Genomic DNA, 226788 nt, shown 5'->3' with positions numbered 1-226788 from the left:
CATGAATAAACATTTTTATAACTTGACACTGCAGGTAATTTTAGGTCTTTTGATTATAGTTATAGCGTTAATTATGCTTTTGATTAGTGATAATTATAAAAAGCAAGAGGAGTGGTCATTTTCATGTTTTCACATAAAAACGTAGGTACCAATTTGATTTTTTCGACAAGGTTTTGACCTTAGAGCAGTGTGTTTTCTGCACAGATTTAGCTATAGCACAAACGGATTGGGACTAACTAGAAAAATAACTAATCTCTAGAACAGTTCTGAATGTATGTTAATTAAAGGTAAAGGTTTTTGATGTCCATGTCGGCGGCCGATCGTAAGATCAGGCATATCGTGAAATTCCTAGGCATATCGTGAAACGTGAAAATCTTTGACCCGTTCGCGTATGCCCTTCGGGCATCTAAAGAAACCTAACGAACCTATCCTACCTATATATTGGTTTAATGTCACTATCGTCAAAACATTACACAGGAACATTACGATCTGCCTGAGCTTACGATCGGCCGCCGACATCCACACTAGTATTAGACATTTGGGAGAACAACCCCCATCTTGGAAAATGTGTACCATCTTGGAGAAATTTGCATTTTACTCGGAATCTATGTTCTCTATGACAATATGATGCAAAATCAAAGCTGATTAAATTCTATTATTCTACACAAAAGTGTCTTCGGCACCTTTGCGGTAAAAATACATGTTCTTAAAGAAAATAATTGCTGAATCCAGATTTAGCGCTTATTTTTCAAGGGACATTCTCTTAATAGGAAAGTTGCAGGAATATGAATTCCACTTTTGTCTATACATTTGTACAAGATCTACCTACCCTAATATCAACATTGTACTCTCGACTGTGACTTAACCACAAAGTAGGGTTATGTGTATAAGTACTGATGATTCAGTACACCCTGTAGCTTAAGATACTGAACGGATATATTTTATTAAATGACGTATCTATATTCCTCTTGCCCTACACAACCTGCGTTCACTTGTTTTATTAAACATAAAACTAAACAGCCGCCTTGAATCAGCACAAATAAATATGTAACAATAATAACAATATACATACATAAATAGTCACATACATAAAGAGCATACTAATATATATTAATATAGATACATATAAGTACATTCATTAATATAGCAGAGACAGAAATCGAAAGGTTAACAAGTTTAAGGAAGTGACGGATAGTGTATTTTGAGTTAAGCCTTAAAAATATAAATAAATCTTTACTTATATTTCTCTATGATAATATTTAATAATATTTATCTGTGCAGAAAAATCACTGCTCTAAGGTCAAAACCTTGTCGAAACAATCAAATTGGTACCTACGTTTTTATGTGAAAAAATGAAAATGATCACTCCTCTTGCTTATTATAATTATATATCACTTAATCATAATTAACGCTATATTGATAATCAAATGACCTAAAATTATCTCTAGTGTCAAGTTGTAAAAAAGTTTATTCATGAATGCAGTTTATTATAAATAGTTGAAGATCAAATTTCACCGCAGCATCAGTCTCAAACTACCGTCGAGAAAATAACTTACATCATGTTCATCAAAACGGTTAGAGATTGGTGATTGTTAATAATCACAGAATTAGTCATTTAGGAATTTTACGATACAAGTGCGAAAAATAGGAAATTCGCAGCGAGTGGCGACTTTTCAAACAAAACCGAAGGGAGTGTTTTAAATCGACACAGAGTTGCGAATTACCTATTCTGCCCTCCTAAGCCGAGTAGCGCTATCTCAAAAACAAATGATTTTGAAAATGGAACTCTCAGCTATAGAAACTAAAGTACAAGTTAGCAATGAATTTTCTTTTGAGATAGCGCTTTTCGGCTTAGCAGGGCAGTATTCGCAACGCAAGGCCTACACATGGCCCTTAAAATTTTCCTTAAAAACGTAGGTAGTTATGTAATGTGGTTATTATAGCGCAGGGTGTCCTAATAGAGCACCAAATGTAGCGTTAAGATTTTTTTTATTCTAAGACAGATGGACCTTTACTCATAAAGTACTACATAAATAAATGCATGCTATTTTTCTTCTTGACCAACAGTTGCTCGTGTTCGCTGTGGTCGCCGTCGCCGTGGGCTTTGTCGCCTGCTCCCCCGCTGTGGAAACCCAGTAAGCAAACAATCCGATCTCACATTAATCTTGATGTATATGTCGCAGCCAACTGGTTAAATTCACTTCAACTTCAACTTCAACATTTATTCAGCAAATAGGCCACAAGGGCACTTTTACACGTCAACATTGAATTTACATACAAGCAAAATAATAATAATAATACATCAACAATTATTAGCTAAGTACCCAGTCGCATAGCCCGTTCATGAAACGCCGGCAACTAATGGAATGGCCGACAAACAACCAGCCAAGTCATCGATTGCAATGTTTAACCAGATGGCTAAACGTCGTGTTTAAAGTTTTTAGGTAAATTATTGGACAGTGATGAATTTATGATGTTCGGTTAGATTGTTAATTGTTGTTGTATTTATTTATTTATTTTATTGTAAATTTATATATTTATTTTATTTTATGTTATCGACGATGTATAGGTACATGTATTTTCTGTTTTACTTTATAAACAGGTTTTCCGATTCTTCGATTAATTCTTAATTCCGATTTCCGCAGAAAGGCCGGTATACCGGCAGGTGAGGCATGGAACCAGCAAGGTTATGAGCAGAACCCGATTTCATTTTGGGATTTTGTTACGGGCGGCTAAGGACGTCAATTCTACTGTGATCTTTTGTGGCGCCGCGGCACCATCGGCATGTTGTAATCGGCTCCAAAAATGTTGGTTAAAAACAAATTCTTATGTGCCTCATGCCGCAAATATGAAAATAAAAATTAAATGATTGGTGAACGAAACGCAACTGTAATTATTACAATGTCACCATCCCCACTATTCCCCACCCGCCGACTGTAACTGTAAAAGTATGATCCCCATGTATCATCCTTTACTGAATAAATAAGAATTGGACGGTCAGTTGTCAGCTGTTTCAGTTCCCCATGTATCATCCTTTACTGAATTAATAAGAATTGGACGGTCAGATGTCAGCTGTTTTAGTAAAAACTTGTGCATGGGCCAATTCTTGGGATTAGTTTTCCAAAGCAAACGGGCTCCTGCTACCGGGAAAACGCTATTAAGGCAACGAGCGCCAATGTGTGGTACTCACCTGCCTGTAAGTAAAAATAAAAGTTTATAAAGCGATAGAGGCAAATAGGTACCTATATTTAAAGGATGACTCACGCTAGACCGGGCCGGGGCCGGGCCGGAGCCGGCGCCGCGACACCATCAGCATGTTGTAATCGGCTCCAAAAATGTTGGTTAAAAACAAATTCTTATGTGCCTCATGCCGCAAATGTGAAAATAAAAATTAAATGATTGGTTTTAAACGGAACGCAACGATTTTGCTACATGGAATTTATATGAAACACTAGCATGTGACCAAATCAAATTACCTACTCTTTATAGTTTTATACGAGTTTTAAAATATAAATTGTGTCTAAAAATACCTGCTGTCTACGTTTCCTAATAATCTTCTGGTGCGGTGCTTTATTTCATGCATGGTGTAAAATAATTTATTTTAAATTCAGTCTATTAGGGCTGATTAAGACGGCGAGCTCGCATGCGATTTAAGTTACATTGCGGATTGCGGACTGTTGGTCGATCCAAACCCGCAATGTAATACTCGCATGCGAGTTCTCGCATCGTCTTAATGAACCCTTATGAATTGGAAGGATGACTGCTGCTTTATTAAACACCTGTGTCTGGGCCAATGTTTGGGATCCGAACCCCATGCTTCGTAGTCACTAGTGTCACTACCGACTACGCTATAGGAGGTCGTACATTAAATATAAGGTCAACCGAGGTAAATACGTCTCTTGTGGTAAATGCGTCATTTGAAGATATCTTCGAAACGCAACATATTATAACTATTACGCCGTCTGCATTAAAAGTTCAGTGACCACACTTCAAACAGAGAGGGTTGCAATAGTTCTAAAATGTTCCGTTTAGAAGAAATCTTTAAAAGACGCAATTACCTCAAGTGACGCAATTACCTCGGTTGACCTTAACAGTTATAAATTACAGACAAGTTTCAGTTGGCTGAATAGGAAATTAGGAATTTGGATTGCCCTACATGACCTTGCCCATACATACATAAAACGCACATTTAATAAAATAACTTAGATAGGTAACTTTATTTAACCTACATTAAACAGTACATATTACACTAAGTACATCCTGTGCTTCCGACTTAAAGTTCATGCTCCGAATGAATCGCCCGGCATTAGCAAACCTGAAACAAAAATTATACGCACTGTATTATAATAGTTATTTACGATACAAGTGCGGAAAGGAGGAAATTCGAAACGAGTGGCGATAAATCGACACGAGTTGCGAATTACCTATTCGCACGTGTATAGTTCAACATTTTACAGTATTTATGGCACTTTAAACTTTTGACATACGCACGGAAAGTGCTCTTTCCCGCACTAGTTCGGGAAAGTAGCACCATATGTACTGTAAATAAATATATCTTATTTATTTAGTAAAACCGACATTTTTTTTTGCCATGTAACGTGTAATAAATGTGTAAGTGTTCATTTTATAATTATTGTAATAAAAAATTCAGTTTGATTGTTTCTGCTTACTTGGTGGTTATAAGGCTTCTCTTTGCGGACTAGTCAATTAGGCCGTTTTAGGCTATTTAAAAAAATACAATAAAAGCAAAAAAAAACACTACGATACAGATATTGATGAATGATGATAGGTATTAATCGTCGTGGTACATTTGTACAGAGAACTGACACCTCCACTTGCCTCTTAAATAATATATTGATGTACCATCGCCCACACACTGTTAACGGACAGTTCGTAAACTTTATTACAAAAGGCGTAAGGTCCACCTATGGTCAGTTTACTTACTTGCAAAGCATGCGTTCAAGAAGCAGATCCCGCAGCCTGCGAACAGCGCTCGCAGCGCCACCTGTAAATTTACCAATATCAAGTAAATATTAACTTTGGTATTTTTTTTAAACAAAATTTAAGTCAAAACTAAAACTTTTTTAATCCGCTTTCGAAGTTACCCCAACGCACTTTACATGTTATATAGTTCGATGACAGACGATGAAACGGTGACCTAGCCAAGGTGACAATCGCTTGCGCTTTGCCATCGAATCGCTTTGTGTCTCTCTAATTGCTCCTCTACACGATGGGCGTTGGCCTGCCACTCCAAGGGACGCAGCCATACGGTAGAATGAGATAGCAATATCACTTGCTCCCTCTAAAGCCCTTGCTACACGGTCGTCGACAAGCCCCTCAGACCGCGTGGCCTTGGTCTGGACGGACCGTGTAGACAGTTGTTTCCAACAAAATTTGACCAAAACTGACCAAGGTCAGACCAAGGACAGACGGTTAGAAGGCTTGTCGGCGACCGTGTAGCAAGGGCTTAACGCATAAATGCGTCCCTTGGAGTGGCCGGCGTTGGCCCATCGTGTAGAGGAGCCATAACACTGTTCCATATTAGCGTGACAGTGACAGTTGCGTTTCGTTCGCTACGGAGCGTTAGCGATTGTCATGTCGTCTACGGGGCCGCTGATTAAAGAGTCAGTTTAAATAGATTACTCACGCTAGAGAGAGCCTCGCGTTGGTTCGGCGCCATGGCGGACAGCGCACCGATCATGATTCCCATGGAGCTCGGGTTGGTGAACCCGCAAAGCGCAAAAGTTGCCACGATCTCACCGCGAGGCTGAAATATTAACAAAACAAAAGTGGCTGTGAAATATAGAATACTTGCGTTGAGCGAGACAGTCACACGGATTTTGACTTGGTTTAACAAGTACTTGGTGAAAAAACACGTCTTAAGAGTGTAATTTTTGCAGACTCAATTTCAGGAACGCTTGTGAAATATACGAGTTTATTTAGTCACGTCTGGATTCCTTTTTCAAATTGTTTGGAACAATTTAACCACATCACTTTAAAATAAAAACCGGCCAAGTGCGAGTCGGACTCGCGCACGGAGGGTTCCGCACCATCAACAAAAAATAGAGCAAAACAAGCAAAAAAACGGTCACCCATCCAAGTACTGACCCCGCCCGACGTTGCTTAACTTCGGTCAAAAATCACGTTTGTTGTATGGGAGCCCCACTTAAATCTTTATTTTATCCTTTTTATTTGTTGTTATAGCGGCAACAGAAATACATCATCTGTGAAAATTTCAACTGTCTAACTATCACGGTTCGTGAGATACAGCCTGGTGACAGACGGACGGACAGCGGAGTCTTAGTAATAGGGTCCCGTTTTTACCCTTTGGGTACGGAACCCTAAAAATTACCCAGGCAGTTGTTTTTACTAAAGTGATTTCAAATTCAACTGACTTTTCAATCCAGAGGAAACTGGACCTTAGATACTGATATTTTTCTTTACCAACTAGCTAGTAAAAATATAATGATAATATTTCATACAGAAGTCAGTCCCGTCCATGGTAACATACCGGTTCAAACCTACGGGATTTAAAAGCTGAAAGTCTTATTGTTCGATTACCAGTCACCACTAAACCACATGATCACTTGTTTGACGTATGACTTTCTCATGTCATCTCTCTCTTATATAAGTAAGTAGGTACTTACAGAGAGCAGTCCGTCCCGTTTCATCTCGCCCATCCTCTGATAAGCTACAAACTCGTTGACCACTGTCTTGAGACCCACGAGAGATCCTACCAGCTCACACTCGTCCCACGGTACCCCTGTAACAGAACACCATAAAAATAGCAGTATCAGATAAATTAAGCAGACCAATTCTAGCCTAAAGCTTGTGTAAGTTTACATATATGACCAGGGACTTCATTCGACACGCGACTTTTGACGTCTCGTGTTGAATTCCCGTTAAATAGGAACAATCCTGTGTCAAAATTTGACATTAGCCATCCACAGTTAGATGACAATCAAACCAAACCATTGTAAACCTTAAAGTAATAATAAAACAAAGTTGATTTTTGTTAAATTATTAGTTGTACCAAATGATAGTATCCGCACTTGGTGAACATGAGATTCATTCAACTGTTGAATTGAAGTAGACGCGAAATCTGACAGGTGTACATCTCGAATAGGGGCCCAGTAGTCTACACATATCATGCTGCTGGGCTCACTGGTTTACGAGGATCCCTCCCCTCATTCAAGAGGGCTTGGAGTAGTTTCTATATACGGGGGCCCGATGTTAATTGGGATATATCACTCATTTTGTTTTTTATTTCATCTCATTTTGTTTTTGCAGATGTACAGTAGAGTACTGAAAACGCTTAGCAGGTTTGGTGTTTAAAATGTTTTAAACACAACAGCAAATTAGCAAAACAGTGTGCAGATCTTTTTGACCCCCTGGATACTCCAGCTAATTCAGCTGCTGACTATATGTTGGTTCCTTCACGATTCACCGAAAAGCAAGTGGCAAATGCCAATTCATATTTCATCGTCAAACTTGTTGGTTTACGTGCCGGGATTCGAGCTTCTTAGGAAGCTAAAAACTTACCCATCACATAACAGAGCGGGATAAAGACCTTCCCAAAGATCCACTCCAGATTAAGTCCCGGGTTCCCCAGCAGGCCCCCGCAGTAGCCCAGCACGCCGTTGGCGAACGCGATGAACGACACGAAAGCCACGATGTTGGCGATGATGTTGAGGATGAGCGCGATGCCGTTGGTCGCGCCACGAGTCGCTGCTGACAGGGCAGATTGGTCCTCACTGTAAACATTTTAGTATAGGTACTTATTACCTTTACTTTGTAAAATTTAGTACCTATGTGGCTCGAACGACCGCTTCCTTGTTTATGCCAATTGCCAATACAAAACCCTTTATGACCTCTCGGATTGAATGATGTTCCAAATGACAATATTCAGTGGAAACACTGGAAACAAAATTATAGTATTCGAATGTTGTTTAGCTACTCAAATTGGCCGTTAAGTCTTTATTATTCCGATTCACCGATTGAACTTACACTGAGTGCCACGCAGCAGTGGGGTATGATAAAACGAAAATAGCGACTGCATCAAGTTGCGATTCCGCCATTACTTAATACAGGTATGTACTGGCTTTTCACCTCCATTTTGGGAACGACGATATGTATCCTCACTGGAGACTCCTTGCTATGAGGACACTTGTCCTTAACAGAGGACAAGAGAAAGAACATGAACGTACCGTACCTGACCACAGGCTGGATATTATCCACCGACGTTAGCGATCGCTTGGTCTCCGGCAAAAGCAGCTTGGCGTAGCATAAAGCAGCCGGGGCCGACATGACACTGGCGGTCACCAGGTGCGCCGGCTCCGCCCCAAACGCGATGTATGTAGCTAGTATCGTACCTGCAGAGAGATTCAGGTGTAAAAATACAACCGAATTGATACCCCCCTCCTTTTGAGATTTGGAAGTCGTTTAAAAATTATTAGGCTTATTGCCGATTTTTTCAGTCATTTTTTTCCTTTTTTTTAGAACGATTACCGATTTTTTCAGTCATTTTTTTCCTTTTTTTAGAACGATTACGGCACGAAATCATCATTAAGGATGACTCACGTTAGACCGGGCCGTGTCCGGGCCGGAGCTTCGTTTTCTATGGAAAGCTCCACGTGATCACCTGTCATTGTCATAGAAAAGTAAGCGCCGGAAGCTCCGGCCCGGACACGGCCCGGTCTAACGTGCACGCGTAACGTGGTGGTCCTTAAGGTTTTACAAACGATTTCAGACCACCACACACAGTTTGTTCCTGCCTTGAGATGCTGCGTCACTTAAGTCAGACATAATGTTATTCTTTCTGATAATGGCCGGACCGTAATACAAGTAAAGCATCAATCATTTTATTAAATTTTATTGTTATTACCAATCACATAGATCACACTCAAGGGCCATCAAAACGGGTAACTTTGTTTAGATTTTTCTTTAATAAAGGGGTCGTTTTCAATGGTATGTTCAATGTTTTGTCTGTTGTAGAAAGACGGTATATATTTTAATATTAAGTACTTATAACGTTCAACAAAAAGTAAATGTTTGGACAACAACATGAAGTTATACCTACTAATGCTTCACACCCATCAATGTTTTGCGATTACGTAACTATGCAAGAATTTATGATTTGATACATCGCCGATAAATAACAAGTCTCTACCTATTGTAATCCAAATTATTACCTACCCACAGCTTGAGGTTGTAATGATCATTTAGCCATTTTTATCATCAGTGATAATTTGATAAAAGATAATACGATCGACGAATTTGCATAATGTATTAAAATCAACGAGTGCTTGAGCTCTGTCATGCATCATTATTGTTAAGTATTTAAGAGCCCATCAACGTGCTCACTAGCGCCACTGGTAAATAATTGTAATTATTTAAATTTATTTAGTAGTAGTAGTAGTAAACTCTTTATTGTACAAAAAGACATATTAAAAATAACAAAAAAGAAATTAAGAAGTACAAAGCTACAAAGGCAACCTTATCCCTTTGAGGGGTCTCTTCCAGTTAACTTTTGAGTAGATGAGAGGAGAGAGTGAAAGAGAGTGACAAATGCAGAAAAATGTGGAACAAGGTACCAGAAAGATAAAGGATATAAATACATACAAAATTTATAGGATAAACATACCTACATATATTACACAAAAATGAATGGGGAAAATACACTAAACATTGGAAAGAAGTAGAAAAATAGAAAGCCAGTACCTATACAACAGAAATATAGGCAAATTAATCAGCCAGATTAATAATAATGAGAATTTAATGATAGATATTTAAAAAAGGGGGCCGCTATGTACTGTATTTTGTATTTAAGTATCTTTTGAATATAGCGTAAAGTACTTTTATGGAATACCCCTAAAACTCATAAGTAAGAATATAAAAAAGCGGTTAATTACTTGCCAGAGACGGTGGCGAAGCCCGAGGCCATGACGACGTGCAGCTCGGACGGTGTCAGCACCCGGATGTACGCCTTGATCAGCAGCACGGACTCTGTCTGAAGACAGGCACAGGTTCTTTGATAATTTTTTTCAGCGGCTTGACACGAACACGAATAAAAACATCTTTGTAAATAGTATACAATATAATTTACAAAGACTGTTGTAGGTAGGTAGGTAGAATATGCCACATATCATAACTATAATTTAAATTTTCAAATTGAAATTTCCAGAAGCATTTGATTGAATACTTATTTGTAAAAGTTAGAAGCGGTGCCTAAGATGCTTTCACGAAGATTTTTCCGAATGAAAACATTATTGAGTCATAGTAATATAGACTCCATTCGAAATATAACAGTAAATGATGCAGCCTTGAGCATGAGCACAAAAGTTCGGAGTACCTCAAGGTTCTATACTTAGACCACTTTTATTTCACGGTCTAGTAAAATAATAAAAATCATGGAGAAAAATTACTAGTGCTCTATATTATCGTTTAGATAGTGGAGAAAGATAATTGAGATTCAAAATGGCTTACCATTCCAAGGAAGCAGTTAGCGACAGCGATGACACTCTCGCACACAGTAGTAGCTGTAGCTGTTTGCAGCAACTCTCCGAGTTTGCTGCAGAACCACTGCAGTGCGCCCCAGTAGAACATCACCTCTACCAGCATGCTGAAGAAGAATATCACGGGCAGGGACTAGAAGTGGAAAAATAGGTATTGTAAATTTGTCTTCTAGATAAAATAAATAAACAGTGCGCTTTGCAAGAGGAATATGTTACGATAGGTAAATAAAAGAGTTTCAATGTTAGTAGCAATAGCAAACAACCTTTAGTACCCTAAGGTACATATTTCTACCTAAATTAGGGCTGAGCGGTGCATATAATACTTTTCAACTCAAGACTGGCTTAGCAAAAATAATCATAATACTTGGGAGCCCTTGAAAATAGCCCAAAGCAACTCAAATCTTGCTTTTTAAGCTTTTACTTAATTTATACTTACGGCAAAAGCGAAGACATTCTCTGTCCTCACAAGGAGATTACCGAAGGCAAACGCAGCGCCCTCTATACCGTATGATAGGAACGTCGCAACCTGAAATGAACACATACCTATTAAGTTATAAGTTACACAAGTGGAAAAGATAGAGGACCGACCGGGCAAAATCGGAGGAATCTTGCCCTGTTCGAGTCGTTATGGTAGCATAGTAGCGACCGATCTTCTGATGTGAACTCGCGCAGTAGTAGACAGTATGATGACATTGAATGATGACTTGACTACCAACTAATTCCTTCCACACTGAACTGAACACACGCCGACATGTCAAGAAGTCATGGTCAAAGAAGCCTAATTTTTTGCGATGAACTTCCAAGCCAGAAAACGTTGGTTGGTTGAGAAAAGACGATCAGACAATTCGCAGCCCGGGGATCGATTTTTGAAATTCGACTGCCCGATTTCGTGTATTTCTTTCAGTGATATCTCCACTAATAGGCATTTAAATTCTACTAATAGAATTGAAAACGAGTGGTCAATACCACTAGATTCCTAATTTCTATCGCTCGTATTTCAAAAATTAGTATTTCGCCGTTTTCCACCGATTTTCGAGTGACGAAATCGAGCGATCGAAATTCAAAAATCGGCCCCCTGGTCATGTTACCTTATCAGAAAAACACTGCAGCGCTGTCCGGCCCGGGTCCCACCGGATGAAGAGCAGAGCGAACGTGAACTGCAGTAGCAACCCGCTGCATACTGTCCGCCATGCTATCCGTCCTGGGTGCTTGGAGAACACGAATCCTGGCAATGAACGTTAAGCATAGAAAATCTTTAGTCTTTAGTCTTCCAATCAGGGATTCAAATGCCTCGCCACTGCACTGGTGGAGAATTATAGGTTATAATATATACACTATCTATCAAAAAGATAAATTATTTAACTGTTCTTCATAGTTAAGGAGTAAGGACGTAAGAAGATTAATTAACGACAATCCTGATGCAGTCCAAAAACGTCAAAACTGTCAGAAGCGAAGTATGGAGGTAATTTTTTTAGCTATCCATGATATGAACTATATTTGCAATGTAAGCTGTCCAAAGTGTCAAGTCTGCAGGTATACATGTACATGTACCTATACTAATGAGTAATGAATGAATGTCAAGTCAAGATCCTTAGGCGCCTGTTTATAAAGCTTATCGCCGAATATGAAGTCTCTTACCTAGCAGCAATATGATGCCGATCCCACTCAGTGAGATGAGGCGATCCGGTTGATCCCTTGTGTCGACGTACAGGAATATGGCGATGCCCACCAGTAACGCCACAGATAAAATCAATCTCAACCACCTGAAGAATAAAAGAGTATATACTTTTGTGGAAAAGATGTAGTAAAGTAGAAGTTATAATGAAGACTATAAAATGATCAACGGAAATCTGTACATAAACAATGTATCCACAGACATTGAAATAAGATAGGGTAAACAGAGGATTGTTTACAGGCGTGTAATTCACACAGGTGTCACATTCAGTACGCATCAAACGAATACTAATAAACAATTATAGAGGATCCTAAGAGCTCCTCCTCCTTATATCTTCAGTAAACATTAATGGCTGTCATATTTACAATACTCACATAAACTTCCAAACGAAGCTACCAGCAGCACCAATGTTGCCGTACACATTCTTAGAGAGCCACGCGCCGAAGTAGCGCTTCACAACATAAAAGTAGATGAGAAAGAAGTATATGATGCCGAGGAAGGCGACGAGGCTACCGAAACCCTCGCAGAGGTAGAGGGGGGCGTTAGCTGTAAACAGAAAGATTTATTAAGTAAAGAGCTAAACTTATACAGACAGCAGCAATAGCAGCATGATGAAAAAGAAGATAAGAAAGAAGCACACGTCATCAAAGAATACGTATAATGTAAGCTAAGCACCAAATCACACGGCAAATTCATATAAATTTGCTATCAGAGGGCAAACACCGATTACTGAATTGACGGAAACGCGAAACTTTTACTAGGTTAGTCCTGTTACTGTATTTCATTATGCTCAAATGAGAAGACTATTGCGAAGGTCGATATTTAGATAGGATAGATAAGAATGAAAATCGATACATACTATATTCTAAATAATAATACAAGCATCCTATAAAATATCCTATCACGAGGCCGTTCAGCACGAAGCTCATGATGGTGCCGAAGCCAGACTTGTTCTTCTTGAAGAAGTCCTCGGTGGAGCTGCCCACGCTGGCCAGGGTCGTCTCCAGCCAGCCTGAGGGGTCGTGGTCCAGGGGCTCGAAGGTTACCTGCGATATAATGAACTTAGAACCTTTTTCTGCAGCGAGTTTATTTCGCCATCTTTGAAACGATTTTCCGGGCGCATGTGGAATGTCATGACAAGTCGTGTCATTATTCATGATGGTGTTGGGCTTGTATGACACGATTGAGCAAATGTGTCTGACAGGGAGGGACCTAAAGAACTTGGTCGAGAACCGGGAAAATTGGCGTCAAATCCACCAACAAGATCCATTTGGTTAAATCTGACAGGTAAATAACAAAAGCTTGTGCAATTAAGTTGTTAACTAGTTAATTTTTGCCGATGCATAGTGAATAGGCTGAATAGTCTGAATACATTGGACGAAGTTTCTTACGGACATAAGGTAAACGTACTTTACGTACTAATGCCCAATAGATGACACCCTGCTGTCACCTCTATTGACAATGACTTAAGTTTCAAGATGACATGTACTGGTACAATAACAATAACAATATTTTTATTCATAATTAAAGGAGCGTCGAGCACCAGTACGTTTAACTTATTGTATATATATCTAAACTAAAGTACCTTTAGCGCTGCAATACCATCAAAAATTTAAATTTCTTGAGTAGTTTAAAAAATATTTGCGTTGTATGTATTTAAAAACTACTGTTTCTGCATTCTTCTCAATGCACCAGTATAAGAACGTTGATAAGAATTTAACGTTTCAATTTTATCGACAGCATGGTCACGTAATAACGACTGAAAAACACGTACTTACCTTCAGTTAGTCATTCGTTAAGGAAATTTAAATTAAGCTACTTGATAAGAGAGGTTAGGCTAGTTACCATTACTAACATTGTTCAGATTTTAATAAAATAACTTGTACCTACTTCGGATATAGCAAAACTATAAGTGTAAGGCCTGAGTGGACGCTCGAGTTGGGCGTGCAGCGGAGCGGGGCGTGCAGCGGAGCGGGGCGTGCGGCGTGCATGTTATACAAATGCAAGCGTATAGGAGCGGCCTTAGTGCGCGCTGCTCACATCACGCGTGAGCCCGACGCCACGCTGCACGCACCGCCGAACGCTCCGCTTCGAGCGTCCACTCAGGCCTTACACTAAGTGTTCTTGTTGACTACGAAACACAAAACGAGGTAATTTAATTACCTCTCCGTTGACTTCGTTTTGGCCATTTTGCTTCGGAACGTCATCCATCTCTATCTCTGTTACATTATGCGATTTTGCCTGTGAACAACGAAAATTGGATAGTAATTTGATAGGCATAGAGGTCATTTTAGCATAATTTTGTGTGGCTGCAGTCCCCACAAGCTTTTAACAGTTTCTATAAGTTACATTAACTCCTTAATTCCCATGGACAGCACGTACGCGATATGGAGTCAGTCAGGTCAGGAGAACCAACATTAAAATTGAAATCTAACTTCAAGGTCTGTTCGGGTCGCAAATTTCAAAGAAGGTTTGAAGGAGTACCTACTAGTTAATAGACGCAGACACAAATTTTGCGGACGACCGAGAAACGATGATAAAAACAAAAACAAAACCCAACATGATGCATGGAGAACCACATGCACCTCAAACAAATCATTAAAAATCGATTTATCTTCTTAAACCTACGATGCCTCACACACATATAAACAGATATTCCAAATATAACATAATTTACAACTGTACTATACCTACTTATTTAAAAAAATCCTTGACACAGTATTTATAAAACAATACAATTTGATAGCAACTGTTATCGCTTACGACTGCCACGGAACTGCCGGCGCTGACTACTGAATGCTTGTATACCAGACAGCACGTCAGTTTACCAAACAATGTCATAGAAGAAACATTGTTTTATTGTAACACTAGTGACCCGCTCTGACTTCCCACGAGTCACGAAATGACAAAAAATGTGCGGCAGGGAAATGACAAAAAAAATATTGAGTTTGGGCTAGGTAGGTAGTTATAGCCTTAGCCATTATTCCAAAACTCTAATACTTAGGTATATATTTACTCTGTAGATATTTGTCAGAATTTCAATTCGTATTACTTTATTTATTATACATGGAGTTAGACCAAGACAAGTCTGCAACGATTTTTATAGCACAACGCAGTGCCAGTATTATTTATACGTCACTTCATAGAAGTTTGACGATTAAAACAACACGTGCACTGCGTGTAGTGCTATCAAAATCATCTAACTCTACCTATTTACTCCCAACTGAAAAATATTTAATACTAATAATAAGATTCTGACCACACACTCAACAAAGATTTTCGCTATAAGGGGTCATCCGTTAATTACATCGCACAAAGTATGGATTTTTTAGTGCCCAGGGGGCTGTGACGTAATGTGTGGATGCACCCTTATAGGTAGTTACGTACCTACTTATTATTTAATTTATTGAAATCACTTACCGATTCTCGTTTCCTAACTTCTGACTCCATTTTTGTAACTTTTCCAATCTAACTTGAAGGAACACTAAAACCCTCCAAAATTTATGTTTATAATTCAAGGCTGACACTTCTGCATAATGTCAGATACTGAATGCAGCGCCATCTTTAATCTGAAACAAGAAACACGGCGATTAATCGGCCATTCTGTGTAAATATTGTCTACGGCTGTGTAAATATTATGTAATTTAGTTTAGTTTATTTATTTCATAATGATAAATAATTATTCTTGCGCTAATCTATATGAATTTACATTATGGTGGTCAATAATTTAGCATGCAAACGTATAATTATAAAATGTCAACAATGATAATCAAAAAACAATACAAACTATAAAACCTAAATACCTAAATATCATCTTATAATCGGTTCATTTAAGAGTCCGCAGCAAGCTCGGTTCTCCATCCAAACGTCCTTTTAAAACGAGAGCGTACATTTTAAGCGAAACGACTAGCTAGATTGCTCTAAAACTTTGTACTTACAATAGGATAAGGTATATCCTACATCTAATTATGTAATTACTTATAGTTTATGTAGCTTCAGATACCATAGTTAAAAAAAATACAGCAAATTTAAGTTTTTCATACAAAACTTGTTTTTGCTCTATAATTTTATTTATGTGGTATATTTTGTTATTAAATAGCTACTCTAATGTAAGTTGTTAATGATACATTTAGTTAAAGTAGGTACTTATTATACTACAGTAAATTAAAAATAACTGCCTATTGTGTAAGTATAATCCACTCAGGAGCAGTGAAGATGGGTCACTTGGCAAGGAAATGTCCATACAAAGTGACCCGATTCATATAATTATGTTGCTTGTGGGTGTATTATAGCGAGTGTATTTTCATTCGCCAATAATTAACATAAAATTATTTCCATCAATTAGTCTCACTGATTGTCGAGCGTGACATGTTAATTATTAATTCATAGAATAATGACTTTATGAATGCGTATCCGTCCCGTTCTCTTAAAAAATTAAAAAAAATGTTATACGTAGATAGGTACAGTCACCATCAATAGTAGCAAACAATACATGTATTGAGATGAAACAATAAATTGTCTTAAATAGCAGCAAAATATAAACTTATTGAATATTAATTTTTACAAATATAATTGTGCATTATTAGAAGCAGTTTTCGTATTTATTTTTATCTTTAGTGCAAAAAAAAAATATAAATTGTCATGATGCGTTTGAGGTGATTTTTCCTATCAAGCGAAAGTCAAGAAATCAGGGTGCGTTTCTAATTGATGAAGTTACTCTAGAGAAAGGCCTCAAGATTGCTAATTAAATTTTTGGAAACCGTATTGTGATCTAAAAAAGTGCACCAATTTAAGTTTAGCACATTAATATTTGCGACTAAGACTACCAACACCCACGCTTTGATCTACATAATACAACCAATGAGCAGGGCCGGATTAACCCTAAGTCAGAGTAGGCAACTGCCTATGGGCCCCGCCTCGGATAAGGGGCCCCGCCTCGGCTAGGGGGCCCGGCGGCCCCGCGCGCGCCAAAAACAATATTTGTTTCATATGGCCAAAATTAATAAATATTGTTTTTATTGTACCTAAATATTTATACCTAATACCTACTTAATGTCCAATATCAGTTTCTCAGATACACAATCATTAGATGATTATGTAAATTATGTTATTTTATAGATTTAAAGTCTGTAATATCGAGCTCGATTTTCAGGCTCCCGAGGGCCTAATACCTCATCTCCGAGTAACTCTTGCACATATTATTGTCGAGTAACATTTGACGATTGGTTCGTGTCAGAGCGCTGCTTTCTTATAGTTCGACCTTCGGCGTCATTTTTTAACAAATATAAACATTGATTTAAGAAGCTTGGCCTTTTGCCTCGCATGAAATCTCACCTCGCTGGTTATAAGTACGCTTCGGGCTTGTTAAGTAATGTGGAGATTGCTGAGCTCGACCTTCAGCCTCACTTTTTACCTCCATTTTTGGTTTGTCTTCCAAATCTCCTCTTCTTCAGCTTAGCCTTTGGCCTCGCTGCGCCAAGCTCGGCCTGCGGCCTCGCTTTTTAATACAATGGACATTGGTTGACGTCTGTGCTCTAGCTGAGCTTATCCTGAAGCACGGCTTTGACCTCGCATGAAAGCTCTGCTCACTGTGGAACTTCACATTTTTAGGCCCGACCCGGCCTTTTTAACACGCTTTCACAATTTTTTAAGAAAAAATTTCGCGCTTGCTGCGCTCGCGTTTTTTTGCTGCTTTTCTGGTTGACCCTGTACCTACATGCTAACTTGACTGGTGAATGAATAGTAATTTAAACCTATGGAATATCTTTATTATTACGTTAATTTTAATCATGTGGCTCGGCGTATGGTATTATGGTCGGACAATCGCTGTTCAGCCTCGCACAATATTTAACTACCTACTGAGAAAAAGAGGGCTCTCCCCACACTTGACGCAAAAAAGAATCGGCAAAAACTGATAGAAAAAAGCTTTATGTCCACGCAATAAGAGCGAAAAAGACATCGCTTGGCATATTCGGATCGGCTCAACCGACACCTGAAGGTTGAAATTAAAACCACAAACTTACTTCCCTGAACTGAAAAATGAACATTATGTATGCAGAATTGACTGTAAGGGCCTAAGGGGGCCCCGAGCATTGCACTGCCTAGGGGCCCCGACATGCTTAATCCGGCCCTGCCAATGAGAGTAATGAGCATGTCATAATCTTAATTTTTTTTTTGTTTCAACAATGTTCTTAGAGGTTCAAATATTCTTTCTCTCAGGCACTACTTAATTAACAAGTTTTTTTTACAAATCCTAACGGTATCAACAGATCCAACGGAACAACTATTTAATTAATTTTAAATACGACTCTACCTACTACTCTGTCCTTCCATGTATCATCTTATTTTTTTTATACGACGTCTGAGGCAAACAAGAACACGACCAACCTGAAAGCTGTTACGCCTGCGACTCCATAGGTGTGCTTGTTTCCGACCGTTTAGAAACCTAGTACACTCCTTTTTTTAAAGAACCCCATATAGGTGTAGGTACTAACTAGGTAGTCCTTCGAGAAAATTTAGACTAGAGTAGAAGTCTAGAGTAGATTGCCTTTAATAAAATCAATAAATTCCAATCATCTTAAAATGCATACCACTATGAGGAATAACTTTTAATGTACCAAAATATGAGGCGACATTTCCTGCCGTCTAACGGGAACCACTTAATTAGTGAAAAGTGTAACATAAATAATACAAAAGATAAATATTATTATATTTGCATAGCTTACGACAGCTTCGCGTTCTGGTAAGCCCGGTTATCAGGATTTAATCACTTTAATCTTTGGTACGCATCGAAATATCTTTATCAAAATAATTACATTCCAATAAAAATGTACATCAATTGCTTTATGTCCATCGAGTTCGAATCCAGCGCTGTGCATTAAGCACTAAGTGGAACGATTTTTATATTGGTGTAGTACAAAACTTTGTTTACGGAACAATTATTTTTAGTTATTTGGATTAAAATTTGGCTGGTTTGAAAAGCATTCCGGGCGGGATAAATAAGAAATCACAATTTGTCCCGATAAAAATGTATGTAATTTTCCGTCGAGTATACACCATACTTTTTCGTACCTCAGTGGAAGTTTTTTTAGACATACGCTGAAATTGCGCTTATAGCTTACATATTAGCGTAGCTTACATATACTATTTTGTACAGAACAGGGAACATATAGAGTTCCGCCAAATTTTATTGAAATCCGACGAAAATAAATTGACAACAAAATGAAAACCAGTGTTTTCGATTCCATGGCACCTAACTAAAGCGCATCAGGCTATACGTGTCTATATGATCATAGAAGACACTAAGATCATACTTTAATGACACTTCATTTCATTGCTGCCACTTACAGTAATAACATATACTAATCTATGCACTCTCCCGTCAAGGAACAATGGTGTTAATTTCATTCGATAGCGTGACGTGACGTCGTTTGCGTTTAGTGTTATTTTGTATGGCATTTTGAGTTTCCAAAACGTCCCGCTTGGCGCGCTGTTCAAAATAAAAATAGACATAAAGCCTCCTCCAGTCTGTAATTCTGTATGTGCGTGGAATCGTGAATCGCGGGCGAAGCCGCGAACGCGAGTGTGGAGTCGATTTCGCTGTCTGCGAAAATCGACTCCATAAGTCCACACTCGCGTTCGTGGCTTCGCGCCGCGATTCGCGCACTAGTGTGGAGGGGACTTTTCGCAAACGCGATCTCTCGTCACGCTATCGAATGAAATTTACACTTGGGGTTCAGGAACCTTGGAACCCATGTGAAAATCAACGATACGAAACGTAAATCCTGGTAATGTAACGTAAAATGGTAAAAAACATGTTTTTCTAAAATTACCTGTGATTCTGGCGCGCAGCCACGATTACTACTGCGCTTGACTTAATTATACCTTGATAATGATAATGATAAGATAAACCTAGCAATTTGCTTACGCTTAGTGATGGGGCGAAAAGGAGCGGAGTGGAGAAGAGATGTGAATTTCAACTAATGCTCCCAACAAATTCTCTCTTCACCTCAGTGGAAAGGGAGCGTCAATAGACAAGCTACAAAAATTATCGACGAAAACTTCAAACTGTAATTATCGATACACAACTATGGGAACAAATCAAATTATTTTATTAAATATTTTGATTTGTGTTTTCAAAGACGCCTAATCTTAGTATGATGGCATATAGTTGAGAAATTGGGAAGGGTTCCACCGTGGCGGGATGGCCAAGGGGTTCAAGGCGTTAGCCCGGATTGCTAAAGACGCCGGTTCGAATCCGGCCTTCACCACTGGAGGGCTTCGTCACTTTTTCTTTAATATATGACATCTATTTCAGTTTGTAATTATCTAATAAAAACATCAAACTGTTTTGTTTCTAGACTGATGTTTATCAATATGTTTGGTACAACACTATACACCGAAATAATGTTAATCCTAGGGAGTCTTTAGGGGGCAAGGCTCTGCGTCAAATGTTGCGTACTGATAAATAGATAAGAGTGCCGAGTTTGTGTTTCGTTTTCTTTTTACCCACCCTTTACACGTCTATCACACTTCGTTATGCGAAATGAAAATATGCCTTTTATGTCTATAAAGTGTAGTTCAGCACATCGCGGCGTAGATCACACGGAAGGCGCATTTCGTTGTCTATTGTGTGATGGTCAAGGTCGTGACCTTGTATAATACATAGGTATATACTTACCTCGACCGGTCGTGATAACTGGTTTGATCAGTAGCAATGTAGCTCATTATTGCAAGCATAGGTCATGTCATGTATTATTTTTGCGCCCACCTTAATTCATATGGTGGCCCCATACTGACTGTCAGAGTAGGTGGTGACAGCCAAAGTCAAATATATACGTATCGGATCACATCACATCCTTATTCCTATGGTCACAGAATCCTGTAGATAGTTTTATTTTTCATCTGATATTTGACCGATAATTTACATATTTCGTCTTATTTATGCAGTAACAGATAAAAGTAAATCCCATAAATCATTAAAACACTTTATCAGTAGACAATAGGTAATAATGAATATATTATAATGTTCCTAATTATTGTAGGTATCTAATCGAACACGTGAGTGATAAGGATATTCTATCTATGGGCTAAACCAGCGGTCGGCAACCTGCGACCCGCGGGCCGCATGTGGCCCGTGAACCTGTCATTTGCGGCCCGCGAGCCTCCCTGGCTATTTTGTATGTAATATTGACAAACGACAATGTCTGATAAAGTCCTAAATTTTAACAAAGTACGGCCCGCGCCTTCGTTAACTAATGTGGCGCTTGGCTGCTAAAAGGTTGCCGACCGCTGGGCTATATCATTGAAATTAAGATTAATTATCTCTGACGTAATCGAATTCAAGTTTCAAATAGGCTTTATTTTATACCTAGCTAAGCTAAGGCCCACTTGCACCATCCCACTTACCGGGGCGCCGGCAATATGATGGGCGGGACAGCAAAGGTATCGGTTATTTACTTATAATTATAGTATGGCTCTTCTGAGGTGAACTTTTCGCTTCGAACCTTAATCTTTCAAACAAAGGCCATTGTCTCTAATATCAAATATCAAATATCAACATTTATTCAGCAAATAGGCCACAAGGGCACTTTTACACGTCAATATGGAATTTACATACAGCAAAAAAAACATATCAATAATTATAAAATACAACTAAGCCGTAAATATCAAATCAAACTAACATAGAGATGTATAAAGCCTCTAAATGTCGAATTACAAAAAACGCAATAACAATAGTATTGAAAAAAAAAACACAAAGATACAAAAACTATAATCTAAAATTATTTAGAGATGTAAATGTCTCTAAGTGTCATCATAACTAAAAGATTACAATATATAGTAGTTAATCAAATTATCCTTAGAGATGTATAGGGTCTCCAAGAGTCAAAATCCTGTATACCTAATTAAAACATTCATTAAATTAAAGAAAATGATAGTAAAAATAAAATAGCATACGAGAACCGAATGAGGTGTATCCATGTAATTATACTCAAAAATAAAGTTACTAAATATAATATCGCAAATCTCTATTATCGCAAAACCGCTTGCTCCCGACTTAGCACGTGCCAGTACAACATTCATATTGAAAAACAACCGGTATCGTCATAGTATTAAGGTTCAAATTTAATGTCACTGATATTCTAGATATTACGTTTTGGTAGTGTAGGACGATTAGGGCTTGCAAATATTCGAAACTTTCAGATATTCGAATATTCGACTTTTTCTGATGACGTATTCGAATATTCGAATAATTATTCGAATATTATAAAAAATAAGAAAAGGAACGAGAAATCGGTTTATTATCGTTTTATTCAAAAGCTTTTTTCACATATTGCTAAAACTAAGGATATTTGGCAGAAATCCACTTATTTGACTAGATTTTATCATCCTACTATTTATAAGATGCCCACATTTATAAAAACAAGTAAAACGCCAAAATTAGACGTATTTAATATTTCTAGATAAAACTTGTTATAAATGCGTCGTCGTTGCGTGAAATAATATCCAAACACCTAGGTATGTAAGATATTTTTTTTAGTAGGTAATTATTTTCCGATTTAAATTAACTTGTAATCACTCAGAGGCCTGTAAAAAGGCCTTTAATTTCATGGTATTTTGAATCTTTATTGACTTTATTTGTTTTGGCAAGTTATTATTCCTAATGGTCGGCTAATTAATTATATAATATTGGAATATTTAAGGGAAAAAGTTAGTTGAGTACTGGGTGGATTATTCGTCAGCTAAAGGTGCATGGTTAGATTACCAAGTTGGGCAGGTTTGGTATGATTAAATTTGAGAATTGCGATAAGTGGCAAGGTTTAGACTTCAAAAATTCGCTTAACGTACGCTTGTACTGAATAAACAGAATGACCCTTTAACTTAAAACTTACGGACCGTAAAAATAACATACTTTTTGATTTCGTTTTCTTTTAAATTGAGTTAGGTTTCACTGTATTCACGAAGTCTATCGAGAGGAATACAGTAAAAATATTATTTCCTTCGTGTTTGGGTACCTACCGTTCCTCATTCACTGTAAATACCCGTAAAACACACAGAAACTGTAACTACAGCGGATGACATAGATTTTTTTATAGTAATAAAAAATATTCGAATATTCGAAACCTGAGCGGCCGAATATTCGAATATCAAAACAGGTCGAATATTCGAATTGCAAGCCCTAAGGACGATAGACCGCCCCGGAGCGATACGGCACTCATATTATTTTGATACTTAGTGTGGTGTTAAAAATGAAACCCGGTTATTTATGATAAAGCGTTGTATATTTGTTATATAACAAAACTGAGGTAACAATGTAAATTTAAGATTAATAAGTTTAACATAGGTATAATCAACATTTTTCCGTGTAGGTATATAAACAGTTATACGTACTACTAGATAAAATCGTGTCATAAAAAATCAGATATAATCAATTTCTTTCTTATATTATAACCGACCTTTAATCTGACCACGTGACGTTTTGTTAGAAAAGCTGTACGCTTCAAAGCTCCACGTTTGCCTTATCAGTGTTTTTATTGTCACTATGCGTCGGCATCACATCAGAGGTGCTAATTTCACAGTATCGTTATTTTAAAGATAAGAAAAAATAACAACGCTTGCAGCTGCACCTTTGTAAATTATTACATTTACCACCGCAAGCTAATAATTTAAATAAAACAATATAATAAATAACCACGTTTCATTTTTAACACCACACTAAGTATCAAAATAATATGAGCGCCGTATCGCTTCGGGGCGGTTTATCGTCCTACACTACCAAAACGTAATATCTAGAATATCAGTGACATTAAATTTGAACCTTAATACTATGACGATACCGGTTGTTTTTCAATATGAATGTTGTACTGGCACGTGCTAAGTCGGGAGCAAGCGGTTTTGCGATAATAGAGACTATGGCCTTTGTTTGAAAGATTAAGGTTGGAAGCGAAAAGTTCACCTCAGAAGAGCCGTACTATAAGAAATACCTACGAACAGGCAGGTCAATGTACCTACGAAATTCTTAGTTTTTAGCGTCCTTGGGCGTTTTTTTTTTGTTGTCCCCTACACTTTTTTTTCAAATTTGGGATTTTTTATGTTATTTCTACTCAGAATCACAAGCTCTTTCTATCCTAATAGGAGAAAAAAAGTGTTCTAAGGTTTTTATTTCCATTCCGTCACCATTTTTCATAGACTTTGTATGGCGGTCGCGAAATGGAAAGATCGAAAAATGTATGGAAATTTTGGGACATTTTTTCTCCTCCTATTAGGATAGAAAGAGCTCGTGATTCTAAGTAGAAATAACATAAAAAATCCCAAATGTGAAAAAAAAGTGTAGGGGACAACAAAAAAAAGCTTGCCCCTTGCTTTAGTGTAAGGCCTGAGTGGACGCTCGAAGCGGAGCGTTCGGCGGGGCGTGCAGCGTGGCTGTGGGCTCACGAGTGATGTGAACAGCGTGCACTAAGGCCGCTCCTATACGCTTGCACTTGTTTAAGCCGGGTCTCCACCAAGCGCACGCGCTCGCGAGGCAGCCTCGGATGTGTGGCTCGCGAGCCTGGCCTCGCGAGGCAGCCTCGCGGTTTAGCTCGGAAACACTGAGGCGAGCCTCGCGAGACTCTTTTGGTCCTTTGGTGAAAAATTGAAATGTATCGAGGGTTTAATTTATAGTTCAATACTTAAATAAACGAGGAATGGATTTACAAATATAAGTGACGCTATTTCAGATTGTAGGTACTTAATAACTCTTTACAATATTAGAAAAACTGTCACCTGTCCGCTTTGTTTTAAAGTATAATTACTTTTAAATTATGTTTTCATTGGTGCGTCTTTAAGGTATTTCAAGCACGTAATACTTAACATATACAAGTTACTAATGATAATGACCTATTAAAAAAGACACCGAATACATTACACCATCTAAATTTTTAGTCATCGTTATGTTTTTTTTTTCGAAAACGTTTTTTATGCTCTATTCAGCACAACCGAGGATTGAACCCACGATTGCTCACCACCACATACATATACATATTATGTAAGGTTAAGTTTAAGAGATGGATCAAACACAAACTGTGTTCGCGTCTTTCCTGTAGACATAGACAAAAGTTAAGGAGGAGAGAAAGCTGTACAGTTCGCGCGAACACACAATTTTTCTCTCCTGTGTGGGCAATGGTTAACATCTTGTGGGCATGTATTAAGGTAATGATTTTATTATACTAATCCAAATAAAAGAAGTATCTTTTCCTGTGGATAAGGGTTAAATAAGAAAATGAACCTTAATGGCCCTTAACTTTTGTGTATGTCTACAGAAAAGACGCAAACACAGTATTGTGGTTGACCCAGATATTTAATCTAATAGTTAACTGTAGGTAATCCGTATTATTTCGAAATTGTAGGCCCAGTAGTTTTGTAGATATTGGTGGGGGAATGGTCAGTTTTCGCCTATTTTCTTAAATAAATTCAACACCTTAAATTATAAATAAATACATTTGAAAGCCTTACAACTGCAAGCTTTTTTAGGGTTCCGTAGCCAAATGGCAAAAAACGGAACCCTTATGGATTCGTCATGTCTGTCTGTCAGTCTGTCTGTCCGTCCGTCTGTCCGTCTGTCTGTCCGTCCGTATGTCACAGCCACTTTTTTCCGAAACTATAAGAACTATAATGTTGAAACTTGGTAAGTAGATGTATTCTGTGAACCGCATTAAGATTTTCACACTAAAGTAGAAAAAAATCAATTAATTTTGGGGGTTCCCATACTTAGAACTGAAACTCAAAAAATTTTTTTTCATCAAACCCATACGTGTGGGGTATCTATGGATAGGTCTTCAAAAATGATATTGAGGTTTCTAATATCATTTTTTTCTAAACTGAATAGTTTGCGCGAGAGACACTTCCAAAGTGGTAAAATGTGTGTCCCAGGGGGGGTGTTACAGGGGGGGGGGGCCTGTAACTTCTAAAATAAGAGAATCATAAAACTAAAAAAAATATATGATGTACATTACCATGTAAACTTCCACCGAAAATTGGTTTGAACGAGATCTAGTAAGTAGTTTTTTTTTAATACGTCATAAATCGCCTAATAAAAAGCGGCCAAGTGCGAGTCCGACTCGCACTTGGCCGCTTTTTATTGGATATGTCGCACGATATAACTTGCAAAACTTTTTATTTAAGTTTCTCATTTATCCCCCAAACATAGTGATCAAGTTTAAAATTGATTTATTTACGTTACGTTACTCCACTCGTTCTTTTTTGGGTGATAGATTTACATAGGTAGTTGTGTAAAATATCAACTCAATCGGTCCAGTAGTTTCGGAGGAGATTGGCTGTAACTCATGGACAACCAGACAGACAGACACCCAAGGGATTTATTTAAGTTTTAATTTTTTTTCGGTTTCAATCGTTTTTTTGAGGTACGGAACCCTAAAAACTTGTAGGTACCTAAACATCGAATATCGACAACATGGAAAATTACTTCAAAAAAACTACTGTACCTAGGTATTAGTATTTTTCACTCTTATTTCACCTTTAAAATCAAATTAAAGTTCTATTTTCGTTCACATTCAATTTTCGACTAACACCAATAAGGTACATGTAAAAAACACTCAGATTTATATGTTACTGAACGTAACAAAATGAACTTTTTTTTACGTTAGTTAGTCAAGTCATATTAGTCCATGGTCAAGTGTTTTGCCGCGAACACCCGCGTGCTCGCGGTTCAGAATATCGCGAAGAACTAAAGAACGCACGAGTGGTTTGAAGGATGTCTTGTTAATTACAATAATTATAAATTTTTATAATTTTCATATTTATTGCACATCAGAGAATTATACGAAAGGTGCATTCTCTGCCAGTCAACCCTCTTGTTAAGATAATTTGTAGATTCCAGGATTACAATTCAATTTTTATTAGTTATTTTTTTATTCAAATTGGCCATAGGCAACAAGGTACCTATAGTTTAACAGCTGTGTAAACAATGGTTGTGTATCGTATGTACGTATGTTACAGTCGCTAAAAACATACTCCAGTGCCGATGCGTCCTAAAAAATAGGGATGATGACACATGTTGGGTTTTATAACAAAATCTAGTAAAATAGATAGCAAACAAGCAATTTATCACAATAATGTGAATATTAAAATAAAATATGGAAATGTTACAAAAATACAGGACCTGAAAGTTTCAAAATTTAAGTTTTTTTTTTTAACTTCCAAAAACGAAAAAGTAAGGGTACCATTCGATTCCTTACATTTTATCCAAAAAAATATTGTATAGCAATTAACTATATACATAAACGCAATATTTCACCGACAAAAACGCAATTTTCTTGTTTTGTCCATACGACAATATGGGCTCACAGAGACCTTGACGTCACGTTCATTTATCGTTTTGTTAAGAGCGTTTCGCGAGTGAAGTGCGACTGTCGGCGGCCTTTGACTTCTGACTACAATTTCTGACTTTTGTGTTATTTTAATGCAATGGGTCCCATATAGACATTTGATCCTAAAAACAAACCCGATCGATTGATAGCATAAATAAAAATTAGTTATGTAGCCTATTGATAGGGAAGCTAGAGGAAGTTTGGGTTTTCTTTTCTTCATGTTAAGACCCCAGCTGGGCCAGCATCAAGAGCATATCCGATATATATCGGATCGAACAATGTGAAAACGTTCTGAGACCAGCTACCATGGTCGCATTTTTATCACCTGTCATGCTATGCGTCACTTTCGCACTTACATATTTGTTAGAACGGGACAGCCATGGTGACAAATGAAAAAGAGCCGGGTCTTATTAACCTTGTTGGTAAACCAGAACCATTTATCGAATGTGTGAACGACTGATTGTCAACTTCCTCGCGCAACGTAAACTCTATTGTCGTAATGAGAGCCGTTTCCGTCATATCGGTAGAACAATTATCGACGTTTGACACCCTTTTTGTATGTTAGTATTTTCCTCCCGCTGGTGGCTTATGACGTAATTTATGAACAGCCCCTTGGTATGGCGAAATAGTTTTTTGTTTTACAAGGGGGCAAAGTTGTTGTTTATCCGGTCGTGCTAACATTGATACCCGAGCATGCAAAAGATTCCAATATTGGAAGCGAAAGATTAAAAAAAAATGGAATCTTGAGCGTTGCGAGGGTTTCAAAGCACGAGGGTTAAACAAAATTTGCCCCCGAGTGAAACACAAAATTTTTCACCACACCAACCCGAAGAAAATATTAGGTAACTGTAAGATATCAAACAAAATCAAACCAAATCAAATCCAAATGAATGTCCAGGCTGTCCATCGCAATACAACGCGGCAACGCAGCGAGCGTGATGGGCACCTGCGTCAGGGACAGCCCGGGACGGGTTTTAGTAAGTATTTATTTTTTATATTTTTAGTTTGTATTTATATTTAAGTTTTTGCAATAAATGCCGTTTCAAATGAATATTATTAAATATTTATCAATTCAAATCATCATTTAACAGTCAATTCTACCAGCAAACATAAGAAAACAACTCAAAATTTGAATTTGAATACTTTGCCTCACACATGTGAATAAATTGCAATTTTGCTATCAGTTTTTGAACTATTTACAGAGCCTTTACCAGTTGGTGTGGTGAAAAAAATTGTATTTCACTCGGTGGCAAAGTTTGTTTAACGGCACGGGTGCCTTGAAACCACCTTGAAACCCACGCAACGCCTAAGAGTCTCAAGAACATTTTCGAACCATTCATTACGCTCGTGGTTCAGTTTTGGAATCTCTCGTTTGCTCGGGAATCAATAATAGCATGAGGAGTTAAACAACTTTTCCCCCTTGTAAGAAAACAAATACGCACTCGAAAATTTTTTACGAGCAATATCGACAAACTCATACATACATACATTTATACATCCATTTAAATTATATTTTTTTGAAACTCACTTATTGTTTTATGTAGGTAGGTATTTCGTCTATATTTTGAGAAAAAGAACTTTAAAAAACGGACTCACATTGTTTTACGCGAATGGAATTTGAGTACTTGACCTAAACTTGTTTTAATCCTTTTAATAACAGTTTTACGACCCTGGCCTTTAAATGAAACGAGGTCTTACTATCGAATAAGGTCGGTACTTAGATTATCTGTTATTAACGGTAACATTATTAATTTTAATTTAGTTGTATATTAATATTTATAGCCAAGTCCAACTACACTCAGTTAGGATTTGCAATCCGGATCTGAAATGTATGAAAATCTGCTGGATCCGGATCCGCGGATATTCCCATACATTTCGGATCCGTCGTGCAAACTAGTGCAAACCCTACGCGCAGTCGATCTGGCCGAAGTTGAATAGTTCATCATTCACATCACGGTGCCTAGCCAAAATGCCAATCGTTTGCTCTCCGATTATAGCTACAATTTATTCTTAAGTAGGTACCTAGCTTACTATCTAACTAATACTATAATACAGAATAGAATAGAGTTTATTCGTAAGCACAAACAAACGAGGCAATACCTACATAATATTTTAAAAGAAAACACAAAATAAGATTAAAGTGCCACGAAATGGCTCATCTCAGCATGTTGCTGGTGGCTTCCAGCGCTGGTCTTCCGATGAGACCAAGTGAGAAGAATCACGGAAGGTATGATAGTTAAGAAAAAAAAAGACATAAAAATAACATCCACGGTCAATTTGATTTTGGTTAAAAAATGCAATAAAGGATCATAGGTGACCCGGTTATTAAAACTGAAAACATTTTTATTGCTCTCGTATTATCTACAACTAATAAATACCCCAGCAATCTAGTCCGAAGCCTACGTAAGCCTTATCAATATTATTACGTACCTCTACGAAAAAAAGCCACGTATTCACTATATAAATAATTTTGTTTATAAACATAGTTGATAAATCTGCTTCATGTAACAATTAAAAACAAAAATATTTCTAGTGAATACGTGGCTTAAACCAAATTTTAATCACCTCTGTTAACATAACATTGAAATTTAATATTTATAACTTTAAAATGTATGTAAAAGTACATATATATATATATAGTACTTAGAATTATATTTAAGTAGCTACCTGAATTTAATACTTATAAATCTTATAAAATTGTTATACGGTACGTAAACCATTGCATGACAGTACCGCCACGCTTTTGGTACAATAAAATATCTTGAGCGTTGTGAGTGTTTCAAGGCATTAGATGCAAGAAACTGAGCGTGCATTTTAGTAACAAGCCTAGATTTTTTTGTGAAACACCCAAATTTTTTTGCGATTTCAGCATCGGTCCCATGATAAGGGCTCATTTAGATGATTCAAGAACTCACATGCGAGTTTTACATTACATTGCGGGTTTTGATCGGTCGGTTGAAATGGACGTAACCAACAGTCCGCAATGTAACTAAAATCGCATACAAGTTCGCGCGCCGTCTAAATCAGCCCTAAAAGTTGTTGACGCAGAGTATGACTGGTGGTTAAAATTCCAGCCTGTAGGTATATATTATTTAAAATACTTACATATGTAGGTACATTTAGGCAACAATTGAATTGAGGGATTACTTTACAGGCCGATTAAACAATTATCTTTATTGATCGTTTTATCATGTATTACTCCCATAATCCCTTGCACAATAGTGAATACAAATGAAGGTAAAAATCCAATCAGTAGCCATTTTGTTGTAAAATGGTGCGGGTGCTCTATTTTGTTGCGTTCCTGGCCCTTGCCCAGGGTCGCCATGAAATATACGAAGGGTGAGACTAGTATTTAATATATAAAATACAATACAATACAATACACTACAATACAATACAATACAATACAATACAAATACTCTTTATTGCACACCTCAATAACAGAAGACAATACAAAATAAAACAGAAATATAGAATATAGTTAGATTAGTTAGGGCATACAATAGTTTTAATAACCTACTCCTTGTTTTAAGTCGGTTAAAAGAAAGAAGGAAGATGTATTTATTGCCACAACAGCGAATACAGAACACACAATATTTAAAAAAGAAGTTAAACTTATAAACATACCTATATAAAAAAAGTATTCAAGCTTTTTTACTTACTAAGTAAAATAAACCAGTCTCACTGTATTGTCAGATTTTAACAACATCGTCGTCTCACGAACAGCGTAATGCAGCGGTCGGCAACCTTTTAGCAGCCAAGGGTCACATAGTAGTTAACGAAGTTGACGCGGGCCGCACTCTGTGTATATGTTCATATTTATGACTTTATCAGACATTGTCGTTTGTCAATATTACATACAAAATAGCCAGGGAGGCTCGCGGGCCGCAAGTGACAGGTTCACGGGCCGCATGCGGCCCGCGGGCCGCGGGTGCCGACCGCTGGCGTAATGCAACGAATTCACGCGGCGGTGGCAGCGGCGAGCGGCGGCCATAGGTGGGAAGGGAAGGTCGGATCGCTGTTTCCCGCTCCCACTACGAGTGACGCTAGCCGCTACTGCCGCCGCGTGATGTTGTGCCCGAGCCATAAGTGGTCGGTCTATACACGGCGTTGCTTTCATTACGGATCAAGCGAAGGTTAATAATAGAAGACCTTAAGAGACCTTATTATATCTTCTTCCTTATCTCTCCAAACCATGAATTTTCGCTGAAAAACCCTGGGTTGAAATTTGTAGCTTTTAGGGTCCTCTACATACATCTACTAAGTTGACATCGTAGGCTACTAGAGTAAATATCGCTGGCAGTCAGCATCAAACAGATAATGAGCGCCAAAATGGCGAAATTACATCGTAACATACCTTTGTTACCAAAGAAATAAAGATATACTCCGATACATCGGCCAAAAAGGTCGACCAAATCGATAAAGTGATCAACTAAAGTTAAAACTTTTGCCGTCACTGTGAATTGATGCCGACTGTACTTTATTTCAGACATCAGCTGTACCAAATCTCCGGCCTAGCTCCCGAGATCCAGACCCTCGACGCCAAGCTCGACCTGCTGTCCACCACTCAACTAGAAGGCAAGCTGCAGGCGCTGGTGAGACTGTCCCCTGAAGTGAGGGAATCATGGCTACAGTACTTCGGGGAGAGGCAGATCTCGTACACTAAGGTGGTGGAGAATTTGGCTGAGTAAGTTGGGATGAGTTAAGTTCCAGACTTGACGTCGATTCTAATTTAAGAAGTTCCCCTGTTTAATACCACTTGTTTAACAAGTGCTTGTCTAAATAAAAGATCGATATCGATAAACCTGTCGATAAGCGTCTTAATCTCGTAGATAAATAAACTAGCAAAAAGCAGAGCTTTGTAAGGGCTCGCGGAGTTTTTCTACCTAAACGTACCGGACCGCGAATTTGATCCAATCCGAGGCTTGTTTCATGTTCGATCGAGTGGGTACGTAATAACCCCGTTAAGAATGCAGCTATAAGTGAGCAAGAAAGAAATATACTAACCGGACCCCGATTGCTGTCCGGTATGCCTGTCTATCACAGCTTTTACTTTGTCCATTAAAAACGTGTCCAGACGACAAAATAAAATTGCCAATATCCACACGTAATATACAATTCCATAAGCGCTTATTACATCCTACACGGTAGCCCAGTACTTTTTGTAAGGAAGCTAACTGGCTTTCCTACATAACGTTGGGTCAGCGAGCCAATGTCCTTGAATTTAATTTTTGCGTCCACACCACACAATTGAGCGAAAACTATCCCGTCTGGATACCTACTGGCGATAATCACGCTGCTCCACACATAAACACACACACACACACACACAGTTCCACTAGGTACAGCCAGGTTTCAGCATCAGCAATATCTTGGGTACTGCTCTTCTAAGTGCTCATCAAGACGTGTCAGATGACCAAAACAGCGTGTGCCTACGTTGCACCAAACCTGAGTTCCTCTAGGTACAGCCAGGGTTCAGCATCAGCTCTATCTTGGGTACTAATCTTCTAAGTGCTCATCAAGACGAGTCGGATGACCAAAACAGCGTGTACCTACGTTGCACCAAACCTGAGTTCCAATAAGCACAGCCAGGGTTCAGCATCAGCTTTATCTTGGGTACTACTCTCCTAAGTGCTCATCGAGACTAGTCGGATGGCCAAAACAGCGTGTGCCTATGTTGCAACAAACCTGAGTTCCACTAAGTATTGCCAGGGTTCAGCATCAGCTCTATCTTGGGTACTGCTCTCCCAACTGCTCATCATGACGAGTCGGATGTCCAAAACAGCGTGTGTCTATGTTGCATCAAACCTGAGTTCCACTAGGTACAGCCAAGGTTCAGCATCAGCTCTATCTTGGATATTGCTCTTCCAAGTGCTCATAAAGACGTGTCGATTGACTAAGACAGCGTGTGCATGTGTTGCACCAAACCTGAGTTCCACTAGGTACAGCCAAGGTTCAGCATCAGCTCTATCTTGGGTACTACTTTCCTAAGTACTCATCAAGACGAGTTGCATGACCAAAACAGCGTGTGCTGTTGCATAAAACCCGAGCTGCACTAGGTACTGTCAGGGTTCAGCATCAGCTATCTTGGGTACTTAACTGGTCTACCCAGTGATCACATGACGAGTCGGATGTCCGGATCTAAACTTTATTTATAATTTTTGGCTCCTCTACACGATGGGCCAGCGCCGGCCACTCCAAGGGACGCATTTATGCGTTAGAGGGAGCAACTGATATTGCTATCTCATTCTACCGCATGGCTGCGTCCCTTGGAGTGGCCGGCGTTGGCCCATCGTGTAGAGGAGACATTAGCAATTCCAAGCAATAGTAACACTAAAGGCGCCATTCATTAATTACGTAAGACAATTTATGCCAGTTTTTGACCCCTCCCTCCCCTATGTAAGAAATAATAAGAATAAGCTGACCCTCTCCCCCTCCCGCCCCCTATATTACCATATATCACGTAAGAATCTTAAGGAAAAAATGAGTAGGTACACGTTTGGTTTGTTTTAGTGTTTATTTTTCAAAAAAAAAATATTTTTATGAATGTTTATTTGTACGTACGTTTGTACAGGATAAAGGTACTTGAGCTCGTTTAAGCTAACTCTGCACCGTGTTTGAGAGCATAGAGTAGAAGTATTATTATTATTTTAAACGTCATAATTTCATAGAAATTAAAAAAAAATCGCATCTTTGTGATCTAACTTACGTAAGAACTACGAAAACCCCCTGAAAAAATAAGATATATTCGACCCCCCTTCACCTCAAAATCGTCTTACGTAATAAATGAATGGCGCCAAAACTGTTTCTCGAACTGAACATGTTGCTAATAGTCGAGAGTGGAAGCCCTAAACGACGGCGTTGCATGAACAAGAGATTTCCTTTGGCAGGATTGGTCCTTAGGATGGACCCAAGGATGGATTTAAGAAGTGGAGCCACCGAGATTTTTGATGTAAATTTTGGGGGGGGGGCTCTCAACTTTATCTTGATATCTACACCATTTTAGTTACTAGGCCAAGTTTGGTATCGTTTTCGTATAAATCGGGGATGCCGAATTCATTTATGATATCATAAATGACACCATTCCGAAGTAAAAACACATAAAATATGAAAAAAAAAGACTTTTTTTAAATTCCTCTTCACGCTTAAACTACTGAACCAATTTAGATGGTATAGAGATGGTTTGAGTCCCAGGATATACATAGATACATAGGATACTTTTAATCTCAAAAATAATCCCTTAAGGGTGTGAAAAGGGAGGTGGAAATTTGTATGGGGATTCAATAACCGCTGTAGGTACTGATTTTGATAAAATTTGGTATAGAGATAGTTTGAGTCCCGGGGAAGAACATAGGATAGTTTTTATTCCAAAAAAAAATCCCCTAAAAATGAAAGGTAAGGTGTAGGATTGTATGGGGAATCAATAAACGCTGAACCGATTTGGATGAAATCTATGTCTACATCTTTGATTTAGTTGAAAATGATACTAAACTTGACTTAGAACCTAAACTTAAAGAATTATTAACCTCAGACGTCGCAGACGCTTAAAAGCCCCCCCACCCCGGACCTGCATTAAAAATCTGAGTGGCTCCATCGACTTCTTAAATCCATCCTTGGGTCCTAAGGACAAATCCTGCTAAAGGAAATCTCTTGTTCATGCAACGCCGTTGTTGACTTTTTTGGTCTCTGAGCACACTCGACTATAACACAACATGGCTGATCAGTTCATCAGCGTCACAAAACATACGAGTGAATTGACCTCCGCAGTGAATAAACAGCAAGATTGATTATTCTAGTAGATATTCACAGAAACTTAATTGCTAAATTGGGAATCAAACCAAGCGAAGCGAGGTGGGTCTGAATCCAAAATATTAACCCACTTTTGTATTCATCGTTGTTAATGGCGTAAGCGCCATTGACATTATTGAAATTGAAAACACCACATAGATATCGTTGTTTGAGTACCCACAACACAAACTTTCTTGAGCTTTTCTGGGGCTTAGTCAATTTGTATAAAAATGTTCAATATTTATTTATTTATTTACTACTAACGCCATCTGTTAGAGAACTAAATAATAACATTAGCACGAATGGTAATTCATTATTTTGCCAACAGATGGCGCTAGTAGTAATACAAAGTGTTATTACATTATTTTATTTTTTTAGGTTTATAAAATGATATTTTTATGTTTGATAACACATCTAGACATGAATTTAAATTACTATGTTAAATTTCAAACCTATAGGTGCGATAGTTTTTCCGTAAAGTGTACCACAAGAATGCATAGTTTGTCGAATAGTGATAGGGCTCGCTTCGCTCGCCCTAATAAAAGAAAATATACCTACTGTGCGCATAAAGTTACAAAAATCCAAGTTTATCAAGTTATTTCATAAATTGCTCATTTTCTATTTAGACTTAATAAACTTGCCTATTGCCGTCTAGAAAGGCGGTTTTATCTTTATCACAAGTGCCACTTGCACCATCCCACTAACCCAGGGTTAACCGGTTAAACCTGGAGCTATACTATGGTTACCAGTACAATTTGACACTGGGTTAACGCTTTAACGGCTTAAACCCGGGTTAGTGGGATACTGGGATATTGCAAGTGACCATAGGTGCTATTTTGACGTTTGAAACTTTTATAAGACCTATGTACCAACACAGCTTTGACAATAAAGAAATCTTATCTTATCTTTAACAGAGCTTTCCGCCAAGAGGATGCCCAAGTGCAAGCAGCGAAAGCAGCCGCGGCGGCCAACAGGAGCGGACGAACCATCGGATGGGAAACATACTACAGACACCAGGAGGTATTTGACCTTCAACTAGGTACCTCAGGGGTACTATCAGGCTCTCAAAACTGTCTATTTTCTTAATTATTCCTTTTGTACCTTCGTAGTGTTTTAATATGTTGCTTTATGTGTTATCTGTCGTGGCATCACCGAATGGGCCCTTAAGACCAGCGCTGGCTTTATAGCTAGCATTATGCTGAGTTGGGTCCATTTCGTGATGCACACTTATTAATTTCTTCTTTTCTTGCTGTTGTTGTTATCTGTACATGTCCGTACATGTTTTGTGATCGTCACGAATAAACATCTTTTTTATCTTTATCTTTAAAACTATAACACGGTTCGAGAAAAGGACCTCGTCGGGTCAAAAAGTTTAAAGACCCCTGATATCTTTATTATTTATGGGCCCTTGAGGGTGGAGTACACACCCATAATGACATTTCACCATCAGGTAACATCGAGCTGATCTGATGATGGTGACAGGAGGTGGCCATAGGAGCTCTGTGATGAAACAAAACAACCTAATTGTGTTTGGGGTTTTAGCATTGTATCGATGAGTATTAGTTGCCTGTACAAAATATATTTATCCACTTGACCGTCCGACGATAGCATAGTATCCGAAAAAAATATGCTCTTAACCGTCCGCGGGAACCTTACTATCCAAAGGGGTGAAAGAAAGAATTGATTTCAGAGCCATCTAACGGAATATTTCGGCATTATTTACTAATTCTCTTGATGCAATAGTAACTAGCTTGCCTGTGGTAAGAAAGTACAGTCAGCGATAAAAGCTTGTACCATAAATGATATTTTTGTCAAATTATTATTCGTAAACACAAACGAGACGCTTTACATAATAGTGTTTACATTATTCTTAAATGTTGACTAAAGGTAAATTTTATTAGCCTCTAGCCGCCCAGAGACCTATAAAAAGGTCTCCTGTTCCATTCTAATTTGAACTTTCTGTTGACAAAATAAAATTTCATTTTGCTTGGCAAGGTTTGACGTATGGGCGTCTAGAGGTTAGGTGTCGATTTGCAGCAAACATCCATCACTAGGTGTCAAAATGACTAATAACCGCTATGTCTACATTCAGATCAACGACCATTTGGACGAGCTGGCAGCACAACACTCCGACGTACTGGCGGTCGTCAATGGCAGTCTGAGCTACGAGGGACGACAGATCAAAGTCGTCAGGATATCCACCACTGGCTTCCAGGTATGGATAACTTATGGACTTTTTACAGGGCTCAGAAAGCGTCGACAAAACTATATATAATTCTTGGATTTTTTTCTTTGGAGTGTCTTGCATGAATTGATATTATTGGGATCTAACTGACGTTTTTAACAACATATGCTACTTTAATATATAAAACTTTCGCGTTTTGAACACATATGAACTCACATTTATAGACGGATCGGGTCGGGTTCGTCGGGTAAGTAGTTACACAAATCTCTGTTTTGACATTTTGCTGGGACATCGGTTAGCCGCGACCACGACCAGTGAAACCTGTGTCGAAACGTAGGTAAATAAAGGTACATAATTGAATAAATTTCGCGTTAGACCCGTCTATAAATGTGAGTTAATATGCTAGTTTTATGAGTAGATAATAACTACACATAAATAGAGTTCTAGGAGTCTGATCTTCGTTCATCCTTGTTGTAACCTCATTTGCAATGTGGCGTTTGTCTCTGACGTTATACTGTCCGTCTGAGACGTGGCGTCCATCCCTACGCTTCCTTGCCATGCGGCCAGTAATTAGGAGATTCCAGTATAAATAGTGTTTTGTAGTATAATAGTTAACAGTTGAAAACGACAGAGCACAGTGCCTCAAAGAGCGCTTTTGGTTGGAGACTGCGAGCTGTAATCGTTTCATAATGCTAATTCTGACAAAGGTAAAATGACTGTACCAGTACTTAATGGACTAGGATCCAATGATGAAAATATCAATTATTTTTATACTGAATAAAGAACAATGTATCTATTACTAGTTCCCGTCCGCTTAGCGTGTCCAAGACTGGTCATCGTATTTTGTCTATGCTTCCAGGATTCATCGAAACCAGTAATCGTCATAGACGCCATGGTGCACTCTCGGGAATGGGTCACGACGCCCGTGGCCTTGTATATCATCAACCAGCTGGTGGTCGATGTAGTGGACAGGCAGTTGCTTGAGGACATCGACTGGGTCATCATTCCGATGGCTAATCCGGATGGTTATGAGTATACCCATGAAACTGTGAGTTTATTTTGCCAAGCTTCAAACTTAGGGCTCATTTAGACGGTGCGAGAACTCGCATGCGAGTTTCATTACATTGCGCCATTTGATCGGACGGCCCCTAACGTCAATGGTCCGCAATGTAACTAAAATCGTATACGAGTTTGCGCGCCGTCTAAATGAGTCCTTATTGAGAATATAACATACCAAGCATTAAACCAATATGGATAAGAGCCATGGACTGAAAGTATAGAAAAAATCACTAATACCATTGAAGGTATTAGTGATTTTGGTCTTCCGTAACCCCTAATAAAATTGGCCGTGGAAGAAATCGTTCGACTATCTTTAACAGCGCCTGTGGCGCTAGCACGGTCGCATTTTTATCGCTTATCACCATGCCTGTCACGTTCTAACAAGTATGTAAGTGCGAAAGTGACGGGCATAGTCACAGGCGATAGAAATGGAACCATGCTGCGCCCGCTGCTTAAAATCCCCAGAAAGTGCAAAGTCAAAAATGTCAAAATACATATTATGTGACCGCTTTTATTATAGATAGTTAATATATAGGTGATAGTTAGGTACGATGCCATCAGCGAACTCGTAATTTTTACAATATACAATTGTATTTCAGTGTCTTTCCAAGCAGATTTACATTAAATCCCTCATATTTTAGGACCGCCTCTGGCGCAAAACCCGCTCGCGCAACCACACCGGCTCCGACGAATGCCCCGGCATAGACGGGAACCGCAACTTCGACCACCACTGGGGCACCGTGGCCGACAACGCGGACCCCTGCAGCATCATCTTCGAGGGTCCGGAGCCCTTCTCCGAGTCGGAGATACGGCTGATCAGGGACGTGGTGGTGGAGAACCTGGACAGGGCCGCCATGTATATATCGCTGCATAGCTATGGGAACATGTTTCTGTACGCGTGGGGGAATAATGGTGAGAAATAGGGAATTATAGAAAAATATAGTTGGCCAAACCAAATTTGTCAGTAAATAAGAACAAAATAACTATACTCATCCTTTTCTTTTGGGTGTTAGTACTAGTGTAAGACAAAGATAGTTTGATTCTCTCCGTCTTGAAATATCCTTTGACAAACTATAGTAGGTGCGACTAAGGCTTTGGAACGTTTTAACTATTCCGTCAACATTTTTTAATGTTTTTTTTTAAACTCAAGAGTTTCAACCATAGCTAGCTACTTAGAAAGTGCAAGACAAAGTCCTCACAAGAAATTTCCTCTTCAAGGTAGTCTTCCAGACAACGGCGACGACCTTCAACACGTGGGCGACACGATGGCAACCACCATAGACGCTCTCGCGTTGAACAAGTCTACTCCTTACATCGTTGGCAACGCTGCTCAGGTATCATTTCCTCTTCAAGGTAGTGTTCCAGGCAACGCGGCGACGACCTTCAACATATGAGCGACACGATGGTGACCGCGATAGACGCTCTCGCGTTGAACAAGTCTGATCCTTACGTCGATGGCAACGCTGCTTAGATATTTCGTATTTACCCATTGGAACACAGTTTCCAGTTTTAAAGTAATTTAAACCTTCTGTCGAATCAATTTAGGGTCTTTTAACTTACTGTTAAAACTTACAATCCATTGACATATACCGGAGGGCCTACCGCCAACATCGAGCAATCGAAATTTGTTATCTGCTTCCCTATCGCTCTTGCATATTCAAGGGACAGAGAGTCAGATAACGTTTTTTTAGACAACGCTGCGGATAACGTCTTCAGCTTCCATGAATACGTTTCTTTATTATAACTGTTGTAGGTCCTGTACTACACCACCGGGACATCCCGTGACTGGACGCGTTCTGTCGGCGTCCCTATCACCTACACCCTAGAGCTGCCCGGTTACGAGTATATGTTCGAAGTGCCGCCGACCTACGTGGACCAGATAGTAAAGGAAACCTGGGCGGGGATAGCGGCCGGCGCGCATCTGGTCAGGTCCGCGGGATTCTCGGTGCTAGTGAGATTTGAGATGCTGGTGGTTGCTGTGGGATTGGTTTTGTGGAACTCGAGAATTATATAATTGTTCAGTTTTACGCTGTTTTACTTAGTCTATAAGGGTCACTTGCACCATCACACTAATAGGTTAAGCGGTTAAACCGTTAACTGAGTGTCAAATTGTACTGGTGACCATGGTCAACTCTGCTAACCCAGGGTTAGTGGAATGGTGCAAGTGGCACTAAGAGTGTTCCATTACTGGGCAAATGCCTCTCCTTTCCTGCCATTAGCTGGGCACTCGGGGCCATGACGAAGAATGTACGGTACATTTTCAAGAGGGGATTTGGATCGTAAGGCACCACGATGGTCCAGTGCGGGTTGGTGCTGGTGCGGGTTTTATTTACAGAAATATACTTAATTTGCTGAATTTTGCTACATAATCTTACTTTAGGCAGGCGTGGCTCACTCCGCGATTTCGTCGCGCCGCTATAAGTACATGCGGCCCTCACCAGTTCTGGTGACTAGCAGTTGTAGTGACCGCGACGGAACGGACGCCTGTTTGCGCTTGCGCCACCTTGCGGTCATATCTGTCGTAGGTAATAGACAAGTTTTGTTCGAGCGAGAGTGAACCTTCTTCTATAGGTATAGTAGTTTATTCTGTGCTTTAAGGTCATGGATGATTTAGAAGTCGGGATATTACTGTACAAGTAATTTATACAGCATCAATTCGTTTCTGTCTCTTTTATTTTTTATTTAAGGTAGTACATAAGGTCAGTAAACGCCGATATTAGACAGCGCATGCGTCAATATAATTTGATGCGTGTCTCGGAACACGGTGCGCACATTGTCCGTGTCAGTGGCGGTGGTGAAGTGGAAGTAGCACTCGCGCGGGCGGTACGCCGCGCCGACCACGAACCGTTCGGCGGACGGCGCGGCCGCGCGTCGACGCTGCTTCTGCGTCACGTCCTGAAACGTGAACGTATTATAAGATTCTGTGTTACGGGACAACATTTTTTGAAGTGAGAACTTCTTTAGCGGTGCTGGGCACTTTTTTAGGGTGGGGAAAAAATGATAAACTCGAGACAGCGTAAGGCGATCACGTGACCGTAAGCCCCGTAAGGTGGCCACTCATAATTTAAATGGCATTTAACTCAATAAAGAAAAACTCAATGTTATTTGACATTTATGTTGCGGACTCCTTTTCAAGACTATGTTCAAATAATTTGACGTTGTCATGGCAGTATGTAGGGCAAACCTTGGCTTATCGGTGATACTTGGTAATTCGGTGATGATGCGTTGTTATCTTACGCTGAGCTTACAATGCTGAAATGTAAGCAATTAAATCGCTGCCAACCCAATTGCAAGCATCAAAACTAACAGCTGCCAACAATTTTATAGCTCGCATTTCCTCATGGTGAAAACTGTGTAAGATTATAACGCAGTATAACCGAATTACCAAGTATCACCGATAAGCCAAGGTTTGCCCTAAATAAACATGTCAATGAAAAAGTGTGATCTTATTTGAGAATGATAATAATATAATTATAATAAATAAATAGAATACCTCCGCTAAACGTATGTATCGTGTTACCGGGCGTCGCTAACATAGTGAGGTGAGTTTTCACTTCTATCGGCACTCCCGGAGTGCAACCGTTGTTGCTTGTTTTGACTGTACCGTCTATGGCACAACCATTACTTAACACATGCAGTGCCGAAAACCTGACTATCGGGTGTTTTATGATTTCGTTCCCAGGCCGGACGACCCGATAGTCGGGATCGTGGTACTACAGCTTTATATGACGACATTTTTGTGGCCTGGCGCGGATGTCTTGTTTGGCTGGGTGGCAATGCATGTGTTAACTAATACAGTTACAGCGAATGTGGAGGGAGGTACGAGGAAAGGAAAACCAAGGAAAAGGTGGATGGACTGTGTGAGAGATATGAAACGAACACAGGTGAATGATGAGATGACATGAAACACTATCTAATTTCAAACGATTATCTTTACAATGTATTCAACAGGCATTATAATTGTTAACTTTCAAGTTTTCTGGCACTGTTCATTAATACACCGTTTAAGTATGTTTGATTTATATAGATAATTCATAATTCATAATTCTTATGTATTTTCATATTTTAATGTTCAGGTTTATATAATCCAATTAAGGAAACTGTAAGTCTACAATATTACTAAATGATGTAGCAATACGAGACTGTTTGTTTCTAAAAAAAAAAAAAAAAAAATGACGGGTGACTAAGAGATATGGACATGCTACGGTGACCCCATGTGAATGGGGCAAGGGCAAGCGAATGATGATGATGACTAATGGGCGGACGACGGATGCAATATACGTCAAAATCATGTCAAACGATATACGTAATTAAAATTGGTTTAAATAAGACAACATGATTTTGACGTATATTGCATCCGTCGCCCGCCCATTAAATGATGACAGTTACAGCAAGCCGAAATTCCGTGGAGATCTGGCCCCTATTTCACCACGGCGACAGGTGCGACAATTGTAAAACATCACTGTGGCTGACGTCACAGACATCCATAACAGGGCTAAGGTTACCGCTTATCATCGGGCGGGCCGTATTCCTGTTTGCTACCATCATTGTATTATTAAAAAAAACTTTATTATATCGCAAAAAACAGATATTTCTCTTGCGATGTTTATGACAATTGTCACAAGATTTCAAAGAATTTTGTGTAATTCTTGACAGGAAATGAGTTCTGTGTCGGAATTTCGGGACAATTGTCGTGTTTCTTGTGACAATTGTGATTAGCTTCGCAAAATAAGTACTTATTTATTGACGATATAATGGAGTTTTATTAAAAATAAAATGTTGGTGGCAAACAAGCAAGTTGGGGAGGGGGGGTCTGGACATCGGATGATGGTAGCATGACGTGGGAGGAAATGGGGTCATTCGAAGCATGATTTTTGGATGATTTTAGCGGTGGGGGGGGGGGGGGGGGTAAAAATCGTCAAAAATACATGACGTAATTTATGAACAGCCCCTTAGGCATGGGTTAGGTCCTAAACAGAGTCGCAATAAGGACATCATGGTAAGGCCCCAGTTCCGGGGAATTTTGAGCTGCAACTATCCAATACTGCAACTATGGTCCACAACTTCAAAAGGAAATTAAGTATCAATACCAATGTACCTAAAGGTATAGGTACTCCGAGTTTTTTCTTCCATTTATAAACATACCTTGCATTAGAACTACAAAAATATGTACAGTAAAAGACACCTACACCTGAACGAAAAAATAACCTACTAACTGTATTGGACCCATAGACTAGGAATCCTGAGACTGAGTTTAGAGCAATTATTTCATGAAACTGATGCTGCCAAAAATACGGGGGTGCGGGGGGACGAGGTGAGCGAGCGAGAGACATCCTCTAGACTGAGCATAGTAGCGCTACCCCCTCTGCCACTTATACGGTAGTTTTACTCCATCTTCGAGTCAATCCCGTGCCGTGATTGGTCCGTGTCTTTGAACGGACCAATTACGGCACGGGATTGACTCGAAGATGGAGTAAAACTACCGTATAAGTGGCAGAGGGGGTAGCGCTACTATGCTCAGTCTAGAGGATGTCTTGTCTGTGATTGGACCATAGTTGCATGGTAGCTTTGGACTACAGTTGGGAGGTTTTACGGTACGTACAACAAACATCTGTCGAATGAAGTCTCTCGTTCGTTCGTACTCGCCGCCGTGTCCGCCATACTGGTTGTAAGCGGGGAAGTGGGGGGCGATGCTACCCCCGCGCTCCACCTTGCGCCGGAGCAAGTCTTGCTTGTTGAGGAACACTATCAGACCCGCTTCTAGTAGAAATCTGAAACAACGTCAAGTTTAATAGCTACCCCGGCCGGCGAGAGCAAAATGCGTCTGCTCCTAGTGCTTAATTAAATATCGACTATTCTATCGACATATGGATGTCGATAGAATAGTCGACTTTTAATTAAGCATAATTTTTTTTTTTTTTTTTTAACTGAGCCATTAGTATTTGTTATTTATTTCAACTTGATACCTCCACGCGTTTCTAAGAATAACCCTAAAACAATTTTAAACTTAATAAATACAAACACTTGGTTTTAATTTTGTTTACAACAATAATTAATACTTCTGCATATCATAACGGTGGTCCAGTACATCGTGTTGTTTTTATCGACATCGACCAAAGTGTGTGTCCTCGCACTATTAAGCTGTCAACGCATTTTTGCTCTCGCCGGCCGGGGTATGTTAATAGCCCATCAACGTGCACACTAGCGCCACTGCTAAATAATCGTGATTATTTAAATTTAACGATATATATTTAAAAAAAAGGGGGCCGCTACGTACTTTATCTTGTATTAAAGTATCTTTTGAATACATTAAACTAGTTTCTATGTTGCTGGATTCGTCAATCTATGCGTTCAAAGTTAAAACGGCCGTTTTTGTTTTGAAGTTTATAGATTAGATTTCGATTTAGATTTATTTATTTCAAGATGAAAATTACACTATAAATTTGCTACATTCGTCAAAATTATGTTTATCTTCTCATCATGATCGTCAAAAATTATTATAAATTTAAAAATAAAAATAATAAGATTAAGATTAATTATGTCTCCCAATAAGGATCGTCATGTACAAAGAAAAACATGTCAAAACAATTGAATATAAACCTAGTTAACATTAAAGTCGATGTCAACGTAAATAATTTGTAACTGTCATTAAAATGTCAAATAAAGATAAAAATATCACAAAAGAACAAAATGTCATGTTTTAAATACAAATCAACAATTGAATAATAAATAAAATTACATACATTCCAAATTCACAAATTCAATTCCATGTACTCATTTATAGAATACAGAGGGTTATCCAACAAAAGGTTTCTCAATTTGCGCTTAAATGTTTCGTCACACGGCTCATTTCTCAGATCGGCAGGAAGGTGCTCGTAGTAAGTCGGGCCGATGACACGTGGGTTCTTTCTTGAAAGTGCCATGCGACGGGGAACTGTTCTCAGACGCCCTGCAGCTCGAAGCAGTTTGCCCGGAAAGTTAATACGCGCAAATTGGGATATATTCTGTCTTACATATATCAGTACATCGAACAGGTATTGTGAGTAGTGCGTCATTATACGTTGAGAACCAAAGAGCTCTTTACAAGGGTGCCTGTCTTTTACACCGGCAAGTGTACGTATTGCGCGTTTCTGCATTATTAAAACTCTTTTTGCATCTGTTGAATTGCCCCAGAGCAGTGAGCCGTATGCCATGATAGAGTGGAAATGCGCAAAGTACACCTGCTTTAAGGCTTCTGCTGAGATAAGTGGCTTCAGTTTCCTCAACGCAAACGACGCACCACCCAATCGATCGCACAGGTTGTCTACATGGGACTTCCAATTTAGAGTGTTGTCAATCATAAACCCTAGGAACTTACTCTTATCGCACATGGGCATCGAAAAATTAGCCATGCACGGTGGCAGTTGAACCTTTCGACCAGAAAACAACATAACATTTGATTTTGAATAATTAAGTAACAGCCCATTTGCTGAGAACCATTCCTCCAATTGGTTGCAAGCATCATGAATTTTTAAAGCCAGTTGGTCATAAGAGCTTGCACCAACTAACACAGTTGTGTCATCCGCAAACAATACAGACAAGCCAGCTCCAATATTCGATGGTAGGTCGTTGACAAATAACAAAAATAAGGTATTTCCAAGGGACGAACCTTGGGGGGGAACCTTTTTATAGATTGACGAATCCAGCAACATAGAAACTAGTTTAATGTATTCAAAAGGTACTTTAATACAAGATACAGTACGTAGCGGCCTCCTTTTTTTAAATATATTTCGTTAAATTTAAATAATCACGATTATTGAGCAGCGGCGCTAGTGTGCACGTTGATGGGCTCTTAATATAAACCTGTACTCGTGACTTCCGACCACGAGGTTCACAATTTTACCATAAGAAATTATAGTTTGGGAAACTATTTATTGCATCAGAAAAAGTCGCGCATCATCATCTTCCTCGCGTTATCCACGGCTTATAGGAGCCTGGGGTCCACTTGGCAAAAAACCCGACTAGGCACTAATTTTTACGAAAGTGACTGCCATCTGACCTTCCAACCCAGAGGGGAAACTAGGCCTTATTGGGATTAGTCCGGTTTCCTCACGATGTTTTCCTACGCCGAAAAGCGACTGGTAATGATATTTTCGTACATAAGTTCCAAAAATCTCATTGGTACGAGCTGGGGTTTGAATTGAACCCGCAACCGGAAACGGATCCAGGACTCCGAAGGAGTAGCATGGGGGACATGACCCCCCCCCCTAGATCTGCCACTACCTGCTCTGCCAGACGTCCTCGAAGAGCGTCAGTGCCTCCCTCAGCCGGTTGGTGGCGCAATCCTCCCTCAGCGTCTGGTCGAAGTCACTGCACGCCACCAGAAACCAGATGGCGTGGATACCTTCGAATACCTGCAAGACAAAGATTACAAAAGTAAAGATAGAGACTGTCACTGTCACTCTAATATGGAAGAGCGATAGAAAGACACAAAGCGATTGGATGGCGAAGCGCATGCGATTGTCACCTTCGCTAGGCTTGGTTATATAATGCCGAGCGAACATGCGCACCAATGAACGTGTGCACAAACGCGATTTGCAGACCAACCTTCGTAGTGCCCGTAAGGTCTTTACGAGTACGAAGTATATAAGTTATATATACATATAAGTAAATTCTGCAAGCACAGAGAGGACTTTGAAACGCAAAGTATACAGACAGATATATCTCTACTTGAAAAGACCGAGGATATATAGCGGTTGTAGCGATGGGCGAGTCGAGTTATCTGATTCGAATAATTCGAATCAGTCTGCAGATGAGTTAATTCGAATCAAGACTATTGGCAATTCGAATCAACTCGACCACTAGCTAACTCGGCGAAATCGCCAACTCACCGAGCCAACGCTATCACACTGCTACTAAGGCCATTCAAAAATAAACCTTAATACCGTAGCCCGAAGGCTCTTTTTACAACAACTGCCGCTCGATTCGCCATCTCAACTCGAGTTGGTACTATGATCATTCAAAAATAAACCTTAATTCCGTAACCCGAAGGTTCTTTTTACAACAACTGCCGCTTGATTCGCTATTCCAAGTATACCAACTCGAGTTCACTGCTAGTATGGCCATTCAAAAATAAACCTTAGTTCCGTGCTCTGAAGGTTCTTTTTACAACAACTGCCGCGTAACTCGCCGTCTCAACTCGCTCCGCGCCTGTGCCTGTGACCTTGTCGCGAACCACGCGAATCGTCGAGTCGAGTTAACTCGATTTTGAATTCGAATCAGCGGCCGAATCAATTCGAAAGATTCGAATTGAAAAAAAGTGGACTCGTCACATCGCTAAGCGGTTGCCTTTGGTTCGTTGTTTTTCGCTAATAATTTTTCTCTCATTCTCGATAAATTTTGTGAGCAGTCTCAAATGTCTCAATAGATGATTTTCCTTTTTGCCCCAGCATAGTTTAACACGGCCTTATTGTCACCTGACGATATTATGTATCGTATGCAAGTTTGGTCAAAAGTTAAAGTTACCTGAATCCATTTTTTTCGTTCACCTCTCTGTCCACCGACATCAAACATCCAAAATTCTTGTATTCCGCCGTGCATCGATTTAGGCACCTGAAAATCCAATTTCATGTATCAACCTATTAACTTATGGTTCTGTGATCTGTGATAACTTATTTGGGCAAAGAATAAAGATAGAATATATAATATCTTTTAATTTTTCATGCGCTTGTTATACCAGGAAAAGAATATCAAGATATTTTTTGACCTCACCTTGACTTTAAATTCAATCTTCTGTATCCCAGTAGTTTTCTGACGACACCGCAGTATATCGGCGTCGGGCGGCGAGTAATCTGACTTCTCAATCAGATCTATCCGGTCCAAGAAACTGAAAACAAACCTCAATTCAACAAAAAACTAACGTAAATGTCCCAGTGTTGGACACTGTCCCAATACTGGTCAGCTTCAATCTTAATTCCAAGGAATAGAGATGACAAATGGGCTATCAATTACCTACTAGAATGAGGATGTCAGATCTTCTTCCTCGCGTTGTCCCGGCATTTTGCCACGGCTCATGGGAGCCTGGGGTCCGCTTGGCAACTAATCCCAGGAATTGGCGTGGGTACTAATTTTTACGAAAGCGACTGCCATCTGACCTTACAACCCAGAGGGCAAACTCAAGGTAAACTAGGCCTTATTGGGATTAGTCCGGTTTCCTCACGATGTTTTCCTTCACCGAAAAGCGAATGGTAAATGTCAAGTGATATTTCGTACATAAGTTCCGAAAAACTCATTAGTACGAGCCGGGGTTAGAACCCGCGACCTCAGGATTGCAAGTCGCACGCTCTTACCGCTAGGCCACCAGAGCGCTTTTTCAGCGCAATGAGGATGTCAAATATTAGGACGTTACCTGTGACGTTACCTTATATTTCTCATTGAAAGCTGCAGTAACAGACATTGAAAAACTCGGCCCGAACCCGGACCGGTCTAGCTTGAGCCATCTTTTACGTACCTAACAATGTGCTGAGTTCGTATGATGTCATATAATAGTCACGCTCTGTGATTGTTACGCCATTTAGGGTTCAAGCTAAATTGGACATTCCATAGCGTAAGTATGGAAAAACCAATTTAGCTAGCACCCTAAATGGCGTAACCATCCCGTGTGGTGACTGTACCTGAATGACTGCTCTAAACTTTGAGCCGAGCGTGCCCGAACATTGAGTGATATACCCTCATGGTGCTTAGCCAACATGCCAATCGTTTTCACTCCGTAGCGAATGATAAGCAACGGTCACTGTCGCACTAGTATGGGAGAGAGACACAAAGCGTTTCGTCGTCGTACCGCAAGCGATTTTCACCTTGGCTAGGCACCCTTGTACTTACTATTCGGCACTGTCTATTAGCTGGTATTCGTTGGACCTCTTGAAGCACTCGCGGACGCCGCTGTCCCGCCACAGTGCTCGGACATAGTCGAAATACTCCTGGATATAAAGACAATGTAACGTTAGAATTACCCACATAGACAATACTAGCGACCCGCCTCGGCTTCGCACGGGTTAACAAATTATACATAAACCTTTCTCTTAAATCTAGGTACTCTATCTATTTAAAAAACCGCATCAAAATCCGCGTATTTTTGAAGGTCTAAGCATACATAGGGACAGACAGACCGCGGGAAGCGACTTTGTTTTATACTATGCAGTGATGATAGAATTGATAGACATTAAGTATATTTTTTAATACAACGTCGGTGGCAAACAAGCATACGGCCCGCATGATGGTAAGCGATCGCCGTAGCTTATGGATGCCTGCAAATCCAGAGATGTTACATGCTCTAAAAACTTAAAATATAACCAACGAAAATGCGGACAAACAATACATTATGACTTAAAATTTTATGGGAAACAATAGAGACCCCTTGAGTGCATATTATAAAGATGGTAGGTTAACTCAAGGAGATATACTTACCATCTATACCGATAGCCATCTACAACTTGTCTACAACACTATCACGATGACTCGAATAATAGATCAATAATGTACCGATCGTAAACTACTAGATATCTAATTATCTACGCGAATAGATTGCGATTTTAGAAATTGATTAAGTTTAGACACACTAAGTACTAAGTACTTTGAAAGTGGTTCCTAATGGAATAACAGTGTTATGATAATAATACCTAAATACTTATTAGTACTTATGAATACTTTGAAGAGGGTAAAATACGTTCTTTGATGAATGACTATAAGCCCACAGAACTAAAAGTAAGAATGCAAGTGACCTCAGGCCCCGTAGACAACATGCCAATCGCTAACGCTACGCAGCGAACGAAACGCAACTGTCACTGTCGCACTATTACGGAAGAGTGATATAATAAATAATAATAATAATAAAGCTTTTTTATTTGTCCATGCGAAAAATAAATACATTGCAATATGATATAGATAAATAATTACGTAACATTCAATAAGTAGTTAATTTAACATAATTAGATTAATTAATTTAACAAAATAGTTATAATTGATTAAAATTTAAATCTAGATTAATTTTTGAATGGACCCCCTTTGAGTAAAAGCCTCCAAGCTCCAAGGTATGAGGAGGAAAGAGTGATAGAGAAACACAAAGCGATTCGATGGCGAAGCGCAAGCGATCGTCACCTTGGCTAGGCCGGTTGGAGTTGTAAATGACCGTACCTATGCTAATACGCTACAGTAGTCGCTTACCCGCTGGTTGTCTACTTGTTTGCCACTGACTTGGCATAAAAAATGATGGTCTGTCTGCCCTGGGGTACTAGCCAAGATGAGTATCGTTTGCAGAAAACGAAACGAAACGCTATTGTCCATCTATCACTCTTCCATATTAGTGCGATAGAGACAGATCGTGTTTCGTTTCGGTTCTCTGCGAACGATTGTCATCTTGTTTACACCCCCTGGACATTCTCCTTATTTTTTCCTTTATGATTATCCTTTCCTCCTATCCTTTATTTGTATTTTTCTGTACCACATATGATCATTATTGCCCATGGGCGTGCATATAGTTCTGCGCTTAGACATTCTTAGAATTTACTCAGTGTGATGCCCAAAGGCACCAAATATCGCGTCACGTCGAAGATCTATCTCGTCATAGTGCGGTGGGCCGTCAGCGCCGCACCGCAGTATGTAGTTCCGTGCTTGAACATTCTTAGCATTGCCCAACGTGATGCTCAATGGCACCAAATATCACGTGACGTCGAAGACCTACCTCGTCATAGTGCAGTGGACCGTCGGCGCCGCTCCGCAGTATGTAGTTCCGTGCTTGAACATTCTTAGAATTGCCCAACGTGATGCCCAAAGGCACCAAATATCACGTGACGTCGAAGACCTACCTCGTCATAGTGCGCTGGACCGTCATCGCCGCACCGCAGTATGTAGTTCTGTGCTTGAACATTCTTAGCATTGCCCAGCGTGATGCCCAAAGGCACTAAATATCGCGTCACGTCGAAGACCTACCTCGTCATAGTGCGCTGGACCGTCATCGCCGCACCGCAGTATGTAGTTCTGTGCTTGAACATTCTTAGCATTGCCCAACGTGATGCTCAAAGGCACTAAATATCGCGTCACGTCGAAGACCTACCTCGTCATAGTGCGGTGGACCGTCCGCGCCGCACCGCAGTATGTAGTTCTGTGCTTGAACATTCTTAGCATTGCCCAACGTGATGCTCAAAGGCTCCATGTGACGCACGATGTCGTAGATCGACTCGTGGATGTTGTGGCGAATGTGGTTGGCCTTCTCGACACGTTCGCTGGCAAATAAAAAGTGATTTTTTGTACTTACCTACACATTCATTAAAATTATAATTTTTAAGAAAAAAAAACCGACTTCTATGCGGCCCGGTGAAAGATTATTGTAGATGGTGCGCTATGTAGAAAAGGAGGTAAAACCACCCACTTTTCTAGTAGCATTTCGTTTCTGTAAGGCTCGCAGTTCTAACCTAACCTAACCCACTTTTGTTCGGTTCTGTGAGGATAGCAGTTCAAACCTAACCTAACCCACTTAACGGCGCATGCGGTGCGGTGTACGGGGGTTTGAGCGGGAGGGGTTTGGCCTCATCATACTTTATACCTACATTTTATGGTAGGTAATCATAGTAGTTTGTTTAGTTTAGGTATCATAGTGGTTTTCCGGGTCAAGGTCCGGGTCTGTGTCCAAGTCCGGGTCCGAGTCCGGGTCTAGTCCAGGTCCGAGTCCGAGTCCAGGTCCGGGTCCGGGTCCGAACCGGATCCGGGTACGAGGCCGGATCTGGATCCGAGTCCGGGTCCCAGTCCAAGTCAAAGTCGAAATTCGAAATCACCAAACATGTACTATGCGTCGTTGAAGAGTTCTGTTCTGATCATCATCAGCAGTTCCAGTTCATCAAATGCGACAGTTTTTAATGTTAATGCTTTATTTTATGATGAAAATACAGAAAATTCTATACGTGTGCCTTAAGATTTGAGAAGTTCCGTCGATTTCTCATGGATCCCATGTTCAGAACTTGAGCTTGACATAAATATGGCTTAAAAACCTAACTTGCTTAACAAACATAACGAAAAGGAAAAATCGCCAAACGCGAGCTATCCGTCGTTAAAGAGTTTCGTTCTGGTCATCATCAGCAGTTACACTTCCTCAAATGTTACTTTTTAAATGTATATGCTTAATTTGTTGATTAAAACACAACAATCACTATATGTATGCCTTTAAGATTTGAGGAGTTCCCTCGATTCCTTATGGATCTCATCATCAGAACTCGAGCTTGACAGAAATGTGGCTTAAAAACTAAACTTGCTTAACAAACATAACGAAGAGGACAAATCGCCAAACGTGAACTATGGGTCGTTGAAGAGTTCTGTTCTGATCATCATCAGCAGTTCCATTTCATCAAATGCGACAGTTTTTAATAAAAATGCTTGATTTTCTGATGAAAATACAAAAATCTCTATACGCACGCCTTTAAGATTTGAGGAGTTCCCTCGATTCCTCATGGATCCCATCATCAGAACTCGAGCTTGACAAAAATGTGGCTTAAAAACTTAACTTGCTTAACAAACATAACGAAGAGGACAAATCGCCAAACGTGAACTATGCGTCGTTGAAGAGTTCTGTTCTGATCATCATCAGCAGTTCCACTTCATCAAATGTCACGTTTCTGAATGTATATGCTTGATTTGTTGATAAAAACACAAAAATCACTATATGTATGCCTTTAAGATTTGAGGAGTTCCCTCGATTCCTCATGGATCCCATCATCAGAACTGGGTTTTGACAAAAACGGGACCAATCTGTATGCATATACATACAATCAAAAAAAGAATTTTCAAAATCGGTCCAGTAATGACGGAGATATGGAGTAACAAACATAAAAAAAAATAAAGAAAATAAAAAAAATAAAAAATAAAACATACAACCGAATTGATAACCTCCTTCTTTGAGATTTGGAAGTCGGTTAAAAAAAAAAAAAAAAAAAAACATACAACCGAATTGATAACCTCCTCCTTTTAGATTTGGAAGTCGGTTAAAAATACGATTATCTAACTAAAACATCTTCAAAATATACTCGATATGTATACGCAAACACTTGATAAAATTATCAACAATGTGCCTAAGTCAACATTTCCAGCGTACCGTAAAATGGGGTGAGGAGGCGCAAAACTGACATTCAAACATTTCAAACCTCGATAACATTTTATTTTTACATATGCAAACTGAATGGTGTATATTATACGTGTTCCGGACGTTCGTATTATAGTTTTTATTTTATTTTGGGTAGTTCTATTTCATAACTTTGACGATAAACAGGAAATCCCACCTCACCCCGTAGCCCCTCATATTTGGGGTGAGTTGGATTTTCATACAAAGGTGATTTTGGAAGATTGATGGATCGATTTTTTTTTTGAGTACTTATTACTATAGCTCCATTTTAAATTGGAATACATTATTTTTGTAGCAGTAGCCTTAAAAACTCATCTTTCATCCCTTCTCTCCCCATTCATAACCCAACTCTCCCCGCGAACCCTACTCACCCCATTTTACGGTATGTAGGTATTTTTGGGCCAACCTGTAGGTATAGTACCTATATATAGATTGGTCACAAAGGGTCTATGTGCTTTAAATTTTTAACATAAACATAAGTAAAACGGTTGTAGAGTTAGACCAAGAAAAGTCTACAACGATTTTGATAGCACAAGCAGTGCGTTTTAAACGTCAAACTTCTATGAAATTATGACGTACCTGTAACACGAAACTTGCACTGCATGTGCTATCAAAATCGTTGCAGACTTGTCTTGGTCTAACTAATTGTAAGTTATATTTATTTATTTATTTATAGCCTTATTTCAGAATACATTATAAAAAAAAAAAATTGTAATTTGTAAGTATATATAAGTATTTTTTGTAAGTACCTATAGATTATAAGTATACCTCTGGCTAAATCCCTGTATGTGCAGAATCTTCATCTGTTTGATGATGGTGGTTTTGCCGCTCTCACCCGTTCCAAGAAGCAGCAGTTTTATAGCCTAGAATACAACACATAAAATATATAGGTACTAGTATATTGCAAGTAGTTGGATGGATCTGTGTAAAGAATGTATGAAGTTCTGTGAGGCGATGGATAAGCGTGAATCTTCTGTCTTTTATTCGTTTTTCTTTCTCACATTTGTTCTGTTTTTCCTTTCTAGACTGTATCATGTACCTTAATTGTTTGTATAAATACTGTCTATTATAAATTTCACAGCGTATTAGTCCGCTGTAATGCTGTGTAAATTTTATGAATTAATAAAATAAAATAAAAAATAATGTGTTTTTTAGGGTTCCGTACCTCAAAAGGAAAAAACGGAAACCTTATAGGATCACTCGTGCGTCTGTATGTATGTCCGACCATTCCCTTAACTCCAAAACTATAGGTCTAAAAAAAATTTCGAAAAAAATACACAAAATAGTGATTTATAGATGACAGGAAAACTTATTAGAATTTTGCAGTCAAGCGTGAGTCGGACTTAACCCATTCAGGGCCAGCGACTCAGCGTATGGGTCATGCTCAAACAGTTCCGCAGGGCCAGTGACTCACATGTGAGTCCTGAATAAATTCTGATTTAAACTTAAACGAAACGTAATTCGATGTAATAACGTAAGTAACATATAAGCTAACAATCATTTCTATAAGGCATATTAGGATAAAAATTATAAACACGTTTTTTTTAATGAAAACAGGGTCTCGAATATTCAAGTTTGGTTTACTATCAGTGCAATATAGTAAATATACTGAAATTCTAGATACATAATGCGATGCAAGCAAACAGAAAAATCTATATTGAAAAAATATAAAAAATATATATATTTCAGAAGTTATTGACAGGGCTCAAGGTATGGGTCACCGTGGCCTGGCGCTACTTGTAAAAACTGCTAATGTTTCCGTAGCAGGCTAAAATAAACTTTATTGTCTGGTATTAAAGCTTATTTCATGTTGAAGCTGTTTGATATTGTACCATTTTACAACTGATTACTGTTTGGATGATGGTAAGCAACAATTTGTAGGAACCAAGCCGTAGTATAATAATATTTTGTTTTGTATAAGGGGTAAGGCAACGAGGATTTTTTCCCACTGTACTTTTATGTCATAATATTTGGTGATCGTTGTATTGTACCCTAGGCAATTACCTACTAACTTGGAGGATATAATCAAACGGAGACGCCATGTCTGTAATTTTCTGTACAAAACAGTCTGCCGATATTTGCGGGGGAGGGGAACGTCAAATGTATGCGTAACGTAGAAATAGCCATGTCAGATAAACGTCATTCCATACATTGTGTATGACCGTTGGCCGCCTATTTTCGACAGAGGGGAAAGCCTGTTAATGGCTACTCCGTTTAGTTGTATCCTCCAAGCCTACTAACAATGATGTTAAAGTTAATTTTTTTTCGTTTCAATATAGAACAAGGCGGTTGAAACAGTCACCACTAACTAATATGTATTGTATAACAAATAGTTTGTGACAAATATTTACAAGTTTTTTCAAATATCGTGGTTTCTACGGCAGATTAGAAAGTAAGTACTATAATACATTTTAAGTTCTCTATTGTTACTAATATAATGGCATTTACCAAAACAAAGATAATGACCGACCAGTTGTAAGCTTATCGGACACACTTGGACAATAAACAAGGAATGCATCCGAACGGCGGCGGCGGTATTATCTTTCATGTGGTATTTGTCACAAGAGTTCAAGATGTGATTCATCCCATCCCCCCTATTAGAGATGTATTTTGGAGTAACATGGAAAATATTATTTAGTCACGATTTATTCGTTGGCGACTTTATACTCCTCCTGTGCTGTTTAGTGATTTCGTATTTTGTTCATCATAATATTGCATTGTCATTCGATTTACATACGTATGCAAAATTTCATCTAAATCGGGAAACGGTTCTAATTTAACTTCCAAGATTTGCCCCAAAAAACAACAACAAAAACACGGCAAGTTAAATAGAATTAGACTAAGCTAAGTTGGCAGCGATTTTGATAGCACAGGCTGAGTACCTAAGTGTAATTTAAATGTCATACTTATATGAAATTATGACCTTTAAATTAACACTTGCACAGGCTGGGCTATAAAATTTGCTACCAACTTAGCTTGGTCAGACATTAAACGCTTGTAGAAAGTAAAAATATTCACTCCTACAAACTGCAATAATTAGTTTCTTTTTTGATAGGCACAGAAAATCGGTGGTTAGTAAAAATGTTGCATAATGCTGTCCAACTGGCCGGCTTCATAAGCGGCGATTTATTTACCGTTCGCGCCAGGCTCGAGACCCATAAGCTGAGTCATGCGTTTTAGCTAAAAACGATTTGTATGGTGGCCTGGCGTATTGTGTACGCTCGGCGGTTCGTGGCCATGAATGGGTTAATGGACGGAACCCTTGGAAAGCGAGTCCGACTCGCACTTGGCCGTTATTTTTATATTGGAGGCAAACGAGCAAATTTTCATGTAGGTTTAACTGTAATACCTAAGTATACCTAATCTATAATCACGTGGTAAAATGAGAGCGTATAACTTCGATGCGGCGGCGGCGGATGAGGCGGGTGTATCCTCTTGACCGTCCGACGATAGCATAGTATCCAAAAAAAGTATGCTCTTAACCGTCCGCGGGAACCTTACTATCCAAAGGGGTGGAAGAAAGAATTGATTTCAGAGCCATCTAACGGAATATTTCGGCATTATTTACTAATTCTCTTGATGCAACAACGTAGCCTAACTAAATAGTTAGCTCTAAAAAAATATAGATGGCAGTGTACGCTAGGGTTTTGTAGCAAGTTGTGGATGCGCAGCGCGGGGCGTGCGACGCTAAAAAAACCCGGACGGTTGAGAGGAAAACAGTCTCGCGGGCCGGACGGTCAAGTGGGTATGGATGCTGATGGTAACTCACATCGTTATAGTTTTTGATCCAGTTCTTGATCTCCCGGTCGATGTACCGCGAGTGGTCTTCATCCTCGTCCTGAGCCTTCATGCATGGTATCAGCTTCATGTTCAATGTTCGTCAACTTCATATACTTGAAGTGGTTAACCTAACTAGTGGTGAACCTAAGGGTTAATAAACAATAATTCATTAAATTAAATAAAACGATGCATTGAATCGATGTTGCTAAAACATATCTAAGAACCACTGCTAGAAAATATGCTTTGAAATAATAAAAAACCGCATCCAAATCGGTTTACCCGTTTAAGAGTTACTTACAGTGCAACAGACAGACTCTCGAAGGTTAACCAAATGGGGTATGTGGTGCCCTATTGATATTCCGGCGATATATATTTTTTATTATTTATTATTGATATTCAAAAATCGGCGTAATTTTCCTCGGAATATCAATAGGGCACCCCTCCACCCTCATTCATAAACGTGACGTTTATAGTGTGAGCCCGATATGTCAGTTTTTCTTTATTGCAACACTCAAAATGATTGAACTTCCCGTAAAGTAATTACTAATTAGGGACTAGGACCCTTTTACAATACAATTAATATTTAAGTGAATACTCACTTGTATGTTTATTATGGCAAGGCCGGAGGCGCGCACAACACAAATCACAGTGACCGGGTATCGGGGAATCATTCGCTTATCAACCGATAATTTTAATACAAGATAATTAAATAATTGGAAGCGATTACTCAGGTCTTTAGTTTAACGGCAAGAACTATCGGCGAATTAAAAAATATTTGATTTCTAATAATTATCTTCATGAGTAAATTGCAGTTTTGTGCAGTGTAAAAAGACAATAACGGTTATAAAGATAAACTTCCTTCTTAAACGACTGCCCAAAAAAATGAGTATATTGTTTTTAGTCATTTGATAATGATAAGATTGATAAAATTCTATACTTTAATGAATGGCAAAAAGTTATACTAAGACTGTATAAGACTTTGGTATAAGATAAGATTGTTTAACCTTTTGGACGCCAATGACCGATATATCAGCACCGCAGGTTCAACGCCAAATGCCGATAAATCGGTCACAGACCACAGAGCAACATAGACCTACGTGCATATGCATAAAGTTCAATTTCAGTTTTGACACTTGGGTGACGTGGCGTTAGCGTGACAGCTTTTGTGTTTGACACGGCGTCGAAAAGGTTAAAGCGTAAGAATGCGTTATACGATACGCCGTCGTGTGCTATGTGGTATTTGGCAAACAGTTGAAGTATGGTTAGGTTGCGTGCAAATACATATTCGATGGCTTTTTAAAATTGGTGCCAATTAAGGTCAATAAACAGGATTCTTAATTTTTGGGACATTTCCTGTTCCTCGGGTTGAGTGACCGGTGTCTCGATGCCGACCACGTAATTAGGTGGCCAGGACACTCGCGGAACTCTAATTATTGGTCCGCCTGCTTAATGTCGGTCACTAAAGTACCTATGTCCTCTTGAATTTTTGGCGGATTGTTTTAATTTGGATAATTTTCAAGCCTGCAGAGCAGGTTAACAATGAGATTAGGCTACCGCAAATGGTGCACTGTTTTTGTAAACAACGTAAGAACCGATATTTGACAAGGGAGCGTTCAAGTATTACGTAACGCAATTTTTGGACATTTTTGACCCCCCCTCCCCCCCATGTAACGCGCCGTAACGTTTTTCTGTAACCCACCCCCCCCCCCCTCCCCTAAAACGTTGATAAGTCAATTAAGTATGTGTAGATTTACAGTTTATATAGTTTTGGATTTTGTTGACATCTCATCCCTCTAGCGTTATATTTGAACTAAAATTTCCTTTCCTTCTGTGCACACATTTTTAGAGTTATAGTCCAGATCTGAACTGTAAGCTATCAATGTAATTTATATAAATGTCTGTAACTTGTTTTGTGAGCCTAATAAATAAAATAAAATAAAAATTATGTGGCGTAAAGTACCTGAAGGGTTAAAAAACAATGTTACGTAACGCGTAGTTCAAACCCCCCCTCTCGCCCCTGTAACACATCGTAACGTTTTACAAGACCCCCACCCCCAAATTCGTTACGTAATACTTGAACGCTCCCTTTGCTATGATTTGGCCCATTATTTGTGTCTAATTTCTATCTATCAACTAGAATTTGTTATAAAATTCAACACATCGTGTCAGCATTGAACTGAGATCCTCCTTTTGGATTTTGAAGTCTGTTAAAAACAGTTAATTTTTATGCCGGCCGTAATCTGCGGTATGTGTTTAGATACAATTGTTTACCTAAAATAGATCATCAGATGAATCTGACCGCTCCACCTGATTTCTTAAAACAATAGTTTTTTTTATTATACGAAACCAGTTGTCAAATTTCAGAAAAAAATTAAACATTATATTTTTATTGTTTCGCCTTTGTACAGTCAGCAGCAGAAATTGATAAACAGGCCAGGTGTCCAAAATGATCTTGACGCGGAGAAAGAGCGTGTCTAGGTAATTTTGAACACCTCGCCCGCTTATCAATTTCTGCTGCTGGTACCTACGTGACGTGTGTACAGTACCTGTTTGTAGAGTCTGTGCGGAAAGAGAAGAGTCGTAGAATGTATGGGGCCCAATACAATCCATGACTCTTCTGTTTCCCCACAGACTCTATTGTATTTCATTGAATGTTTTAAGTTAAGAGGGTTTAAGATTAAAACAACATATCAATACCAAATTATTTATTTAGATCACTCATTCTGCCATATTGCTTCCTCCACGAAACTAATTGTGTTTCCGTACGTCTATATTAGGAAAAACAAAAATATTTACAATATCAAATTCCTTTTCAAAAATGATTCAAATATAACACGGTTATAGATTGACTCGGTAAAAACTTATGCCATTGGTTAAAATATGCAAAAACGTAAAAAAACTACTTTTCAATATAAAGTCGATAAGCGATGAAAAACGCATTTTTCCTTAACAAACTTAATACATAAATGTACAGATGTAGTGCATAATTATTTTCCTTCGTATTTTTACGGAAACGTACGGACGTGTCTAGTATAGATACTATCTCAGATCTCAGTCAGTCTCAAACAGTACTGAGGTTCATCGAATTTAAACTGTTGTGAGACATACTAACATTGAATAATTTTACGGTTTAGACTCACTTGTTTTAAGTCACTCGCGCGACATGTTTCGGAGAGCCTAGGTCTCCTTTCACCACTGTGCCCGCCTACAATGACAGCGGAAGACCTCCCCCAACCGGTTTTCTCGGCGCGCGCGCAGCGTGCGACGCGGCGTGCCGCACAGGGATGGGCGAAATGTGTCAGTAGAAAGAAAAGACTGATATATATCTTTCTGTCACTGGGATATGTATCACTCTTTTATATCTTTATATCCGTATGTATCAGTTGTCCCGCTCGCAACTGTATCGGCACGGCACTTGCTGACTTTGTGTCATCTTATGAGTGAGTGAGAGAGAGAGAGAGAGTAGTAGTAGTAGCGAGCGAGAAAGACTACTTAATGTATATACTTCTCGCGGAATATTTAGCGCAAGACGCGTCCGAACTCGCCCGAACGACCACTGTCGCTTCGTGTTACTTCGGTTGACGCATGACCGAAATATCGCTTATCGCTTTAGCAAATTGTTGCCGAGGGAGTGAGAGCTGTACGGATATACTGATACATTCGGATTCGTAAAGACAAGAAGAGTGATTCATGAAAAGAGAAAGATATATATCTTTTTTATCTATCACTCCTGAGTTACCCATCTCTACGCAGTACGCGATACACGGCCGTCGTGAACGCTGCTCGCACTGTTAGTGCTTGAGAAAGGAGACCTAGGCTCTCCGAAACATGTCGCGCGAGTGACTTAAAACAAGTGAGTCTAAACCGTAAAATTATTCAATGTCAGTACTGAGGTTTATTGAAGTAGCATGACAAATACGAACGTTGCCGAGAAATTCGAGAAAATACGACAGAAAACAATTATGCACTACATCTGTATATGTAACATATGTAAGCATAATATTGTGTCCGTCCATAAAAGTCTAATATATTTACGACTTCAAGCTTTTTTTTAAATATATTGTAACACTTGCGAACCGCCCCGACTTCGCACGGGTAGTTCAACGTATTTACACAAAACCTTTACAAATTATACACCAAAATCATCCTCAAGAATCACTATATTTATAGGTGAAAACCGCATGAAAATCCGTACAGTAGTTTTTGAGTTTATCGCGAACATACAGACAGACAGATGCGGCAGGGGACTTTGTTTTATAATATGTATTGATATCTATTATTCTTAATATTGATAAAATTATTATGTTAACCCTTTGAACGCTAGTGATGTTTATGTACTCTGGCACCCCCAACATAATTTGCCATTGAAATTTGAACCTAAATTGTAGGAAATAGAGTTGATTTTGCGTTGTTTGAATATTGAAAGAAACAAAGTTAGAGCGACTCTCTTCCAATTGAACATGGTTTAACTTTTTAGACGCCAATGACCGATATATACGCACCGCAGGTCCAACGCCAAAGACGTATTAATCGGTCATAGACCACAGAGCAACTTAGACCTAGGTGCATATGCATAAAGTTCAATTTCAGTTTTGACACTTCGGTGACGTGGCGTCTGAGAGACAGCTTTTTAGAGCAAAATTACATCGAACTGAATATGTACTATAGGTAGGACCTTGGGCCTTAGGAGGTTAGACGGACACAAATATATATAAGATCACGATGAAATCATAAATGCACGATAATAATGGCATTTTAACAATTAACTTAACAACTTATTGGGTTGGGTTCACCTTTCGATTACTCTCCTTAAATAAGGGTTAATCAACTTTTTCTTGTCACACGTTGCTATGGTTACGGTCTCCTGAGTCACTCTTAAAATTCTAGGATTTTCATATTTAAATGAAAGAAACTTGCATTTTATGGTAGTTATAAGACCTTTTCATAATGGGACATCTACTGGGCATGTTAGTAGAACATGGTACAGCAGTTCTTCTAACAATCTATGCTACTATTGTCTCCTCGCTGATGGGACAGAATAACGACAAGAAATAGTTGATTGACCCATAATATAGACCAGCACCCGACTAATTGTCAATGTCGTAAGATAACTCACGGCTGACATTTAAATTGGAAATGAGGTTTTCTAGAAATACCAAAAACCTGTACCAGCCAGGGGACTCATATTTAGTGATCAGTTCAACTTGTATTTTTTTAATAAGCATATCATTTTTTTGCATCAGAAAAGTTGAACAAAGAGTCAGTCGGATTTCTGGCTACAAAATTGTATAATTTTAGAAAACTTACTTTACGAACATACAAACTTGTCAATCCCTTGTCAACCTGATTTAAAAAACATCGAGTTAAAGCATGATTCTGCAAAAAAAAACATCACCAGATAATAGAGTAATCTTCTCATAACTTTATTTTACTCTTACATAGATATACGTATATTTCCTTTCAAATTCATATTCTTTATGTTATACAAAACTAACCTTTCAAGGTTACGGAAGAATTTTAAACATCTGATGTTCAGTTAATCACATTATTTTTATTTCGAAGAAAGCTTTTAGCTCTGACGATTTTTGATAATCGATCGATAATTTTAACTGGTCAAAAATGTCAAAACTGTTAAAAAAATGTGTCAATACATAAAAATCTTAACAAAACAGATAGGTATATGTCTATAATTCTACGTAAAAACCAGTAAAAAAGGGGAGCGTGTAAGCTATTAAAAATTCACAATTTCATGTCTATAATTAAAATAAATGTACAAAATAACTTTGTATCATTGTTCGTTAGACTAGAAAGTATACACTTTTAATACACTAGCGAGCATAATAACATGTAAAACTATGTATAAAAGTGTATCACGCTCAATTTACTTCAACATTAAACTTAACAATATCACATAATATAGACCAGGAGCCGGTTGCAAAACGAACGAGTGAATCAAATAAGAAAAACCTTATTTTGCCCGCTAGTGTACTAGTAATATGCGGTGTAAAAATATACGATCTAAAGGTAGGGAACCGATATAAAACTATACATTATTGTGTCTATACATACACGATATAGCGGTGTGCTTTATACAATATATTAAGGCTCCGTTTTGGGCACGGGGCCTTGGAAATGGACTCGCAAGCCGGGTTCTTCACAGCAAACCATCTAGTTTAATTAAAATATAGGATTTCACCTAAAAGCAAGTATAATATAGTCGCCTGTGAGGGACAGCATACGCAATGCAAGTAAAATAAAAACACGTTTTAACATTACTGACAACATGCCAAAAACAACCTACGTAATTTAGTCGAGTTCATTGTTGCCCACCAAGTTTTGGTGGGTGGGAACCAGGGTTCGAAATTGTCTTTGTCTTTGATAATTATCCCAGGTATGGATGGTGCTATATTTATTTTCTTTGAATTCTTAGATACAAAAAAAAATTGGGGTGTTTTTTTGTATTTTAGGTTTTAAATTTTAGGTTATGACTGATATGACCAAATTTCTAGGATTGAATGTAGACGATAAGCTGACATGGAAATATCAAATTGACTCTATATGTAAGAAATTAAGCCAATATTCATATGCATTGTATAATTTAAGGAAAAGGGTTAACCCATCTGCAGTGCTTACCGCTTACCATGCCTTTGTAACATCATCTCTAAGATACGGCATAATATTTTGGGGCAACTCTACAGACCGAGAAATGGCATTTCTAGCTCAAAAAAAGTGTGTAAGATCTTTGTGTGGTATTCGCTTTGAGGAATCTTGGAAGCCTTATTTTTAAAATCTTAAGATTCTAACTCTTCCTAGCCTATATATTTTTGAAATGTGTGTTTTTGTGAAATGTAACTCCCATCTATTCTTAAACTTTAAAAGCTCACGATTACGGGGTAAAATATTACACTCTATCATACCGAAAACGATGCTATTCCAAAAAAATGTGGTCGGAATGGCCCCAAGAATATTTAATAAAATACCACAAGACATACAATTACTAGAGCTCAATCAGTTTAAAAAAGCCTTGAAACTGCTACTGATTCGAAAGAGTTACTACTCAATAAAAGATTTTTTAGATGATAAGGACTTGTAAATAATTTATGTAAATACCCATTATATTTTGGCATGCATGCTCTCAAAATTTGTATGCCGTAAGGCGCCACATAGTGAAACTGACTGAACTGTAACACCCTATTACCTATGTTGGACAAATAAATAATTTTGTATTTGTATTTGTTATTATTATATCAATAATTATCAGGCATAAAAATCACGATAATTATCAAGATAACTATCACTGATAATTATCCATTCCAACCCTGGTGGGAACAAAACGTCCACTGTTTTGGCGTGGCACTTGGGACTTTACATGACAAGGACAAAAGATAGTAGCGTTTTCTCTTCTAGTCAACGTTCCATAAGACCATCCCGTTCGGACACGGTATTATTATTGTGATTTCCATAGAATACTTGCTTTTAGGATTTATTTGTAGTCCTATACTTCGTTTTTTTTAGCATTAGAAATTTGGTAAACAATCTTGATGTGTCTTTTAATTGAAAAACACATTTTAAAAATAAGTTACGGTAAATATGTAACAATTATGAATCTAATACTATCTTTTATAGTCTTCTGCTTTCATAAGTAATAGTTATTGATTTTTAAAAAGTGTTTTTCAATTAAAAGACATGTCAAAATCGCTTACCTTCTTTCAAGTTCTTTCTAATGCTAAAAAAAACGAACTATAGTCTGTATTCTAATATAGCACAGAGCTATATAAAAGTGTAGCAATGTCCTTACTTTTAGTTACTAAGACTCATGACAGAGGTATTTGAATTGGGTTTGAGCTACGCTTAGGTTTATTTATTTCGGTGCTTCCTATGTAGTGTGAGACTCTGCAACAAAAATCATCAGGTCATTGAATACAGTACGAAACAAAAATACATAACGATACAGGGCAAAAGGTAAAAACTGTACCAATTTTAGGCTTATCCACTTCACAGCGTACGAATCATCTTCCTCGCGTTGTCCCGGCATTTTGCCACGGCTCATGGGAGCCTGGGGTCCGCTTGGCAACTAATCCCAGTAATTGACGCCAATTGGCGTGGGCACTAGTTTTACGAAAGCGACTGCCATCTGACCTTCCAACCCAGAGGGTAAACTAGGCCCGTATTGGGATTAGTCCGGTTTCCTCACGATGTTTTCCTTCACCGAAAAGCGACTGGTAAATATCAAATGATATTTCGTACATAAGTTCCGAAAAACTCATTGGTACGAGCCGGGGTTCGAACCCGCGACCTCCGGATTGCAAGTCGCACGCTCTTACCGCTAGGCCACCAGCGCTTCACAGCGTACGAATAAATAAATAAATATAATAGGACATTTTGACACTGATTGACTAAGTCCCACAGTAAGCTCAAGAAGGCTAGTGTTGTGGGTACTCAGACAACGATATATATAATATACAAACACATAAATACATAGACAACACCCAAGATTCAGGAACACATATCTGTGCTCATCACACGAATATATGCCCTTACCGAGATTCGAACCCAGGACCGCGGCTTCACAGGCAGACCAGTCGTCAAAACCGGTATAACTCGCCGGTTTTGACGACCTAAACCGGTTAATAACTCGGCAATGAACCACGTAGTAAAATGTCGTTAGAATCATCTTGAAGGTCCAACGGATTATCGATTAAAGTGTCCAGCCACTGCGGCCGTTCAGGTGATCCAGCATGCCCTGTGTGACCTAGGCTAGTGTGTTACCTAGGACATGGACGAGCAGGGGAGGCGCGGGGAGCCCATCTGTGTGAGCACGCGTCCAGCCACTGCAGCCGTTCAGGTGATCCAGCATGCCCTGTGTGACCTAGGCTAGTGTGTTACCTAGGACATGGACGAGCAGGGGAGGCGCGGGGAGCCCATCTGTGTGAGCACGCGGTCCAGCCACTGCGGCCGTTCAGGTGATCCAGCATGCCCTGTGTGACCTAGGCTAGTGTGTTACCTAGGACATGGATGAGCAGGGGAGGCGCGGGGAGCCCATCTGTGTGAGCACGCGGTCCAGCCACTGCAGCGGCCCGTTCAGGTGCAGCTCGATCCAACATGGCGTCGATGTCACCGTCTGCCGTCTGTCAAACGAATAGATCCAGTTAATACACATACGAAATATTATCAGGAAATAGGCTAGATGACAAATTTTCAAGGTGTCAATTGATCAGGATTGCCCATATTGAAGTATGGACAAAACAAGAAATTTGCATTTTTGTCGGTGAAATATTGCGTTTATGTATATAGTTGCTATACAATCTTTTTTTGGATATAATGTAAGGAATCGAATGGTATCCTTACTTATTCACTTTATGGAAGTAAAAAAAACTCAAGTTTTAAAACCTTGACGTCCTTTATTTTCGTGCTATTTCCATATATTATTTTAATATCCACATTATTGTGATAAACTGCTCACTTGCTATCTATTTTACTAGATTTTGTTATGAAATTCGCCACGTGTCATCATCCCTATTATACTGTACGCAATTAGACACTTCGATTGACTGTATTTATGTACCCTATGTGTTGCAAGTTGCAAATGACCCTCTGCAGGGTCGCGTGGAGGAAGAAGAGACAGTAGCCCAAATAATACGCTGAGGTGACAGGATACCCGGCACTGCTCCTCGACATCTGTTAAGCTGGGTCCAGACGGTGCAGACTTGCGCTGCGCAGACTGTTGCACGGACAAAAGTATGTGCGACTCACATCGTCCACACGATACAGACATGTTAGTTGTTCTTTAAACCTCGTGGTGTGCGGACGTCTTCATATCCATAATTTTAATTTTAATGCCCAATAATTACATATTAGTAATAAAGATAAAAATAAAGATTTCATGTAAGTCGGTAAAAGCACACTATTAATGTTTTATTATTATTTAAATTGTATTATTAATTATTTATATTTTATTAGTTTAGTTAGTTATTAAGCTAATTAAGAATGTAAATTGCAGTGCCCTTGCAGGGCTCATAGCTGATCTTGTTTTGTTGTACCACCATGTAATGTACCTATGAAAGCAATAAATTACTGAATTACTATACTCTTTGGACTTAATTTTCCATACAGCTGGAAGGGACTTATATAGATCTATAAATTCAACTAAGAATTCTCTCGAATATTTTCTTAAATCGTTAATTTTTATAATAAAAACAAAGCAAACTGTGAATTAATTAACCAAAGTTGTCGTAAGTTGACCCAAACAAGTCTGAACATGCGTCCACACAGTGCAGTAGTCGGCGCAAACACGCATGTCTGCGCCGACTTTTTGATGCCAGATACAAAAATGCACAGATGTCGTTACAGACTTGAAACTTCACGTCCACACGTCCCATTTGCACCGACTTAAGTCTGTACAGACGCGCTGCGCAGACTAAAGTCTGTGACGTGTGGACCCACCTTAAGTCGTCGTAGTTAAAATGACGTGACCCCCCCCCCCCCCCAATCCTGTGACGAAATGAATGGATGAGCCCTATTGAAAAGAAAGAAAGAAAGAAAATACATTTATTTATGACAAACACAGATGACAAAAACTTGTTGACAAATATACAATGTATATATAACCTATAGAGCAAAATGCCATAAAAGGGTCACAACTCAGCATGTAGCTGGCAAGCCGGCGCTGTTCTTCCGTTGTGACCCAGGCGTACGCTTTTCGACGACGAGGCGGCTATGCTTTAATTAACTAATTAAAAACATATAACTATACCTAAAACATAAAAATTAAACTAAACTATTACATAAAAATTAAACTAAACTATTTATACACTGCAAACATTGCGGCAATTGCCGTATCTACAACAGCCCTGACAGCTGTCACTTGGCGTTGGGAGCTGTCAGCTGGCCACACGTCACGGCCACGTCCCACAGCATGGTACAGAACGGCCATATTTGTGCTATGACACAGCAAGCCACGTGTACATTTTGTGCAGAAAACTTAAAAACTTCCAGTCGTAAAAGTTTTTAACAAACCAAACTATAAACTAAATTAATTTTTTGGAAATGTGTGTGCGCGGTACCTGTACTCTGCGCCCCAGCCCTTGACGAAGCTCATGCGTATGGTACACATGCGCGTGAGCTGGAACACCGCCTCGAACCCCTGCGGCACAGACGCCGATAGCAGCGCCGCGAACTCCTGGTTGTTAAAGATCTTCAGATTGCAGCCTGAGACAAACATTAATACTATGTTAGATCCATAGAGAAAAAGCGGCCAAGTGCGAGTCGGACTCGCCCATAAAGGGTTCCGTATTTAGGCGATTTATGACGTATAAAAAAAAACTACTTACTAGATCTCGTTCAAACCAATTTTCGGTGGAAGTTTACATGGTAATTGTACATCATATATTTTTTTTAGTTTTATCATTCTCTTATTTTAGAAGTTACAGGGGGGGGGACACACATTTCTCCACTTTGGAAGTGTCTCTCGCGCAAACTATTCAGTTTAGAAAAAAGCGGCCAAGTGCGAGTCGGACTCGCCCATGAAGGGTTCCGTATTTAGGCGATTTAAGACGTATAAAAAAAAACTACTTACTAGATCTCGTTCAAACCAATTTTCGGTGGAAGTTTACATGGTAATGTACATCATATATTTTTTTTAGTTTTATCATTCTCTTATTTTAGAAGTTACAGGGGGGGGAAACACATTTTACCACTTTGGAAGTGTCTCTCGCGCAAACTATTCAGTTTAGAAAAAAATGATATTAGAAACCTCAATATCATTTTTAAAGACCTATCCATAGATACCCCACACGTATGGGTTTGATGAAAAAAAAATTTTTGAGTTTCAGTTCGAAGTATGGGGAACCCCAAAAATTTATTGTTTTTTTTCTATTTTTGTGTGAAAATCTTAATGCGGTTCACAGAATACATCTACTTACCAAGTTTCAACAGTATAGTTCTTATAGTTTCGGAGAAAAGTGGCTGTGACATACGGACGGACAGACAGACGGACAGACGGACAGACAGACAGACAGACATGACGAATCTATAAGGGTTCCGTTTTTTGCCATTTGGCTACGGAACCCTAAAAATGATATTAGAAACCTCAATATCATTTTTGAAGACCTATCCATAGATACCCCACACGTATGGGTTTGATGAAAAAAAATTTTTTGAGTTTCAGTTCAAAGTATGGGGAACCCCAAAAATTTATTATTTTTTTTCTATTTTTGTGTGAAAATCTTAATGCGGTTCACAGAATACATCTACTTACCAAGTTTCAACAGTATAGTTCTTATAGTTTCGGAGAAAAGTGGCTGTGACATACGGACAGACAGACAGACGGACAGACGGACAGACATGACGAATCTATAAGGGTTCCGTTTTTTGCCATTTGGCTACGGAACCCTAATATAAGTAAAGTAAGAATGGTAATTTCATACATCACTTTTCTTACCAAATCGCGAGTTATTTCGTAGTCGACATCTAACGCCAAGTAGTGGAACTATCAGTACCGCTACTTTGACACCAGATGTCACTAGTTTCACTGTATGCTTAGATCTTTAAAACTACGCAACGGATTTTGATAGAGTGATAGATAGAGTGATTCAAGAGGAAGGTTTATGTATAATTTGTTAACCCGTGCGAAGTCGGGGCGGGCCGCTAGTGTATCAATATTGTAATGTAGGTAGGTAATTACACTTTAAGAAACGTATGACAGCGCAGGTAGAAATAAGTCATTCTTGCAACATATGAAGATTCCCAACGGCTGTGTTTTCTTGTGCTCCTGTAAATATAATTTTCTCCAATATGCTCGGAAATGTTCACCTTATTGTAGCAAAAATAGTACAGAAAGCTCTACGTTATTGTCAAATTCTAATTTAAAAAAATCAAACTATCGCTGTCCTGTTCTAGCGGACGGGAATGAAAAAAACACTACAGTAATAACTTATTACTGTAGTGTTTTTTACTTTTTAAAAATAAAAAACGCAAACAGCCAATTATTAAAGCCGCGAGCCGCGTCTACACGACCCGATCAGCTATCATTTCAAGCTATATGATAGAGTGAGATAGTAAGATAAACGACCATACTTGTCTCGTTCTAACAAGACCGTTGTGCTCGTGTATGATCGTGCGAATACTGCTTAATAAAATCAAAGATTATTTTTATATTTTTTTAAGGATCTCATCCGTGTACATAAAGTTTATATAGTTTGTCAAAGGACTTTCTCATTTCAAACATAGACAGAGAGAATCATACTATCTTTGTCTTACACTAGTACTAGTACCCAAAAGAAAAGGATAGGTATAGTTTTCCTGGTTTTTACTGACTGACAAATTGGTTTGACCAACTATATTGCACAATTATATTGAATGAACGAATATTGAATGGTACTGAATGGCAGAATAACTTTGTGCCCTTAACTTTTAAAAATTAATTTTAGAGGGAAATTGTTTTTGACATTTTTGATGTGAAGGTTCGATTTGAGTCATGCTTGATGCTTAAATAATTATTATTTTACCTTATTTCCTCGCATGTTTGGAGAAAAGCACTATATATGCCTCGGCAGGAATAGCAATTCGTGGATTCGTCTTCTTTGTCGGACTCCGCTTCGCATCGTCCGACAAAATCGAAACTCATCCACGAATTGCCCTTTCCCGGCCTCTGCAATAATGTACTATATCCCGAGGGATTTACTGGGGACTTTACAAATATGAGAATTAGTACATTACTGCAGACGCCGGGAAAGAAGGGCTTGCCGGGTGAGTAGGTATAGCCGGCCGACCGTAGGGAGGCCGGATAGTGATACGAAGCCGGCAAGACCTTTTCACGGCTAGGCATGTATAGTGCTTTTCTCAAACATGCAATGAAATAAAAAAAAATACGCCACTCAAAAAAACAAATTTATAATCTTTATAATAAAAATCCAACTTCACAACAAAAGTTTTTTAATTTTCCTTCCAATCCCGCCATAATTGTTTTTTTTTTACGGAAGTCGTCCGTATTTCGCGTGTGTAGTGTTCGAATAGACCTTATTAGGGCCATTATACACAATCTGATATTGGCACCCTGCCCAAAGGCACAGAGCTGGAGCCACTTTTTTATTTATAATTTTAGTTTATGTTTTAGTTGTAGCTTTATATAGTTTTTAATTTTAGTTTATAATTTTTCTTTCATATTACATTATTGCATAATAGTTAAAACTGAATAAAAATATACATCTGATATTAAGAATCTCAATTTCTATAAATAAAATAAATGCAGAGGATTTTAAATATTGTCTATGGTCTCTGGTGACTTACGTATAGACAAAATTTTAAATTTATTCATCAACACATTGAATCATACAGATTCGTATTCTTAATATCAGTACGTTCGTGTATAACAGGCGTTAACACGGATATTTTGGTCCGATAACCATTCATTCACTAAAAATAAAAAAAATAAAAATATAATTCGGCTGTTTAGCCTGTTCATGGACACAGACCCCATGTTTACATTATAATTTAAAAAAACATTACTTCCCGGCCTAGGCCTTCAATTTCGTATGAAATTCCTTTACAGTTCTCTGGAGTTGCTCCGCCCTAAACGTGATACTTCGAAGCCTGATATAACGCCCGGAGCGACGACATTTCATTGCATGTTTGAGAAAAGTATATTTACCCGGGGGTATCTTGCAGACGGTTGCGGGATGCCAGCCGTAGCGCTGGTTGCAGTTGGGGCTCTGCACGAAGATGGACGAGTCGCTGAGGCACTCGGCGAACACCTCGCCTGAGGACAACATACATCGTAAACTTTAAATAAATGAGCTGGGAACCGTTAATAAAAAAGTTAACTTCGTTAATCCGTTAAATAAAAAGTTAACTTCGTTAAACGTTAAAACGTTACTTTTCAAAGTTTTAACGGAAGTTAAAGTTAACCGTTAACTCGAAATCGTAAATATACGCAATAGGAAATCAAACTAGTAGAAATAATCATATCGTCGTGTCGTGTGACCGCTCGGTCTCGAATAGTAAGTTTTTATATTTGTCTCGCTCGCACCCGTGTATCTTATATGGCAACTGCTCAGGTTGCCGCGATCGACTCTGTCATACTCTCGTAATAACAAAATTAATACGGCGCACGGGGTAAGCAATATCAGACTCTTAGTCAGTAGTACGATTCGCGCTATGTAAAGTTGCACTGCATACAAACCTAACCCAAAGTAGTCGGAACGTGATCGGCGCGGCGCGGCAGCGCGCGGCCTTGGTGTGAGTAGGTACTTAGGTATTAACGATTAACGGACTTAAGGAAAGTTAACGGAAGTTAACAAGTCCGTTACAGGTTTTTAAAGTTAACTTAAAAGTTAATCCGTTACTCGAAAACTTAACTTCGTTAATTAACGATTAACGGATTAACGGAATTCTGCCCAACTATGAATAAATGTCATATACTAAGAAAAAGTGACCAAGGCCTCCAGTGCCCCAGGCTGGAATCGAACCAGCGTCCTCTGCTATCGCGGCAGGTGCCTGTGCCACTCGGCCACCGGGCCACAGCGGCATAGGTTGAATTTTTCCAAGTATATGCAATTCATACTGAAGGCTTATGGCGCCCCCTGGCCACCTCTAAGGTAGAACAGTATGGTTCGACCTTCTAACTGGATCATCTCAGGTGATCAGGTGATCAGAGTTTTTCTGAAAAGAATTTAATTTGTTCTAATACATTAACATACATCGTGTTTAAATACAGCTCCGGAGACTAAGAAAACAAGGTCGAGGCAAATAAAGATACATAGATCACTAGATAAGTTTTGCAATAGACAACTATGAAACAAAGAGGTGGCCTGTCATATATTATACTTTTTAAAACTGTATTTCCATAGACAATGATTGGCCGGAAAACATGGCCGAGTGTAGGCCAAAGGTTATGGCGCCATCGCTCGAAAAGATTGCACCATTCCTTTGGCCTACTCTCGGGTAGATGGCGTTAATTTCAATATTTAACAAATTAACACATATCAGTGAAAGAATAAGGGTCAAAGCCAAATGGCGTTCTAACAGTTTTAATCTTTTGTCAAAAGATGGCAGTAAATTTACTGGGGCTACATAATTTATTTGGTAGTGCTGTTGTTAAAAGTTTGGATACCACATTCTACTATACTTCGTTTTTTTTAGCATTAGAAATTTGGTAAACAATCTTGATGTGTCTTTTAATTGAAAAACACATTTTAAAATTAAGTTACGGTAAATATATAACAATTATGAATCGAATACGATCTTTTATAGTCTTCTGCTTTCATAAGTAATAGTTATTGATTTTTAAAAAGTGTTTTTCAATTAAAAGACATGTTAAAATCGCTTACCTTCTTTCAAGTTCTTTCTAATGCTAAAAAAAACGAACTATAACACTAACTACGATCAAAAAGCGTGTTTGGTGAAGAAAACAACTTTGAAACCCGGTTTTAAAGAGTGACTGGCACAGGGCGGACACGCCATACATCACGGCGCGTCTGTACACGCGTCATTGTGTATGTGTGGGTAAGTCGCTTTACTGAGAGCACGCCAGAAGTCCGTCAGATTCATGTCGCGAGGTAATGCGAGTCGGGGCGGGGCGGTGCGTGGCCGTTCTGTATGATAATACTATTGCTTATCCTGTGCCACTGGTGACAGTAAAACTTGATTACAAAAAGAGTTAAAACAAGTGAGACTTTACATTTACTCACCGCCAATGTAATATAGGCGCACGCCCTTGCCAATGTGCCGCCGCGTCTGCTCCACCACTTCATTGCGGTTAACGTTGGACAGGAGCCCTAGGCAGAACCTGGGGGGAAAGCGTGTTTTATTCGAGTTACAACATTTTGAGTAACCATGGTCCCTTAATTCGACAACATGTACATTGAGACCCTTTTATATCTTTTAGCAATAGGGAATATTATGCGAAAGTCTGCGAAAGTGGCGCCACTTCCACAATAAGTCACAATCTAATTTTGTTATGAACTATATCACTCTTGCATGTTGGAGCGTTAAAGAGGCAGATAGCTCTTAGTAAACAAACCGCCTTGATGTAAATGTCATATTTTATTATCTGTGAAAACTTGTCAAAAAACTGTTAAGATACAGTGTGTAAAAGTTACTCTATGGTATATGTACTTACGTCGCTAGTGCTGCACTCTGGCGGCAAAAAATTGCAGTAATACTCCCTATTATTATTCACGAAAACCAGACTTAATCGCGAATGATTAACTTTTAAATTGCCTCCTACGTTTCGAGAACGCCAGTGTCCCCGTGGTCTCAGAGACAGACCCCTCCGTCAGACTACATAGTAGAAAACAAAGTCCCTTCCCGCTGTCTGTCTGTCTCTATGTATGCTTAGATCTATAAAACTACGCAAAGGATTTTGATGCGGTTTTTTTAATAGATAGTGATTCAAGAGGAAGGTTTATGTATAATAGGGATGTTGACAATTTTTTACAACTGGTTTCATTTTGTAGATAGACACGTAATAATTACAGAAAAAAATATATTCATTAATTTTGAATAAAAAAACATGTATAATAAGTTTCGTGTTTATATTTCGCGCCTAAACGCTCCAAACTGTCACGTGACCTTAATGACGTAACGGCGTTTTAAACAAACTGCTGTCAGTCATTTTTTTAAATTCTTTATATGGCAACTGACAATTTTTTTTAAAGCCTTAACACACTACCGCATCGGACAGCGACCTTCTTTCTCGCTCTAACTTATAGCTGCGTCCTTAACGCACCCCCTTACACACTATCGATTCGTGCGCCGCACCAAGATCGCGTTTCGGTACGATAATCTGTAGACACTTAGGCAGGTTTTATAACTTGTCTTTGGTGATTCCACTGTGATTACGTCACGCGCTCCGATTGGCGTTTGCAGTCACGTGATACTGGGCATTATTTTAAATACTTTTGATTATTTTTAATTAATTTATTACGCATATTTACACTTGCAAAATATGATTTTCCGCGTTCTAATATTCCCTGCTATGGTAAAAACATAACATGTTATATATTGGCGATTCATGTCAACATCCCTATTTGTTAACCCGTGCGAAGCCGGGGCGGGTCGCTATTAAATAATAAGTTAAGGCGGGTGTTCAGCTCGTGGTAGCTGGTGCTGCACCAGGCGGGCTGGTGGTGGGGGGTACCCACAGACAATCAAACCGCTAGACATAGCATAGTCGCGCTACCCCCTCTGCCACACATACGGTAGCGTTACTCCATCTTCGAGTCAATCCCGTGCCGTGATTGGTCCGTGTTTTTGAACGGACCAATCACGGCACGGGATTCGCTCACCTCGTCCCCCCGCACCCCCGTATTTTTGGCAGCATCGGTTTCATGAAAGAATTGGCCTAAGCTCAGTCTAGAGGTTGGATTGTCAGTGGGGGTACCTCTCGCTGTTGCTGGGGTCGGTGAACCCGTCCACGGTGATGGAGGGTTGGCTGGCGTGGAAGGTCTCGCCCACGCGGGTGTTCAGCTCGTGGTAGCTGGTGCTGCACCAGGCGGGCTGGTGGGGGGGGGTACCTCTCGCTGTTGCTGGGGTCGGTGAACCCGTCCACGGTGATGGAGGGTTGGCTGGCGTGGAAGGTCTCGCCGACGCGGGTGTTCAACTCGTGGTAGCTGGTGCTGCACCGGCGGGCTGGTGGGGTGGGGGGGTACCTCTCGCTGTTGCTGGGGTCCGTGAACCCGTCCACGGTGATGGAGGGTTGGCTGGCGTGGAAGGTCTCGCCCACGCGGGTGTTCAGCTCGTGGTAGCTGGTGCTGCACCAGGCGGGCTGGTGGGGGGGGGTACCTCTCGCTGTTGCTGGGGTCGGTGAACCCGTCCACGGTGATGGAGGGTTGGCTGGCGTGGAAGGTCTCGCCGACGCGGGTGTTCAACTCGTAGTAGCTGATGCTGCACCAGAAGGCGGGCTCGTGGTAGAGCACGGGCGCGGCCTCGGGACCGCCGGGGGGCGGCGTCAGGGGCGCCAAGTCTGACACAAAATAAAACAGTAAGGGGCACAAAACAGATACAGTACAGAAATCAATCTACATACAAAGTGCGCTCGAGCAACGCACACATAGACACTGCTCACAGACATGATATCTCGGACCGGTTGGGACCAGTACGAGCGCGAGTGCCATCCGCTTGAGACACGCGCCTGTGAACTTTTTTGTGCAATAATGGAGAAACAAAAAAGATGTTATTATAACTGTTCAATGGACGGTTGTTTAAATTCAACAATAAACGGTGAATTGTCGTTTTTTAAACTACCAGTGGTTTCAGAGAGGTAAGTAGGTGTCTGCTTGTATTTCGATGGTTTGTTTTAACGTTAAACAGAACAGTTAGGTAGGTAGGTAAGCACCCCGCCCCGGCCACTACTAGATACGAGTGTTTACCACGATAGTTTTTTGTGCATAAATCATAGTTGACAACCCTAGAGCGACCGCCGAGCGTAGGTATGAAAAGTGAAGTACATACATGTGATTGACTTCTGTACTGTATCTATTTTGTGGTAAGGGCCACCCCACATCTGGCGTCTTTCGAGCGTCGGCGTCGGTCAGCGCTATGGAAAATGACGTCGCTGCGCAGTTGCGTCGACGTCGCGTCGACGTTGCGTCGACGTCGCGTCGACGTTGCGTCGAGCAGTGCCATAGAGTTGTAGACGCCGACGAGACGCCGACGCTCGAAAGACGCTAGATGTGGGGTGGCCCTAAGGCCTTGGTCTCCTATTTTATGTTATACGCGGCGTCTGACGTTAGCGTCAACGTTCCTGACCAAAAAAGACGCCAACGTCGACGTGTGAAAGAGACCACACCAATACATCTCTAAAGTATTATGACGCAGACGCTGTAAGCGGCCGACGGCGTTTATAGGAGACCTTAGCCTAAGAAAATAGCTAATCATAATTTGGGGTCCCGTTGTTTCCCATAATGTTTTAAGTCATAATGTATTGTTTGTCATATTAGCATTAGTCATAAAACTGAAACCGTTAACATTTCAGGATTTTCGTTAGGTTATCCTATAGATAGGTAAGGTTAGGTTTGTTTTATGGCAATCCTGAAAAGTGACTCGTTTCTGAACCAAATCAATTATGACTAACGAAAATGCGGGCAAACAATACATTATGGCTTAAACCTATTTGGGAAACAATAGAGACCCTCATAATTTATCTCTAGCCCTTTAGGTCGCAGTCATTAGGCGGGTCTACAAAGAATGAGCAATTTCCTCGCGACGTGGCCCGTTCTTTGTGGGCCCGCCTATTTTTAGTTTTGGGACAATAATTGATTAAACTTCAAATTCAATTAATTTATGGCGTTATTCATAAACGGCTGCTAACTTAATCACGTAGACCGCGGACTTTTGTCGCAATGACGTCACAATAGGGTAGTCTGGGGAGTTAATGGAGCGGTGTTAATTAATACGCCTTTGTTAATTAAATTAAAAAATCAGGCATCCACGGTATAAATTACCTATAAGTTAATTGTCAATTGATTGTTGATACATCGATATCGACGTTGTTCTTTCGTTAACTGACTCTCCGTAACAGATCAAGAGTTTTTTTAAATGACTCGCGGTTAGGCTACGTCTTCTATCAGAACATATCCACTTCAAAAAGGAAAGCTTCTATCCACCTCGATGGGATGTTATTGGTGCATATTTGAAAAGTTTGTTATCAAAGCAGGATTTATAAAGGTTCCTTGGATTTATTTGTATTGACTTATATGTAATTTATATCGTGAATGCCTGATTATTAAATTTTAATGAACACAGCCGTATTAATTAACACCGTTCCATTTACTCCCCAAACTAACCTATTGTGACGTCATTGCGACAAAAGTCCGCGGTCTAAATTCATCAACTGATTATTAATCAGTTGATGATCTTTGGTAATATATGTGAACTTTTGTGTAAGGGAATGTATAAAGTGTGCAAATTGTCAACAAACTCACTCATGTTGTCGTTGTGGTCCATGGGGTCGTTGTCCTCGCTCATGTAGCCTGGGGGCGGAGTCTCCACGGTCGCCGCGCTCCTGTCAAACACAAATGTCATTCCAAAACTTTCAGCGACAAGCCTACAGAGTCCTAAAATCTTAAAAATCTCAAAACTTAAGAGGCAACAGAAGTGGTCATTTCTCCATACAAACGTACTCGAATGTTTCCTCCGTGGGTTTTGAAGCTAGAGCAATGTTTTTTTCAACACAGATTAATATTGTCAATATCTGTGTCGGACCGTTTTGCTTTTTTTGATATTTTTGTTTTTTAAGCCCTTCAAAAACTTCAAGCAAAACGGTCCGACACAGATAATTTCATAATCATGTAGATTTCCAAATTTGGTTACGATTGGTTAAGTTTTGGAGGAGTCGAGTACGAAACCTCGATTTTTGAGATTTTTATGCAGGATTTTTCGCCTTGTCCTTATCGCACAGTTTTAGGAGCCGGTTCCGTTAGCGAGACGGGTATATTTACCTAAAATATTTAAATCTCAGCTCCTGTTTCATCTTAACCGAACATTCTAGTCGCACAAGTCAAAAGTCTACATCTCGACATTGGCAGAATCCACCTTGCTAAATTTAGCGAGGAGTAAAAGTCATTATAGAAAAGAAAAGAAAAAGCCTACCGAGTGACATCCATAGTATGCAATGACATTTATAGTGTGCAAAACGTTCAAGTTGATAAGCAAGACCAAGTGCGGGTAGTTCGAAAAATCGCGCAGCTAGTTAGGGGCTATTCATAAATTACGTCATTTCAAATTAGGGGGGGGGGGGGCTGGACATCGGATGATGGTAGCAAGACGTAGGCGGAAACGGGGTCATTTAAAGCATGATTTTTGGATGATTATAGGGGGGGGAGCCAAAAATCGTCAAAAATAGATGACGTAATTTATGGAAAGCCCCTTAGTAGTGCCGTCCATTGAGTATATTTAATTTATGTGCTCCCCGTTATATAAAAGAAATGGTTATTGACATACGCTGTTGCATCGCAAATTAATTATATCGTCTCTATCACTCTTCCATATAGTGCGGTACAGATATTAGAGGCAGATAACGTTTCGATTCGTTTCTCTGCGAACGATTGTCATGTTGGCTGGGCCCCCCAATGATTTATAACTCAAGATAGGTTATAGGCGTTCAAAAATTGAAGCGCGTAACTTGTGACAAATCGGACAAGTTGCCTTTAGTCGCGGCTGGACTTGCGATATATGTGCACGTGCTAACGAGCTCCCGCACACCGAAAGAGAAAGAGACGAGCTTATGTTTAACAACGAGTGTGACAAAAATGGATGGAATGAGAAAGTTAATCAAAAATAACAGATTTCTTCGTAGGCACAGAAATAAATATGGAAGTATTTTTTGTGCTCCTCAAGTATGAGTATAACCTATCTATGGTTATATAATATCATTGGGGCCCCCTGGTTTTCTTAGATGACAGAGTGACTCACACGTGCACTGTGGTGTTCGAGGGCACCTGCTGCCCCAGGGTGGCCTCGAGATACATGGCGCTATGTGTCAGCGCGCCGACACCTACGACACCACCCGTTTGCATATCCCTGTCAACAAATTAAATTAGACCTTAATGTAATAGACATAAGATATAGTATTTAAATAAAGAGCGCGGTATTTCGCAAGTAAAGCAGTTTGAAGAACATCAAAATCACAAAAAAAAACAGGCAGAAAAGCAACTTCACTTTACTGTGACATGATAGGCTACATGACTAATTTTCATTTATGGTATCAATCGATCGGGTTTGTTTTTAGGATCAAATGTCTATATGGGACCCATTGCATTAAAGTAACACAAGTCAGAAATTGTAGTCAAAGGCCGACAGTCGCACTTCACTCGCGAAACGCCCTTAACAAAACGATAAATGAACGTGACATCAAGGTCTCTGAGAGCCCATCTTGTCCTCTGGACAAAACAAGAAAATTGCGTTTTTGTCGGTGAAATATTGCGTTTATATATAGTTGCTATACAATCTTTTTTTGGATAAAATGTGAGGAATCGAATGGTATCCTTACTTATTTCGTTTTTGAAAGTAAAAAAAAACTTAAATTTGGAAACTTTCAGGTGTTGTATTTTTGTATTATATCCATATATTTGTTTTAATATCCACAATATTGTGATAAATTGCTCATTTACTATATATTTTACTAGATTTTGTTATAAAATTCAACATGTGTCATCATCCCTATTATGGACCACCTATATATAACCTATGTCAGGCGTGTCTCACTCCGCGATTTCGTCGCTTTGCTACAGGTAGCTAAAAGTACATCCGTTCGGCCCCAATTTTAGGGAAAGCCATAAGCCGCGCGTGGCGCTGTCGCCACCTAGCGGCCATATCTGTGCTGATCGTAACAGACGCGTTTTGTTAGAGAGTGAGTCTTCTGTACTTAGTACTATTATTTATTCTGTGCCTATGTGGTGTTACAAAATGAGAAATGAAGACCTGAGACAAAAAACAAAAGTGACCGACATACTCACTAAAATAGACCAGCAGAAGTGGAGATGGACTGGCCACATGTTGAGAGACAAGCAGGAAAAATGGAGTAAGATCGTAACAGATTGGTAATTTGGTACCCAAGAGGTTGCACACGGAGTCAGAAGAAACCTCGTACAAGATGGGAGGATGAATTCAATCACGCAGCGGGCCCGAAATGGAGAAGAGTGGCCCACGACAGACCCCAATGGAAAGAGCTAGATGAGGCCTTTGCCACAGAATAACTAATAGTACTACCGTACAGAAAATTCACTCCTTCACAAAAGTCAGATTTAGGCATAAAATTACACCTATATCGCCGCCTGCAAGCAAAATTGAAACTTATAACCGTGCATGAACCGTGAATCTCCTTTGCGCGCCGCAGTTTTATGACCGAGCTGTGAGTGTCGGCACGGGGTTATCACTTGACAAGTTTTTATACCTAAAGTCTATTTTTTTATTCGGTAGACTGAAATGACAGTTCATAGTATGAACATAAAATGTCATTTCTTACTATGAACTGTCATTTTAGTCTACCGAATAAAAAAATAGACTTTTATACCCACTGATTTATTATTTTTAAGATAAATATGTAGGAATTACAAACGTTGATTATGTAAACATACATTTTTTATCCGGAGATAGTAAGTATGTCTGATTCTCACGGAAGTAAGTTTCGAAGCCATTGTGTATTTTCAATTTTGCGCGAGCGCCACGTGACACGACTATCGTGCGCGTCGAGCGGCAGCCCACTGCTATACGCCTGTCCGATGGGCGCGCCGGCCAAATGTACCTAAACTGCGGAGTGACACCCCCCTGCCTTTGCCAAGCGGCACACTGAGCTTAGAGACATACTCTAACTCAGAACAAAAGGGCTTAATAAGAGATAGATAGATATGTGGAGTTATAATACATTTGTGTGTGTGTGTGTGTGTGTGTACTCACGGCTCGGGCTCGCGGAGGTAGTGCGAGTAGGGCGGCGGCGGCGGCGCGCGCGCCTCGCCCTCGCACCGCGGCACGAGGATGGGCGGCAGGGCTGCCACACACAATACGGTATTTCACATTATCAGACTTAGGAATCCGTGGGGCAAATTTTCTTGGCAGGTAGGGAGTTCCTATATCGATAAACTCAATTATAGATGCTCGTTCTATATACTAGTGATCGCCCCCAACATTGTGTGTTTTTGTAACTATTGTTTTGAAGACAATATGAAATTCACATATAGCATGTTTTAAATAATCGCTAGGTTATATAAAGGTAGGGCGTAATACTTATTGCACTATGAAATAGTCAATATTACCTCTTTATTGATTGATTATCAATCAAAGCGAATTATTATTTTATTTGATTTTTACACTTTTAATAAAAACATATTTTTACAAGCAAGCCATTGAGTGATCACTAGTATATAGAACGAGCATCGATAATTGAGTTTATCGATATAGGAAGTCCCTACCTGTAAAGAAAATTTGCCCCACGGATTCCTATGTCTGGACATTATGAATGGTATCACTCGATCAGGTTAGTTTTGAGGAGCAAATGTCTGTATGGGAACCATTGTCTTAAAGCAGCGGTCGGCAACATCCGGCCCGTGAACGTGTCACTTGCGGCCCGCGATCCTCCCTGGCTATTTTGTATGTAATATTGACAAACGACAATGTCTGATAAAGTCATAAATATTAACAAAGTGCGGCCCGCCTCAACTTCGTTACCTACTATGTGGCCCTTGGCTGCTAAAAGGTTGCCGACCGCTGTCTTAAAGCAATACAAAAGTCACAAATGATGGTCAAAGTCTGGCACCCGCACTTTACTGACGAAACGCTTCTAACAAAATGGCAATATATCGTGACGTCACCATGTAACGTTATTATAAGCCGTTTCGATGTATGGAAAACAAGGAAATTGCGATTTTGTCGGTGAAATATTGCGTTTATGTATATTGTTGCTATACAATATTGTTTTAAACGAAATGTAAGGAATCGAATGTTACAATTATTTTATTCCTATTTGGATGTAAAAAAAAATATATTTTAATATTCCGTCGAAGTGTTCCGTTTTGCCGTGCGGGGCGTGAGCGTTTTTTATCCTTGACTTGGCCGTATTCGGGTAAAAAGCTTGACTTACCAGGCGAGTCGATCTTATGGTAGTGGTAAGGGTTGATGCACACTTACCAGGCGAGTCGATCTTATGGTAGTGGTAAGGGTTGATGCACACTTCGTCTTTCTTCAGCTGGTACGCGAACTCACAGTGGTCCACGGGCTTTAGTTCATGCTGGCTCTGAAAGAAATACGTTTTTGGCAAAAATTTCATTTTTGCTGCAAGCTTTTATCGCTGACTGTACTTTTCTTACCACAGACAACTAATACTCGCCGAGACAATTCTAAAAACCCCAAACATGTCTTTATCATCATATCAGCTCCCTGGTACCATAATATTGCATTGTCACCCGACATACACACGTATGCAAATTTTCATCAGAAACCGGGAAGTGGGTCAAATCTAACTTGCAAGATATGACCCGTACTATCATACATTAGTTGCATTAATATACCTAGCCTCTCTTTTTCCATACTCTTTAAATTATTTAGTTTACAATTTTGCTTTTAGATTCGGTTAAAATATGTTTTTTTTATACTATTGTTGTTTTGGTTGATTTTTGTCTTTTCTTGGGGTTATGATACTTTGGATCCCATTTGGGTAAAGGCCTCCTCCCATTTCTTCCATAGATATCTGTGTTTGGCATTGTACATCCAGTCATTTCCTGCAACCTCTACTAGGTCGTCGGTCCAACACTTGACAGGTTTACCAACTTTCCTCTTGGCCGGTAAAATGGTCCTTTCCATCTTGTTAGTTACATAGGTACATACAATGCAAGTTAAGTAAAAGCTTGTAAAATGGTTTTGTTTAAAACTGATTAGGTTGAACAATTTTGGTTGGTTTTATAGTAAAATTATAGATGTTCTGGCAACACTAACCTGGAGCTGCGGCCACCGCCACAGCCGACAGTAGACAACATGCGGCAAGCCCTTGCGGTTCTGGCCGTTTATTATATTGTCATTTGGCTTCACTCTGGAAACAAAGAAAAAAATTGCTTGAATGTAAAGGGTACGGGCTCATTTAGACGGTGCGAGAACTCGCATGCCAGTTTCATTACATTGCGTCATTTAATCGGTCGGCTGAATTGATGTCACCTAAATGGTCCGCAGTGTAACTAAAATCGTATGCGAGTTCGCGCGCTATCTAAATGAGCCTTACTACTGAGTAAAAGGTCACCTAGACTTATAACTACACACCTTATAAAACAAAGTCCCCTGCTGCATCTGTCTGTCTGTATGTTGGCAATAAACTCAAAAACGACTGAACGGATGTAGGTGGTCGGAAACTAAAAAAAACACTACTTTTTCAAATAATCCATACTAATATTATAAATGCGAAAGTGTGTCTGTCTGTTACCTCTTCACGTTTAATTAAACCGCTGAACCGATTTAGTTGTAATTTGGTATGGAGATAGTTTGAATCCCGGGGAAGGATATAGGGTAGTTTTTATTCCAGAAATCACCATTTAAGGGGGTGAAAAGGGGGGTGGAAATTTTTATGGAAAATCGATAAAAAGCAGATTTTGTAAAAAGAAGCTGCCCAAATTACTAACTCCATGCCAGTGTTGGGCATTCAAGAATAAAATCATTATTTGAATAAGACATCGTAGGAATAAAATCATCTCGATTTTATTCCCGTCAAAAATATTCAAATAATTTTGATCGGAAATAATTCGTATGAGAAAAAATTTAATGAGAATAACTTATTCTTAATCAAATAAATATAATCATGATTTTTATTCGAAATAATATTCCACGTTTAAAAATGAAGTCTGGGTACCGTATAGGTACTAATTACGTATAGTTAGGTAGATGTAATATAGTACTTAGTCTCTTGTCTAATTTATACCTATTTTATGGAATAAAATCTTACAAATTGACCGTCGCATAGTTTCAGTAACCGCATTATTTCTAATTTAATAACCAAATCATTAGGTTCAATTTAGCTGGTCTAGGGGCCTAGCCAAGATGCCAATCGCTTGCGCTCCGACAACGAAGCGGTTTCTGTGTCTATCACTCTTACATATTAGTGCGATAGAGAGACAGAGATAGCGTTTCGTTGTCATAGCGCAGACCATTGGCATGTTGGCTACGCACTCAAGGTGCCTAGCCAACATGCCAATGTGAAATAACCAAATTATTAGGTAAAATTAACTGTTCTGGGGGCCTAGCCAACATGCCAATCGCTTGCGCTCCAGCAACGAAGCGCTTTCTATCTCTATCACTCTTACATATTAGTGCGATAGCGTGACAGAGATAGCGTTTCGTTGTCGTAGCCCAAACGATTGGCATGTTGGCTACGCACCCAAGGTGCCTAGCCAAGATGCCAATTTTTTTTTAATTTAATAACCAAATCATTAGGTCAATTTTGCTGTTCTAGGGGCCTCGCTAAAATGCCAATCGCTTGCGCTCCGACAACGAAGCGCTTTCTGTCTCTATCACTCTTACGTATTAGTGCGATAGGGTGACAGAGATAGCGTTTCGTTTCGTAGCGCAAACGATTGGTATATTGGTTACGCACCCAAGATGCCTAGCCAATATGCCAATTTTTGTTTTTAATTCAATAACCAAATCTTTGGCTACAATTTAGCTGTTCAGGGGCTTAGCCAATATGCCAATCGTTTGCGCTCCGACGACGAAGCACTTTCTGTCTCTATAACTCTTACATATTAGTACGATAGAGAGACAGATACCGTTTCGATGTAGTAGCGTAAACGATTGGTATGTTGGCTAGGCTCCCAGAACAGCTACATTGTACCTAATGATTTGGTTATTAAATTAAAAACAAAAATTGTCATCTTGGCTAGGCACCTTGGGTGCGTAGCCAACATGCCAATTGTTTGCGCTACGACAACGCTATCTCTGTCTCTCTATCGCACTAATATGTAAGAGGGATAGAGAGAGACTATACGCAACTCTACGGAGCGTTAACGTTTGGCATGTTGGCTAAGCACCCTGATCGGATGATAGAACTAGATAGACAGTGTATAGCAGAATTCTTTAATGGGTACTGTACCTAAACTAAAGTAACAATATCAAATCAATCCGACTTTTAAATAGAAGGGTGAAAATCAACTTACAAAGTATAACCGACTGACCTACAGAAATTAACTTAATTCTAAATAACATTTTAATTGAATAAAACCTTATTTAGATTAGTCCCACTTCTAGAATAATTATTCCGTTTTTTATTCCGCATTTAAAATAAAAGTCACAGATTTATTCAACTTAATTTTATTCTAAAATAACTAGTGCAAGAATTATTTTAATTCAAATCGATTTGAATATGAATAAAATTTCTGTTTTTATTCTTATTCTTATTCAAGTTAATTTTTGCCCAACTCTGCTCCATGCAGACGAAGTCGCAGGCAAAAACTAGTCTTTTTTATAAAATAAACCGTTAATATTATTTAGGGTCAAGTAATATTAACCTGAAATAGACAATATAAGCAATACAAACAAATATTACACATTTAAGTAAGACTACTTAAATCATTTTGTTTTCAAGTCGGTATCTCCTATAATTGGACGTAATTTTGTATGTATTTTCTAAAATATCTTAATAACAAAATCCCTCCACCAATTGCTTTGTTTTTATGCAACTTCAAAACCAAAATGAAAAATGTCTTAGTTCACATTACAAAAAAAAATCAAAAGTTCATTTTTATCTTACCCATAATGTTTCAGCGTTCTATTTGTAGCAATACAAAAGATTCATCACCATTACTAAAATTCCTAGGTTCAGTTCTTTCACTTCAGTCTTTAACCTTTACCCCAGGTCCTTTGACCCCAGCGTGACCTGGAGTGCAGTCACATCTTATATAAGTGGCACTTTGCACTTTACTAAACATGTGGATATTTTTACCACAAATCTTGAGTAACCTATTACAAACTTTTAAGATTCCTAAATACTAATTTATAATTGATGCTTTGAAATTATTGTTCACATTAATGTTTAGTTTCATTATACTCTGCAAAAAATCCTACAATATGTTTCAGGAATGATAAATTATTACTGTAAAATAGTAATGATAAAGTACCTGTTAATATAAAATAAAGATCAGGAAGTGATGAGGAAGTGAAACATATTATTGTTAAGCATGTTTGTTATGTTTTATTGTTGTGAATGCAATAGCGAGATAACCGTAAGAATTAAATATGTACATTGAAATCACAATTTATATCTGAATTAGGTATTTGAATCGTGATCTGTATCAGGGATGTTGCGGATGCAGATTTTTTGACATCCGCGGATGCGGATATTTAAAGGCTTACATCCGCGGATGCGGATGCGGATGCGGATGTCAAGATTAGGTACTTTGAAAACGTCAAAAATTACATTTTTAGTATTTTTTGTTAAAAAAAAACGAAACGTTTAGTATTTGAGCAAGAATATAGGTGCGTTATATTTAATAAACAGTAACTTGGCCGATTTTTCTGGGTCTAGACGATTTCGTTATAGGTAATGACGAAATTACCTAGCACTTACGCCGCCGCTAAGACGTTCCTGTACCGACTTGTTTGACATCCGCATCCGCATAAGCTCCGCATCGATTTTATGCGGATGCGGATGCAGATGCGGATGTTGAAAATAATGCGGAAGTTCCGCGGTTGCGGATGCGGATGCGGATGTTCGCAACATCCCTGATCTGTATACCAACTTATATTTACGTATATTTTGCAGAATGTCGGTACATTAAATCAGTATTCAATCAATACAAGTGAAAGCTAATCTAATCAGATTCTGATTGGATTGGAAAAGAAGATAATGTTAAGTAACAATACGTATTTAACTTACGAAAATACGGAAACGGCTAGGAAATATCCAAAACTGTAAATTAAAAACACTAATATCCTCCCACAATTCTACTTATTAACACGTTCAAGGACAATATTATATATCACCGGTTTCCGCACTAACGTTGTTACACACTGATCACGTGAAATACTTTGTTTTATTACGTTAAACGGCAATAAAACATTCGCGAGGTCAAAACCATGCATCCGCCATATTGCCAAGGATTGCGTTTTCCTTCGATTTGTTTTGACGGCAATTTGACCTTTTTGGATTTTGCGTCCTGTCTGTGGTTATGTAACCAAGATGCGGTGGTCGTTGACAACGCAGAGGTCAATGCGCTTTGCACGTTTTCCGATTTAGCCGGGTTGCATGACCAACCCAGCCGCAGTGAAATGAACTAACGTTTAACGTTCCGTTACACGCTTTTAGTGGTCGTCAAATATTTGTTTACAACAATATAAATAAATACTAAAATAAGATTACTTAATATTTTGAGAAATTTTACTAAGTATTACAACTGCCTTATATTTAAATTGAAGGTTTAAGCTGCTCTAACTATCCAAATATCAACATAATAAGAGAACAAAGACATTGCCTGGAAAGGACTGTAAATCTATTTAGCGACCGGAAACGTCACATGATTGTTATCACAAAAAAAAAACAAATCAATATTGGTCTTACCTGGGTATTGTTACACATTTAGTATGACTATTTTGGCTGGAAATTGCCTTTTCCAATTCCTCTAGGGCTCCACTTTTCTTCAATTTCTTTACTAAGCTCTTGACAGCCTTCTCAGACCACTTATCTTCAGCAACAGACGACCCTTCGGGGCCCTTTTTCCACCCTAACAGTCGCTTCACAACTGGCGGCGTTAGAGGAAACATGCCGCAACACTTTATCAATTAAGTCATTAAAATTATATTATAATCAATGAAACACTCCTAAACTCACACACGAATCTTACAATCCGTATTTAGATATAGCACTGACGGCCATGTTGAGAAATGAATGAAAAAAAAATGACAGTAGTGACAGAACAGTTGTCAATCAACAAAGTTTAGCCATCCCTTTCGCACGAATAATATATTTTAAGACGTTTTACATACGTGTTCTAGTTTGAAACAACTTTAGAAATAACAGGATTATTTGTTTACGTTACACAAATGATGATGATTATTAAAAAGCAGTTACAAAATTATATTAGCGTGAACAAAAGTCAAATACAAATAAATAAATTAATAATTTCATATCATCTATCCCTCCTTTACATGTTTATTTTTAAAAAGACATCCATAGACACACCAGCCAGTCTCAATTCGGTTCTCAATAGCTTTTAGGGATGCATTATAACCACATAAAACCACAATAGAAATATAGTTGGTCAAACCAATTTGTCAGTCAGTAAGAACCAGGAAAACTATACTCATCCTTTTCTTTTGGGTGCTTATTTATTTAGTCGTATGGCATGTTTAAAAAAATAGGCAATTACATATATACAATTATCGCGAAACAATAAAAGGTGTCCAAAATAATACAATTAAGTATAGGTCAACATTTAAACCGTACTAGTGTGATTTGGGTGCTAGAACTAGTGTAAGACAACGATTGTATGATTCTCTCCTCTCTGTCTATGTTTGAAATGAGACAGTCCTTAGAAAAACTAACTAACAAACCTTAGGTAATATTTTCACTTTTATGAGCATAGTTTGTCAAAGCCGTCAAAGGACTGTCTCATTTCAAACATAGACAGAGAGAATCATACTATCTTTGTCTTAAGCTTTGGTTTCCTCCGATAGCGGTGCCGTCATATAGCGGCCGTCTCCATACAAATACTACGACATCCATATTTAGCCGTATTATTTAGTATGGAGACGGCTGCTATATGACGGCACCGCTATCCTAGGAAAACCGATCTTTACACTAGTACTAGCACCCAAAAGATGGGCTCATCGCCTGAAATAAATGACAATTTACTTTAAAATAGAGTCTGTGTTACTTTAATACATTCCATGACTCTTCTCTTTCCGAACAGACTAGAAGGAACACGTATAATTTATATCTGAAGCCATGTAATATATTCTGTGTTATGTATAATATCACTAATTTTGATTTGATTTGTTAGGTACTTACCTATTCTATCGTGCTGAAATTGCTTTATTGAGGCTAAATTATTCAGCATATAGGTAGTTTTAGTTATTATCTAGGTTCCAGATTATTATGTAGGATAGATTTAATCTTATCTTACTTTTAGAGTCAAACCAAGATAATTTTGCACCCGACGCGCGACGTTTAAAATAACAAAAGTATCATAATCGCTGCCAACGTAGCTAAAGTCTATTTTTTTATTCGGTAGACTGAAATGACAGTTAATAGTATGAAATGACATTTCATGTTCATACTATTAACTGTCATTTCAGTCTACGGAATAAAAAAATAGACTTTAGGTCTAACTATTTTTAAAATCATCGTATATATACTTAAATCCACATAAATTCATATGATTTATATTGAGTTAAATGTCTACCTAATATTGGTTAATTAATTAGAAATAAATTGTAGTAGCAATTTATTGTACGGAACCCAATGAAATCATTGACATTTCAACAGTCAGATTGTTTATGGTAGGATGGAATGTTTATGTTTTGATTTGAAATTGTTCTTTCAAATTACTCAACTTTCAATTGTTTTTCGACAAAAATGTGCCAGTTGTTGGTGAAAACTGTTGATTTTTTGCGTTGAATTAAATAACTGGTGAGTTTTTCAGCTATTTCTGTACAAATCTGATATTTGTTGTGTACACTACGATAAAGAAATAGCGAAATTTTGCGCTGAACTTTCTGTTGACACTGGCAGTTTAATTTTATTTGGTATTTTACCTGCCAGTCATTTTTATTTACATTTCCTTGTTGTATATGATGTGGAATTTGCTTGGCTGGAAATATAATTCACAAGGTTTAAGATAAAATTATATATCTACTTTGCAAGTTCATATGCACTTGCGAAACTTACGATGTATATTTCCTCTTATGATTTACCTTTGTATTACAAAATATTATACTTACAAGATTGATAAATCCACATCAATAATATTTGTTATTATTAATCATTAACCACTTTTGTATTGACATACTTTATAAATAATTAAGTATGTATTATTATAAAATTGTATTTATTAATACAAATTTCACATCACTAAACTCTAGCACTCATAACTTTAGTGAAAGGGATAGTATACTTACACTTAAACACTTATATTTTGTTTCATAGGATGAGTAGAAATTTGCCTTTGCGTAATCACCATGATACTTCTAAGGAACCCAAACTCTGGTTTGCATTTTCTTTGCAGAGATCCTTAGTGTAAGGCCTGAGTGGACGCTCTTGTTGGGCGTGCAGCGGGGCTGGGCGTGCGGCGTGCATGTTAAACAAATGCAAACGTATAGGAGCGGCCTTAGTGCACGCTGGTCAAATCACTTGTGAGCCCGACGCCACGCTGCACGCCCCGCTGCACGCCCCGCTGCACGCCCCGCTGCACGCCCCGCCGAACGCTCCGCTCCGAGAGTCCACTCAGGCCTTACACTTAGTCACCACCTGATTGCATTATCAATTTATCAGATCAGCTCCATGTTAGGTAATAATTATTGCATTGTCATGAAAGTTACCTATAACATCCTACCATTGTTGTACAGTCCCCAGATATATAGGAGCGGCTGACGTGCTTAATAATATCTGAACACGCACTACAATGCCTCATGACTATAGAGGCGTGTTCAGATATTCCACCTGAGAGCTCACGATCGTTACTCTCAATAGCTAGGACATACCCAATCGCCGTGGCCGAAAACGGCCCGGACAGGATGATGATGATGATGATGATGTTCAGATATTTATGACAACCTTGGCTGTGATGCTCATAAATATCTGAACACGGACTCTAGTGCGTGACAATACAGGTATTTACAGTTCAGATAGTTGTGAGCAGTTTGGCCGCTCCACTGTATATCCAATAGCGACTGTACTTATAACAAATTTCAGTTGAAGCAGTAAACAGTACAGATTCAGTTTACCTAATAGACTTTCATTAAAAGTAAATCATGCAAAAATAAAACTTGTGTTTAATGTAGTACTTTGTAATTGGCAGACCATGACGGAGGAACAGCCTCCGCTGATGCTCTGCTTAGAGAATGCCGCCGGTGAGGAGGTCTCGCTCAACATTGAGCCTAATGATGACTTCCACTCCTTCCTGATAAAGGCCAAGTTAGTATAAACCGAGCGTACAGAGAAACAGAGCGTACTCCCATCTTAAAGGCCGGCAACGCACTTACAACGCCTCTGGTATTGCGGGTGTCCATGGGCGGTGGTAATCGCTTACCATCAGGTGATCCGTCTGCTCGTTTGCCTCCTATATCATAAAAAAAAACCTTTACGGTCATTGCGTTGCAGAAAAGAAGTAACGTGAGTCGCCATTTTATTGTGTTAACCTTTTGGACGCCAATGACTGATATATCAGCACCGCAGGTCCAACGACAAAGACTGATTAATCGGTCCCATACCACAGAGCAACATAGACCTACGTAGTACGGTTACCAGATACAAATTTAGAATTTCCTGACAATATTCCTGATTTCCGAATATTTTTCCTGACATTCATATTTTTCACGACGACGACGGGGGGGGGGGGGGTCTAGTCGTTAGCGATGGCCATCCGATTGAGCCGAGCCGCGCGCGTGATGTACCTATATGTGTGCTTGATTAAAGATTTGTTAATTAATAATTAAGAAGTTATTGATAAGTTGAGTGGATCTCATTTATTATTTTTTTACAATGTTTTTGATTAATTTAAGTACCTAAATAAAAAGGTACTTTATAATAAAGTCTATCAATTCAAAAAATTCCTGACATTTTCGTGTTCCGTCCCCATTCCTGACAAAAGGCCAAAATTCCTGACATGTCAGGAAAATTCCTGTCATCTGGTAACCCTAGACCTACGTGCACATGCATAAAGTTCAATTTCAGTTTAGACACTTCGGTGACGTGGTGTCCGAGTGACAGCTTTTGTGTTTGACACACACTACACCTTATAAAACAAAGTCCCCGCCGCGTCTGTCTGTATGTCTGTATGTTCGAGATAAATTCAAAAACTACTGAACAGACTTCATGCGGTTTTCATCCATCAATAGTGTGATTCATGAGGAAGGTTTAGGTGTATAATTTGTTTAGGTTTTGTGTAACTCTTGCGAAGCCCGGTCGCCTAGTACTGTCACTTATCCTCATTTTACTCCTAGTTCCGTCTTAAAGAAGCCCCGAAAATCTATGCATTCCACTGTCAGTCCTTATCATCATTTATCACATTTTAATTAAACCAAGATTAATTTTGATTATACCAAGATTAATTTTAATTAAACCAAGATTAATTTTAATTACAGTGAACTACTCGGTTACGAAGTAGACCTAAATTCATTAACCAGAAACAAGCCAGTGGCCTTAACGGACAACATTTACCAATTCCTGCTAAATTCTGAAAACGGCCTCCTAGAGTACCCTATGCCACAAACATTTGATCAAATGCTAGAACCAAATGATGCTACAGATGCCTTAGAATATGTCCTAGGTGATGGAACACAAATCAAAGCTTCACAGATACATTTCGACAATGAGGATCCACCTTTTGATTTTGTAGCAGAAAAAATACCATTTGTCAAATATGTTGATGATTATATAGATGATGTTGAACCATCAAAAGAAATTAGCACGAAAATTATCAATATAGTCGCTAGCCCTGTGTCTAAATTGCTCAGTACTTCAAGTCCAAAGAAACCTTTCATAAACAGCATACCTTTTAAACTGGTTAACAATAATGCTTCAGGATTTGCAGCTCAATTCCACAAATTCGTAGAATCTAGTATTGATAAAACTTTTACGCCGCTTAATCCAGTTACAACTAGAAATAAGTCTCCGAGAAGTCTTATCAGAGACAACTATAATAAATATGAAGACAACATTTATAATAAAACTGATTTCATAACACGAGATGAAGTTTTAAATATGTTTAAAGATACTCCGGTAGTACCTTATGAGAGCCAAAGCTTCAGTGATAAGAGGAGACGCAAAACTGACCCTTCACGCCCTATTAATAAGACTGCGAATGCTAAAACAATGCCGTACATAGATGTTGATGGTACTTTAATAGGTCAAAATGAGAGTCAAAACTGTTTCATCTGTGAGAAGTTTGTCAATAACAATATGGATAAGCTTTATTTATTTGACAATGAAGATCAGAAACTACACAGATCATCTCCGCAAAAGAAATTATCCACCCAATTGAAAATTATCTGTGAACAATGCTTAGACAATAATTTTAAACCATCTAGATTAAAAAGCCCCAGCAAGAATCTAAATCCAGACGAATATTTGGTAATTAGGAACAACCAGCAATATATATTTCAGAAAACAAATTCCATAGACTTTAAAAATATAAAAAGCAGTTTCGTAAACATTGGTGAAGCAACAGCTATAATAGACAAGATAGAAACAGAAATCTTAAAAGGAAATCAAGTCAAACAAACTGATTTTGTCAAAGTTGAAATCGATTCGAATGGAGAAATCATATCTAAAGATGATGCGAAAGAATCAAATTCAGAATCATATATTTTTAAAGATGGCAGCTCTAGTGATGTCGAAATAATTGAGGGACCGGAAATAGACGATGTCATAGACAATTTAGAGGAAGCAGATGAGGAAGTAAAGGAGTTTTTAGGGATGTATCAGAGTGACAATAATGATACTAGTGAACTAAAATGCAGGTTAGTTGTTTTACTATATGGACTGATGTCCACCGTCTCTCGGTATAAGTATCGAGGAATTGTTGGAATTATTTTCACCTGTTGCCTTTCCACCAATCTGGGCTTTTTGGTTTAAGGTTTTGCGAGCGCGTCTTTGCAGAGTTCGCCGAGTTGATGGAGCATGGTGACGTTCACAAACACGTGACGGAAGATGGTGAGGTGTACCCGTGCCCTTTGTGTTTTTACGGTAAGATACCAGATAAAATAATAGGTCTTCTCCACCAGTCAACAAATCATCATCATCGTTATCATATCACGCAAAAGTAGTTCGCAGAGTTGATTACATTTTTACGGTAAGATACCAACATAAGTATAAGTGGAAACTGTTTTGACTTATGTTCTAACTATATCTTTTACCTTATTGTGTTATTATGTGCTGTATGTTTCCCGAATAAATAAAATAAAAAATAAATAAATACATTATTCTGAATCTTTTTGGATGTAAGTGCAGCTTGTGATGCAGTAGATCATAGGATTTTATTTAAAAAACTCAACACCTTCGGCATTAGAGGTCATGATTTTAGAGGAAATATTTAAATTTATCAAACAATAATAATTTATCGACCTAAGATCAACTGTGGGTGACACCCGATCCCGGTCAAAGATAATGATGATTAGTTCGGGAGTCCCACAGGGTTCTATATTTAATCTTTTCTTCTGCTATTTCTCAATGATCAGATTATTTTTACTTGTTTCGTAGTGGATGTCTGCAACTTATAGGTACATTTTATTTTAGGATACGCCAATTTCAAATGGCTCAAAGGCCATCTTAAAGCAGCCCACGATAAACCTAAGAAACCTCCAGCAGAAAGCAATAACGACGATGCAAAGGATGGTAATAATTTACACATTATTTTAGTAATTATTTATTTTATAGATTTACAATCTGAATTAATATTATAGATTCACAGCACTGTATTACTTTATTTTAGAATCGCAGACACCGTCTGAGCAGTCGCCAGTGGCTAAAAGAACTAGGAGTAACTCTAAGAAAAATAACGAGGGTGATAAAGGTTTGACACTATACGGCTTTTGGTCATTTTGACCCTTCTATCATAGGCACAAGCAAATCTATATGAACCTTAGGTACTTGAAAGCATGAAGGTTATATACAAATACAGATCCATCACATAACACTAGACTTATATCGACCGGGATATGAACCGTGATTAGTGATTACCTTTTGTACTGTTTTCGAACTCCCGATATTTCGACGCAGTTACTAAGTACCCACCCACCCACTATCTTCAGTTACCCGTGAACAAGATGCATGTGACTGCGTCGAAATATCGGGAGCTCGAAAACAATACAAAAGGTAATCACGGTTCATATCCCGGTCGATATAAGTCTAGTGAAACTAACCGTGAATCATTCAAAACTGTCATCAAATAACACTTAGGGAAAAGCGTTTTTGACTCGTAACGTGTAAATATTATTTGTCAGAACAGTTGCGATTGAATAAAATTGTATTTAATGATATTTTCTTTTAGATGAAGCAGCAAAGTCAGAGGAAGATCCTGCAAAATCAGTGGAACCTGAAAATGTATGTTAAATAAATTATTTAACTTACTTTCGTTCATTCAGTTAAATATTTATAACTTTAAACGAGCAATTCTTGTATAGGTATTTATTTATTTATATGTACAGTCAGCAGCAATAGTTACTAAGCGGGCGAGGTGTTCAAAATGATCTTGACGCGACTTTATTGTTAAGATAATAAGAGCGCGTCAAGGTAATTTTGAACACCTTAGCTGTTTCTGCTGCTGACTGTATATATATTTCGGGGATCTCGGGAACGGTTCTAACGATTTCGATGAAATTTGCTATATGGGGGTTTTCGGGGGCGAAAAATCGATTTCCGAGCCAAGCTCAGTCTCCCAGATATAAATTTTAATGCACGCTATCAAATATGTATGAATCATCATTAAAAATCATCACTGAAAAGTTGTTTCCTTCAGCCGTCATGAGAAAACAACTCAATATTTGCATACAATTACTTTGCCACTCATGTGGATGAAATGCAACTTTCTCATCGGTTTTTGAAGAATAAAGCGAACCTCTGCCTCTACGAGCGGGTCTGGTGTAAAATAGCTACCTGTGCTAACAGTTATTTCACAGTGTCTATTAAATTTAGGATAATCAGGAACGCAAAATGGAAATTAAGTTAGAAATCAAGCAAGAAGCGTTAGATACAAGCGACGAAGAGGCAATATGGATCGTGCATACTGAAGACACGCCGGCCGACCAGCTCCACTCGCTTCTACATGTAAGTTTCTGACATAAACATTGACGTATATCTCAGGACGGGCCTTACGGGCACTAAAAATGGTACTAGTTCAGCGGTGTCACTCACGAATTCGAGCTAATCGTGCAATCTAACGCACCTAGTTGCGACCAATCGCGCGCGTGATGCAAACTCATCAACCTGTCGCGTTGTAGCGGTGTCACACCGCTGTACTGGCCCCTAAGGCCAGTCATGAGATATACGTCAATCGGCATAAACAAATAGTAGTTTATGCAACAGTGATATAATAAGGGTTCTTAAAATTCAAGGGTCGAAGTTACAAAACGAGACGTAGTCGAGTTTTGTAAAAAAAGACCCGAGAATTTTAAGAACCAATTATGAGCTGTTGCATACATTACTTTTTCTATGACAGCTGCAGCAAAAAAAAAAAAAATTAAAAAAAAAGAGATTATTAAAAAAAAAGAGTTATTATTGTAAATGAAAACATACCTCTTTCAATCAAGATGATCGGAACTTGTATCTTTAAAAAAAATAAAGCAGTTGTATTATACTCATAAGATGTGCTCATTTAAGTGCTGGAGTAGAAAATAGTAGTTTATGCAACAGTGATATAATAAGGGTTCTTAAAATTCAAGGGTCGAAGTTACAAAACGAGACGTAGTCGAGTTTTGTAAAAAAAGACCCGAGAATTTTAAGAACCAATTATGAGCTGTTGCATACATTACTTTTTCTATGACAGCTGCAGCAAAAAAAAAAAAAAAGTTATTATTAAAAAAAAGAGTTATTATTAAAAAAAAGAGTTATTATTTAAAAAAAATTGAGTTATTATTTAAAAAAAAAGAGTTATTATTTAAAAAAAAAAAGAGTTATTATTGTAAATGAAAACATACCTCTTTCAATCAAGATGATCGAAACTTGTATCTTTAAAAAAAATAAAGCAGTTGTATTATACTCATAAGCCATATTATGAGCCTATAGACAAAGCATTCAAATGACATTGCTTTAGATATCACTGTCAGTCATTTAATTGACACATTTAAGTGCTGGAGTAGAAAAAGAATATTAGAGTTCACTAGCTTTGTCAGGCGTGGCTCACTCCGCGATTTCGTCGCGTCGCTATTAGTACATGCGGCCAACACCAATTTCGGTGTCTAGCCATAGTAATTGCCGCGCACCGCTTCGGAACGGACGCCTACTCGCTTGCGCCACCTAGCGGTCATATCTGTCGTAATATACGGTTTTGTTAGAGAGTGAATCTTCTGTACCTAGTACTATTATTTAATCTGTGACTTTGCTTAACACTTTAAACGCTTAGTACATAGTTTATGTCATAAATGCAAATAAACGCCAAGATCCCGGGCGCAAGCGAGCTAATGTGAACCCTACTTGTAAGTGTGAAGGTTCCTTTGACAGCGTCCGCCATTAGAGTAACACCTATAGTGGTCCTTGGGACACTATAGGTATATACTACTACTATAGGTATAGTAGCGACACCTTTAGGTGCTCTTGGCGTTAAACTTAGGGCTTGTGTACACAATATTAGTGTTTAATGCGACTTCAGACATCTGCTACTTGCATGCAGGGGCGCTAAGCTAATCGTTTTGCTGACTGTTAAGGGCCATTTACAGGATAGGTATAAGTTCCACGCCTCCAATTTATGATTCATCATCTTCCTCGCGTTGTCCCGGCATTTTGCCACGGCTCATGGGATCCTGGGGCTCGCTTGGCAACTAATCCCTACTTATGATTATAGTTCGAATTAAATAAATAATTGAATTGAATAGTCAGTATATTTCTATAAATATACTAACTAAATATACATATTTTTAAATTGCCCCTCTGGATTATAGGGTGATGAAAAAACCGAAGACGCAGTGTTCAAGAAACCACAAAAATGTGCCAAATGCAGGTAGAATGTGTAGATACCTACATTCACAAGCTATATCTGCTGTACCTAGCTCATTCATACCTAGAGTTAGACCAAGAAAAGTCTGCAGCGATTTTGATAGCCCATGCACGCAGTGCAAGTGTTATTTACACGTCATAAATTCATAGAAGTTTGTCGTTTAAAATGACAATTGCACTGCGTGGGCTATCAAAATCGCTGCAGACTTATCTCGGTCTGACTCTATAAAGCGAATCGTCGCCTGTATTTCTTCAGCATTATCTAATTTGTATTTATTAACCTTTTCGACGCCGTGTCAAACACAAAAGTCACGCCACGTCACCGAGGTGTCAAAACTGAAATTGAACTTTATGCATGTGCACGTAGGTCTATGTTGCTCTGTGGTATGTGACCGATTAATCCGTCTTGCGGTGCTGATATATCAGTCATTGGCGGCCAAAAGGTTAATAATACCTACTACATTACGATATACAAGTGCGAAAAGTAGGAAAATTCGCAATGAGTGGCGATAAATTAAAACACGACCGAAGGGAGTGTTCTAAATCGACACCAGTTGCGAATTAGCTATTCGCACGTGTATCGTGCCATGTTTTACAGTACACATGACCCTTACAATTTTCGACAAAGGCACGTAAAGTGCTAATTACCGCACTTGGGCGGTAAATTAGCACCATATGTACTGTAAAATCCGTTTAAGGTAACTGTGCAGCGGCTGCACCGATGTGGCAACGACAAAGTTTTAGAAATATTTTGTTAGAATTATTTTTGTAATGTTTATTGTCATCTGTGGTTTGGATTTGATATTTCGTAAGAAGTAGGTAAGTAGTTGATTTTAGTTAGGAATCATCCTATAAGCTGTAGACATACATATAGGTATTACGTTTATAGTGTAATAGAGTAGGTAAATAAACGAAGTATATCGTCAGACACACTTAAGTACTAAAAGAAGGTTGTTTTTTGTTTAAATATTTTTTTGTGATTAGTGAGGTTTGCTTGTCACCTGACGATATGCTTATCTACGCTTTTTTATTTTAAGTACGAAAGTAGCTACTTATAATTTATATTTTTTTTAAGTAAATTTTATTTTGCAGTCAAATCACGGTGGATATGTCCACACATAAATGCAAAAGGCGAGCCCGGAAACGGAAGTGCTTGGGCAAGGACGAACATGTCACTTTGTCCTCCCAGAAGGACCCTGTAAAGGTACGTTGCAGTTTGGAGTCCGACCAAAATTAAATGTGGGTAGATGGATAGTAGTAAAGTTGTACCTACCCTCAATATATTTTTGAATGCAATGAAATAGTGAGATTTAAGCTCGGGACACACTTATCCCACGTACGCAACGTATGCAATGCATTATGACATCTGCACCCTAAAATTTGTATGCTTAGAAACATACCTGTCATACGCAACGCAACGCTTGACAAGTATGTTTCTAAGCATACAACTTTCAGGGTTCAGATTGTCATAATGCATTGCATACGTTGCGTACGTGGGATAAGTGTGTCCCTGCCTTTGTGCAGTGTAAATATGTCCCCAAATATCAAAAATGTCCTTTTTTCAGAGGCCACTAGGTAGACCGAGACAAGGCACGGACTCTGGTGAAAACGATTTACTGGTTCCCGTTAGTATCAAATAAATAGCTTTAATTTTTTTATTTATTATTATTAATATTAATTATTTAATAAATCTTACAGCTATCGTTACAGTTTCCCAATGCGATAGTGTAGGCAGGCTATTAACATTAAAAAATAATTAAGCACTACAACTATAACTAGGTATCTTATGCTATAAGTACTATAACTATAATAATAACAGAAGACAAACAATGTAACTTTTACAAATTGTAAACTGTTTTTAACTTTTGCAAGTTGTAAAGTTTCAAACTGTAAGTACAGTGAATACTTTGGTTAACTGTATTTTGGTCCCTAGTCATCACTCAGATCAGACAGACATCAGACAGATAATCCATCTGTCACTGACAGATAGATTGTCAGTCACTTCCTCGGACTTCGTTCGTGAACTGTACTCTTATTCTATTAACAAAAAAGTCGCGTCAAGATCATTTTGAACACCTGGTCCGCTTTGCAACCACAGAATAAGTAATAGTATTATCATACAGTACGGCCACGCACCGCCCCGCCCCGACTCGCGTAACCTCGCCCCGCGACATGAATCTGACGGACTTCTGGCGTGCCCTCAGTAAAGCGACTTACCCACACATACACAATGACGCGTGTAATACAGACGTGCCGTGCACAGCACACATATAATCGCAAATAATTTTTGATGTATGGCGTGTCCGCCCTGTGTTGTAACTTCTGCTGCTGATTGTACTCTGAATGCGTATTTATTCTCAGCAATAATGTGCGTCATTTCAGAGGCCTCGTAATAAGAAGAAAGCCACTGAACCGACATCAGACCCTCAGATCATGACGTGCCATAACTGCAATGAGTCCTACACGTCCAAAGTACGATTGAAGTTCCATATGTAAGTTAAGAGTATTGTTTTGCATCACTACATATTTTATTAGTCATAGTCACTACATACTTAGGAGCAAAAAAATCGACTCAAATCTGTGTTGGATTTAAAAACGAAATATCTCCGAAACTAATTCGCGTATTCTTAAAGTAATAGTACCATTAAAAAGCTGCTAAATTTACCTTTTTAAAAATCACAAAATTCCTGAAGTATTATTTCAGATACTGAAATCTGAGCGATTTTAGCAAAATGGGGTAAAATCACGTTCAATTAACGTCCTGAAAATGGGAATAAAAGCAATTTCGTAGAGAGAAAACCATTTAATTTTTCCTGTTTAATATTTTGTATTTCCGCCGCGGGCCTTCTTGACGCATGCAATCCGGTTCTTCATGGATCTTATCAGCTTCCTGATGGTATCCTGCGGACAAGCTTCCCATTCCTCGACCAAAGCCTCTTTCAGGGCCAAAATCGTGTCAGGAGCGGGATCCCGGGCTCGAACCTTCCTTTTTAGATAATCCCACAAGTGCTCGATGGGGTTCAAGTATGCAAGGGTGGGGATACCAACCTCAGCAAGGTATGCCCGCGTGACTCGTGCGGTATGACAAGGGGTGTTATCTTGCATGAGATGGTACCCCTCCTCATAAAATCCTGCATAGGGGACGACATGATCTTGCAGGATATCTGTGATGTAACAATCTGCGTTCAAACCACCTCCGCGGCCCCCACCAGGAATGAAAACCAGGTAAGGTTGGCTTCCTTAAGTCTTCGACGAACTGTCCACTTGCTGACTGGTCGCTCTCGGTTCTGCATCAGCTGCTGCTGGATGTCAACGCCGGTACGCTGTCGATCACGAAGACTGGCCGTAACGATGAAGTGGTCCTCTCTCCTCGATGTGCACCTGGGACGGCCAGATCCAGGTTTGCGAGCAAGGTTTCCAGTCCGAATGAACTTTTGGTTGACTCTGGAAACAGCAGACTGACTTAAATTCAGCTGTTCAGCAACTGCACGCTGCGTAAGGCCTTGATTGAGCAAGACGATAACTTGGCCGGCTTCAGTTTCTGTCGTGTCCATTTTCTTGCAGGTAATTCCAGGGAATGATTGCGGGAGATGTGCACAGGTCAACTTCTGATAAGAGACTGATAAGAAATAACCGGATACACCGGTTTTTATGGCCCTCAAAGGTGCGCAACTCGTGCATAATCAAAGCAGGTAAAATGTTGTTTTCTACAAAAATAACAATAACCTGAAATTTACCAAACCGATTTCAACGGTTGTTAATGTTTTTGATAGCTTAATTAATGAACAATAATACTGCAATTTCATTTTCACTGAAATATTCAACGTTTTCAGAAAAATTGAAAAAAACTAAAAAATGTGACTTGAGTCGATTTTTTTGCTCCCGAGTGTAGTATAAAACAAAGTCGCTTCCCGATGTCTGTCTGTCCCTATGTATGCTTAGATCTTTAAAACTACTGATTTTGATCCGGTTTTTTTTAAATGGATAAGTAGAGTGATTCAAGAGGAAGGTTTATGTATAATTTGTTAACCCTTGCGAAGCCGGGGCGGGTCGCTAGTTGTAAACAAATATTCTAATGCAAAACATATTATGTAGTTACGTATCCCAAAAAATATTATGTAACATACATATAAAACCAGAAGATAAACGATGACAGTTGTTTTTGTATGAAGTTAAGAGGTAATGTATACATCATTTTAGTACTATTTATTTCACAAAATCCAAAAACAAATAAGTACCTATGTACGTTATAATCTACCCTTATCAAAGTTATTAAAAAAATTACGGGTAGTTATAAATAGTGTGATTTAAATCTACCCTTATCAAAAAATATCGGGTAGTTATTAATAGTGTGATTTAAATCTACCCTTATGAAAAGTTAACGGATAGTTATAGTTCGTTTTTTTTAGCATTAGAAAAAAGGTAAACAATCTTGATGTGTCTTTTAATTGAAAAACACGTTTTAAAAATAAGTCACGGCAAATATACTGGGTCAACCAAATCTTGTCAGTAAATAGGAACAAAAAAAACTATACTCATCCTTTTCTTTTGGGTGCTAGTACTAGTGTTAGACAAAGATAGTATGATTCTCTCTGTCTGTTTGAAATCAAACAGACCTTTGACACACTATATGTAACAATTATGAATCTAATACGATCATTTATATTCTTCTGCTTTCGTAAGTAATAGTTACTGATTTTTAAAAAGCGTTTTTCAATTAAAAGACACATCAAGATTGTTTACCTTTTTTCTAATGTTCAAAAAACGAAGTATATTAATAGTGTGATTTAAATCTACCCTTATCAAAAAATATCGGGTAGTTATTATTAGTGTGATTTAAATCTACCCTTATGAAAAATTAACGGGTAGTTATTATTACTGTGATTTAAATCTACCCTTATGAAAAATTAACGGGTAGTTGTTATTAGTGTGATTTAAATCTACCTCCTCCTCTACAGGTTGCAATGGCATGATGTAAATCTACCCTTATCAAAAAATCAATGGGTAGTTATTAATACTGTGATTTAAATCTACCCTTATCAAAAAATCAACGGGTACTGTGATTTAAATCTACCCTTATCAAAAAACAACGGGTAGCTATTAATTAAGGGATTCATAATCCAATACAATGGTAATCCGCCACATGCTTCGTCAAAATACAAACGTAATTCTACATTAGTACTAAAACAAATCACGGAATACAAATCCTTCATAAAAAGAACATCACTGAAGCTCCGTGAAAAATGGTCCAAACCATACTCACAAATAATCAACTGGATCAAAGTCAAAATACAAATGTCAATCATCAGAGCGGTCTCTCTAAGAATTAGAGGAACGAGAAGATGGATAGAAAGATTTGGATCTGAAGACGGCTGTGGAATACCCATCCTTGAAGATTAGATTTCTCTTCTTTCCACTGTGTATTATTTGTATTATTTAATGTAATAAATGCGTTATTACCTTATAAAAAAAAACCATAGTTTCTGCAACAAGTTTCGTCAAAACCATCTATAAACTAATTTTGTAAAAACATCACAAACGGGTAGGTACTTGTAAATTGAGTAATATAGATCTACCCTTTTCAAACAAAATAAAACAAACGGCTATAGTTCATTTTTATTAGCATTAGAAAAAAGGGAAACAGTACTATTGAAAATCACTTTTGAAAAATAAGTCACGGCAAATATGTAACAATTATGAATCATATACGATTATTAAGTAATAGTTACTGATTTTTTAAAAGCGTTTTTCAATTAAAAGACACGTTAAGATCGCGTAGTCTTTTTCCAATGCTAAAAAAACGAACTATAGTGAGAAACTGAAACTGTCATGTACTAAGAATAAAAACCGGCCAAGTGCGAGTCGGACTCGCGCACGGAGGGTTCCGCACCATCAACAAAAAATAGAGCAAAACAAGCAATAAAACGGTCACCCATCCAAGTACTGACCCCGCCCGACGTTGCTTAACTTCGGTCAAAAATCGCGTTTGTTGTATGGGAGCCCCACTTAAATCTTTATTTTATTCTGTTTTTAGTATTTGTTGTTATAGCGGCAACAGAAATACATCATCTGTGAAAATTTCAACTGTCTAGCTATCACGGTTCGTGAGATACAGCCTGTTGACAGACGGACGGACGGACAGCGGAGTCTTAGTAATAGGGTCCCGTTTTTACCCTTTGGGTACGGAACCCTAAAAAGTGACCCAGGCCTCCAGTGCCCCAGGATGTCGCTGTTATGTGGCCGAATGGCAACAGGCACCTGTCGCGATACCAGAGGACGCTGGTTCGTTTCCAGCCTGGGGCACTAGAGGCCTGATGGGTCACTTTTTCTTTTTCAGTTCACTATCACTACATAGTATAAAACAAAGTCGCTTCCCTGTCTGTCTGTCTGTATGCTTAGATCGTTAAAACTACGCAACAGATTTTGATGCGGTTTTTTTTTAATAGATAGACCGATTCAAGAGGAAGGTTTATGTATAATTTGTTAACCCGTGCGAAGCCGGGGCAGGTCGCTAGTAATTTATATGTATAGTAGTGTTTCTACTTGAATCAAAATGTTTTCTGAAAATAATTTAATTTAATTTTTTTTTTGAGATCCAACAGCTATGACATTAACATAGAAATTTTAGTAGATTCATGAAGCCAATTATAGGAACTCACATTTGTTCTAACTATAGTGACATCTACCTACCCTCACCCTGACAATAATCAAATATCCCTTTCAAGGCAATTCCACGACAACACAGAGATGCTGACCGCCAACGGACAGTACACGTGCCTAGAGTGCCCCGGAGTCGCTTTCACGACAGAGACAGAGCTATTCGACCACGTGCACTTCCAACATGACAAGCAGAACCGCTACCAGTGCCCTGTCAAGGATTGTGGGAAGACATTCTTCCTCAGGTATCCTGATAACTTACCTTTAGGCTCCTGTAACAAGACAGGGACAGAGCTATTTGTCCAATCCTGATAACTTACCTTTAGGGTGGAGTCACAAGACAGAGATAGAGCTACTCGACCACGTCCACTTCCAACATGACAAGCAGAACCGCTACCAGTGCACTGTCAAGGATTGTGGGAAGATATTCTTCCTCAGGTATCCTGATTACTACCTTTAGCGTCCCGTTTCAAGACAGGGACAGAGCTATTGAACCACGTTCACTTTCAACATGACAAGCAGAACCGCTACCAGTGCCCTGTCAAGGATTGAGGGAAGACATTCTTCCTCAGGTATCCTGATAACTACCTTTAGGGTCCTGTAACAAGACAGAGACTGAGCTATTCGGCCACGTCCATTTCCAACATGACAAGCAGAACCGCTACCAGTGTCCTGTCAAGGATTGTGGGAAGAAATTCTTCCTCAGGTATCCTGATAACTTACCCTTAGGGTCCTGTTTCAAGGCAGGGATAGAGCTATTCGACCACATCTTTGTTGTAAATAATGTTTTTTTACTATTTTCATCGGATATTTTCGCTGTGCTGATTAAAACTGTTAAAAAATAGGACTTGCTTGATCGTTGTTACCCTTAACCTTTTTAGGGTTCCAAAGGGTAAAAACGGGACCCTATTACTAAGACTCCACTGTCCGTCTGTCTGTCTACCCAGCTGTATCTCATGAACCGTGATAGCTAGACAGTTGACATTTTCACAAATGATGTATTTCTGTTGCCGTTAAAAAGCACAGAACGAGGGCGAGTGCGACTCGCATCATGGTCACAGACTAGCCAAGGCGAAGACGTGGCCTACGATGAAGGTGCCTGTTCACCCTTGATTTGAAGGTTGCCGGGTTCTATGATCTAGGAAATATAGACGCCGGCAAGGAATTCCATTCCTTGGCAGTGCGCATAAAAAACGAGGAAGCAAAGCGCTTCGTGCGAATTGGTGGAATATCTACCAAGTAGGGCTTGCAATTCGAATATTCGAATTTGTCGAATATTCGACCTGTTTTGATATTCGAATATTCGGCCACTCAGGTTTCGAATATTCGAATATTTTTTATTACTATAAAAAAATCTATGTCATCCGCTGTAGTTACAGTTTCTGTGTGTTTTACGGGTATTTACAGTGAATGAGGAACGGTAGGTACCCAAATACGAAGGATATAATATTTTTACTGTATTCCTCTCGATAGACTTCGTGAATACAGTGAAACCTAACTCAATTTAAAAGAAAACGAAATCAAAAAGTATGTTATTTTTACGGTGCGTAAGTTTTAAGTTAAAGGGTCATTCTGTTTATTCAGTACAAGCGTACGTTAAGCGAATTTTTGAAGTCTAAACCTTGCCATTTATCGCAATTCTCAAAATTAATCATACCAAACCTGCCCAACTTGGTAATCTAACCATGCACCTTTAGCTGACGAATAATCCACCCAGTACTCAACTAACTTTTTCCCTTAAATATTTTATACTTGCCAAAACAAATAAAGTCAATAAAGATTCAAAATACAATGAAATTAAAGGCCTTTTTACAGGCCTCTGAGTGATTACAAGTTAATTTAAATCGGAAAATAATTACCTACTAAAAAAAATATCTTACATACCTAGGTGTTTGGATGGTTAAAGTTATATTATTTCACGCAACGACGCATTTATAATAAGTTTTATCTAGAAATATTAAATACGTTTAATTTTGGCGTTTTACTTGTTTTTATAAATGTGGGCATCTTATAAATAGTAGGATGATAAAATCTAGTCAATTAAGTGGATTTCTGCCAAATATCCTTAGTTTTAGCAATATGTGAAAAAAGCTTTTGAATAAAACGATAATAAACCGATTTCTCGTTCCTTTTCTTATTTTTTATAATATTCGAATAATTATTCGAATATTCGAATACGTCGTCAGAAAAAGTCGAATATTCGAATATCTGAAAGTTTCGAATTTTTGCAAGCCCTACTACCAAGTAAGGATGGGAACCGGCCGTGCGTCTAAAAGTCCGATGGTAGAACAATGATTTATAACTCAAGATAGGTTCTATAACCTATCATATCGCCTATGCGTTCCAAAATTGAAGCGCTGAACTTGTGACAAATTGGACAAGTTTCCTTTAGTCGCGGCTGGACAAGCGAGGAATGTGCACGTGCTAACGAGCTCCCGCACACCGAAAGAGAAAGGGTCGACCTTATGTTTAACAACGAGTGTGACAAAGATGGATGGAATGAGAAAATTAATCAAGCAGATTTCTTCATAGGCACAGAAATAAATATGGAAGTATTTTTTGTGCTCCTCAAGTATGAGTATAACCTATCTATGGTTATATAATATCATTGTGGTAGAATGGGCACTTGTCCGGTTTTTTTCTCCATGTCTTATCTAACAAACATTTCTAACAGAGCGTCCCTGACGAAGCATAGCCGCACGCACACAGACACACGCCGCTACGTGTGCGGCACTTGTGGGAAGAGGTTCCTGGACAAACAGACCTTGGACGAACATGGAGTCACGCATTTACAGGTAAATGTCTACTTTATCAGTGCAGTTCAAAAATAAATAAATATTAGGGGACATCTTACACAGATCAACCTAGCCCCAAACTAAGCAAAGCTTGTACTATGGGTGCTAGGCGACGATATACATACTTATATAGACAAATACATACTTATATACATAGAAGACATCCATGACTCAGGAACAAATATCTGTGCTCATCACACAAATAAATGCCCTTACCGGGATTCGAACCCGGGACCGCGGCTTCACAGGCAGGTTCACTACCCACTAGGCCAGACCGGTCGTCAACGTCATATATACTTTATTCATGTAGGCCTAGCAACAAGCACTTTTTACATATAATTATATTATCTTAAGCTAATTTTCTGAGCAATTTATTGATGTAAGTAGGTAAATATAATTCGTAATAAAAAAAAAAAAATATTATGGGACAATCTTATGGTTTAAGACATTTATTATCTCATTAAGAATTTACAAAATTCACTTACATGAGATACACTTATAAATCAACATTTTTAAGGCTAGCGTGCACTAATTAATTTAAATGTAAACAATATTATATACATACTATAATTTTTGTTATGCATGGTAAAGTGGGTAGAAATCGTTTGTAACAAATATTAATTACCAGCGGTTAGAGTACAAGTTACTTCGACCGTCCTGTTCAGATGCGTTGCAGCGTAGATAACGAACTAGTATTAATGTTCACGAGTTATAATGTAACGCGACATGGATGGATGCGGCATAGCTGTGCGCACTACAGATGTGGTAAAATATTTCAATTAAGGGTACTAATATAGTATATTTAGTTAATTTTTCGTTTTAATTTATTTACTGTTTATAATTTTATTAAAATTTTTATTATTTTTATTTTTTCATTTTTATTTATCTATTATTAACTATCTATTAACCTTATTTACCATATTAATTATAAGGAGATTTTAGGTAAATCGTATAATTAATTATCGATTTATCAATGGAGTATTATTATTTGTTTTATTTTTCCAATTAATTAATATCTAAGTAATTTATTTGATTTATAATTTTTTAACTAATTTAATTATTATACTTAGTATAACAATTTATTAGCTTATTTATTATTTTACAGGTTGTAGATTTAGTTTTTTGTCTGCAACTGAACAATCGTTGGCATTCCTTTCACGTATTTGATTCCCAAATTTTTCTCTCCGTTCGAACTTCTTAAGTCCAGTTCTTGTTTTGTGTTCTTCAGATTTTCTCTTTGGTAAGGTGTTTGGTCTGAATATATTTTTACGTTTTTAGTCTTGTTTCTGTTTCTAAGTATATATTTGACTGGTTCCTCTGATAAGAAGCAGACCTTTATTGGTCGGTTTTTATTTTGAGTATATTTCCCGAGACGGAAGATTTGTTGGGGTTCAGGACAGTTGGGGGATATTTCTCGGATTACTTTGTTAATTTCTTGTCGTTCGTGGGCGTCCTTGTCGTCGATCTTAGGTTCAACTTCTTCAATACCTACTATTATTATATTTTTTATCTTACACAAATCGACCTAGTCCCACGGTAATCTCATAAGGCTTGTGTTGTGGGTACTAGACGACGATATATATAATAATATAGATACATATAAGTACTTAAATACATAGAAATCATCCATAACTAAGGAACAAATATTTGTGATGAACACACAAATAAATGCCCTTACCGGGATTCGAACCCGGGACCTCCAGCTTCGTAGGCAGGGTCACTACCGACTAGGCTACGGAGGCCGTCAAAGTAATAGGTAGTATTCATTAAGCAAATCAAATTTAATAAGTACTAATAAATTCACAAAAATATCGTCAAAACTTAAAAAAAAATTGTATAAAAAATCTCTATGTGGGTAAAACAGTTTTTCATTGACGACCGGTCTGGCCTAGTGGGTAGTGACCCTGCCTGCTAAGCCGATGGTCCTGGGTTCGAATCCCGGTAAGGGCATTTATTTGTGTGATGAACACTAATATTTGTTCCGGAGTCATGGATGTTTTCTATGTATATAAGTATGTATTTATCTTTATAAGTATGTATATCGTCGCCTAGTACCCATAGTACAAGCTTTGCTTAGTTTGGGGCTAGGTTGATCTGTGTAAAACGTCCTCCAATATTTAATACTTATTTTATATTTATTTATGTATTAAATTTTAATTATCCAGATCAAGCCATACCAGTGCCACATCTGCATGAAACAGCTGACTCGGCGCTCTCGCTTGCGCATGCACATGCGCGCGCACGAGGAGTCGCTCTGTCCCGCTCTGGTGCCAGTCTGCGCCGCGTGCCGCCGCGCCTTCCAGAACGTTCCCGCCGCTGTGGTGAGCGAAATAAACTGACAAAACGCCCGAAAGTCTGCGTAGGGGGCGCCACTCCCACAACAAGTCACAATCTAAAGCTTTGGATTCCTCCGAAAACGGTGCCGTCATATGACGGCCGTCATATAGCGGCCGCAAAAGACGGCCGTCTTTACGGTGGCGACATGTGGAAAGTACCACGGCGTCATAACACACCGTCATCCACCAAGGTCAAAGCGGCAAATTTGAAAAATGTAGGCGCGATGGGATAACGTCCCATAGAAAATTAGAATTTCGCGCCTTTTCTACTGACAAGATTTGCTTGATCATCTATAATTTACTTGGAGGATGAAATATCATCAGAAGAGGAAAATAATCGTAGTACGGAATCATTTATTCAAATCTCGTGTCATTTATTCAAAATGGCGTCACCGCTATCTAATAAAACGTTCATGAAACTATCGACACCGTCATGACGGCCGTCATCTTACGTTACGTTGACAGTCAACGTAACGTAACGTCGTCTAGGAAACCGCGCCATCTTGTTTACATAGACAACGTTCTAGTGACGTCAGTCAACGCTATATAGCGGCCGTAATATGACGGCACCGTTTTCGGAGGAATCCAAAGCTTAAGCGAAATAAACTAACAAAACGCCCGAAACTCTGCGTAGGGGGCGCCACTCCCACAACAAGTCACATTCTAAGGGTCTGCCGCAAACGAGAGAGTCGACATTTTGTTATCTAACCTCTATCTAATTCTCTAACTCTCTAACTCTAACTATCTAATTTTAAAGACACGCTAGCCCTGTAAGTAGTACCGAGCTACTAACAATGGCGATGTATGCAGCTCGGGTGCGCGCTATTGTTTTATTAGTATATTTATAGACTGCGGTATTTCTTTGCCTATCATCTTCTTCCTCGCGTTGTCCCGGCATTTTGCCACGGATCATGGGAGCCTGGGGTCCGCTTGGCAACTAATCCCAGGAATTGGCGTAGGCACTAGTTTTTACGAAAGCGACTGCCATCTGACCTTCCAACCCAGAGGGTAAACGAGGCCTTATTGGGATTAGTCCGGTTTCCTCACGATGTTTTCTTTCACCGAAAAGCGACTGGTAAATATCTTGAATGATATTTCGTACACAAGTTCCGAAAAACTCATTGGTACGAGCCGGGGTTTGAACCCGCGACCTCCGGATTTCAAGTCGCACGCTCTTACCGCTAGGCCACCAGCGCTCTATAATAAGTAATAGTACTACCGTACAGAAAGGACACTTCCTACAAAACCGAAATTTGACAGCGTTTCAGCATGATATCCCTTTATGGCACTATCCCTTTCGGCTATTTAGGGTTGTCAAAATTCAAGTCATTATCTTATCTATGGTCGTGCAGAGGGACATCAAGTTGTGTCGACCCTAATAATAGCTCGGAGCAATGCTGAGCCGAACGGAGCCGAGTTTACCCGAAGTCAGGAGTTTAAACTCCTACAAGTCCTTGTAGTACTTCCATATGGTGTTAAGAGCCAACAGGAGTGGTCATTTCTCCATACAAACGTACTCGACTGTTTCCTCCGTGAGTTTTGAAGCTAGAGCAATGATTTTTTCAACACAGATTAATATTGTCAATATCTGCGTCGGACAGTTTTGCTTTTTTTGATATTTTTGTTTTTAAGAGCCCTTCAAAAATGGCCAAAATGAACTAATTGACTATGCCGCAATGAGAGGCGTGGTATTCAAAACTGATAATAATTAGCCAAAAAAGCAAAACGGTCCGACACAGATAATGTCATAATCATTTAAATTTCCAAATTTGATTACGATTGGTTAAGTTTTGGAGGAGGAAACAGTCGAGTACGAAACCTCGATTTTTGAGATTTTTACGCAGGATTTTTCGCCTTGTCCTTATCGCACTAGTTTTAGGAGCCGCTTCCGTTAGCGAGACGGGTATATTTACCTAAAATATTTAAATCTTAGCTCCTGTTGGCTCTTAAATGTTATTTGATTTGACAGGAGCACGTGAAAAAGTCACCGGAGTGTCTCGGGGCGTTCTCGTGCGACTTGAACGAAGATGAAAAACCTACCGCCGTGTTATCGCCCACTAGTGGGCTAGTTAGACCCACACTCGACGGTTAGTGTGTACACGCTTTTATTTAACTTGCCATGTTATAGCCTCGTAAGACCCAGGCCAATTTATACACTTTTGAATTTGGAACTTTCTTTTATTTCTATATGAGTTCAAAATTCGAATTTAATTTGTACTTGTACAAGTACACGGGGACTTGGGCGTTTATTTTTGTTGTCCCAAACACTTTTTTTTCAAATTTGGGTTTTTTTTATGTTATTTCTACTCAGAATCACGAGCTCTTTCTATCCTAATAGGAGAAAAAAAGTACCTAAGGTTTTTATCTCCATTCCGGCACCATTTTTCATAGACTTTGTATGGTGGTCGCGTAATGGAAAGATCGAAAAATGTATGGAAATCTTGGGACACTTTTTTTCTCCTATTAGGATAGAAAGAGCTCGTGATTCTGAGTAGAAATAACATAAAAAATCCCAAATTTGAAAAAAAAAGTGGGACAACAAAAAAAAACCGCCCACTTACGAGGATAGAACGTTTTTCCAGAGGCCGTGAGTTCAAGTCTCACCACTCTCACTCAAGGCAGTAATTTTTCCACTTTTAAATTAATTCTAAGCTTAATAGCATCGTTCGCAGACGTTTCTGCTTGTTAAAATTTAATTTAGTGTGGGTCAAAGCTTGAAAGCTACAGACCCACTTCCCGATTTCCGAATGAGATGAAATTTAACCCTTTAACCGCCAGAGTCTGATATATAAGACATTACATATCCAGCTCATTTCGCCACAGTCTGATAAATAAGACAAAGATCTGATTTGGTTTTTACAGCACATTTATAACTCCCGTAACTATGCCAACCTTACTCTGCGTGGTACAATTACTGTCGGTGGCGACACGAGCACGCTCGGTCAAAAATTTCTGGCGGTTAAAAGGTTAAAATAAAATAAATCGGTTGACAATGCAATATTATGATGACATGGAGCTGATCTGATGATGGAGACAGAAGGTGGTCATGGGAACTCTGTGCTAAAACAACGCAAACTAATTGGGGTCGTTAGAATTGTCTCAATGAGTATTATTTGCCTGTGGAAAGAAATGTACAGTCAGCGATAAAATCTTGTACCAAAATGTAAAATTTTGCCAAAATCTTATTACTATTAACTTTTGTTAGGGTTCCGTGCCCAAAGGGTAAAAACGGGACCCTATTACTAAGACTCCACAGTCCGTCTGTCTCAAGAACCGTGATAGCTAGACAGTTGAAATTTTCACAGATGTACCTATTTCTGTTGCCGCTGTAACAACAACAACAAATACCAAAAAGTACGGAACCCTCGGTGGGTGAGTCCGACTAGCAATTCTCCGGTTTTTAAATATATTAAAAACGAGTCACTCACGTACCACGTACGAGGAGCGACGCTTCTCGGTACGGAGTGAAACATGTCGAGCGTTTTCGACTTAAAATACGTGAGTGACCCATTTTTGATATATTTCATTATATGTCTGTGTCTCACGGAAGTTTTGTTCTCCGGTTTTTTTTGAAGTGAAAACTTCTTTAGCGGCGCTGTGCATGTTTTGTGATGGGGGAAAAATGTTAAACTCGCGACAGGTCACGTGACCGTAAGATTCGTAAGACGGACGCGTGACCTAATCGAAAAACCGGCCAAGTGCGAGTCGGACTCGCGCACGGAGGGTTCCGCACCATCAACAAAAAATAGAGCAAAACAAGCAAAAAAACGGTCACCCATCCAAGTACTGACCGCGCCCGACGTTGCTTAACTTCGGTCAAAAATCACGTTTGTTGTATGGGAGCTCCACTTAAATCTTTATTTTATTCTGTTTTTAGTATTTGTTGTTATAGCGGCAACAGAAATACATTATCTGTGAAAATTTCAACTGTCTAGCTATCACGGTTCGTGAGATACAGCCTGGTGACAGACGGACGGACGGACGGACGGACGGACGGACGGACGGACGGACGGACGGACGGACGGACGGACGGACGGACGGACAGCGGAGTCTTAGTAATAGGGTCCCATTTTTACCCTTTGGGTACGGAACCCTAAAACTGTTACAATGTCATTGAGTTTTTTTCCTAGCAGAACCACCGGGCCAACAGTACCGCATAGAGCGCGAGGCGCAGTGCGCAGGCGCCGCCGCGCTGCTGGCGCCGCTCCCGGCGTCCCTGCGCACCGTGGTCCGCGCCGTTACAGTCGACAAGGCCTTCCGCTGCGAGTTCTGCGAGGAGTACCTATCTATATCTAATACCTTTAAACGAGCAATTCTTGTTTATTTATTTATATATACAGGGTGTAATCTAAAACGTGATACAAGATAATCAAACCTGAATCTTTTCATGATTTTGAACAACTTTTACTATGGGGTCAACTTTGTAAATTAACAATAAAAAAAATCTTTGCCATACATTTTTGTCTACCTCTCCTTGACCATTTCTATGGAACAGCTCAATTTTTTTTTAATATTACAAAATTGACCCCATAGTAAAAGTTGTTCAAAATCATGAAAAGATTCAGGTTTGATTATCTTGTATCACGTTTTAGATTACACCCTGTATATATATATATATATCGGGGATCTCGGAAACGGCTATAACGATTTCGATGAAATTTGCTATACGGGGGTTTTCGGGGGCGAAAAATCGATCTAGCTAGGTCTTATCTCTGGGAAAACGCGCATTTTCGAGTTTTTATATGTTTTCCGAGCGAAGCTCGGTCACCCAGATATTCAATACATATTTGACGTTATCTATGAAAAGGGACCTTATTCTCTATGGCGCTTACGCCATTATTAACGATGCTCCGATATAAATACAATGCCGCGCGACGCTGTGCGGCGTAAGCGCCATCGGCAATAAGGTCCCTTTTCATAGATAATGCCCCATATTATAAAAAAAAGTCCCCTGCCACGTCTGTCTGTATGTTCGCGATATACTCAAAAAATACTGTACGGATTTTCATGCGGTTTTCACCTATTAATAGAGTGATACTTGAGGAAGATTTTGTAATTGTTCAATTCATTGAACAGTCAGCAGCAATAGTTGCTAAGCGCGCGAGATGTTCAAAATGATCTTGACGCGACTTTATTGTTAATAGAATAAGAGCGTGTCAAGGTAATTTTGAACACCTCGCCCGCTTAGCAACTTCAGCTGCTGACTGTACCTCATCGGTGGCAAACAAGCATACGGCCCCCTCACGGTAAGCAGTCACCGTATCCTATGGACGCTTGCAACGCTTGCGCTTAATGCCACTACTGGTTTCTCAAAAGATCCTTGTTCGCGCGAGCTTTCGCACTGCAAAAAGTGTATTACGGTGATAATTATAATAGTACATTATAGTACAAGTGCCAAAAGTAGGAAATTCACAACGAGTGGCGACAAATTAAAACACTACCGCAGGGAGTGTTTTAAATCGACACGAGTATTACCTCACTAGGGCGATAAAATATGTAATTTTCTCTTTACAGTGTGTTTTACCTGGAGGAGGATTTGAACAAACACCGAGCTATCCACAAAGGGGTCAAGAACCCTTTCACTTGCCACATCTGCAAAGTCAGCTTCGCCACTTATTCTAGGTAATTCAGAGCGGTTCACAAACGAGATAACTCATGTATATACGCCAGGGCGGCTTCGCCACTTATTCTAAGTAATTCAGAGCGGTTCACAAAGGAGAGAAGACTTGTATATATACGCCAAGGCAGCTTCGCCACTTATTCTAAGTAATTTAGAGCGGTTCACAAAGCAGAGAACTCATGTATATACGTCAAAGCAGCTTCGCCACTTATTCTAGGTAATTTAGAGCGGGTCACAAAGGACAGAACTCATGTATATATGCCAAGGCAGCTTCGCCACTTATTCTAGGTAATTCAGAGCGGTTCACAAACGAGAGAACTCATGTATATACGCCAAGGCAGCTTCGCCACTTATTCTAGGTAATTCAGAGCGGTTCACAAAGCAGAGAACTCATGTATATACGCCAAGGCAGCTTCGCCACTTATTCTTGGTAATTCAGAGCGGTTCACATAGGAGAGAACTCATGTATATAGGCCAAGGCAGCTTCGCCACTTATTCTAGGTATTTCAGAGCGGTTCACAAAGGAGAGAACTCATGTATATAGGCCAAGGCAGCTTCGCCACTTATTCTAGGTAATTCAGAGCGGTTCACAAACGAGAGAACTCATGTATATACGCCAAGGCAGCTTCGCCACTTATTCTAGGTAATTCAGAGCGGTTCACAAAGCAGAGAACTCATGTATATACGCCAAGGCAGCTTCGCCACTTATTCTTGGTAATTCAGAGCGGTTCACATAGGAGAGAACTCATGTATATAGGCCAAGGCAGCTTCGCCACTTATTCTAGGTATTTCAGAGCGGTTCACAAAGGAGAGAACTCATGTATATAGGCCAAGGCAGCTTCGCCACTTATTCTAGGTAATTCAGAGCGGTTCACAAACGATAGAACTCATGTATATACGCCAAGGCAGCTTCGCCACTTATTCTAGGTAATTCAGAGCGGTTCACAAAGCAGAGAACTCATGTATATACGCCAAGGCAGCTTCGCCACTTATTCTAGGTAATTCAGAGCGGTTCACAAAGCAGAGAACTCATGTATATACGCCAAGGCAGCTTCGCCACTTATTCTAGGTAATTCAGAGCGGTTCACAAAGGAGAGAACTCATGTATATAGGCCAAGGCAGCTTCGCCACTTATTCTAGGTAATTCAGAGCGGTTCACAAACGAGAGAACTCATGTATATACGCCAAGGCAGCTTTGTTACGATCTCCAGGTGTGTAAATATGCTAAGCGGATCATAAAGGGGAGATCCCAATTACCTGAGATATTTGAAAATATATTCTGGGTATGTATGGTATTTAAAGTCATTCACAAGGGAGAAATCCTATTTACATGCGATAATATGAAAAGTAAACTTTGTTACACACTGTACATATCTATCTAAAGCGGTTCACAAAGGAGAGGAACCCATTCCCTGCTTTAAATTCATTTGTATTTTTTTTATAAATGAAATTCAACTTTGTTTCGTACCCTAGGTATTTATTTAAAGCCGCTCACAAGAGAGAGAACTCATTTACCTGAGATATTTGCAAAGTTAGCTTCGCCACGTACTCTAGATATGTAATCACTAGCACTATGTCAACTATTATATTATTATAATTACAAATATGTTGTGAACAGATGTACAACACACAAGACTACCCACGGCTTCTACAAGCGCTCGTTGGCGGACGTCAAGAGCTCGGGCCCGAGCCGGGCGGACTGCGGGCCGTCCGCGCGCGGCGTGCTCGGCTACGGGGGGTTCCCTGTCGTCAAACACTTCCTGTGTGAGGTAACGTTCAAAAGAAATTATGAAAATGAAAATGAAAATGAAAAAATCGTTTATTGGTCACAGTCATTATTGTGTAACAAATTTAGAAAGGGTTGGGACCTCCTAGTGACAGGAGACCCCGCTCTTCCAGCAGCAAGTTAAGGGTATACAAACCAATGGAATACTCGTTAATTATGTAGGTACAGAAAGTAATACATTAAAACATATAATTAAACTAAAGTAACAACAGTTAATAATTCAATGTAATGTAATAATCTGAGAGTACTTTATATAGGGGTAATAATTATTTTAGTATATAGTACGAAATTATATTACAAGCTTTTACTTAACTTGCATTGTATGTACCTATGTAACTATGTATGTTTGTACGGGTCAAATCTTGCAAGTTAACACGTTCGCTGTCTCAACTGGTAACTGTCAATCTTACGGCCTTTTAATAGAGGGTTGGTAACAGTGAACGTGTTAAATTTCACTCACTTCCCGGTTTCCGATGAAGCTGAAAATTTGCATACCTGTGTAAATCGGGTGACAATGCAATAATATGGTACCTACCATGGAGCTGATCTGATGATGGAGACAGGAGGTGACCATATCGGAACTCTGTGATAAAACAACGCAACCTAATTGTGTTGAGGGTTTTTAGAATTGTTTCGATGATTATTAGTTGTCTGTGGAAATAATACAGAAAAAAGTACAGTCAGCGATAAAAGCTTGTACCAAAAATGTTTTCTTTATACAAAAACTTATTTCGCCTTTACTTCATAATCACGCACGCTTAAAGAAGGACCTGTCCACAATACATACATATTTACATCCAGTTTCACACGAATACAGACCGGTTCACACTGGAGAGAACCCATTCACCTGCGACTTATGCAAAATCAACTTTACGGTTAACCTTTAGGTTGTACCTTTGTTTACGGTACCTTACACAATTGTAGTTTTAAATCGTAAGTAATAATAAAATAAACAACATCGAAGTTAAAAATAAGATAGAAACAGATAAAGCAGGTAGTTAAGAACTGAGTGATTCCTATCTACCCCACAAAAATAATCATAAATATACGGAAATAAAATAAAAAATAAAAATGCCACATTACGAAATAAACGATACTGTTATGTTTTGAGCTTACTCGTCTTATTATTGAAGAAAAAAACTAGCGATACTTAATATTTTAACACCTACTCAAAATACTTTGTAAAATACATTATGGAAAATTCTCATATACATATACTTTATTGCGATAATAATCATTACAGAGGATGGTATAAAACATTATGGAGTAGGTACATGATACCCCGTTAGGGCATTGGAATAATCTTAATACTACTTAGCGCCACTTGCACCATCCCACTAACCCGGGGTTAAGCGGTTAAACCGATAACCCAGTGTCAAAATGTACTGGTAACGATGCTAACTCCAGGTTTAACCGGTTAACCCCGGGTTAGTAGGATGGTGCAAGTGGCCCTTAATGGTAACTATTTATAAAAAAAACAACGGGTTGCACTCAGGGAGTGCCGGCAGAAGTGAAAACTCAATGACTAGTCCAAAATGCACTATATATAATTGAGGTTAACGCCATCTAGCGTTGTCGTTAATTACTTGAAACCCTTAAGCACATCACTGTTAGTACTCGAGTTATATTAATACCAGTTAGAGCGAAACTCACTAGATGGCATTTAAATCAATAAAGAAAAACTCAATGACATTACATGTAACAGTTTTTCGATCAGGTCACGTGTCCGTCTTACAGTCACGTGATCTGTCGCGAGTTTTTTAAATTTTTTCCCCACCTCAAAAGTGCACAGCGCCGCTAAAGAAGTTTTCTCTTCAATAATACATTTTACTATATGAATCTAACCCATTTCCTTTGTTCTTGATTATATTTATGTTACGGAGACGGATTTTATAATTTCTCATATTTGTTTCTCAGGACTGTGGCCGGTCATATCTGCACTGGACTTACTTGCAGGTGCATCGCAGAATGAAACACGCGAACGACAATTTCATCTACAAGTGCATTCACTGTGAGGAGACCTTCCCTAACAGGCAAGTCACGTTGATTACTTTTTAGGGTTCCGTACCCAAAGGGTAAAAACGGGACCCTATTACTAAGACTCCGCTGTCCGTCCGTCCGTCCGTCCGTCCGTCTGTCACCAGGCCGTATGTCACGAACCGTGATAGTTGTAATTTTCACAGATGATGTATTTCTGTTGCCGCTATAACAACAAATACTAAAACAGAATAAAATAAAGATTTAAGTGGGGCTCCCATACAACAAACGTGATTTTTGACCGAAGTTAAGCAACGTCGGGCGGGGTCAGTACTTGGATGGGTGACCGCTTTTTTGCTTGTTTTGCTCTATTTTTGTTGATGGTGCGGAACCCTCCGTGCGCGAGTCCGACTCGCACTTGGCCGGTTTTTGATTAGATCAGACTTTAAAAATAGGTACTCAGGTATTTAAATTTAGCGCTGGCTTTATAGCTAGCATATATAATGATGAGTTGTGTCCATTTCGTGAGGCACACATTGATTTCTGCTTTTCTTGCAGTTGTTGTTGTTTGTACACGTCCGTACATGTTTTGTGATCGTCACGAATAAAAATCTTAAAAAAAATAAAAATAAACAAACATAATATGTCTTAGAATAAATTTCACACATACATGACATACACACATACGTACATTATACATACATACATACATACATTTAAACATATGTCTTACTAATAATCTGTCCACTGGGTTCGAATCCCGGTAAGGGCATATATTTGTGTGATGAGCACAGATATTTGTTCCTGAGTCACGGGTGTTTTCTATGTATTTAACACATTCAGTGCCGAAAACCCGACTATCGGGTATTTTATGATTTCGTTCCCAGGCCGGACGACCCGATAGTCGAGATCGTGGTACTACAGCTTTATATGAGGAAATTGTTGTGGCCTGGCGCGGATGTCTTGTTTGGCTGGGTGGCAATGAATGTGTTAATATTTATACTTGACACGTCTTAAATCCCGTCTGTGAATGATTCAGACTGATAGATACATTTCTTTTACAGTACATATGGTGCTACTTTTCCGAACTAGTGCGGAAAAGAGCACTTTCCGTGCGTATGTCGAAAGTTTGGTGCCATACAGGGTGCTTCCTGTAACAGGAGCAATAAATTAAACTGTAGGCTGTACTTCTCAAACTGACCAACATTTGTTCAGCAACTTTTGAAAATAACTCATGTTTTGATTTTTATTACACTTTAAAGTTTATTCTAAGACGCAATGTATTGAAAATTTTGTTATGTTTAAAGCGTGACAAGCAACGTCAAACACACTGATATCAGTGTACATTGAAGGCAATATTTATTTTGTATGAAAAAGAGGAAGTCTAAAGGATTCATAATTTTTAAAAGTTGCTGAACAAATGTTGGTCAGTTTGAGGAGTACAGCCTTTAGTTTAATTTATTGCTCCTGTTACATGAAGCACCCTGTATATGTACTGTAAAACGTTGTACGATACACGTGCGAATAGGTAATTCGCAACTCGTGTCGATTTAAAACACTCGTGTTTTAATTTATCGCCACTCGTTTCGAATTTCCTTTTTTTCGCACATGTATCGTAAATAACTATTGTTTGTAGTTGGAGCGTGGCCTACCACAGAAAAAAGGTGCACGGCAAACCAACAGAAAAGGGAACCGGAGCCACTAAAACTGTCCACACCGACTATAGGTAAGAACCCTAGGATTTTGATGCTAATTAGCTATCCGTTCGGTAGCAAAACAGCGACTATTGATGGACTTTTCTCGTATATAAAAAAAAAACAAAGGTTGACTGGAACAGAGCCCTTGTAGGGATAAGTTAGCCATTGTTGTATTCAATTCTCTTTGTGTGTTTCTGGTATAATTGTTTTTCATGGGTCTCTATTGTTTCCCAAAAAGTTTTAAGTCATAATGTATCGTTTGCCCGCATTTTCAGAAATTGTATTTGGTTCAGAAACGCGTCACTTTTCAGGATTGCCACAAAACAAACCCAACCTATCTATAGGGTTATCCTTACGAAAATAATGAAAAGTTAACGGTTTCCGTTTTATGACTAATTTTTTTTTTTTTTTTTTTCGGCGACCGAACATTCGGCATAACATTTTGAGTCACAATTACATATTATGAAAACTGTTTGGCAACAAAGCATGACGTTTGCTAACATATACTTATTTTTTGTTGAACAGAATTAATGAATATAGTTAGAGTCAATCTAATCAAACCCATCCATGATAAAACAAAATATTTTGTTAAATCAACTAATGCTCAAAAAAGGGTCTTCGTATTTAACAAATTTCCAAGAGCACATTTTAAATATTAAATGTACCTAGTTTTTGGTTATTTTTATTGTGTAACTTTTCTTTTTAGGTAGGTGCAACAGATATTCGGTATTCGGCCGAATAGTAGGCATCATTCGGCCGAATACCGAATATTCGGCAAAGTGGCCAAATTGGCCGAATACCGAATAGTTGCCGAATATTCGTGGCATCTCTAGTAATTTTAAAAACCGGACAAAACTCACCCAATGCCACTCGCTTCTTGTTTATCGCCATTTCTTAGTGCCGTTTTAAGTATACATATGAAAGTATTAATATAAAGTATAATTGCCAAAGAATCCCATGCCGCGACTGCGACGAAGTTTTGCCAAACAAAACTGCACTCTATAAGCATAGGAAGAAGGAACACAGTTACGTGTCATTACCAATTCATGATAATCAAGGTATACACATATTAAACATTTAAATCGTTGTCATAGTAGCAGTCATCGTGTATTTTTACCATTCAGTCATTATATCAGGTTGATAAATAGATAGATACATATATCCATTTAGATAGATTTTAGATTTATAGCTGGTCAAGAAAATCTTGTCAGTAATAAAAGGCGCGAAATTCAAATTTTCTATGGGACGATATCCCTTCGCGCCTACATTTTTCAAATTTGCCGCCTTTTTCTACTGACAAGATCTGCTTGACCAAGTATAACTATAGATCTAAATTTCATTCTAGATATTAGTATAATATGTGACGTTCCACGGGAAAAGGTAACTTATGGCGGTCGGCGCTTACGTCTCGTAGCACCGCATTAGTATTGAGGCGTTGTTAATAATAGCGTAAGCGCTAACCGCCACAAGGTACCTTTACCCGTGGAACGTCACATATATATGTATGTATAGGTAAGTCAATTCACTGAATTTAGTAATTATATTAGGTATTAGTTTTTAATTCTATTAGGTTTCATTTTAGTTATTTAGCAAATAAATACAACATACAATAGTAATAGGTAGATAAATAGTAAATATTACATGCTCAAATTTTTGTAAAAAGAAAAATAGGACGTTAGCCGCGTAAGCTGAAGACGCGGGTTCGATTCCCGCCTCGGCCACCGGTGAACTTGGACTTGGATACAAGCGACCCGCCCCGGCTTCGCACGGGTTAACAAATTATACATAAACCTTCCTCTTGAATCACTCTATCTATTAAAAAACCGGCCAAGTGCGAGTCGGACTCGCGCACGGAGGGTTCCGCACCATCAACAAGAAATAGAGCAAAACAAGCGAAAAAAACAAGCAAAAAAACGGTCACCCATCCAAGTGCTGACCCCGCCCGACGTTGCTTAACTTCGGCTAAAAATCACGTTTGTTGTATGGGAGCCCCACTTAAATCTTTATTTTATTCTGTTTTTAGTATCTGTTGTTATAGCGGCAACAGAAATACATCATCTGTGAAAATTTCAACTGTCTAGCTATCACGGTTCGTGAGATACAGCCTGGTGACAGACAGACGGACAGCAGAGTCTTAGTAATAGGGTCCCGTTTTTACCCTTTGGGTACGGAACCCTAAAAAACCGCATCAAAATCCGTTGCGTAGTTTTAAAGATCTGAGCATACATAGAGACAGACAGACAGAGCGACTTTGTTTGATACTATGTAGGGATTTCAGGTTTGAGTGGGCAGACGCACGTGGACTGCGCACGCGCAGCCTGTATGCACTGCGGTCTCAGTTTCCCCACCAACCTGCTGCCACACCATCTCAAGTAACTATCCCATATTTCATATCCCATACTTTGTATATGTCACCGTTAAATTGTAAACACTCGTCAGTTTATAATCTCGCTAGTTAAATTATAAACTGACGGTAGGGATATTATAAACTAACCTAACCTAACCTACGTCAGATTATAAAATAACGGGTTCAGAATCTTACGGTGTCATATATACTTATAGTAGGATATAGGTTTGACCTATCTTGTAGGATATTAAATCTTTTATCTTTATGCCGATTAGTACAGCTTTTATGTCTACCGTTCTCCAATTCTCCCTCAATCGCTCAAGGGTTAACTGGAAGAGATCCTTGAAAGGGATAAGTTCGCCTTTGTACTAATGATGTGTGTTTCTTTCATGTTTTATGTTTCTCTTTGTACAATAAAGTATTTTACTACTACTACTACTACTACTATCTGCCCGTTTCATTAATACAGTAGAATCCGCTTATAATGACATCGAAGGGATGACAAACACGTCATACTAAGCGGATGTCATATAAAGCATAGTGGATTAATTTCTTATTATTGTTAATTTTTCCGAATTAATCTCGAAATCCTTTGTAAGATAATGAGTTTTAATAACCTGGAACCAATTGTCAACTTGTCACCGAGAGTCAAAACTAAATCAACTTACCTAAACTCCACGCACCCACCAAACGTCCTCGCAGGGAAAGATGTGGGACGGCCACGAAAACCAGCGAAGTGTCAGTATAACCGGACATAATTTCATGGAAATAGGATTTTTAGGTCATAGTAAGCGGTTTGTCACTATAAGCGAAGTCATCTTATCCGACTTTGTCACTAAGAATTTTATATGAAAACCAAACTTCGCACAGTGATTGCGTCATAGTAAGCGGTTGGTCAGTATAGGCGGAGTCATAATAAACGGATTCCACTGTATACTGAGATTCTTCAAAACAGGAGTGTACGAGGGCTGTTTGATAAGTACCCGTTTATGAAAAAAATTATGAGTTGTTTTTGTTTATATGCATTTATTTTTCTTCATAGTCTCCTTTTAACTCTATACACTTGTTCCACCTATATTCAAGCTTCAATAAACCATCCAAAAAGTATGATTTCGGAAAGTCATTAAAATAGGCCTCTGTGGCGGCAATGACTTCGTCATTTGATCCAAATCGCTTACCACCGAGCCATTTTTTCAGGTTGGGAAACAAAAATAAATCGCATGGGGTCAAATCTGGAGAATACGGGGGGTGAGGCAATAGGGCGTAGCGTAATTGTGTTAATTTAGCCATCACAACTCTAGACGAATGAGCTGGTGCGTTGTCGTGATGAAACAGTACTTTTTTATTTTTTAAATGGGGTCGTTTGTCCTTCAACACAGCGTCAAATTCATCTAATAAATTGGCATAGTACTGCCCTGTTATCGTTTTCCCCTTTTCTAAGAACTCAATATGTATAATACCCTGCGAATCCCAAAAAACGGTCGCCATGACCTTTCCAGCCGATGGAACGATTTTTGCTATCTTTCGCGCAGGTTCACCCGGTAAAATCCACTGCTTCGACTGCCCTTTCATTTCCGGAGGGTAGTGGTGACCCACGTTTCGTTTACGGTCACGAAACGACGCAGAAACTCCTTCGGGTTACGTTTGAACACGGCCAAACACTGCTCCGAAGTAGTCAGTCGGTTCCGTTTTTGCTGCTCCGTGAGTAAACGCGGCACCCACCTCGCCGATACTGTCTTCATACCCAATTTATCTTCTAATATGTTTTGTACCCGCTCGATTGGAACATTTACAGCATCAACGATTTCTCAAAGTTCAATTCGGCGGTCGGCTAAAACGATATTTTCAATTTTCTTAACCATATCGTCTGTAGTCACAGTCACCTCAATTGGGCGGCCTGGGCGATCCTTATCAAAGACGGTTGTTCTCCCCCGCTTAAACTCGTTAAACCAGTATCTGACGGTTGTCATAGAAGGAGCACATTCATGGTAAACCGCTTGCATTCTTACTTTTATTTCATCACATGTTTTTCCTTCCAAAAACAAGAATCTAATTACAGACCGATACTGCTCTTTCTCCATTTTCACAATTTTAAGTTCACGCTTTCACTAAATCGCTGTCAAATGAGAAAAAAACAAAAGAATGCTGTTTTTTTAAAATTTTCCCACCTCTGAAAAATGGCTTAAAACGATTGTATACATATTTTCGGCCCGTGATATTAATACATTTGGAAAACGGGTACTTATCAAACAGCCCTCGTACAGGCCTCGTAGCCAACATGCCAGTCGCTAACGCTCCGTAGCGAACGAAACGCAACTGTCACTGTCGCACTATTATGGAAGAGTGATAGAGAGACACAAAGTGATTCGATGGCGAAGCGATAGCGATCGTCAACTTGGCTAGGCCGCCAGGTTCTGAAGGTTGGGACACCTATTGCAACCGTACGACGGTCTCCCGGAAATCCCGGGATGCCGGAATCTTTGACAACCGATTAGATACCGTCGTCGTGCCGTCGTTATTAATAGATCTGGACATCTGGCAGCAGTTGGTGGAGACCGGAAGGGGAGGGGGGGGGATCTAAATTGTAAAATCAATTGAACAAATCTGTTTCAAAATCATGTTTCGCAAGTCACAAACAAAAAATTCCAAAATACAACAATCACGGAGTATGGTTATGGCAATTTTGTTAGCAACTGTAGCACTTGGTATAGTTTAACTCATATGATTATTTACCCCTCGCCCCTCACCCCTCCCGTCGCCCCTCCCCTCACGCTCCACCCCATCCCTCTCGCCCCCTCCCCACCACTTGGGGGGAGATAAATACCTAAACTGGTCAAGAAGCCCCATATCTATTACTGTTTACTATTAAAAACTTAGATATTAGTTTGCATAAACAGACCATAATTGTATGTCATTTATAAATAATGTATAATGTTCTTCAGAGAGGTCCATGGACAAGATACGCAGTATCCGACCTCTCGATCGCACACCTGCACCGTCTGTGGCCACGTTTTCCGCACTGCGTCCATGCTTACTGAACACTCCAGGTATGTCCTACATATAGCACGCAATTATTGTTCTTTAGAAAGAACACACGGTCACAGACTTACTGTAAATGGATACACGCCTTCCGTACAGCATCCATGCTTACTGAACACTCCAGGTATGTCCTACATATAGCACGCAACTATTGTTCTTTAGAAAGGACACACGGTCACAGACTTACTGTAAATGCAAACACGCCTTCCGTACAGCATCCATGCTTACTGAGCACTCCAGGTATATCCTACATATAGCACGCAACTAGGTATTGTTCTTTAGAAAGGACACACGGTCACAGACATACTGTAAATGCAAACACGCCTTCCGTACAGCATCCATGCTTACTGAACACTCCAGGTATGTCCTACATATAGCACGCAACTATTGTTCATTAGAAAGAACACACGGTTACAGACTTACTGTAAATGGAAACACGCCTTCCGTACAGCATCCATGCTTACTGAGCACTCCAGGTATGTCCTACATATAGCACGCAACTATTGTTCATTAGAAAGAACACACGGTCACAGACTTACTGTAAATGGAAACACGCCTTCCGTACAGCGTCCATGCTTACTGAGCACTCCAGGTATGTCCTACATATAGCACGCAACTATTGTTCTTTAGAAAGGACACACGGTCACAGACTTACTGTAAATGGAAACACGCCTTCCGTACAGCATCCATGCTTACTGAACACTCCAGGTATGTCCTACATATAGCACGCAACTATTGTTCTTTAGAAAGGACACACGGTTACAGACTTACTGTAAATGCAAACACGCCTTCCGTACAGCGTCCATGCTTACTGAGCACTCCAGGTATGATCTACATATTTGTACTTTAGAAAGGACAAGCGGTCACATCTGTAATATGTGCAAATAAACGTTTCGCACTGCGTGTATGTTTATCGAGCACTCCAGATATGTCCTACATGTAGTATACAACGGTTGTTCTTTAGAAAGAACACGAGGTTACGCACGTGCAATATATGCAAACACGCTTTTTAACAACTTTTATTAGGTCGATTTGTATGTAACTATGTAATGGAATCTAAGGTAACTAATTTAACCATCTTCCAAGGATCGTAGTGTCATGAAAATTGGCAGCTGTATGTAGTTCTGATGACAATACAATAATATGGTACTGTCGAACTGATCTGATGATGGAGACAAGAGGTGGCCATAGGAACTCTGTGATGAAACAACGCAACCTAATTGTGTTAGGGGTTTTTAGAATTGTCTCGATGAGTATTAGTTGTCTGTCGTAAGAAAAGTACAGTCAGCGATAAAAGCTTGTACCAAAAATGAAATTTTTGCCAAAAACTTATTCCGCACCACATTAGTGCTTACTGAGCGCTCCAGGTAATCCCAGGTGTCCTATTTATAGTACACAATTATTGTACTTAATAAAGGACTCGCGGTCCACTAATCAAAATCTAAAGATAAGTAGTGAAAGGCTATTAAGTACTATTTAATACTTATAAAGTAAAAAAACGTGTTATTTTCTCGTTTCATTTTTACATGTTTGCTCACAGGATTCACACCGGCGAGCGGCCGTTTCCGTGCGATGTGTGTGGGGTGGCTTTTAGGAGGTGAGTCTGATAACTGATAACTGTATCGTGTGCCTGCGGTCCTACTGGTATGTAGCACCAAAAGCATTTCAGCTTATTCCATAGTTGGCTAGTACGTGGTGGGGGAAACACAAGCGACAACAATAAACACCATTCCAAATGACTATACTTGCCGCAATACAACAGGCGACTGAGATCGTAATGCTATGTCCTTTAAGCTTGTTCAGACCAACCAAGAGTGAAAGAGATGGCATTATGACCAGTGTTGTGAATAACGCTTGTTTTTAGACTTAAAGACTCGAGCCCTCAAGACTCGTAAGTCTTCATGACTCGACTATATTTGATAATTGTATGTATTTATACGTGTATGGATGTCAGAAATCGTCTTTGCCGCCTTTGAGGCGTTATAAGCCTCGAAATGAGCGTTATTCACAACACTAATTATGACCTGACTCGCCACTTAGTTTTTCGGCAAGTATAACAAGTTTATACGTTTGTTTGTCTGTATGTAGAGCAACGGCGATGCGCAACCACCGTTTGATCCACACGGGCGTCCGAGCGTGGGGCTGCACGCGCTGCCCGAAGCGTTTCCGGATCCGCTCCGACCTCAACACGCACTCGAGACTCAAGCATCCGCTGCATCTAGCTGTTATAGAGGTTAGTTAGTTTGACGAATTTACCCAATGTCCTTCGAGAAGGACAAATATATTTTTCTCTTACTTATATGATTTTTCCGCATTCGATTTGACCTCAACACACACTCGAGACTCAAGCATCCGTTGCATCTAGCAGTTATAGAGGTTAGTGTGATAACCTTACCCGATGTCCTTCAAAAAGGACAAATATATTTTTCTCTTATATGATTTTTCTGCATCTGCTCCGACCTCAACACACACTCGAGGCTCAAGCATCCGTTGCATCTAGCTGTTATAGAGGTTAGTGTGATAACCTTACCCAATGTCCTTCAAGAAGGACAAAACTATTTTTCTCTTATATGATTTTTCTGCATCCGCTCCGACCTCAACACACACTCGAGACTCAGGCATCCGTTGCATCTAGCTGTTATAGAGGTTAGTTAGTTTGACGAATTTACCTAATGTCCTTCAAGAAGGACAAAACTATTTTTCTCTTATATGATTTTTCTGCATCCGCTCCGACCTCAACACACACTCGAGACTCAAGCACCCGTTGCATCCAGCTGTTATAGAGGTTAGTTAGTTTGACGAATTTACCCAATGTCCTTCAAGAAGGACAAATATATTTATCTCTTTTTCCGCATCCGACCTCAACACACTCAAGATTTAACCCTTTACCAGGCTAAGGAATATATATTTCCCACATAGGGCACTTCAAACATGTGTTCTATTTTCGATTATAATTTTTGAAATGTCAGCCTGGTAAAGGGTTAAGCATCCGTAGACGATAGACGTAAATACCTAGTGTCTCTTAGAAATTACAAATTCAGTTTACTGTTATAGGACGTGTCAGTATTTACTATGATCTCGGCCATCTCGTTATACAGTCCTTACTTCATTTTGTAAGGTATTACCTAGTGTCCTTTAGAAAGGACAAATTTAAATTTACTTTAAAGAACGAACATGTATTCTATTCAAGAGACAGAGTTACACACATTGACGTATAATATCTAAGGACGGGCTAATGGGGCACTAAAATGGTACTAGTTCAGCGGTGTTACTCGCGAATTCCAGCCCATCGTGCAGTCTAACGCGACTAGTTGCGACCAATAGCGCGCGTAATGCGAACTCGTCAACCAATCGCGCGCGTGATGCGAACTCATCAACCAATCGCGTTGTAGCGATTTCACACCGCTGTACTGGCCCCTGTCATGCCTCATTATTATTGCCCGTAAAGCCAGTCCCTAGATATCTATGTCAATGGTTACACGCCAAAGTCATGGCATCATCATCATGCCATGGAAAACCATCATTGATGTTAAGCACACTGCAGAAAAAGGCTTGTGTCATGTTATGAATTGGCTTAATCATAATTCTCTCAATCTAAGCAAAACAAAATATGTTAATTTAAGCCATAGACTAGGAATCCTCTAGACTCAGTTTAGAGCAATTATTTCATGAAACCGATGCTGCCAAAAATACGGGGGTGCGGGGGACGAGGTGAGCGAATCCCGTGCCGCGATTGATCCGTTCGAAGACACGGACCAATCACGGCACGGGATTGACTCGAAGATAACTAAATAAACTACCGTATAAGTGGCAGAGGGGGTAGCGTTACTATGCTCAGTCTAGAGGATGTCTTGTCTGTGTGTTAAGCACACTGCAGAAAAAGGCTTGTGTCATGTTATGAATTGGCTCAATCATTATTTCCTATCTCTCAATCTAAGCAAAACAAAATATGTTAATTTTAGCATAAAGAACTCCATGCAACCTTCTAATTTTTGTCTCCAAGCTCACACTTGTTCAGACACTTACGCAGCCCCTTGCAACTGCTACACACTTGAAACAACTAACTGCCGTATTCGAACTTCAAGATATTCACAAGAGACGACACGTACTAGATCCATTCTAGATACGTTATAGTTTAGATTTCAACTAGTTCTCTTTTGCAGCGCAATTCGGGCAACCAATGTCACTTTTACGATAGATCGTGTTAGCTATCTATTAGATGTGAATTAGATCTCTAAGTAATATCTTGTGGAAATCGTTCAAGAGTATCTCCAGAATCGCGGAAATGTCAAATTTGACAGGTTAGATCTTAAACATATCGTCATCGTATCTTGGCGATGTCTAAAAGATATCTAATAGATGTCTATTACAAAATCCGAATCGAGCCCTAATACTCGTTTTGTTAGAGAGTGAACCCTCTGTACCTAGACTACCTAGGTACCTACTGGTATGTATTCTGTGCCCAGGTGCCTGGCCTAGAGCCGAGCCCGGAGCAGGTGCTGCAGGCGCTCGCCGTCAACAACATCGCCAGGGAGAGAGTGCTTGAAATCACTAAGGTCTCCTTCCCCAAGGTATGTCTATTGTGAGATACCTACCCTCGTTTTACAAATGAAAATCATAGTATTAGTTACTAAATTAATAAGATTCATATCTATTAGGTAGGTACTGTATTATAATAAGTTTAACTTATACTCGTATTATGTATGTAGAATGTAGTACTAATAACTGTAATTTAATTTACTCCACTTTCGATTGATATAAAGTTATACTTTGTCAAGCAAATCTTGTCAGTAGAAATAGGCGGTAAATTTGAAAAATCGCGGGTTAGCAAGCAGAGTTAACATAGACGGGGACTAGTTTTGTTTCAGTTGATTTTAAAAATATTTTTTAATGTATTTCCTAGGTTATTTACATTCCTGTGCACATGTTTTTGGATAATTAATAGCGTTATTCATAAACGTCCGTCAAATCTAAGAAACTGTTGATAATCGTTTGTTCCTGCCTGTCATTTCGACATTTCTGTTTGTTAGAAAGAGACAACATTTAGCAGAGGTTTTTAAAAGGTTGCGGTCGCTTAGTAATGTTAACGGCCTCGACATTGCGCGACTGGCTTCGGCCATAGAGAAATATAGTAAGACAAGAGTGCTCACTCCATACATCAGGTTAGACTATTAATTTCAGTGTCTACATCTAGCATCGAGTAGCGGAACTATCAGTACTGCTACTTGACAATAGATGTAGACCGACCGGAAAGTCTTATCTCAACAGCATAAGACTTTCCGGTCGGTGCTACATCTATTGTCAAGTAGCAGTACTGATAGTTCCGCTACTCGATCCTAGATGCTAATAGTCTTTTTGGTACTAAAACTGATGTATGGATTGAGCACTCTATGTATTTTTTTCTCTATGCTTCGGCTAAGGCGAAAAGCATAGGTGGGAGCGAGACCCATCAGCGATCGGACGCTGTTTTCGCCTATGGGTCAATCAATTATTTCTTGTTGTTATTCTGTCCCATCAGCGAGGAGACAGTAGTAGCATAGATTCATGATTCTGTCCCATCAGCGAGGAGACAGTAGTAGCATAGATTGTTAGAAGAACTGCTGTACCATGTTCTACTAACCAGGGACCCGCCCGCTATCCCTTATAGAGGGTTTTGTAAGGGTATTGCATAAGGCTTAACTCACCATACCCTTTGCCAGACGATACCCTTTCATTAAGCCTTTAAAACCCTTATATAAAGCTAGCCCATTTGAGTAATCGGTAGCCCAATACCCTTACAAAACCCTTATCATCCGCTCCGCATATGGCTTATAAGGGCTACCCTTATACCCTTATATAAGGGAAGCCCTTTCAGCATATAAGCGTGCTAATTTAAACTGTCTACCTTGTTCATAAAACACACATTACTTCGAATCCGAGCGATCGTCGGCGACGGCGGTTTGATGTGAGCGGCTTTCGCGCGCTTCCAAATGATCGAAGCCGCTCTTGTTGAAATACGGTTCAATTTTCAATGGCAAAGAGTTGTGATTGGTTGTTGCTTTTCTCGGGTCGAGCGCATCGTCACGGTGCTTTAGTCTTAGACACGTGCCGATGTTATCAATAACTCCCGTTGCAAATAATATACCTTGTTACTGATTACGAATCAAACTTAGAATAAAAAAAACCTACGATGCCAAAACCGAAAGTTGACGCCGTTCACCGGTATTTTATATATGACTAGCTGTTGCCCGCGACTTCTTACGCGTGGATTTGTATATTGGTGGTTATATATTCTACATTAGCTAAGAACATTATGCAGCAAACAAAAGATAGCAGTAGGGACGGTTAATCATTTGTTAATTAGGTATTCTTCAACACATGAGATTTGTCTTTCACAACCTGGCTACGATGTTTCAAGCCACAAACTGAATAAAATTGTTCTCGATATAATCCCTCTCAACCCCCAGAAGATTTTCAAGACCACTATTTAATAAATCCTACTAACTAACTACTCATTAACCGCTTTCAAAAAAAAGGAGGTTTTCAGTTTGACCCGTATGTATGTATATTTATTTGTTCGCAATTATCTCGTGTTTGACTGAACCGATTTTGATGCGGTTTTCAGAAAAGTGTTTGTTACATTCTGGAGAAGGTTTTAGTATACATAGATCTGAGCTGATGCTGAACCCTGGCTGTTCCTAGTGGAACTCAGGTTTGGTGCAACATAGGCAGGCTGTTTTGGTCATCCGACACGCCTTGATGAGAACTTGGGAGAGCAGTACCTACCCAAGATAGAGCTGATGCTGAACCCTGGATGTACCTAGTGGAACTCAGGTTTGGTGCAACATAGGCCCACGCTATTTTGGTTATCCGTCACCTCTTGATGAACACTTGGGAGAGCAGTACCCAAGATAGAGCTGATCCTGTACCCTGGCTGTACCTAGTGGAACTCAGGTTTGGTGCAACATAGGCAGGCTGTTTTGGTCATCCGACACGCCTTGATGAGAACTTGGGAGAGCAGTACCTACCCAAGATAGAGCTGACGCTGAACCCTGGATGTACCTAGTGGAACTCAGGTTTGTTGCAACATAGGCCCACGCTATTTTAGTCATCCGTCACATCTTGATGAGCACTTGAGAGAGCAGTACCCAAGATAGAGCTGATGCTGAACCCTGGCTGTACCTAGTGGAACTCAGGTTTGGTACAACATAGGCCCACGCTATTTTGGGCATTCGTCGCATCTTGATGAGCACTTGGGAGAGCAATACCCATTATAGAGCTGATGCTGAACCCTGGCTGTACCTAGTGGAACTCAGGTTTGGTGCAACATAGGCCAACGCTATTTTGATCATCCGTCATATCTTGATGAGCACTTGGGAGAGCAGTACCCGAAATAGAGCTGATGCTGAACCCTGGCTGTACCTAGTGGAACTCAGGTTTATTGCAACACAGGCCCACACTATTTTGGTCATCCGTCACATCTTGATGAGCACTTGAGAGAGCAGTACCCAAGATAGAGCTGATGCTGAACCCTGGCTGTACCTAGTGGAACTCAGGTTTGATGCAACATAGGCCCACGTTATTTTGGTCATCCGTCACATCTTAATGAGTACTTGGGAGAGCAGTACCCAAGATAAAGCTGATGCTGAACCCTAGCTTTACCTAATGGAACTCAGGTTTGGTGCAACATAGGCCCACGCTATTTTGGTCATCCGTCACATCTTGATGAGCACTTGGGAGAGCAGTACCTAAGATAGAGCTGATGCTGAACCCTGGCTATACCTAGTGGAACTCAGGTTTGGTGCAACATAGGCACACTTTGTTTTGGTTAACCGACTTGTCGTCGTGTGCCTATGTTGCAGAGTTCCACTAGGTGGGTCGATCAACTTTTTTCAAACCGCCTGCGGTTTCCAGGAAAGTGTTTGTTACAGTCTGGTGAAGGTTTGAAAAACCAATCGGACCCGGTAGGTGGCGATGCTATCGGTATACCTACCAACAAATTTAAGTTGCTGAAAACCAACAAATTTAGATAAAATAGTGGGAGTCGGACTCGGACTGGGACTGGGAATGGGAGTGGGAGTGGGACTGGAAGTGGGAGTGGCAGTGGGAGTGGGAGCAATATATGTACATACAAATCGTTTGGCACCGAAATGTCATATTGTGTTTTGTCGCGATTATCATCGAGTTAGGCCATCACCAACATTAGTAGGTAGTTACTTACTAGCCCAAAACTAAATGGAGAGCTTTACAAACTATTATTTTAGCCCAAAACCTGAAGTAAATGAAGTACCTATCACTAAAAAGTAAAAAATAAAATAAAATAAATAATAAAGAATAAAAAATTAAAAATAAACAAAAAGATAACCAAAACAAAATAACTTAATAGATACCTACTGAATTACACTAAAACTAAAACGCAGGGGCCTTTTTTAGATTTAGGTTAGTTTTAGTTTAGTTTTATTTTAGAATAGTTTTTAGTTTGTATTTAGTTTAATTGTAATTTTAAGTTGTTTTTATTTATTGTTTTTTTTTGTGTCATGTTTGTTATGTTTTTGTTCAACAAATAAATATATACACCTTAGTGGAGAGCCTAACATTAACATTATTTTAGCCCAAAACCTAAAATAACTGAAGTACTTATCACTAAAAAGTAAAAAATAAAATAAGTAAAGGTTTGTTAGCTGGACGTCCAATACGCAGTTTGTCCAAATCGCATTTCGTCCATTCGTCTACTACGCAGTTTGTCCATAAGTGATGCGTCCATTTCGTGATTCGTCAATACGCAGTTCGTCCATTTCGCGATTTGTCACTCTGCATTTCGTCCATTTCGCGATTCATCATTACGGAGTTCGTCTATTTCGTGATTCGTTTATTAAGAGGATATGGGAAATGAGAAAATGGTCAATAATATCAGCTACGCCGATGATATGGTGCTACTGGGACCCACGGTCGGAGCCGTTAACGAGTTGTTAGGGCCCGGCCACATGTGCACGGTGCGGCGCCGGCTACCGTGTAACGGCACGGCGTCGTGCAGTAGCACTTGCTGTTGCATAGTTCTCACGTGCTAATTAATGCACAAAAATGACTGACAATTTAGATGTCGACTCTTTAATTTCACTAGTGGAAGCTCGTCCCGTTCTCTGGGATAGGACTAAGGAAGACTAGGATAAGAATAAATACCTACACAACACACATTGAGCATGTGAAATTCGTCATTGACGTTCGTTACGTAATGTTGATTAACAAATATGCGACAGTTCCATCCTGAGGGTCTACCGCGAACACCGAAATTCGCAAATTACGGGCATTTTTCTCTGTCACTTTAATAACGTCCAATTGGAGTAAAACAGAAAAAAATTCCCGCAATTTGCGGACTTCAGTGTTCGCGGTAGACCCTTTGATTTGCGAGCGAGCTGGCAACTTTGCGCAGGGAATGCATGGAAATGTCGCGGTCATGTGAAGTTGTGTGAACGTGGCATATATCTGTGACAGTGACAGGGAAAAGGTACCATTTGAGTAAAATTACCGTTTACCTAATTTCATTTGAATTAGAACAAATATACTATATTTAGTTATAGCGCAACAAACTATCCTCGGATAGTTCAGTCAAGAAATATCGAAATGCCGGGACGTGCGTCTCTAGCCAGCCGTGTGTTCCAAGTTGATTGGAAGAACTTCGCTTCGCTCGCTCGTTCGACAATCAATAAATCTTTGTTTCCATTCCATAAACCCCTTGACCGCCAAATACGTCAACTGACGCGTGCGGCTACAGCCCAAAGCTCAATGTCAACCTTCGTGCCTTCCTACAAGGTTCACGAAAACGCGCCGCTCACGCACAGGTGTGTCGTACAAAGGCGTGTACGTAACTGAGAGAAACGGTTCGAATTTTCATAAAATGACCCGTGGCTGCAGTAATGAGAGGCGTATATATTTTTCTTGACAAGACTCCTACATATATACGAGTTGGACGGAATGCTTACTGGACAAAATGTGTGTTGGACTAAATCCATGTTGGACGACTTGCTGTTGGACGAAATACGTGTTGACGTAATACGCGTTGGACGAAATGCTGTTGGACGAAATGCATGTTGGACCAAATACGTGTTGGACGAAATGCGAATTGAAATATCATTTGGACGAACTGCGTATTGGACGTACAGCTAACAAATCCCAAAAAACCAACCCACTGAAAAGCACAAAATAATTTTTATATGGCACCCCTATACGTGTCCAGTCTCTAACCTGTCGTAAACCAAATTTCTGTCAAAAAGTAATTAATACCAAAATAGTAGGTTTTACCAAACTTGAGTTCCACTAGGTACATCCAGGGTTAAGCATCAGTTCTATCTTGGGTACTGCTCTCCCAAGTACTCATCAAGACGATTCGGATGACCAAAAAAGAGTGTGCCTATGTTGCACCAAACCTCAGTTCCACTAGGTACAGCCACGGTTCAGCACCAGCTCTATCTTGGGTACTGCTCTCCCAAGTGCTCATCAAGATATGACGGATGACCAACATAGCGTGGGCCTATGTTGCAACAAACCTGAGTTCCACTAGGTACAGCAAGGGTACAGTAACAGCTCTATCTTGGGTACTGCTCTCCCAAGTACTCATCAAGACGAGTCGGATGACCAAATCAGAGTGTGCCTATGTTGCACCAAACCTGAGATCCACTAGGTACAGCCAGGGTTCAGCATCAGCTCTATCTTGGGTACTGCTCTTCCAAGTGCTCATCAAATGACCAAAATAGCGTGGGCATATATTGCACCAAACCTGAGTTCCACTAGGTACATTCAGGGTTCAGCATCAGCTCTATCTAGGGTACTGCTCTCCCAAGTGCTCATCAATACGCATGGGATGACCAAAACAGCGTGTGCGTATGTTGCACCAAACCTGAGTTCCACTAGGTACAGCCAGGGTTCAGCATCAGCTCTATCTTGGGTACTGCTCTCCCAAGTGCTCATCAAGACGTGTCGGATGACCAAAACAGCGTGTGCGTATGTTGCACCAAACCTGAGTTCCACTAGGTACAGCCAGGGTTCAGCATCAGCTCGGATCTAGGTATACTAAAACCTTCTCCAGGAAGTAAGAAAAACTTTTCTGAAAACCGCATCAAAATCAGTTCAGCCAAACGCGAGATAATCGCGAACAAATACATATACATACATACGGCTCAAACTGAGAACCTCCTTTTTTTTGAAGTCGGTTAAAAATAGCCAGGGAGGCTCGCGGGCCGCAAGTGACGGGTTCACGGGCCGCATGCGGCCCGCGAGCCGCAGATTGCCGACCGCTGGGTTAGGGGCTTGAAACTGCGTAGCCAGGTTGTGAAAGACAAATCTCATGCGTTGTATAATAATTAAATTAACAAATGATTAACCGTCCCTACTGCTATCTTTTGCTGCATAATGTCTACTCTGTAGAATATAAATAACTACCAATATACAAATCCACGCGTACGAAGTCGCGGGCAACAGCTAGTTTATATATATAGATAGATGTGGAAACGAACAAAAGCCAATGTAAATTATGCGGCAACAAGCTGAAGGTAAGGATGTTGTATTTTTATTATTTTACAAGTTAACATCACTCACTCTCGCATTAATTGTTTCTTAAACCTTAAACCACGTCGATAACCTATGCAATCATTCCATTCCATTTTCTTTCCTTTTCATACACTAGCGTAGATATATACTAATCCTGTCTCTTTCACGCAAGGCTAAACTACGACAATACTAAAGGGAAAGCTTTATAAAAAGCGCTTAATGATAAGGGTAACCCTTATTAAGGGATTGCAAGGCGTATAGGCTAGCGGTAAGCAATTGCAAAGGGCTAGCCTTATTTTTGGCTGAGCTTTTCGGTAAGGGTACGTCAAATGAATGGGCTTGCAGTTCAAAAGGGAGAGTCTTATAATGTGTTAGCCGTGTGTAAGGGACGCCCATTGAAAGGCTTTTCTCGCGGAAAGGGTTGATCGGTCCCTGCTACTAACATGCTCAGTAGATGTCCCATTATGGAAAGGTCTTATAACTACCATAAAATGCAAGATTGGTTCATTTAAATAGGAAAAACCTAGAATTTTAAGAGTGACTCACTCAGGAGACCGTAACCTTAGCAACGTGTGACAAGAAAAACCAAAAACCGGCCAAGTGCGAGTTGGACTCGCGCACGGAGGGTTCCGCACCATCAACAAAAAATAGAGCAAAACAAGCAAAAAAAGGGTCACCCATCCAAGTACTGACCGCGCCCGACGTTGCTTAACTTCGGTCAAAAATCACGTTTGTTGTATGGGAGCCCCACTTAAATCTTTATTTTATTCTGTTTTTAGTATTTGTTGTTATAGCGGCAACAGAAATACATCATCTGTGAAAATTTCAACTGTCTAGCTATCACGGTTCGTGAGATACAGCCTGGTGACAGACGGACGGACAGCGAAGTCTTAGTAATAGGGTCCCGTTTTTTACCCTTTGGGTACGGAACCCTAAAAAGTTGATTAACCCATGGTTCTGGCCGTGTCAGTGTTGAAGAAACTGTGTGGTGTAGGGCTCTTGCGCCGTGGTCCCGGACTGCGCGCGCGCGCTGGCGCAGCTGCCCGCGCCCGCGCGCCGCGCCGTGCCCCAGCCCGCGCCGGTCTGCCACCACGACAACTACGCCGCCGGTAACATTGCTATACTTGGTCAAGCAGATCTTGTCAGTAGAAAAAGGCGGCAAATTTGAAAAATTTAGGCGCGAAGGGATATCGTCCCATAGAAAGTTTGAATTTCGCGCCTTTTTCGACTGACAAGATTTGCTTGACCAAGTATCTATCTATCTAATCTATCTAATACCTTTAAACGAGCAATTCTTGTTTATTTATATATATATATATATATATATATATATATATTTCATTTCATAAACGGCTCTAACGATTTCGATGAAATTTACTATATGGGGGTTTTCAGGGGCGAGAAATCGATCTAGCTAGGTCTTATCTCTGGGAAAACGCGCATTTATGAGTTTGTATATGTTTTCCGAGCGAAGCTCGGTCACCCAGATATTATACTAATAATCTTGCTAATTCTCTTTGTAAACTTTACATTTCACACTTAAACTCCTTTCATTTCATTAGATATTGTATTTATTACTCATAAGGAATCGTCCAGAAATCTAAATATTTTTGAGTAATATTGTTGTTTTTAGCTTTCCCGCTTTGATTTTTTTTATCCCCCCTATCCCCCCATCGTGAAATTTCGTGATATTTTCTCTCTCTAAACGATCACATGATTTCTAGACGACCCCTAACGCTCGCATCCAGCCCGCCAGTCGACCACCACACAAACTATGCTGCTGATAACAGAATATAGCTAGCTGAAGCGATTAATGGGGTTGGCCGACAGATGGCGCCATCATAGCTTGCCCTGTCAATCCCTAGAATTGTGTCAAAATTTTGTTTTTTTAATGCCCTGGATGCCAGCCCTTTAAGCCAAATCTCATAGAAAAAGGGGCAAGCGCCATCTATGCAAACCTTTGACAGTTGCCAACCTAATAGCGTTATTCATAAACGGCTACTAACTTAATCAGTTGATGACCATCGTTTGTCCCTAATCTGTCGTTATGCCATAGAGAGGGACAAACGATGACCATCAGCTGATTAACTCAACAGATGTTTATGAATAACGCCGTAATTTTCTAACCCCTCATAGTCAATAGTCTAACCCAGCGGTCGGCAACCTTTTAGCAGCCAAGGGCCACATAGTAGTTAACGAAGTTGACGCGGGCCGCACTTTGTTTAATATTTATGACTTTATCACACATTGTCGTTTGTCAATATTACATAATAAATAGCCAGGGAGGCTCGCGGGCCGCTAGTGACAGGTTCACGGGCCGCAGCACAGAATAACTAATAGTACTACCGTACAGAAAATTCACTCCTTTACAAAAGTCAGATTAGGTATAAAATTACACCTATATCGCCGCCTGCAAGCAAAATTGAAACTTATAACCGCGCACGAACCGTGAATCTCCTTTGCGCGCCGCAGTTTTATGACCGAGCTGTGAGTGTCGGCACGGGGTTATCACTTGACAAGTTTTTATACCAGCACCCACTGATTTATTATTTTTAAGATAAATATGTAGGGAATTACAAACGTTGATTATGTAAACATACATATTTTATCCGGAGATAGTATGCCTGAATCTCACGGAAGTAAGTTTCGAAGCCATTGTGTATTTTCAATTTTGCGCGAGCGCTACGTAACACGACTATCGTGCGCGCCGAGCGGCAGCCCACTGCCATACGCCTGTCCGATGGGCGCGCCGGCCAAATGTACCTAAACTGCGGAGTGACACACCCCTGGCCGCAGGTTGCCGACCGCTGGTCTAACCCCTCATAGTCCATAATATCAATAATAATTAATTCTTTCGTAGCGGAAATGTCGACCCCATACGCACGGCGCGGCCGCGGTATCGCCAGGAACAGTCGCTTTGTCGTACCACCGTCACAAGTACAGGTACATTACTTCTAGTTACCCCCGTGGTGTTGGCACCTACAATTTACAATACAATACAAATCCTCTTTTCACACCACCTATTCGGAAAAGAGCTTTTTCTTCCCTGCTAGGAGGGATCAAAGTGGCACTTTTCCTCCATGCTAGGAGGGATCAATGTGACACTTTTCTATTTTAGCACACTATTTTTACATTTTTTTGCACATTATTTTTTTAGCTTCAATAATCTGTTTAAGCATCAGATTGTGTCAACACTAAGATTTTTTTATTATTCTCATAGTTGATGTGAAAATCAGTATGTGTCAACGGTATCAAAATTATTTCGTCTTGGGCGTTAACACTTTAATCCCTCATTACGCTCAGGATTCAATGTATATTTTGATCCCTTGTAACACTAACTACTATTATTGCACAACCTCAGAATAAATGTACATGGAAACACAAAATTTGTATTTTGTATTATTTAATAATAGGTGAAGACAGAGGTAAACAACAGGCGGCCTTATCGTTAAAGAGCGATCTCTTCCAGACAACCTTACTTAATTTACTTATATTCACTTCACTTATGCTTGAAATAATTTTAAATATACGCAGCGTAATAACTTTAGCATTACTAAAACGGAGATTAATACATATAATAAACATAGACAGCAGTTATTTTTAGATACAATTTCTATTTTAAAACCGGTATTAAACTATAAAGAGTAGGTTATTTGATTGTGACGTCACATGCTAGTGTTTCATATAAATTCCATAGTAGCAAAATCGTTTTGACAGTTCGAAAAAAGAAACTGATTTGACTAGTGGTCAATTACCCTATTGGATTGTACAGTCAGCAAAACTATGACTATTAATTTACAAAGGCAAATGTTTTATAATGTTCATTTCATTGCACCCAGGACCTCACAGGCTTGAACGTCGAGATGGTTTTCCAAGACAACCTGCTCGAGCAACCCGCGCTCAGTGCTCGCCAGATGCTGGACCCCAGACTCTTATTCAATACCCCGCCGCAGCAGATGCAGACTGATGGCAACCATTAAGGCTGTGTGACAATGGCGGCTATAGGACAACCTGCTCGAGCAACCCGCGCTCAGTGCTCGCCAGATGCTGGACCCCAGGCTCTTATTCAACACCCCGCCGCAGCAGATGCAGACTGATGGCAACCATTAAGGCTGTGTGTAACAATGGCGGCTATAGGACAACCTGCTCGAGCAACCCGCGCTCAATGCTCGCCAGATGCTGGACCCCAGGTTCTTATTCAATACCCCGCCGCAGCAGATGCAGACTGATGGCAACCATTAAGGCTGTGTGTAACAATGGCGGCTATAGGACAACCTGCTCGAGCAACCCGCGCTCAATGCTCGCCAGATGCTGGACCCCAGGTTCTTATTCAATACCCCGCCGCAGCAGATGCAGACTGATGGCAACCATTAAGGCTGTGTGACAATGGCGGCTATAGGACAACCTGCTCGAGCAACCCGCGCTCAGTGCTCGCCAGATGCTGGACCCCAGGCTCTTATTCAACACCCCGCCGCAGCAGATGCAGACTGATGGCAACCATTAAGGCTGTGTGTAACAATGGCGGCTATAGGACAACCTGCTCGAGCAACCCGCGCTCAGTGCTCGCCACATGCTGGACCCCAGGCTCTTATTCAACACCCCGCCGCAGCAGATGCAGACTGATGGCAACCATTAAGGCTGTGTGACAATGGCGGCTATAGGACAACCTGCTCGAGCAACCCGCGCTCAGTGCTCGCCACATGCTGGACCCCAGGCTCTTATTCAACACCCCGCCGCAGCAGATGCAGACTGATGGCAACCATTAAGGCTGTGTGACAATGGCGGCTATAGGACAACCTGCTCGAGCAACCCGCGCTCAGTGCTCGCCAGATGCTGGACCCCAGGCTCTTATTCAACACCCCGCCGCAGCAGATGCAGACTGATGGCAACCATTAAGGCTGTGTGTAACAATGGCGGCTATAGGACAACCTGCTCGAGCAACCCGCGCTCAATGCTCGCCAGATGCTGGACCCCAGGTTCTTATTCAATACCCCGCCGCAGCAGATGCAGACTGATGGCAACCATTAAGGCTGTGTGTAACAATGGCGGCTATAGGACAACCTGCTCGAGCAACCCGCGCTCAATGCTCGCCAGATGCTGGACCCCAGGTTCTTATTCAATACCCCGCCGCAGCAGATGCAGACTGATGGCAACCATTAAGGCTGTGTGACAATGGCGGCTATAGGACAACCTGCTCGAGCAACCCGCGCTCAGTGCTCGCCAGATGCTGGACCCCAGGCTCTTATTCAACACCCCGCCGCAGCAGATGCAGACTGATGGCAACCATTAAGGCTGTGTGTAACAATGGCGGCTATAGGACAACCTGCTCGAGCAACCCGCGCTCAATGCTCGCCAGATGCTGGACCCCAGGTTCTTATTCAATACCCCGCCGCAGCAGATGCAGACTGATGGCAACCATTAAGGCTGTGTGTAACAATGGCGGCTATAGGACAACCTGCTCGAGCAACCCGCGCTCAATGCTCGCCAGATGCTGGACCCCAGGTTCTTATTCAATACCCCGCCGCAGCAGATGCAGACTGATGGCAACCATTAAGGCTGTGTGACAATGGCGGCTATAGGACAACCTGCTCGAGCAAACAGATGCAGACGGATGTCAACCATTAAGGCTGTGTGCGTGAGAGAGGTGCCCGCCTGGCGGCATGTACATATAGTTATAATGTTTGAGTCGCACTAAAAAATATTGGGAACCCTCGAGTGAGGCAAAGCTACAATGTAAATGTGACGTCCCACGGATAAAGGTACCTTATGGCCGTTGGCGCTTACGCTATTCTTAACGCCGCTCCGCCGCCGCGCGCTATTATTATTGCGGCGCTATGCGACGTAAGCGCCAACTGCCATAAGGTACCTTTTGCCGTGGAACGTCACAAATAGTTACTTAATATTCTGTGACAACTATAGGTCTACCGTTTAACTGAGGCGGTTGGTAAGAAGTTATTATGGACTACGGATTGATAAACAATTGAAAAATAAGTAGTTAAGTCATAAATAAAATACCTACCATTTGCTAGACCTATAGTTTTTCCACCCTCGAATGTTTCCAAACTTACATATATATATTTGTTTATAAATAAAATAAATTCTACGTATATATGCAATGTGTATTTACCTTAGTCATATAAGTGCAATACGATAAAATGTTTACTTACAGTAATAAATAGTTATAAAGTTGGATTTTTAAAGCTTTTATTTTACTTATAATGTCCGTATATACCTACATATAACTAAAACTAAGTCATAAACTGAATCACCTAACCCTGCATAAGAGTAGGTACCTAAGTTAGTACCTACCTACCTTAAGTAATAAGTTGTCTTAAAGTTTTGCTAACCATATTTCGACCACTTTTTAGTCCACAAAACCCGCATAAGATGAAATTTGACAATCCTAAAATCGAGCTTATCTGATGATTGAGACCGAAAGTAGTAGGTACTAAATGTTTATTACCACTCTAGTTACCACCAACTTGTTACCAGTGGTAACTACTCGGGAATTTTTCGCCCACCTTTTACCACTGGTAAAAGAATCCCAGTAGACATAGGAAAGTGTATTAAAAATATCGCACCCTCGTTGAATATTGATTTGGTAGAATCATTTTGATGATGTAGGTAGTAGACGATTGTTTAAGGACCAGTACCGTCGACTACCTATAGAAATTTGTGTCAAAAACTAAATGTTTGAGAAAAACTTTTATGATTTTATTGGTTTGAACTCGTGTAGGTACGTGAAATGTGAACAAATAATACTACCCTCAATTTCTATCTTCTAATAGACAACACAAGAGTTTCTATCTTCTAATATTAGGGTTGATTATTTTTACACGACTTCGGTAGCAAACAAATACAATCTGTAAGGCTAAGATGGCCGGCTCTTTATCATTTGTCACCATGGCTGTCACGTTCTAACAAATAGGTAAGTGCGAAAGTGACGCATAGCATGACAAGTGATAAAAATGCGACCATGATACGCCGCCTGGCTGATGTAATGCAGATTCTTTATCGCTACAGGTACTTACAGTGCGTTCCAGCTAGAACTCTGGCAAACATACCTTTAAATATGAAAGTATTTCTTTATATAGGTACTTAGGTTTGAAAAATTTTACTACGCTTACGCCCATACCCATATGAGTACCTAGGTGACCTGGGCTCGCCTAATATCATCCAACGGAACGTGTGTGGTGAACATTTCGATTTCTCTAGTCGTTGCAGTACCTACATGAGAAACAATTCATCAGTTTTTCACAACCTTTTCCCATTGGTCACTCTCGATGTCGATATACTGCGTCGCACACCCACTAGTTGCCAGACTTGGATTTCGTAACATTCCGCCACCCGCTGGCGTTCAGTCATCCCACCATGGACTCAAAGAAAAAAAACAAGACCCGCTCTTCAAAGGCTGGGATCATTTTCCCCGTCGGCCGCATCCATCGGCTGCTAAAAAACGGGAACTATGCGAGGAAAGTCGGCGTTGGAGCAGCTGTGTACCTCGCTGGGGTTGCAGAGTATTTGGCAGCTGAGATTCTGGAGTTAGCAGCGCAAGCGGCCCAGGATAATAGCAGAAGTCGGGTAGCTCCGCGCCATATCCTGCTAGCAGTCAAGAATGATGATGAGCTCCGGAAACTCCTGGCTGGCGTCGTTATCTCTGAAGGCGGGGTGCTGCCCTCCATACGTAAGGAGCTGCTGCCGAAGAAGACGAATAAACCGGGGTCGCAAGAAGATTGAGAACAATGCCTGATTGTGTGATCTAGTCCGACAAGTTTCTAGTGGAACGAAGACACCGGCGCTTTTTGCCGTGAGATTGAAGATTAGAGAGAAGATTTAAAAAAATGTGAAGCGTTTAAATGCGAGGAGAAATCTGTGAAGAATAATATATGAATAGTTTTAAGTAATGAATTTAATTTTGCCTGCTAATTTATAAAAAACAAATGTCCTTTTCAGGACAGAACATCTTCATTGTTTCTGTAACACGTCAATCGAAAGGTTCAATCGAATAAGTACGCAAAATGCATTCCAGTTGCAATATTTATTAGAACTGCAGTTAATATAAAAATGCGACTATAAATCACTCGTTTGAAATAGCTACCTACACTGAATGCCGCCGTAGACGTCAACTGTGGCGCGCGGGGCTACAGCCCATTATCAAGTTTATCAACTTTCGTGCATTGCGAAGGTTCACTACGAAACTAACAAACTAATAACGCTTAAATTATGTTTTCTCGTGATCCTACCTACTATTTTTTGTGATCCTACGAGTAATTTATAAACAAATGAGGCTAGCTGTGCTGAAAGGAGTCTTCCGTCAAGGTTTTTATGTTAGAGCTCATTGCCTCCAACCTCTCTCCGATTTCTGAGATTTTTTCATTTGCTGGCTGTGGCCGTGCTTCGAGGTTCTGCTGGCTCTTTAGTTCTTCGGTGGATTGCGTGAGGTGGTCAATCCGTTGCGTTAGCCTCTTGGTGAATGGCTTGGCGTGCCTGTCATGGTCGGCCGGAGCCCCTCGATTGTTTTCGGGATCTCCGCCGTCGTTTTGGCTAGGTCGTCCAGGGTTTTCCTCATTTGGTCGATCTGATTTGAGACGCTGAAAGGAGTCGTGAAATGTCCAGTACATACTGTAGGTAGGTAATATTCCACGACTTCTCTTTCCGCACAGACTAAGAAAGAATAAGTACCGGGTAGCACCATAGGTAGTATAATCGATTGACGCTAGAGAAACATCAAAATTTTGTAGCCCTGAAAAGGGCTTTGTCAGAGATTCACTTCTTACTTAAATATATTTACATTAGCAGCTATTTCTTCTTCACGCGCGTTCTCCCCGCACCCTCCTCGCTAGCTGGATATCCTTCGGCATAATCGTGACGCGCTTAGCGTGGATAGCGCACAAGTTCGTGTCTTCGAACAGTGCTACTAGATACGCTTCGCTCGCTTCTTGAAGAGCCGCCACGGCCGAGCTCTGGAACCTCAAGTCCGTTTTGAAGTCTTGTGCGATCTCACGAACGAGTCGTTGGAAAGGCAGCTTTCTAACAAGGAGTTCTGTGCTCTTCTGGTATCTTCTTATTTCTCGAAGCGCGACCGTGCCCGGTCTGTATCTGTGTGGTTTCTTCACTCCGCCGGTCGCCGGGGCGCTCTTCCGTGCTGCTTTTGTGGCCAACTGCTTTCGCGGGGCCTTCCCTCCTGTGGATTTCCGCGCTGTTTGTTTCGTACGAGCCATTTTGTTAAATGATTTCTAACTTAACCTAACTTAACTATAGTGTGTGTATAATATTAATATAATGTACTGTCTTGCTTTGTGCGAGGAATCTAGTATGCGTGTCGTTTATATAGTCTAGCTTTGCCCCCACTATGATAAGTGTCAGATGTTTTATTGCAAATGAGGGTAGATTGATTTTCTTAAAATTCAAGTACCCACGCCTACACAATGCTTAGCCGTTAATTTACCGTTACTTTATTTAACCGCAATGTTGGAAGGTAATGTATTATATACCTATATAATGATATGTACCTACTTACCTACCTTTAGATTTAGGTTTATGATTCATGAACATACTACCTAATAAAAAACTTCACCAATCCACAAAACGCCACTACAAAGAGTCAACTTAATAGAACGAAATTAAGTATTTGCTTAGGTACAAGTAAGTTAAGATATTAATGTTAGGACAGTAGGTACGTATTAGAGAGACAGTTAGGTATTGTCGGTATTGCATAATTATTTATGCGTTAGAAAAAATAACATTTTATCATACTTAAGATTGAGACAACTTAGATAATGTTATCAGTTTCATGTGCAGTAGGTACACGAGTGTCAGGTGACGACTCGTAGTACGTAAGGTACTCTCGTAAGTAGGTATAAACCAATAACGTACCAACTGCAACAGGTGGTATGTTGGTATACTTAGGTACCAGTTAACAGGACGTCAATATTAGAGATAGTTACGCATTTTCTCTAAGAGAACCTTTATCAGCTCTGGCTTGACTTCGTATATTTTTGATTCACCACCACTGATGGGTACTTCCATATTACTTTGCTCTTTGGGTACTTCTTAAGACTATATTTTGAGGTAATTGACGTCTGTGCGAAACACGAAAAACTGCGGCCCTGAAAAGGGCCTTGTCTTGTCAAACTATAATTAATTAGTTACATTCCGATGCTTGATGCTGATTTTTAAACGTACGTAACCCTAACCTAACTAACTTAACCTAACCTAACTAAGCTTCCAAATCGCTGTCTTATTTTCTGCAAACAGGGTTGAGTCGACTCTGCTTTTATAGGATTAGCGGGAAAGGTTTTTTGTTAATTTGAGGGTGGATTAGATTAACAAAAGTATAACTACCCGCTGTTTTAAATTTAGTGATGCTCAATAACCGTTGTTTATTTTATTTAAAAATTGTACCATCAACACCGAAATGTGCGTACAAATTCATACGAAAACACTAAGATTTTCAAAAATACCCATTACTTTGAACAAACGTACCTTTAGTAACAACAGTGTGGTGTTTACTGTACCTACTTAAGTATTGCTAAGATAATTAATAATTATACACCACACCAGCTCGGAAAGGCTTACTTTGCACTTCAAAAACTGATAGCAAAGTTGCATTTTATTCATATGTGAGGCAAAGCAATCAAAAGCAAATTTTGAGTTGTTTTCTTATGTTTGCTGGTAGAATTGACTTTTAAATGATGATTTTGGATGATAAATATTTAATAACATTCATTTGGATTTGATTTGGTTTGATTTTGTTTGATATTTTACATTTAATATTTGCTTCGGGTTGGTGTGGTGAAAAATTTTGTGTTTCACTCGGGGGCAAAGTTGTTGTTTAACCCTCGTGCTTTGAAACCCTCGCAACGCTCAAGATTCCATTTTTCGAACCACTCGCTATGCTCGTGGTTCAATTTTGGAATCTTTTGCTTGCTCGGGTATCAATATTAGCACGAGCGGTTAAACAACAACTTTGCCCCCTTGTAAAACAAATAACTATTACTTTCCTTTTCATATACACACTAGGTAGGTACCTACTACAGGCCACACAATCATTTACGCTGTGTGCATTGAATTCATATGTATAGGTACATAGGTACCCATAACATAATAAATATAAAATAACAACAAATAACAATATTAACCCTAGCTGACAGGGTAGCACACTAGTTTTTATTTTGAGTTTCATACTTACGTCTACCTACTACCTAATAGTCTTATTACGTACTGAAAGAAATGAATTTCCGGAAAGGAACGAAGGAATTATATACCTACTAGCTTTTGCCCGCGACTTCGTCTGCGTAGAATCAGTAACATCAGCTAAAGTAAGTATAGCGACTGGATAAAGTGTAATAGCAATCATTCAATTTGAGCATTGCTTTTCTAATTTCCACCTCCCTTTTCACCCTGTCTAGGGATGACTTCCGACATAAAAACTATCCTATGTCCTTCCCCGGGACTCAAACTATCTCTATGCCAAATTTAAACTAAATCCGTTCAGCGATTTAAGCGTGAAGAGGTAACAGACGGAAAGACACACTTTTGCATTTATAATATTAAATATGGATGAGTATGGATTGGCATTAAAGGCCTGTGCACACTGGATTCGTGGGCGTGCGTACAGTACAGATTCTTGTGAGAGACGGCACACCGCTTGCGTGACGTGTGTGCGCGGCTCAAATATTTTAGCACACGCCCACGTCTACGCATTCGCACACGCAGGCGATGTGCTCTGGCTTTTCATGTTTGCTTCTGCTCCGCACACGCGTACCAAGTATCTGGCATTCTCACTTGTACGAGAAAAACCAAGTTCCCGTACAAGTGAGAATCCTGTACCGGAGACTTGGCACGCGTGTGCGGAGCCACAGCCAACAATGTGTCTTCGACAATTTTATGAAAAGTAGGCACCGAGCGGTACCACACTATTAAAAACTGGTAACCTGGTAAACTGGTAACCTGTAAAAAGTACAGTGATTTCGATTGACGTCTGTGCGAAACACGAATAATTGCGGCCCTGAAAAGGGCCTTGTCATCATGCAGCATTCACATTACCAAACCATAATCAACTCAATAAATAATTTATCACATTCGAGTCTATCCACCGAAACCATACAACGTCCTGCCTTGCCTCTTCAGCGCGTAGACTACGTCCATGGCCGTAACGGTCTTCCTCTTGGCGTGTTCCGTATACGTCACGGCATCTCTGATCACGTTTTCTAAGAACACCTTCAGCACGCCGCGAGTTTCTTCGTAAATGAGGCCGGAAATTCTTTTAACGCCGCCACGGCGTGCAAGCCTTCTTATCGCTGGCTTGGTGATCCCCTGAATGTTGTCGCGGAGAACTTTCCTGTGGCGCTTGGCGCCTCCTTTCCCGAGCCCCTTGACTCCTTTGCCACGGCCGGTCATTGCGAGATGTTTACAGTTCGGCGGTTGATATGAGACTGCGCTCGGCGCGGCGCGCCGCGTATTTATAGGCGCGGTTGAGTGATTATTTTTATTTAGGAGGGTAGATATGTGCAGCAGTTTCGGAATTACCCTCGGAATATTGAAATGGTGCGATACGCGTCTATTTTCTATTGGATACTTGGTGTTAACTGTAAACCAATAGACGAACGATATTCATCATCCGTTAAATTTCATTTAGCTGTTATTGAATCTGTAACCGCACTGAATCTCAATTGCTTTTTGCTCAATTTCACCTTCATTTATTAGAAATTTCAAATAATGGAAGTGTGAATCAGGGATCGGAACCGGTTTTTTGCAAAAACTTAGAAATAACCATATTTTTCGAATTATTTTATACTCGAAATGTAGGACTCAGTTGTGTTTTTAGGTTACGGCTTCGTATTATTAGATTGCCCAATTAGAAATGAAGTAATTAGCAAAGAACGAAAAAATACCGTTTCCGTTCCCATACAAAAAATACCGGTATCTGATCCCTGGTGTGAATCATAGAATACATATCAGCTATTATCATGGCTCGGCAACGCACATGTGACATCCTCGGAATTGCAAGCGCAAATAGTCTATACTTCGTTTTTTTTTAGCATTAGAAAGAAGATACAAGCGATCTTGACATGTCTTTTAATTGAAAAACGCTTTAAACAAATCAGTAACTATTACTTATGAAAGCAGAAGAATATAAATGATCGTATTCGATTCATAATTGTTACATATTTTGCCATTATTTATTTTTAAAACGTGTTTTTCAATAAAAAGACTATAAAAGATCGTATTAGATTAATAATTGTTACATATTTACCGTAACTTATTTTTAAAATGTGTTTTTCAATTAAAAGACACGTCAAGATTGTTTACCTTAATTCTAATGCTAAAAAAAGCGAACTACCTATAGGTACGGCAAATCCTATGAGCTTGAAGAGGGACAATGAACGTGTTAATTTACTTCAATACTTTTGAGTAGTTGCTTAGGCCGAATGGTGTTGCCTTTCTAAGACAGAGGGTTAATACTACAGGTGGCCCAAAAATACGTTCACAAATAATTTAGAAAAATATTTTTATTACTCACACGATAATTCAACTAAAACAAAGTAAATGTCGAAGTATTTCTGGGGAAGTATGTACAATGGAATGTAATAAAATTACAACATTGCTTTATATACATTTATTGACTACACAATCCATATTTATTTTATATAAACTATACTAACATGCAACAAACTACACTATAGATAAAACATTTTAAAAATAGTTTACAAAGAATACTCCATTTAATGCACGGCGCCATCTGTCTCCATAAAAGGCACTTTTAAGGCACCACGAGTTAACCCTTTGACTGCTCAGAGCTCACGTGACGTGTTATCACGTCGACGTCTGTGGCAGTCACAAGTAATGTCACAAAATACATGTTTAGGCCGAGGGCGAAACAATGAATCCTGAGCTTAGCAACAGATTCAAGGAAATGCCAAAAAGAATTTTGCAATCAAGTGACACTATTTTACACTTATTTATGGGCATGGGTGCTTTTTTGTCTCCATCTATCAAAAATCAGTTGTAAAAAAATAAATCATATTCATAATACTTTGAATTTCATATAACTTTGTTTTGCAAAGCTCACATTGAGAGCTATAAAGTATGTGAAACTCACTGTAAAATCTTCCTATAAAAATAACATGCTATCATATAGCTTATATTATATTCCGCTATGTATTTAGTTAACAAAATCTTAAATTAATGGTGAAACAATTGAGTTAAAGTAACATACTTACGTTTAAAATAAATACGAGTTCGTGAACCCATTCGTGAACCATTTCACTGTCGAGGGTACATGACACTGCTGTCATCTTGTGACAGTGAAAGAGATAACGTAGCAGTTGATAACTGCCAAGACGAGTGTCAAGAGTTAGACCAAGATAAGTCTGCAACGATTTTGATAACACACGCAGGGCAAGTGTTATTTTAAACGTTAACCTTGCATAAAATTATGACGTATAAATAACACTTGTACTGCGTATGCTGTCAATATCGTTGCAGACTTTTCTTGGTCTAACTTTAACCGACAAAATGAGTACCACAGCCTAACAGAATACTTAAAACGTAAATGCGCATGCTGCATTAACATTTACTGATGAAGAATAATGAGAACTCGTATTAATTAATAACTAGAGTATAAAGTTAACATTAAACACCCTTTCACTGCTAACGACAAGGTGCCAAGTGTCACAAACGTCACATTGACGAGTATCGACGTCACGCGCGCAGTGAAAGGGTTAAGGCACATCCACACCGTCATTTATTTGTAAATAAACGACATTACACCATCCAATATTTGCAAAGATTATTTTGAATGTCTGTAAGGTACTGTCAGTACGGTGTTTCTATGAGGTGAAATCTGTCAGTTGAGGTTTTTGACTTTCATTTTTCTTCGATATAAGAAAATTACCTTATCAGATCTCACCACATAGAAAAAACGTAGTTATTTGCCTCTTGGGCCTCAGAGCCTTGTTAAATCATATCTTACATTATTACAGACTATTCCAAATATACCCTTTACACATATTGCTATAACATGCTATAACCTAACACAATACTTGATATAATATAATTGTATTTACTTAAAAATAACTAACATATATTCAACCATAATTTACGATTTAAAACTATTACTGTATGCCACTAAACACATAAAAGCATTGCACAAAATATTGCGAATATTAACTTAAAATACATAATTAAACTTTAATAATATCAAATCCTTTGGGAAACCTTCAAAACTATCAGTACAAATCACAATCATCGAAGTTTTCATGTGCTTTCCTTTCCATCCTTGACATTTGCATACAATAATCAAAATGTATTAGGTATATTTGTACCTTTATTGTCAACATGCGACACATTTTTAGGCCTCGAAACAACTTTTAGTTACAACTGGTCGTTCACTTAACCCTTTGACTGCCGAAGACGTCAATACACACGCGCGGCTAAACCCCAATAGCAACCTTCGTGCATTGCGAGTAGGTTCACGACGCGCCGCACACGATAGGCGTGGAGTAAGGGTTAATGCCGTATCAAAGAAGTGTTTGCCAGGCAACCGACATTGTTTGATGCGGCGAACGACTCAGAATCGACGTGTAAATGCGCCATTGGCGCAGTCTTACGCTCAAAGCCTTCTCGATATTTACATTACGTATATCTCTTTACCATTCTTTTCAATTACAAAATTTAAATTTACTTCATTTTCATGAAAACTTTTTCCTGTTGAAATTAAATTATCATTGTGTCAAGCCATTTCGTGTTCCACTTATTACTATAAAATCAATACTACTACTTATAGTATAACGTGTCTAACCCTTTGTACGCCACAAATATATTGACGTTATATCACGTCAGAGCTTTTCATGTGGCATTCAAAGGGTTGACCGATTAACATATGGCGGTATTAGAACGAAGATGAGGCGAGGGTTAGTTCTTACAACTATAATATAATATTATGGCCCCATAGTCACTAAATTGTTTTTAAAATTCATCATCATTCTCTCATACATCATCATCTCGTAATCTTACGGAAAAACAGTTATTTTAGGAACTACATTGATAGTAGCGTTATTTTAGTTATGTCTAGTCTATATTAAATATATTAAAAACGGGTCATTCGCGTATTGATGGTGATGGGTCCTGATGACGTTCCTCGGTACGGAGTGAAACACGTCGAGCGTTTTTGAGTTAAATTAAAATACGTGAGTGACCCGTTTTTAATTAGAGATGCACCGGATATCCGGTTACTATCCGGTATCCGGCCGGTATTTTAGTATCCGGCCGGATACCGGATAGTAAAATTAACACATATTGGGGTAAAAAATGGAATCTAAAAAACAGTCACGGTCATAAAGCTAACGACACAGTAGATAGAAATGAATACGTAACCAATGTCACACAATACACTTATTTGTTTACACAAAAATACGCGCGCGCACTTGTAACTATAAACGAACTTACTACGTAATGACATGATAAAACTTAAAACTCGTTACGATCCTAGAAATGTGTCCGCGCGAACGTTCACTACCTGCAAAACTCAAAATATAGGTATAGTTCCGCCGGCCGAATATCCGGCGGCCGGATACCGGATATCCGGCCTGGACACTGGCCGGATATCCGGTATCCGGTATCCGGCCAAACAACTATCCGTTGCATCTCTATTTTTAATATATTTAATATGTCTGTGTCTCACGGAAGTTTTGTTATTAAAATGTCTAGTCTAGTACACGTTTTCACATTTTAAGTTGTCTTACACCATTTCAGAGGCAAACGAACATACGGCCCATCGGTAAGCGGGTGCCGGAGCCTATAGACGCTTGCAGGGGCGTATTTACCCTGCGGCAAAGGGGGCACAGCTCGGGGCGGCATTTCTTCTTAAATACTTTATCGTCACTTAACAAAGCAAAAGCTAACTGGCCCGGGGCGCCAAATCTTTCAATACGCCACGGGAGGCTCGCAACAGCGGTAGGAAGTATGAAACGTCATCAGCTCCAGCCATGGACAGAACCGATAATACTCAGAGCCTCCCTAGGCTACGTGGTGCGCTCACTGCTCGCTGGGTACGTGGACTTGTCGGGCAGGTGCCGCACCAGGCCCTTATTTCACCAAGGTGCGAAAATTGTCGACATCACTGTTACTGACGTCACAGGCCTCCATAGACTACGGTAACCGCTTAACATCGGACGGGCGGTATGCTTGTTGGCCACCAACATATTCATTTAAAAAATACTCCATTATATCGCCAATAAATAAGTACTTATTTTGCGAAGCTAATGACAATTGTCACAAGAAACACGACAATTGTCACGAAATTCCGACACAGAACTCATTTTCTGTCAAGAATTACTGAAAGTTCTATTAAATCGTGACAATTGTCATCATCATCATCATAAACTTCGAAAGAGAAATACCTGTTTTTTGCCGACATAATAAAGTTTTTTAAAATAATACTTTGATGGTGGCAAATAGGAATAGGGCCCGCCCGATGGTAAGCGGTAACCGTAGCCCATGGATGCCTGCAACAGTGACATTTGTCGAATTGTCGCACCTGTCGTCATGGTGAAATAGGGGCCAGCTGGTCCTGGAGCCTCCCTAGGCTACGTGGAGCGCTCACTGCTCGCTGGACAGCAGCAGCGCCTCGTCCCGCCGCTGCAGCCGGTACGTGGACTTGTCCGGCAGGTGGCGCACCAGCTGGTCCTGGAGCGTCCCTAGGCTACGTGGAGCGCTCACTGCTCGCTGGACAGCAGCAGCGCCTCGTCCCGCCGCTGCAGCCGGTACGTGGACTTGTCCGGCAGGTGGCGCACCAGCTGGTCCTGGAGCGTCCCTAGGCTACGTGGAGCGCTCACTGCTCGCTGGACAGCAGCAGCGCCTCGTCCCGCCGCTGCAGCCGGTACGTGGACTTGTCCGGCAGGTGGCGCACCAGCTCGTCCGTGAGCCGCACCAGGGCGCCGTTAGGGCCGGACACTAGCACCGTATCCACTTCCTGCAAAACGACACATTATATTAGTCCTTTTGTTTTAACAACGTGGGACTTGAAACGTATTCAAATATTTTAAAATGAGTTGCAGGTAGTGTTGTGAATAACGCTCATTTTGAGGCTTAAAGACTCGAACCCTTAAGACTCGAGCCTTTATACGCATAATGCCAAAATCGCAAAACGCCATTTTGTCGTTTCGCGTAATTAAAAAAAATATACGCATAACGCCAAATACGCTTTATGACATAAACGCAGAATGCCAAAAAACGCATAATGCCAAAAACGCAGAAAGACAAAAACGCTTACATATAATTATATGTTAACAGGAACTATATATAGTAATTGCTTGCTGGCTTCCATGTTGCAGTAGGTATATGAAAAAACATACGTTATTTATTTTTTAATCGAGGAAGGTGTGAAATAATACCCTGATAATGTGAAAATAATAGAATAACAAAAGTACAAAGTCCTGTATTCGCCTTAGGTAGTTTGTCAAAGGACTGTCTCATTTCAAAGATAGACAGAGAGAATCATACTATCTTGTACTTGCACCCAAAAGAAAAGGATGAGTATAGTTTTTTTTGTTCTTAATTACTGACAATTTTGTTTGACCAACTATAGCAGGTAATTATATAACACATTGCATTTATGTATGGAAGGTTTTGGATGATATCAAATAATTTGTTGGGTGTGATGATTAGCTTTTGGCATTATGCGTATTATTATTTTTTTTAATTTATGGCATTATGCGTATTTGTTTTTTTTTTAATTTTTGGAATTATGCGTATTTGGTATTTATAGAGCTTTGGCATTCCACATGTTTGGCATTAACAGAATTTGGCAATACACGTCTTTGGCGTTTCGCGTATGAATGGCGTTTTGCGTTTTTGGCATTATGCGTCTAAACGCTCTCGAGGCTTAACGCCTCAAAGGCGGCAAAGACGATTTCTTACATCCATACGCGTAAAATAAATAAATACAATTCTCAAATATAGTCGAGTCTTCAAGGCTTACGAGTCTTGAGGGCTCGAGTCTTTAAGCCTAAAAATAAGCGTTATTCACAACACTGGTTGCAGGGGCCCGGTTCTCAAAAGCTTGTAACTTGCAATACAAGCGGATGTAATTTTTTGACAGCTTTTGTTAGACTTTGACTTGTATTAGAAGTTACAAGCTTTTGAGAAATAGGCCCCAGGTCAAACATTCGTTACGGGATCGTGACACATGAACTACCACGTGACATGTGTATCAGGGATATTGCGGATGCAGATTTTTTGACTTCCGCGGATGCGGATATTTAAAGGCCCACATCCGCGGAAGCGGATATCAAAATTAGGTACTTAGAAAACGTCAAATATTTTTTTTTGTATTTTTTTAATAAAAAAAAACGAAACGTATTTGAGGAAGAATATAGGTGCGTTATATTTAATAAACAGTAACTTGGCCGACTTTTCTGGATCTAGACGATTTCGTTATAGGTAATGACGACACGCCGCCGCCCGCGCTCACGTACACCGTCAGGTATTATATGTGTATGTTACCTTGTGCCCGGGCTGCGCCTGCGCCCGGTGCAGCGCCTGCAGCTTGTGCAGCAGCTCGGCCGCGCGGCACGAGTGCAGGTACAGCGCGGAGTACACGCCGCCGCCCGCGCTCACGTACACCGTCAGGTATTATGTGTATGTTACCTTGTGCCCGGGCTGCGCCTGCGCCCGGTGCAGCGCCTGCAGCTTGTGCAGCAGCTCGGCCGCGCGGCACGAGTGCAGGTACAGCGCGGAGTACACGCCGCCGCCCGCGCTCACGTACACCGTCAGGTATTATGTGTATGTTACCTTGTGCCCGGGCTGCGCCTGCGCCCGGTGCAGCGCCTGCAGCTTGTGCAGCAGCTCGGCCGCGCGGCACGAGTGCAGGTACAGCGCGGAGTACACGCCGCCGCCCGCGCTCACGTACACCGTCAGGTATTATGTGTATGTTACCTTGTGCCCGGGCTGCGCCTGCGCCCGGTGCAGCGCCTGCAGCTTGTGCAGCAGCTCGGCCGCGCGGCACGAGTGCAGGTACAGCGCGGAGTACACGCCGCCGCCCGCGCTCACGTACACCGTCAGGTATTATGTGTATGTTACCTTGTGCCCGGGCTGCGCCTGCGCCCGGTGCAGCGCCTGCAGCTTGTGCAGCAGCTCGGCCGCGCGGCACGAGTGCAGGTACAGCGCGGAGTACACGCCGCCGCCCGCGCTCACGTACACCGTCAGGTATTATGTGTATGTTACCTTGTGCCCGGGCTGCGCCTGCGCCCGGTGCAGCGCCTGCAGCTTGTGCAGCAGCTCGGCCGCGCGGCACGAGTGCAGGTACAGCGCGGAGTACACGCCGCCGCCCGCGCTCACGTACACCGTCAGGTATTATATGTGTATGTTACCTTGTGCCCGGGCTGCGCCTGCGCCCGGTGCAGCGCCTGCAGCTTGTGCAGCAGCTCGGCCGCGCGGCACGAGTGCAGGTACAGCGCGGAGTACACGCCGCCGCCCGCGCTCACGTACACCGTCAGGTATTATGTGTATGTTACCTTGTGCCCGGGCTGCGCCTGCGCCCGGTGCAGCGCCTGCAGCTTGTGCAGCAGCTCGGCCGCGCGGCACGAGTGCAGGTACAGCGCGGAGTACACGCCGCCGCCCGCGCTCACGTACACCGTCAGGTATTATATGTGTATGTTACCTTGTGCCCGGGCTGCGCCTGCGCCCGGTGCAGCGCCTGCAGCTTGTGCAGCAGCTCGGCCGCGCGGCACGAGTGCAGGTACAGCGCGGAGTACACGCCGCCGCCCGCGCTCACGTACACCGTCAGCCGGGGCTCGATGCGTCTGCAACAAACACCGACAAGGTTTATATATGTCGGCGTAATGTTCCTGTGCAATGTTTTGACGATAGTGACATTAAACCAATATATAGGTAGGATAGGTTCGTTAGGTTGCTTTAGATGCCCGAAGGGCAAACTGCCCAGAAATAGGAGCCCCGCGTAGCGGGGCTTCGTCGACTCAGGGAACGGGTCAAAGATTTTCACGTTTCACGATATGCCTAGGAATTTCACGACATGCCTGATCTTACGATCGGCCGCCGACATATATTCCGCGAAAACCGAAATTCGCAAATAGGGTATTTGACTGTATTTAAAATAAATTATTTTACACCACGCATGAAATAAAGCACCATAAGACTAGTGGCTCTGTGAGCTGTAGACCTCGCGAGCATAGCTTATTGGGACCGTGCACGATGACAGCGCCACACAGCGGTTTGATCGATCAACAATACAAAGATTTTAATTTATTTAAAAAAAATACGAAGTTTAAGTGAAAAACAAAATACAAAAAGTTATGTCTTACTGGGGATCGAACCCAGACTTTCTGTGTGCAAACAAAAAAAAAACGATTGTTTACAAAATGTGCCATGATAGTTCTTAGCTAAGCTGACGAAATTCGGCTACTCATTCTCGAGTACTAACTAAATATCTAAATACCGCCTAAACCAGCAATACAATTTTTCTGAATTTTTTGCCATTTACTATGTAAATATGTCTTAAAAAGAAAATACTCTTATGATATCGATACGACTATTTGTTTAAGCGCGAGGTATCACAACTCCTCCATTTTTGAAAATTTCCAAAAACGGGATCGACAACATTTTTTTATTTACTCATAGAATCTGGTCACAACATTTCACAAGAATCGGTTGAGAATTCTGACCTGTAGAGGAGAACATCCGGACATACAAAAGCAAAATGCCCGAGTCAAAACGTAGACCTTCGCTACGCTTCGGTCAATAATAGAGAACCATAGACAGCAGTTATTTTTAGACACAATTTCTATTTTAAAACCCGTATAAAACTATAAAGAGTAGGTTATTTGTTGTGACATCACATGCTAGTGTTTTGTATATGTTAATGTATAGATATAGATACTCACTTGGCATGCAGAGCGTTGAATAGTCGTATGCCGTCGGCCAGACCGCAGATCTGAATAATGTCGTCACGGGACAGTCTGCGAAACAAATAAGACCAATCCTTTTATGGCGTCCCTTTTCTTTTTATTATTTGAGCCATTTACATGATAACGGCTGACTTTTAGCCTCGAAGTGTCTTGATCTTCGGAATACAGATTTTTATTCGTGATAAACTTAAACAAAACTCAATGCACTCCTGACATCAGCACCAGAGTGTGACTTGTTTGCGTGGAGATGGGCGAATGTGTGCTGCCGAGAGTGTCTGAGGTTTTGTGAGATGATGGATGAAAGGCTTCCCAGTACTTGCATTTGACTTGTAATGACTAAGTATCTATTTTACCTTATATATATTTGTTAACCTGTAATTCTTGTAAGTCTTATTACTCGGTGCATTGGCACATGCTGTTATGCCGTGTAAATGTATTTAATAAATACCTAATAATAATAAAATTATGCATGTACAGCGGGGGAGGGTTGTAAATTCAACAAATTTACAACCTTCTGAGACAATGTCTTTCAGATCTATCTCTGAATCAGAAACCTATAAATACCTTGGTATGTCACAGTCGTTGGGTATTGAGGACGAGGGTATTAGACGGTCGGTGAAGGAGCGCTTTTTCAGTCGGCTCGCAAAAGTTCTTAACAGTCTTTTGTCAGGAGGCAACAAAGTGCGCGCCTTCAACGCCTGGGTAATGCCCCTACTCACATACTCCTTTGGCATACTAAGGTGGACTCAGACCGAGCTGGACGCCCTGGATCGGAGGGTCCGATCATTGCTCACCGCACATCGTATGCTACACCTACGCTCGTCAGTCATGAGATTGTACATCCCACGGAAATGTGGAGGCCGAGGCTTCCTAAACGCCAAGGATCTCCACAACCGCGAGGTGTACAATCTCAGGAATTATTTCCTTAACAACGAGTGTGGGATGCATCGTGATGTGGTGGCAGTAGACAGGAACCTCACGCCGCTCTCCTTGGCAAACGAGAACTGGCGCAAACCTGTGGTACTAAGTACTGCGGATCGCAAGGCGGCATGGGAGAGTAAGGTGCTACACGGGCGGTTCTACAAGGCCCTCACGGGACCCGATGTGGACCTGCTCGCGTCGGTGAACTGGCTACGATTCGGGGACCTCTTCGGAGAAACCGAGGGTTTTGCCTGTGCAATTGCGGACGAAGTAATGATGACGAACAACTATCGGAAATATATCCTGAAGGACGGTACGGTCGACATTTGTCGGGCATGCCGCCGTCCCGGAGAGTCACTCAGGCATATCATTTCCGGTTGCTCTCATCTTGCTAACGGCGAGTACTTGCACAGACATAACCTCGTAGCCAGGATTATTCACCAGCAGCTTGCTCTTCTATACGGCCTTGTGGACCGCGAAGTACCGTACTACAAGTATTCACCTGCGCAAGTTCTCGAGAATGGTCGTGCCACGCTCTATTGGGATCGATCTATCATCACTGACAGGACTATTGTAGCCAATAAGCCTGACATTGTGATAATAGATCGAGCGCAACGCCGGGCCGTGCTCGTTGACATCACCATCCCCCATGATGAGAATCTCGTGAAAGCCGAGAAGGACAAGTCCAGTAAGTACCTAGACTTGGCTCACGAGATAACCGCCATGTGGGATGTTGATTCGACGATCATTGTCCCGATAGTTGTTTCAGCGAACGGTCTAATAGCGAAGAGTCTCGACCAACATCTTGAGAGACTCTCGCTAGGTGGTTGGATCAAGGGCCGGATGCAGAAGGCGGTGATCTTGGACACGGCGCGGATAGTCCGTCGGTTCCTCTCTCTGCGGCCCTGACCACCGGCAGCTTGGGCCTTGCCCCGCTGCTGGCGGCACCCTAGGTTAGGTTTTTTATAATGTGTTTATATGTATTTTTTATTGTTTTGTAAGTGTTTTTATATTTTACTTTTATATTCATATTATAAATCACCTAGCCTAGAGAGTTCATGTAAATAAAGAGAATAATAAAATTATAATACATAACAATAGTGTTTTTATATTTTTTTCATATTATAAATTTATTATTTATTCATATTATAAATAACCTAACTTATGATGAAAAATAAATAAATAATAAATAATAACATATTACTGTGTTCATTTAGTATATACATTAAAAATCTTAAATCCTGTAAAGATTCTGTCGAAATTTTATTAAAACATTTGTTTACCCAGTCGCAAATGTCGAGAGTAAATACGAGTTGGATATGAATCAGCTTTTTCCGGATTATTCTGGATATTTCATGTTCTACGCGTCATATAGTAAAATTTGTTTTAGTTTCCCCATCCATATTGAATCGGAGCTAAATGTTCACTTGGTAAACGATGGGGGTAAAACAATTGAGTCCATTTTTACGAAAATATTTATAGGGGTCTAAAGTCTATTTTTTTATTCCGTTTCTATTTTTTTATTTTTTATGACATTTCATAGTATGAACATCATGTGTCATTTCATACTATGAAATGTCATTTTAGTCTACCGAATAAAAAAATAGACTTTAGGTTAAAAGGTCAGATGGCAATCGATGTCTTGAGATTACCGTTACGTTAGAATACCTTAATACTTACAGTAGAATGAATAAATAACGTATCGATTTGAGGGGTAAATTATTAGGGTTCCGTACCCTATTACTAATAGGGTCCCGTTTTTACCCTTGGGTACGGAACCCTAATAATGGGAGCCCCACTTGAATATTTATTTTATTCTGTTTTTAGTATTTATTTATGTAATAGGCTATTACTAAGACTCCACTGTCCCTCTGTCTGTCTGTCACCAGGCTGTATCTCATGAACCGTGATAGCTAGATAGTTAAAATTTTCACAGGCGATGTATTTTTGTTGCCGCTACAACAACAAATACTAAAAACAGAATAAAATAAATATTCAAGTGGGGCTCCCATACAACAAACGTGTATTTTTTCGGCGTTTTTGGCGTAATGGTACGGAACCCTACGTGCGACTCGCACTTGGCCGATATTTTTGAGTTATTTAGTATACAACTGAGCCCTTAAAAGGTTATTCCTGGGGCCTTACCATGATGTCCTTATTGCGATTCTGTTTAGGATCTAAACTGAATCGCCTAAGGACGGAGCTTTATAAGTCGCATAACTCCATCCCTCAGCAATAGGGAGTATTACTGCAATGTTTTGCCGCCAGAGTGCAGCACCTACGACTTAAGTATACCATAGAGTAACTTGTACACACTGTGCCTTAAACTGTTTTTTGACAGGTTTTCACATACAACAAATATGACATTGTTACATCAAGGCGGTTTGTTTACAAAGGGCCTACCCGGGACACGCGAAATCGAAACTCAGCTATCTGCCTCTTTATCGCTCGAATATGCAAGAGTGATAGAGAGGTTAGATAACAAAATTTCGCGTCTCTCGTTTGCGGTAGACCCTTAGATTGTGACCTATCGTGGGAGTGACGCCCCCTAAGCAGACTTTCGCGTAATATTCCCTATTCAGTTTAGGTCCTAAACAGAGTCGCTATAAGGACATCATGGTGGCCATACCATGGGTAGAGCGGCACGTTACCTGAGCAGGTCGGCCCCGGAGAAGTTGGCGAAGGTGTCGGCGTGCTGCGCGAACCGGTGCCGCGCGAGCCACGCCGCCGTCTCGCTCGCACCCGCGCGAGCCGGCAGCCCCGAGTTCTGCGAACACGATATACTTGCTCAAGCAAATCTTAAGTGTAAGGCCTGAGTGGACGCTCGACGCGTGCAGCGTGGCTGTGGGCTCACGCGTGACGTGAGCAGCGTGCACTAAGGCCGCTCCTATACGTGCGCATTTGTTTAACATGCACGCCGCACGCCCCGCCCCGCTGCACGCCCAACATGAGCGTCCACTCAGGCCTTACACTAACAGTTGAAAAAGGAGGCAGAAAAATCGCGGGTTACCAACGGGGTCCCTTTGTTCCCATTAGTTTTAAGTCATCATGTACTGTTAACTTTTCAGGATTTTCGTAAGGTTATCCTATAGATAAGTTAGGTTAGGTTTGTTTTATGGCAATCCGGAAAAGTGACGCGTTTCTGAACCAAATGAATTATGACTAACGAAAATGCGGGCAAACAATACATTATCGCTTAAAACTATTTGAGAAACAATAGAGACCCGTTAGCAACTAAGTGTTGAACGTTTGAACTGTTCGAAAATCGTGTGGTTTATATCTTATCTGCGGAACTGTTTTGTTTACATTTCATCGTTGTTCGATGTACATTGCTGCTTTTTGTTCGCTTCCTAGGGATACCATACTTTAGTTTGCTTTACATTGCTACTGACATATCCATTTTAACAGACTATAACATGATCGATCGCATGCCTAGTACCTCAGTAATGTCGAAAATGCAACCATCGGTAATTTCTGCTAGTTTATTTTAAAAACGAGTGGCCTTAAAAATGTCCTGCGAAGTGGGAGAGGCAAAAGGCATGACCATGGTTCTGAGGTCAAAAGAAGACCTTTAGCATAAAGTGACGTATGCGGACGTGTAGTGTAGTCTAAGGGTCGGTTGCATCAAACTTTTGTCTTCGTTAAGGTTCCGTCACACAGGCGCGCTTTCTGTGCGGGGCATGAGCGTTTTATGTGTAAAAGCGGCGCGCCCGGAAAACGCGCCTGTGTGACGGAACCTTTAAAGAGTTCGCTAAATTTCATTGTAGGTATATGGAGAGTTTCATAGTAATCCGCCGCGGCGCGCCGGGTGATGTTGATCAGTCTGTCAAGGACGGATGGTGCAACTGGCACTAAAGGCTTGGCCAGACACAGAGCGCGACGCAGCGCCGCGTCCGCGCCGCGCGACCGCGGCACATGCTAACAGGTTACCGACGTCAAACAGACTGCGTCCCGCCGGTATCACGCCCCGCTTCTGCCGCGCGGCCCCTTGCGTCCGCGCAGCGCTGCGCCGCGCGATGACTGTTCAAACAGGGCGCGCGCGGACCGCGCTCTCAACACGCCCTCATCGCGCGCGCGAACGCGGCGCGGCCGCGCGGGACGCGGCGGGCCGCCGCGTCCCGCTGGGTCACATCAGTCGGATCGGACGTTAGGCAACGAGCGGCGGCGCGCGGCCGCGCCGCGTTCCCGCGCGGCCGCGCCGCGTTCGCGCGCGCGATGAGGGCGTGTTGAGAGCGCGGTCCGCGCGCGCCCTGTTTGAACAGTCATCGCGTCGGCATCACGCGGCGCGGACGCGGCGCTGCGTCGCGCTCTGTGTCTGGCCAAGCCTTTATAGTGGTGAAGTCAGGAAGTCTGAGAGGGTAACTATAGCTGGAACTAGGCGTGTATTATACTATTCTAATCAGACAGTAATGTGGTGAGTACCTTGTCTGGGTCCTCGGCGGGTTGCGGCAGGTCGGGTAAGATGGCGCCGGGCGAGTGACACGGCGAGGCGGTCACTTTCATCTCAGACTCCCTGCAACAAGTGCAACAAACACACCCTTATAAACTATTAATATCGTACGGTCGACGTCTAAGTGTAAGGCCTAAGCGGACGCTCGAAGCGGAGCGTTCGGCGGCGCGTGCAGCGTGGCTGTGGGCTCACGCGTGATGTGAGCAGCGTGCACTAAGGGCCACTTGCACCATTCACTAACCCGGGGTTAACCGGTTAAACTTGGCGTTACCATGGTAACCAGTACCATATTAGACACTGGGTTAATGGTTTAGCCAGTTAACCCCGGGTTAGTGGGATGGTGCAAGTGGCGGTAAGGCCGCTCCTATACGTGCGCATTTGTTTAACATGCACGCCGCACGCCCCGCCCCGCTGCACGCCCAACTCTAGCGTCCACTCAGGCCTTACACTAATGTTTACATTACACTACATTTTACACGTGTACAAAAGTAAACATGTTGTAGGTGTCTCTAATCACTACCACTAACTCCGGGATCAGAAGGAATGTTAATTTGAAAGTCACTGGATATCAATTAAGATTTTATTATCGTTCTGCAATATTAACACACAATTAATTAAAACCAATTTAATCAGTCAGTAAATTTAGCAAAAAGTTACACTACTTATACGCAATTGGGAACTACCGGGCAAGTCGCAAGGCGGGGGACAACTGGCGAGGCCCGCGCCTCGCGGCTCGCATCTAGAATGCGTTGTCAGCATTCCTGTTACATTGTGTCCCTACAATGTCTTTGCTGTTGTCTGCAGTTGCTGTTGTCTCGTGAGTCTAAACTTCTAAAGAATCTAAAGGCTTCGTCACACAGGTGCGTTTTCCGGGCGGGGCGTGAGCGGGGTGCGCCGATTTTACATATAAAACGCGCGAGAACGCAACTCATGCTAGACTGCCTGAGCAACATACCTAGTTAGCAACCTTAAACAACTATCAAAGAGAATATGAAGAATAATACTTCAACCATTTCATAAAAAAAACATTGCTATAAATTGGGACTCAAAATTAGGTCTCAAAATAGTAATGTGCTAAAATGAAGAGTTATGTTGTGTGCAGAAACCTGTAATAATATCTTGCACGACGGAACGAACAAAAACAACAGAAACTACCTTATTTCTATAGTTATAAGAGTGATATATGAACTTCACTCGGTGTTTATTGTTTACACTTGGATTTTATGCATGCAGTATTTCTAGAATCTGTATGTTTGTGTACGGATTTTCGGCAGCATCGGCCAAAATCTAATTTTGTACGAGTACTCAATACCTGGCAAATCTTCCAAAGAAGTCGTATTATACCTACCCATATCACAATGTTTCAAATTATATCATCTTGAAGTAATACTTTTGTACAATTTTTTAGTCATTCCAATTGTGAATTCCATTTTTTTTGTCTTGTTTCTGACCACTCTGTCACGCTTGCCCGTCACATCATCATCATGTCACGTCATCATGTCGTGTTTGGGGACAAAAATCAAAAAGAATTTTGACCCCTATAAGGTTTTGAAACAGTCACTCATTTAGTCATTTGTAAAGGTTGCCGACCGCTGCTCTAGGTCATAAATATGTAATCAATAAGAATTTAATTTAAATAATTGTTATTTATAATATACTCACTCCTGGCAGTATAATGGCTTCATCTGGTTTGATGCAGCAAGTATGGCTGAAAGAAAAATTATCATACCATAAATATTAAAAAAGTAAAGATCGTCTAGATTTAGAAAAGAGCGCAAATTTAAAAAATATAGGCGCTAAGGGTTAACATCCCATAGAAAATTTGAATTACACGCCTTTTTCTACTGACAAAATTGTTTGACCGGATATACATAAGCATGCATGCTTGGGAAAATCTACTCACCAGGTTGTGGCATAGGTTTGTTTCCTACGGGGCTTGTGGGCTTTGGGACCATGCTGCAACAAAAAAGTTCATGATTACTACAAAATTGTAAACATAAAAATATAATAACGCTTTTATGAAAGGTCTAAACGATTTTTAAACATTATTTCTGTATTTAGTCACTCTGTAACAGACAACTTCTATCGTCAACACTAACAATTCATAAATTTTATTGCATCAAAATTATATCTTTGATAGCTATCTTGGACGTCATAGGGCACTCTTTTTGGCTCAGTATAAATGCTTGGCAATATTTTAAAAGTCTTGCTAGACTTTCTAATAGATATATCTACCTATTAAACAAAGTTTTTCCTTTCAAGAGTTCTACGAGTAGTTGTGCATGTTACTAACATGAAAGAACTAACTCACACAATCAATAGGGATCCAATATTCCCTTATTAAGCAGGACTGTCCAATAATAACCAGCTATTAACTGCCATTAGACCACACGGAGGCTCATTACATTGCAATCAACCACTTAAGGTACGACCTTAACCAGCTATTGCTATTATAAGGACACATAATTAGTCCCTATTGTTTTGGTTTCTGGTGTATTACTAGCTCCCGCAAATGGGTATATTTACAAAACTAATGGATGCTATTTTCCTTCTCAAGGGTTAAGCTTTCTATCAGGGATGTAACGGATGTGGTTTTATCGGAACCGAAAGCGGAACCAGATGTTTTAAATTTAGTTTATCGGAACCAGAAACGGAATCGGAACCGAAAACGGAACCGGAACCAGAACCGGATCCTGAGTCAGTACTATCAGTAGGTATACATTACACAACACAACACATACGAATAGGTACTTTAAATTCAAAAACACGGATAAACCAGAACATCTAATTACTGCAGCATGTGGCAAGCGGGGCTATGAGCGAATGACTGGTATAAGCCTGTTTGTTTTTGATGTACACCGCTCATGTCCCGCTGCCACGCTAAGCATTGACATCCGATATAACTTCCGTTTCAAAAGTAACGGAACCGGAACAGAAACGGATGTGTAATACCAAACGGAAGTTCCGACTTAACGGAAACGGAGCTCCGTAACATCCCTGCTTTCTATATATCATTTTCATTAAATTTAGCCTTTTTCAAATGTGTAAACAAGTTTACCTAGGCAATTGCAGGTTTATGGAGACCATAATCTAACATGAAAATTTATGAACAACTTTTCTTTGTCTATTTCTGAAAAACTCAGTTTTATGTCCTAAATAGATATAAACTAAAATTGTTCCTTATCAGTGCTTATCTGATACATTACATCTAAACCTCCGAATAAGAATTCTATGATGTTTAGCAAAATGTTTCATAGGCAGTAATTGCAAATTGCAAACTATAAAAAATATAGTATCAGGCTGGAATAGAAAATTGTTAAGACATTATTCAGTGTCATGTTTTTATACACTACTTTGTAGAAAAATGAAGCTTACTGAAAATTTTGTTGCTCCTATAATCACATAGAAAATTTATATAATCTACATATAATAAAGCCGTGTTTAGAGAGGTTTAGCTTACCACAGCACCACCAATGAACAATAAAAATAACTAGTATAGCAGTTACTAAACCAGTATATATTGCATTACCTTCATTTTGTAACCAGTTTGTAAAAAAAAGCTCAGCAACATTACAGATATTGCTAACTACAAAACTTCGCAAAGAAAATGTTGATATATATTTGTCTAACAAGACTCTTATTAGCCCAAATAGAATTACCTCCTATGCCTATGACACGGTTAGGGAAACTTTGAGTGATAAATACATAGGGAAATGTATAACTAGCAACCAAGGATGTTTATGGTCCTTGCTAGGACGTTTATGGTCCTTGCTAGCAACATAACATAACATTCTGATTACTGTGCTTGGTTTTGGTTTACCTACTGCACTGTCAAACTCTAATCCGGGCCGAACTGGGCTTTAGGTATAAATGTAAAGGGTGAAAGTGTCTGTAAGGGTCACTGCTAGGATATTTACTGTAATGAGCGTCGTTTGTGCCGCACATGCACGTTGGCCGCCTGCAGCCGACGGGCCAGCTCCTGGTAGGTGGCGGCGTCGGCCTCGATCTCCACCTCGGCGCGCAGCAGCGCGAACCTCATGCGCCAGCCGCGCGCCTGCACGCCGTGCACCAGACGCGCGTGCAGCACCACCCCGCGCCCCAGGTGCCGCGCACTCAGTCTTTGCTCGAGCACGAGCATCTTTCTCGTCAGCTGTAGTCCTGCCTCGTCAGGTTGAAGAAGATGAAAGCACCAGATCCGACGCGGTACGAACGCCCGCGGACAACCACCATAGCTGATCCAGAATACACCTCAACAACCATTTGTTTAGGGAACTTGAAGAGCACGGAACACAAATGTCACTCGGCCGAGTCTTTCACTTGTCCAACATTTTCCGCGACGCACGATTATCACGACGCTTCGGGGAGCAGTAAGCCGATACGATACGCGATGTTAATTTGAAAACGCTACGAGTTTTCACCGGTTTTGTATCGCTATGCGAAAATATCGAGCGGAATAGTAAATTGAAAACAGAAACAAAAAGATACGTGAGCAATGGCGGAGCGAATACGACTGGCGGAGTGGCCGCTGATTGGCCGCAAGTGAGGAGCGTTTCTCGATTGGATTAAAACCGGTTCGAATCAGTTTACGGAGGCCGCGGCCGGCTCGCGTCGGTGCAGCGGTGGGGCAACGTCACTTTATTTAGTGACGCGCCATGCCGGCTAGACGATGTTTTTATCGATTCGCTCTATCTGACACGACTTTTACGTTGCTTGAATTCAAACTTTTAAACGTAGTAGTTTAAGATCCATTGTTAAACTTTTACTCTGTTAAGAATTAATTAACTAATATGGCTCGTATGGATACTTTAAGAGCAAAGCGCTCTGTACCTCATATTAAAGCGTAAGTCGAATCGGTAACGAACCGGATATAATAATCGCTATATGCAGTTTCGGCCAATTGAGTGTCAATTCGTTGGAAACTCATGCGATCCAGTTTTAGTAATAAACTAGACTTTAACGCTTGTTTCCCAGCAACAACTTGAATTGATAGACTTAAGATTGAGATGATGATATGGACATAAAATGATATGAGAATTTAAATTTGTAATATAACCCTACAGCAGCACTGCACTACCTACTACAACATTGAAAGTCAAGCGCAGACCTCAGGCACTAATTGGATGTCGTGATGTTTTCTTCCGTCGTTGTAATGCCATGATTACCATAGAACAGAAAAGGAGAATCACTAAATGACTATGATTACAAGATAAACATACACCTAATGGATAATTTTCAATTATTGTTCATCTAGACTCTAGATTAGATTCTAGAGACGCCGCCCGATCTAGAGACCGGTTTACAAGGTATAATAATTATTTACATAGTGAATAAAGTGTAGCAGTAGGTACACCTGTTAGACTATTTTAGTAACAAACCTGCCAAGCAGCTGAAGCAGCGGCGGTAATCACAGAGGGTGCTCGTTTGCCGGCCGCGGTGGTTTCAGCTAGTTTCCACCACCCACATTCGATTGCAGCGGCATTATTTGGTGACTGAGTCACATTGGTTGCACCGGTCACGTAGTCCGGAGGTTAATAGACTCGTCTTTAGTCTAGAAGGTTAACAGAGTTATCTTTTACTACGTAACTTATGTGTTTATAAAAATGGAAGGACCAGTAAGTAGCCAATTGTACTTCGGGATTGAATGAACTATTGGCTATTTCTTATTCAAAGTAAAGATGATATTTCGCAGAACATTCAATTATCACAGCTCTAACCAAGGTAACCAACGGTGCGACCGACGGCGCAGGCGCAGTCAACGGCCTTTACTTTACAATCCCGTCTAAATGGGTCAGCGCTCAGCTGAGCGAATATGTAACCGTTCAGCGGAACACCTGGGCTATAACGCCTATAACCGCGGAAATCTAACAAAAACCGGTGTTTACAAACTATTGAAACTATGTCGATGATTGATACTTGATAGTATTCGATTCCGCAAAACCCTGTTTTGCATAATGACCTTCCAAAATTGGTAAACGCTTCCAGTGTCACTTGACATTGTTACGATGACATAACCCATGCATTAGATGCGCAGATCCTCAATTGCCTAAAAAGGATGGCCCAGTGCATTTCAACAAATCATCCTATCAACGAAACCGGTCCGTGCCAGTATCAGGTCCATTATCCGAAATATTCCACGTTCTATATTTGTCTCTGGCAATGATTTTGACTATTCAGTGTTGTGATTTGATATATGATGCCAAATTGGTGTTATTGTGAGTAGGAAACTGGCTTCCTTTGCTAACGGATACTTCTTGTAGGCTAAAGCTTCTTTTTGCATAGCTATAGGTTTAACTGAAACGGTTGGTACGAAGTTATTATGGTCAACTACAGTAACAGTGAAAGGTATATGAACTAGTTTTAGTTCAAAAACTCAACAATCTCCCCCTTCTATTAGGAAATAACTGTACAACTTCTGAATCAGTCGCCTGCGATAAGTGTTACCAATAGACACAACGTTATTTATTTGATATTGGAATTATTGGCTACTAGTGACCCGCCCCGGCTTCGCACGAGTTAACAAATCACTCTATCTATTTAAAAAACCGCATCAAAATCCGTTGCGTAGTTTTAAAGATCTAAGCATACATAGGGACAGACAGCCAGTGGGAAGCGACTTTGTTTTATACTATGTAGTGATGAGTACAACAGTTTTATAACTAATAAGTAAAAGACAATGCGACTTTTATCGATTGTCTTTTACTTATTAGTTATAAAACTGTTGTGTAAGACAATCGATACAAATCGCATTGTCTGCCTCAATTGAGCTGTAATCGATTTCAGGTAGTCCTCTAAGCACAACGTACACGGTCAATGCAGTCCAAAACCGTTATATTGCGATAGATAAAACATCCGTCGCACTGTGACGCTGCGTTTTACGTAAGCGAACAACCCGTGAACGCGAAGCGAAGCGGCGCGGCGGGCCCACGACGTTCGCGTTCGCAACGAGATCGCCCACGTAGGACACGTCTATAGGTATATATCAAAGGATTGATTCACTCCGCGCCGCATCGCTTCGCTTCGCGTTCGCGTGTTGTTCGCCTACGTAGTACGCTGTGTGACAAGTACGTAAGTGCGAGAGGATGTTCTATCCACGGCGATAACGTGACCATCATCCGCTGCGCACAATCGTCGATTGTAGACATTATTGCCATGATCGATGCCGTATTTCCTCTCTTTCTTTCCTTAACCTAGTCGATACTATTATGCACTATGTGTTACTGTTCCTCTTCGAACTTTCTTTTTCTGAAGCATTTCAAAGGAACCTGGGCCCCGTTTCGAAAACTTAATCCCAAAATTGACGCTGGCACTTTTCACTACCATCTGAGCGGTTTTTTTTAATTCCTCTTAGAACATAAGGTATGCGAATAAAAATAATGTCAATGAAGAACAATTATTTATATGTATTGTAGCTGCTAGAAGCTGTACAGCACGAGAGCGTGGGGAGCGCCGCGACAGTATCTCACGCGCGAGATAAACTCCCCGCCTTTTTTTTTCTAACTGTATTAACAAGGGGTATGTATACGCACGATACTGTTGAGCTAAGCCTACTGAAAAGTAATATTGATAAAACCAAGCAGGATAGCCCACATCACTGGTCTCAAATACTTGTCAGTTGTTCTGACCTACTGGTCAGAAAAACTGCCACTTAAAAATAATAATGAAATATGCGTTGCAAAATGTATAATAGATAGATCATTGATACGAAAGAATAGTGTCCTCGAACCTCATATTTCTAGCTACGAACGTAACTCATTTGCTTATTTAGAAACGACAAAAATAGCATTCAATTGAGACCGTGGAAAGGGACACAATACACAATTGGCCGGTTGAGCAACGCAGGGCTGGTCAAATTAGTAGAAAACTCGAGTGCACGCATCGGCCGGATTGTTATGCTGTTCTATTTTTATCTATGGCAAGTAGTGATGTGCTGCGTTATCGATAAAATCGGTTTTTCAACGTTTAGAATAAAATACACGACCGTCTCAAAATCGCAAAAAATTCTCAATTTCGTAATTCGCGGTCCTATTGTAAGTCGTCCTGTATGTCCTATATATTAACCTCTCAAAGTACACTTAATACGAGTTTTCAGTAAAATTATGGTTGTCAATAATGTGTTGGAAAAGGTAGATCTAAAATACTAATATATCATGATTTACATTTCTACCTTTACAAATAACGAATAAGACCAAAGAAAGTCTGCAGCGCTAGATTAAAAGTAGTTTTTAAAAATCAGTATGCGACTACACCACAGAAAATGGATTAAATAGTCTTGATACTTGTGAAATTTCTACCATATTTACCGTCTATGAAAAAATTAAGCTAATTATTATGGTAAAATAAATTTCATTCCAACAATAGATGTCACTATTAATATGTAGGTGTCACTACTACTTAATATTGATAAATAATATTGGGAGAATGTGACATTTGGCTTCATCAAAATTATTAATCTTTTGTAATATCCGCGACGGCCTAGTGGTAAATAGGTACAGAGGGCCTACCGCGAACACCGAAGTTCTCAACATGCGGGCATCTTTCTCTTTTACTTCCATTAAGGCGTAATTAGATTGACAGAGAAATTGCCCGCAATTTGCGAAATACATTTTTCGGAAAAACGAAATAAACCATTAAAACAATAAACATATATTAAAAATAAATTTTAGCTTTAACTAGTAGATACTAGATACCCATGCCGTGAGCATAAGCATGGAGGTTGTGGGTTCGAGCTCGAAACCCGGCTAGTACCCATTGGTATTGGTAGAAACTCATTAGTTTCTCGAAATGTTAGAGCAAGTTCATAAGGTAAGTATGCCTATACGGCTAGGGTTTGCAATCCGGATCCGAAATGTATGAAATTATCCGGATCTGGATCCGGATCCGCGGATATTGCCATACATTTCGGATCCGTCGTGCAAACCCTACCTATACCTTTTAGGTGTGTTCAATTTGCTGTGAAACCTTAGTCTAAACCAATATTATATTATCTAAGTAGGTACATATGGTGAAGTATTAAGATGTTTCATTCCACTTACCCGTCATCAACTCCAAATTTTGTAAACATTGTCGTTTTTCAGCTTGAATCACCTCGTGCTGACTTTTTACAAGTGTAAAATTATTCCTCATGCGAAAAAGTAACTCCCGCACGCCGGTTTCGTAAGGTTTCACCATGTTTTTTCCGTTGATCACAAAACACAAAGAATATTTAAACAATTTTGACAAACACATACCGTGCATGACGTTTACTGACAGCTAAAAACATTGCCATATGTAGTTTTTTAATTCGCTGTCAAATTCTTGCGCTGCAGACTTTCTTTGGTCTTACTCTAACAACAGTACTCCCACCAAGTTCAAAAATAGGTGTTTATTATTAGGACTACAAGTGCAATCATGTAACAGAACTGATAGTGATAGGTACATTGTAATATCAACAAGATTTTGGATTACGGCCAAGCGTAATTAGAAACAGAGTACCTTCGTACAAACCGCAACACTCTTAACTGTCCATCGGTGGACCGTATGCCCTTTGTAATAAGGTTTACGAACTGTCAGTTAACAGCGTGGGCGATGTACTAATTAAGATTAATGTGCTAAGAGGTGTGAACTTTTTTTTATTGCGCGACTTGTAGCTCCAGTCTTAGAAATGGAAAAGTAGGATATCATAAATATTATTAGGGTTCCGTACCTTACAAGGAAAAACCGGAACCCTTACAGGATCACTCGTGCATCTGTCTGTAATCGGAGTCGGACTTAATGTACGGAGCCCTTGGAACGCGAGTCCGAGTCGCATTGACCGGTTTTTTATATAAGTCGATTCAACTTAGTAATTTAAACGTTCTACTTTGCACCGACTTGAACAAAACTAAGTGCGGAAGTGGTACCTACGTCACATTTCATAGAAATTTGACATTAATGTTGACAGTGCCACACTTTGTCATTGCAAAAGCCATACAGAGTTAGCTTGGTCCGACTCTACAGATACACACACAGTACAGGTACAGTCGCCATCAGATATATCGAAGCAGCCAAGGCGCTCATAAAAATCTGAACACGCCTCTATTCTCAGGGCGTTAGAGTGCGTGTTCAGATATCTGTAATCACCTTGGCCGCTCCGATATATCTGATGGCGACTGTACATTTCGATTGCACTGGTGCAGAGCAATCTATTCAATGAGTATATATTCTACTGGTTCGAATGATTGGTCGACTCGCTACGCAACGATAACGACGCCGGCGCGCGTAACCGGCGCGTACGCAGCTAAAACTGCTTTATTTGGTAATGGACACGCATGTGACCACTGCACTCGATCGAGTGCGGACAATTGATGCGGGCTGTGTGTCTATATACGGACTAACGGTTTCCTTTTATGGACCATGCTTATTTCTCTATGGTGCCACATGGGTACTAAAATTACAATTCGATTGGGCAGGTAGCTAGATTGGATAATCGATAGATTGGGTATTAACGTGCTCGAAACTATACCAACATTGTTACTATTGTTAGACTTCTCTAGTCCAAGGTAGGTGGGAGATATGCCTGAGTATAAAATGTTGTGATTATTATGTTTATTAAGAATTGTTTCATTTTGTTTCGCGTTTTTTCTTGTCTCGCGTAATTGTAAAATATAATTTTGTGTGTACATATTGACATGTTTTTTTGGTCTCCGCTGTGAGCCGATCATGCGACGATCATGTGTGGGTATGTAATGCTTAATATAATTATAAAAAAACTATAATACATTTGTTATAACGCCATTTTATATATTATTATATGTTATAATGTAATTTTTATTATACATTTTCTTTGTTATATTGCGATTTCATCTAAACTGTCATTGATATAATGCCTATTGTAATATTTTAAGTTTTAAATAATATATACACATGTGCTATAATGACATTTGTAATATTATATTTTTGTATAACGTAATACTTTATACAATTTCATCAAGTATAAATACGTATGTTGTATAACATTTTTTGACATATTTCATTTAATAATAACATAAAAATTTACATATTTTTCATATTGTACGCAGACCCAATAATTAAATACAGATTATCATAGTGTAAACCAACATAATAGGTATCTAAGAGTGACCAAAAATTTTTTAATTATTGTTTTGTGCATGCCGCATTATTTTTTAATAAAATATTGAATTTCTAGTTACGTCTTTTATGCTATCCTACTTCTTTTGCTACATATTTTATTCTAGGGGGGTCGCAGTTCTAACCTAACCTAACCAATTTTTTCATGGTTTTCGATTCTGCGGGGGCCGCAGTTCAAACCTAACCTAAACCACTTTTTTGCTAGGTATTTCATTCTACGGAGGGTCAAAGTTCTAACCTAACCTAACCCTCCTTTTGCTAGGTAGTTATTCGTTTGTGTGGAGTCGCAGTTCCAACCTAACCTAACCCATTTATGTCATGCAAATATTATGCCACACAAATAATTATGCGATATCACTTGTTATAACAAATAATATGCTTTAGAGTATGTAATCATTATGGCAATGTATATTAGACGAAGTGTAAATATACCTTATGACCATTATACCAATAATAACATTATGTGTACCGTTAATTAGGTATTACGGTAGTATGCCATTCATTACGTTATTCGAAATAACGATATATAAAACTATGATATATAAAAAGTAATTATAAAAAATGTAATGCACCCGTTTGAAATTAAACATAAATAAATAAATCCAACTGTAATTTCTGGGATAATAAAACAGAGTTTTAATCACTCACCTTGTTTGTCTTCTAACACATTATTAACTGGACGGCAATCTGTATTCAATAATCCGAACTCTGTTCGAGTGGTTCTTACATACGTAGGCATTCTAAGAAAATGCCCGTTGCACAATAGCTATAAGTTAGAAAGAAAAAATACCAAGAAATATTTGAATTGAATGTAACTTGAAAGAATATAAACGTTATAAGTATGGACACAAGATTCATATTACAGTGAACTGGATATATAAGATACAGTTTATATATCATAGGTTTGATATCTTATGATGATTGCAATTGTGCATTGCGTGCTGCACGATTTTTGTGCTATTTGTAGAGGTCCTAGTTTTAATGATGGCAAGTGGGTGGCATCCGTGGAATGTTCTAACTACAAATGTACTTATATGTAACAAAATGTATTTGAGGTACGTAAACGTTTTGTAATCGTAATAAAAAAAAGATTTCCACTATAACAAATCTATTTCCACGATAACCATGATTCAGATTTGTATTCAAGAAACTGTTTTGTTAATTGTGGAAACTAGTGTTATTTTAGGATAACTATCCTATACGTAGCGAAAGCTATCCTATCCTAAGGCCCAAGATACACTTGTAAGTTTTACTTACGTAAATAGGGACACAGTTATACTACAGAATGAGAGATGAATATCGTTAGCTCATTCTAACTAAGTTAACTGACACATAGCTTTGTCCCTACTTACGTAAGTAAAACTTACAAGTGTATCTCGGGCCTAAAGCTACCCTATAGCTTACGATAGCTTTCGCTCTTTAATATGGCTGTTTATTTGAGCATACATGCTTTACAAAAGGCATAAGGTCCACCGATATTTATACCTACTTACTTTCTATGCTTTATCAATTTTATCATTCTAAGGAGTCAATCGTAAGAACAACATGTAAACGCCCCGCCGTCCGCGTGACACGGACAATTGTCACAATTTATTGGTCTAATTTTAGGGTGCCGCTAACACGGACACATTGTTATTAATGGGGACAATAATGCTCGTGAAATGGCAAATCTGACATTGTGACATGCGCAAATTGGGAATGACAAATGATGGTTTGCTGTCGTAGTTGCTTTTTTCTTTCAACTGAATATCGGATCTGAAAAACCATGTTTTACCTAATTTTGAGGAAGAACATCCCTAAAAAAATTACTATTTACACTTCCTGTACTTACCCCAGCATCAACATTCATTTGTGGTTGATTTAAATATCTCGTACAAAACAACGTAAAAGACGTACAGTTAATCGTTTTGACATTTCATAAAGCGGGATAAAGCCTCGATGAAAACCACCTATTAAAGCCGTAACACACTACCGTACCGCGACCTTGGTGCGGTGCGGTAGTGTTTTACGTCTATTATTGAGAATAAACTTACCATAACTCAGGCGAATACGGGGGTGAAGAGGTGACCAGAGAGGGGGGCGGCATCAGCGCGTCGTTTGACAGCTGTCAACAAGGAACAGCGTGTTTTAAATGACCCGTTAAGTTCAAACGATTTTTTACACGAACTTATTTTTCATGAATGGTGGTTTAGATTCTTTCGATCGTTTTTAACAGAATTTTTTGTAACAAAAAACATCTATTATGTCGGAAAAGGGGAAAACCGGTAACAATTTTTTTGTGTCCCATCACTAGCAAATGTCAAAAAAGGCAGCGTGAAAGCCTTAACAGACGGGCGTACCAGACCACGACCTTGATCCGGTCCGAGGCATGTCAGAACGTATGGAGGGTGCATCCTAGCTTGTTTATAGTTACTAATTTCTCCAGTTTAGCCTATTGTGACGGAAGAGTCACTACGGAACCCTACACTGAGCATGGCCCGTTATGCTCTTGGCCGGTTTTTTATCCTAAGAACTATAATTATGTATTACCGTGGTGAGCACCGTGGCCTCGCAGCCCGGCTGGTATTTCTCCAGGTCGGAGCGCGGGCGGCGCATCACCTTCTCACGGTCCTGCTTGTGTTTCCTGTCGGCCCCCTTCAGTTTGAACACCTGCAGACAAAACCATACGTTTGATTTTTATTTACTTTTTTAATATATGTAGTTCTCGGGACCGTCTTAAGTTTTCTTAGAAACGAAAAAAAACTTTCTATTTTGGGACTCTAAAGTCAATTATAAATGGCAGTCTATTAAATACATATAAAGAAACGGTATATCGTGAGGTCAGGTGACAAGCAAAACTCACTAATTACCACCCTACGAACTTACCACCACAAGTTCATAGCCATAGTGAACCATATTAATAGTAAAAGAACGTTGACTTTTGTTTAAATATATTTTTAGTAATTAGTGAGTTTTGCTTGTCACCTGACATAGAAGAAGAACTCAATAGGTACTTAGAAAACGTTAAGCAAATGTTAGCACCAGATGGCGTCATTAAATAAGAATATGCCTAAAATTATTTTAGTATGCTTTAAAGATTAAAAACAGAACCCTAATAATTTCGTCTTGATGTAACTTCCAAATTTCGAAATAAATTTTTACTAGCAAAGATTTTTGGAAACATTCACTTCGAAAACCCAAAGTCAGCCGGCGCGCCGCGGCGGTTTACTATGAAACTTTCCATACAATAAAATTTTGCGAACCCTTTAATGACAAACAGTTTGGTGCAACCAACCCTAAATCCCCTCCGGTCGACTTTGGCCACTTCCTAATTTGTCTCTTTCCAAACTTGTCCACTTCCTAACCTGTCTCTTTCTTAATAGGGACGATGACACATGTTGAATTTTATAACAAAATCTGTAGAATTGCGATACAGCGAGGAAATGTCGCCAGCATCCTTGGTACAGTCAACTACAAAGAGATGTATCCTTAACATATACTTAACAAAAACAAACCTGATAGATTGATACCATAAATGAAAATTTGTCGCCTTTTTTTTTAATTTATTTTCAAAAAGTATGGTACATTTAACACTTATATTAGGTTCGCCAAACTTACGTTTAACGGCGAATTGATGCACTCATTTTAAACGTTAGTACCTTAAACTAAATCACATTATTTATTACTAAGGTTAGTACATAAGTAATTATATGATATTGACACAGTATATAAGTTGTATTTATGTAATAATTAACTAGGAATTCTATTTATTCAGTCGTGCGTTGTACCTATTAGCAACTTCTTAATTTTTGATTTGAAGATGTTTTTACTACCACATTCGTCTTCTATTATTGATAAATCGTTAAATATTCGCGGCGTGATATAGCTGCGCGTCCTTTTACCATAGTAGTTGCTAGCGGATGGTTCCACGTATTTACGACGCTTTAGCCCTCTTGGCGCTCGGGTATATATTCGCGGGGTTTTAAATTGTGGATTATTATACTGTTCAGTTGCTATTAAGTACTTAACTTTATTATCTAGCTCTAGCCTATAAATCAGGGATGTTGCGAACATCCGCATCCGCATCCGCAACCGCGGAACTTCCGCATTATTTTCAACATCCGCATCTGCATCCGCATCCGCATAAAATCGATGCGGAGCTTATGCGGATGCGGATGTCGAACAAGTCAGTACAGGAACGTCTTAGCATAGGCGTAAGTGCTAGACAGCTAGGTAATTTAGTCATTAGCCAAAAAAACCTATTAGAAATTAGCAGTCAAGCGTGAGTGGGACATAATGTACGGAACCCTTGGAACGCGAGTCCGACTCGCACTTGGCCGGTTTTTTGAAATAAAAATTACTAAGTAATATTTGCCGTTTTTTATGGTATTATCTTGACATCCTCATCCGCGGATGTAAGCCTTTAAAAATCCGTCAAAAAATCGGCATCCGCAACATCCCTGCTATAAATATACCTTGATCTGACAGGCTGCGGCGTGCAGGCGCGTGTTCTCGTCGCTGGCGAGGCACGTCTCCACCTGTATGCGGAACGGCACGCCTTTCTCGCCGCCATGCTTCTTGGCTGTGAACTCCGTGGATATGCAGTTCACCTGCGGGGTTAATGAACTGTGTCAGAGACTGCGGGTACAGTGCGTCTATAGCTACATCATAAGGGGCCACAGACAAGACATCCAGACTGAGCATAGTAACGCTACCCCCTCTGCCACTCATACGGTAGCTTTACTCCATCTTCGAGTCAATCCCGTGCCGTGATTGGTCTGTGTGTTTGAACGGACCAATCACGGCACGGGATTTGCTCACCTCGTCCCCCCGCACCCCCGTATTTTTGGCAGCATCGGTTTCATGAAATAATTGCTCTAAACTCAGTCTAGAGGATTCCTAGTCTATGTAAGGGGCCCGCTGATCAGTCGGCCGGACGATATCGGCCTGTTAATTGTTCGGAACTGTCACATTTTGCGTTTAACTGACAGGTCGATATCGTTGCGCGGACTGATTAGGTTCTGCCTTCACTTTCCATCAGGTGTGGCTATGACTAAGGCCAGTGCTGATCAGGGGCCTATCACTACATAGTATAAAACAAAGTCGCTTCCCGCTGCCTGTATGTCCCTATGTATGCTTAGATCTTTAAAACTACGCAACGGATTTTGCGGTTTTTTTTAATAGATAGAGTGATTCAAGAGGAAGGTTTATGTATAATTTGTTAACCCGTGCGAAGCCGGGCGGGTCGCTAGTGTGATATAAAATATTTTACCTTGATGTAGACTCCAACATCCTTGGTGGGGTCCCAGTACACGTGCAGGGAGTTAAGGCAAGCTGGCTGCTGTACCCGAGTCACGCCGTATGACAGAGGTACGTCCAGCTAAAACAATAGAGACTTGCCTGTAGTTAATACCAGTTTATGTGACTGCTACATAATGGAAGACATTAAAACACGAGCGTGGGTTTATGAAACGAATTAAATGAGTTTCATAAAAGGATCACACGAAAAAACCGAGGGCTGGGCGGTCAAACCCGGTAAATCCAAATACATATTTTATCATTCAAATAAGAATTCTACGCATGTCACATATAGTTCTTTTTTATCATAAAGAAGAACTATATGTGTCATGCGTAGGAGGCAAACGAGCAGACGGATCACCTGACGGTAAGCGATTAACGCCGCCCATGGACACCGGCAACACCAGAGGGGTTTTAAGTGCGTTGCCGGCCTTTAAGATGGGAGTACGCTCTTTTCTTAAAGGTTTGAAGGTCGTATCGTTCCGGAAATACCGCAGGCGACAGTTCATTCCACAGTTCTAATTTCAAAAACCCTTTTACTCGACTTATCGGCTTTGACCACTCACCTCTCGAAACATAGAAAACACCCATGACTCAGGAACAAGTATCTGTGCCTATCACACAAATAAATGCCTTACCAGGCGTGACTTACTCCGCGATTTCGTCGCGTTGCTACAAGTACCTACAAGTACATGCGGCCCACACCAATTTTGGTGTCTAGCCATAGTAGTTGCCGCCGCTACGGAACGGACGCCTGCTCGCGTGTGCGCCACCTAGCGGTCATATCTGTCGTAATAGACGCGTTTTGTTAGAGAGTGAATCTTCTGTAAGTACCTAGTACCAGGCGTGTCTCACTCGGCGATTTCGTCGCTTTGCTACAGGTAGCTAAAAGTACATCCGTTCCACACCAATTTTGGGGAAAGCCATAAGCCGCGCGTGGCGCTGTCGCCACCTAGCGGCCATATCTGTGCTGATCGTAATAGACGAGTTTTGTTAGAGAGTGAGTCATCTGTACTTAGTACTATTATTTATTTTTTGACGACCGGTCTGGCCTAGTGGGTAGTGACAATGCCTGTGAAGCCGCGGTCATGGGTTCGAATCCCAGTAAGGGCATTTATTTGTGTGATGAGCACAGATATTTGTTCCTGAGTCATGGTTGTTTTCTATGTATTTAAGTATTTGTATTATTATATATATCGTTGTCTGAGTACCCACAACACAAGCTTTCTTGAGCTTACCGTGGGGCTTAGTTAATTTGTGTAATAATGTTCTATAATATTTATTTATTTATTTATTCTGTGGCCTTACCGGGATTTGAACCCGGTATAGTTTGTAGCTTTCTAATAGACCCCGAAGGCTAATCCTATTGTCTATTGTTAAGAAAAACCGCTCGTGCCACGTGCCACAACCACCTGCATAAAAAATCGGTACTTCGGTTACTGAGTGCCGGCGAGTCGAACGCTACAGAACCAGTCTAAAATGTGTCATCGAGATGCGTAACAAAGGCGCGTTATCGGAGAGCGCACCTACACTGGTTTTTGAGCGTTGGACTAGCCCGCGCTCAGGTGCCAAATAGAATAACTAGGACCCTTTTTTGCAGGTAAGTAGCACGTGCGGTTTTACTGAACAATAGACAATAGGATTAGCCTTCGGGGTCTATTAGAAAGCTACAAACTATACCACAGCATAGAGAAATAAAGACAAGAGTGCTCACTCCATACATCAGTTCCGACTATTAATTTCAGTGTCTACATCTAGCATCGAGTAGCGGAACTATCAGTACTGTTACTTGACAATAGATGTAGCACCGACCGGAAAGTCTTATCTCAACAGCATAAGACTTTCCGGTCGGTGCTACCATCTATTGTCAAGTAGCAGTACTGATAGTTCCGCTACTCGATGCTAGATGCTAATAGTCTTTTTGGTACTAAAACTGATGTATGGAGTGAGCACTCTATGTATTTTTTTCTCTATGACCACAGGCAGGGTCACCACACTAGGTCGTCATACGGCGCTCACCTCGACGATGCGCTCGCCCGGGCGCTCCGCGTGCCACTGCGCGATCTGCTCGCGCTCCATGTATTGCAGGCGTCGCTCGTGGAAGCAAATCTTGATCACACTCTGTTGACAATTAAATAATTACTCATACTCATTCTCATTCTTTATTGGTAATAGGTGATTACATGTCAACTTACATAGCTAGTACAAATAACATAATAAAAACAAAAAATATAAAGTATTGTAAATGTTAAAGTTGATTCGCTACTTGCGTAGTTTTGTATTTTCATTCATTTAAGTACATTAATATTTCGCAGTCAGAAATTCTTCTATATTATAGAACGACCGCTCAACAAGCCAAGTTTTAAGTTTGTTCTTAAAGAGTAACAAACTAGGTGCGTGTGTTATTGATGCTGGCAGGTTATTATACACGGAGGGGCCCATGACGTGTATAGTTTTTGCTCTCTTTGCTAAGCTACGGGGCACCGCTGCTAGTTTTTGTCTAAAGTCTATTTTTTTATTCCGTAGACTGAAATGACAGTTAATAGTATGAACATGAAATGTCATTTCATACTATTAACTGTCATTTCAGTCTACCGAATAAAAAAATAGACTTTAGTATCGTGTAATCCGGTCGCTGTTGTCGCCCCGCTTGGGGTAATTATCCAAATTCTCTCGCGTGTATAGAGCTGTTTGCAGTATCAATAGACCCGGCAACGTGATAATCCCTAGGGTGGTGAAGTGTGGCCTTGCAGACTACATAAGGGTCTCCCCAAACTTATCGACGCGGAATCGGCAATGCCAATAGAAATGAAACTTTATGTCCACGCAATAAGAGCGAAAAAGACGCCGACGCGTCGACCGTCGACGGCCGAACGGAGCCGAACCGAACCTTACCTGTTTATGCTGTTTACTATCGGCTTTCGCCGAATCCGCGTCGATGAGTATGGGGAGACCCTAAGTCAGTTTGCAATCTAAAAATCCTGTTTCCTAGTAATAAACGAAATTGTTTCGAAGCGGTCATGTCTTCGAGCAAGGCCGGCTTCCGACACGTCGGAAGGGAGGAGCCCAAGCGATATCTTACTATACAAATAATTCTGCCGTACCATAGACGTATACGTGAGTGACCAGTCTTTAACATATTTAGAAGTTTTGTTATTAAAATCATTCTGCCATTTATTGCGGGGGGAAACATGCACAAAGTTGCACTTCTCACTCACTACATACAAAATCAAATCTGTAATGACAAATACATGGAAACGACACACGTCAAAGACAAATCTTGCACACCTCGATCTCTTTTTGTGTGCGGATCAGGGATGTTGCGGATGCAGATTTTTTGACATCCGCGGATGCGGATGCGGATATTTAAAGGCTCACATCCGCGGATGCGGATGTCAAGATTAGGTACTTAGAAAACGTCAAATATTACATTTTTAGTATTTTTTTATTAAAAAAAACGAAACGTTTAGTATTTGAACAAGAATATAGGTGCGTTATATTTAATAAACAGTAACTTCGCCGACTTTTCTGGATCTAGACGATTTCGTTATAGGTAATGACGAAATTACCTAGCACTTACGCCGCCGCTAAGACGTTCCTGTACCGACTTGTTCGACATCCGCATCCGCATAAGCTCCGCATCCGCATAAGCTCCGCATCGATTTTATGCGGATGCAGATGCGGATGTTGAAAATAATGCGGAAGTTCCGCGGTTGCGGATGCGGATGTTCGCAACATCCCTGGTACGGATGAGTCACAACCATACCAAAAACCTCACCAAATATCACAAGGGGATCAAAAACTAGCCTAAAACACCTCGCGTGATTTGTGCACAACCCCTTCCCGGTGTTGCTCGAAGGGTCATGTAATCATCTAGTTTATTTTGCAACTTAATTTTCTTTTGGTAATTTGGTATCTTGTCTTTACCGTGATACACCAATCATTTTTAGTTGCTGTTCCTAGTCCCGCTGGCTCGTCCAAGAGTGGTATACAGTGGACCATGCCCTTACTTTTACAATCTTTCCTTTGTAGTGAGCAAGATTTTGAACCTTCAGTTTAGTCTCATAAGGATTTAAATGTTTTTTCTTTAGAAAATGGTACACAGTGAACCAAACGTGACATACCTTCAATATCTTCCCCTTGTAGTGAGACAGGTCTCCCAACTTCTTGAGTTTGATCTCATAGGGCTGCCCCTGGTTGAGATACGTGAGTGTCTCTTCGTTCTGTTTGGTGGCGATAGATGTCGCCGCCGCGAGCACGTATTGGAACCTGGGAATGGTACACAGTTAATCACTTTTCGTTTCTAATTGTTCGCAATTTTATAAAGTTTTTTGGCTTTTGTTGAAAGGAAACAATTCGATAATGGTTACAATTTCAATCATGATTACCATAAGTAATGTAGATGGCGCTTTACAGTCAGCAGCGATAGTTGCTAAGCGGGCGAGGTGTTCAAAATTATCTTTACGCGAGTTTATTGTTAAGAGAATAAGAGCGCGTCAAGGTAATTTTGAACACCTCGCCCGCTTAGCAACTTCTGATGCTGACTGTACGTATGGCTCCGACCGTATGCGGTAACTACAGATGTGCAAATCGCGGAAAGATTCCAAAAAGTTGGAAAAGTTCTAGGATTTTATGAACACTTCACAATAAATGAACAAAATGGAAAGTGTAATTTCCCATACCTGCAAACTTATTCAATGTGGAAATTTCTCAACTTTAGAAACTATCCGCCAGCACATCAGTAGGTATAGTTGGTCAAACCAATTTGTCAGTAAATAAGAACCAAAAAAACTATACTCTACTATTTCTTTTGGGCGCTAGTACTAGTGACCTAGTGTAAGACAAAGATAGTATGATTATCTCTGTCTATGTTTGAGATGAGACAAACTATAACTCAGTAACTGGTGTAACAAACCACATGGATGGCGTTACAACGCAATCTTCTTCAGTTAAAGAATTGTCGCCTAATAGTGTGAGTGATGGAAGTATTATTCAATTGATAAAACCGCATGCAATATTCTCCTATGGCCCGGCCGTACAAATGAAAAATCCAAAATTTGCCACTGAAATTTGAACCTAAAGTGAATGAAATAGAGTTGATTTAGCGTTGTTTGAAAATTGAATGAAACAAAGCAAAAGCGACTCTGTTCCCATTGAATATGATTTAAATGTCATCGAACTGAATAGGTACTATAGGTAGGACCTTGGGCCTTAGGAGGACAGAATTCCGCACCCAAAGGATGACAAATGGAACCAAAGCAACCAAATTAAAGCAGGGGGGGGGGGGTCAGTTATCTCTGCATCTGACTGTACCTGTACTTACCTAAAGGCACATTTCCAAAAGCACATTATAAAGCTTGTGAGATATACAGACTTCAGTAAAGTAAGTATTGGCAAGGTGCGAAGTCGGTGGAGGGGGAAGTGGCGCTGATCGTCACAAACACAGGTAATCTTATAGAATGACATTAGTACTAGCGGCAGCCGCTTGAATTAATTTTACTCCATAAGATTTAACGTAGAAAGTCTGCCAAAATGAGGGCAGCACCAGTCGTGCACCTAGCGAATAGGTTTACCACTTAACTCAGACGATTGGTAATAATGTAAATAATACATTGGATTTAGTCCTAAATTAGAAAATAATTAAATAAATATTTTAACGCGTCATTATTAAAAATTATTCTAACGGGTCACTCACGTTATTTTGGATGAATTAAGCTCGACATGCTTCGATAAATTACGTGAATCATTTGGACCTTAACCCGCAACCCTTGCAATGTTTCGAGCGAAATTTGATCAACATTACACGAGCGTAATAATACCGGGTCACTCACGTCTTCGTCGACAGAAAATTGTTCGATATGCCACGCTCCATATCAAGCAGCTTTATCGTAAGCCGTTCGCGTCAGTTAATCGATGTAACGTGAGTTACGTGAGTGACCTGTTCTAATATTAATAAATTTCTGAATCTTAAGCCCCGTCTCCATATCGCGCGGCAAACCATCGAACATTGCCTCGCGCGGCAGCCGCGCGCAATGGATACCGGGCTGCCGCGCGAACCAACTCGATGCGCCCGGTATCCATTGCGCGCGGCTGCCGCGCGAGTCAATGTTCGATGGTTTGCCGCGCGATATGGAGACGGGGCTTTACGGAGCCCGTGAGTGACTTGTGTATGTTTTGAGTATCATGGAAGTTTTTATGTTATTGCTGTGTACCGACAGTCTGAGTTAAGTGTTGTAATATGTAATGTGGTTAATATACTTGGTTATGTAAGTGTGGGGCCCGTCATAGCACCCGTCCCATTGGCTGCCGCGCCCGCAGCAATACTCTGTACCCATCGCGCTGGAATGCAAACACCGCCTTAACATCACCGGGTTAAGAGTTATTATTGAGTGAATCGTGTTGGGATGGAATGGATTCAGATCTATTTCACCAGACTGCCAAAGAAGATTAGGAAGCACATTTCATTGCAAAAATTAAACGCTATGAGGTTGTGTATTTTTTTTTTCTTTACTTTCTCAACTATAGCATAGTGAAATATAAGTAAAGAAAGAGTTGTAACTTCATACATCAGTTTTCTTACCAAAACGCGAGTTATTTCGTAGTCGACATCTAGCGTCAAGTAGCGGACATTATCAGTTCTGCTAGTTGACAATAGATGTCGCGGTAAACTAAAACTCTAATGCTCAACAATTTTCAGCTTTTTAATATTATAACCGGATGCACCTGAACTATATTTTCAACTTCTTCCGCTTATAATATTAGTTGTAAATTGGTTTAGCAGTACATTTTTCGTCAGTGACATCTGGTGTCAAGTAACGGTACTGATAATTCCACTACTTGACGTTAGATGTCGACTACGAAATAACTCGCGTTTTGGTAAGAAAACTGATGTATGGAGTTGCCACTTTCTTTACTTATATTTCTCTATGATTGATTACAGTACATATTTGATATGTACTGGGGGAAAACTAATACAGCACACTCTTTCTAAATCTTGTTTGTTTTCCATCATTATTTAAAGTTCTGACGTATGTAGTTAGAAACCTGCTTATTATTTGGTGCCAATAACCAGGGCCCTATTGGCAATGCCGCTTTTTGTTGCCTGGTGAAATAGGGACCAAAAATATCAGAATGAAATATATGCCTAAATGATGCGTTATTTTGAAGACTGATATGATTTTTTTGTATGGCATGGTGCGAATAGGCAATCGAGCATTCAGCTTATGGTATGTGAGCTTTATATGGAAAAGTATACCTACGGATTTTTTTTAATTTACGTCAGACAGGTCACTCACGTAATTAAAATCAATTATCGCTCGTTTTATTACTTTTCAACCCGTTTCGAAGATATCCTCCTAAGGTCCAACGAAAAATTTAGTATGTAGTCAGTACGGCCCGTAGTCCTACCAGTAGTACTATTGTTTTATACTCATTTAGACCCAAGTACTTAAACGACATTTTTTAATGTTATTGTATTTATACAGCACCTTGTACAGCACTTTGTTTTTTTTTTTACGAAATTGTTAAAGGGCTCACAGACAAAACAAAACAGTCCTTTAGAAGTTCGTAAACGTCAATTTCGATAAGCGCAAAATTAGAAAACAAAATGATGGGTTTTCTATTAAGTCCTACTGGTAGGACCGAGGTACGCTATGATTACACAATTGTTGTAGGAGCTGGGTGTGAATAACAAAGTTAATAAGTACTACGGGTAGGACCTTGGGCCTTAGGAGGATATGACTGACGTGTATAACTGACATCAAATCAAATCGTATCGAAACATGTCATTAAATGCGTGAGTGTCCCATTAATTGAATGGTACATATTTTAATATTATTATTTTTAAATTATGACTTGTTTAATGATTTCAAACTAAATGAGAACACTTAAGTACTTGGTGATTTTATAGCTTTGAGAAATAGTCGATGTTAGAAGCCATACTGGGACGCAAAGCAATTCGTTTGAATTAAATTAACAAGGCACTTTGACAAAACCCCACACGTTTAATCTTTTGGACGCCAATGACCGATATATCCGCACCGTAGGTTCAACGCCAAAGACCGATTAATCGGTCACAGACCACAGAGCAACATCGACCTACGTGCATATACATAAAGTTCAATTTCAGTTTTGACACTTCAATGATGTGGCGTCTGAGTGACAGCTTTTGTGTTTGACACGACGTGAAAAAGCCATACTGGGGAATCAAGCGTGAATATTATTATAAAACCTTAATTTACAAACCACAAACAGACAATAAACGAATTATGAATTATGAATTATGAATTATTACAAATATGTTAGAAGAAAGATGAAGATAAAATGTTGCAGTCAGATATGTCTAAAATCTACCATGCTAAAAATAGATATATATATATATATATATATATATATATATATATATAAATAGCTTAGTAGTGCGCCGCGACATTATCTCGCTCGTGAGATAGACTACCCGTCCCTTTCTAAAATTTCTAAATACAGTTACAAAAAGACAGATAGTATACATCACGCACGAGATATTGTCGTCGTGCAAACGCGGAGAGCAGAAATCAGGAGTATTTTCAAAAGGGCTTATTTCTCTACGTACACCATACAAAAATAAGCCATTTTGAAAAGACACTCCTCAAATGCATTCAAACAATGCCCAGGCGGTCGATTTTTGAATTTGGAGCGCGGCACTCTATAATCTCTGGAAACGGTGTTATTTTTTAAATACGAGCGATAGAAATTGGAAATGGTAGTGACCACTCGTTTTCAATTCTATTAGTAGAATTTAAATGCCTAGTAGCAGTGGCGTAGCGTGAACTAATCTAGCCGTGAGCGAAACTACATTCTGCGAGGTCCTTTTCAATATGTATTCCCAGGTAATAAAAGGGCTGGCTTTGCGAGGCCCCCCTAAGTGCGAGGCCATGAGCGAGGGCCCCATTCACCCAGCCTAGCTAAGTAGCTACGCTACTGCCTAGTGCCTAGTAGAGAAGATAGTATTGATAAATAGATAGAATACTCTATTGACACACCTGAGTAAAAAGATCCAAAAGAAAAGAACACTTGATTAATTGTAGAGGCAGACGACAGACGGTCTTATCGCTAAAGAGCGATCTCTTCCAGACAACCTTTGGGTAGCGGAAACAGAGAAATAATCGAAAAAGTAGGTGTTACAAAAACGTTATGGAGCCACACGAAATCGTGCCCTCGAAATTCAAAAATCCCCCCTCCCCCTGTCCTGATACCTGTAGTGTGGCGACTAATCTAGAAGCGTCACTTGCACCATTCCACTAACCCGGGGTTAACAGGTTAAACCTCGAGTTACCATGGTTACCAGTACAATTTGACAATGGGTTAACGGTTTAACCGCTTAACCCCGGGTTAAAATCGCCCCCCTGTCCTGACACAGCGGTAGTGTGGCGACTAACCTATAGTTGAGGTTACCTGGTGTCATCCTTGAAGCTGGGTTCGGCACGAGGCTGTGCCGGCGAGTGCAGGAACCCGTCTAGCGAGCTGACCGGCGAACACATCAGCAGACCCCCGTCTGGAACACGCAATAGGCTACATGACTAATTTTCATTTATGGTATCAATCGATCGGGTTTGTTTTTAGGATCAAATGTCTATATGGGACCCATTGCATTAAAGCAACACAAAAGACACAAATTGTAGTCAAAGGCCGACAGTCGCACTTCACTCGCGAAACGCCCTATACAAAACGGCAAGGGAACGTGACGTCAAGGTCTCTGGGAGCCCATCTTGTACTATGGACAAAACAAGAAAATTGCGTTTTTGTCGGTGAAATATTGCGTTTATGTATATAGTTGCTATACAATATTTTCTTGGATGAAATGTAAGGAATCGAATGGTACCCTTACTTTTATCGTTATTGGAAGTAAAAAAAAACTTAAATTTTGAAACTTTCTGACCGCGTAGCCAACGTTCCAATCGCTAACGCTCCGTAGCGATCGAAACGCAACTATCACTGTCGCACTAATATAGAAGAGTGATAGAGAGACACAAAGCGTTTCGTTGTCGAAGCGATAGCGATTGTCAGCTTGGCTAGACCGGCAGGTCCTGTATTTTTGTAACATTTCCATATTTTATTTTAATATGCACATTATTGTGATAAATTGCTTATTTGCTACCTATTTTACTAGATTTTGTTATAAATTTCAACATGTGTTATCATCCTTATCAGGTCACTAATCAATTTTATATGACCATAGATAGTATAGAGGGGTCCTGTCATAGTAAATTTTGTAGTCGCAGTAAATTTACTGCCATCTATCGACACACGATTAAAACTCAAAATGAAAATGTGTAAAACTATCAAATAAATGTATATATGTATGGATAAATGATTTTATTATTTTTATATCATTTTGACCCGTTATTTCACTGATACCTATGTGTTAAAATTGTTAAATATCAAACGCCATCTAACCGAGCATAGGCCAAAGGTGTGTGCGTCATCTCTCCGAGAATGACCTTTTGTTGATTTCCGAGGCACGGTTTTTCCTTAGACTTTATTCATCTTATACGGAGTTACATATGTCTTTGACCATACTACAACACTGGATAGTCGAAATCATGGGTCTCTATTGTTTCCCAAATAAGTTTAAGCCATAATGTATTGTTTGCCCGCGTTTTCGTTAGTCATAATACATTTGGTTCAGAAACGCGTCACTTTTCAGGATTGCCATAAAACAAACCTAGCTTAACCTATCTATAGGATAAGTTAATGAAAATCCTGAAATGTTAACGGTTTCAGTTTTATGACTAATGATAATATGACAAACAATACATTATGACTTAAAACTTTATGGGAAACAACGGGACCCCCGAAATCATTATCCGTACACGGTTAACATAATCCGTATAGTATAGAATAACATTAAACCTCTAATAAAACTAAAAAAGTGGAGTAGGAATTCACATAAACCAAAGAGAATTTAGATAGAGGCGTATTGTCAATTTAAATTCTGTAGTCACAGTAAATCTACTGCCATCTTTCGACGCAGGATTAAAACTTTTAGAACGCCATTTGACTTTGATCCTTGTTTTTTCACTGATAAGTGTTAAAATTGTTAAATATCAAACGGTGTCGCCATCTACATGAGTATAGGCCAATGTTATAGCGCCATCTTTTCGAGCATACATTTTTCTTGATTTTCGGAGGAACATTTTTTTATTAGACTATTTATCTTATACGGAGTTATATATCTTTGCATAAACTAAAATCTCGTATCTCTACCAAAAGTAAGTTGACGTATACTTCTCGCTAGATGTCACTACAAACTTTCTTGTCAAGTGCAAGGGGACTGGCGCCATCTGTCGACTGATGTTTGTATCCTTAATTAATTATATTGAACTAGATGTCGCCACTTACTTTTGTTGTCGAGTGTGGGTGGTGAATGGTAACCGCTCGTGGGCATCATATCGCCCTGTAGGGTGAGCGTAGTGATGAATAAAGCGCCATCTATCGAGTAATATTTGAATCTTCATATTGAAACTAGATGTCGCTTCTTTTATTGTCAAGATGGTGAATAGTATTGTATGTTATGTGTTTAGGGTGATTGTGGGAGTTTTGATTATAATGCCATCTATTAACTAAAGTTTGAATTATTGTATTTTAACTTACTTTTATAGCGAGTGCAGGTGGTGAATACTTGAATAGTATCCGCTCACTGGCATTATACCGCCCTGCAGTATGGGCTGGCATGTTTATTTTCAGACCAATTATTAGCTGTGGATGTTTAAAGAAAACGCCATCTATTAGCTAATCTTTGAACTAGATGTCGCCACTTACTTTTATTGTCGAGTGCGGGTGAATAGTATCCGCTAATGGGCATCATACCGCCCTGTAGGGTGGACTGGCTTTGCATGAGCCTTAGGGCTTTCAATTTAGTATTGAAGAACCAAACGCCATCTATTGAATGATTCCTAAATCTTAATATAGAAACTAGATGTCGCCACTTACTTTTATTCTCAAGTGCAGAGTTATCAGAACTCTTAGCTGTAAGGGGTTTCCACTAAAGTAATGTTTGAATATTTATATTTGAAATGGGTGACCTAGGTGTCGTCGTACTTTTAGTGCAGATGGTGTATAGATAGTCTCAGGAATGTTAGCTGTGGTGCGTTTTGATCATAGCGCCATCTGTTGAACCTTTAAAGAAAGCGCCATCTATTAGCTAATCTTTGAACTAGATGTCGCCACTTACTTTTATTGTCGAGCGCGGGCGGTGAATGGTACCCGTTCATTGGCATCATACTGCCCTGTAGCGTGGGCTGGCATTGCATGCTCTCAGGGCTGTTGGCTGTAAACATACATGTTCTATAGATTACAGATGATACTAGCGACCCGCCCTGGCTTCGCACGAGTTACACAAAACCATTTACAACGGACATATTATATAAGACATTAAGTAAATGGGTTTTTAATAGGGTATGTTACGCGAAAGTCTGCGTAGGGGGCGCCACTTCCTCAATAAGTCACAACCTAAGGGTCTACCGCAAACGAGAGAGTCGAAATTTTGTTATCTAACCTCTATCAGTCTTGCATATTCGAGCGATAAAGAGGCAGATAGCTTAGTTTCGATTTCGCGTTTCCCGGTAGGCCCTTTGTAAACAAACCGCCTTGATGTATCAATGTCACAATCGATTGTCTGTGAAAACTTGTCAAAAAACAGTTTAAGGTACAGTATGTATAAGTTACTCTATGGTATACTTAAGTCACTAGTGCCGCACTCTGGCGGCAAAACATTGCAGTAATACTCCCTATTAGACATATAATGAAAGAAGTAGTTACCGTGTGGCGGCATGAGCGCGGCGTGCGGCGGGGAGTGCTCCTCCTCAGCCCCGTCCACCACCATCTCGCTCATCTGCAACAGATTAGCTTAGTTATATACTACGTACAACCTAAATTATCCGAACCTCGGTTATCCGAACGCTATGTTAGTTTAATCCGAACGCGCAGCGGCATCGCATAGGAGTATCTAGCGTGTTGAAACACGTTTTTTCTTCTCGTCGACTGACAATAATGGTTGAACTCAGACTTCGTATACCCAATTGAAATCGCATGACTATGTGAACGCGCCTTATATTTATAATTATAATAAATTTACAGGTCCAAGTAACACATAGTTGCACATCTAACGTACATTTTCATAAGTAAAATATTATTTTCCTTTCACCGCACTTGCTCGAAAAAGGTGTTATTACACGTAGGAGATCCGGTCCGTGAATCCTAAATTTCGACCACAAGTGTGATGAAAAACATTATGTGTGCCAGGGGCGGTACAGGAATTACGAACTCGTGTTAATTAAGCCCTCGCCTTCGGGCTTCAATTCACACTCGTTGGTAAATCCTTGTTTAGCGCCCTTAATACACAATGTACCTACTATAGACACTATAGTTTACCTGTCTGTCCGGCAGGCGGCGCGGCCAGGCGCGGCGCGGCGGCGACAGCACGGCGCCGGTCGGGGAAGGCGCTTCCTGCTTGAACACGGCCAGCGACGGCAGCGACAGCAGCGCCTCACTGTGCAAAAAGTTTTCATTAATAAATGGGGCATTCTCTATGAAAAGGGACCTTATTGTCGATGGTGCTTATGTTTACACCGCACAACGTCGCGCGGCATTGTATTTATATCGGAGCATCGTTAATAATGGCGTAAGCGCCATCGACAAAAAAAAGGTCCCTTTTCATAGATAACGTCACAAATAAATAAAAGGAGAAATTTAAATCACCGCCTCCAGCGAGATTTCAGCTCGCTCCCGTTTGCAACACCGATCTAGACTCTAGAAACTCTAGATGATCTAACCACAGATTCGAATTTAATTTAAACTTGTGAGACATAGTATCATTGAATAATTTTACGGTTTAGACTCACTTGTTTTAGTCACTCGCGCGACATGTTTCGGAGAGCCTAGATTATATGTAATCTGTGGTTAGCGCATTTAAACCGGTGTTATATATAAGACTAAAAGAAGAGTCTTATATATAAGACTAATAGAGGTATATTATATCCAAACCCACACGGAAAAGTGAACCGTCCTGAGTAATCCTAAAGCTGTATACTAAATACTAACCTTTTTTTTATATTCCGCTAATAGATGTCGCAACTCTCAATTACTTCCTTCTTGATTTACGAGCCTTAGCGAGACGCATAGCGACATCTACCGTTCTAGTACTACACTTCTAACGTCCCAAATTCCAATATGCAACCAGCAACACTTAATTATCCATCGGTGGACTTTGCCTTTTATAATAATGTTTACGAACTGTCAGTTAACAGTGTGGGCAGTATGGGTACTAAGAATTTAAGAAGTAATCGGTAAAATAGCGCATTTTATTTACTTCTTAACTTTAATTTCGCTATCAGACAGCTCTGCTGGCCAGGAAAAAAAAGATTTGATATTTTTTTTATGCAAACCTTTTGCCCGCTGAGGTGTGTAAACATTACGGTTCTTTATCTTCTTTCTTCTTCGTTCTTGAATGTAATTTAGTTTTTCGATTTAGCTTACAAACGTATTCTGTATAGAATCTACTAAAATACTTACTTCATAGACAATTCTCCGGGTAAGTCCAAATCGAGGTCGTTGACCTGCCAGCCTGGTGAGAGGTGCGAGGAGGACGAGCTGGTCCCGCTCCCGCCCATGTCGCCGACCGCCGCTGGAAGTTGATAGACCTTATTACAATGGGATACGGTTGAATTTGCAACAACATAGAATAATATTAATGTCAGAAGTATATAGATGGCGTGAACTTTAGTTCAGAAAGTTTCACTAGATGGCGTTAGTTGGCCCTCTATAGTTCTAGGTTAGATTTCAGATAACAAAACGGACGTTGCTTTGCGCTTATTTATTCCTTGAATAAGCAAATAACCCTATTGTTCTTAAATATTGTTATTAGTTTTACCTTTTATTCTGTGAAGAAATACCGAAAGTAAAAGTTGCTGAAATAGTTTTATCACATCAGGGTTTTCGAAATATAAGGGTGGTATGTAATCCCAAATTTTGAGGAAGACAGTTGTGAATCTGAGCTACTGCTGAAATGCTTAATATGTATGTCTCATTTCTAAATGTGTACTTGGTTTTCAGTAAACCAAGTACAGTCTCCATCTGATACTCGTATATCGAAGGAACATGCACTGTAACGTTGTCCGCTCGTAAATATCTGATAGCGACTGTACTTCTGTAATCGTGTACATTTTTCCAGAGGAATCAGAAACTCGTGTTCTAACAACCAATCAGAGCTGAGCTAAGGTTTTTAAACCAGTAACAACTAGTACATACATTACAAGATGTCTGCTCATTATCAGTAAACTTTGACCCCAATTCGATCCGGGAGTACTGAACTAGTTATAACTACTTACATGTCTACATTCAAACATATATATTTGATTATAATTAACATGATTATACAAGTAAAAGAAAGTGTGCTTTACGGAAATGATTTTAGAGTACGTTTCGGTTTATACATGAAGATGTTTGTTGAAATATATCAAGTTTGCAATACTTTAATTGGGAAACAAGTGTCTGATATCAATTTTGTGATATGTAAAAATAAGACGATTGCAGTAAACAAAAATGTTAAGGAATAATGATAATCTCTATTTCGGCACAACATACAGTCATACACTATGCACATATGTGCACTATGCACTTACCTCCAAAATGTTCTAGAGTCGGACCAATAAAAGTCTGCAGCGGATTTGATAGCCCACGCAGTGCAAGTGTTATTTATACGTCATAATTTCATACAAGTTTGACGTTTAAAATAACACTTGCACTGCGTGGGCTATCAAATCCGCTGCAGACTTTTATTGGTCTGACTCTAGCACGGAATTATGTACTATTATTGTCAATTATAGATTAACTCATCTGTCACCTGTTCTCCCACATGTTGTATTAAGTTTTGCATTTTATTTTATTTTATATCATTTGTTTTTAATTTAAAATGGTTGCCCTGAAAATCAGCGCCATGGCTAAGAACAATAGTCATCGGCAGATGCTGAGTGGCATCCATTTTAGTGTCTTGTATTAGAATAAGATATATTGTATTATAGGTTAAGCTTGTACACCAAATAAACCATTTCTATTCTATTCTATATGCATGCTAGAGGACACGCAGTTACGCACGAACTCCAAAGAATTGAAGGGGAGCCTTGCTTACCCCCTACAACCTCGTGCCGCCCACCATACAAAATTATAGCCAAGGAAGTTAGAACCTTGTTGTATTTTCAATTAGATTGAAATTCATTTGTTCGAAAATTTTACGAGACAAATGAAATGCTACCTACTTTGTTTTTAACTAAGGTTGATATTCCATCGAAATTGAGTGTACATCCTAATGTACATTGGGCGGCACGAGGATAAATACGGTCCGTGCAAACCGCGTGGCGGCACCCATTAGTTCGAACTCGAGTGCGGACTAAATATATGGACGTTTCCGTAAAAAAATATTTTTTCTTTGGTGTTGCCTCTTGGTTTGACCCGAGTACGAGCCGTCCGTCACTGTCTAGTTAATTCTCGAAATATTAAAAAGTGTCATACAAAATATGGGCAAGTAACAGTCCCTACCAATGCGGAATTATCATATTTGTCATATAAATCTTACGATTTATGGATATTCGGTGTGTTTGCCACGTATGCAGAGTTACCTTTTAATCTTCTTTAATAATAACGCCAAAAGCTGTAAGCACCGCTGTGTTTTTAGTTTCTTAGTTCCCAGATTTAACAACAGATGGCGCCACTGTGGTTTTGTTGATAATACAAAATTTTGTCAGCTTTCGGCTGGTTTACGGACGCAAAAAAGTTTGTCTCAGAGACTGTTTGTCACTGTTTTTTTTTTGTTTTTTTTTTCACCTATAAATTGAAGAAAATCTGTCATTTTAAATGGGAAAGTAACAGTCTTTATCAAATCAGTATGTTTCTATTACTACGAATATTACACCAAATAAATCTTACCATAAACAATTAACCTAATACAATGTGCATTGCATCTCACTCTCTCATTAAGCAAAATGTGAGACGGAAATACCTACAAATTTGATCAAATATTGGACAGGCGGAATACCACCGTAACGTAATGCCAGTCCTGCCTATAAGGTTAGACCAAGTAGACTTACTATAGGTATTGTAAGCGACGCTGGCGAACGCGTGTGCCCCGAACTCCGCAAGGCGGCGCCCCTCGCGCGCCTCCCGCGCCGCGTACTGGAGCACGGCAGCCGCCGAGACGCGCTCGGACGCCGCCGCCGTATCCTCCACCATATTGAAGAACTCCGTGATTACCGCTGTTATTTCCACTGGTTCAATTCGCTTTTCATCAAAAGGGCAATTGCCCTTTCACGCGTACACAGAGATTTGAAACTTTGGTAGAAGTGCCAAAAGTTATGCGGTAGCGCGATCACTTTGGTTTTTAATTCTCTGTATTATCAACAGATGGCGACACTATGATTTTAATGTTTGTTTGTGCGATCTTATGGACCACTTTAATTTCCCGTTGATCTTTCAAGCTTCATCTATAGTTGGTGTTATCATTAGAGTTGTCCGGAGTAAGTGATATCTTCACTGTCAAGTTCTCGATAGATGGAGACACTTTTTGAGTGGTTTGATGGAATTACTAAGAGATGTCGCTGCCTTTTTATAAATAAGTCTAATTCTTAGACCTCTCATGTAGAAATTCACGGTAGATATCCTTGAATTTTATTATTAGATGTTGTAGATACTTTATAAGTAACTAGTTGAATTGTAGTGCTGTTACTTTCTAGTTCTCAGTTTTAACGCCAGATGGCGCGGACATTAAATGGAGTATTCTTCGTATACCAAGAGATGGTGCTTATTTATGAGTTGCGTGAATCCTATATGACCAGTTGCCCGAATGTTCTGGTGGATGATGATTGCTGGGCAACTGTATATCTGTTGGTGTTGGCTGATGGTTCGGGTCTCTTCTGAAGATGATTTTGCCACCACATGGAGAACTGTATTTTTAGTACCAGTACAGTTAAACTCTTATATCATCGGCCGGGCGAAACTTAACGTTGTTTAACCGTGTTCACGATTAAACTAAACCTCAATTAGCTTTCAATAGATGGCGTTAACATTTTTTTTTCATAGTCGTGATTTCAGATAGTTCTTCAATGTATTTTCCTCGTTGTATTGTATAATTAGATGATGCTGTAAATTAACTTCTATAACTCAGCGACAAATAATAGTTCAGTTTATTGATTATTCCTTTTCGTAGTAGATGGCGTGGTTTTAAGTACAGGAACTTAAAAACAGATGGCGCTAATGTTTATTTTATGTTGACTAGATAATTTTCAGTCTTATAATGCGCCTCGACCTTATTCTATTCGGTAGATGGCGTTAATTTTATAGTATAAAGTCACTGTCACATAACCTGCATAACAGTCAATATGTAAAAATGTTTCGATTTGCTCAAACTGTTTTTCAATATTGTTTCACAGCACACTGCTACCATTTTCTTCATCCGAGTGGGCCGTTAATTACTGTTTCACAATAATAATAACTACTTAAATTAATATTATAAATTAATCAAAATACAAGCGTGGTAACGTGTTTAACGATGTAAACAATTAAGGTATCAAATGACATTTCCAGTTAGGCAGTTACCTATATCTTAAATAGCATACGCCATCTGTCTTAAAAACCGGCCAAGTGCGAGTCGGACTCGCGCACGGAGGGTTCCGCACCATCAACAAAAAATAGAGCAAAACAAGCAAAAAAACGGTCACCCATCCAAATACTGACCCCGCCCGACGTTGCTTAACTTCGGTCAAAAATCACGTTTGTTGTATGGGAGCCCCACTTAAATCTTTATTTTATTCTGTTTTAGTATTTGTTGTTATAGCGGCAACAGAAATACACCATCTGTGAAAATTTCAACTGTCTAGCTATCACGGTTCGTGAGATACAGCCTGGTGACAGACGGACGGACGGACGGACGGACAGCGTAGTCTTAGTAATAGGGTCCCGTTTTTACCCTTTGGGTACGGAACCCTAAAAATCATATGATTCAATCACAATTTGATTGATAGGTTTAAATTCGTAATCAAGTTGATGAATGATAAGATTAAGAATAATGTTTCCATTTTCAATCTTAGTTTCAATCAAACTGATTTGCTCAACCCTGGCCGGGATTGGGTGTCTTTTAGGCCAGGGGTCTCCAAACTTTTTTACCTGAGGGTAGGGTTGCCAACAATTTTTGGATGGAATATAGTAGTTTCCAGAATAAGGCATCAAAAATATAGTACTTAATTTCAAAAAAATATAGATATGTACTTTTAAATAATAATAAATAAAATACTTTTAGATAAAATACTAAACATAAGTGTGAAATACGTTTAATCGAAAATATAGTATTTTAAAGTACTATATTTTTCCAAAATTATATAGTACAGAGAGCCAAAATATAGTACAATAATATATAATATAGTACGGTTGGCAACCCTACCTGAGGGCCATATTGCACCTCAGAATCTTTCGCGCGGGCCACCGTCGGCGTCCGGGGTGTATCTGGTTGCTGCTGTTAGGGCTGAACCCCTGGAGCCTGGCTCCCGCGGGCCGGACGCTTTGGGTGTCGGCGGGCCGGATTGGAACGCGTCGCGGGCCCGCGGGCCGTGGTTTGGAGAGCCCTGTTTTAGGCAGTAGGTTATTTCATCAATTACTGGCCACTGTTTAATAACTGGCTACCTTATACTAAAATGAATTCTGTTTATAGGTGAACAGAATTCATTTTTAGTTTAGGGTGGCCGGTTATTGACGATTTACCCTACTTCCTTTTAATAATTAATAATAAATGTAATAATTAATTAATCATTTGTTAGATGCAGTTGCAGAAGGCGGTAATTTTGGACACGGCGCGTATAGTACGTCGGTTCCTCACTCTGCGGCCCTGACCACCGGCAGCTTGGGCCCTGGCCCGCTGCCGGCGGCACTCTAGGCACAGAATAAATAATAGTACTAACTAAGTACAGAAGACTCGCTCTCTAACAAAACGCGTCTGTTACGATCAGCACAGATATGGCCGCTAGGTGGCGACTGCGCCACGCGCGGCTTATGGCTTTCCCCAAAATTGGGGCCGAACGGATGTACTTTTAGCTACCTGTAGCAAAGTGACGAAATCGCGGAGTGAGCGAAATCGCGACATCTTTGAGACACGCCTGCTCTAGGTTAGGTTTTTTATAATGTGTGTATTTTTATAAGGTTTAGTATATTTTTGTAATATTTTGTGTTTTGGTATTGTACTTTTATACTCACATTGTAAAACCCCCTAAGACCCAAATGAAATAAAGGAAATTAATCATTTCAATTTCGTCAAATTCTGAATAAGAAATGAATACCTCATATAGTGAATAACATAACATTTCCGCTACATTACTAACATTACCGAATTGGCGCAATCAATGATTATAAGTACATATTACGATTGCACGAGACATGCGTGATAAAATGTAGATAGCGGGAGCAAAGATTAGGCTAGACGCGGGTGTTGTGCACTGTGAAAATGCGGAATTGCAGTATCGGCACAGGGCGGACACGCCATACATCAAAAATCATTTGCGTTTATATGTGTGCGCGGCACGTCTGTACACGCGTCATTGTGTATGTGTCGGTAAGTCGCTTTACTGAGAGCACGCCAGAAGTCCGCCAGATTCATGTCGCGGGGCGAGCACGGGGCGAGGTAATGCGAGTCGGGGCGGGGCGGTGCGTGGCCGTTCTGTATGATAATACTATTACTTATTCTGTGGTATCGGTACACACAGCAACACAGTTAAAAAACTGTCCATGGTTGGACCTTATTACAAAAGGCATAACGTCCACTGATGGACAGTTAACAGTATGGGCGATGGTGCAGAATCAGAATAAGTCAAATATTTCATCCCTTCTAATCGAGATATCTTATAAAACAAAATCCCCCGCCGCTTCTGTCTGTATATACCTATGTATGTTCGCGATAAACTCAGAAACTACTGAACGGAGTCGTACGTTTCAATCCAGCTCAATCTGTCTGGTGACTGACAGACAGACATATTAAGTGTTTGGTCTTCATATAAATATTTTGATGTGATTTTGAACTTTTTCGTGAGGTTGTTATTTTCAAAGATTATTAACACCAAGTGTCGTGCCTCCAAAACGTCACAAACTACGCGTTAAATATATCCTTATCCTAACAGCACTAACCATTTGACAACCTTATCAGCTTGCAATAAGATTCAAAATGCAAAGAAGTATGTGTCGTTAGTAACCGGCTGCTACAGTCGCCATCAGATATATCGGAGCGGCCGAGGTGCTCAAAAATATCTTAACACGCAATCTAGCGTCTTGAGAATAGAGGCGCGTTCAGATATTTGTGAGCGCCTTGACCGCTCCGATATATCTGACGGCGACTCCGATCCAAGTTGACAACAAGTTTGCACATGCAGTTAGCAATATCGCGTGAAATAGAATGGAGTTACGTCAATTCGATAATTTTCATATTGATGTATTTATAGTGTAAAGTGTTTGAACATTCACTTAGCATGTCAAATACGCGTGAGGGTGTGGCGAAATTGAATTGATACTCAACACAAGTATGATCGGTAATGAAAATGTTATATAATCACGAATCGTTGAACAGATTTTCGACCTGAAATAGATATCATATAGGGTAATTTTAGGCCACTTTTAGTAACTGGCCGCCCTAAACTAAAGATGAATTATATTTACCTATAAATATATAGATGGTCAAGCAAATCTTGTCAGTAGAAAAAGGCGGCAAATTTGAAAAATGTAGGCGCGTAGGGATATCGTCCCATAGAAAATTTGAATTTCGCGCCTTTTTCTACTGACAAGATTTGCTTGACCATCTATAATTCATTTTAGCATAAGGCGGCTATACCTTGTGCAGTCGTATTTGCGTCATTTGACACATGACACTGACAACAGCAATAGAACGTAAAATATCTTGCACATCGAAATTACAAAGGAAGATAATTGCACTGCGCAATTGCACGTAAAGTCTTTTTCTTTTTAAATTTAGGGTTGGCCGGACACCACCGTTATGAATCGTTATGAATCGCTAGTCGTCTAAGTAAATCGATATAAATTTTTCATTTTAGGTCGCGACAATTCAATTCAATTCAATGTTTTATTCATAAAATATACATTTTACACGTCAACTTTTTAATCATTATTAAATCTAGGTAAATGTTGTTATAAATCATTCATATTACAATGGTTATTCGATATTTATAACAAATGACTATTAAATTTATTATATCGTCTTATTATTATTTATTAACCATATAATTCTAGCTTTATTTAAATCTCAAATAAAAATTCATTAAACGTCACAATTCGATAGGTGCCATCCAATCGTAATCGCTTGCTGTGACAATCGATTTGGGTTAGTTACATCTCTATATACGTCAGTCATAATGTGTCAAAAGACGCAAATAAAAATAATTCCAGTATAGTTATTAAAGGCTGGCCAGTTATTGAAACCTAAAAGTGATATGACAAAGCAAAGAAAAAGTGGCGGAGGATTCAGGCAACAGAAATACATCATCTGTGAAAATTTCAACTGCCTAGCTATCACGGTTCATGAGATACAGCCTAGTGACAGACAGACAGACGGACAGTGAAGTCTTAGTATTACTAAGTAATAGGGTTTTTACCCTTTGGGTACGGAACCCTAATTAAACATCAAATAATTTGATTAGAATGATAGAATTCCTTTCCTTCTTTTCTAGAATCGTTAGTGTTTTCATAAATACTAAATACCAACGTATTAATGTGTAGTCATGATGTTTACAGTTTGAGATCACGGATCAACAGTCCCGATGCTAGTTAGCGACCACCGATTGACCATTTTAAGTCTGACCTCAGAGTACGTACACTCATTACAAATCTGGGGGCCAAGAAATTTATACTTATAGTATGTACCTATAAGATGAAATGTTTCTTGAATTACGGGTTCGACCTCGCGCGTGGCTGATAATAGTCACCCCTCGATATTTACACTTAGATACAAATGTCAAATCGTCTCGACCCCGACTGTAGTTATTTTGAATGATTCTACTTTAATTGAGTAATAATTAACTATAGTTATATTGACCGGGATATGAACCGTGATTACCTTTTGTGTTGTTTTCGAGCTCCCGATATTTCGACGCAGTTACACGCATCTTGATCACGGGTAACTCACGGGTATCCTGGTCGATATAAGTCTAGTGAAACTAACCGTGAATCATTCAAAACTGTAATTAACTATAGTTATTTATGATGCAAGTGTGGAAAGTAAACAAATCCAGGCATTGTAAACGAACGAATGCGAGTGTTTTACACCGCCGCGGTTTGGATTGATACTTCCGCACGTGTATCTAAAAACGTGTAAAATTCGGTAGGTAGATTTTGATTTAACAATTTATAATAGTTTTGATACGATGCCAAGTATGACTGTACGTATTCACGATCTATGTTTTTCCTATGAAAAAGTGCGACAGGGGAGGGGGGGTGTGTCTAAAAATCTAAATTACCCCTTTCCATGTGGATCCATACAAAGCATTTTCAGAACAAATGCATAGTCTTCTTCTTGGTCCTGGCTTTTATCCCGGCTTTTTTGGCTTTTAATTATAAAAGCCAGGACCAAGTTTTGCGCCACATCACACGGTTGTGGGTCAGAACAAATAGTAAATATTGTTAATTAATAATATCTACTAATGATGTCACAAGTAAAGAAAGGAATTTTCTTAACATTATCTTTTCTTGGGTCGTTATCATTATAATAAACATTAATAAACACAAATGTACTAACAACCTGTCAAGTTTAACACATTTACTACATTCTTCAATTTGCCAGTAAGTATATCTTCCTTTGTTCATTTCTGTATAAAGTTAATTATTGGACTTTATATAATTGTAACAAGAGTTAGAAATGGTTGGCTAATTGTGTCTTCTAGGTGTGCGACTGTGCGTAGCCAAGATGACAATAACGATACCGTAGTCTGTCTCTATCACTCTTCCATATTAGTGCGACAGTGACAGTTGCGTTTCTTTCGCTACGGAGCGTAAACGATTGGCATGTTGGCCGCACCCTGAACTACATTGACCTAAAGCTAACGCGATTATAGAACTTATGTTTTTATTGATTAGAAATACAATCGTTTGATAAGTGTGTTACTAGGGGCTTTATCTAATTGTAGGTATGATGATTTCCTTACTAATGTTGCATAGTTATATTACAATGAAGCGATCAACTTAATTATCAATTAAACACAACAACTGACAGAGAAGCTATAATTAGTATGAAAGATATTATTGTCTCTTTCTGGATAGCGATTAAAATAAAATGTCGTTCCGTCTGTAGATCAATTTGATGAGCAACGTCAGTTTTGACATTTTAGAAACGAATACCTACGACAGTAAAATTGTTATACCGAAAGCTTTTTCCAAACGGTTTCAAGACAAGTCATAATATTTAACTTTCATTTGGTTCATTAGCATTACTGATTAAATGATAACGTTTACAGGTTATAATTTAATCAGTAATAAACCAGTGATTTTTATTTAGTTAGTCTGTGTGTTCCACTGCTGCACGGCCTACCCTCCCTTTTCCACTACCCCTACCATAAAAACGCTGGGGATGCCAGCTCTATATGCATGTGAGCTACGCAAACGACTTAAAAAAAGTATTTGACTGTTGCTATGGTCTGGCAAACACAACTTGTCAGTCAGTAAAAACAGGAAAATTATACTTATCCCTTTCTTTTGGGTGCTAATACTAGCGTAAGACAAAGACAGTATGATTCTCTCTGTCTATGTTTGAAATGAGACAGTCCTGGGCCAAACTATATGTGCCGTGCATACATTCTGTCATCCGTGGACTCTGAAGTAAAAATTAAAAAAAACCCCAGACTATAAAATTATAAGAGCTGATGATCTTCAAACGGCTGAACAGATTTTCATGAAACATGGCTAAGAACACTCGGGATAAAATTATCTATGACACAAAAAAAACTAAACGAAAATCGGTTCATCCGTTTGGGATCTACGATACCAAAGACAGACACGTTAAACTTATAACACCCCTCTCTTTTTGCATCGGGGGTTAAAAATAGTCAGGCTGAAGAAAAAAGGTGCAAATATGTTGTTTTTATAGTCTATTAGTTTAATCTGGCGGGATAACTTAGACTCCTTTTTGAGCGACTGGCCAGATGTAGCTCAAAATCGGGAGGAGTGGAAGAAGAGGGGGGAGGCCTTTGCCCAGCAGTGGGACACAATAGGCTCGCAATAATAATAAATAATAATAGTTTAATCTGAATAATCAGAGCTCTATTGTACGAAGGAATATTACAATACAAGTCGTAAATAAATATTGCCTGTAGCATATCATATATGCTCACAGCTGGCGACAACATTACTAAGTCAACTTAAAAACAAAGTTATACCTTGCTCATATTACTTTACTAAATCAGCATTTACTATGCCACCGTTGGTTACTTAAAATCCGGACATGTCACTTGATACCAAAAACATTACCACGCTTAAAGTCACAAACACTGGCACTTAATAAAAACATGCATTAAGAAACAGTCAGTAACAGCAACAGACGTTCCACTAAATTAAAAAAAAAAACACTCCCGCAGAGACAATTCGCAAACTTTTTAAACGTCCGAATCGAAGACGCGACGCCGCCAACTGTATCGCTCGAGTTTATAATTTTGTCACCTCGTTTATTAATTTTATCGGCAAAGATAAGGTAATAGGAGAGCGTGGACCGGTTATGTTATCTTGCCTGCGAGCACAAGCTCTCTGAGAGGCTATCTTATGTGATAACTACATACTTTAATGTCAACTAATAATTACATTAAATATGCTAGTATTTTTAACTATAAGGTGCAGAGTGCAATATGTCCATATAGCGAAAAAGATGTGTTGTGTGTGACTCTAGTTAATAATGTAAAACATGAAAGATATTTCGATTAGCGACACACGTCGCTTACGAGAAGAACTACAGCTATTTTTCTTACTGTGATACGGATGAAAAGGGTCAACAAGGGCAAAAACGTTACTCTGTCTGTGGTTTGACCGGGTGACCCTGTCGTGGGAGTTTGTTAAATTGTTGACTATGCAGATGCACACACCTTGTTACACATCTTTGTTACCATAGAAATAAGGATAGGAAGAAATAGGCCACTTTGGCCGTCACTATCTATTTGATTCTGACTGTACAAAGTTTCCAAGCAGTCCCTTCTGTAGTCCAAGTTGGATATTATAAATGTCATACTAAATTTGCTCCTAATTGATTCCACTAATTTGAACATCACGCGTTCCACGCATGCTTACAACAAGCTATCACTAAACCATATCACTTCGCTGTAAGGTCTAAAATTGGTCAGAAATCATATTCATTGGCATGTCGCGTCTGCGCAAACTCTTTGACAATCTCTCCTGATTGGTGGAGTTGTATCAACAATGCTCAGCGTAAATCGAAGCGTGCAGATGTAGTGACGTCACATATCGTAGAAACTATTGTGATTTACATTGAAAATTCGACTCTGTCTCCAAGATAATAAGTGTCAGAATTGTGTTTGGTTTTCTTGGATTGTACAAATAAAGAATGATTATTACTGGAGCTTAACCCATGGTAATTAAATATATAAAATGAAGAATTTAGGTTGTTAGGTCATTCTGGTTTCATGGCGAGTATTCAGGTAGCATTAGTAATTATGTGAAAGATTGTTTACGATATATTTATATCAATAACAATGTATGGTTGCATTATATATTTGCAACTAGATACATGTTGACTTACATAACAAAATATCATACATATTATTAAAAAGAATATGAAGGTACCTACAGTTAACATTTTCCCTTAATAACCTACCTATAGCTTCCTGAAATGAATATACGCTAAGTTAAAACTAAGAGCATCACTACCTGACCATCCGTGGACCTTCTGTCTTCGCAATAAGGTTTAAGAAATATCAGTTATAGTGAGCCAATTCCTGTCTTAGCACGTGGCTTCTAGAATCATCCTGGGTAATGTTACCTGTACTGTAGGGTAATTGTACAATTCGCAAGTCCGGTGAGTAATGGGTTGGATAATATCCTGCCATCTTAAGGGCTGGCAGGATGGCCCATCGTAATATAGCTTTAAATTGTACGGTCGTGTTAACAATATTAGATCATTTTTAGGGTTCCGTACCCAAAGGGTAAAAAACGGGACCCTATTACTAAGACTTAATCGCTGTCCGTCCGTCCGTCTGTCACCAGGCTGTATCTCATGAACCGCGATAGCTAGACAGTTGAAATTTTCACAAATTATGTATCTCTGTTGCCGCTATAACAACAAATACCTACTAAAAATAAAATAAATGTTTAAGGGGCCTCCCATACAACAAACACGATTTTTTTGCTCTATTTTTTGTTGATGGTGCGGAACCCTCCGTATGCGAGTCCGACTCGCACAAGGCCGGTTTTTAGGTACTTATACCAGTACCACTAATACCAAGAAAAGAAGATATACTCGTATACAGGAACCATAATGTATAGATAGATATGTACCTACTTACTAAATATAGCTATCGCAACACAAACTAAGAATGCAGATAGGTAATTCAACTCACTGATTTAAGCTTTCACGATTTTTACTAAATAAATATCGCATGTTGAAAAATCGAACATCTTGAGCGTTTGTGTCGATCCGGTCACATCCCTAGTGCGCAAAACAAGACCAAGTGCGGGTAGTTCGAAAAACTCTCGCACCTAGAAGATGTTGATGTCAACTTTAGCCAGTCTTCTCCGAGACCACGGGGACAACGCCGTCCTCGAAACGTCTGAGGTAAATTTACAACCTAATTTTACGCGATCAAGCGCCACTTGCACCATCCCACTAACTCGGGTTAACCGGTTAAACCGTTAACCCAGTGTCAAATTGTACTGGTAACCATGCTAACTCCAGGTTTAACCAGTTAAGTCCGGGTTAGTGGGATGGTGCAAGTGGCCCTAAGTCCCGTCGTTGTGATTAATAACGAGGTAATTCAACTTACCCATAATTTTCTTCGGTGGCACCTTCCTCTGCTCCTTCTCTTCCCCCTCCTCCCGCCGCATCATCTTCCCCCCCTCCACCTGCTGCCACTTCCTCTTCCGTCCCTCCCTCTCCTCCAAATACATCCCAATCTCCTCTCCCTGTCCCACCAGCCGTACCGAGCTCTCCCAAGTGTACGGATCCCCTTTCCGTCCGTATTCCGTATAGTCCTTCTCTATATAAATTGATGATTCCATCACTGAGCCATCACTACACTATAAAGTCACTTGATGATGATGAGATGATGATGATAATGTTAAAACCTAGTTTTTAAAAGAGGACGAAGAAGGAGTTGTAAAGCTTTTTAATGCCTGTAGTTTCTCGCTGACGGTGGCTTTGAAGAAGTTCGTTTTCGATCTTCAAGAGCATATTGGTGTTTGAGCGGCAGAGGTGGTATTGTATGTGGGGCTCGAGGGGGGAGGACTTGGTGGTGAAGCGGTTGCCGGTCAGATAGGTTGGCTGGCAGCTGTGGGGGGCCATGGGGTTCGTGGTATGATGGCTGTGGTGACCGGTGGCGGTACTACGGCTCCTGGAAAGAATGGAAATCGCTAGAATTTTGTACACATCATATCATCATCATTGGCCTTTGCGTCTATTCCAGACGATTTTTGGTGTAACGCCGGAGAAACACCTTTTTGGTGGCACAAAAATTACCTGAATTACCAGTATGATGTGCGCAATAAATCATTTATTCATTCATTCGTTAAGAGGGTCGTAAAGCCAGGAAATTAGAAGGGAACAAAAGGTATGGCGCGCCACGCGAATTTTGCGACGGAAGATATGACGATCGTGCAAGTTTTTACTCTTTATCTCGATTACTTTTGGAATTAATTCTATTTTTTCAAGCTAGGTAATATTTGGCATGGTAGACAATGTTGTTGTAAGTTAACTTTAATTTCTACTAAGTAGGTAATTTACTGACAATTCCATGAAATTATTTCTGCGCTTGTATCAAAATCATGCGTTATTTTTCTCTAATTAGTATAAAATCGAGTCGTGGACTCGTGGCAAGGCAATTATATCAAAAATATATTTTCTAACACCGGCCAAATATTATAAATAAATTCTTACTTTTGAACAATCACTCACGCAAGTCACGCACAAGTAAACTGTTGTCTGTATCACAATAGTATGGCTTCTAGCCAGTTCTAGCACCTGTGTGGTAAGCTAGTCGGAAATCTGATATACATTTGTATCATCAGATATTAAGGTACAGCACGATACGGCCATAGATTATAACATGAGCGTTAGCAGACGCGACATTAAAGGGGCCCACTGATGGTCAGTCTGCCGGACGGTATCGGCCTGTCAGTTGTTCGGAACTGTCGCCTTTTGCGTTCAACTGAAAGGCTGATATCGGCCGGCGAACTGGTAATCGGTGGGCCCCTTTAGAGAACTTGTGGACCTCCAGGGTTTCTCAAACTTATGGCCCCTATTAAAATAATTTTAATATCTTACTTTTGTATAATGCATTCGCGCACAAGCAAACTGTTTCCTGTATCACAATAGTGTGGCTTGATTCACCTGTGTGGAGGCTAGCCGGACATTTGATATATTTGTATCATCAGATATTAAGATATAGGGCGATATACGGTCATAGGTGAACATAATAGCAGACGCGACATTCAAAGAAAGTGTACAGATGTAGGGCATAAATTGTTTTCCATCGTATTTTCTCGGAAACGTTAGTATTTGTCATGCTACTTCAGTCAACCTCAGTACTTTTTGCACCGAGACTGACTGAAATAGCAAGACACGTTCGTAAGTTTCCGTGAAAATACACAACACAACACTCAAATGTATGAATATTTGGACGTTAGGGTTATTCTAGGGTGGTATTCCATCTGTCCAATATTTTTGTCCAATATGTATTGCGTCTCATATTTTGCTTCAATGAGAGAGTGAGACGAAATGACATTGGACAAAGAAATTGGACAGGTGGAATACCACCCTTACGTACAAATATCCGTACATTTGACGTGTCCCTCTCCCGCAAAAATGACAGAATGTTTTGTACAGAAAATTACAGACAAGGCGACCTGTCAGTTAGAACAAAAATTTGACAGTTCCGAACAACTGATAGGCCGATATCGTCCGGCGGACTGGTAATCAGTGGGCCACTTAAGACTTTATACAGGTTGGCCCATTTAGATCGGTCAGTATGGGAAAATCTGAAACTATAAGACATACGACGATCTCTTCTTAGGAACCATGTCATCGATTTTAGTAACAAGAAAAACTGCATTCATACATTTAAAAAAATGTGTACTCAGCTCGGGAATCGAACCCGGACGTTTAGAAAAAAATATCTAAAATTATTTCTATTTAGATATCGATTGTGTAGGTCTTAAGCAGTAAATGTTACTATGAAACATGATGTCTGAAATGAATAAAATGCATTATATTCATATCCTTTAATTTATTTTAGTATGTTTTCGAAATGGCCACCATTTTTTTCAGTACATTTTACATAAAAAAAAAAATTTAATGTATGAATGCAGTTTTTCTTGTTACTAAAATCGATGACATGGTTCCTAAGAAGAGATCGTCGTATGTCTTATAGTTTCAGATTTTCCCATACTGACCGATCTAAATGAGCCACCCTGTATAATGATGATTCTAATACAACATTAGAGATGAAACCGTTTTTGAGAAAGCCTTTAGTACTTTTAGTGGGCACATTCATGAGTCTTTTCTACATTTTCTGCTACTCTATGTACAATATACAATTCATAACATTTCCATATAAGCGTTGACATAGAATTAAATGTAGGTGAAGTTGTTAGTCATCATTAAATTATTGTGTAAAGTGAAATTGGTTTTTTGAGTAGTTAAAACTAATTATATTTATTTTATTGTAAGTTAAAGTTACTCCCTAATAGTGGCCGTTGTAGCAGATGAAATACGGCGTTTCGTGAACCAAAGATGTCTTTGGCAGGATTTGCGAATTTTGAACGTATTTTTGTCATGGTGTTATTTAATTCAACTATGACAGGTTGAATTATATTTTTGTATGTATTAATGAATACCTTATTGCACATTTTATATGCGCATTTTTTTTAAGAACTCAAAAAAATATTATTGAAAATAAATGTGGTTAATTGTAAATAAAAAATATGATATATTATGTTAATTCAATGTTAAATTATTATCATGATCATTTTTCACATACCGTTTTGCAAAAAGAGAATACAAGTTCTCCTTTTACTTTTTTAATCCTTTGAGAGGAATAAGGTCAAAAAAGAATAGTATTCTTTTTCAACTACCACACGTTCTCACCTTATAAGAGTCCAAGCGCACAGCGGTACAACACTTTTAAAAAGTCCAAATATTCTCACAAATCAGTATAATTTAGCCATATTGGCGAACAGCCACATGAGAGCAGTCATGATCCACCCGTCCCCGTCTTTCAAATACATTATCAATCCACCATTTCGTAAATTAGCAAATTATCCTGAACGCAACGCTATCACCAATGCGCGCAATGAACGCGTTCGTTGGCGGCGCGGGAAAATTCAAATTTCAAACACGAGCGGCGGCCGTGTACGACCGTGTACGACAAAACCGTGTTCTATTGCTAAATTGCTGGAGAAGTTTAAATGAATAAGTACGCAATATTGTCGTTAATTCGTCGGCCAATGGCGTACGCGAATGGAGATGTGTGGATGTCGGGAATTGGGACCACTTGGCTGGCAGGGTCAGGCAATCATCGGGTCAAGATGGTAGCGTGGGGTACCGTGGGGGGACGCGGCGGTTCCGCCATCTTTAATTCTTTCGCTGATGGAGGGCTCAAAAGACTACGTGTCAGCAAATGCTGACAAGCAAATGCTTGTGACAAATTGTACTTGTGAATACCTTGAGCCGGTTTCAAATATAGTACACCTGCCTAAAACGTTTTTATTGCAAAAAACATTCATTTATTTAAAGATTATTTCACAATACGCGATAGTACAAATGGCGGAATAAATGCCAGAAGGCAATCTCTACTAGAGTTACTAGACTAGTATTGTCAACTAACAGAACTGATAATGTCCGCTACTTGACGCGCTAGCTGTCGACTAAGAAATAACTTGCGTTTTGGTAATAAAACTGATGATGATGATGATGACGCTCTTTCTTTACTTATATTTCTCTATGGTTCCGTGGCCGAAGCTAAATTGTGCATAGTACATACATACTGCATACTGAGTGGAGTGGATGCTCGACCAACGGGGCATGCGGCGCGGCCTCCATGTTTTTTTTATACCACATCGGTGGCAAACAAGCATACGGGCCGCCTGATGGTAAGCAGTCACCGTAGCCTATGGACGCCTGCAACTCCAGAGGTTTTACATGCGCGTTGCCAACCTTTTAAAAACCTGTACACTCCTTTTTTGAAGAACCCCACACTGTAAACCATGTTAAACAAATACATAAATTATTATTATTATTGGGGTGGTGTGGGTAGATCTATTGTGAAATGCAAAAGTATGCGAGCGGCCTCCTTGTACGCTGCTCTAATCCCTACTTGAACGCTCAAGGCCACGCTGGCCACGCTGCGCCCCGCGCCCCGCCAATCGTGCTGCTTCCTGCTCCCCAATCACCCCAATGGCCATACAACGATAGTATGATGATTGTCATCGTTAAAATTTGATGTAAACAAATCAAATTCGACAATGTGACTCCAAGGACTTAATGCCGAAAATAAACATATCAAAATAAATTGTTTTATTGCCTTTGTTTGATCGACCAATGGCTGATGCACTCTTATTCAATAATAGACTTTTAAAAGGCCAGGTCAGTCCCCAATCTGCATTGTAACTTTCTTGTAATAACAGCAATACTCTTACCAGTACATCGGTGTAACTATGCAATAAAGTTTACGATTATTTGTCAATTAACAGCGTGGACGATGGTGCTAAGACAATAGGCCTATGCTGGGTGGAACGTGCAGTAAAGGATTGTCATTGTCACAGTGACTGGCAAAACGAAAGCTGCGCGCTTTGCGAAGAGCAAAAATTTATGGACATCTCTTGGGATTGAGCAAACTCGGATTACACGCATTTAGGACCAAATGAAGGTATTAAAACGATTTCCAGCTTGCTGGGAATGAATACCTCAAAACACGTTTTTTGGATCTAATTTAATTGGCCTATATGCCAAATCAATCAAACATTTTCAAACTTTAAAGAATACATAGACAGTTTTAGTGCAATTCCCGATATACCTTTGTGTCGTTATTCATAAACGGCTGCTAACTTAATCAGTTGATGATCGTCGTTAAATGGGCAGGGTCCAACAATACCGGTAATTCACAAAAATACTCCTATTATTCAATAAAGAGATAATCAAGGAAATCAGTCCACAATGGGCAAATAAAACAAGAGTTCAAGGATTACAGATAAACAGCACTGGGCTCGGAGTAAACCCCTAACCCACAGCATAATACGAAGCTCTCTACTGTTTGCACCCACGTGTACAGTTTCTTCAGCCACCTGAGCAGGACAGGACTAGATAGTCTGGAAAGGCTAATCACTGGTCGCATGGCAAGGAAGAAGTAAGCGTAAGGATGGATAAAGTCAGACACAAGCCACATTACAGGCTTACACATTACACATATATACCAGGCCAGACGTGGCTCACTCCGCGTGCGCGATTTCTTCACTTTGCTAGAGGTAGCTAAAAGTACATCCGTTCCACACCAATTTTGGTGGCTAGCCATAAGCCGCGCGTGGGGCTGTCGCCACCTAGCGGCCATATCTGTCCTGATCGTAACAGACGCGTTTTAGAGAGCGTTTCTTTTAGAGAGTGAGTCTTCTGTACCTAGTACTATTATTTATTCTGTGACCAGGCTAGCATACACTGGGCTCAAGATAGAGCGGCTTGGAGAGCACTGATGAAGAGTGTCCACAGCCATGAGGATACGACGAAGAAGAAAAAGAAGAGAACCTACAGCTTAATATTACATTGACGGCAACCCCTTGACATGCTTGTACCCACAGTACTGCTTAATTTCGTAGTCGACATCTAGCGTCAAGTAGCGGATTTATCTCAAAAGCTGTTTTTGTAAAAAGCCCCATCTGTATTAACCCCTCGAGAAAACCTCGGCAGGGAGCTGAGGGAGGTTATTCCACATCCGGAACGTCTGCGGGAAGAAATTCCTCTTAAACCGTACAGTGCGCGACCGGTGGCCGCTTTCAGACGAAAGAATACCTGGCGTCCGTTGGCTCGTTATTAGACGATATTCGGAAGACTGCGGGTCACTTCTGGGTGAGATTGGCTCAGGACCGGGATAAGTGGCGTACTCGAAGAGAGGCCTATGCTCAGCAGTGGGGGATAAAAGGCTGATATGATGATGATTATGATGGTGTTTTGCGAGGATGAACACCCTGCCGACGGAGAGCGGTGCGGTGATAGAATGTGGCCGTTGGCATCATGTCAAACAATTCTTCAGAGCCTTGGCACTTTTGAGGCCATTGCCATTACGTTAGGACCAATTTTCAAATACTCACGCTCAACTCCAAGATGGCGCTGATTTTTTGCGACACTAATGACTACGCGTGCGTTGTCGCGGTCCACGGATTAATTGAAATTTATTGGTAGCAATTAAACTTTGCGTCGGCAAGATGGCGATTGCGATCTGCCACGTGTAGGTACTTCTCGGATGACTTGTGTTGTGCAGTACGTTCGGTAACGTTTGAAAATAAGGTTTAACAGATATGGGATATAAGGGATCACCGGCCAAGGAAAATCTGGCACAGCGGCCTTGTCAGTAGAAAAAGGCGACAAATTTAAAAAATGTAGGCACGAAGAGTGGACTTCCCATAGAAAATTTGGACAAGTTTACACATCCTGCCACCTGCACAGACATGCTAGCCTGAGTTGTGTTCTCGCCCGCGACTTCATAACGGCCTGCACGGCTAGCACATGATGGGCGCGACAGTCGACAGGCGAGAAAATGCCGCGACATAGAGCTCTCTCGCGAATCGGTAGCATAAGAGCCGCGCGACAACCCGCTGTCTCGCGGACAAATGTCAAAGCGACATAATTTTGTCGTTTGACAGTTCCACGCGGGATACTCTCGAAAATCGTAGCACGAGTGTACTATGGGAGACAAAATGTCCCGCGTTTGAACGTCAAAATGAGAGAAATTGTCTTCGAGGCTAGAGGGTCGCGACAAGCGCATTTGGTCGAAGTTTTGTTGACTTTTGTTCTAAAAGAAAGATAATTTTCCATATTTTATATTTATTTCATACTACAACACTTTTTTGTTTAAGTATAATTTGAATCTTGAGTTTCATGATCATGCCATTAATATCAAAATGATTATATTTTTTCACAATAACTTGTTTGTTCTCTTAAGTTAAACGAAAATCCGATAGAAAAAAATCTAAGCCTAAGATTGTACGATCACGACCTCATCAACAAAGCAAACCGTTGGTGGCGAATTGACTGGGGGATAATTAATAGAAACATAAATAATTGATACAAAAATATTACATTGCTAATCCGCGAAACAATTACGTGCTATCAATCAGTGCTAACTCGTTATATTTACTTACACGCGTATTTTTACATGCAATTATTGTTGACAACCTATATTATGTCGCTCCTTAGGTGTTTCCATTCATTGTGGGATATAAACAACACAATCCCGTCCTGAATATTGCATCAACCTTACTTATAATAAGTAATTGAAAAAGTGAATCTGTACCTAAGTACAGTCAGCAGCAATAGTTGCTAAGCGGGCGAGGTGTTCAAAATGATCTTGACGCGACTTTATTGTTAAGAGAATAAGAGCGCGTCAAGGTAATTTTGAACACCTCGCCCGCTTAGCAACTATTGCTGCTGACTATATGTTACCTCTTGACGCTTAATCCGCCGAACCGATTTAGACGAAATTTTGTGAAACATCATTCCACAAAAAATGCAAATAATGAATCTGGCAGCTCAACTCAACCTCCACCTCACAGAAGACCACAGCCGTAATACTTACTTTGAAGTGTACAAGTTGGTACTAGCCTAATCCTTAAGTTACGATTCCCACCGACCGGCTGGAGTTGGGCCGCGCCGGAGTGCTTTTTCAGTGTACCTATTTACATAATGTGTGGCAGAAGCGATAGAATCCGTCCGGAGCCATCCGATCCGCAAGCAGCCGACCGGCTTTGGGCATACAAATGTGAAATGCGCTCCGACTCCGACGAATCGTACTTAAATCTAAGTACCTATCTCAAAAAGGTCAAAGTAAATAAAATCATTTAAAGTTTTTGGTAGTATTTATTTAAAAGTCACATTATTTGAGAAGTGTTCTCAACACTCGACTGTCCTTGCACGGAGTAGGTTCCCAACTTGAGCCCTTATGTCCTCCGTGATGGCAGGAGGGCTGCGGTTAGCAGCAGCATGCTTAGGTGTAGAGAATACCTCCGTGTTTGATGACAGGCTTGTGCATGATTGTCATTCAATCTATCTTCGAAGCCAGCAATGCAGTGGCTAGCCAGCCATAACGGAGATATGTCGGGGATTAGCATAAGATATTTAGTCTGTAAATAAGATTTAAAAGGAATGTAATTTTTTTGCAAAAGACAACGGAAAAGAGCTTTATGAAGATTGAATTGTGTACTACTTACAACTTGACTTCTTCGTAAAGATGGTATTTTGTTAGCCAAAACTTTTAACAAAACGCCAATTATTCGTAAGGAGTTGTATTTTAATAAATAGGTAGGTAATCTTTAGATAATTATAATAATATATTCCAACTTGTAACGACAAAGCGAATCAAATTTTGATTGACATTATTGACACTGACATTTTCGACTTAAAAATAATATTTGCTATTTCTTACTCTTCATACTGCGAGAAAGAGACAAAGTTATCGTGACTAGGGACGCTCCGTTTCTAAGGCTGACTATTCATTATTTATCCGATTATTATTTTACCGATTCAGTGTTGCCACGAATGAAAAGTTTGTTCCATGTATAAATGGCCACATTGGCTAAGTCGCGCGCGGGATGGCTCTCTCTCGTGGAACTCTTTTCTCGATGTGCGAACTCATGCTGCCAAAATCGAGGAATTGACAGATAGAGATAGAAATTTGTGACGGGCGACTGCCGTCTCTCGCGGCGCGAGCTATCCCGCGGATAATCATGTGCTAGCCGTGCTGGCCACGACATTGCGCGACTGGCTTCGACGAAAGCGACAAACATAGGTGGGAACGAAAGGTCCGATCGCTGTGTCTCGCTCCAACCTATGGTTGTCGCCTTAGCCGATGCCAGTCGGGCAATGTCGTGGCCAGGCCGTAAGTCCATACATGTTGCGCGCCGTCAAGTAGTCGAGAGTTTGGGTGGCTCCACTTCTTAAATCCATCCTTGGGTCCTAAGGACCAATCCTGCCAAAGGAAATCTCTTGTTCACGCAACGCCGTAGTTGACCTTTTTATGCACTGAGCACACTCGACGAAAGCTAGACGGTCAGGTGGAAATGAATGAATGGAAATTTATTCATAAACCGAGTTTAAAACTTTTTACTTACCATTAACAGAAAACCGAACCGCGTGAAATATCCTCTCAGACGTAGTTTCCAATTGTAAGCTTCAGACTTAGGCAATACAGGTTATCCATCAATATAGACTAGATGGCTGCTGAAGCCAGGAAGCTGGGGCTAAGTCGTCTGGAAAAAAGAAAATGGCGTATGTTAAGATCACATCGATAAAGTAAAATAGGCAGACAAAAGTAACGCGAGTCACTGCAGTCAGATATATTGACACTTAAATTTGCATCATTAATAAAAAACCACGTAAAGTCAATGTGGCTAATTCCGTCATAGGGGCTATCCGGTCCACGAGCGTATATTTCTTTGATTTTCTATCGTAGGAAAAAAAACCATCTGATTTTGATTGTTGAAACTACTGCTGCTGATATTACTGTTGACAATTGTTGCTGCTTTGTCGATGGAATTATCAATTGTGTTCGTTGTTGGAGAAAAACGCTAGACGGAATAGACCCTATGACGGAATTAGCCACATTGACCTTAAATAAAGATAATCGCTTGAGTGAATCCGCCCCACGCTTGCGTTGGCGGCGCGCTGACGGGTGTGCTTTTGTAAAACTAAGAATATTTCAGGAGAAATCTGCCTTTTCTTAACATTTACATTTATTTGGACGAGTATGGTCATACGTTCTACAAGGAATCTTATGTGATCTACGTAAACTCTTTTTTTTGTAGTTTTAAAAAAATAAAAATAAAACTGTTAAGAAAATATCTGGTTCCCGAATCCCGGCATATATCTCGACAAATTGTTTCGTAGAGAGCTTGAACTTTTTAAGCTCCCCACCGATTTTGATGCAAAAAAGGCTCATACAAAAAAAAACTAAATGACGTAATGTAACGAACAAACCTAACTTATTTTAATGGCAGGATCGAAAATGCTAAAAATTCTGACTGGGGTGAACCCCAAACACTCCAGATATGTGAGAAATAGGTTTCCAAGTTTATTTAACCCTTCTACCTCTCGTAAATGTTATTCATAAGAAAACTTCAACAGGCGGTCTAGCATGAGTAGCGTTCTCGCGCGCGAGTCCATACTTAAGTCGCGCTAGAATCGCTAGATGTATGGAGTCGCGCGCGAGAACGCAACTCATGCTAGACCGGTTGTTACATAAAGAGTGGTGGTATAAAAACGTGTCGCTTAAATTGCGAGCAGTTTGAACTGCTTCCCATTAACGCTCGTTCAGAAGATTGCAACAGATTCCATACACAACCTCTACATACTCAGGGCTATAACCGCGAAAATCGAAGTTCTTCAATTGCGGGCATTTTTCTCTGTCCAGAGAAAGATCCCCGCAATTTGCGAATTTCGGTTTTCGCGGTAGACCCCATGTACCCCGGATGTACAGGTGTTCACTCACTACACTGCACTGCACTTCCTACCTTTTGTAATAAAACACTTTCTTGACAACTTAATACTCATTTATTCTGAAACCAAATTGACTATATACGGGGCTGTGGAAAAATCTTAACAGCGCGAAGTAGCCGACAGAACAGCGACATCTATTGTGAAATTGGGCAACTATAAAAACTAAACATTACTACATTCAACAACAGGGGTGACATCGTAACATTCGTAACTGTGTGACGAAACCCCACAAAAAAGATTAAATAAAAACCTCTAAGTAATACATGAAAAAAATATCTAATGTCGTTTATGGTTGCTCTAGTTTCAAATACATTTTTTTATCAAAAACGAAGAAGATACAAAGTATGTATGTTGGAAAATGTGAATAATAAATAAGATGTTGGAGATATCTATAAACTAGCAACATTTTCTGCTATAGCACCAGTAAGCAAAAAGTATGATGCTTCTGTTATAGGTGTCAAAATGTACTTTTATTTAGAGAAAATGTGTTCTATCCTTCTACAAAAGTCAAAATTTAAACAAACATTCTCTTCTTTGCCCCCCCCCCCCTAAAATCATCCAAAAATCATACTTCGAATGACCCCCTTTCCTCCTACGTCATGCTACCATCATCCGGTGCCCCTCCCCCCCCCCCCCCATTTCAAATGACGTAATTTATGAATAGCCCCTTACAAGTCACACATCGACATTGGCAGGATTGAAAATTATTAATTAATTACGTAATTATTAGGAGTACCTAAAAGCCATTTAGCTTAGTAGAGCGAGAGCTTTTTTCGTGATAACTTCAGACAAAATTTCAGAATAATTACAAAAAATGACATAGTAAAATTTAGAATAGACAATGAAAAACCTGTCAATCTTCATTGAAAATCTGTAATTTTGACAGTCAAATAATTAAATAAACTATCTAAGGACAAAGCTTAGGGCAAAAGCTAGGGCACCCATATAAAAATCTAGAACTAATTTAGTACAATAAAGTACCTAACTATCTTATGCGAAATCAACCACGTGAAGGGAAGCATGTAGTTTCATCTCCAATCAAGCGCCAATTTAGCCTGCCATGCGATATGGCACCTTCTCGCCTTGACGCAAGGTCTAAATTAGATGATGAGCGGCCGGACGTGTTCTTAAGTGAAATATATGGCTGGTCAGTTTAAGCTAGACGGAGCCAGTTCGCGCCGGTATTGGAAAAAAATAATATTTATAGTTTTTTTTTTGTTTTGGTGTTTTTTGAGCAAAATAAAATATTTGTATAAAAATATTATAGAACAAAAGGTATCTATCCTATACTTAGACTGTTTATTTGTACTACCTACAAAAATCTTAAGTTTAAGAAAAGGTCACAGGCAGAAAATATGAAATTTTATTTTATAAAAGCCATATTTAAAAAATATATTGATTCGGTGCAGTCAATATGTAGCCGTGGGTCCATGTCAAAGTGAAATTGTAAATAAAATTGTAGGGAATAACTTTCTACTTATTCGTTTTGAAAGATTTTGTGACAGTTTTGAAGAATTTATTACAAAAATAAGTTTAATCACTCCATTCACTCTCAACACAAACTACTACCTAAAGGTAAGTTATAGGTAAGTAGGCTTCATCCCTTAATTTATATTCCTCGTGTATCATACAAAAAAAAATTAATCACATATATCCTTTATGAGCTAAATTCATAATAATGTAATGTGTAATACCACACAAAAGGAAAAATCTAACTACCTAAAATTACGTTACCGTTCACCATAAATCTTAAACACCGCAAAAAAAACTCACCAGAAAGCGTCAACCGCCACCTCCATCAAAAGGAAAATCATCTTAAAAAAAGTGAATTTAAATCTAACTACCTAAAATTACGTTACCGTAAATCTTAAACACCGCAAAAAAAACTCACCAGAAAGCGTCAACCGCCACCGCCATCAAAAGGAACTTCATCTTTTTTAAAAGTGTTTTAAAAAATCAAAATGGCGTCAGATGCGCGCGCTCTCAAATCCGGACAGTGTCTGGTTGCACGAGCAACTAAATTGTTGGAATGAGGGGACTACAATTGGGCCCATACAATGACCAGTGTTCAGTGCAGTCAATTACATTTTAAGGACAACTTAATTTATTTCTGGTGGAGGTTTTTCAAGATTTTCACACAAATAGTAGAACTTTTTGTTAAAGATTTTCAGTGCGGTTTTTTTATATACTGAACGTGTGACAGCTGCTATTTGTACTGAAATGGTATCTGTGATACGTACAATGCTTCAGTGAAAATCCAGTATCCTCATTGCCGCAAAAATATGAAAAAAAAACTTAAAATGGACTTAAATTCTAATATTTCAAGAAATTCATAAGGGAGCGAGCGGATTGGCAACCTTAAGTAGGATTTCAACTCGTATTTATAAATTCTCTATGTCTGTCTATTCGTATTTCTAAATTCTCTATGTCTTATATCTCTGCTAAATCAAGGCTCCGTGAAAACAAGCCTATTCCTGAAGACTAGTCAATCGCTGGCCAGTCAAAATTTAACAGGCAAAGCGTCTTAATCAGCTCAATAGTTTTGGCGCTACATATCCACATACAGTCAAAGAATTTAATTTCCGTACCATTTCGTACCTTGTCACAGTGACAAGATACTAGTACGAAATGGTACTGAAATTAAATTCCTTGACCTTACATGCATAGATAGCGATCTTAACCCTTCCCAATCGAGTAAAAACAGAGATACCTAACGTCTTTAGGTCACACTCGCGAAATCTAGTTTACACCAGTAATATGGCAAAGGTTATTTTCTGCAGAACGCTGGCCACGATTAATTCCTCGACACTGGTTTGCACCGCTTTTAGAACCAAATTGTCCTATCAGCCCTAGGGGACCTAATCGACCTAGCGAATTATTATTGTGGATATTTATTTATGTGGAAGTATCCTGAATTTAAAAAGGGTTAGGTACGCCCTTTATGAATTCAGGATATCTTTAACTGAGAAGGATTCTGACCGAATTTATAATCATCTTTTTGATTTTTTTCGAGTTTTTTTTTGCTTTATACAGCACAGCCGAGGTTTGAACCCACCATTTATGACCACCACACACTAATGAAAGGTTATAATTATAATAACAGATAACTAGGAAATTCATTTGAGTTTTGAATATCTCATAAAACGAAGAAGAAAGACTATTTAGTACGCCATTATACGAATGGCAACATATTTTAAAGAAAGGTGGGTGGAGAAATCACTGAATAAGTCAAAACTTATTCAAGCGCCTTTACTTGATAACGCCACTAATAATCCCAAAAAAATGTCTAAAAAACAATTATGCGGTCGACTGTACGCAGTAAACCCCGCCTAATGTCATTCATTTCGTCGCTAAGCAAAATGGGACACGGGACATGTCCCAAGAGCCAATAACATTGCGGAGAGAGAAGGCAAGCCATCTCTTTTACGCAGACGGTTCAAGACTGGCACATTATTTGTATGCTGTTAGGTATTCCAATATTAAAGATATAATCTTATCCCCTTATTCATCAACGCGCTACAAACCTCAACTAGCTAATTATCATTTGTCCTTATCTGTCATTTTGACTTATGTATTTGTAAGAAAGGGATAAAACATAATTTAACTAAATCAGGCCCGCAAAGTTTTATGAATAAGGGGTATAATCTTCAACATTCGCTGCCGATAACCGCTATTTTGACTAACGAAAACCTCCTGGGTAATATAATTAGGTCTCCTGTGGATATACCTATAAACACATACATACATTCTATTAGGAGGAGGAATTAGTCTCAATAGTTTCTATTAATTTAGATTTTCCAATAGAAAATTGAAATTAGGAGACTTTTCTCCTCCTAAAAATCAATAGTGCTGTGTGGCTGTTCCGTTAAGTTACTTCCATACAAGTATACCCATACAAGAATCCCAAATGGATTATGAAAAGTTGGCACACTTTTACCCCTACGTATATAATCATTGTGACAATTCTGAGTAGGAATTAACCTAAAATTTCTGAGAATCCTATGAACATATAATACTTTCAAAATATTTTCCCTAAAGGTTCAAGTATGCTAATATCAAAATCTTCAATCCAACAAGAATGGTCCTTCAAACTTCAAACGCCTCATACTCTTCAGAGCTCCATGTAACCAATCAACGTTATATAATATACAATAGACATTCAGCTCTTTCAGCCGAGGTTCACGTGGAATTAGATCCTTGAACCCTAAGTCCTAAACCAGCAAAATTAGAACTTCCATCGTCCACATTTTTAAGGTCCAGTGGGTCCATACAGTAGAATTTTGTATTAGTTTTTGTTGCTAAAAATTGTAATACAATAAAATAGAACGAGTAGAATTTTTGTATATAAAACATTTACTCGCTCTAATTTCCTTGTATTAAAATTTCTAGCAACGAAAACTAATAAAATAACTGACATTAAATATAGATATGTATGTGACTTGAATGTCCAAGTCAACTTTCATGTCATTTTAGCATACTTTTGATACTTTTAAGATGTTAGTCTGCATTCCGTAAGTTTGTATATCTAATTTGAATTTATCCCCTCATCTTCTCGATGGTTAGCTGGAAGAGATCCCTTATAGAGATAAGTTCGCCTTTATACCTTTATTTCTGTACCTAAATTTTGTGTGAATCTGTGTTGTATACAATAAAGTGATACTACCAGGCGTGTCTCACTCCGCGATTTCGTCGCTTTGCTACAGGTAGCTAAAAGTACATCCGTTCGGCCCCAATTTTGGGGAAAGCCATAAGCCGCGCGTGGCGCTGTCGCCACCTAGCGGCCATATCTGTGCTTGCGGCCTAGCCAAGGTGACAATCGCTATCGCTTCGCCATCGAATCGCTTTGTGTCTCTCTATCACTCTTCTATATCAGTGTGATAGTGACAGTAACATTTCGTTCGCTACGTAGCGTTAGCGATTGGCATGTTGGCTACGCGGCCTGATCGTAACAGACGAGACGTTAGAGAGTGAGTCTTCTGTACGGTAGTACTATTAGTTATTCTTTGTCTGTACTTAGTACTATTATTTATTCTGTGATACTACTATAATGTCGTTTTAAAATGAGAGCGAAACTTCGATTGGTTGTTGTTTGTTGTTAGTACAGATAAACTAGTAACAACTATTCGTATGCGAAGGTCAATATGTTCTGGTCAGGATCTGTTTTTCAGAAGTAGCGAAAATGACAATACTGATGACGCAATATGGATAATGGTTAGCCTTGGATCTGGGATGTTTGCAAGTTAACTATACTATGGCGATCAGTAGCCGCTTTGAAGTATTACAGTTGCCATCAGATATATCAGAGCGGCCAAGGTGTTCACAATATCTGAACACGCACTCTAACGCCCTGACAATAGAGTCGTGTTCAGATATTTGTGAGCGCCTTAGCCGCTCCGATATATCTGATGGCGACTGTACTATGTCCATATACCCGTAGGTCACGTGATGTCGTAGCCAGAGGTTGGAATAGTAGGTAGGTCTTAGAGCCTATTACTTGGTGGCATT

The 226788-nt window shown here is 39.8% G+C and overlaps 10 protein-coding genes across 12 annotated transcripts; 3 read left to right on the top strand and 7 right to left on the bottom strand.

Moving 5' to 3' along the window:
* Positions 1–4232: 4232 nt before the first annotated feature.
* Positions 4233–15747, bottom strand: LOC134659309 (sodium/nucleoside cotransporter 1-like). The gene is made up of 15 exons (XM_063514962.1): positions 15610–15747; positions 14353–14430; positions 13049–13235; positions 12564–12735; positions 12153–12277; positions 11603–11739; positions 10951–11040; positions 10486–10647; positions 9916–10009; positions 8213–8372; positions 7543–7754; positions 6648–6763; positions 5648–5767; positions 4945–5005; positions 4233–4315 (listed from the first exon to the last, which is right to left on the bottom strand). The coding sequence occupies exons 1-15, from the start codon at positions 15637–15639 to the stop codon at positions 4281–4283; spliced, it is 1779 nt and encodes a 592-aa protein (XP_063371032.1). The 5' UTR covers positions 15640–15747; the 3' UTR covers positions 4233–4280.
* A 15081-nt stretch (positions 15748–30828) lies between these two features.
* Positions 30829–40604, top strand: LOC134659206 (carboxypeptidase B-like). Its single transcript, XM_063514835.1, has 8 exons — positions 30829–30896; positions 32047–32244; positions 36260–36365; positions 37438–37560; positions 38390–38578; positions 39231–39501; positions 39808–39923; positions 40343–40604. The coding sequence occupies exons 1-8, from the start codon at positions 30829–30831 to the stop codon at positions 40601–40603; spliced, it is 1332 nt and encodes a 443-aa protein (XP_063370905.1). The 3' UTR covers position 40604.
* Positions 40605–41280: 676 nt separating this feature from the next.
* Positions 41281–58198, bottom strand: LOC134659311 (guanine nucleotide-binding protein G(f) subunit alpha). Its single transcript, XM_063514964.1, has 10 exons — positions 58114–58198; positions 57504–57618; positions 54503–54597; positions 51680–51848; positions 49450–49547; positions 48340–48454; positions 48094–48180; positions 46852–46982; positions 44192–44360; positions 41281–41484 (listed from the first exon to the last, which is right to left on the bottom strand). Exons 2-10 carry the CDS (start codon positions 57600–57602, stop codon positions 41290–41292), a joined length of 1158 nt encoding a protein of 385 aa, XP_063371034.1. The 5' UTR covers positions 57603–57618; positions 58114–58198; the 3' UTR covers positions 41281–41289.
* Positions 58199–65285: 7087 nt separating this feature from the next.
* Positions 65286–88875, bottom strand: LOC134659310 (mothers against decapentaplegic homolog 3). 3 transcript variants are annotated; one of them, XM_063514963.1, is made up of 12 exons: positions 88539–88875; positions 83939–84032; positions 83135–83240; positions 81908–81998; positions 79925–80032; positions 78436–78515; positions 76295–76475; positions 74200–74297; positions 72162–72269; positions 68578–68722; positions 66519–66642; positions 65286–65407 (listed from the first exon to the last, which is right to left on the bottom strand). In XM_063514963.1, exons 1-11 carry the CDS (start codon positions 88739–88741, stop codon positions 66519–66521), a joined length of 1338 nt encoding a protein of 445 aa, XP_063371033.1. In that variant the 5' UTR covers positions 88742–88875; the 3' UTR covers positions 65286–65407. The 3 variants fall into 3 exon arrangements, 1 of the variants encoding a protein (XP_063371033.1); XR_010097797.1 differs by lacking the exons at positions 65286–65407; positions 66519–66642; positions 68578–68722 and having other exon boundaries at positions 72161–72269; positions 76027–76475; positions 88539–88874; XR_010097796.1 differs by lacking the exons at positions 65286–65407; positions 66519–66642; positions 68578–68722 and having other exon boundaries at positions 72227–72269; positions 75894–76475.
* A 1623-nt stretch (positions 88876–90498) lies between these two features.
* LOC134659008 (zinc finger protein Xfin) lies at positions 90499–142603 on the top strand. Its single transcript, XM_063514615.1, has 29 exons — positions 90499–90608; positions 91996–92111; positions 93281–94657; positions 94774–94883; positions 95433–95531; positions 95629–95709; positions 96187–96239; positions 96831–96962; positions 98792–98850; positions 99939–100050; positions 100412–100471; positions 101229–101338; positions 105572–105748; positions 108178–108298; positions 110464–110619; positions 112604–112721; positions 114765–114912; positions 116149–116256; positions 117873–118023; positions 119958–120073; positions 121654–121743; positions 122666–122785; positions 127004–127108; positions 128641–128697; positions 129189–129333; positions 131567–131671; positions 139618–139732; positions 141484–141566; positions 142463–142603. The coding sequence occupies exons 2-29, from the start codon at positions 91999–92001 to the stop codon at positions 142601–142603; spliced, it is 4362 nt and encodes a 1453-aa protein (XP_063370685.1). The 5' UTR covers positions 90499–90608; positions 91996–91998.
* A 3380-nt stretch (positions 142604–145983) lies between these two features.
* Positions 145984–146360, top strand: LOC134659344 (histone H2A-like). Its single transcript, XM_063515008.1, has one exon. The coding sequence runs from the start codon at positions 145995–145997 to the stop codon at positions 146358–146360; it is 366 nt and encodes a 121-aa protein (XP_063371078.1). The 5' UTR covers positions 145984–145994.
* A 996-nt stretch (positions 146361–147356) lies between these two features.
* On the bottom strand, positions 147357–147917 carry LOC134659343 (histone H3-like). Its single transcript, XM_063515007.1, has one exon. The coding sequence runs from the start codon at positions 147842–147844 to the stop codon at positions 147434–147436; it is 411 nt and encodes a 136-aa protein (XP_063371077.1). The 5' UTR covers positions 147845–147917; the 3' UTR covers positions 147357–147433.
* A 2708-nt stretch (positions 147918–150625) lies between these two features.
* Positions 150626–151040, bottom strand: LOC134659110 (histone H4-like). The gene has a single exon (XM_063514721.1). It carries the CDS (start codon positions 151023–151025, stop codon positions 150714–150716), a length of 312 nt encoding a protein of 103 aa, XP_063370791.1. The 5' UTR covers positions 151026–151040; the 3' UTR covers positions 150626–150713.
* Positions 151041–156444: 5404 nt separating this feature from the next.
* Positions 156445–210590, bottom strand: LOC134659175 (transcription factor CP2). The gene is made up of 20 exons (XM_063514806.1): positions 210356–210590; positions 196857–196968; positions 195705–195834; positions 195105–195168; positions 194518–194613; positions 191739–191838; positions 188565–188645; positions 186431–186575; positions 184326–184427; positions 182281–182388; positions 181484–181618; positions 179559–179678; positions 179063–179133; positions 167827–167879; positions 167586–167631; positions 165896–165986; positions 164125–164240; positions 160529–160603; positions 159289–159430; positions 156445–156600 (listed from the first exon to the last, which is right to left on the bottom strand). The coding sequence occupies exons 1-20, from the start codon at positions 210588–210590 to the stop codon at positions 156460–156462; spliced, it is 2163 nt and encodes a 720-aa protein (XP_063370876.1). The 3' UTR covers positions 156445–156459.
* A 73-nt stretch (positions 210591–210663) lies between these two features.
* On the bottom strand, positions 210664–210922 carry LOC134659167 (uncharacterized). Its single transcript, XM_063514799.1, has one exon. It carries the CDS (start codon positions 210871–210873, stop codon positions 210664–210666), a length of 210 nt encoding a protein of 69 aa, XP_063370869.1. The 5' UTR covers positions 210874–210922.
* Positions 210923–226788: the final 15866 nt, after the last annotated feature.

The sequence above is a fragment of the Cydia amplana genome, chromosome 24 (assembly GCF_948474715.1).
Source record: "Cydia amplana chromosome 24, ilCydAmpl1.1, whole genome shotgun sequence".
Classification (NCBI taxonomy): Eukaryota; Metazoa; Arthropoda; class Insecta; order Lepidoptera; family Tortricidae; genus Cydia; species Cydia amplana.
Note: the sequence above shows the minus strand (reverse complement) of the source record. Positions and strands in the feature narration are given on the sequence as shown.

What these genes read in the sequence shown, in the direction of transcription:
- LOC134659110 (XM_063514721.1), bottom strand. Translation starts at nt 151,025, where the DNA reads ATGACCGGCCGTGGCAAAGGAGTCAAGGGGCTCGGGAAAGGAGGCGCC.
- LOC134659311 (XM_063514964.1), bottom strand. Translation starts at nt 57,602, where the DNA reads ATGAAGCTGATACCATGCATGAAGGCTCAGGACGAGGATGAAGACCAC. An exon ending in CTAATAGACAGTGCCGAATA is followed by an intron (nt 48,455 to 49,449) that starts GTAAGTACAAGG and finishes GTTTGTTTTCAG; the next exon opens with TTTCTTGGACCGGATAGATC. An exon ending in AACGAAAAAAATGGATTCAG is followed by an intron (nt 46,983 to 48,093) that starts GTAACTTTAACT and finishes TTTGTCTTGCAG; the next exon opens with GTATTCGAAGGTATCCACGC.
- LOC134659167 (XM_063514799.1), bottom strand. Translation starts at nt 210,873, where the DNA reads ATGGCCCCCCACAGCTGCCAGCCAACCTATCTGACCGGCAACCGCTTC.
- LOC134659206 (XM_063514835.1), top strand. Translation starts at nt 30,829, where the DNA reads ATGGTGCGGGTGCTCTATTTTGTTGCGTTCCTGGCCCTTGCCCAGGGT. An exon ending in CATACTACAGACACCAGGAG is followed by an intron (nt 36,366 to 37,437) that starts GTATTTGACCTT and finishes GTCTACATTCAG; the next exon opens with ATCAACGACCATTTGGACGA. An exon ending in ATGAGTATACCCATGAAACT is followed by an intron (nt 38,579 to 39,230) that starts GTGAGTTTATTT and finishes CTCATATTTTAG; the next exon opens with GACCGCCTCTGGCGCAAAAC.
- LOC134659343 (XM_063515007.1), bottom strand. Translation starts at nt 147,844, where the DNA reads ATGGCTCGTACGAAACAAACAGCGCGGAAATCCACAGGAGGGAAGGCC.
- LOC134659175 (XM_063514806.1), bottom strand. Translation starts at nt 210,590, where the DNA reads ATGGAATCATCAATTTATATAGAGAAGGACTATACGGAATACGGACGG. An exon ending in AGGCCACGGTGCTCACCACG is followed by an intron (nt 179,134 to 179,558) that starts GTAATACATAAT and finishes CCTTGTTGACAG; the next exon opens with CTGTCAAACGACGCGCTGAT. An exon ending in AAGCCATTATACTGCCAGGA is followed by an intron (nt 165,987 to 167,585) that starts GTGAGTATATTA and finishes CACTTGTTGCAG; the next exon opens with GGAGTCTGAGATGAAAGTGA.
- LOC134659310 (XM_063514963.1), bottom strand. Translation starts at nt 88,741, where the DNA reads ATGTTTCCTCTAACGCCGCCAGTTGTGAAGCGACTGTTAGGGTGGAAA. An exon ending in GGCGGTGGCCGCAGCTCCAG is followed by an intron (nt 83,241 to 83,938) that starts GTTAGTGTTGCC and finishes TATTTCTTTCAG; the next exon opens with AGCCAGCATGAACTAAAGCC. An exon ending in CCATAAGATCGACTCGCCTG is followed by an intron (nt 81,999 to 83,134) that starts GTAAGTGTGCAT and finishes TGTGTGTGGCAG; the next exon opens with CCCTGCCGCCCATCCTCGTG.
- LOC134659008 (XM_063514615.1), top strand. Translation starts at nt 91,999, where the DNA reads ATGACGGAGGAACAGCCTCCGCTGATGCTCTGCTTAGAGAATGCCGCC. An exon ending in GTGCCCTTTGTGTTTTTACG is followed by an intron (nt 94,884 to 95,432) that starts GTAAGATACCAG and finishes ATTTTATTTTAG; the next exon opens with GATACGCCAATTTCAAATGG. An exon ending in TAACGACGATGCAAAGGATG is followed by an intron (nt 95,532 to 95,628) that starts GTAATAATTTAC and finishes ACTTTATTTTAG; the next exon opens with AATCGCAGACACCGTCTGAG.
- LOC134659309 (XM_063514962.1), bottom strand. Translation starts at nt 15,639, where the DNA reads ATGGAGTCAGAAGTTAGGAAACGAGAATCG. An exon ending in CTAACTGCTTCCTTGGAATG is followed by an intron (nt 10,010 to 10,485) that starts GTAAGCCATTTT and finishes GCCTGTCTTCAG; the next exon opens with ACAGAGTCCGTGCTGCTGAT. An exon ending in CTTGAACGCATGCTTTGCAA is followed by an intron (nt 4,316 to 4,944) that starts GTAAGTAAACTG and finishes TTTTTGTTTCAG; the next exon opens with GTTTGCTAATGCCGGGCGAT.
- LOC134659344 (XM_063515008.1), top strand. Translation starts at nt 145,995, where the DNA reads ATGGACTCAAAGAAAAAAAACAAGACCCGCTCTTCAAAGGCTGGGATC.